The sequence below is a fragment of the Oncorhynchus masou genome, chromosome 29 (assembly GCF_036934945.1).
Source record: "Oncorhynchus masou masou isolate Uvic2021 chromosome 29, UVic_Omas_1.1, whole genome shotgun sequence".
Taxonomy (NCBI): Eukaryota; Metazoa; Chordata; class Actinopteri; order Salmoniformes; family Salmonidae; genus Oncorhynchus; species Oncorhynchus masou.
The window spans coordinates 63,863,240-64,105,215 of NC_088240.1; the positions used below are offsets into that span (position 1 = coordinate 63,863,240).

The window sequence follows — 241,976 nt, forward strand, 5'->3', positions numbered from 1 at the left end:
CAGGCATTATTTGCCAAAATATGCACATTCAGAGAGAGGAGGAAATTACATTTTCCGCATATTCCTCTTAATGCAATATGTATCCAGATCACTGTTGTTAAATTATTTTACAAGAATATGTGTGCCAATCCTCTCTCCTTATTGCTCTCATTTTCACCTTCTTTATTGCTCTCATTTTCACCTTCTTTATTGCTCTCATTTTCACCTTCTTTATTGCTCTCATTTTCAACTTCATTTTCCCTTACTCCTTCCTTCCCTCTTTCAATAGACACAATCAATTTTTCACCCTTAGATTTGGGTTAAGTGTTTACAGTGAGAAAATGGCCCGTATTGTGACTGCTCCTCTGTCTGCAGCCGGAACCCTAAGAGAGCTCTCAAAGACTGTCTGTCCTTTGGCTGTCTCATACCGCTGGAACCGATTCAGAAAACAGGGCCAGTCATAAGGACAATTAATGGAGAATGACGAGACAGATATGGAAATGTCCAGATAGTTATCATTTTTACCCTGACTGTCTGAGTGCTTATTAGAATATGCTTATATCTCTGAGGCTGCTCTGAGGCCTTGAGTATGTCTTAGGCATTAGACATGGTCATTTATTAAGCCTTTAAAAAGCACTGATGGATTGTGAACGTGGCAGGGTTTGGCTGAATGTTACAGAGACAGTTTATTAGTGTGGTGACAACGAGTAGTGCATCTGTGTTAGAACTGGCCAACTCTACTGGGATTCATTTAGACAGGATCACAGACCAATAACATTTCCCCAATGTTTAGGCGTGGTCCAGTGTTAGTTTGACGTAGTTCTCAGAAACATATTCAAGATCACGTGAGTGTGCAGTCTTCAGTATCATCATGGATTAGCAACCACTGAGACAGAAATAGGGGATTCTGATCGGCAGACCCATTTTGATTTTTGCAGTCCAAAAAAGACACAATCTCCTTGTGAATAATAGCCCAAATCCTCTTATCTCAGGCGTAATCGCGTCTTGTGGGGCTTGTGGATTGCTTGACAAGAGAGGAGATTGGAGCCGATTTTTTTTGCATCACTTGTTTTTTATGGGTGGAAAATATGAACCGATTTATTAAAAGTCATTGTCTCTCCCATCCTAATCCTCTGGTTGGTATTCCGGAGATGCTACAGTGATTTCAAGTGACATAGTGTGTCGCTTCGGGAGTCCAGAATTATCATACAGATAATACAAGTTCCTGTTATAGTCTGTGGGTTTAGTTCAGCTTAATGGAGTGATTTTAAAGTGCTTTTACAGTTGAGTAAAACAGAGAAACAGCTGAGCAAAGGAGCAATAACATCCCATAATGTTACATTGGGACAATGATGTGCAAGGGCCAGGGCCAAAACTCCTGTTGTTACTGGGGCAACATCTATTCTAATGCATCATGCACACCTCTCACATCACATCACATCACACACACACACACACACACACACACACACACACACACACACACACACACACACACACACACACACACACACACACACACACACACACACACACACACACACACACACACAGGAAACTCTTGTTTAAAAATAATATATTTCAATTTCAACCAGACAGGAGAAAATACACACCTCGAGTTACCAGGCACAGGGATTCATATCCTGCCACCTAATCGATTGGTATTGTACGATGAAGCCAACAGCTGTTCAATTGTCAACACCCATCCACTAGGGCACATTTAGCTTCCTGCTTTGTGTCATATTCTGCATGGTTTTTAATGAACAGCTTCCTGCCTGCAAGCCGGAGAATCTTTCCCATTCTCACAAGGCAGCTACACTCTATGCAGACACAGACAGCCCAAGCCTTTATCAGCTGTGGAGAGAATGAGAGTGCTGCAATTGTGTTATCTAGCCTCGGGCCAGCTATTTCCCTGATACGTCTGCTCTCTCAGTATCCACTCTTCTCATAACATCATAGCTACACCCATTTCAAGGCATCCAACGATTAATTGGGACCCCAAGTGATTCACAGCCAAAGGGCAGAAGAACCCGAAGAGTATTTTAGATTACAGCATTTTGTTTAAACACCTCTAATAGCTACTTATGTCTCCTAACTCATTCCCCCATGGTAACAACATCCACATTCGCGAACATTACTTTGCAGTAAGCGGTAACTTGCGGTTCAAGAGCATATTGATTTTCTACAGCTAAATGCTTCAGAGATATAACAGTGGAACACCACTGAATTACCTCGAGCATATCCTGTGTCAACCTGGACTAGGGGTAGACGTAAGATAGTAAACTCAAATTAGTATGATATGTTCCGTTTGGTATGGTATGTGTTAATTTGTGGACGTCCATCATCCATTTCGTATGATATGTTATGAATTGCAATTTGTACAGTATGTTACGAATTTATAATATGTTACGAATTCCAATTTGTTGTGGCTAACGCTAAAGTTAGGATTAGGATTAAAGTTAGGGTTAGGAGTTAGGTTCAAATTGAAGGTTAGTTTTAGGGGAAGGGTTAGCTGGCATGCCAATGTAGCGGGTCTTACATGTACCACAGGAGAACCAAGAAATGAAGAGCGACACCACGACTGTCTTTTAGGCTTTTATGTTGATCTGCAATAGCATTGTGAAAAGACAGGACAGGAACACATCAGTCTCCAATGCACCATCTGACAAGTTGTTCTACACGGGGGTATGAAGAAAGGTAAAACACATATCCTGTCTCACATCCCCAATACATTGCTAGGTGTTTTCAGTGTTGACCGTACCAAAATACAACAACTCATGTACAAACAAGTTACAACGTGAAATCGCCTCTATCCCATTCAGACCTTAGAGTGCCAAAACTACATCTCCCACAATGCAACACTATCACCAGTCGGCAGCTCAGCTAAGCGTCTGCATCACAGAAAGGCATGCTAGCTAGCAACAGCAGCACTTTTAGTACTCTGTAAACTATATTAATAACAACAATAAAACTCTGAAAATTACATGTTTCAATAGTCTCAAACTCCCTTATAATAATATCTACAGCATTAACCTTGGGATGTTTTATTTATTTGACATTATGGACTTCGACAAAGGAGTAATCTGCAACACATACCTTTCTCTCTCCGTGTTTTCTCGGACTGAGGAGAACGGGAGCTATGGGTGGTACCAGGGTGTTAGTAGGTGACGCAAGCACCCAGATGAAATAAAATACAATTAATGAAACACAACCCGAAGATGTTAACATCATTCAGCTACTGTAGCTGCCTACCTAACATCAACAGGCAGCACAATTAAAAACAATTAAAAATAGACACCAAAAGTAAAGTTCCTGGCGATCATAGTGATCTGACTACCCCCTTCTGTCTGAACTTGGAATATTCCTTTGCTTTGGCCACTGACCCTCAACCTGGTTGTTCTGTTCTGTGTTGTGTACTATTCTAATCATTTGAAGTTTGATGGAATAACCTTTTTAACTCTCCTACACTAAGTAGATGCAAAGGAGCTCAAAAGTAGTAAGTAGTTGCAAGTATGCTAATTTACTAAAGTTGTCCTTAATGAGATTTGAACACACAACCTTTGGGTTACCAGACGTTCTCGTTCAACGTCTACCCATCCACCCGACCAACCAACCTTCTTTTCATTTTTTCCTTAAGTAACCTTCTATCTTATGTTACGTTTGATATGGATATATGTCACACTAATTTGAGTGTACCGAATTTATGTCCACTATGTTACGTCTAGTCTATGATACCAGGCTGCTTGTGTTTACACTATGGCTGACATTTTATCAATGTAACATGCAAACTAATAAAGATGTGAAAGAGTGCAATCAAATATATCATGGCACTAACTGAAAACTCCAGATCACAATAGTCTGATACAGTTTCTCTGTGCTTACTCTCCCATACTGTATGTAAAGCTGGTGCTGCATGTCATCAGGGGGGCTCTGAGACAGAGTGAGGTGTTGTATGTCTGTATCATCAGACAGACTTTGAAGGGTGTTTTACTTACACACTCTCCCTGTAGCTCGTGCTCTGTCCCTTGGAAGTGCCATGCAGGCTGGTGACAGTCAGGGGCATGCCCCTGTCACTGGCATCACCCAGCCCAGCCACACTGTCTGACATGCCATGCCCTGCCCACCATACGACTCATGGGAGAAATGAGCTCAGAAGTGGAAAGTTATGTTGTGAGAGTTGTGCTATGTCAGTGAGTAAGTGATGGATTGAGTGAGTTAGTAATTGATTGACTTAAATGTTTATTTAATGGAAAAACCTTTATTTAACTAGGCAAGTCAGTTAAGAACAAATTCTTATTTACAATGACGGCCTACCAAAAGGCAAAAGACCTCCTGCAGAGATGTTTTTCAGAAGTTTGAAGTCCATGGATTGCAATTTAATAATGTGACTTATTCAGTCAAATGCAGGGACTGTTTCACTAACTTGAACACTATAGAACCATTTGGTTTTAGGGTTTCCCGGACACAGATTAAGCCTAGTCCTGCACTAGAAAGCATGTTTAATAGAGATTCTCCAATGAATGTGCTTCTGTGTCCAGGAAACCATTGGTATTAGTGGAGGTTAGGACTATTATTTAGGTACATACTATTTTCATTGTAATGCAAAGTTACTCTGCTTCCTTCCTTCTCAATGTAGTGATGGAGCTTCCATGGAAAAGTCAAATGTTTATTCATAATCTTAAAAAGTTTGGAAGTTCCATGGCATATTTCACAGTTAAATAGTCATAATCTGTGCACTGCATAGCCGACAATTTCATGAATAGGACAATTATTATACTGTACGCTACATTAGCCGTGAATTACAGTCCTTAGAAAGGCTGTACATTTTTCTTGACAGTAAGCAGAGGATTATGACTTGACATACCTTTTTAACAGTTGTCCCACGTTTTCCCCATCGTCAGAGAGGGTATTGGCATGTCCTTACTCTTGGCATGTCCTCACTTGGCATGTCAGTTTCAAGAATTCCTCATATTGTCTTTTCTTTTGATAGGGGGTTAGCTCTGCTGGGTCATATGTCAGGCTTTTCAAATGGAAAAATTCACTGACTTCGTCTCCCAACCCTTTTCTAAGGCCTCCTATCAGATAGTGGTAGAGTAATACAATGTGTTGTGGAGCTATACTGAAGAGGTTGATATGATTATGAAGGTGGTGAGAGGGCCATGTGCAGCCAGCAAATCAATATCACCTCTATATTATTTTTTACATTTTGTAGTATGGTTAGTCTCTTTTTTGAACCAGCATTTCAGTGAAAGGGTCTTCACAGTCTTTTAATTATATTTAAGTGATTTGTAATTCAATTATTTAATGTCTGTTTTTTTCGGATACCGTTTTCTTCTAGGAGCAGTGGTCAAAAAAGTACTCAATTGTCATACTTGAGTAAAAATAAAGATACCTTAATAGGTCAATAAAAGTGAAAAAGTCACCCAGTAAAAGTCTAAAAGTATTTGGTTTTAAATAAACCTATGTATCAAAAGTAGGAATAATTTAAAATTCCTTATATTAAGCAAACCAAACAGCACAATTTTCTTGTTTTGAAAATTTTATTTATGGATAGACAGGGTCACACTCCAACATAAACATTTAAAAACAAAGCATTTGTGTTTAGTGAGTCCGCCAGATCAGAGGCAGTAAGGATGACTAGAGATGTTCTTTTGTGTGCGAATTGGACCATTTTCTGTTCTGCTAAGCATTCAAAATGTAACGAGTACTTTTGGGTGTCAGAGAAAATGTATGGAGTAAAAAGAACAGAATTTTTAGGAATGTAGTGAAGTAAACTTTTACGTTGTCAAAAATATAAATAGTAAATAAAGTAAAGTACATATACCCCCAAAAACGACTAAGTACTTCACTGCATAGAAATACTGTTGAATATCACTTTTATCCTCACCACTTTTCTCTGTTTAGTCTGTAAACCTTTAGCCATTCCCTTTCAATGTACCCCATGGCCTATAACCCATAAGCACATAAATATCTGTGGATCAAAGTTTGGAACACCTGTTGTGGATAGATTGACACAGTATTGGGATTTCTTCTGAAACATTAGTATTCTCACCCTCTCAGCAGGTACTATAATTAATCCATCTTCCCTAATTACTAAATGATTAGCGGCGTATCATAATTTTGTTATTCTGATGGTTTCTTTTGTCTATTCTTTTTGGGGAAAAACATGAGTTTTGGATGCAATTAGTCATCATTAAAGATGTGGTTGTTGTTGTTGACAGTTCTAAAGGTTTGCTCAGGAGAAAGATTAGTGGAAAATGTGTTGTATAGAAAACCAATACGATGCCTCTGATTTTGGAATTGGGAGGGGGCGGAATGTTAATGACCTATACTCTATTTAGCAGCACCTATCAGGTATGAAGGTAAGACCCAGATGCAGACCAAATCCCAAAGGGGCAAGCAAAATAGACAGGTCAAGGCAGGCAGGGGTCAATATTCCAAAGAAGTGGGGGAGAGGTACAGGATGGTAGGCAGGCTCAGGTCAGGCTGAGGTCGGTAATCCAGAGGTAGGGCAAAGGTACAGGATGGCAGGCAGGCTCAGGTCAGGCTGAGGTCGGTAATCCAGAGGTAGGGCAAAGGTACAGGATGGCAGGCAGGCTCAGGTCAGGCTGAGGTCGGTAATCCAGAGGTAGGGCAAAGGTACAGGATGGCAGGCAGGCTCAGGTCAGGCTGAGGTCGGTAATCCAGAGGTAGGGCAAAGGTACAGGATGGCAGGCAGGCTCAGGTCAGGCTGAGGTCGGTAATCCAGAGGTAGGGCAAAGGTACAGGATGGCAGGCAGGCTCAGGTCAGGCTGAGGTCGGTAATCCAGGGGTAGGGCAAAGGTACAGGATGGCAGGCAGGCTCAGGTCAGGCTGAGGTCGGTAATCCAGAGGTAGGGCAAAGGTACAGGATGGCAGGCAGGCTCAGGTCAGGCTGAGGTCGGTAATCCAGGGGTAGGGCAAAGGTACAGGATGGCAGGCAGGCTCAGGTCAGGCTGAGGTCGGTAATCCAGGGGTAGGGCAAAGGTACAGGATGGCAGGCAGGCTCAGGGTCAGGCAGGCAATGCAAGGGTCAAAGCCAGGTGGGTGAGAAAAAGAGTGGGGACAAGCAGGAGCCGAGGCAAAACGCTGGTAGGCTTGAACAAACAAGACAAACTGGCACAGACAGACAGACAAAAACAGGTATTAATACACAGGGGATCACGGGGAAGACGGGTAACACTTGGAGGAGGGTGGAGACAATCAAAGACAGGTGAAACAGATCAGGGTGTGACAAGCACTGTCCCATATGAATAGTAGATCCTGGGTTACCTTCTGGGGTTTTAAATAGAAGTTTAGGAAGAGTGTGCATGCGAGATTAAGAGTGTGCATTTATCTAGATTATTGTTCCTGCTTCTGCTGATAATGAGTCAATTATCTTGATAATTTAGAGCTCAAAACAACTCAAAACAACAACAGCAGTTTGAAAGGATGTGCAACATTACAAATGCAGCCAGGTAATTTGGTAATGCCCTATAGACATTGCATTATGTAGTAATTCTACTCTGTTATGTCAGTAGGGAAATACACAGCAGTGAAATTATGGAGGGATATCTAAAAGCTAGCCTGGCCTTGATTTTCTGCCAACATAAAAGCAGCTAAAAAATATCTGTACATTAGGAGGATGTTGAGCACAGATATTACTGCTTACACTAATCTGTGATCACATTATTTATGACCAAACAGACACAAATATTTGAAGACCCAACCATGAGAAGGAGATATTGCTCATGTTCAAGAGTGGTGATTCCCTATACATTGGCTTTTGGGGGTTTGTATCATTTAATTTACACAATATGCCTACCACTTTGAAGATGCAAAAATATTTTTTTGTGAAACACACAGGAAATAAGACCAAAAAAATGAAAAATTGAGCATGCATAACTATTCACCCCCCCGCCCAAAGTCAATACTTTGTAGAGCCACCTTTTGCAGCAATTACAGCTGCAAGTCTCTTGGGGTATGTCTCTATAAACTTGGCACATTTAGCCACTGGGATTTTTGCCCATTCTTCAAGGCATAACTGCTCCAGCTCCTTCAAGTTGGATGGGTTCCACTGGTGAACAGCAATCTTTAAGTCATACCACAGATTCTCAATTGGATTGGCCACCACAAGACATTTAAATGTTTCCAATTAAACCACTCGAGTGCTGCTTTAGCAGTATGCTTAGGGTTATTGTCCTGCTGGAAGATGATACTCCGTCCCAGTCTCAAATCTCTTGAAGAATGAAACAGGTTTCCCTCAAGAATTTCCCTGTATTTAGCGCCATCCATCATTCCTTCAATTCTGACCAGTTTCTCAGTCCCTGCCGATGAAAAACATCCCCACAGATTGATGCTGCCACCACCATGCTTCACTGTGGGGGTGGTCTTCTCAGGGTGATGAGAGGTGTTGGGTTTGCACCAGACATAGCGTTTTTCTTGATGGCCAAAAAGCTACATTTTAGTCTCATCTGACCAGAGTACCTTCTTCCATATGTTTGGGGAGTCTCCGACATGCCTTTTGGTGAACACCAAACATGTTTGCTTATTTTTTCTGTCCGCTCTTCCATAAAGCCCAGCTCTGTGGAGTGTACTGCTTAAAGTGGTTCTATGGACAGTCCGTGGGTTTTGGTGGGCGGCCCTCTCTTGGCAGGTTTGTTGTGGTGCCATATTCTTTCCATTTTGAAATAATTTATTCAATTTATTTTAGTTTATCTATCCGTGATTTTACCAGGTAAGTTGACTGAGAACACATTCTCATTTGCAGCAACAACCTGGGGAATAGTTACAGGGGAGAGGAGGGGGATGAATGAGCCATTTAATGGTGCTCTGTGGGATGTTCAAAGTTTGGGATATTTTTTAATATCCCAACCCTGATCTGTACTTCTCCACAACGTTGTCCCTGACCTGTCTGGAGAGCTCCTTGGTCTTCATAGTGCCACTTGCTTGGTGGTGCCCCTTGCTTTGTGGTGTTGCAGACTCTGGAGCCTTTCAGAACAGGTGTATATATACTGAGATCATGTGAAACTTAGATTGCACACAGGTGGACTTTATTTAACTAATTGTGTGACTTCTGAAGGTAATTGTTTACACCAGATCTTATTTAGGGGATTCATAGCAAAGGGGTGAATACATACAGTGGGGAGAACAAGTATTTGATACACTGCCGATTTTGCAGGTTTTCCTACTTTATTTTATTTTATTTTTTTATTTCACCTTTATTTAACCAGGTAGGCAAGTTGAGAACAAGTTCTCATTTTCAATTGCGACCTGGCCAAGATAAAGCAAAGCAGTTTGACACATACAACGACACAGAGTTACACATGGAGTAAAACAAACATACAGCCAATAATAAAATATAAACAAGTCTATATACGATGTGAGCAAATGATGTGAGATAAGGGAGGTAAAGGCAAAAAAAGGCCATGATGGCAAAGTAATAACAATATAGCAAGTAAAACACTGGAATGGTAGATTTACAGTGGAAGAATGTGCAAAGTAGAAATAAAAATAATGGGGTGCAAAGGAGCAAAATAAATAAATAAAATAAATAAATACAGTAGAGAAAGAGGTAGTTGTTTGGGCTAAATTATAGGTGGGCTATGTACAGGTGCAGTAATCTGTGAGCTGCTTTGACAGTTGGTGCTTAAAGCTAGTGAGGGAGATAAGTGTTTCCAGTTTCAGAGATTTTTGTAGTTCGTTCCAGTCATTGGCAGCAGAGAACTGGAAGGAGAGGCGGCCAAAGAAAGAATTGGTTTTGGGGGTGACTAGAGAGATATACCTGCTGGAGCGTGTGCTACAGGTGGGAGATGCTATGGTGACCTGCGAGCTGAGATAAGGGGGGACTTTACCTAGCAGGGTCTTGTAGATGACATGGAGCCAGTGGGTTTGGCGACGAGTTTGAAGCGAGGGCCAGCCAACGAGAGCGTACAGGTCGCAATGGTGGGTAGTATATGGGGCTTTGGTGACAAAACGGATTGCATTGTGATAGACTGCATCCAATTTGTTGAGTAGGCTATTGGAGGCTATTTTGTAAATGACATCGCCGAAGTCGAGGATTGGTAGGATGGTCAGTTTTACAAGGGTATGTTTGGCAGCATGAGTGAAGGATGCTTTGTTGTGAAATAGGAAGCCAATTCTAGATTTAACTTTGGATTGGAGATGTTTGATGTGGGTCTGGAAGGAGAGTTTACAGTCTAACCAGACACCTAGGTATTTGTAGTTGTCCACGCATTCTAAGTCAGAGCCGTCCAGAGTAGTGATGTTGGACAGGCGGGCAGGTGCAGGCAGCGATCGGTTGAAGAGCATGCATTTAGTTTCACTTGTATTTAAGAGCAATTGGAGGCCACGGAAGGAGAGTTGTATGGCATTGAAGCTTGCCTGGAGGGTTGTTAACACAGTGTCCAAAGAAGGGCCAGAAGTATACAGAATGGTGTCGTCTGCGTAGAGGTGGATCAGAGACTCACCAGCAGCAAGAGCGACCTCATTGATGTATACAGAGAAGAGAGTCGGTCCAAGAATTGAACCCTGTGGCACCCCCATAGAGACTGCCAGAGGTCCGGACAGCAGACCCTCCGATTTGACACACTGAACTCTATCAGAGAAGTAGTTGGTGAACCAGGCGAGGCAATCATTTGAGAAACCAAGGCTGTTGAGTCTGCCGATGAGGATGTGGTGATTTACAGAGTCGAAAGCCTTGGCCAGATCAATGAATACGGCTGCACAGTAATGTTTCTTATCGATGGCGGTTAAGGTATCGTTTAGGACCTTGAGCGTGGCTGAGGTGCACCCACAACAATTTCGGCAGATAATTTTAGAAAACAAGGGTCCAGATTGTCTAGCCCGGCTGATTTGTAGTGGTCCAGATTTTGCAGCTCTTTCAGAACATCAGCTGACTGGATTTGGGAGAAGGAGAAATGGGGAAGGCTTGGACGAGTTGCTGTGAGGGGGTGCAGTGCTGTTGACCGGGGTAGGAATAGCCACTTACAAAGCATGTAGAGGTCTGTAATTTTTATCATAGGTACACTTCAACTGTGAGAGACAGAATCTAAAACAAAAATCCAGAAAATCACATTGTATGATTTTTAAGTAATTAATTTGCATTTTATTGCATGACAAGTATTTGATCACCTACCAACCAGTAAGAATTCCGTCTCTCACAGACCTGTTAGTTTTTCTTTAAGAAGCCCTCCTGTTCTCCACTCATTTCCTGTATTAACTGCACCTGTCCACACACTCAATCAAACAGACTCCAACCTCTCCACAATGGCCAAGACCAGAGAGCTGTGTATGGACATCAGGGATAATATTGTAGACCTGCACAAGGCTGGGATGGGCTACAGGACAATAGGCAAGCAGCTTGGTGAGAAGGCAACAACTGTTGGCGCAATTATTAGAAAATGGAAGAAGTTCAAGATGATGGTCAATCACCCTCTGTCTGGGGCTCCATGCAAGATCCCACCTCGTGGGGCATCAATGATCATGAGGAAGGTGAGGGATCAGCCCAGAACTACACGGCAGGATCTGGTCAATGACCTAAAGAGAGCTGGGACCACAGTCTCAAAGAAAACCATTAGTAACACACTACACCATCATGGATTAAAATCATGCAGCGCACGCAAGGTCCCCCTGCCCAAGCCAGCGCATGTCCAGGCCCGTCTGAAGTTTGCCAATGACCATCTGGATGATCCAGAGGAGGAATGGGAGAAGGTCATGTGGTCTGATGAGACAAAAATAGAGCTTTTTGGTCAAAACACCACTCGCCGTGTTTGGAGGAAGAAGAAGGATGAGTACAACCCCAAGAACACCATCCCAACCATGAAGCATGGAGGTGGAAACATCATTCTTTGGGGATACTTTTCTGCAAAGGGGAAAGGATGACTGCACCGTGTTGAGGGGAGGATGGATGGGGTCATGTATCGCGAGATCTTGGCCAACAACCTCCTTCCCTCAGTAAGAGCTTTGAAGATGGGTCGTGGCTGGGTCTTCCAGCATGACAACGACCCGAAACACACAGCCAGGGCAACTAAGGAGTGGCTCCGTAAGAAGCAGCTCAAGGTCCTGGAGTGGCCTAGCCAGTCTCCAGACCTGAACCCAATAGAAAATCTTTGGAGGGAGCTGTAAGTCCCTATTGCTCAGCGACAGCCCCGAAACCTGAAGGATCTGGAGAAGGTCTGTATGGAGGAGTGGGCCAAAATCCCTGCTGCAGTGTGTGCAAACCTGGTTAAGAACTACAGGAAACGTATGGTCTCTGTAATTGCAAACAAAGGTTTCTGTACCAAATATTAAGTTCTTCTTTTCTGATGTATCAAATTCTTATGTCATGCAATAAAATGCAAATTAATTACTTAAAAATCATACAATGTGATTTTCTGGTATTTTGTTTTAGATTCCGTCTCTCGCAGTTGAAGTGTACCCATGATAAATATTACAGACCTCTACATGCTTTGTAAGTTGGAAAACCTGCAGAATCAGCAATGCATCAAATACTTGTTCTCCCCACTGTATGCACCACTTTTCTGTTTTTTTTTGGGGGGGGAACTGTTTGAAACAATAATTATTTTCATTTCACTTCACCAATTTGGACTATTTTGTGTATGTCCATTACATGAAATCCAAATAAAATTCAAGTTACATTACAGGTTGTAATGCAACAAAATAGGAAAACGGCAAGGGGGGTGAATACTTTTGCAAGGCACTGTATCTATCATTCAATCAATCAATCAAATGTATTTGTAAAGCCCTTTTTTTCGTCAGCAGATGTCACAAAGTGCTAATACAGAAACCCAGCCTAAAACCCACAATGAGCAAGCAATGCAAATTTGTACAAATTTGCTCTACAATGTCTCTGAGATTTTCGACAAGAAATCGTTTGCTTTGCAGATGTGACCCCAGTAAAATCATGGCTTGAAATGCTTAGCGGGAGAAAAACGCCATGGATAACAAATATTGATCGAGCAGCCAAACAATCGATAAGCCGCGATTAGGAAATGAAAAAGTCAGGTGAAACAGACAGGCTTTCCCCTAATTCCCCAGGGACTTGCTGCAAACATACATATTTATAAACGCACGAGTGCACACACACTCTCACATGGACAAACACTCCCCCTTGTCCCATACAAACAGAACTTCACAAACACTGCCATGTTCTACCCTTCACACTGGCAAGAATACCTTTCTGGTAAATTCCAAATATATTGATAAAACAATGAAACAAATAAATTATCCAGGCTGAGGATGAAGAAGGATTATGCTTTCATTGCCACTAATAAAGTGAAATAGCTGAACAATTGTATTAGCAGGGACAAACAATTTAATTGGGACCATTGAAGGACGTTGGTCACTGAAATGATTCACATTCAATGTTTTCTAACATTGTCAACAATAATATTTTGTCCACGGCCTGAGCAGGCCAACTGTATTGGGCGTAAGAAAGTGACTGCTATTGTAAATGAGATGTATTGTGGAGTGCAATTGTGGTGCTGAAAACTTGCCATACAGTATGTTCCCTAACACAGATTGATTGGTATATTATTGTTTTTAAAGTGGTGTTGAGAAGTGCTTGATGTATTGCATGCTCACCCCATCTTTGGAGCATGACTAATTTACTGGTACTGGACACTGGTTTCAACTACCTCCAGCAACAACTTGGTGCCAGTCATTTCAATTCAAGTCGACCACAGACAGAAGCACAAATACTGTATAGTAAAGGAAGTAACACTGCTACTTGTCAAGCCACCATAGGCTGTAATTAGTATAATTTTAGACCCTGTTTACTGTTCAGATTATATTCTTTGAGTGGCATCATAGTATCATTATTGTGTTGGTGAAATTGCTGTAATTAGTACCCTGGTCACTATGCATATGACATAACCTACAGTATTTGCATATTATGGATATGGTTTCTAAAAACACACCGGCAGCAACAACATTTCCCCCACTAGGTAGGTTTAAAAAAAATAAGTCACACACCCACACACAGCACTCTAGCCATTAGATGTTGACAGGCATTTGTGATTGCCAGTTGTTGGAATTGCAGCATTTGTAGCAGCTCTTTAGGGTTGGGAAATGGGCGAGAAAGTAGCCCATTTAGGTTCATCCATTTCCCCTTGTAATGAGCCGACCTAGTGGGAATCTATCTAATAACCAATTACATACGTCCTCCCACTCCCTGCCTATGTATGGAGAGTTTGGAGTGAGTGGGTTTCTAAATGGGTGAGTAGCAATGTGGGGGCTTTGTTAGGGGAAATGTTCCTAGACATCATTTTACGAGGAGGAGATGAGTGTCTCTCTCTGTTTGTTCAATGTAGCAAAGATGTTATTTAAAAAGAAAGATATACTGTTGAAATTGGAAGTTTACATACACTTAGGTTGGGGTCATTAAAAATCGTTTTTCAACCACTCCACAAATTTCTTGTTAACAAACTATAGTTTTGGCAAGTCGGTTATGACAGCTACTTTGTGCATGACGCAAGTAATGTTTCAAACAATTGTTTAGAGACAGATTATTTCACTTTCAATTCACTGTATCACATATGCAGTGGGTCAGAAGTTTACATATACTAAGTTGACTGTGCCTTTAAACAGCTTGAAAAATTCCAGAATATGATGTCATGGCTTTAGAAGCCTCTGTTAGGCTAATTGACATCATTTGAGTCTATTGGAGGTGTACCTGTGGATGTATTTCCAGGCCTACCTTCAAACTCAGTGCCTCTTTGCTTGACATCATGGGAAAATCAATAGAAATCAGCCAAGACCTCAGAAAAAAAATTGTAGACCTCATCCTTGGGAGCAATTTCCAAACGCCTGAATGTACAGATGAACACGGTACAAACAATAGTACGCAAGTATAAACACCATGGGACCACGCAGCCGCCATACCGCTCAGGAAGGAGACGCATTCTGTCTCCTAGAGATGAACGTACTTTGGTGCAAAAAGTGCAAATCAATCCCAGAACAACAGCAAAGGATCTTGTGAATATGCTGGAGGAAACATGTACAAAAGTATCTATATCCACGGTAAAACAAGTCCTATATCGACATAACCTGAAAGGCCGCACAGCAAGGAAGAAGCCACTGCTCCAAATTCACCATAAAAATGCCGGTTTACGGTTTGCAACTGCACATGGAGAGATTATCGTACTTCTTGGAGAAATGTCCTCTGGTCTGATGAAACAAAAATATAACTGTTTGGGCATAATGAACATTATTATGTTTGGAGGAAAAAGGGGGGTGCTTGCAAGCCGAAGAACACCATCCCAACCGTGAAGCAGCACGGAGGTGGCAGCATCATGTTGTGGGGGTGGCATCATCATGTTGTGGCGGTGCTTTGCTGCAGGAGGGACTGGTGCAAAATAGATGGCATCATGAGGATGGAACATTATGTGGATATATTGAAGCAACATCTCAAGACATCAGTCAGGAAGTTAAAGCTTGGTTGCAAATGGGTCTTCCAAATGGACAATGACCCCAAGCTTCCAAAGTTGTGGCAAAATGTCTTAAAGACAACAAAGTCAGGGTATTGGAGTGGCCATCACAAAGCCCTGACCTCAATCCTATAGAAAATGTGTGGGCAGAACTGAAAAAGTGTGTGTGAGCAAGGAGGCCTTCCTTCTGTCAGAAGGAATGGGCCAAAATTCCCCCAACTTATTGAGGGAAGCTTGTGGAAGGCTACCTGAAACGTTTGACCCAAGTTAAACCAATTTTTTAAAATAATTTTTTTCATTTTTCTCCCCAATTTCGTGGTATCCAATTGTTAGTAGCTACTATCTTGTCTCATCGCTATAACTCCCGTACGGGCTCGGGAGAGGCGAAGGTTGAAAGTCATGCGTCCTCCGATACACAACCCAACTAAGCCAAGCCCCACTACTTCTTAACACAGTGCGCATCCAACCCGGAAGCCAGCCGCACCAATGTGTCGGAGGAAACACTGTGCACCCGGCAACCTTGGTTGGCGTGCACTGCGCCCGGCCTGCCACAGGAGTCGCTGGAGCACAATGAGACAAGGATATCCCTACCGGCCAAGCCCTCCCTAACCCGGGACGACGCTATGCCAATTGTGTGTCGCCCCACGGACCTCCCGGTCGCGGCCGGTTACAACAGAGCCTGGGCGCGAAGCCAGAGTCTCTGGTGGCACAGCTGGCGCTGCAGTACAGCGCCCTTAACCACTGCTCCATCCGGGAGGCCCCAAGTTAAACAATTTAAAGGCAATGCTACCAAATACTAATTGAGTATGTAAACTTCTGACCCACTGGGAATATGATGAAAGAAATAAAAGCTGAAATAAATCATTCTCTCTACTACTATTCTGACATTTCACATTCTTAATATAAAGTGGTGATCCTAACTGACCTAAAATGGAATTTTTACTAGGATTAAATGTCAGGAATTGTGAAAAACAGAGTTTAAATGTATTTGTCTAAGGTGTATGTAAACTTCTGACTTCAACTGTATATTTTTTAAATTGAATTTTAAAACAATCTACCTGTAGTGAAGCTGCTCAACATTTACGTTACTTTCAGTCATCTAGCAGACACTCCCATCCAGAGCGACCCACAGGAGCAACCAGGGTCAAGCGTCCCGCCCAAGGGCACTTTGACAGATCTCCCACCAAGTCAAGTTGGGGACCCAAACCAGTGAGTTTGTTACACCCAAGCTCCCAACCATACAAGATTTCCCCACAATTCCCCGAGAGCTGCCCCTAAACCATCCGAGACACCCCGACAGTCCCCCACTCCCTGAAAAATCTCCCCCTCCACATTAAATGCACTATGCATTATGTTGGTTGAATGCTGTAACACCCCAGAATAAAACAATAAATGAAGTCTCATGATGGTAGTGACTTCCCATTACTGCTTATTACTTCTTAACCCCCATTTATTCACATTAAGAAAATATTCCGTTGTTGTGTATATTATTTTATTACTATATTGTTTCATTCCAAGTCATCATCTAATCTCTATAGAGCTGCTGCCTATGCTGTCTGACAAAATCATATATTTTTTTATAGTTCTTCAAAGGAAATAAGGCACACTTTTATGCAGGTTGACGTTTATTACCATGAGCCTTGTCCTGGAGGCAAAACATGAGCGATTTCCTCTGTCATTTTTTGTCAACAATCTCAACAAAATACAACAAAATGTCAATGGAATATTTTTTGGGGCGTAAACATTTATTTTATGAAAAATAAAACACTAATATATTTTGATTAGATATTTATTTATACCCCTGAGTCAATACATGTTCGAATCACCTTTGGCAGTGATTACTGCTGTGAGTCTTTCTGGGTAAGTCTCTAAGAGCTCTGCACACCGGGATTGTACAATATTTGCACCTTGTTCTTTTTCAAATTCTTCAACCTTTGTCAAGTTGGTTGTTGATCATTACTAGGCAGCCATTTTCAAGTCTTGCCATAGATTTTCATGCCCATTTAAGTCAAAACTGTAACTAGTCCACTCAAGAACATTCAATGTCTTCTTGGTAAGCAACTCCAGTGTATATTTAGCCTTGTGTTTTAGGTTATTGTCCTGCTGAAAGGTAAAATTGTCTCCCAGTGTGTGTTGAAAAACAGATTTATACCAGTTTTTCCTCTAGGATTTTTCCTGTGCTTCGCTTTTCTGTTTCTTTCATAAAAAAAACGAATGTGCCGATGACAAGCATATAACATGATGCAGCCATCACCATGCTTGAAAACATGAAGAGTGGTACTCAGTGATGTGTTGTGTTGGAGTTGCCCCCAAAATAACTTTTTTGTATTCAGGGTATAAACACATTTTTTTGCAGTTTTACTTTAGTGACTTATTGTAAACAATATGCATGTTTTTGATTTTTTTTATTGATGAAATCCCTGGTGGTTTCCTTCCTCTCCCTGGAAACTGATTTAGGAAGGACGCCTGTTTCTTTGTAGTGACTGGGTGTATTGATACACCATCCAAAGTGTAATTTATAACTTCACCATGCTCAAAGGATATTCAATGTCTGCTTTCTTTTTTTTACCCATCTACCAATAGATGCCCTTCTTTGCGAGGCATTGGAAAACCTCCCTGGTAGATGTGGTTGAATCTGTGCTGGAAATTCACTGCTGGACTGAGGGACCTTACAGATAATTGTATGTGTGGGGTATAGAGATGAGGTAGTCATTCAAAAATCATGTTCAACAATATTATTACAGACAGTGTGTCCATGCAAATTATGTGACTTGTTAAGCAAATTTATACTCAACGTATTTAGGCTTGACATAACAAAGGGGTTGAATACTCATTGACTCAAGACATTTCATCTTTACATTTTTTTATACATTTTTTTTACATTTCTAAAACCCAATTCCACTTACACATTATGACACAAAATCTAACATTCAGGCTATCACAACAAAATGTAGAAAGAGTCAAGAGGTGTGAATACTCTCTGATGGCGCTGTATTTTCAGATAGAGAGCAGTTGCTTCATATCTCTATCTCTCTCCATCGCACGTTTTTCTCGCCCCACACAGATCGGATAAATAAGCGCAATGGATTAGGTCAATGTAGTGAATTATCACGCTTTCTGTATCAAACTATGTAGAATATTGGTCTGTTGAAAACTACAACTCCCTACTACATCGCACAATTCGGGCATGATCCGATTTATCTCTAGAGAAATGCATTGAGCTCACAGAAAATGTTTTACTAAATGGAATTCAAATAGTTTATCTGATGTTGGTGAATTAGTTGGTGTTGGTGATGTTGGTGAATTAGGAAAATAAGTTTCAGTGGAGTAAATGTACAGACCTGATCTACAGAAAGAGCGAATAGAGACTGTACTTTCTCAAAAAGATGGAATCTGTTAATGTAGACTGTACTATATTTACAAATCTTTTATTGAGAGTATTTTAACTTTTTGTATTGTTTGTTGGTTTGGCAATGCCACTGTCAGCCAGAGAAATATGTTGAGAAGGATTATTACCACAGCAAGCAAGGTACTTGGAGTCAAACAGTCAGGCCTGGATGAGATCTTTATGTTCAGGGCCCTCAGTAAGGCTCACAAAATCATTTTAGACCCAAGCCACCCCCTGTACCTGGACTTTGAACTACTCCCCTCTGGGCGCAGGTATAGGGCACCCCTCAGCAGGAAAAACACAACTAGACAATCATTTGTGCCAGGTGTGATATCCCTCCTAAATATCTCGGGCTAATGTTCCTATCGACTCCGTAAGGCCAGCAGGCTTTAAAAAAAAGTTTTATTTCTTTATTATTTTATTTTTTAAATTATTGGTATGTAACTGTTATGAAAGTTGTATTGTCAATTTTGTTTTGTATTTAAATGCCACTTTAAATGTGTACGTGACACTGTGTAACGTTCGGCATTGGGAGAAAGAGAGGAATACCAATGCGCAGCGTGGTAAGTGTTCATAGCTTTTAATGACGTACTAGAACACTGAACAAAACAATAAATAACAAACGAACAGTCCCGTAAGGTGAAAGACAAAAAAACACTAAACAGGAAATAAGCACCCACAACTCAAAAGTGAAACCAGGCTACCTAAGTATGGTTCTCAATCAGGGACAACTATTGACAGCTGCCTCTAATTGAGAACCATTTCCAGAACATCGACAACCCACCCAACTCACGCCCTGACCATACTAAAACAAAGACATAACAAAAGACCTAAGGTCAGAACGTGACACACTGCAACAAAATGATGCTAAATATAAGTGCTGGACATGCAAATAAATTAAAGTTGCGGAAAAAACATTGAATTTTACTGGGGTCCTCGGACCTGATGAGGTTAATGGTTGGGCGTGGATAAAAAGTCACCACCATTTTGTTACTAATGCCCGTGTTTCTCTTCCTGGTTTCTTCCTTCCTCTCTTTTTATTTCTCAGTCATTATCACTCCTGAAGTCTGCCTCCATTTTCTGTCCTTCCCACTCTGTCATCCTCATCTTCAATCTTTCCTTTCTTCTCCTGTCAGCCTCTGTTCTTCCTCCCTTCTCTCTTTCTCCTGCTGTCTCTCTTGCTTCCTCATCCCCTTAATCTTTCTCTCCCTCTCTATCCTGCTCTTTGTTCCTGTCACCCTCTCTATGTTAGTAATGACCTATGTCATTGAAGGAGATGTGGCAGGGGAGGGAAGGTGGTGGGTTGGCTTTCTACAACTATGTTAAAGTTCTCTCACACACACATCCACGCGCACTTGCACGCAATCACGCTCACACTCACACACACTCACACAAATATACTATCCACCCACAACCACATGCATCCTTTAGATTATCTAGAGTGAAGATAATGGTTCCTACCTGCCCTGCAATCATACCGACTCTTGAGCATTATAGTGAGTATAATCAAAGCCATTTCAAAGGCTGAAGGACACGATTGAAAGAGTCAAGGACCCTTATTTAGGAAAGATTTCTGACAGATAGAAACTTGCCACTTCATCTTGTGTGTGTTATGAAGAGAGGGAGCATAGAAAGGAGAAAGAGAACGAAGAGTAGAGGTAGGACAACCTTGGAGACCAGGCGTAGACAGACTTAGCCCTTTCAGACCAATGTCCACATGAATTTATCTTTTCAGAGCAATATGAAAAATGTCCACCTTATTTTTTCCAAGAATGAAATAGAAACTCTCGGTACAGCAATTTCAGAAGCAGGGTTGAATAATTACTGTAAATCAGTCACAAGGTTTTAAAGGCAAAAACACTTAGCTTTATAAAAGCTTGGACATGATGAGTCTCCAGGAAATTATAAACAACAGGCAGGAGGAGTATTGAAAGCTTCCAGCAGGTCATGAAAGGGAAATACTATAGATAATTGTGACATTTAAAGGATCGCTATAATGAGTTTTGTGTAAAATAGTCTCTCGATGGTTTCTACCATACAGAATGAATGACTGACCAGATTAACTTTTGTCACTGTAATGTTTGACTGTTTAGTTACATGTAACAGGATTCTCAACTAAAGTCTAACTTAGTGTCAGAGTACAGAAGTTGAGAATTATGATGCCTGTCATGTGACCTTGGAGATGTGGTTTGTGGACACCTGAGAATAAAGTCACGTTGTGTTGCAATGTGTGCTAACCCTATTCTTGAGTTTGAGTTTTCTTTACTTCATGTTCCATCACCTGAACCCAGGAAGTGGCCGTTGTTTCATTCACAAGTTTGGATATTTTGCTCAAGCTTTGATTCCCTTTGAATGAGAGAGTTCATCTTCAATTGCAGTGCATTCAGCTCATGGCTCATGGCTCAATGTGTTACCACATCCCTCTCCTATGCTGCTGCTGCTGTCATGCAGGTTAAGTAGCCAACAGAGGGTAAGACAAGACTGTTTACGTTCTGCCGACAGACTCCTGCGTTTCGCTAGGACACTAATCCTGTCATGTTCCCTCAGTGACGCAAATACAAAACCACACACAGCCTCTGCAAGGTCAGGACAACCTCATTGAGTTCCCTCCGAATCCCGTCGCCAGCCACTCGCCATTAAATTGGACCGCCCCTGGTTTGGTGACAACCGTGGTTTGAAAATATGTCATGACAGATAGGTGTCACTTCCTTCCGGGTGTGATTTTCTTTAGCAGCAAGACTTGACCAGTGGACCAATTGACAGCCTGGCACGGTCGCCACCCACAACCATCTAATGTCTCCCTATCTATCTCAGGGTACTTTCGGATTCATGCACTCTTTCTGAGGCAGCCTCTCCCTCAGCTCAGCTAGTCACCCCTATGCATTGCTCTCTTTATCGCTCCCAGTCTGACACAAGCACAAAAGCAGCTTATTGTGTATGCATTGGAAATGGCCCTGGGTGTGATTGAGCAGCAGAAAGGCTACCGGACGGGGGGATTGTTTGGGGTGGGGGGGTTGAATCTGATTAAGCTGTCAGGGAACTGTGAGACAGAGTGACATTGCCCATACATTCAGATTTCGGGTAACTGAAGTAGAAGTTTACAAGTATATTTGTGGTTTCTTGTACATCTCCTTAGAACTTTAGACCAATAACAGAGCTACTAAAATTGGGAACCTGTCAGCTGGGTTGCTTATCAAAGAACTTGATGAACTTGCCTGGTATATAATGGTGCATTGACTAGTTTGCATTTAAGTCTATGTAAAGTCTGGTTATTAGAGCTATCGTTACCATAATGTGCAAGATAGCTTATTTAAGTTGTGTTTCCCTGGAAGCAGTATTGTATTGCTGAATAATATCAATTAAAATACTGAGCTGGATAGTCGGGGTTGATAAACCTGTAGGCAGAGCGTCTGGTGTCTGGCTCAGTCCCCTGTAACAGTTACATCCCCAGTCCCAAGCTGAGCAGAGAAGTCATCACAGTTTACACTTCATGCAGAGATGGAGCCCCTCTGAGAGATACATCCCCTCTGGCATGAAGATATTAGCACTGAGTTGTGGTGTGACTTTGACGAAGCGAGCGTTACTGATCATCTCTTCCTATTTAAACTCTTTGTCATTACTGACTGTCTTAGGCATTATACTTTTTAACATGCAATTGTTCCTTTTTGTGGAATTCCTGGATATTAATCTATAATTATATATAATAGTTGTTTTTCCGCAGTTTTCCAGTGAAAATGTCTTCACAGAAGTTCTTTGTGTACTGTCAAATTAGGATGAATTACGATGGCCATATACATACAGTATATTGTTGTGGTGCGGTAATGGTTTCAAGATCCTTCCTTTTGTCTTTAATATAGCAGGCGACTTGCGATTCAATAAAAGTGGACCCATGAGACCACATTGAATTTCTACACTTCATTGCAGACTGCATGCAATGTTTCCCATCTTACTGTAAATGTTTTCAGGGAACTACCCCCAGCTAAAGTTTTACAGGGGAAACATACATTTAGATAAAATATCATGTGTTTTGAATAAATGTGTAGAATACATTGATGTAGAATACACTATGAATAGACATTTATAGCAACACACACAGCTTCTCATATAATTAGCACATATGTTGAACAAGAGGCACATTTTTCTCTCCCCATGACCTGCCTCTCAGTGTGTCAACACTTAGGAGCTATAATTCCTCACCTCGCACTCCCACGATATCCCCAAATCTATAGAATCACCCCCTGGGTCTCCCCACGTCCCCTAACCCTTACACCCAGCTTATTTCCCCAAATGAACTACCAAGTCCCACTCTTTCAGTGCTGTCCCCCTCCTCCCCCCTAAACCAACATTTGTTCTTCATTTTGAAGTCATTTACTGGTGGGCCTGGGGCTCTACAGACACACTAGCCCCACTGCTAATGCGACTTGACTGTGGCATAGTAAGGCAGCAAAAGTGTATGGTAGGGATATAGGAGAGGATTGTGGACAGAAATGCCCTGCTTCTATAAATCAAAACCAGTTTCGTGAAGAGGGGTACCAGAGAGGGGTTTAGAGGAGGTAGAGTTTCAAAGCTTCCTTAAATCAAATCAAATTTATTTATATAGCCCTTCGTACATCAGCTGATATCTCAAAGTGCTGTACAGAAATCCAGCCTTAAACCCCAAACAGCAAGCAATGCAGGTGTTGAAGCACGTTGGCTAGGAAAAACTCCCTAGAAAGGCCAAAACCTAGGAAGAAACCTAGAGAGGAACCAGGCTATGAGGGGTGGCCAGTCCCATTCTGTCTGTGCTGGGTGGAGATTATAACAGAACATGGCCAAGATGTTCAAATGTTCATAAATGATGAGCATGGTCAAATAATAGGTCTGGGACAGGTAGCACGTCTGGTGAACAGGTCAGGATTCCATAGCCACAGGCAGAACAGTTGAAACTGGAGCAGCAGCACAGCCAGGTGGACTGGGGACAGCAAGGAGTCATCATGCCAGGTAGTCCTGAGGCATGGTCCTATGGCTCAGGTCCTCAGAGAGAGAGAAAGAAAGAGAGAATTAGAGAGAGCATACATAGTTTACAGCCAATGGCAGTAGCCACCTGTTATAACCCAGTGCCACTGGCTTTTATTTATTTACTTGAGCAATTTAACCTTTATTTCACCAGAATGCATGAACACCCTCGTGTTCATGCACATAGCCCAGAAGTTGCAAGACCAGCTGAAATTCTTGATTAAAGACATGTCATCTTCAAAGTGTTGACTCTCATCAATAATGCTCAACATTAGCAGTCACAGTAGAAGTGACAGCATTAGTATTAATTATCCTAGCAATTTACTCGGAGGATTCAGGTTAGTTCTATAGGTTATGTGATAAAGAGACTGGTTCATTGCTTTGGTATGGTCTACTGACCTTTCAACACCACATGACTTTTCTTTCTGAAAATGCACCCTCCTCGTTTTTACTAGGACTATAGCATATTGTACTTGCAACGAGTCTTGTCAAGGTTGGGAACAGGACCTGGAAGTTCTTTGCAGGATAGGGTTCCTCATCACTGCCCTGTGTGATTCAGGGTTTCCTTCAGACCAGATGGATGAGTCACCTCTACTGACCCTCCAACACCATTTTCAGCAGCAACCTCATTTTCCCAGGTGGTCTGCCATCCAACTGTTGGCTTGGTCTAACCTTGCTTAGCTTCAGATGAAAGCCAGCGGAGGGATACAGGGTGGTGTGGCCAATAGCAGAACAACATTATTTTAAAATCTGCATGCAGACATTTTGACTTTTAATCTCAATTTGTCCTCTGTCGGGCAGAGAATACTGTTCCAATTCAAATAATTTTCTTTACTCAGGAATGTTGTCTCATTCACGCACAGCTGTGCTCAAACCTGTTTCAAACAGGTTTGTGTTATTGAGTGTATATTATCCAAGGGGGATAAACATCAAAGCTGATGCCCAGGTATTGAAAGGTGGACAGAGTCTTGTGACAATCCAACATTACACCATAATGCCTGCAGTGGTTTCCTAGGCACAGTTTTGGTCATGTCAGGGAATAGACTAAGAGCATCATTCCAGCCTAGCTGTCTGCAGACAGGAACCCTCCAGGACAGCTTGTATGGTGACAGTAATGAGCACAGGGTGTGGGTGCCATTGCCACGTGAGCCTGGCACCATGCCCGCAGGGGCTCCGTACCACGCCATGCAGCACCAGCCTGATTTATGTTCTCTCTAATAGGAACCAGCGGCGTCTCTGGGAAAGATTTAAGCTGATGCCACCTTCAGCTCATTCACATGCAACGGAGGTCAACCATGGGAGAGAGACAGAGAGGAGTGAGAGAGAGATGCAGACAGATAGAGATATGGAGGTAGAAAGAGATAATGGGAGTTGAACTGGGTGTGTAAGAATCAGCGTGTATAATAGGCAGATTCTAGTGACCAGTTTAGAGTCCACTGTATCATTCTTCTATTATAAAATACCCCTTGGCTTTTTTGGGGGGCATTGAAACAGTCACTTCCTCCACTTTTATTTGGCAAAGTAATACCATTCATTCTATATCAACATTTGACCACGAAATGAAATGTGACCTCGCAAAATCAAATAAAACAATCCATGTATAATAAATGATGGCTTCACTCCTCAATCCTCAAACTCATTCAAAGGTTAAAAAAATACTGTTTCCTCTCTCTCTCTCTCTCTCTCTCTCTCTCTCTCTCTCTCTCTCTCTCTCTCTCTCTCTCTCTCTCTCTCTCTCTCTCTCTCTCTCTCTCTCTCTCTCTCTCTCTCTCTCTCTCTCTCTCTCTCTCTCTCTCTCTCTCTCTCTCTCTCTCTGGATTTGGCACACTCGTACATTCATGTCATTAGATCTGTTGCTATTTCTGAAAATGAAAGTCTGTATCCTGCCATTTAAAAGAATGTTACTTATTTATTCTTTTAGAAAACGGAGACCATTTAATATAGAGAGGAGAAGCTGCAGGTTGGAAACATAAACAGCGGTGCTCACTAAACACATTAGCTGGGAGAAACAGCCTTTGCGTGGGCGGAAAAGGTTAGCGCATCCATACGGCATAAACAGAAACAGCATTACCATATTTCACCGCCTCACCAACAAATGAATATCTGTTGTTGTTGAAGTGTTGCTTTTATGCCTACAGTGACATTGAAAGGGAAAGAACAAGGTCACACCATTAGAGTATTCATCACAAAAAGCTCCGATAGAACCTTGAGACACAGTGGTTTAAGTAGGTAACTTTTTATTCGCTTTTTATGAGCTCGGTATGGCTCCCGAGTGGTGTAGCGGTCTAAGCGACTGCATCTCAGCGCTCGAGGCGTCACTACAGACCCTGGTTTGTTTCCAGGCTGTATCACAACTGGCTGTGATTGGGAGTCCCATAGGGCGGCGCACAATTGACCCAACGTCGTTAGGGTTTGGATGGGGTAGGCAGTCATTGCAAATAATAATTCATTCTTAACTGACTTTCCCAGTTAAATAAAGGTAACTTTTTTTCCAACTCTGATGTTCTCCAAACAGTGGTTTATCGATGAAACGGAGAAGACATTCACATAACAGTAAAGTTCTCTAAAGGCAAAATAGGGTTTTTTACTTCAAAGTTGATCACGTCTCCAAATCATCAGTCTCGACACCTACAGGATGTGGAATACAACCAAGGAGTACCAAGTAAGCCCAATATTTGATTCTTTGTCTTTCAAGTACTTTATACATTGAAAGTATCAAAGTTCACTGTACCTACGTATATATAGTATTCCAACTCTCTAGATAGTTTTTTTAATGATTCCACCCCTGTAACCTCGGTTGGAGTGGGTGATATGAATTCATTATTCTGAGCAAAACACATGCAGGGCTCTTGTTAACCTCACACCCAGAGTGTGTTTCTGGGTTTGTGAATTAGATATGATTCTCTCCCGGACGGAAGAGCCCTCTTCTCTGCTCATGTCTTCAGTTCACATCCTCTTTGAAGCCAGTAATATTTGAGAGGGTCTAGTTGGGGTTAGCAGATTCACATATGATGTTGTCTGATCACTTCCACATTTGGGGAGTTGAAAAGCTTCAGATTCTGACAGAAGGTTAAATTAGGGAATTTTTTCCAGAATTGGCGCCCAAGGCCAGTGCACCCTTTAAAATGATATTTGACCTTCCGGTGTACCCTTGAAGTTGGGGAGAGCTTTTTTGCCTACTCTCATTGATGCTTCTGTCAGGAAATGGTCCTCAGGCTAAAGTTAAGTAAACGCAAAGTGTCACTAAGTTTACCATGACTCAGACTCAGTCACAGCCTAAATACTTAAAGGGGCAATCTGCACTTGCTACATCCATTTTTGGACATATAAGTTAACGATATGTACCCATTAATTCTTGAAGAAACTTATAAATGCCTCATGAGCTTAGTTCAACTGTCACACCCCATCAGAAACCAAAATATAATACGTTTTACTCCAATCTTTGTAAACAATGTACATGTAAACAAACACCATATAGCCTAAAAAAATTATACAAATATAATTTTGATATCATGTAAATGGTTACATTTCTCCAGCCCTATCTCTCAGATTATTAGAAAAAGAGTAGTGGGGATATGCTTTGTTATTGTATCAACAGCTGATTGCCCTTTTAAAGCCAATCAAGAAGGGACGATATCCTCTTCCATTGCCCTCCTCTTACAGTATATTTGACTTAATTAAGGCCAAGTACATGGGGCCCTGTTCATAATTACTAATCAGCCTTTTATCACAGTTAAGGTTAACTGGGTGTCTACATGTTGAAAGATGGGAAGGGGGAGGGGGGGGGGGGTTGTCAAATGCTCAAAGTTCCGAGCCAAAGGCACTGTTGGTTGAAAATGAGAAGAGACAAATTTCAGATAAATCAAACCATTCCCATTTACTACCTTTCAGAATTGATAATTACAGGAAGGTTAATAGTCAAACAAATGTCTAACAGCTTCACTGTGGCTTAGTATCCTAGCCACAGAGGATCACTGGATTGCGTGTGAATCATATATTCCTCTAAACACACACGAATACAATACACCCATTCAAATGAGCACTTCAATGAATGTTCTCGTGGAGACATTGTTTAGTGATCACTGACAGCCAGGTGAGTGGCCCAGACAGAGACTAACTTTGAGTTTTGCTCTCTACCCACTGTGCCGCCTCAGGGCAGCACAGTGTCGTTTGAAGACTAAACGCATCCTCATACATCTGTCAGCTTCCCACATACAAATGTAGATCAATGGAAAACAGGTGACAGCTGAACACCTTTATGAATATAGATACTGTTAATGTGTTGAACATTGCCAGTCTGGCTATAGTCTCCTACTCTGTTCTGGAGAGAGATCCTCATTGCCCTACACAGGAGCACTAGGCCTAGGTCAGACAAAGCCCATAATCCTTTGCACCAGCATCATTTCCCTCTGTTAAATTTCCTACATAACTAGGAAGTTTAATCGAAGCTGACTTCTGTAAACAAACTTTTCAGGGACGTTTGCTGTCATGGAACTGTCCAGGGCCCGTTTCCCAATTGCTCTGGAACTTAGGCTTATGTGTGTTTTAATGATGTTTCTTTCCTACAGCGGCCGAAGACGTAACATGCGTTTCCCAAAACACCATGCAGAGAGAACATTTGATAAGTGCATCGTTGAGGCATGTGTCGATACTGATAGGATCGAAAGAAAGGAAGCACTGCTCTTGGATCAGCGTTTTCCAATCTTACCTTAACATTAGAATTATTCCATAATACTGACAATGGATCAGCTCCTAGAGAGATATCACCTATGTCTACAAATATTGAGGTGTCTTGTTCTAATGCGTACCCCGTAATAATGCACTAAATAAAAATTTGCCACATCATGAAATATATTGAGGCAAAACTTAGGGACAGTGGCGTACAAATACCGTAGCTAAATAAAACAATTAATTGAACATTACATTTATTTTAACATGATTGAAATACATACAGTACACTACCAGTCAAAAGTTTGGACACACACACTTATTCCAGGGTTTTTCTTTATTTTGACTATTTTCTCCATTGTAGAATAAAAGTGAAGAAATCAAAAATAGAAATAGCACATATGGAATCATGTAGTAACCAAAAAAAGTGGTAAATAAATGAAATATATTTTATATTGGAGATTCTTCAAAGTAGCCACCCTTTGCCTTGATTACAGCTTTGCACACTCTTGGCAGTACCAATCTATGTAGATCATGGCTGCCCAACCCTCTTCCTGGAGATCTACCATCCTGTGGGTTTTCACTCCAACCCTAATTTAACACACCTGGTTCTACTTATTAGCTGTTCAACAAGACCTTAACTAGCTGAATCAGATTACTCTTCCAGCAGTCTTGTCCAGTCCCGTGTATATATTGTTTTCTTCGTTTATATTTTGTCTATATTTTTAAACTCAATTTCCATCTACGGACTGAACATACTCTCCTGCAACCCGACTCACCCAATGAGGCACGGATCTACTATTTTTTATACTTTAGAACCGTAACACCCATCAGGAGCTGGCCAGCTAACTAGCTACTAGCTAGTAGTCAGTTAGCCACTGCTAACGGCTATCACCGTTAACTCGGACATCAGCCAAACTCAGCCCGGCCAATTCCTGCCAGTCTGCACAGAGCGATATCAACCCAGAACATACTGGACTGCTTTTTCTCTACCACATCTCCGGATTCCTACCGCAAGCTCTGAACCTTTACTCCGAATCATCGCAGCTAGCTAGCTGCTATCCGAGTGGCTACTCCTGGCTAACGTCTCTGTCCCAAAGCATGCACCATTTAGCCTGTAGCTAGCTGAAGAGATCCATCAGACAATTCCTGGGTTTCAGTACCTCTTTTGTCAATTGGCCTGGACCCTTTGCTTCCGACACCTGGACCCTTTGCTTCCACCGATCCATCACGGCGGGTTTCAACAGGCTCTTCTATTGCGACGTCCCCCCGAGGCCCACCTGCTAGCCCCGGCCTGCTAGCTGTCTGAATCGATGTGTCTCCAGCTCACCTAGCTACTCACTGGACCCTAAGATCACCCGGCCTCACATGCCTCTCCCTAATGTCAATATGCCATGTCTATTGCTGTTTTGGTTATTGATTTTTGTCTTATTTTACTGTTAAGCTTCCAGCCCTGCTTAATATGCCTTAGCTAGCCCTTTTGTTCCACCCCCCACACATGCGGTGACCTCACCTGGCTCAAATGGTTCCGCTAGAGACAAAATCTCTCTCATCATCACTCAATGCCTAGGTTTACCTCCACTGTACTCACATCCAACCATACCCTTGTCTGTACATTATGCCTTGAATCTATTCTTCTGCGCCCAGAAATCTGCTACTTTAAATCTCTGTTCCGAACATACTAGACGACCAGTTCTTATAGCCTTTAGCTGTACTCTTATCCTACTCCTCCTCTGTTCCTCTGGTGATGTAGAGGTTAACCCAGGCCCTACAGCCCACAGCATCACTCCCATTCCCTAGGCACTCTCATTTGTTGACTTCTGTAACCGTAAAAGCCTTGGTTTCATGCATGTTAACATTAGAAGCCTCCTCCCTAAGTGTGTTTTATTCACTGCTTTAGCACACTCCGCCAACCCCGATGTCCTAGCTGTGTCTGAATCCTGACTTAGGAAGGACACCAAAAATGCTAAAATTTCAATCCCTAACTATAACATTTTCCGGCAAGATAGAACTGCCAAAGGGGGCGGAGTTGCAATCTACTGCTGAGACAGCCTGCAGAGTTCTGCCATACTATATAACATTTTCCGGCAAGATAGAACTGCCAAAGGGGGCGGAGTTGCAATCTACTGCTGAGACAGCCTGCAGAGTTCTGCCATACTATCCAGGTCTGTGCCAAAACAATTCAAACTTCTACTTTTAAAATAAACTTTTCCAGAAACAAGTCTCTCACTGCTACCGCTTGTTAGACCCCCTTCAGTGCCCAGCTGTGCCCTGGACACGATATGTGAATTGATCACCCCCACATCTATCTTCAGAGTTCATACTGTTGGGTGACCTAAACAGGGACATGCGTAACACCCCAGCCGTCCTACAATCTAAGCTAGTTTCCCTCAATCCCACACAAATGATCAAGGAATCTACCAGGTACAACCTTAAATCTGTAACCATGGGCACCCTCTTAGATATCATCCTGACCAACTTGCCCTCTAAATACACCTCTGCTGTCTTCAACCAGGATCTCAGCGATCACTGCCTCAATGCCTGCATGCGTAATGGGTCCGCATTCAAACAACCACCCCTCATCACTGTAAAATGCTCCCTAAAAGATTTCAGCGAGCAGGCCTTTCTAATCGACCTGGCCCGGATATCCAGAGGGATATTGACCTCATCCCATCAATAGAGAATGCCTGGTTGTTCTTAAAAAGTGCTTTCCTCACCATCTTAAATAAGCATTTCCCATTCAAAAAAATGAACTAAGAACAGATATAGCCCTTGGTTAACCCCAGACTTGACTGCCCTTGACCAGCACAAAAATCAAATCAAATTAAATGTATTTATATAGCCCTTCGTACATCAGCTGATATCTCAAAGTGCTGTACAGAAACCCAGCCTAAAACCCCAAACAGCAAGCAATGCAGGTGTAGAAGCACAGTGGTTAGGAAAAACTCCCTAGAAAGGCCAAAACCTAGGAAGAAACCTAGAGAGGAACCAGGCTATGTGGGGTGGCCAGTCCTCTTCTGGCTGTGCCGAGTGGAGATTATAACAGAACATGGCCAAGATGTTCAAATGTTCATAAATGACCAGCATGGTCCAATAATAATAAGGCAGAACAGTTGAAACTGGAGCAGCAGCACGGCCAGGTGGACTGGGGATAGCAAGGAGTCATCATGTCAGGTAGTCCTGGGGCATGGTCCTAGGGCTCAGGTCCTCATCCGAGAGAGAAAGAGAGAGAGAAGGAGAGAATTAGAGAACGCACACTTAGATTCACACAGGACACCGAATAGGACAGGAGAAGTACTCCAGATATAACAAACTGACCCTAGCCCCCCGACACATAAACTACTGCAGCATAAATACTGGAGGCTGAAACATCCTGTGGCATTCTGCATTAGCATCGAATAGATCCCGAGATATGCAACTTTTCAGGGAAGTCAGGAACCAATATACCCTGTCAGTTAGGAAAGCTAAGGACTAATTCAAAAAGGTTTTGGGACACTGTAAAGTCCATGGAGAATAAGAGCACCTCCTCCCAGCTGCCCACTGCACAGAGGATAGGAAACACTGTCACCTCTGATAAATCTACGATAATCTCCAGAAGCATTTTTCTACGTCTGGCCAAGCTTTCCACTTGACTATCCCTACCCCGGCCAACATCTCAGCGCCCCCTGCAGCAACTTGCCCAAGCCCCCCTCCCCTCACCCAAATTCAGACAGCTGATGTTCTGAAAGAGCTACAAAATATGGATCCCTACAAATCAGCTGGGCTAGACATCTATACCCTCTCTTTCTAAAATTATCCGCCAAAATTCTTGCAACCCCGATTACTAGCCTATTCAACCTCTCTTTCGTATTGTCTGATATCCCCAAAGATTGGAAATCTGCCGCGGTTATCCCCCTAAACAAAGGGGGAGACACTCCAGACCCAAACTGTTATAGACCTATATCCATCCTGCCCTGTCTTTCTAAAATCTTTGACAGCCAAGTTAACAAACAAACCATTTCAAACAGACCATTTCGAATCCCACCGTACCTTTTCCGCTACGCAATCTGGTTTCCAAGCTGGTCATGGGTGCACCTCAGCCACGCTCAAGGTCCTAAACGATATCATAACTGCCATCGATAAAAGATAGTACTGTGCAGCCATCTTCTTCGACCTGACCAAGGCTTTCGACTCTGTCAATCACCACATCCTTTTCAGCAGACTCAATAGCCTTGGCTTCTCAAATGACTGCCTCGCCTGGTTCACCAGCTACTTCTCAGAGTTCAGTGTGTCAAATCGGAGGACCTGTTGTCCGGCCCTCTACCAGTCTCTATGGGGGTGCCACAGGGTTCAATTTTTGGGCTGACTCTTTTCTCAGTATATATCAATGATGTCGCTCTTGCTGCTGGTGATTCTCTGATCCACCTCTACTCAGACGACACCATTCTGTACACATCTGGCCCTTCTTTGGACAATGTGCTAACAAACCTCCAGACAAGCTTCAACGCCATACAACACTGCTTCCGTGGCCTCCAACTGCTTTTAAATGCTAGTAAAACTAAGTGCATGCTCTTCCACCGATTGCTGCCCGCACCCGCCCGCCCAAGTAGCATCACTACTCTAGACGGTTCTGACCTTGAATATGTGGACAACAACAAATATCTAGGTGTCTGGTTAGACTGTAAACTCTCCTTCCAGACTCACATTAAGCATCTCTAATCCAAAATTAAATGTAGAATTGGCTTCCTATTTCGCATCAAGCCCTCCTTCACTCATGCTGCCAAACATACCCTCGTAAAACTGACTATCCTACCGATCCTTGACTTCGGAGATATAATGTACAAAATAGCCCCCAACACTCTACTCAGCAAACTGGGTGATGTCTATCACAGTGCCATCCGTTTTGTCACCAAAGCCCCATATACTACCCACCACTGAGGCATGTATGCTCTCGTTGGCTGGCCCTCACAACATATTTGTCGCCAAACCCACTGGCTCCAGGTCATCTATAAGTCTTTGCTAGGTAAAGCCCCGCCTTATCTCAACTCACTGGTCACCATAGCAACAAACACCTGTAGCACGCGCTCCAGCAGGTATATTTCACTGGTCATCCCCAAAGCCAACACTTACTTTGGCCACCTTTCCTTCCAGTTCTCTGCTGCCAATGACTGGAACGAATTGCAAAAATCACTGAAGCTGGAGTCTTATATCTCCCTCTCTAACTTTAACCATCAGAGCAGCTTACTGATCACTGTAACTGTACACAGCCCATCTGTAAATAGCCCACCCAACTACTTCATCCCCATATTATTACTTACCCTCTTGCTCTTTTGCACTCCAGTATCTCTACTTGCACATCATCATCTACACATATATAACTCCAGTGTTAATGCTAAATTGTAATTATTTAGCCTCTATTGCCTATTTATTGCCTACCTCCCTACTCTTCTACATTTGCACACACTGTACATAGATTTTTCAATTTTGTTTTCAATTTTGTTATTGACTGTATGTTTGTTTATGTTTAACTCTGTGTTGTTTTTGTTGCACTGCTTCGCTTTATCTTGGCCAGGTCGCAGTTGTAAATGAGAACTTGTTCTTAACTGGCTTACCTGGTTAAATATAGGTGAAATAAATAAATAAATATTAAAGGTTTCACGAAACAAAACAAACTGTCAACAGACAAACAGCGAACACAGGTATAAATACACAGGGGATAATGGGGAAGCACAACAACAGATGAAACAGATCAGGGTGTGACAGACTCATTTGTTATCTGCGGTTAAGGAAAGAGAGATAAACATCTTCATATTGTGTTTAGTGGATATCTCCTGTGTATAAAGTGATGCGGAAGGTCAAAAAAGCATCTAATAACATACTTAGCTGTTCTCCAAGTGGTCTGACGCAGTCGTTAAATAACAAGCATTTTCAAGAACAACTTTAGCAACAATGGTTTTGGGAAACAACTGAAAGGTCTAATGATGTTCCTACTAAGATTTGAACAATGAACCTAGCCTTATTAAGATACTTTTGGGGAAACCAGGCCCAGGAACGTTAGCTGTTTGTTATCACAGAACTTTCCAGACACGTTAACTGTTTGCCTTCACGAAACCTTCCAGGAACGTTATCTGGTTGCTTTCACAGAACTTTCCTTGAATGTTAGCTTTTTGCTGGGTTACTCCCATTAAATACTCCATTAATAGAAAGCTGAATATGACAATATAGGGTTTTCTCTTAGGTTTACCTATGCAGACGGGTCTAAGTCCTGTCTTTAAATTTCACTGCTGAATCCCCCCGTATTGTTTAGGATAAGACTAACAGGTCATTATCTCACACCCTGGGTGCCTTTAGAGGCCCCTGGATAAAATGGGCAATCCTGCCCTCTGCCTCTATCCATATTTCTGCATACACCTAGCAGGTCTGAGTCTGACCAGCCAAAACTGGGTACCAGAGGGAGGCGGAGGTGAGGGGATCATGGCTCAACTTGCCGTCTTCCAGGATCTAGGAAGTTGGTGGAGGTGGAAGGAGTGTTATGGCTAAACCTGCTTTACCTGACCTGATTTCTGCTCTGGTCTCTCCTACCTTCCCCACCTCATTCCCTTAGGAAAGTTGAAAGGAAAGCTGTGAGCAGAGTGATGTCACCTACACTAGTAAAATGTCACCATTTTGACACTCCTCTTCCCTTTCCTCCTCATCATGTCTGAAATATTCAAATGCCAGCGGCGCGGGGATATTGTGAGAGTCTGATTTGATCAAATGCAGACATCTGGCTGGTCCTCTGCAATTCTACAGAGAGCGAAACTGGAAGTGACAGAGTGCAATCACCATCTCTCATCTCCCAATGGAGAGAATGAGCAGCAGGGGATTGAGTGGCCGACCGGCCGTAGCATGTCGCTGTGTCAATATTATTGAATTATGCCTGGACAGGAAGCTACTTGCTCTCAGCCATGACGTGCTGTAGATAGTGTGAGTGTGAATGCTGGGTGAGGCCTTACTGTTGCAGTAAGTACATCTTAGAATGTACTATTACAGTTAAAGGGTGTGATAGGAATGCATTGGTTATCACACAACCATGGAGCCTGCTGAGATGAACAGTAGGCCTGCCCTACTTCATTCTCCATCCCTCCTCTCTCCCTCTCTCCTCTCTAACCTTTATTTTATCTACATGTGTTAGCTCATGCAACGGCCCCTCTTTCACCCAAGGTAATTGTTACAAGGACGACAATTATGGAAAAGCAGCAGACCCGCTAGATGAATCAGGTCAGGGATCTGACGGAAATTACACAGCAATATAACAGGCCCCATATTGTTATGCAGATATATACGATACACAGGGCACCAGCAGTAGTACAGTCACTGAGGTATTATACGAGACGATAGGTACAACAGGGTGGAAAGGTACGTGCGGCGCCTCTCAATGGAGCACTGAGGAGAGGAGATCAGTAGCAGAGGGCAACTGTCAAGATACTGTGGACACTTGTGCATGTGAGAGACAGTTTCATCTGCCTACCTTTTTCAGATGATGAGATTACATTTATATTTCAGTATGTTATAATTAGAATCCATTTTTTTCAGTTTGTCTGAATACTGAATATGCTGCTGTTAGACTATTTGTCAGATTTTATGGTAGCTGTTTTAACAGTGTGGATTTATGTTAAATTTACTGTATGGTCATTCATAATCATTTGGCAGGCTACACTAATTTCAGATCATTTGTCAGATTGGGGTGTTTGAATTCCATTCGGGTGGACTCATTCAGTGTACCATATTTACAGCAGTGGAATATGTAGCACCTAGAATGCCTCATTCCCAGTCTATCTTTCCTGTTTATTGTTGTTGTTATTGTTGTTTTCCACTACGGGCGACAGAACAGAGTTGGGGTACGGTGAGGTGTCAGTGTGCCTGTCACCTCCAGGATGGGGACTTCCATTACAGCCACATTCAGCACAGAATTAATTGCTTTCACTTCACTGGGGGGGGGGGGGGGGGGGGGTATAGCCCCCCTCTTGTCCCTCTGACAGTCTAATTAGTCTTATTTAGTACAGGCTCTGAGCTGTAATGTTTCTCTGTGTTTGTGTTTGTGTTTGTGTTCGTGTGTGTGTGTGTGTGTGTGTGTGTGTGTGTGTGTGTGTGTGTGTGTGTGTGTGTGTGTGTGTGTGTGTGTGTGTGTGTGTGTGTGTGTGTGTACACATATACAGTGTTAGAATGGGGTGGGGAGTGGGAAATGCCCTCCGGAGTTATGGGTCATCAACGCCCTGCCTCTTTACTAATCACCCCTCCTTCCCTACCTCTCCCCCCTCTTTCCCCCTGCTCCCATACTGCCACCTTGGTTTGATTAACACCATGCCACCAACCGCTCCCAGCCCAAGCCATTGGCTCTAACGATGCCATCTACAGCCCTCTCTTTCCTTCCACACCAACTGCTGTTTGTTTCCTGCTGTCTGCTCCATGTAAACAAGCCTACTGTTTAGTTGCTGCTGGTAGAGAAAAGTGTCATGTTGCAGTGTAGTAGGGTATGAGGCATTTATCTTTTGTAAAATCCCATGGTCCTCTAAATTATTAAACGATGTTCTCTTGACATTTAAAAAAAAGCACTTTCCCCAGCTCATCTGCAAGGACTTCTCTTAGTTCTAAACAAATAGGAGCTTTTAGCTAACCTTTCCCGAGACAAACAGACAATGAAGGTTGGAGGAATTAGGCTTTAATATCATGGCCAATATATGACTCAGGACATCTCAGGAGGATGTCTGCAGAGCAAAAAGCCATCAACATTGTAAGCCATTAAACAATGCTGAGTAAAACCAGGATTTTATTTAATTTCTCTGAACTAAACCAGTCCTCATTCCTGAGTCGCAGCAGACGGACCCAGTAAAACATTTTATCACCGCTCTTTAAAAGGCCCAGATTTATTCACCGAACACCACGAGGGCCAGGATGGTGTGATCTGATCTGTTTAAAATACCGCCCCATATCCGCCCAGGGCCAGGGGGTCTCAGGCTAGTTTTATAATATGAGTCGGCGTTTAACTACCCACCAGTGAAAGAGTAGAGGAGCCAGCAGGCAGATGTCAGCCCAAAGTTAGCATCGGAGTCTGGCCAGTAGTACCCCAGGGCAGGGCATCCAGGTTGCTCACTCAGCCACGACCCTCACCCAAGGGCACGGCTCAGCAGGCCAACTGATCTAACCTAACATCCCACCAACCTCCCAAAAAATCTTCCCTAATTGTTATTCACATGCCCGATGGAGACGGCTCCATCATCCTCTGTGTCAGGCCAGCCTCTGTCTCTGAGCCAGCTACCATCATGGTGGTGAGCAGAGGCGGTGGGTAGTTTAACGGATATGAATAAGTCATTTTCTTTAAAGTCTTCAACAACTTTTGCCCACTTTTGATTGTAGCTTTCTAAATGGCCCCAAAATAAATGGCAGTTGAGTGAAATCCCATTCATCTGACCTATTAGAGACGTAATAAAAGACAGGTCCTTACTAAGCTGGTTCCTCATTCTCCCCTCCTCCCTCCTCTCCTCTCTCCTCAGTGACCTGACTCTTCCTTCATCGCCAGGTAATTGTGCTGTGTGGAGGGTGGTCTTGGCTACTCTGCCACAAAAAGGCTTGATGCTGGGTATATAGTCCCTGTTCTACCTCAAGCCGTAAATTGGCTCTTGGCTGCAAAGTGGATGTTTTTCTGAAGCATTGACATTTCAGAGATCATCCCATATCCTCAGTTTGTATCCTTCTATTCTATTCTGTCATTAATGGCATTATACTTTTCACCAAGATTATTGCCAAATTCTCTGCATTTCTCCCCAAAATAAATAGTTTGGTTGCTTTCCTCTTGTAAAAGGGAGCTTTTCCAGCACATTAATTGAACATTAGGATTCGACCACAACTTTCCAGAGATGTTTACTCAGCGAAATAATTAATGAGAGAACATGTGATTGTGAGTGTAACATGACAAGTGATGTGCTGTCAATACAAATATTGTTTCTATTGTTGTCCCATGCTGGATAATTTTGATTGTTCACAGCTATCACATTGTTTTTTGAGTCGGCAAAATTATATCTAAAGACTTCAACAGTTAAGTAATTCAGTCAGTGGTGGAAAAAGTACTCAATTTTCATAGTAAGTAAAGGAAAGATACTTTAATAGAAAATGACTAGTAAAAGTTAAAATAAGTAAAATATTACTTAAGTAAAAGTCTAAAAGTATCTGGTTTTAAATAGAGTACCAGTCAAAGATTTGGAGACACCTACTCATTCAAGGGCTTTTATTTATTTTACTACATTGTAGAATAATAGTGAAGACATCAAAACATTTATTTGGGCTGCAATTTATGAGGCTGGTAACTCTAATGAACTTATCCTCTGCAGCAGAGGGTACTCTGGGTCTTCCTTTCCTGTGGCGATCCTCATGAGAGCCAGTTTCATCATAGCGCTTGATGGTTTATGCGACTGCACTTGAAGAAACTTTCAAAGTTCTTGAAATGTTTTGCATTGACTGACCTTCATGTCTTAAAAGTAATGATGGATTGTAATTTCTCTCTGCTTATTTGAGATGTTCTTGCCATAATATGGACTTGGTATTTTACCAAATAGGGCTATCTTCTGTATACCACGCCTACCTTGTCATAACACAACTGATTAGCTCAAGCGCATTAAGAAGGAAAGAAATTCCACAAATGAACTTTTAACAAGGCACACCTGTTAATTGACATTCATTCCAGGTGACTACCTCATTAAACTGGTTGAGAGAATGCCAAGAGAGTCCAAAGCAGGGTAGCCTAGTGTTCAGAGTGTTGGACTAGCAACCGAAAGGTTGCAAGTTCGAATCCCTTAGCTGAGAAAGTACAAATCTGTCTTTCTGCCCCTGAACAGGCACTGTTCCTAGGCCGTCATTGAAAATAAGAATTTGTTCTTAACTGACCTTTAAAAAAAGGTTTTAAAAAAAGACAAAGGGTGGCTACTTTGAAGAATCTCAAATATAAAATAGATTTTGTTTAACACGTTTTTGGTTACTACATGATTCCATATGTGTTTTTTCATAGTTTGATTTCTTCACTATTATTACAATGTTGAAAATAGTACAAATAAAGAAAAGCCCTTGAATGAGTAGGTGTCCAAACTTTTGACTGGTACTTTTGAAACTTTTTTATACTTAAGTATCAAAATGTAAGTATATTTTAGCAATTAATTAAGTATCACAAGTAAATGTATAAATTATTTAAAATTCCTTATATGAAAGCTACAATATGTAACTTAGGTGCCTGACCAAATTCACATAGAAATGTGAGTTATAGGCCTTTCATTCTCATTACAAGCAAGTCTAAGCAGCAGTAGATCTGCTCTATATGCGCTATTTCTATGCTTATCGTATCAGTTCATAAGTTTCCTTTTGCATTTTTTTACTTTCAGTTTTTTGTACACCAGCTTCGAAGAGTTGAAAATACAATATTTTTGGTAAGGGAAAATATATTTAACAGTGGTTTAGATGGTACAATGATTCTCTACAGTCTACCGGATGACTGCTTGTTTTGTCACATAAACTGAAATTAGAAAAACTATTAACATTTCAGCAACCAGGAAATGGTAGAGTGATTTCTGCATAATACATCCAAAAACAGTACAGTATGAAGACAGGCTAAAACTGTTTATCCAATAGAAATCCCAGATCACGCTTGTAAGCGATGTCATGGCGGCGTTGGCTCGCTAAGCTCATGCTCAGAAACAAGTCATTGGGTCTAATGGTCATCTCGCATCGAACTGCGCATGTGCAGGCCGTCAAATCAAAGGCACTCCTTCGATATTAAGTTTGTTTTGACATGTCAGTTGGTCACTTTCGCGAGGTTGTTCGTTTACTTAAGACAGACTAGGTTGTGCCTTTAGATTTAAAGATAATTCACAGCCAACTAAGAATCTTTCACTTCTCTCAATTACTTCTCAAACCCCAAACCCTGGTCTGGACTGCTTGGTCTGCTTCGCAAGCATGCCCGGAAGTCTCGCCATGTTGTGTCTCTGGGTTTAGAAACTCTGTGGTCCATCTTTAAGCAAACCAGACAGCACAATGTTCTTGTATCTAGTTACGGGGAGCCAGGGGCACACTCCAACACTGAGACATCATTCACAATCGACGCATTTGTGTTTAGTGAGTCCGCCAGATCTGAGGCAGTAGGGATGACCAGGGATGTTCTCCTGATAAGTCCTTGAATTTGATCATTTTACTGTCCTGTTAAGCACAATACTATAAGTTTTGGCTCTTTCTGGTGATTGAACACAAACGAGAAAAGATAAGCCTGACAGATAGTCTTTTCCCCTTGTTATAACTCCCTACTCTGACAACAATGTCACTTGCTGTTCACTGCAACCAGGCTCCTGGAAGGGTGAGCACATGATGCACTGGAGAAGATGATGACACCCACACAGCAGGGCATGACGTCCACAGAAGGATTGATTGGAATGTGTGTGTGTGTTTACTGTCATGTGTTACAAACAGGGTATATCCTGTGTTAACAGGATGAATTATATACTGTTGAAGTTGGAAGTTTACATACACTTAGGTTGGAGTCATTAAACCTCGTTTTTCAACCACTCCACAAATTGCTTGTTAACAAACTATAGTTTTGGCAAGTCAGTTAGGACTTCTACTTTGTTCATGACGCAAGTAATTTTTCCAACAATTGTTTACAGACAAATTATTTAGCTTATAATTCACTGTATCACAATTCCAGTGGGTCAGAAGTTTACATATACTAAGTTGACTGTGCCTTTAAACAGCTTGGAAAATTCCAGAAAATTATGTCATGGCTTTAGAAGCTTTCGATAGGCTAATTGACATAATTTGAGTCAATTGGAGGTGTACCTGTGGATGTATTTCAAGGCCTACCTTCAAACTCACTGCCATTCTGCTTGGCATCATGGGAAAATCAAATTAAATCAGCCAAGACCTCAGAAAAAAAATTGTAGACGTCAACAAGTCTGGTTCATCCTTGGGAGCAATTTCCAAACGCCTGAATGTACCACGTTCATCTGTACAAACAATAGTATGCAAGTATAAACACCATGGAACCATGCAGCCATCATACCGCTCAGGAAGGAGACGCATTCTATCTCCTAGAGATGAACGTACTTTGGTGCGAAAAGTGCAAATCAATCCCAAAACACCAGCAAAGGACCTTGTGAAGATGCTGGAGGAAACAGGTATAAAAGCATCTATATCCACAGTAAAACGAGTCCTATATTGACATAACCTGAAAGGCCGCTCAGCAAGGAAGAGTACACTGCTCCAAATCCACCATAAAAATGCCAGACTACGGTTTGCAACTGCACATGGGGACAAATATCGTACTTCTTGGAGAAATGTCCTCTGGTCTGATAAAACAAAAATAGAACTGTTTGGCCATAATGACCATGGTTATGGTTGGAGGAAAAAGGGGGAGGCTTACAAGCCGAAGAACACCATCCCAACCGCGAAGCACGGTGTGTCAGCATCATGTTGTGGGGGTGCTTTGCTGCAGGAGGAACTGGTGCACTTCACAAAATAGATGGCATCACGAGGGTGGAACTTTACGTGGATATATTGAAGCAACATCTCAAGACATCCGTCAGGAAGTTAAAGCTTGGTCGCAAATGGGTCTTCCAAATGGACAATGACCCCAACTATACTTCCAAAGATGTGGCAAAATGGCATAAGGACAACAAAGTCAAGGTATTGGAGTGGCCATCACAAAGCCCTGACCTCAATCCTATAGAAAATTTGTGGGAAGAACTGAAAAAGAGTGTGTGAGCAAGGTCGTCAACAAACCTGACTCAGTTACACCAGCTCTGTCAGGAGGAATGGGCCAAATTCACCCACTTATTGTGGGAAGCTTGTGGGAGGCTACCTGAAACATTTGACCCAAGACAAACAATTTAATGGCAATGCTACCAAATACTAATTGAGTGTCTGTAAACCTCTGACCCACTGGGAATGTGATGAAAGAAATAAAAGCTGAAATAAATCATTCTCTCTACTATTATTCTGACATTTCACATTCTTAAAATAAAGTGCTGATCCTAACTGACCTAAGACAGGGAATTTTTACAAGGATTAAATGCAGGGATTGTGAAAAACTGAGTTTAAATGTATTTGGCTAAGGTGTATGTAAACTTCCAAGTTCAACTGTATACTCTGTGTGTGTGCCGGCATGCATGAGCATATTTTCCTATGTATAAATCAAAAACATACATGTTCACATGTAGTTCATGTGTCTACATGTTTTAGTGTGTGTAGACAGTGTGGAGAAGATGTCTTGTGACAGACCCAGACCAGCAGTAAGCTGTCTGAGGCTAGGCACTGGAGGTGTTGACAGGAATCGAGAGAGAGAATCACAGTCCATTCGGTCTGCTCTCAAATGCTCTGGACAGTATAAGCTAGCTGGCATTACACCCATTTCCTGTTAACGACAGAGTTGACACTCAAATGGCATTGTTCCTTGGAAGATTTGAAGACCCTTAGGTATTCAGTCCTCACAGCATGCAAACACAGTGTCCTTTCGGAATATCACTATCAGCATTATTCAAGATGCTTTACCTTTTACTTTCAATGCCATTCACTTTCTCAACCCTCTGAAAAGAGCCTCATGGTAATATGGATACATCGCATCCGGACAAGAGTCCTCTAGTCACTCCCATGGACTCACAAGTCTATATTAATTAAGCTGTTGTGCTGATGGGCTCACATGCTTTCTCCTCACTTAGCACCCATTGGCTCACTGCAATTCAATTGTGTAAAAAAAAAGTGTCAATATGTTGCTGGACCAGTTTTAGAATGCTTGTCTTTTTGATAACAGCCAGTGCTTCTTGGCATTTATTTTATTTTATTTTGCTTGCTGGCATAGGAGAAATACAGTGTGTCTGTTTTCTGCAAGCCTGTGGTGTGGCAAGATAGCGTGATATTATTGATTGGATATCTTTAACCTAGTTCTCTAATGACCTTACCCAGAATGTGTTGCCTACTCACGTAAGAAGGTGAGTTGGTATGGGTTGAAAACTGTGCCAGTGAGGGGTAATAATTTGTCATGTACATTTTGTCCTGCTTTGAAGATATTTGGTATGTATGTATTACACACTATCATGAAACTCCGCTGGTGCCCTATTGAACTTAAAAATGAGAAAATTAAGTGGAACAGCTCTTTTATTTCAGACTGCCAAAACCAGTAAAACCCTACTGGCAAAGTTGACACTGAACATGTGCCTACTGAGATTTAACGTGCCACTCAGATCATGGACTTGGGAGCTTGTCCTCTCCTTACTCCTGAAGGCACCTTACCACAATGGCCGGGCTCACAGACTCTATTTCACTGCTAAGAGAAATGACTGGAGTAAATCTATCAGCATTGACCCTAAACTCACTAAAAATGAACGGCCATTTCTTGTGGTTCCAGCCGCCCTGAACCCAATGAAATGTTCATGACTAAGCATGTTAAGAGTGGATACAAACCGTCAAAATAAAGTGAATCTGTTATTTGTGTAACCAAGAAGCTATAAAAAATAAAATCTCATTAACAGCTGACATCTGTGATAAATAAAAATGTATATTTTTTTATCTAAAAGACAGGATGTGACCGGAATATTTAATAATGTCTATCTACATGATTACTATCTCCACTAGACAGTGATTTGCAGTTGGATCATTTATAATGATCAGCAAGGCTATGCAGATCAGTAGAATCCCCCAGTAGGGGAGCAATAGCTTCACACAGTATAACTTCTTTCACCAATTAACCCTACTGGTTCCCTCATTATGCACTCTGTCTTCCTCCTGCCTAATTCCCTGCCTGTCAACATAGACAGGACAGCTCTACTTAGCACCTTGACATACTGTATGATAGGCTGCACACATTTTGAACCTAAAAGGCCTACTGAAAACAGAAATGAAATGCATAGACTATTGGCTCTGTGCAGCCTATACTAAGTGCGCCGCTTTTTTGTTGATAATCTGTAGAAGGACAGTTTTACTGTTTAACCATTATTACAATACAAAGGAAGCTATTAAACATATTTAATGTGAAAACTATACATGCTATTAAAACGGAACGGTGTATGTAATTATAGGGATGTATGAGCAAAACACGGAGTAAGTTAGGTCCATGTTATTTGATATTTGGACAACTATTAATAACTGAAGGCAACTGAGAAGAAACTTGTTGACAGAAGGAAAGTATTTTTTTCAGTTTTCTTATATGTGGAGCAAAGTAACCTCCTTCAGAAAGAAGCTCAATGATATCTCGATTTAAATACCCTTGGCGGAGAGACTGGCTGCAGGCTCGGGTTGCAAGGATCCAAATGTGTAGGTATCCAACAACTGGACAAAAATGAGATGTGGAGGGAGAAGTCAAAAGAAAAGGTTTGAACAAAACACGTCTCAAACAAGGTCTGGTACTATCCACCCCCTTGCCATTGGACCGACTGGCTGCCAATTCAACACATTTGGGCGTGTATTCGCCGACGCTGCTCTTCGCTGGGTGAAGTATGTTGTGATTGCAGTCCTGCTCGAGCGTGCGCGGGTCTCTGTCATAACAAAGGGCGCTCTTTCGCGCTCTGGGAATACGAGCCTTTTTGGAAAAAAATAACTAATCTTGTCTCAACGCTTCTGTAACTCTGGTCTCTGTCCTGCAATAATCAAATTATTGTCAACGAAACAAGATAGCCAACACGAAAGAAAAAGGTAAGAGTTATACTACGGCACTTTCTCCATTAGCTGACTGTCTCGGTTGCTGCACCTACATTTCACTTGCGCATCGGAGTATTTTGTGGTGTCACAAGTTTGCCCCAGTATCTACATAGTACATAGAGGACATTGGGCTATTCAAAACAAAACGATGTCGTCTTCTAGTTCTTAGTAGGTACTTATAGGAAGGTCTACCATTCATAACGTGTTTGGCCAGTTTAGACCACCTGCCTCCAGACCCCGTTTTGATTTTTTTGCCCTAGCGCTACACAGCGGATTCAAATAATCAACGCTCGATAAAGAGTTAATTATTTGAATCAGCTGTGTCGTGCTAGGGCAAAAACCAAAACGTGCACCCAGGAGGAGCCCCAATACCGAGATTGAGAAACCCTGTCCTAAACCATCGGCTACAGCTCGATCATCTTTTCAGCAAAATGCATGCGATAAGAGCATTTGTCAGCAAATAAATATGCAAAAATAGTATACTATGAATACTCTATCCGTATTTGGATAGGCTATATGATTGTGTTTTGTCGTTGTGCAGACGGACGTCTGTTTGTATTTGTGTAGGCTATAGTTTACATAAATTAAAATGAGACTTGAGTAGGCTATATAATAGACATGCAACCAAACATGTCTTTCAAACGCTGTTATAGAATCACATTGAGCCATTTGAACAAGGTGAAGACCAGATCGTGTTTGTAGAACATTGTTGCCAGTTAGAGTAAGTTGAAATGCGTAGCTGCGTGCGCCAAGATGTATCGAGTTGGGTGATTTCACAGATTTCGCAGTCCTTTGTGTGGTATGACAAACTTGTTGTAGACCTAGATTTACCTTACTTGGTTCACCAGCTTTATATTATAGAGCAATGTCTTGTCATTTTGACAGCAGCTTAATTAAAATGCGCATTGGGGGATTTTAGTTGTGGATGATTTTGAATTTTCCACAACAACTGCAGTCTGTCCTAATGCAATGAAACAAATGATGAATCCTTTGATTGTATGTTTAGGCTGATTAACTTGATTCTTAAATTGTTTTATGGTTTTTGAGTTTGTGCACAAATGTATAGCCTCTAGCTGTATTTTCAGGTTACATGTTGATATGAGGTTTTTTTCATGTAGTTTAATGCGTTTTGATAAACACTAGCCAAAATATAATAGCCAATATTGTATCAAAGTAGCGAGAATAATGTCCAATAGTTCCGGATGGGAGGACATTGAAGGTACAGGTCTGGGTGACAGTCTGTGTAGCCTACAGACTTGGATTGAGACAAAAATAGGCTCTTTTATGCTCTTTAGAACCACTCTCAGCTATGCCCAACAGAGAGAAGCTTTTAGTAGGCTTATATCAGCAAGTCAAATATCTTGACCAAAGTATGGCATGAAGTACGTGTGTGTGGGGGGTCAAGGATTGAAAGGATTGTGAGTCTTATTCTGTACATTTAATAATTTCTTGCTTTTCTAAAGTCTAGCAACCTGGCCTGCAGGCAGGTTAGACAAGCTAATCTAATTTAATTGACAGCCTGACATGGCTTGGTAGCTAGTTATGAGATTGGGAATCTATCTAAATCCAATTTCATAAAATTGCTCGGTGGCTAGTATTATCAATCAAATGTTTTTATAAAGCCCTTTTTACATCAGTTGATGCCACAAAATGCTATACAGAAACCAAGCCTAAAACCCCAAACCGCAAGCAATGCAGATGTAGAAGCAGACAAACAGAACATTTTTGTTTTATGTATTCATGAAGAAGAAATCAATAGGCTACATAGCTTGATCACATTCATTTAAAAACATACCTTCGACCCAGCACCGTCAGCTAAAATCAAATCGAACGCTGTGTGTCACTCTACTGTACACTTTCTCCTCCTGACGATACTACACACACTAGAGTATAGTGTCCTACCTTACTTTTCTCGGGGCACCTGGGAAGGGGCCACTTACGAGGGAGAATGGGGGAGGGGTATTCTTTGCCTAGTCCAGTCAGTGTGTCCCCTCTGTAAAATACCACTGGCAGATTTTTTTAAATATAAATAATTATGATAAAACACGGGCTTAAAAATGAAGATGTCTAATTTCAAAACGTGACATATTAGGGGGCCTTTGTGCCCCCGATGGTCATGACGCCACTGGCAGCATGCACAACTGGCAGCATACACAACTAACATAAAGACACATATTTTAATGCCACTGTGTTTCCCCTCCATAATAGTTTTGGTGATGTGGATGTGTGATTACTGTGTCTAGATTCCAAAGTTTAGAAGAAATTTAAATATTCATGTTAATCTGGTGCAAAACTCACCAGCTCTAGGGTATCATTATCTTACAGTACAAACAAGGTTGTTTTTCTCCTTTTTAAATGTTTCTTGCCGCAGATATTTTATTAAAAACTATATTCACCCACATCTTTGACATGTTAAAAAGGAAACCAAAGTTGTAGTTGGTATCCTAGTTTTTCACAGGTCCTTGTCGTCAGGGCTATGCTGCTCTGTCAGAGAAAATGACAGTACTGTTATACAGTAGGTAGTTTAGATGTCATAGCCTAATCAACAAGCGGTGATATTGCTTCCCTTCAGAGTTGTAATATCCTACAGGTTTGTAGCTTTTTCTGGTTTTGTCATTTCTGAATAATATGTTTATCATATTATTTGTAACTCCTACCCAACCAGTATGCCCTCTCTGAACTCTTTTTACTTTGCTCTCTCGCTTTCTCATTTTCTACCTCCCAGAAACACACATCTCCTCTTTCTTATTACACAACCCCATTCAATAAGTAACTCAGGTTTTGCAGGCTGGTGGGTGATGGCTGTAAATGACTGGAGCTGAGAGAGGCGAGTGTCGGCAGCCCATTCCCTCTCTGTCGGCTCCCAAATTGCATGTTGTCCGGCTCTCATTTCAGCCCTGAAAGAGCCGGCGCTCGGTTAGCATGGCTAATGGTGCATTTAGACTAGGGTGTAATTTTATTTCCAATTTCCGATGGAGCTGTAGTTTTGTATTAAATGACGGGAGGTCTGCTTCAGGGCTGTGTTGGGCTGTGACGTATGGATGGCTGTGTCTCTGTAATGGTCTGCGGGGTAATGAGGGCAGAAATAGGCTCCGGCCCAGGACTATGCTCCTGTGGGACGTACAGTACAGCCTATACCTCCCAGCCCACGGTCACCCCTATGATGCAGATATTCCCTCATCCAACTCTGCTGCCTCTCCAACTGTTCCAACACACTTCAGAACTGGCCCAGACTCAAGTTACTGTACTGTTTAGAGAAGCAACTGTCTTCTGCGGAAGACTGTGGTACCATTATACTATCCATAGTATTATATTGAATGGTTTCGGTTAGGAACCTGAGAGACCCCAGATGCTCTGGCACATCAATTGCAGTGGTTGAATTACTGTGATCTGTCCCTTCTGTGTTGATAACTTCCATTTTGAGATCAATATGACTTTTATAGTATATTTTTTGTAAGTGTAGAGGATTGACAGTAACCAATATGTCTGAGGTGACTTTGAAGTACTACCTACGGCACTGGAAGGCTGCTAGGGTTTAAATAATGGGCAGTGTGACTATGTTTGGCTTGAAGAAGCAACAGTTAATCTTCGCCTCCCACCCCCAGCATATGGGACTTTGTTTGGCCCTGCACCGGAGTGAAGCACTGGACTGTGGCGTCTCATATTTCATATTGATGGTAGTTTGTTACCCATGGCAACTGGGCAGCTGATGGGGACCCCATATCTGGCTTAGGGGCGAGTGGAAAGGGGGGGAATAAGGAAAGGAGGGTTTTGCAAGGCCGTGCAGTCGTCCACCCTCCCTGCCTGCCTGCTTCTGTTCAGCGAAGGGTTCCGGAACCCTGGGGAGTGAATTATTACCTGTCAGCCCCAGAGCCTCCCCATCATCCATAACCCAAGGCTGACACGGGACAGGCCTGTCCCAGCTATCTGCTGAGACCACCAGGCTTTGGCCTTCAGGTCTGGCCCCTCCAACAGACCATGGGAGAAAATCACATTAACATGTAGCATCAAGCATTACACATAGTGGGTTTAAGAAAGCCTCATGGCTTTGCCATGGCAGCTGAAGGGGGTCTTCAGTCATTGTCCGGGACCAGTAGGGGGAATGTACTTTACTGTGTTTCATCCGTTTGCTCTTCACAATGCAGAAACTTGTTTTACTGAGTCCTCATTGCAATGCTAAGCTTCACTGTATTTGGTCATCATAGATTTGGCATGATTTATTGCATTTTCTAGTATTGGTTTGAATATCACCTCTTTTCATATTTTTTTAATTTAATTTTTAATTTTATCAGGCAAGTCCGTTAAGAACAAATTCTTATTTGCAATGACGGCCTAGGAACAGTGGGTTAACTGCCTGTTCAGGGGCAGAACGACTGATTTGTACCTTGTCAGCTCGGGGGTTTGAACTTGCAACCTTCCGGTTACTAGTCCAACGCCCCACCTATGTTAATTTCAGCACTCATACCAGGACCTGCGTGCCCAAAATAAATGTCTGATTTAATTGACTGTGTTCAATATTGACACTGTTTTATCCTATTAGCCCCATCAGTAGCAGTCATTTAAATAGAGTCCTTGACAGGGCAGTAATTAGCTCTGATTCTAAAAAAAACAGGCGAGTGATGGCTGCCCTCCTGTCACACCGCAGCGGTTAGCACTGTACGGGTAATTATACCAGAGCTGGTGAGTGCGTGAATTTGGGAGGAAAAAGAGTTGAGTTCAACCAAAGGATAGAATGAAAAAAGAACACTCTGGACAAGTGACAGGCCTCGGTCCTCCTTTCCAGACGGGCTGTCTTCCTGTGGTTTTATAAAGCATTTTTCAGCAGTGTTAACCCCTTGTCAAACATGGTCTTAGGCTGCTCAGCTCACCTGCAGGAGCCACGGGCTGAGAATGCTGGGTAACTGCCTGGTTAAGCTCCATGAACTGAAGTGGAAGGTTCCAGCATTTACAGGGGGAATATAACCTGTGTCAGCAGTATCTCATTTATGTATTCAGGTCAGTAAAAGTTTCCCAACCCTTTAAAGTATTTACATGTGAATTTTTTTTCATCCTACTTTATTTGTGTTATATTAGTATGTAAATCATGCTGTCAGAGTGGCTTGTCTATGTTTGTTTGAAACACCTTCCCAAATCACAGAATTACAATCTGCAGTTGAGTCATCCTTTTAGATTCCACTACCTCTTCGTCTTCCTCAAAAGAGATTGGCCACACACACACACACACACACACACACACACACACACACGGCTGTTTGATTAGTGTGACGGGAAGATTGTGCTCGGTACCCTCAGGGCTGGTAAGGGAGAAGCGTTTTGGGCAAGAAATACATCCTGTTGAGATGAAAAGTCTTTCCCTTTCATGCATATTTCATCTGAGGAGGTAGCTACTTCTTCATTTGCACATTGAGTCTCATCCTCCCTGAGGATTACTGAGCGATGACTAAAACCATTGCCTTTTTTAAACTCACATTTAACTGTGACACCCACAACCCCCCAGAGCCTCCAATGCACCATTAACAAACTCAAGGGCAATATTCAGGCATTGAGATAATATTATATGCATACGGTATAGAGGTCGACCTATTAATCGGAATGGCCGGTTTAATTAGGGCCGATTTCAAGTTTTCATAACAATCGGAAATCGTTTTTTTTTGTGCGCCGATTGTATTTTTTTTATAACTTTTTTATTTAACTAGGAAAGTCAATTAAGAACACATTCTTATTTTCAATGACAACCCACCGTTCCTAGGTTAACTGCCTCGTTCAGGGGCAGAACCACAGATTTTCACCTTGTCAGCTCGGGGGATCCAATCTTGCAACCTTACAGTTAACTAGTCCAATGCAATAACGACCTGCCTCACTCTTGTTGCACTCCACAAGAAGACTGCCTGTTACGCGAATGCAGTAAGCCAAGGTAAGTTGCTAGCTAGCATTAAACTTTATCTTATGAAAAACAATCAATCAATCATAATCACTAGTTATCTGCACATTGTTGATGATATTACTAGTTATTATCTAGCGTGTCCTGTGTTGCATATAATCTGACTGAGCATACAAGCATCTGACTGAGCGGTGGTAGGCAGAAGCAGGCGCGTAAACATTAATTCAAACAGCACTTTCACATTTTGCCAGCAGCTCTTCATTGTGCGTCAAGCATTGCGCTGTCTGACTTCATGCCTATCAACTCCCGAGATGAGGCTGGTGTAACCGAAGTGAAATGGCTAGCTAGTTAGCGTGCGCTAATAGCGTTTCAAACGTCACTCGCTCTAAACCTTCTAGTAGTTGTTCCCCTTCCTCTACATGGGTAACGCTGCTTCGATGGTGGCTGTTGTCGTTGTTGCTGGTTCGAGCCCAGGAAGGCGTTAGGAGAGGGACGGAAGCTATACTGTTACACTTGCAATACTAAAGTGCCTATAAGACCATCCAATAGTCAAATGGTATAGAGGGAAATAGTCCTATAATTCCTATAATAACTACAACCTAAAACTTCTCAAATCAAAGTGATTTGATTACAACCTAAAACTTCTTACCTGGCAATATTGAAGACTCATGTTAAAAGGAACCACCCGCTTTCATATGTTCTCATGTTCTGAGCAAGGAACTGAAACGTTAGCTTTCTTACATTGCACATATTGCACTTTTACTTTCTTCTCCAATACTTTGTTTTTGCATTATTTAAACCAAATTGAACATGTTTCATTATTTACTTTAGGCTAAATTGATTTTATTGATGTATTAAATTAAAATAAGTGTTCATTCAGTATTGTTGTAATTGCCATTATTACAAATAAATCTTGAAAAAATTGTCCGATTAATCGGTATCGGCCTTTTTTTGGTCCTCCAATAATCGGTATCGGCGTTGAAAAATCATAATCGGTCGACCTCTAATACAGTACCAACAGGTATCAGTAAACTTGAATCAAAACACTTTCCCCCTGGCTACTTGATACAGGAAGCAACATATTTTGCCACAATCTTGTTACTCTGCTGCTCATCTTCTCATAGAATGCAAGTTAATGAAACAAGCCCTCCTGTAAATTGGTGCTGGCCACACATACACTTTATTGATGGGCGCAGTCCTAGTGGGGCTAAAGGTGCAGTGGTTTTTGTTCCAAATTATCTCTTAATCACTTCATAATGAGGGCAGCCTCCCTCCATCCTGCCTCATTGATTAGCTGCTCATGTTGAAACCGAAGCAGTCCGTCCACTTCACTTCACTAAATGTTTACTTTGGATTCGCTGGTGTTTGGCTTAGCTATATCTGAAATCCTTATAATGGGTTAAGTTGATTTTGTTTCTGGTGGTGCATTCATGCAGTTTTTGTATAGTCTATTTTGGTGATCATGCAATGGATTTCACTATAGCTGAAAACCACCTAGTTCCTGTATGACTTCAGAATAGGTTTTTATTTTTAGACTAGAAATAAAATACAAAAAACGACTCTACTAACTTTGTTCCAGGAATTTTACATGTGGGTGCATGCTGGAGCGTGTTATTCTTGGAAATCGACCCACAATTTCTTAGCATGCAGGAAAGATCTGTTCCGCAGAGAGAACATGTGTGAGGAGGACATTAGTAAAAGAGGGAGAGCGAGAGAGATTGGGAAATAGGCAGAGTAAGTAGGAGAATAACATCAACAAAAATCCATCATTCATGCCACAAAATACATGTAATCCTTATGCATTTAGTGCCCGATTCAGACTTAGGAAATGTACACCTTTTTATGCACACCTTTCCTAGGCACTTCTCAGTAGTTGGTATTCAGACTTACCTTATGCAGGTGCATAACGGGCTTTTCAGGTGTGATTCCGTTGCGGGCGTTAAATCAATTGCATTGAATCTCTGAAAAGCCTCCCACTTGCTGGCCAACAGATTTTCTTGTGGAGTTTTCATTCAATAGTGTTTTCAGTACATGTATCTAAAACCTTCCCTTTAAATACTTTAACTTTTTAATTATACACTAGAATATACACTGAGTGTACAAAACATTGTACAATCAGTGTACATGCTCTTTCTGTGACAGACTGACCAGTGAATCCAGGTGTAAGCTATGATCCTTTATTGTTGTTATCTGTTAGATCCACTTCAACAAAGGAGGCTGACACAATTGTACAGTTGGTCAACTAACAGTCCAGTACAACATTGGTGCCCAAAAAACAATAAAAGAATGCACAACTCATTGTACCTTGACAACGAATGGGGTATGGAGGTCAATGACCTTACAGAGTTCCACTTCTTTCAGCAAAAACAAGAAACTGTGGTTGCAGTGGGCTAAATGGAGAAAACTCTGAATACTGGAGAATCAGAAACACATCGCCTGGTCTGATGAATCCCGGTTCCTGCTGTTTCACGCTGATAGCAGGACTAGGGCATGGAGAAAACCACATGAGTACATGCATCCATCATGCCACGTGTCAACATTGCAGGGTGGTGATGGTGTTAAGGGGGGGTGTTTTCATGGCACGTATTGGGCCCCTTTGATAAAAGTGGAGCAACATTTGAATGCCACAGTATATCTGAACGTCATTGCCAATCAGGTGCATCCCTTCATTTTTTTCTGCAGGATAATTCCTCATGCCACAAGGCTAGGATTGTTCAGGAATGGTTCCAAGAAAATTAAGGTCGGTTCAGTTTACTGCCCAGTCACCAGATCTCAATCCAATGGTGCATCTGTGGGATGAGATGGAATGATCTATTCAGAGTAGAGATCCACTACCAGCCAACTTGACATAACTGTGGAAAGCATTGGAGTCAACAGCGATTTGATTCATCATGAACGTTTCCGTGTTCAATTCATGAAATATTGGAAGGTGAGAAAAGGGTACAATAGGGGTTGAACAGCAGTCCTATAAATCTACCCTAATAATCCTCACTAATCCCGGAACTGTGATGACGATGATCCAGTCGTCATGAACCGTGCTCCAGGTTTAAACTGCTATTGTCGTGACTTTACTTTCGTTAATCTGATGACGTTATTTATTAAATCAACTAACTGCGTTTAATTGTTGCCCGATTTATTATCATTTTTTTTATTAATCATGCAACAATTAACTTATTGGGATTTGAGGCACCGCGGAAGAGGTTTTAAGAGTTACCGTCTCCCGAATTAAACTCTAAGGCTCCCGAGTGGAACAGCGGTCTAAGGCACTGCATCTCGGTGTAAGATGCGTCATTACAGTCCCTGGTACAAATCCAGGCTTTATCACATCTGGCCGTGATTGGGAGTCCCATAGGGTGGCGCACAATTGTCCCAGCGTCGTCCGGGGTAGGCCGTCATTGTAAATGAGAATTTGTTCTTAACTGAATTGCCTAGTGAAATAAAGGTTCAATTAAAAATAAATGTGTATATATCTATTTCATCGATAAAGAGTTTTTATTAATCATTACCTCTTATCGTTATTCTGACCAATTGTAACCTTCTGGGATTTGCAAAAACCCCAGCCTTGCTCATTATTCAGTACTACAGAAAATTGTTTAATTATTGATTTACTAGCTATCTAAATAGTAACAGGATAACATACCCACTTGATACATGAGAAGAAAGTCCCTAGTGGACTGATGCAACATGGCGTTTTACAGACAAACGGAGAGAGAGAATGACATATTCTAGAACTATTCTCACAATCATATAGTTTGCACACGAACCACCGCCCGTTTGGAATAAGAAATCATTAATGCATTTACGTTTGGGTGCCTTTGTCCATTGTGTAGTCCTAAACCGAACTAAAGAGTTCTCTGCCATTGGCTCCTGAAGCTGCTTATTTGAAGATTTTCCAGCCGTGCCGATAGTTCCAGTGGGGTGATAAGAGTAGCCTACTACGGTGATCTGAGACTTGTAGTAGGATGGGATGGTTTGAAGAGTTTTTGAAATATTTGACTCAGGACAGCTAATCAGCTGTACCAGTGATTTTCTGAGAAGGTAGTTTGTCACCTCTTCCTCCTCGTTGATTGTTCAGGATTCAGACCACTATGGAAAAAGGCTGCAGCTTTTCGTCTAGCTGGTCTAAAGGAAAATGAGTTTTTCTTCCCCATGCGTTGAGGCTCAAAGTTTCAAACATGTAGCTAACATCATGTTTCCTGGTCGAATGTTCATTCCGTTAACAAGGATTTTTATGCACTCTGGCGAAAGGGGGCGGAGCTGTCCATCTGACACGCTCACCAACCTCACTCGGGGCATGGCTACTTACTTATGGATAGTTTATAGGAGATAGGAATGTGATTTTAGGAAGTATAAGATAATATATCTTAACAAAAATACTTTAACTTGGATAGTTTGATCATTGCTAGACAGCCATTTTCAAGTCCTGCCATAGATTTTTTTCAATACATTTTTAAGTCAAAACTGTAACTAGGCCACATTGAATGTTCCTATGTCTTCTTGGTAAGCAGCTCCAGTGTATTTTTGGCCTTGTGTTTCAGGTTATTAGGTGAATGTGTCTCCGTGTCTGTTGGAAAGCAGACTGAAGTTTTCCTCTAGGGGTTTGCCTGCTTGGCACTATTCCATTTAGTGTTATCCTTAACAAAACTCCTTAGTCCTTGTCAATGACAAGCAACCCCATAACATGATGCAGCCTCCGTCATGCTTAAATATACGAAGAGTGGTACTCACTGACGTGTTGTATTTGCCCCAAACATAATTTATTGTATTCAGGACAGTTTTTGCAGTTCTACTTTAGTGCATTATTGCAAACAGCGTACATGTTTTGGAATGTTTGTATTCTGTTTGTATTTCATTAAGGTTAGTATTGTGGAGTAATTATGTTTTTGATCCATCCTTATATTTCTCCTATCACAGCCATTAAACTCTTAACTTTTTTTAAAGTCAACATTGGCCTCATGGTGAAATCCCTCTCCGGCAACCGAGTTAGGAACGATGCCTGTATCTTTGTAGTGATTGGGTGCATTGATACACTATCCAAAGTGAGCATGGTGCAGTTATAAATTACAAAGGGGATATTCAGTGTCTGCTTTTTTGTGTTTCCCCATCTACCAATAGGTCCCTTTCTCTGTGAAGAATTGGAGCATCTCCCTGGTCTTTGTGGTTGAATCTGTTTTTGAAATTCACTGCTCAACTGAGGGACCTTACAATCATCTCTGTGTGGGGTACAGGGATGAGGGAGTCATTCAAAAATCATGTTAAACATTATTGTCCATGCAACTTATGTGACTTGTTAAGCACATTTTTACTCCTCAACTTATTTAGGCTTTCCATAAGAAAGAAGTTGAATACTTATTGACTCAAGACATTTCCGTTTTACATTTTTAATACATTTCTAAAAACATAATTCCACTTTGATGTTATGGGGTATTGTGGAACACAATCTCAATTTAGTCCATTTAAAATTCTGCCTGAAACGCATCAACATTTAGAAAAAGTCAGGGGGTGCGTGAATACTATCTGAAGGCACTGTAGGCTTATTTCTGTGGGTATTACTGATGGTGGCTACTGATATCGGCTAGTATTTAATATGATATAAATAAATACAAAAATGTCCGGCCATATAATAAAATAATTCTAGAGTGCATACATCAACTCGGTAGCTTCGCAGCTACTGTCAGTGCGCACAGGGTTTCATAGGCTAGAGCCTCAGCTTGGGTCTCCAAATTTCAGACCCACAAATGATGAAGCTTTAAGGCCTACAATTAGAATTCTGAATAACGGCAAAGCTATTTATACGTCACTGTGGAAAAGAGTACGAAATACCTGTCATGTTAACATGCTTTTTAGCTTGCTGAAATATGACTGGTTTCACATTTGTCTCCAGGGATCACAAGGTAAAATAGATCTAAAACAATTGTCATATGTACAATTCCCTTATCCAAACTGATTACTCAAATAGGTCTGTAAATTTGTAAAAGACAGATGTTGTTGCACTTGGAACCGACAGGTTGCTTGACCTTATTCATCATTTTATTTTGCGTAAAGGTGTTGGAATTATGTCGAAATTAAGTCAACATCAGAATACAGTAGAAGTTGTCCGATTATGATTTTTCAACGCCGATACCAATTTATTGGAGGACAAAAAAAGCTGATACCGATTAATCGGCCGGTTTTTAAAATGTGTGTACAGTGGGGCAAAAAAGTATTTAGCCAGCCACCAATTGTGCAAGTTCTCCCACTTAAAATGATGAGAGAGGCCTGTAATTTTCATCATAGGTACACTTCAACTATGACAGACAAAATTAGAACAAAAAATCCAGAAAATCACATTGTAGGATTTTTTATGAATTTATTTGCATATTATGGTGGAAAATAAGTATTTGGTCACTAACAAAAGTTTCTCAATACTTTGTCATTGCCAACAAAGGGTATATAGCAGAGGTCAAACGTTTTCTGTACGTCTTCACAAGGTTTTCACACACTGTTGCTGGTATTTTGTCCCATTCCTCCATGCAGATCTCCTCTAGAGCAGTGACGTTTTGGGGCGGTTGCTGGGCAACACGGACTTTCAACTCCCTCCAAATATTTTCTATGGGGTTGAGATCTGGAGACTGGCTTGGCCACTCCAGGACCTTAAAATGCTTCTTACGAAGCCACTCCTTCGTTGCCCGGGCGGTGTGTTTGGGATCATTGTCATGCTGAAAGACCCAGCCACGTTTCATCTTCAATGCCCTTGCTGATAGGTTTTCACTCAAAATCCCACGATACATGGCCCAATTCATTCTTTCCTTTACACGGATCAGTCATCCTGGTCCCTTTGCAGAAAAACAGCCCCAAAGCATGGTGTTTCCACCCCCATGCTTCACAGTAGGTATGGTGTTCTTTGGATGCAACTCAGCATTCTTTGTCCTCCAAACACGACGAGTTGAGTTTTTACAAAAAAGTTATATTTTGGTTTCATTTGACCATATGACAATCTTCTTCTGGATCATCCAAATGCTCTCTAGCAAACTTTAGATGGGCCTGGATATGTACTGGCTTAAGCAGGGGGACACGTCTGGCACTGCAGGATTTGAGTCCCTAGCGGCGTAGTGTTTACTGATGGTAGGCTTTGTTACTTTGGTCCCAGCTCTCTGCAGGTCATTCACTAGGTTCTCCCGTGTGGTTCTGGGATTTTTGCTCACCATTCTTGTGATCATTTTGACCCCACGGGGTGAGATCTTGCGTGGAGCCCCAGATCGAGGGAGATTATCAGTGGTCTTGTATGTCTTCCATTTCCTAATAATTGCTCCCACAGTTGATTTTCTTCAAACCAAGCTGCTTACCTATTGCAGATTCAGTCTTCCCAGCCTGGTGCAGGTCTACAATTTTGTTTCTGGTGTCCTTTGACAGCTCTTTGGTCTTGGCCATAGTGGAGTTTGGAGTGTGACTGTTTGAGGTTGTGGACAGGTGTCTTTTATACTGATAACAAGTTCAAACAGGTGCCATTAATACAGGTAACGAGTGGAGGACAGAGGAGCCTCTGAGAGCCAGAAACATTGCTTGTTTGTAGGTGACCAAATACTTATTTTCCACCATAATTTGCAAATAAGTTCATAAAAAATGTGATTTTCTGGATTTTTCATTTTTCATTTTGTCTGTCATAGTTGAAGTGTACCGATGATGAAAATTACAGGCCTCCCATCTTTTTAAGTGGGAGAACTTGCACAATTGGTGGCTGACTAAATACTTTTTTTGCCCCACTGGATATATTATTACACACATTTTTTTAATAATGACAATTGCAACAATACTGAATGAACAATGAACACTTATTTTAACTTAATATAATACATATGGTCTTTTGGATGGGTGTTCTTAAAGTGATTCCACAGGTTGGTGGTATTTTTCATTTAGTCGTTGCTGACCCCATGCTTACATCTTTATCACAAATAAGACACCTTGCTTTCCCTGGTGCCAATTCCATGTAATAGTCCCACGCTGGTGCTCTGCTTTTCTCTGCCATCTGTAAAACACACACACAGCTCTGAAGTGACAGTGATACTGAAGAGTCTGCTTAGGAGACAAATACAAATACTCTCAACTGTTTGAATAAAAATAGAGTTTAAGTTACCTGTGATGAATGTTGAAAACAAAAACTGTAATTTCTATATGCAGGAAATCCTATTTTAATAATGGACATGGTAAGAATTGACTACCAAAGTGCGAGTCATAATTCCCATGACACCTTCTAGCAAAATCTGAAAAGCGGTTCCTTCATTCATTTATTCCATAGGATATTTTTAGATTCACTTAAAATAAGGTCTGTGTTTCGTGTAGGCTTACGCCACCTGTGTAGATATCCATAGGACAAGGTATAGCTAAATATAAGCAAAGATTTAGAGTGGATTTATGAAAATATTTTGACAAACGTTACCTTATCCTAGTGAGATTTACACGTGAATCAAAACGCCAAGGCAGTTTAAGCCTGCACGAAACACAGACCTTATTTGAAGTAGATCAAGACATTCTGTATGGAAGACATGAACGGTAAAATAACGAAGGAACCCCTTTCAAGTTCAGCCGCAAGTTATTACAGGAATTATAACGCGTCGACTATTTCTCTCTAAACCATATACCTTTGACTATTACGAGCCTGCTGCTGCCTACCACCCTCAGTCAGGCTGCTCTATCAAATTTTAAATAATAGACTTAACTATAATAAACACACATACGAGCCTTAGCTTCCGGATTTGACCTATCACCTCAAACAAAACGTTTATTCCGTTCTGTATTTTGTCTAACGGGTGGCATCCATGAGTCTAAATATTCCTGTTACATTGCACAACCTTCAATGTTATGTCATAGTTACGTAAAATTCTGGCAAATTAGTTCACAAAGAGCTAGGTGGCCCAAACTGTTGCATATACCCTGACTCTGCGTGCAATGAACGCAAGAGAAGTGACCCAATTTCACTTGGTTAATATCGCCTGCTAACCTGGATTTATTTTAGCTAAATATGCAGGTTTAAAAATATAATCTTGTGTATTGATTTTAAGAAAGGCATTGATGTTTATGGTTAAGTACACATTGATGCAACAAGTCGTTGATTGATTGTCTTTTATAAGATAAGTTTAATGCTCGCTTGCAACTTACCTTGGCTTACTGCATTCTCGTAACAGGCGGGCTCCTCGTGAGGCAGGTGGTTAGAGCTGACAAGGTAAAAATCTGTCATTCTGCCTCGTTCCTAGGCCGTCATTGAAAATAAGAATGCGTTCTGAACTGACTTGCCTAGTTAAATAAACGGTAAAATTGGCGCCCAAAAATACCGATTTCCGATCGTAATGAAAACTTGAAATCGGACCTACTTAAATCGACCATTCCGATTTAATCGGTCGACCTCTAGAATACAGTGTGTCTGTGAACACCTCTGCCACACCTTCATTTTTTTGATCTCTACCCCAAACGAATAGTAGCTGAATAGCATGCTATTCTTAGATGTAACATCAGAATACGGATATAGAGAAAAGTGCATAAAAATAAAATGTAACTTCCATTTACGCATGCTTAACTTTGGTCGGAATTCCCCCATTTAGTCTTTGTTTGTGTTCTTAGAATCTGGAGCACAGTTATTGTGTCCTGTCACAGATAAAGCTTATACTGTAAAGCAATAACTGCATGGGAAAAAATCTATGTAGAGTACAGCTACTGCAGAACCATTTCTGAGTCATGATCATGTCTCAAAGTAGTTTATTGCAATTTTTGGAAATTAGGATTTTTATGGGCCCGAAACGTGAAATGAAGCAGGAAATTAAAAACCTAAGCTTGTTTTTCCCGCTTAAAGCCGCTGCTTCATGCAGTGATGCCTCATCATACCCGATTCAGGCTCTGCACGCACTCTAATAGTGAATGGTATTCATTTACACAAAAGTGTTTTCATTAAACCGCTTAGTTTTTTTTTCTTTGAATGATATCATGCGACTATTGAAAAATAAATATGCTAGTCTCACACAATGGTGTTATATGACATGCATACTGCCAATTGGGTTTTTATTAGCTTGTTCAAAACCCTGCATTGAATTCCCCAACTATCCATAAATAGCTGTCTTGTTCGACCTTGTTACTGAACTTGGCCGGGGTCTATCAAGACTTTACATGTAAGCACGTAGGTAAGGGATGACAAAGGATTGCATTCAAGTGTCTGCTAGTCCTCGCTCTGTTTAACGTCAATGTGTGTGTGTTTATGCATGTGTATATGTTGGTTTTTGCAGTATAGGTCTACATCTCTGGGTGGTGATAATGCTATCAGTCGTTTGGTTTGGACGAGGTGCAAGATTAGTTCAGTAACAGACTTCTATCACTATCATTTTCCTGGGTTTTTCTGATCTCCAGCCCTTTTCGCCGGAATCAGGGTTATTTTTAAACCGTTCTGTGGGGGTAGAGGTCCAGGGAGTTAGTGTCAAATAATTCTACCCAGGGCACCCGGCCAGGGTGTGTACAATTGCCCGATTTCATGGGTGTGCCAGTTAACCTCTCTGTCCCATCTGGCCAACTTCCAGTGAGATTGCAGAGCTCCAAATTCAAATACCGAAATGCTCATTATAAAAATTCAGAAAACAAAACATATTTTACAATCTTTAAACCTAACTTCATGTTAATCCAACCACTGTGTCAGATTTATAAAAAGCTTTTCGGCGAAAGCATACCTAGCCCAGAACATAGCCCACTTGACAAATTATTACAAACAGTAACTAGCCTAGCAGAAGCGTTACAAAACTCAGAAATAGAGATATAATTAATCCCTTACCTTTGGTGATCTTCATATGGTGGCACTCAGAAGACATTCATTTACTCAATTAATGTTCCCTTTGTTCGATTTAAGTCTCTTTATATCCAAAAACCTCAATTTTTGTTTGTGTTTTCTTCAGTAATCCACAGGCTCAAACGCAGTCAAAACAGGCAGACAAAAAAATCGAAATTGTTATCGTAAAGTTCATAGAAACATGTCAAATGATTTTTGTATTCAACCCTCAGATTGTATTTAGCCGACGTAATCTATAATATTTCAACCGGACAATAACGTCATCAATATAAAAGGTTAAATTAGAAATGCACTCTCTCGGGATTGAGCATGAAAAAGCTCTGTGACACGTCAGCGTCCACTCATTCAGACTGGTCTTACTCCCTCATTTATAAGAATACAAGCCTGAAACAATTTCTGAAGTATGTTGACATCTAGTGGAATGCATAGGAACTGCACATTGAGTCCTAAGTCAATGGATACTGTAATGGCATTGAATAGAAAACTTCAAAACCCCCCCAAAAAAGACTTCCTGAATGTATTTTTCTCAGGTTTTTGCCTGCCAAATCAGTTCTGTTATACTCAGACACTATTTTAACAGTTTTGGAACCTTTAGAGTGTTTTCTATCCAAATCTACTAGTTATATTCATATCATATCTTCTGGGTCCGAGTAGCAGGGCATTTAATTTGGGCATGCTTTTCATCCAAAATTCCGAATGCTGCCCCCTACCCTAGAGATGTTAACCATGTGGTGACTCATACATGCAGCTGTGTGTGTGTGGCGGGTGTTTGGGTGTTATGACAGCTGTTACGATGTTTACCATGTGTTTAGTCTTTTACACAAATACAGTAAACATATTTGTGTTGACACACACAAATGCACTCCTACAGGTTCTCTTTCTCCTGCCCAGTGCCTCCAAGGCGTCTTCATTTGATCCTCCTTTATTGCTTTCCCACATTATCTCTCTGCCTCGACCAGTCTCTCCCAGAGGGGCAATCACTGGTGACTGACGGTATGAAAGACAACTCAAGGTAAACAAGTCTCCAACTGCAGAGCCTGATACTGCTTTACTGCCTCGTCTCCGAGAGATGAGAGAGCGGTACAGTAAACCGGGTATATCTTTAGTCACCTAATTTGAAAGGACCCAAATAGCCACCACAGCGGAAATGACCCCTACCTCCCACTGTCACACTCTAAACATGGTTCCATTACCTACTACTATAATCACAGTCTGTGTCCGTGACTATTTTAGATGGTTACAAAAAAGGTTCCAAAGGTTTGTCACATACACATGGTTAGCAGGTGTTAATGCGAGTGTAGCAAAATGCTTGTGCTTCTAGTTCCGACAGTGCAGTAGTATCTAACAATTCCCCAGCAACTACCTAATACACAAATCTAAAGGGATTAAAGAGAATATGTACATATAAGTATATGGTTGAGCGATGGCTGTGCGGCATAGGCAAGGTGCAATAGACTGTAGAAAATACAGTATGCATGCGATATGAGTAATGTAAGATATGTAAACATTATTTAGAGTGGCATTGTATAAAATGACTAGTGATCCATTTATTAAAGTGGCCAGTTGAAGGGGTCTCAATGTAGGCAGCAGCCTCTCTGAGTTAGTGATTGCTGTTTAGCAGTCTGATGGCCTTGAGATATAAGCTGTTTTTGAGTCTCTCGGTCCCAGCTTTGGTGCACCTGTACTGACCTCACCTTCTGGATGGTAGCGGTGTGAACAGGCAGTGGCTCGTGTGGCTGATGTCCTTGATGATCTTTTTGGCCTTCCTGTGACATCAGGTGCTGTAGGTGTCATGGGGGGCAGGTAGTTGGCCCCCGGTGATGCGTTGTGCAGACCGCACCACCCGCTAGAGAGCCTTACTGTTGAGGGTGGTGCATTTGCCGGACCAGGCTGTGATACAGCCCGACAGGATGCTTTCGATTGTGCATCTGTAAATGTTAGTCAGGGTTTTTGGGTGACAAGCCAAATTTCTTCAGTCTCCTGAGGTTGAAGAGGCGCTGTTGTGCTGCCTTCACCACACTGTCTGTGTGGGTGGACCATTTCAGTTTGAAGTTCTTCGCCGTACACATCACAGACAAACTTTCCACCTTCTCCATTACAGTCCCTTCGATGTGGATAGGGGGGTGCACCCTCTGCTGTTTCCTGAAGTCCACGATCATCTCATTTGTTTTGTTGATGTTGAGTGAGAAGTTGTTTTCCTGACACCATATGCCGTGTGCCCTCACCTCCTCCCTGTAGGATGTCTCGTCGTTGTTTGTAATCAAGCCCACTACTGTTGTGTCGTCTGCTCACTTAATGATTGAGTTGGAGGCGTGCATGGCCACGCAGTCGTGGGTGAACAGGGAGTACAGGAGGGGGCTGAACGCACACCCCCGTGGGGCCCCAGTGTTGAGGGTCAGTGAAGTGGAGGTGTTGTTTCATACCTTCACCACCTGGGGGCATGGTTGAGACCCAGGGCCTCCAGCTTGATGATAAGCTTGGAGGGTACTATGGTGTTGAATGCTGAGCTGTAGTCAATGAACAGCATTCTTCCATAGGTATTCCTTTTGTCCAGATGGGATAGGTCTCATCTAACCAGCAAGCCCTCTCTCCCCCACCACCACAATGAACTACACATCTCTATAGTTTGTCCCATTTGGTCTTTCCCTTTTCTCAGTTGGAACACTTCTGAGGTGCTAATGGAGTCGTAATGGAGAGAGACAGACTGAGCTCTGAGGAACATGTATGGGACAATCAGGTCAGTGATTGCATTGAGGCGACCATTCACACACAAGACCTTTTTAATTATGCTATTTTAATTAACCAGTGAGCATTATGTCTATGTCCATTTGTCTACCCACTTGCCTTGGCAGACTAGGCTAAATACGCAGGCATTGTGTTCACTTGGCTTCCAAGGTCCCTGCCTCCTCCTATATTTTCCATTCAGTCAAATACATTTTTTTCTCTTTTAGATTAGCATGATAATACCCCACCGGGGGAGGATGGTGAGGTGTCAGCACAGGGTTGCTAATCACATTAACCGTGTGCACCGCCTGGTATTATTATACTAAATGCACCATCGGTTAAACTAACAGTCTGAATTCCGGCATTATTCTCCAATATCAATGGGGTAAGAAAGGGGGAAGGAGCACAATGGCAAATTGTGGGCTATGTGTTGCTCCCTGGTGTCCACACTATTGTTCCATGGATCTTTCCCCAGTGTAATTATGCTATGCTAATACCCTCCCCTTGGTCTCCAGTTATACCTGCAGCAGGGTTGTTCAGCCTTGCAGATTAGACTATGTCACGTTATTGTAGATGGAGTGAAACTAGAGCAACGATAAAATAAAAAATAAAAAACTCCTCCAGTGCCTCCTCTGAAACATGAGCATATCCCGGACTGTTTCTCAGACACTCTCTGTGGTGGTGGGGGTTTGACGGGAAAATCATTGGCTGAGCTTGTTGCCATGGTTTCAGCGTCAGGGTCAGGTGTGGGTCAGACCACCTTGATCTCCTCCGCTGGATTGATTGTGTTGGCCTTGACAGGGTTAGACCGCTGCTCCTCCCCTTGACACGAGGACTTTGTTAAAGCCTGACACAGGCAGCACAGACAAACCCCCGTCATGGTCTGAGGAGAGCCGGGTGGGGTCAGGAGTTAAGGTGGAGTTGTGGCTTGATCTGAATACTGATTGATTTTCTTTGTGGTTATCTGGGGAAGGGGGTCATGTTAGGAGAGAGGTCAAGTCATTTACCCTTATCTTCTGTTAAGACAGAGTATGGGAATGTGGTGAAGGAATGGCGAGAGACGAGTAGTCACAACATGCCTCGTCCTTTTGCTGGACTGTGTGTGTGCTCCTTGTGATTTCACTCTCACTGACCCACTAATAGACAGCTGAGAGGAGGAAGGACAGTTACAGGGTACTCTGTGTGCCTGATGAACATGTTCTTGGTATTTTGTAGATATGCTCATTTCTGTGGTCAGTTCTTTTGAAATTTTATTTAGAGCTGAACAACTCCCTTGCTTGTCTTGCATTTTCTCTTAGTAAAGTTGTTTTGACAATGCAATGAGATGACATGCACAACAGAGCTCTTGGGTTTAGCTTGAACTCAACTGATGATATTTTGATCTTTGAGTGTCTATATGTGGCTCACATATAGATGGTCCTTCATGTATTTCTAGAAAAAGGGCTCAATTATGTGCACCAAGTTAGTCCCTTTCAAAAGTCTACATTTTAATTGACAATTTAGATGTCTCTCCTCTTCTAAAGTAATCGGAGATATCATCAACATTGTCAAAATAGAAATTCTGGCACTCTCGCCTTTAGTAGTTTGAGGTAGTCCATGAGGTAGTTTGAACCACAAACCGTTGCTAATATTGACTGTAACAGAAATTAGGGGAGCTTGAAACATATGCTTGAACAATGACCATTTTGGAGCCCTGTATTAAACCTTCAAGGGGGGTTGGACAATGGCACCACCCGCAGTGACATGGTGGTCCACAGCTGTAGATGATCCTAATATCTTAATGTCGAGCCCTGGTCCTGATCCTGCACCCTGGTCCTGATCCTAGATAATGAGCAGCTAAGTCTCCCCTCTTTAGTCTCTGTGATTAATCAAACTACTACCAGGTCAGTGGAGGGAACACAGGGTTTGGAAGAAATCTGTCCTCTCCTAATCTCTATCCCTTTTCTTCATCTCTTCCTCCGCGTGGTGAGATCTGTGGTTGTCATTTGTGTTATTTTGCTGGTTAATGGAGGTTTTCTGGTTTCTTTGGAGATATGGTATCTCTTTCACTGTTGAAGATCCATATTCAGAATCGATGCAGAATCACACATGCTCATGTCAACACACGTTAAAAACTTCTTATGGCTAGGGGTTCCGCTAGCGCCCCCCCCCCTGCAACATTCCGCTGAAAAGGCAGCGCGGGATATTCAAAAATATTATTTTACAATTATTTAACTTTCACACATTAACAAGTCCAATACAGCAAATGAAAGATACACATCTTGTTAATCTACCCATCGTGGCCGATTTTTAAAATGTTTTACAGCGAAAACACAACATATATTTATGTTAGATCACCACCAAATCCAAAAAAACACACAGCCATTTTCCCAGCCAAAGATAGTCACAAAAGCAGAATTAGAGATAAAAATGAATCACTAACCTTTGATAATCTTCATCAGATGACACTCATATGACATCATGTTACACATGCATATTTATCCACAAATCTCGGTTTACATTGACGCCATGTTCAGAAATGCCCCCAAAATATCCGGAGTAATTACAGAGAGCTACGCCAGATAACAGAAATACTCATCATAAACTTTGACAAAAGATACATGTTTTACATATAATTAAAGATACACTGGTTCTTAATGCAACCGTTGTGTCAGATTTTTTTTAAATGTTACGAAAAAAGCATACCATGCAATAATCTAAAACGGTGCTAAGGCATAACAATATTTCTCCGCCATGTTGGAGTCAACAGAAATACGAAATTACATCATAAATATTCCCTTACCTTTGATGATCTTTCATCAGAATGTTCCACAATAAATTGTTGTTTTGTTCCATAATGTCCATTACTAGTGTCCAATTAGCTGCTTTTGGTAGCACGGTTAGTTCACATGTCCAAAAGCTGGCGCTGGTCCAGGCGAACTTCAAAAGGTTATATTCCAGGTCGAATAAACTGCTCAAACTAAGTAGAGAATCAATCTTCAGGATGTTATTTTCATATAAACCCATAACGTTCCAACCGGAGCATTCGTTTTTATCTACAGAGTCATGGAATGCAGGCGATATCAACAGTAATGTGCGCAACCAGGAACTGGCATTCTGCCAGACCAGTGACTCATTCCCCTCCCATCCAGTCATACATCACACTAGAGGCTTCATTCCACGTTCGACTGACTGTTGACATCTAGTGGAAGGCGTAGGAAGTGCGAACATATCCATATCTTGTTTGGATGTGAATAGGCGATTACTTGAAATTCGACCAGCCCCAGAATGTCCACTTCCTGTTTGGAAATTTGCCTGCCCTATGAGTTCTGTTATACTCAGACATAATTCAAACAGTTTTAGAAACTTCAGTGTTTTCTTTCCAATAGTAAAAATAATATGCATATATTAGCATCTAGGACAGAGGAGGATGCAGTTCACTATGGGCACGCAATTCATCCAAAGTGAAAATGCTGCCCCCTATCCCTAACAGGTTTTTAACATGTAGGTGTGTGAGCTGCTTGTTTGTCCTTCCAACCATATATGGAAGCTTCTGAAAAGAGTGGAATGAAGTTGCAAATAAAACAAACATCCTGTAAAATGTTTCAGCGGCCAGAGTTGAACATGATTACGTACTAAGTTGTGATTACGAACAGTGGATTTTGTAACTGTGTTTACATGTTATCACAGAGTTGAGAGGAAGCCCAGGCTGGACAGTTTTGTTGCCTTAGCTCTGGTGGTGGACTCGTTCCTCTCTACTAATGTTACCCAATCAGAAAAGATTATGCTGGCACCATTATCTCAAAGCCCTCACAGATCTTTTTTTCCCTTCCAATTCACATTTCCATTTTTCCTTTTTTAGGTGTTTAGTTTATGCTACTCTTATGCTGGCTTGCATATCATACTTTTAGATTGAGGCGAGTTTTCTTATTTTTTTAAAGAAAATAAGATTGAGCTCCACATACGATATGGTAAGAGCCTAGAAAGTTTACTGAACCCTGAACAGATGCTTGCTTTTTCCCTTAATCCTGGAAAATATATTTAGAAATTGTGTTGACGAGTTGATCGCAGTGCACCAATCAGATAGGATCATGCTCGTACTAACAGGTGGCTTATTGATCTGTGGTGTTGATTAAACTGTGCAACTTTCTCCTCTTTTCCAAAGGAAAATAAAACGCATAGTCCTACCCTCTAAAATAAATCTACTGGGCATTTGGGAGCAATTTGAAGTCTGGGACCTTTTAGTGCCTTGGAGTTAATCATGTTTGCTGTTGAACTTGAAATGGAATTTGGGTTTCACTGCACACAAGTGCTGAATATGTTATTGTTTTGTTTTGTTCTTTCCCAGGCTGTGCTTTGAAATCTGAACTGATCCATTACAGCTCTTACAGATGGCAAGTACCAGCATTCATCGATCAACATTTTGCTACAGACCAAAAAAGAGCAAAACAATAGAATATTGGCCAGAAGCCCATGCATATCACGCAACCCACAAATAGGCTGTTATTGATACACTACAGTTTAGATTTTTTCTCTTGGTGCTCTTGGCCTTTTTCACTCATACTGGGGGCATAGATAAAATAGAAGAAAGTACAAATTAACAGAGCTATTATAGAATGTGAGACAGAGGAACCAGCGTTAGCATGTGGCTGCCAGCTGGTCTTTTTTTTTAGTCCAGTGGCTTCTTTTTTTAACATGTCTTTACAGGTTGAACTACCTGCTGTGTTTTTGGGGAACTAGGTCACATACACGACCTTGACCATTTGTCTAGGATAGATAAGGTCCTAGTGTTGGATTTAGGCCAATTGTCTCTAATCATGCTCCCAAAAATGTTCAATTGCAGATGATTTTAACCGACCAAGTTCAGTCTAACTATAAATAGCCACTGCAATGGGAGGGAAAATGCACTTTCTTGAGGCTCTGCTGAATCGACTAGCAGAAGGAATTTTCCAGAACCATGACCAGGTTAATGTGTTTACAAAATGTTAATTGTGTTTGATGGCCCTTTACCTCCCTTATCTCACCTCATTTGCTCACATCGTATATAGACTTATTTTTCTACTGTATTATTGACTGTATGTTTGTTTTACTCCATGTGTAATTCTGTGTTGTTGTATGTGTCGAACTGCTTTGCTTTATCTTGGCCAGGTCGCACTTGTAAATGAGAACTTGTTCTCAACTTGTTTATCTGGTTAAATAAAGGTGAAATCATTATTTAAAATTTAAAAAAGTTAAGCAAGGCCTTGTCCTGATTTGGGATTTCTGTAGTGTATGTTTTTGTGGCCAAGGACTTGGATAACCCTCATAATGTGCTATAATTCACAACATGAACCGTGTACTGCAAGAGCATGGACATGCTCTGGCATCATTTAAAAAATTTGACCTAAATCTAGGTGTCAGTCTATCCAGAGGAACAAAATCACTTACTAAACCAACAGGTTGTTATTTGTCACTGTTTGAAAGATCTCTATGCCATATTGTCAGAGAGTGGAGAATTCAAAGAGAGAAATCCAAAGCTTTCTCAAACTGCTCTGTGTTGAAAGGGGAACTGGCAAAGTGAAGCCTAATTCTCTTTAAGCAGATTGCCAGAACAGATTGTGTTCTGAGATGCCCTGTGATTTGGCCATCTCCAACTCTCTCTAGGATTTGTCAACAGATTTTGTTCATAATCTGCCCATTATCAATGTAAACTAAGTGCAATTTTGTTAACTTCCCTTTCTCTGAATAGAGAAGAACCTGTAAAGAAACTTGTCCTCTTCTGCTTTGTTAGTCAATGGTATTTCTCTTCTGACATTTTAAGCACAGGACATTTAAATCTCTTTTTTTTGCTGCTTAGGTCTTTCCTTTTACTTCAATAATCATTGTTTGCCTTCCACTATAAACCTGGCTATATTATTGAGAGCGGTATCGAACATACGAATCCTGCCCACCGGTGGTTTGAGTAAAAAAAAAATATATAAGAATTTGAACTGTAGTATATATGTTTTGGAGTCACTTATAAATGTTCTTGTTTAAAACAAATAAAAGCTAAAAAAATGTCCATTAAAATTGATCAGAAATACAGAGTAGACATTGTTAATGTTGTAAATTACTGGAAACGGCAGATTTCTTTATGGAATATCTACAGTTGTCGCCAAAAGTTTTGAGAATGACACAAATATTAATTTCCACAAAGTTTGCTGCTTCAGTGTCTTTTCGATATTTGTGTCAGATGTTACTATGGAATACTGAAGTATAATTACAAGCATTTCATAAGTGTCAAAGGCTTTTATTGACAATTACATGAAGTTGATGCAAAGAATCGATATTTGCAGTGTTGACCCTTCTTTTTCAAGAGCTCTGAAATCCGCCCTGGCATGCTGTCAATTAACTTCTGGGCCACATCCTGACTGATGGCAGCCCATTCTTGCATAATCAATGCTTGGAGTTTGTCAGAATTTGTAGGGTTTTGTTTGTCCCCCTGCTTCTTGAGGATTGACCACAAGTTCTCAATGGGATTAAGGTCTGGGGTGTTTCCTGGTCATGGACCCAAAATATCTATGTTTTGTTCCACAAGCCATTTAGTTATCACTTTTGCCTTATGGCAAGGTGCTCCATCATGCTGGAAAAGGCATTGTTTGTCACCAAACTGTTGCTGGATGGTTGGGAGAAGTTGCTCTTGGAGGATGTGTTGGTACCATTATTTATTCATGGCTGGTTTCTTAGGCAAAATTGTGAGTGAGCCCACTCCCTTGTCTCAACTGGCACCTTCATTAAATAGTAGCCACAAAACACCTGTCTCTACGTCAACAGTGAAGAGGCAACCCCGGGATGCTGGCCTTCTAGGCAGAGTTGCAAAGAAAAGCCATGTATCAGACTGGCCAATAAAAATAAAAGATTAATATGGACAAAAGAACAGACACTGGGAGGAAGATTGGAAAAAATGTTATGGAGAGACTAATCTAAGTTTGAGGTGTTCGGATCACAAAGAAGAACATTCGTGAGTCGCAGAAAAATGCTGGAGGTGTGCTGGAGGTGTGCTTGACGCCATCTGTCAAGGATGGTGGAGGAAATGTGATGGTCTCGGGGTGCTTTGGTGGTGGTAAAGTGGGTAAAGCGTAAACGGGATCTTGAAGGAGGAAGGCTATCACCCCATTTTGCAACGCCATGCCATAACCTGTGAACGGTGCTTAATTGGAGCCAATTTCAACCTACAACAGGACAATGACCCAAACTGTAATAACTATTTAGGGAAGAAGCAGTCAGCTGGTATTCTGTCTATACTGGAGTGGCCAGCACAGTCACCTATTGAGCTGTTGTGGGAGCAGCTTGCACGTATGGTACGTACGTAAGAAGTGCCCATCGAGTCAATCCAATTTGTGGGCGGTGGTTCAGGAAGCATGGGGTGAAATCTCTTCAGATTACCTCAACAAATTGACAACTAGAATGCCAAAGGTCTGCAAGGCTGTAATTGCTGCAAATGGAGGATTCTTTGACGAAAGCAAAGTTTAAAGGACACACTTATTATTTAAACTAAAAATCATTTATAATTATTTATCATTATTTATAACCTTGTCTATATTTCCTATTCATTTTGCAACTCACTTCATGTATGTTTTCATGGAAAATAAGAACATTTCTAAGTGACCCCAAACATTTTTTTGTGTGTGTGTGTGTGTTCGCTCAACCATTCTGTGGGGGACCCACCGATCCTGGGACGGTTGAGCTAACGTAGGCTATGCGATTAGCATGAGGTTGTAAGTAACAAGAACATTTCCCAGGACATAGACATATCTGATATTGTCAGAAAGCTTAAATTCTTGTTAATCTAACTGCACTGTCCAGTAGCTATTACAGTGAAATAATACCATGCTATTGTTTGGGGAGAGTGCACAGTTATGAACTTAAAGTTAATAAACCAACTTTGGCACATTTGGATAGTCTTGATACAAACATTTTAACAGAAATGCAATGGTTCTTTGGCTCAGTCTACACAAGCCTAAATTGCATCTGGGCTGGAATAATACATTATGGCCCTTCTCTTGCATTTCAAGGATGATGGTACAAAATAATACAAAAAAACACGTTTTTTTTCTTTAATTTACTTTTACCAGATCTAATGTGTTATTCTCCTACATTCATTTCACATTTCCACAAACTTCAAAGTGTTTCCTTTATATGCATATCCTTGCTTCAAGTCCTGAGCTACAGGCAGTTAGATTTGGGTATCCCGGACGAGCCCCCATTTTGTTACGTTACCATACGTCAAACTCCGTGTCGCACACAACAAAGGGAAATAACAAAGGAAAAAATCACTGACAAACAAAACTTAAACAGGTGGGTTTTAGGAAGGGTTCTCAAAGACACTCATGGGGCTGTCCCAGAAAGTTGACTAGCAACAAGTCTGGGTCCTAAAAGACACCCAACATGAATGCCATCTAAATTTGCCCAAGAAAAGGCAAATCAAAATAAAAACCTAAACCAACTTGGGGAACTAAAAGCAAGTGGAGCAAACCGAAAGGGAGAATCTCAGAAGAAGAGTTAAACTGTGGTCAATCACTTCCAACATCTCTCATGCCCACTCTCTCTCGAAACCTGTAAAACACAGACACAGGACCGGATTTAATGCAGGGGTTTACCGAGGCTGGGCCCAGATCCGTGGGGGGCCCAAAGAGGCAGCAAAAAAAGTTTTAATTTTTTTTTTTAAACACATACTGTATATATTAGATATGTAGTATATATTTGTACTTGTACTTTTTGCTGCAACCATCAACCACAGGAGGATTCAGGAGCCCGCTCTCAATGAGTGTAGACAGCCTGCTGCCTCTGTAGGGCCCTCCAGGCTCTGATCAAGCCCTACACCCAAACAAGGGCACTGCGTTCATCCACCTCTGGCCTGCTCGCCTCCCTACCACTGAGGAAGTACCGTTCCCGCTCAGCCCAGTCAAAACTGTTCGCTGCTCTGGCCCCCCAATGGTGGAACAAACTCCCTCACGACGCCAGGACAGCGGAGTCAATCACCACCTTCCAGAGACACCTGAAACCCCACCTCTTCAAGGAATACCTAGGATAGGATAAAGTAATCCTTCTCACCCCCCCCCCTTAAATGATTTAGATGCACTATTGTAAAGTGGCTGTTCCACTGGATGTCAGAAGGTGAATTCACCAATTTGTAAGTCGCTCTGGATAAGAGCGTCTGCTAAATGACTTAAATGTAAATGTAAATGTAATGTCATTTTAGGCGAAAGGTGGGGGTGAAAAAAGGGGTGGATCCTTAAAAGGGGAGATAGATAGAGAGATATATATTACTTTTTAAAATGACTTAAACTAACTGTGTAGAAATGATAATAGCCCTTCATTCATACAGTTTCTTGACTGTCCAGTTCTAATATTATTGACCTGCTCCATCTTGTTTTTAAGAAGAAGTCCACTTGTAATTTAATTGTCTTTGTTCAAAAACAAGTCCACTTGTAATATAATTATCTGTGTTCTAAAGGAACTTTGGGAAACCTGCTTCACAATATATTAATTGATGCTTGACAGCGGCAGAGGGATTTGATTGATGTGACATGCAGGACCTTCGAGGTGTGAAGATCTTAATTTACCGCTAAAAGGCCGACTGTTTTTTTATTTTTTTTTATTAAAATGACCAAATGGAGCAGATGGTCTAGCCAAGAAATAGAACATTACATATGGTGAATGTCTGACTGTAAGTCCATCTTGAATTTGCCGTTTTAAATAATTGTTATTTTGTTTTTTGTTTAGATTGTGGATGTCTTCACTTGGGGTGGCGATCCTAACCAGCTCGTTCGTGCCAGTCATCTATCCGTGTCAGCTGGCTGAATCTCTACAGTCAAATTTGTCGAAAGTTTAAGGTAAGACTGCCGTGAATTTTAATTGCAGTGAGATGAATGTTGATTTGGAGTTGTAGCTCTGGCTATGAACGTTCTTCTTACTGTTTGATCTTTAATAATTCTGGATACGAGTGGTTTGATGGGATGAGTGCAAGTTCTGCTGGCTGGAGGCACCCAGTGACAGATTGATAAATGGAAGCAGTGTAAAAGGTTATTAAGCCACTTTTTTAATTGTAATTACATATATTATCCATTATATTTTATACAATATTTTTAATCAGTCTGCAGAGCTGAGTAATTTTCATGGACAAATGTAGGGGGTAACTCCTCTTCATAACTTTGAAATATCCTTGCTTTTTGTTTTTGTAGAAGTAGATTAGATATAACATGATAATATGTGTTTATTAGCATGACAATAGCAGATTGAGGAATAGGCCGTGATGGAAAGTGTCTTAAATTGCGTTATGGCCAACCCGCCAGTCATGCGGGTATTGAAAAAAAACAACTGCATAGATTCCCTTAGTGACTGTAGCCTAGATGAAGAGGCATCCTGTCTAGTCTGACAGTCCCTGGCGACCATGACCACGGACAGTAGAGGACAGGGCCAAGGTGTGCTGGTGACAGGCCAGCTCATGGGATGGGTCTGAACAGATGGTTGGCCAGATGCAATCTAGCTGTGACCTTGGACCAATCTGAGGGTAGAACCAGTGCACATGTCTAAAAAAACATGTCCATAATATCAGTCTAAGACCCATTTTACAGTACTTTGTTATTGTTTGTTGTCTGTTAGTGAGTGATATACATTTTATTTTACATTTTGAGGACATACAGGTATAATTAGAGCAATTTCTGCACATATGCAGGCTTTGGTGAGTGTGTCCTTCTATTGCTTAAACAGCAGCTTCTCTCTTCTCAATAATTCCCATCTCACCTGCCACTTGACCATCCAGGGCTCTCAGAGGAGATGCCCCAACCCTGGCCCAATTCAAACAGCCAGATCCAGAAACTGAGTGAGAGGAGCCTGGGGAATGACTCCCACATCAGCCCAACACTCGCCAGCCCTGTAGAGTGATTTAAGAGCAGTGAAGGGAGGGGCAGGACAAGAGCTGGATTGGAGACCGGGGGTGAGGTTAGAGGTGTCAGGCGTATAATTGGGGTGAGGAGATAAGCTTTATTAAGTCAGTTGAACTTGGATGTGGCCCGTCCACCTTGCTTTCCCACACACCCACACATACAGGCCAATCTTCCATTTCCATAAGAGACTCTGTTCAACAAAGACATAGAGGGAAAACTCCTCAGGCTCCTTTCAATCAGAGAAAAGACAAAGACCTCATTAATCTACAAATGCTAGTGGGAAAGCTATCTATGGTCCTGTGTCCAAAATGGTTGACACAGTTCCAGTTGAAAACATATGCTTCTGTCAGAGTTATGTTTTAAGGACTGATTACTTAATATGCAAGTGTGTTCAGTAGTTTCAGGGCTTTTTTATTTGTTTCAAAGCCAGTTTGACGTGACACTTTGTCAGTGATGTCATCAGTTGGAGAAATGTGTTTTTATTTTCTTCAAACAGTAAATGCTAAATTGTTAATGCTCGATCATTGAAGTCTCCCCTTCGCTCAGGCTCTTATTCTGCTATGCCCTGTAGAGGCTTGTTTTTCAAAGCCACTGTGAAGGAAAGGGACATTGACAGCCTGGACACAGCTCTCTTTTCCTGAGAAAACAGTTTTAGACTCTGAGCAGCAAAACAAGAGAAAGTTGATGCGGAGAGGTCACGGGCAGAATTAGCTGCCTCCCTCAGTTCCTCCCAATACAAATTGGTTTCCGAGGAACTCAAGAAAGAGGCTGGCTCCTTGTTCTCTGCTTCCTTAGTAGCTTGTTAATCCCCAGCTCTGTCCGGAGGGGAAATGCTTGCGCACACACTACCCCCCAAAAACGACCCCCTGTCCTCCTACCCAATCCTACAGGGACTTGCTAATCCTGAGCCTGGTCATGGTGGGGAGATTGCTGGCTTTTCAAAGCCCGTCTCTGGCCAGACTTCAAAGTCACAGCGATACAAGGCTTGAGAAAGTGGGCTTGGCGAATGAGGTCTGCTGTGAGCAAACCTGCTATGAGGGTCACCTCAAACGTTACCTATGCACTTTCCCCAAGGCAACACTGAGAAGTTCAGTCTCAAGGGGATGGCTTTCTTGATTGGGGTACTGGGTGGGGGATAGCTGGTTTGTCAGATGTGTGTGGAGGCCCTCTCTGGCCATAACATGTGAAACCTGACAGAAGGATGGCAGGGCTGTGAAGCTATTTTTCTCAATTTGAAGAGCTGCTACCAAATTGAAAGGTACCATTTCAAGTGAAATACAGGGAAAAATAAATACATGGAAAGCCCTTTTCTCCCTTCCTTTTCAGTATTTTTAATTCTTGAACTGACAAACTCCTAATTCTGAATATGGGAATTTTGATTGATCCTCATCATTTATAGTTATGATGATACCTTTGCCTTGTGCCAATCTTGTCAGATTATGTTCATTGATCTGTCATAACAAGTCCATCTATGTATAGGATGTATCGTGAGTCAGGATTTAGGCTCTGGATGTATTAATTGTGAGACATCTCACTGTTTATAATGTTACAGCTCCTTTGCCAAGAATCACTCCAATTACTATCATGTACATTATTTTTGGGTCCTCATACTCAGTTAGATTCTCAGAGAACAATTTGCTTGATTGGAGCAGCAAGGATTCATGCCAGCTTAGTAGGATTTTCAGGGTCATTGCACTTACTATTTTTTTGTGATCAACAGTAGTTTACTGTCTTAACAAGCCTGTGATAATAATTTTGTTAGTATGCATTTTCTCAGTTTTCTGTTCAGCAACTGTCGCCCTTTCTTAGAAATTATTAAACACAATACCATACTTGTTATTTTAATTGGCATGACTAATCTTGTGGGCTTCAAATTCAAAGCGTTTAAGTACAAATGTTTGTGCCCATGTGCTTGTTAGTCCGACCAAGTGGAAATCCAGTTTTCTAAAATATTTGTCCTCATTTTGTCATCCTCTTGAGTTATTTGTCTCATTACTTAAATGTAATCAGAAGTCTTTGTTGCTTGGACGGTTGAGAAGGCTTGCTCAATTTAGACCCTTGATTAGAATAAAGGAATGATTACAGTGAAGGACTCCTTACTCCTGAATACTTGCCTCCTGAATACTTGCCTGATCGCTTGTTTAACGAATGCAGCGTGCCCGTGCAACCTGGCAATTAGTTTAAGTGAACTCCCCCGGCTCCAGATTATGCTTTTTGCCTTCCCGACCAGGAAAGTGCTGGGATGTGTGGCAAGTGGGATTCTGTCCTAATGCTCAGAGACAGCTTTGCCCTGGGCTAACCCAGTGTAAGAGGTCAGCAAGGTTTAGTAGAATGAGGAGGTTCTGTTAACTATAGATACATTAGTAGATGTGATTTTTTTTTTCAATTCATTGAGCTTATTCAATTAGCAAACCCTAGCCTATTATTTAGTGCAGATCATTCTCTACAGATTGATTTACATACCTTTTCCCTCCTTTGTTAGGTGATAAAAATACTTTATTTCTACAGTGGTTCATCCTTTAAAAGTTGCAGCATACTGCAGCACAGCTTGCATGGTGCCACAGAATTCTATGGCACGTTATTTAAGTGTCCGCCATTGTAAACATTAAAGCTAGTTAGTGCTAGTTTGACCACCAGAGGGCATCTTTGAGAATAATTTGATAGCCTTCAATAGTGGCTGTACTAGATAATTAAAACACTTTTTTTGTAAGAACATAGTATATGGGACTGATTCTAAGAAATATTGCTTAATTCAATTGATTAATATTATGGTGTTTCTAACGGTGCTAAAATACACTGCTCAAAAAAATAAAGGGAACACTAAAATAACACATCCTAGATCTGAATGAATGAAATATTCTTATTAAATACTTTTTTCTTTACATAGTTGAATGTGCTGACAACAAAATCACACATTATCAATGGAAATCAGATTTATCAACCCATGGAGGTCTGGATTTGGAGTCCACACTACAGGCTGATCCAACTTTGATGTAATGTCCTTAAAACAAGTCAAAATGAGGCTCAGTAGTGTGTGTGGCCTCCACGTGCCTGTATGACCTCCCTACAACGCCTGGGCATGCTCCTGATGAGGTGGCGGATGGTCTCCTGAGGGATCTCCTCCCAGATCTGGACTAAAGCATCTGCCAACTCCTGGACAGTCTGTGGTGCAACGTGGAGTTGGTGGATGGAGCGAGACATGATGTCCCAGATGTGCTCAATTAGATTCATGTCTGGGGAACGGGTGGGCCAGTCCATAGCGTTAATGCCTTCCTCTTGCAGGAACTGCTGACACACTCCAGCCACATGAGGTTGAGCATTGTCTTGCATTCGGAGGAACCCAGGGCCAACCGCACCAGCATATGGTCTCACAAGGGGTCTGAGGATCTCATCTCGGTACCTAATGGCAGTCAGGCTACCTCTGGCGAGCACATGGAGAAATGCCACCCCACACCATGACTGACCCACCTCCAAACCGGTCATGCTGGAGGATGTTGCAGGCAGCAGAACGTTATCCACGCCATCTCCAGACTCTGTCACGTGCCAAGTGTGAACCTGCTTTCATCTGTGAAGAGCACAGAGCGCCAGTGGCGAATTTGCCAATCTTGGTGTTCTCTGGCAAATGCCAAACGTCCTGCACGGTGTTGGGCTGTAAGCACAACCCCCACCTGTGACGTCGGGCCCTCATACCACCCTCATGGAGCCTGTTTCTGACCGTTTGAGCAGACACATGCACATTTTGCAGGGCTCTGGCAGTGCTCCTCCTTGCACAAAGGCGGAGGAAGCGGTCCTGCTGCTGGGTTGTTGCCCTCCTACGGCCTCCTCCACGTCTCCTGATGTACTGGCCTGTCTCCTGGTAGCGCCCCCATGCTCTGGACACTACGCTGACAGACACAGCAAACATTCTTGCCACAGCTCGCATTGATGTGCCATCCTGGATGAGCTGCACTACCTAAGCCACTTGTGTGGGTTGTAGACTCCGTCTCATGCTACGACGAGTGAAAGCACCGCCAGCATTCAAAAGTGACCAAAACATCAGCCAGGAAGCATAGGAACTGAGAAGTGGTCTGGTCACCACTTGCAGAACCACTCCTTTATTGGGGGTGTCTTGCTAAATGCCTATAATTTCCACCTGTTCTCTATTCCATTTGCACAACAGCATGTGAAATGTATTGTCAATCAGTGTTGCTTCCTAAGTGGACAGTTTGATTTCACAAAGGTGTGATTGACTTGGAGTTACATTGTGTTTTTTAAGTTTTCCCTTACTTTGTTGAGCAGTGTAGTTGTATGTTATGGCTTCAAATCCTATTGCTTCTAATGCTCTTTAAATAAATAAGACCTACACCACTTTTAACAGCACATTACTCAACATTAGTGAGACTAATGTCGCCTACAGTATATCGAAAAATATGTTTGTAAAGACTATCAGGAAGAATGTTGGCACTTATTTATTTTTGATCCAAAGCCATGAATGAGTGAGTCACTCAGCTTTATGTAGGTGCCGGGCTATAGGACTGTGCAATCAACTTGATAATATAGAATTATATTATGGAGGTTATTTCGTTGTTGTTTTTCTAACAAAAGTGAGCGATTGTAATTTGAGGCCAAAATAATATTTGTAAAGGCCAAAACATTTATTTCTGTTTTTAGAGGGGGAGAAACGCTGGGCCAATTGTGTGCCACCCTATGGGACTCCTAATCATGGTCAGATGTGATGTATAATAATAATAAATAGGGATGCACAATATATCGGTAAACATATCAGAATCGGACAATATTATTTAAAATGCCAACATCGGTATTGGCAGATGTGCAAAACCGATGTCAAAGTTGACGTGCATACCTATATAACGTAGGTACCTGCGGTAATGACGCCACATACAATTTTGCGCTACACGTGCAACACAGCATTCATAACCTTGCCCACAATGTCTGCTGTGTGGGTCAAGCAGTCAACAAGTCGAGCAGTCGTTTGAAAGAGTAAGAAAATTTCAGCGAGAGAACTCAAAGGCGAAATCCATTAAAGCCAAGATAATGGAATTCATTGCCCTTGACAATCAACCGTTCTATGTCGTGGGTGATGTTGGCTTTCACAGACCGGTCGAGCACCGGTTCACAATACCAACTGCACTATTTTTTAGATGTTGCCCTACCTGAGTTACACAGTAATAGCGTCACTGCTATTAGCTTCAAGACATACATACTATGGAACGCCGTTTGGGTCTTTGCGTGTCAAAAAAGATACAGTAGCACTGTCAAAGCTGTACAAAAAGACTGCAAACAACGACCACAAAACGATGTGTTTACAATACCGCGTTGGTAATCAAATCAAATGTATTTGTACAGCTCTTTCTACATCAGCCAATGTCAAAAAGTGCTGTACACAAACCCAGCCTAAAACAGCAAGCAATGCAGATGTAGAAGCATGGTGGCTAGTAAAAACTCCCTTGACAGGACAGAACCAGGCTCTGAGGGGTAATAAAGCATAATTTGTTTGACCTCAACTTCTGGGGTAGCTAGCTTTAGCTTGGTACCAATACGACCAGCCTGAAAACAATGACCAGTAGAAACTGCAGTCATTTTCATAATTCTTAGCAATGATTTAGGAATCCTTGTGAGTAAGTATTAGCAAGGTTGCCATTTGTTGTTCGCCTATTGAAATGTAACTTCAGTTCATGAAAATAAATAGTGACGCTCGATCGGACTTGGTTATGTGTTGTGAAGCTAGCCACAACAAGGATTAGGCACAATAGTGGAATTTGAAGTTTGCCTTCAAAATAAAAGTATGTCATTAACAGTGATGCAAATTAATACAAATAGTAGAATTATGCCATACTTTTATTTTGAAGGCTAACCACAAAGTCCACTATTATGGCTAATCCTTATTGTGGCGAGCTTCACAAAGATGGGTCCGACCACCATTAATCAAATAAAAACTCATATACATTAGGGTTATTTTAGATGACACCGAGCTATATAGTTAGCTAGCTAACTACAGCTACTGAAACAGATTATGTAGTTTTACTATGTTTTTGGGGAAGAACATTGTTTGCATCCATGATGGTGCGGACAGAGTTTCCTAGGAAACTATGCATTTTTTTGTTTTTTTACGTGTTATTTCTTACATTAGTACCCCAGGTCATCTTAGGTTTCATTACATATAGTTGAGAAGAACTATTGAATATAAGAGCAGCGTCAACTCACCATCAGTATGACCAAGAATATGACTTTCGCGAAGCGGATCCTGTGTTCTGCCTTTCACCCAGGACAACGGAATGGATCCCAGCCGGCGACCCAAAAAAACAACTTCGTAAAAGAGGGAAACGAGGCTTCTGGTCAGACTCCGGAGACGGGCACATCGTGCACCACTCCCTAGTATACTTCTCGCCAATGTCCAGTCTCTTGACAACAAGGTTGATGAAATCCGAGCAAGGGTAGCATTCCAGAGGGACATCAGCGACTGTAACGTTTTTTGCTTCACAGACACATGGCTCACTGGAGAGACGCAATCGGAGTCGGTGCAGCCAGCTGGTTTCTCCACGCATCGCGCCGACAGAAACAAACCTCTTTCTGGTAAGAAGAGGGGCGGGGGCGTATGCCTTATGGCTAACGAGACGTGGTGTGATCACAAAAACATACAGGAACTCAAATCCTTCTGTTCACCTGATTTAGAATTCCTCACAATCAAATGTCGACCGCATTATCTACCAAGGGAATTCTCTTTGATTATAATCACAGCCGTATATATTCCCCCCCCCCCCAAGCAGACACATCATCGATGGCTCTGAACGAACTTTATTTGACTCTTTGCAAACTGGAATCCATACATCCTGAGGCTGCATTCATTGTAGCTGGGGATGTTAACAAGGCTAATCTGAAAACAAGACTCCCTAAACTGTATCAGCATATCGATTGCGCAACCAGGGCTGGCAAAACCTTGGATCATTGCTATTCTAACTTCCACGACGCATATAAGGCCCTGCCCCGCCCTCCTTTCGGAAAAGCTGACCACGACTCCATTTTGTTGATCCCTGCCTACAGACAGACACTAAAACAAGAAGCTCCCACGCTGAGGTCTGTCCAACCAATCTGATTCCACACTCCAAGACTGCTTCCATCACGTGGACTGGGATATGTTTAGTATTGCGTCAGACAACAACATAGACTAATACGCTGATTCGGTGTGCGAGTTCATTAGAACGTGCGTTGAAGATGTCGTTCCCATAGCAACGATTAAAACATTCCCAAACCAGAAACCGTGGATTGATGGCAGCATTCGCGTGAAACTGAAAGCGCGAACCACTGCTTTTAATCAGGGCAAGGTGACCGGAAACATGACCGAATACAAACAGTGCAGCTATTCCCTCCGCAAGGCAATCAAACAAGCTAAGCGTCAGTATAGAGACAAAGTAGAATCTCAATTCAACGGCTCAGACACAAGAGGTATGTGGCAGGGTCTACAGTCAATCACGGATTACAAAAAGAAAACCAGCCCCGTCACGGACCAGGATGTCTTGCTCCCAGGTAGACTAAATAACTTTTTTGCCCGCTTTGAGGACAATACAGTGCCACTGACACGGCCTGCAACAAAAACATGCGGACTCTCCTTCACTGCAGCCGAGGTGAGTAAAACATTTAAACGTGTTAACCCTCGCAAGGCTGCAGGCCCAGACGGCATCCCCAGCCGCGCCCTCAGAGCATGCGCAGACCAGGTGGCTGGTGTGTTTACGGACATATTCAATCAATCCATATCCCAGTCTGCTGTTACCACATGCTTCAAGAGGGCCACCATTGTTCCTGTTCCCAAGAAAGCTAAGGTAACTGAGCTAAACGACTACCGCCCCGTAGCACTCACTTCCGTCATCATGAAGTGCTTTGAGAGACTAGTCAAGGACCATATCACCTCCACCCTACCTGACACCCTAGACCCACTCCAATTTGCTTACCGCCCAAATAGGGCCACAGACGATGCAATCTCAACCACACTGCACACTGCCCTAACCATCTGGACAAAAGGAATACCTATGTGAGAATGCTGTTCATCGACTACAGCTCGGCATTTAACACCATAGTACCCTCCAAGCTCGTCATCAAGCTCGAGACCGAGACCCTGGGTCTCGACCCCGCCCTGTGCAACTGGGTACTGGACTTCCTGACGGGCCGCCTCCAGGTGGTGAGGGTAGGCAACAACATCTCCACCCCGCTGATCCTCAAAACTGGGGCCCCACAAGGGTGAGTTCTGAGCCCTCTCCTGTACTCCCTGTTCCCCCACGACTGCGTGGCCACACACGCCTCCAACTCAATCATCAAGTTTGCGGAAGACACAACAGTGGTAGGCTTGATTACCAACAACGACGAGACTGCCTACAGGGAGGAGGTGAGGGCCCTCGGAGTGTGGTGTCAGGAAAATAACCTCACACTCAACGTCAACAAAACTAAGGAGATGATTGTGGACTTCAGGAAACAGCAGAGGGTACACCCCCCTATCCACATCGATGGAACAGTAGTGGAGAGAGTAGCAAGTTTTAAGTTCCTCGGCATACACATCACAGACAAACTGAATTGGTCCACCCACACAGACAGCATCGTGAAGAAGGTGCAGCAGCGCCTCTTCAACCTCAGGAGGCTGAAGAAATTCGGCTTGTCGCCAAAAGCACTCACAAACTTCTACAGATGCACAATCGAGAGCATCCTGGCGGGCTGTTTCACCGCCTACTACGGCAACTGCTCCGCCCACAACCGTAAGGCTCTCCAGAGGGTAGTGAGGTCTGCACAACGCATCACCGGGGGCAAACTACCTGCCCTCCAGGACACCTACACCACCCGACTTTACAGGAAGGCCATAAAGATCATCAAGGACAACAACCACCCGAGCCACTGCCTGTTCACCCCGCTATCATCCAGAAGGTGAGGTCAGTACAGGTGCATCAAAGCTGGGACCGAGAGACTGAAAAACAGCTTCTATCTCAAGGCCATCAGACTGTTAAACAGCAACCACTAACATTGAGTGGCTGCTGCCAACACACTGACTCAACTCCAGCCACTTTAATAATGGGAATTGATGGGAAATTATGTAAAATATATCACTAGCCACTTTTAAACAATGCTACCTAATATAATGTTTACATATTCATCTCATACATTATTCATCTCATATGTCCTATGTATATATCACTGTAACTCTAGATCATCTACTTGCATATGCCTCTGCATTACATGAAATGCATGTGATAGTGTTTTGGAATTAACTTAGATTACTTGTTGGTTATTACTGCATTGTCAATCCACAAGCATTTTATCTGCTAACCATGGGTGATCCTATTTATAGACCTTCCCCCAAGCATACATGAAATGCATTAGCATAAATCCCGGATCAATGTTAACCTATTCATGAAAACTATTCATGAAAATGAAATGAAATAAATATATTTGCTCTCAAGCTTAGACTTTTGTTAACAACACTGTCATCTCAGATTTTCAAAATATGCTTTTCAACCATAGCTAAACAAGCATTTGTGTAAGAGTATTGATAGCTAGCATAGCTATAAGCCTTCAAATAAAATCATTTACCTTTGAAGAACTTCAGATGTTTTCCAGTTAGATAGCAAATGTTCATTTTTCAAAAAATATTATTTGTGTAGGACAAAAACTTTGGCTAGAAAAAACCATTCAAATAAAATCATTTACCTTTGAAGAACTTCAACAACACTGATGTTTTCAATGAGGAGACTCTCAGTTACATAGCAAATGTTCAGTTTTTCCTGAAAGATTCTTTGTGTAGGAGAAATCGCTCCGTTTTGTACATCACGTTTGGGTACCCAAAACAAACGAAATTCAGTCATCAAAACGGCGAACTGTTTTCCAAATTAACTCCATAATATCAACTGAAACACGGCAAACGCTGTTTAGAATCAATCCTCAAGGTGTTTTTCACATATCTCTTCATTGAAATATCGTTTGTGGATGTCAACTTTGTCCTCTGAATCGCTTGGAAAAAGACGTGCAGCTGAAGATGACGCACCAATTTCGACGGAGGACACCGGGCGGACACCTGGCAAATGTAGTCTCTTTTGGTCAATCTTCCAATGATATGCCTACAAATACGTCACAATGCTGCAGACACCTTGGGGAAACGATAGATCGGGCAGGCTCATTCCTTGCGCATTCACAGCCATATAAGGAGACAATGAAAAACAGAGCCTCCAAACAGGAAATGAGCAGGATTTTTAAGTTTCATCTTGGTTTCGCCTGTAGCATCAGTTCTGGGGCACTCACAGACAATATCTTTGCAGTTTTGGAAACGTCAGAGTGTTCTCTTTCCAAAGCTGTCAATTATATGCATAGTCGAGCATCTTTTTGTGACAAAATATTGCGCTTAAAACGGGCACGTTTTTTTATCCAATAATGAAATAGCGCCCCCATAGATGTAAGAGGTTAATGAACTTGTTAAATTATTGTGACGTGAAGTCATATTCCGGTCCTGATTGGTCAGCAAGCTTATTTGACATGTCAAATAGTGTTATCTACTGCTCATTGTTTTCTTTTTGACACGCAAAAACCCGAACTGCGTTCCATAGCAAAGATCCAAACAGCGTTCCATAGAAATCCTGGTTGAGAATGAAACGACTGAACAAATGACCAACGAAACGGCACAGCAAGTAAGTGAAAGAAATACGTTTTGATTATGTTTTACTGGTAACGGGGACATACGTAAATGCCAACAAAATAACGTTTTGTTAAGTGTGGTGTATGTGTGTGTGACTTTTATTTAACTAGGCAAGTCAGTTAAGAGCAAATTATTATTTACAATGACGGCCTACCCCGGCCAAACCCGGACGATGCTGGGCCAATTGTGCGCCGCCCTATTGGACTCCCAATCACGACCGGATGTGAGACAGCCTGGATTCGAACCCGGGACTGTAGTGATGCCTCTTGCACTGAGATGCCGTGCCTTAGACCGCTGTGTGTGTTTGTGTGTGTAACTATTTAACTGTACTGGAATGCTTAAAAGGACACAATTCTTTTGGCAAGGAAAATAACTGATATCGGTATCTGTCAGAAATGTCATCGGTGCATCACTAATAATACTTTTTGTGGTATTATTTGTTTTGTCTTTTCTGGTCTATTAAACTGAAATTGCAACCAATCACATCCAACCTGACTAAGAAATACATTTGACAATATAATTCTCCCCTACCCTCCTCCTAGGCAAGTCTATTGTCCAGATACCTGCTAATAGCCATAATGGCGCTGTACAACGTGACCGTGTGTGTTTTGAAAGAGTATTTTCCAGTAAGCAACAATTTGTTTACCTTCATTAGAGAACCTTGTTCCAATATTTCTGTAATTCAGTGATATTTATTCACATAATTTAGTTATGGATCTATAACTAATTACTAACATCAGTATTTTAAGTGTTTTTATCATTTTATTTTTTTATTTAACCAGATAGACTAGTTGAGAACAAGTTCTCATTTGCAACTGCAACCTGGCCAAGATAAAGCAAAGCAGTTCGACACATACAACACAGTTACACATGGAATAAACAAACATACAATCACTAATACAGTAGAAAAAGTCTATATACAGTATGTGCAAATGAGATAGGATAAGGGAGGTAAAGGCAATAAATAGGCCATGGTGGCGAGGTAATTACAATATAGCAATTAAACACTGGAATGGTAGAATGTGCAGAAGATGAGGAATGTGCAAGTAGAGATACTGGGGTGCAAAGGAGCAAGATAGATACAGTATGGGGATGAGGTAGTTGGATGGGCTATTTACAGATGAGCTATGTGCAGGTGCTGTGAGCTGCTCTGACAGCTGGTGCTTAAAGCTAGTGAGGGAAATAAGAGTTTCCAGCTTTAGTGATTTTTGCAGTTCGTTCCAGTCATTGGCAGCAGAGAACTGGAAGGAGAGGCGGCCAAAGGAAGAATTGGCTTTGGGGGTGACCAGTGAGATATACAGTGGGGGGGAAAGTATTTAGTCAGGCGTCTTTTATACTGATAACAGGTGTCTTTTATACTGCTAGAAAGTTCAAACAGGTGCCATTAATGCAGGTAACGAGTGGAGGACAGAGGAGCCTCTTAAAGAAGAAGTTTACAGGTCTGTGAGAGCCAGAAATCTTGCTTGTTTGTAGGTGACCAAATACTTATTTTCCGCCATAATTTGCAAATAAATTCATTAAAAATCCTTCAATGTGATTTTCTGGATTTTTTTCCCCTCATTTTGTCTGTCATAGGTGAAGTGTACCTATGATAAATTACAAGCATCTTTTTAAGTGGGAGAACTTGCACAATTGGTGGCTGACTAAATACTTTTTTTGCCCCACTATACCTGCTGGAGCGTGTGCTACGGGTGGGTGCTGCAATGGTGACCAGTGAGCTAAGGTGGGCTTTACCTAGCAGAGACTTGTAGATGACCTGGAGCCGGTGGGTTTGACGACGAGTATGAAGCGAGGGCCAGCCAACGAGAGCGTACAGGTCACAGTGGTGGGTAGTATATGGGGCTTTGGTGACAAAACGGTTGGCACTGTGATAGACTGCATCCAATTTGTTGAGTGTAGTGTTGGAGACTATTTTGTAAATGACATCGCCGAAGTCGAGGATCAGTAGGATGGTCAGTTTTACGAAGGTATGTTTGGCAGCATGAGTGAAGGATGCTTTGTTGTGAAATAGGATGCCGATTCTAGATTTAATTTTGGATTGGAGATGTTTAATGTGAGTCTGGAAGGAGAGTTTACAGTCTAACCAGACACCTAGGTATTTGTAGTTGTCCACATATTCTAAGTCAGAACTGTCCAGAGTAGTGATGCTGGACTGGCGGGCAGGTGTGTGCAGCGATCATCGTTTGAAGAGCATGCATTTAGTTTTACTTGCATTTAAGAGTAGTTGGAGGCCAAGGAAGGATAGTTGTATGGCATTGAAGCTCGTCTGGAGGTTAGTTGACACAGTGTCCAACGAAGGGCCAGAGGTATACAGAATGGTGTCGTCTGCATAGAGGTGGATCAAAGAATCACCAGCAGCAAGAGCAACATCATTGATGTATACAGCCCATGAATTGAACCCTGTGGCACCCCCATAGAGACTGCCAGAGGTCCGGACAACAGGCCCTCCGATTTGACACACTGAACTCTGTCTGTCTGACAAGTAGTTGGTGAACCAAACGAGGCAATCATTTGAGAAACCAAGGCTGTTGAGTCTGCCAATAAGAATGTGGTGATTGACCAAGTCGAAAGCCTTAGCCAGGTCGATGAATACGGCTGCACAGTAATGTCTCTTATCGATGGTGGTTATGATATGGTTTTGGACCTTGAGCGTGGCTGAGGTGCACCCATGACCAGCTCTGAAACCAGATTGCATAGTGGAGAAGGTACGGTGGGATTCAAAGTGGTCGGTATTCTTATTGATTATTAACGAAAGCATAAAGATGCTGATGAAGAAATACTGTACTGTACAGTTTATGCTTTATCCAACATTTTGCGGTTGCATGAGTTCGCACACACGCAGCTTCATGTAGGTGCCGAGGCTATAAGACTATGCCATCAACTTGATTATTTAGCAGACTTCATTTGCTTATATTCAGTCAACACAGTTAACTTAAGAATATCATGGAATATAAGTGAACATTTTTGTTTCTCCATGCTTGTCTAAGAGGTGGTGGAGTTCCAGAGCTCACAGGTGTGCCTGGCATGGATTGGCGTTCCTCGCCTTCTTCAACACGCCATTCTCCGCCTGACTCTCCTCCAATGCCGCCTGGCTCTGGACCAATGCATCAGCTGTCGCCCGTATCTCTGCCCTCAGATAATGTTTCTCTTTCTACTGGTCTGCCTTCAATGACTCGGTCTTCAAAGTTTGAATCCGATCCATGTGCACCTTTTATCAGATGAGCAGAATGGTACCACCCTGAGCCCCCATCGATTAGAGTGGTCAACGATCGAAACGGTGTATCAATTAAGACTCCAACACACATGCTGCGTACACATTTAAAGAATATAGCAAAACGAACCACTTTCTTGGCAATCATGCTTTTTTTTCAGGGTGGCCCTTTGTCCAGCCCTTTGTCCACTGATCTCCACGGATGGTTGTCGACATGGTTTTATGCTCTGCGGTGTGAGGAGTACTTGAAACGTGTGACTTTCACACCTACAGTAGCCGGGCTATAAAGAGTCTTTCTGTCCTGCTAATCAGGCTACAAGTGTTTGAAAAGCTGTTTTCAAAATGCCACCAGCTGTCCATCACTACTGTAAATAATAAATATCCTGTTTACATTCTTTATTGTAACCACAATGTTACAAATAATTTGTATCTACCTTTCCAATTACTTTTAGAGTTTGGGATTTACAAATGTGTGCTTCTCACAACATTTTTTGTTAAATCCACAAAAACAGTGCCTACCCTTTGCAGGGAGCTGGAGAGACTGTGTGTATTGATCTGGTCCATGAGGCGGAAGGTGTATGTGAAAGACTGATACTGTAAGCAGCAATGGACTTGGAGCTGTCTGCATCATGTGGAAGAACCAGTCTGATGAGCGATATTGACAGGGGAGCAGGGCTTGGAGATTTACAGTGGCAGGTTGTTTTTCCTCCTCCTTTATTCCTTCTTTATCTTCTGGGTTATTACAATGTGAAGACTGCTGGTATTTTCAGTAGATCACAAAATCCCCAATCAGAATTTCTCTTGGAAATGACATGGTGGAGTTGGATGGTTTTGTCCAGTGGAGCATTTGTTAGCTTTGAGGGGGATGTTTACTGGTAGTGCTATCATGCTGTGACTGCTGCAGCAGGCTACAAGTTCTATCTCATTGACTCTCCTATTTAATATAATTGATGTTTATAAATTCCCTAGGTACAGCATTACAGGGATTGCTGTATTAATTGCACACGTATGTCTTTTAAATAGGTAATTGCAAGCCATTTGCTGGAATATAAATGCACTCTGCTTGTGTTTAATGGAGTTTATTTATATGGAAGTACTACGGGCCCATTTCATTAATAAATACAGGCAATAAAATAGTTGCTTTCCCTTACTTGACCTCTCGCCACATTTGTTTGACTCCTCCCATTCAGTTCCATTCGTACGTGGCTGTGCATTTCAAGGACATTTCACATTTCCTATTTCCGTGTTTATAATGCATGTCATTGTATTACTTTTTCTACCGAACCACAACCTTGCATTTTTGCAGCCAATTGAGTTTGTAGTGCAATCCGGAGGTTCCCATTCTTATCACAAACCTTCCCTCCCCCACTGCCGTTTATCTGTCCCATGATGAATGACCTCTCTATGGATGCCGACACCGGTGGATTGGACATGGTCACTAAACCTCTTGGTCCTGAGTCCCCTCCCCATACTCAATGTTATCGACTTGCTCATAGCCCTTGCTCCCTATGTGGGTGGGTGAAATGATCTTCACCGGGGCCCCCGTCCCTTCCTGCATTCAATATCCATTTTCTTCCAGATCATGTACAGTGCCTGTAGAGGTCTACACCCCCTTGAAGTTTTTCACCTTTTGTTCCATTACAAAGTGGGGTTGAAATAGATTGAACTGTTCTTTTTTTGTCATTGATCCATAATGTCTAATTAATACATTCTATCACAGCATGGCCAGGTGGACTGGGGACAGTCATCAGGTCAGGTAGTCCTGAGGCATGGTCCTAATGCCCTCAATCTCACACAAATCGTCAAGGAACCCACCAGGTACAACCCTAAATCTGTAAACATGGGCACCCTAATTGACATTATCCAGACCAACTTGCCCTCCAAATACACCTCTGCTGTCTTCAATCAGGATCTCAGTGATCACTGCCTCATTGCCTGTATCCGCTACGGGTCTGCGGTCAAACGACCACCCCTCATCACTGTCAAACGCTCCATAAAACACTTCTGCGAGCAGGCCTTTCTAATTGACCTTGCCCGGGTATCCTGGAAGGATATTGACCTCATCCCATCAGTTGAGGATGCCTGGTCATTCTTTAAAAGTAACTTCCTCACCATCTTAGACAAGCATGCTCCGTTCAAAAAATGCAGAACTAAGAACAGATATAGCCCTTGGTTCACTCCAGACCTGACTGCCCTCGACCAGCGCAAAAACATCCTGTGGCGGACTGCAATAGCATCGAATAGTGTGTTCAGGGAAGTCAGGAACCAATACACACTGTCAGTCAGGAAAGCAAAGGCCAGCTTTGTCAAGCAGAAATTTGCATCCTGTAACTCCAAAAAGTTCTGGGACACTGTAAAGTCCATGGAGAACAAGAGCACCTCCTCCCAGCTGCCCACTGCACTGAGGCTAGGTAACAGGGTCACCACCGATTAAATCCGTGATAATCGAAAACTTCAACAAGCATTTCTCAACGGCTGGCCATGCCTTCCTCCTGGCTACTCCAACCTCGGCCAACAGCTCCGCCCCCCCGCAGCTACTCGCCTCCCCAGCTTCTCCTTTACCCAAATCCAGATAACAGATGTTCTGAAAGAGCTGCAAAACCTGGACCCATACAAATCAGCTGGGCTTGACAATCTGGACCCTCTATTTATGAAACTGTCCACCGCCATTGTCACAACCCCTATTACCAGCCTGTTCAACCTCTCCTTTGTATCATCTGAGATCCCCAAGGATTGGAAAGCTGCCGCGGTCATCCCCCTCTTCAAAGGGGAGACACCCTGGACCCAAACTGTTATAGACCTATATCCATCCTGCCATCCTGCCCTGCCTATCTAAGGTCTTTGAAAGCCAAGTCAACAAACAGATCACTGGCCATCTCAAATCCCACCATATCTTCTCCGCAGTGCAATCCGGTTTCCGAGCCGGTCACGGGTGCACCTCAGCCAAAACGATATCATAAAAGACAGTACTGTGCAGCCGTCTTCATCGACCTGGCCATGGCTTTCAACTCTGTCAATCACCATATTCTTATTGGCAGACTCAGTAGCCTCGGTTTTTCTAATGACTGCCTTGCCTGGTTCACCAACTACTTTGCAGACAGAGTTCAGTCTGTCAAATCGGAGGGCATATTGTCCGGTCCTCTGGCAGTCTCTATGGGGGTACCACAGAGTTCAATTCTCGGGCCGACTCTTTTCTCTGTATATATCAATGATGTTGCTCTTGCTGCGGGCGATTCCCTGATCCACCTCTACGCAGACGACACCATTCTGTATACTTCTGGCCCTTCCTTGGACACTGTGCTATCTAACCTCCAAACGAGCTTCAATGCCATACAACACTCCTTCTGTGGCCTCCAACTGCTCTTAAACGCTAGTGAAACCAAGTGCATGCTTTTCAACCGTTCGCTGCCTGCACCCGCACGCCCGACTAGCATCACCACCCTGGATGGTTCTGAACTAGAATATGTGGACATCTATAAGTACCTAGGTGTCTGGCTAGACTGCAAACTCTCCTTCCAGACTCATATCAAACATATCCAAGCCAAAATCAAATCTAGAGTCTGCTTTCTATTTCGCAACAAAGCCTTCTTCACTCACGCCGCAAAACTTACCCTCGTAAAACTGACTATCCTACCGATCCTCGACTTCGGCGATGTCATCTACAAAATAGCTTCCAATACTCTACTCAGCAAACTAGATGCAGTTCATCACAGTGCCATCCGTTTTGTTACTGAAGCACATTATACCACCCACCACTGCGACCTGTATGCTCTAGTCGGCTGGCCCTCGCTACATGTTCCTCGCCAGACCCACTGGCTCCAGGTAATCTACAAGTCTATGCTAGGTAAAGCTCCGCCTTATCTCAGTTCACTGGTCACGATGGCAACATCCACCCATAGCTCGCGCTCCAGCAGGTGTATCTCACAGATCATCCCTAAAGCCAAAACCTAATTTGGCCGCATTTCCTTCGTTCTCTGCTGCCTGCGACTGGAACGAATTGCAAAAATCTCTGAAGTTGGGGACTTTTATTTCCCTCACCAACTTAAACATCTGATATCTGAGCAGCTAACCGATTGCTGCAGCTGTACATAGTCCATTGGTATAGAGCCCACCCAATTTACCTACCTCATCCCCATACTGTTTTTATTTTATTTACTTTTCTGCTCTTTTGCACACCAGTATCTCTACCTGCACATGTTCATCTGATCATTTATCACTCCAGTGTTAATCTGCTAAATTGTAATTATTCACTCCTATGGCCTATTTATTGCCTACCTCCTCATGCCTTTTGCACACAATGTATATAGATTATTTTTTTCTACTATGTTATTGACTTGTTTATTGTTTACTCCATGTGTAACTCTGTGTTGTCTGTTCACACTGCTATGCTTTATCTTGGCCAGGTCGCAGTTGCAAATGAGAACTTGTTCTCAACTAGCCTACCTGGTTAAATAAAGGTGAAATAAATAAAATTTAAAATGCAGTCCTTCTGAACCGAGCTGCATGACAAGAACTAAACTGCTTGGGGATGTCACCATGAAGCCATTGGTGATTTTAATGGCTTTGATTGGAGAACTGAGGATGGATCAACAATATTGTAGTGACTCCACATAACCTAAATGACAGAGTGAAAAGAAGAATACAAATATACAGAATGCAAAGGAATGTACTCTTTCGCCTAAATGCGAAGCCTTATATTTAAGGCAAATCCAACACATTACTGAGTAACAGCCTCCTTATTTTCAAACATGGTGGTGGCTGCATCATGGTCTGGGTATGCCTGACATCGGCAAAGACTGGAGTTTTTTTAGGATGAAAAACAGGATGGAGCTAAGCACAGGCAAAATCCTAGAGTTCAACCTGCACCAGACACTGGGAGAATTCACCTTTCAGCAGGACAATAACCTAAACACAAATCCAAATCTACCCTGGAGTTGCTTACCAAGAAGACTGAATGTTCCTGAGCTGCCAAGTTACAGTTTTGACTTAAATCTGCTTGAAAATCTGACAAGACTTGAAAATTGCTTTCTATCCGTGATCCCCAACACCTTGACAGAGCTTGATGTCTTTTGAAAATAATAATGGGCAAATATTGCACAATACAGATGTGCAAAGCTGTTACGATACTTACCCAAGAAGGCTCACAGCTGTAATCGCTGCAAAAGGTGTTTCTAACATGTATTGACTTGGGGGTGGATACTTATTTAATCCAGGTATATTACTGTTTTCTTTTTCATTAATCTTGTTAAAAAATGTATAAAAAATGATTCACTTTGACATTAGAGTATTTTGTGTAGATCGTTGACAATTACATCAATTTTAATCCCACTTTGTAACAAAATGTTAAGAAATTCAAGGAGGGTGTAGCCTTTCTACAGGCACTGTACACTGTGTACCTACTGCTGCTACCATGCTCCACCGGCACCCTCCTTCCATATCTGCCAGGTTAAGCCTGAGAGATGGGTTAAGCGCCCTCCTTACAGGCACCTGTATTACACAAGGAGAGAAGGATGAGGGCAGACTGATGAGACCAGGACAAGGAGGGCAGGTGAGGTGGAGGGAAAAGGAGATTACTTAGGGCAGACCAGGGGGGTGAGGGAGGTGATAGATTCCATGTACTTTGTGATGGGCATTAGGATGGAGCAACCTGCGACCCCTACACACACACACACACACACACACACACACACACACACACACACACACACACACACACACACAGCCTTGCTCTCTGTCAGCATATCTCTATCAATCTATTCATCCTGTTGGTGGTTACTTTCAATCACCTGCTCCCGTGGCTATGCTAGCCCTCTCATCCACTCCATTATTTATTCCCATCTTCTCTTCCTTTCTTTTTCTCCTTCCTTATCTATACTCTCTCAAGATTTTTCAATATGCCTGTGATTGTAGAGCACACTGCATCAGTGAACCAATCTCATCCCTATTCATAGTCTTCTGAACACATCTCTTTCCCCTGCCCCCTTCCCTCTGAATCCCTCCAACAGTCTCTCCACTTTCCACTTCTTATGTCTTTGTTTAAGACATTTTGTTTGGCTTCATAGTCACTTTTACTTATTCGATTGACTTCCCTCCAGTAGCTCGTTGACATTGCATCACAAGCAAAACGCTTTGTAAGCTATTTACACGTTCACTCCATAATTACTGCTGAAACAAGCAGCTCGGAAGTTATGCTGCCTACTGACAATCTCCCAGCCTTTATCACCCACTGCTAAGGCTTTCTCTAACTGTGTGGCTGCCATGATTACCTTGCAGATCAGAGTATGTAAGTGAGCTACAGTATGTAAGCAGGGTTTTTCACACTTCTCAATGAAATCACTTCCAAAATGGCACCATACCTAAGGTCCCCCAAATAACAGGGTTTCAATTGCAGAAAGCTCAAAACTGCCAAGCCACCATCTGGGTTTCCATGGAGATTCTCCACTCTCTGTGCTCTAAGTAGAGAACTTCAATTCCATTACTCTCAGATTGCCATGTCAAGCACACTTTTGCAGAGGTTTTGTTCGGTCTTTCACTCCTGGCCTCCTTCAGCGCATGGGGCTATAGAACGTGGGATCAAGCTGTCAAGAATTGGACATTGGGCAGAGCAGGTAGACGGGGGACAATTTCCCTAAGGTTAGTTGATTCCCTGTAATGATCGCAAGCCTTTTTGTCTGAGAAATGTCTCTTGTGCTTATTCCATAGAATGGGTATTCACATTTATTTACTGTATGTGAGAAGCGCCACATTCTTTCGTTGCAGCCGTACACAGAACTGCATCCCAAGGGATTAAGGGAAAAAACAGTCAAAGTTGTTTAGCTTAGACCAGCAAAACAATTAGCCACAGCCATTCCTGTCTATATGGCTTTGAGGCCACTGTCTGTGCTTCAGTGTATAGTGAAATAGCTGTTCTAGATCGGTCGGTGAGCATGTATGTGTGGGTGCCTGCATTCAGCTGTTGAATGGGTGGAACTCATTGAACAACTAAAAATAAAAGAGGATGGAACTGCTGGTGGAGAACGCCCAACAACAGCATGTGGAAACAGGTGTCACTACCTGCTTGCAGGCACCTGCCCTGGGGTGGAGGAGACCAACCAGTTCTCAGAAAAACTAGCTAAATGATGACACCAACACAACGATGTGTGTGACTCTGAGTTCCCTCCTCTCAATGTTTTGCCCTTCCCAGTGTCTCTTAGAGAAGAGGTTGAGAAATCGATAACACTTGTCTACTGCGGATGCAGGACTCTTCACACCTCCATCTCAAAACATTTCTACCAACCCTGGCAACAAGGCAGTGGTAACGGTGTAGAGATTGGATCGGGAGAACTAACAGTGGCATTTCAACCAGGCAATGAATGTTTTGAGAGTTTAAGTGGTTCTGCTACAAATCTCTGCAATTTTTCCTCCATTTCCAGTCAAATGTTTGAATGCACCTTTCAGGTGTGAGTTCCAAATATCTCTAACGGTCGCCCCAGCGCGTGATGTGCATTCAGAATGCAGGTAGTGACACACTGTTCCAAAATGTGATTGTTATGCAACAGGGCAGTTAACCCATGCTGCCCTCAAACCAAGGTAGACTGCCTGCTAATTATCTGTTTCAACTTCAACTTCAATTTCTAATTATTTTCTAAAAGCGTTTATTTTCGAACAACAGTTTGAATTCACGTGTTTCACCTCATTATACAACGGGTGGGTCTAATACTGATTGGTTAAAGGCGTATTCCAGCCAGTGTCTATTCCACAAGTTACCACCGGTTAAGTCTATGACGTTAAAATGGCTATTTACTCTGTTCCATCTGAGTGCGCAATCCATTGTCTCATCAGCCCAGGCAGGGAAGTTATAAACTTGATCTTCCCTATAAAAAGCATCTAGACATTATCTCACATTTTATTTTAGACTAACATTTATTTTTCAATAGTGGAGATTTGTATAAACCTTGCTGTGTTCCTGACATTTGCAACATTGTTACAATATTCAAATTCGATCTCCAACTGTCCTTACAATAGCTAGCCCCAAGTTGTTATATATATTTTTTTATTGTGCATATTGATATTTGCCTTATGACTCCTTCATGCTTTGTTAACTGCAAACTTTCTTTACCCAACTGTGGAACAGACTGTTTGTTCCCACACTCGACTCTGACTCTCTATTGGTCACACAGACTATCAGATTATTACCAATCCCACAAGGTTTGACTCCAATCACTCAGAAAAGGCTTCTCTTGATGTTATCCTCACAAATAATCCTGAAAGGTTTCAGTCTGGTGTGTTCTGTAATGACCTTAGTGATCACTGTTTTACAGCCTGCGTTCATAATGGCTGCTCAGTGAAACGACCTGTCCTGATTTGTCATAGACACTTGCTAAAAAAATTAATGCGCAAGCGTTCCTTCATGAATTAGCCTCTAAAATGTTATAGAATCCGCTTGATCCCCTCTGTCGAAGATGCTTGATATTTTCAGTGGTATTGTTAACAAACATGCTCACATAATGAAAATGAGAATTAAAAACAGGTTCAGCTCCTGGTTTGACCGTGATATTTCAGTTATTCCATCTCAAGAATTGCATATGGCGAAAGGCTCGGCACACACATACTCAGGCTGACTGGCTCTCGTTCAGGCAAATGAGAAATAAGTGCACTCTGGCTATACGGAAGGCCAAAGTTAGTTACTTTAAGGAGCAGTTCTCTCTCTGTGGGTCTAACCCCAAGAAGTTCAGGCAAACGGTTAAAGACCTGGAGAATAAAACCTCCCCCTCACAGCTGCCCATATCCCTTAATGTTGATGATGCGGTTGTTACTGACAAGAAGCACATGGCTGAGCTCTTTAATAACCACTTCATTAAGTCAGGATTCCTATTTGACTCAGCCATGCCTCCTTGCCTGTCCAACATTTTCTCATCTCCCACCCCTTCTAATTTTTTTTATTTTACTTTTATTTAACCAGGCAAGTCAGTTAAGAACAAATTCTTATTTTCAATGACGGCCTAGGAACAGTGGGTTAACTGCCTGTTCAGGGGCAGAACGACAGATTTGTACCTTGTCAGCTCGGGAGATTGAACTTGCAACCTTCCGGTTACTAGTCCAACGCTCTAACCATTAGGCTACCCTGCCGCCCCTAATGCAACTATCCCCAATGCTTCTTCTATTTTTTTTCTCCTGCCCCCCTACAAAGTTTCTCCCTGCAGGGAGTCACTGAGTCCGAGGTGCTAGAGGAGCCCCTGAAACTTGACCCCAAAAAAACATCTGGGTCAGATGGTTTAGACCCTTTCTTCTTTAAGGTTGCTTCCGCTATCATCGCCAAGCCTTTCTCCAACCTTTTTAACCTTTCTCTTCTTTCTGGGGAGTTTCCCATTGCTTGGAAGGCAGCCACGGTTCAGCCTATATTTAAAGGGGGAGATCAAGCTGATCCTAACTGTTATAGGCCTATTTATATTTTGCCCTGTTTATCAAAAGTGTTGGAAAAACTTGTAAATAATCAACTGACTGGCTTTCTTGATGTCTAATAGTATTCTCTCTGGTATGCAATCTGGTTTCCGCTCAGGTTATGGATGTGTCACTGCAACCTTAAAGGTCCTCAATGATGTCACCATTCTAAGCAATGTTGTGCTGCTTTTTTTGTTGACTTGGACAAAGCTTTTGATACGGTAGACCATTCCATTCTTGTGGGCCGGCTAAGGAATATTGGTGTCTCTTTTGGCCTGGTTTGCTAACTACCTCTCCCAAAGAGTGCAGTGTTTGAAGTCAGAAAATCTGCTGTCTCAGCCACAGCCTTTCACCAAGGGAGTACCCCTAAGGCTCAACCCTAGGCCCCACGCTCTTCTCAATTTACATCAACAAGATAGCTCAGGCAGTAGGAAGCTCTCTCATCCATTTATATGCAGATGATACAGTCTTATACTCAGCTGGCCCCTCCCTGGATTTTGTGTTAAATGCTCTCCAACAAAGCTTTCTTAGTGTCCAATAAGCTTTCTCTACCCTTAACCTTGTTCTGAATACCACCAAAACAAAGGTCAAGTGGTTTGGTAAGAAGAGTGTCCTTCTCCCCACAGGTGTGATTTACTACCTCTGATGGTTTAGAGCTTGAGGTAGTCACCTGATACAAGTACTTGGGAGTATGGCTAGATGGTACACTGTCCTTCTGTCAGCACATATCAAAGCTGCAGGCTAAAGTTAAATCTAGACTTGGTTCCTCTATCGTAATCGTTCCTCCTTCAACCCAGCTGCCAAACTAACCCTGATCCAGATGACCATCCTACCCATGCTAGATTACAGAGACGTAATTTATAGATCAGCAGGTAAGGGTGCTCTCGAGCGACTAGATGTTCTTTACCATTCTGCCATCAGATTTGCCACCAATGCTACTTATAGGACACATCAATGTGCTCTATACTCCTCTGTAAACTGGTAATCTCCGTATACCCGTCGCAAGACCCACTGGTTGATGCTTATTTATAAAACCCTCTTGGGCCTCACTCCCCCCTATCTGAGATAAACTCAGCGAAAAAGGAAACATCCTCTCACTGTCATCTACGTTTATTTTCAGCAAACTCTTGGTGATAGGGGGCAGTATTTTCATTTTTGAAAAAAAAAACGTTCCCGTTTCAAAAACGGGATATTTTGTCAGGAAAAGATGCTAGAATATGCATATAATTGACAGCTTTCGATAGAAAACACTCTAACGTTTCCAAAACTGTAAAGATATTGTCTGTGAGTATAACAGAACTGATGTTGCAGGCGAAAGCCTGAGAAAAATCCAACCCGGAAGTGCCCCAGGTTTTGAAAGCGCTGCGCTGCGTTGAAAAACAAATTGTCCCGACGAATATATTATCGAATAGATATTAGAAAAACACCTTGAGGGTGGATTCTAATCAACGTTTGCCATGTTTCTGTCGATATTATGGAGATCATTTGGAATATTTTTTGGCGTTGTGGTGACCACAAAATCCGGGTGATTTCTCAGCCAAAAGTGAAGAACAAACGGAGCTGTTTCGCCTACCAAAATAATATTTGGGGAAAACGTGGGAGTCTTGTGAGTGAAAACATCCAAAGTTCATCAAAGGTAAATGATTTACTTTGATTGCTTTTCTGATTTCCGTGACAAGGTTGCCTGCTGCTAGCAAGGCATAATGCTATGCTAGGCTATCGATAAACTTCCACAAATGCTTGTCTAGCGTTGGCTGTAAAGCATATTTTGAAAATCTGAGATGACAGGGTGATTAACAAAAGGCTAAGCTGTGTCTCAATATATTTCATTTGTGATTTTCATGAATAGGAAGATTTTCTAGGAAGATTTATGACCGTTGCGTTATGCTAATTAGTTTCAGGTGATGATTACACTCCCGCATGCGGGTTTGGGAGTCACTAGAGGTTAAGGGCTTCTAAGTGAGCATTTCACGGTAAGGTCTACACTTGTTGTATCACGCGCATGTGACAAAGTTTGATTTGATTTACTGTTTTATTTACATGTTTTTAAGTACTGATACCAAATCATGCATTCAGATTCTTGCATTCTTTTTTGAAGGTTGTACTGATTATGATGAGCTAATTGCCAGCTATGTGTGACGCCATGTTTGTTGACATCATACAATGCATTCTGGTTGTCATATAAACGTCTGTCAGAATAAAGATGTTATAACAAAATGAGGTGAAGGGATAGTTCACTTGTCTTTCGCGTAAACTTCCGTAAGTGAATAAGAGGACATACACACTTCAACATGCATACTGAAAACAGACCCAACTCATCTTGCCACCTCTTATCCTTGGTTGACCTGAAAAAACAAACATGAGGACGTGTACAAACTACCCATTGTCAGATTACTTTTGACTTTTAGAAAGTGTTTTTTTACTCAATTATTTTGATCACTGGTGAGCTCACCCGTGTTGTGAGAAATTTCAACCTCTCTGGTACCAGTGGGACGGTACTGTCCCACCTCGAAAACAGCAAGTGAAATTGCAGGGCGCCAAATACAAAACTACAGAAATCCCATAATTAAAATTCCTCAAACATACAAGTATTATACAGCTTTTAGAGATAAACTTCTTGTAAATACAACCACAGTGTCCGATTTCAAAAAGGCTTTACGGCAAAAGCATACCACGTGATTATGTTAGGTCAGCGCCTAGTCACAGAAAACCATACAGCCATTTTCCAGCCAAGGAGAGGGCTCACAAAAATCAGAAATAGCAATTAAATTAATCACTAACCTTTGATCAACATCAGATGGCACTCACATGACTTAATTTTACACAATAAATGTGTGTTTTGTTCGATAATGTCCCTCTTTTATGTCCAACAACCTCAGTTGAAATTGGCGCATTATGTACAGTAATCCTTGTCTCAAGCAAACACCAGGTGAAATTTCAGAGAATTACATAAATACTCATAAACATTGATGAAAAATACAAGTTTTATACATAGGATTAAAGATAAATGCCTTAATCCAGCCGCTGTGTCAGATTTCAAAAAGGCTTTACGGCAAAAGCACACCACACGATTATGTTAGGTCAGCGCCTAGCCACAGACAACCATACAGCCATTTTCCAACCAAGGAGAGGTGTCACAAAAGTCAGAAATAGCATTAAAATGAATCACTTACCTTTGATGACCTTTATCTGGTGGCACTCCCAGGTCTCCATATTAGACAATAAATGTTTGTTTTGTTCGATAATGTCCCCCTTTTATGTCCAAAAACTTCAGTTTTGTTGGTGCGTTTAGTTCAGTAATCCAAAGGCACAATGCGCGCTCTCAACATCCAGATGAAAAGTCAAAAAAGTACAATAAAAGTTCCTCGAAACATGTCAAACGATGTTTTTAAAATCAATCCTCAGGTTGTTTTTGTCATAAATAATCAATATTTCAACCGGACAAAACCTTCATCAATAGAAAAGGTGAAACAAGAAAGGTGCGCTCCCGATCAGGCGCTGGACTCATGTCTGGAAATTTCCACTGTCCACTCATTGAAAGTGCTGTATCTCTCTCATTTTTCAGAGTAAAAGCCTGAAGCAATGCCTAAAGACTGGCCACATGTAGAAGAAGCCATAGAGATCGTGAACTGGGTCATAAGTATTTGTATGGTGGCTTTTAATGGAAAAACAGCCTTTAAAAATAATAGTACTTCCTGGATGGATTTTCCTCAAGTTTTCATCTGCCATGTCAGTTCTGTTATACTCGGACATTATTTTAACAGTTTTGGAAACTTTAGGTTTTCTATCCAAATCTACTAATTATATGCGTATCCTAGCTTCTGGGCCTGAGTAGCAGGCAGTTTAATTTGGGCATGCTTTTCATCCAAAATTCCGAATGCTGCCCCCTACCCTAGTGAAGTTAAATAGTAATTGCTATTAACTAAATCATATTATGGTTTCTGTCAGGCGAGAGTTCGCTAAATATAACCACTTGTGTTAGGTCACTCTTTCCTCATCGCTAGGACTAATGTAGCCTACATTTTTATGGTTTGAATGAGAATGTGTTATTTTGTCACTACTTCTGTGAATGTCTGAACATGGCATGTCAAAATAAACTGCTTACATTGAGGACATAACATTGTAAAGACTGATTGTGCGAAATGTTTCTGTGAAGAAAGTGTGGCCAGCTCAAACGCTGACAGTTGCATCAATTCTAACTGGACGTTCTAAGGAAGTGTTCTAATCACACCGGTTTGAGTGTACGCTGCGGTGATCACTGTAGAATGATCATACCTGTGTGTTCGTATGTATCAAAGGGTTGTAACTGGAACTTTGAAACGCACCCAAGATACAGTAAAAAAATGTAAGATTGGACTGTGCCTGTATTCTATAGGTTCCCAGAGGTCAGTGGGATGAAACACACCGTTTCACCCTCTCCCCTCACTCTTTCTCTCTTGTGTCATTTTCTTTCTCTCCTGGTTTGTTCCTCTCCTCTTTTTTAAAATGGTAATGCTGCAGGAACATGTTGGAGCACCCTGGCCGAGAGTTGACTCTATTCCTAAAAGCTTTCCTTTATGGGCGCTAGGCCGCCATTTGCCGAGAATCTGGTCTCTGCTAAATCATTCGAGAGATGGCTCCAGCTTTTCACCACAACACCCAGGGTCTATGATTATTGTTATTGCGGTAATGAAGTGAAGGCTGAATGAAAAACATGTGCACGGTGTTGTCCTCTCTGTGCACTCACCCCCATTTAGGAGAATCCAGATAAGCCATGAGTCTTATTCAGCTGATGCCTATGCAGCTTTCTGCTGATATTGCCTTGACTAATGCCCAAACCATGACGAATGAAGCTGATGCAATTTTCTGTGCAGTAATATAAACCGCTTGAATCCTTGGATGACTCTTCCTTGAGGGTTGCGGATGGACTTTGCCAATGACCAACCATTTTGAGCTCTATCAAGTCTGGTCCCCTGAGGTAATTGGGTGGTGGCTTAAAATTTGCACACAAACAAAAAAAACAGATTGGAGGGAATAACTAATTTGCATGTAAATACACTCACATGTCTTATACACCCACACACCATCTAAAAAATCCTAAGAGAAGCGAAGAATAATTCCAGCATTACAAGAAAACAATCACAGACTAATGTAGAGGGAGGACAGCTTTTGAGGCTTGTTCTATTTGTGATTCATGTCCATTGAGTGTTTCATTCTCTATTAACCACACACACACACACACACACACACACACACACACACACACACACAGACAGATGAGGCAATGGCCATTGGCGCTGTTGGCGAGAGTACAGTTGAAACTGCTGGCTGTCTGGACCATGCACTGTCAGTGACCCTAATTGATATCCTGTAGACTTTTTCTTCAGATAACACTGGTCTGAATTCCCAGACCTTTCCAGGCCTCAGATCTTGGGAAAAATGCTCTGAGTAAACATTTCACCCTGTGGTTGTTTTCACTGGGTGATGAGTGAGTGGGTGTGTGTGCCGGAATCCTGCTGGTGGTGCGTGCGTCACTTGATTGCCCTGTGTGGACTTCGTGTGTACGCATGCGTGTATGTGTGTATGCCGTCTTGGATTCTACCAAATATCTTGAGTAACAAGCAAATGCAATGCGTTTAAAGACCAGGCCCTGAAATATTCCTCCACTCCATGAACTGTTTAAAAGGCAGCCAAACACTTCAAAAGATATCCACTTCGCATGTCAGCCCCAGGTTGGCAGCTCTCTGAAATGATCTCCTCTTGTTCTAACCCTCTCATTACCCTCTTAAAAACCTCTTCAGCACGAGAGCCTTGCGTGTATCACTAATTTCAGCCATTTTTCAATAATTCATGCGAAGGGTTAAGCAGCACTACTGCCGAATATTAATTTCTATGTATTTATTTTCCGTTGGGGCAGTCCATGGGGACGCAGGCTGGTTTGTCATGGAAGGGGCTCTACGTGACGGCTGATTTGTGCCACATATGCTGTTAAACCTCTGCCTGCTCTCCCATGGCGACGCGGCTCCTGCGACGGTGTGTCACCACTACTGTATTTAAACACCACTCCCCTGCGGGCTTCCCGCATGGCACCATGCCTGAGCTTTTCCCCCTCCCTCTCTCCATCTCTCTCTTTTTTATATTCAACAGTCATTACGGGTGCATAAATAAGTAATGCAGGATCAATCAGAAAGAACTTGGCCTGGAGGGAAGCTCAGGGACTGTATAATGGAGTTCTTTGAATAAGGGGCCTTTGTTTTTTGGGGGCCTCATCAGAAAAGGGCCCCGCTTGTCCCACAATGGATCGGGCTCTTAATTGAACGCCTCCTAATGCAAATTGGTCATAATTTATGGATGGTTTGTGAAGGGACTGACAAATCCTTTTCTACTGTAAATTGTGCTCGCAGTCTGACTCCAGAATTCAAGAGGCTGTGTTTATCTGACTCATTCACTGCTGCTCTCTGTCACTCCCTCAGCAACTGTTTTCTTCTCTCCGACTCACTCCTCCAGCCCTTTTCTCTTTATCTCTCTCTTGTTTCCTTTCTCTTCTCCCTCTATCCTCACCTTGGCAGCTGCCTGTTCCCAGCCTCTAAAGTGCTAATTGACTTTTCATTGGTGTGCGCTGTAATTGAGTTTTAATCACCGTTTTACATTATGTTTTGATAATCAAAGCAGCCATGTCAGCCAAGAGAAGGGGCTCTTCACCACGCTGTCATTCACAGAATTTGATGCTTAAAGCACATTGACGTTTGATCGCATGTTCAAAATTAGCGCCTGGTTCTTGAGCGAGCCAAAACACCTGCAGACACTGTTTTTACAGGACCAGCTGAATCCACCAAGAGCTGATTGATATTTATCGGAGATAGGGATAACTTTGTAACAGTCATTGGTTCTTGCTCATGGCTCTTATACCAGTGTGGGCTAGGCAATGAAAGCTTCATATAAGCCAATTCGATTCAAAATTAGAACAAGTTAAATTGCAACCACCAAGGGAAGGGAACAACCATCAACAACAACAAAAATGTGTGGACTCTCCGATACAGAAGAACATTGTCCTACATATAGAGTGGTTTTCAGCACCTGTGGGATCCGTTTGGATAGAGCGAAAGACGAGACCAACTTGTAGAGTCAAAAGATTCTGCCTCTAAACAGTCAACTGGCATGTAGATGCATGTGTGCCTGGCTAGAATGGAAAATGGGTCCAATCGCTCGACAACTCCCAGCTTTGGAACCTGAACTCTACAGTCTCTTCTCAGATTATACTGCAAGCACCACAGGAGGCACGGATTAGGATGCATGAGCCTCTCTCTCTGTCTGTCTCCTTCTCTCCCCCTCTCTTGTTCTGTCCCTTTCTCCCTCCCTGTTGGCTGAAAGATTGAGTGACGTTTAGCAAGTCTGCAGCCATTGGGAAGGCTTTCGGGGTGGGCCCTCTCTTTTTAGCATGTCCATGACACTCTCCAAACAAATTGTAACACTGAGATGAAACGCGAGCTGGCAGCCTGTGTGTAACCCATTCAACTCCTCAGAGCTTCGACACTTTTTTTTTCTTCCTTATGAAACTCATTCCCTGTCTTTTCAGATTCTCCCTGTGACTTTTAGTTTGGAATATTAAAACATTGTTTTCAGTGTGTGTGAATTGCTGCACTCCTTCTGTTTGGAGGGTTGGGAACATACTCCTGAGTCATTGCTTTGACAGGCTTCAAAGTTTGTAAAAATGTAAAAAAGGTTGTCCCCACCCAAGCATTAACCATCATGACAGCTAAATTGCCCCAGATCATTGCTATGAGTCAGTCAGTCTTTTCACCTCTGCTAAGGAATGGTCCATTTTTCAATCTTTTTGGTGCCTGTTTGATTAATTTGGTGGGAATTTAGAGAGAGGCAATTATTATTTCAAGTAATTTTTTGCATTGCTTAATTATTTAAAGAGCACCCCAAGCCACTCTTTTGATACTGTATCACGAGACATTACTCAGGAAAAGTAGAGGGATTTCAAAGCAATGTCAAGGACAGAACCAGGAAATGAACGCAAATAGCCTACATATCCATGGACTGTGTGGTATTTTGTCATGTATCCTCCGTGACATTGCGAGTTTGGCTAGTTCATTCGCTGCATGTCAGCCCTTAGTGTTCCCCATCCATTAACGATGCTCCCTTTATCTTTGTCTCTGGCCTTCTGACGGTATAAAACCAGCCCGGTAACGAGGCCTGCCATTTAAAAGGCTGCTGCCGGCTGCATTCTTCAAGTGTCGCCTCTCATTACAAACCACTCTGATATTTGTTTCTTCTCTCCTCTTCTTCCGTGGTCTGTTTTAAGCACGGTCTGGTCTGCAGGACACCTTATCAGAACCTCCACTTTTAAGTTCAATGCAACAGGACATGTTTTGGTAAGGAGAGAATATTGTACATCAGAAAGGGAAGGACTTAAATAAGTCCTACTGCTACTGCTGTCCATTCTTACATTCTTTCCCCTTTTCCCACTTTTTTTTGGCTATATCTATCTTTTTTTCCACACGATTGCACAGATTGTAATCTCATTCTGGTAAAAAGCCTAACTTGAAATGAAGCCATACATCAGAGTAAACAGCGGAACGGAGAGGGAGAAAGGGAGCGCTGAAAGAGCGAGGCGGAGGGAAAGGCGGGGATGGGGAGCATGAATTGCCGAGGGAAAGGTAAATAAACACTGACATCAATCAGTTCACAGAAGTCAATCTAACTCGCCGCCATCCCTGTTTTCCTCACAAGGATGTGACATTTAAGAGAGTGATGTCCTGTTTTTAAGGCCTAATTAAACATTCCACGTTGTACCAAGAGACGGAGGCACCTAGCCTGCAAGTCCTTCCCCTGTAGTTGTCCATTTCCCCTAAAAGAGCATTCGGGCAACTTCCTGAAAGTACTAACCTCAACTGGCATTCCCTGAATGGCATTAGAAGGGCGATTCTGGTGCCCTCTAGCTGTTTGTGTGTGAAGACCCTTAGCGTGTTTGGCAGTGCCCTCCCGTGTACCCCATTGTGGTCAGTCTATTTGCCAGCAGCGTCAAGCAGTAGTAACTATGGTGACTGTGCTCTGAACAGCTAGAGGTTTCAGAGCCCCCAGGGAGTACCACTGAGCGAACTGAATCTGGGCGCCTAGCAGCCCTTGTTACCTTGCAAGGATGTTTTTAAAGGGTTATAGAGATGTAAGAAAAAGCATCTACTGACGTCAATAGAAAATAGATTTTCATCTCATATTTGCTACTCTGGACAAAGAACTCTGTCTGCATATTTACTAGTCCAGAACACTGTCTGCGCTGACAAAAGTGCACAATACAGGGAAAATTAGTGGTGTGGTAACACGTTAATCCTTATGTGCTATGCTAATTGTCTGCCTGTGTTGTCAGAAGTGAGAGTGTATACATATCTAACCTGCTCACTTCCCAAGCAACACTATAATTATACATACAATGAGATTACCAATAGGTTAAACAAAATGAAAATTTCAGATGCTCTACTCTCTCCCAACTGTCCTTATATCCCTTAGGCATGAATTTTGCAATCACACAGGAGGGATATGCGAAGCTTTAGCCTGAGAAGACACTCACGCAGGGTTTGAATTCTGGGCCCGCAACAAAGCCATATTCCCTGTCCTCAGGGCTTGATTGAAAATGCTCTGCTTGGGTTATATGGAACAAATAGGTGCCCTCCCTGTGACTGCATGTGCTGTTTTCTGCCTCGACTAGCACCTGTCTGCTTATCAGTGGGGCAGGCAGGTATTGAGCTTCTGCAGATGACAGAATTGCCGGGTTCCATCTCTGAGCCTTGAACAAAAGAATGAGACTGGTAGGGAGGTTGAAAAGATGATGTCACACAGAGGCTGAAAGTAGGACAGCTCTCAGAAGGACAGCGGAGTGACAGCGCCAGGGCAGGGATGATACCAAATGCCAGACGGTTCTTTCTTAATTTGTGGGGAATACTGACCTGAGCACACCTGCACAGACATATTTATTCATCGGTCTCCTGCGCTTTGGGGTATTGCGTCTGCCATGTTTTTTTGTTTTGATAAAGAATTAGTAAAAGTGTTTCTGATGTGGTGCACCTTGAGTAAAAATCTCATCCCTCAAGTTCAGCTGTGCATCCACTTAAAATACAACCTTTCCTCTTGATGGGACGGCAGGGTAACCTAGTGGTTAGAGTGTTGGACTAGTAACCGAAAGGTTGCAAGTTCAAATCCCCGAGCTGACAAGGTACAAATCTGTCGTTCTGTCCCTGAACAGGCAGTTAACCCACTGTTCCAAGGCCGTCATTGAAAATAAGAATTTGTTCTTAACTGACTTGCCTAGTTAAAGGTCAAATTTAAAAAAAAAATGCAGATTCTGAAATCTTTGTTTTCATATCTAGAACTGTGGATGAACTCCTAGAGATATATATATAGAGAGATATATATATATATCTCTATCTCTCTCGTTTCTGTCTGCTCAGGTCTCTGGACAGTCTCTAGTGATCAATTCCTCAGCCCATCTGTTGGCCAAGCTTACTCACAGGGCAGCGCAGTTGGGAGACGGACTCTCACGGCAGGAGTCTTCATTAAACCAATCCCTCCCTCCACCTCATCCTCCCACACTCCCCGGGCCTGGCCAAAGTTAATGAGAAGATGCCCCTTGAAACCCTCCCCCTCATCCCCAGCCCCTTATCACCGCCACTGCTTTTCTCTCTTGACTGCTTGACTCATGGCTGTTAGCCACCTCCCAGCCTTCTTTAGTTTCACCTCGTTCCTGCTGTTTACTCTGAAGGAGTGGTAACTGGCTGCAGGGGGTTGTGTGGGGAGAGAACGGTGTGGATCAGTTGTTTTCACCTAGAGAAATGGATTTGCAGTGATGGATTGCATCAGTTGAGCCCTACAGGACGCTGCCTGTAGCTGAATGATAGCTTTAAACAAATTACGTGGGCATAGCGGAGCCGTTGTGCTCCGTGCCCAAACTCAAGACCTGGCTCGTCGAGTGCACTGCCAGGGCATGCATGCCAATTACCCCTGCTGACTTGCCAAGAACAATGAAAGAGAGAGAGAAAAAAATAGAGGTCTTTTCTCACTTGCTGAGACACATTTCTAAAGCACCATTTCTATTCACTACATAAGTCAAAAGAAACAGTCACGCAATGTAAGGACGTTTCAAATGACCATGTTTTTTCATGGTAGATTATGGACTGCATCCATAGGCTTTGTTTCTTTCACATGTGGCTTGGCCTAACTGCATAAGGCTGGCTGTGTACGGTCTGTGTTATCCGGGATTCTTGCGGTGGTTAAAAGTGGCAGAGTTATTGGCCGATGTTGGGGGGAATGTTCCTTACAGTCTGGGTGGTACTAAGGGATGAATAGGTCTCTATTACAATGACCCCTCATCACAACCCCTGGGCGGTGTAGGCCTGTCTTCATATAGATTGTAGGGACTGCCATAGGAATACATAGAGAGCACAGGATCTGAGTAATCATTTGTTGTTTGTATTGTCTCATCTTTTACTGGACCCAGAAAAATGCATACACTCTGTCTTAAGGGAGGTTGAGTGGCAGTAAATAACAAGGGTAAACTCCTTTGATAGCCCCACCAACCCCTCCCCAACCCGAGCAGGGAGGTTGAGTGGCAGTACATAACAAGGGTAAACTCCTTTGATAGCCCCGCCAACCCCTCCCCAACCCGAGCAGGGAGGTTGAGGCAGGGCTGCACGACCCAAGCCCTTGCTTTTGGGTCTGGCGTGAATTAAGACGAATGGAGCCATCCGACTGTCAGATGATGAATTGCAGTCTGCGGGAGAGCCTCTCCTTTATGTAAAAGAGGTGCTCGCAGACATGACACTTTCATCAATCAGACGGGGCCCACTGTAATTTCATTACAATGGCAGAAAGAGGAGCCAATGTGCCGATGCAGCAGACAGACTCCTTGACAGACCACTGTTTCCCTTTTGCTGTTTAGGGACTTAACCCTCTCTGGGTCTATGGCTGTGACTGGGGATGAGACACTTTCAGTTTATTTGGAGGCAAAAGCTATTCGTCCCACTATCTCAGTAAGGTTATACATTGTTGCAAAGTTAAACTGTCCACCCACAATTCAGTTGTATTGCTCCTACAGCAGTATCTCAGTCTCAATTAAAGTGACACTTGGGTCTCACATTCACACCTTCCACAAAGCCCAGTACAGCTCCCTGACAGTGGCCCCCCATGCTTAGTCAACCCTTCACAGGCTCCGGAGATGAGTTTGGCACAGAGCGCTGCCCCAAATGGAATTCCTGTGCGTTCCGGATGCGTTACATTGGGACTATATTGAAATGGCAGCAGAGGAGGTGGAACGAGCTGTGAGTGAACAGCGGAACAAGGCTAGTGTAATCTCCAGGTGAGGGAGCACAAAATGTAGAGAGAGAGTGTGATTCCTCCCACCTAGTTTTTCTCTCCCTCTACTACGCTTTCCAATTTCCTCTTTTTATACTGTTTCTCTCCCTCTCTCCCTACGTGGGGTCATTCAGTCGCGGCGGCGCTCACAGCTGGGGATGCGGCGGCGCTCACAGCTGGGGATGCGGAGCACTCCAGCTGTTTTGGCAGATAAGCCGCTGCCTGCCCGCCTGGCTTCCTGCCGCTCGTCAGTCGAACGGGACTCGCACTGTCACTGTTATTCATGCGGGACGGGCAGGTATCTACTGCGATGGGGCCCCCGTCGCCAACCATCGCCTAATCCCCTGTCCCAGAGAGAGATGGCGAGAGTCCAAATCAACAGAACAGCTCCTTCTGCTACACAGATAGTGACGGTAATGGAAATAATGAACTGAAAATAGAAAACCCTTGTCCACAGGGCTGAAGATCCTATGCATCACAGCGATGGTATGTTCGAGGTAGCTTATGTTGCTAAGATGGTCTTTAAACAATAGGACAGAACCTTCTGAATGATAATAATTCAGTCATTTATTTGGACTTGCTCGTACAAGTGTTGCTGTAAACTGTCAAACCAAAAGCTTGTTCCCGAAAAGCCTGTTGCCAAAACTTTTCCAAAAGTTTGGCGCTGAGAAAGGGTGATGCTGAAACGCTGTAGTTCTATAATTTTCACATTCTGTCCTATTGTTTATTTTTTTTCCTTGTATGTTTTTATAAAGATTCAGTATCCCATAGACCAGAAAGTGGCTTGCAATTTCACACTGTCATAATATGGAATGTTGACATTCACCCCATAAATGAATGATGTGTTGCAATCAAAGGGACATATGAGTACTCAAACAGTGTGCGCTGCATTCAGACATTGTCTCTCACACCCCCTTGTGTATGGAGCCTTTCAGCTCCATTTATTACAATTAATTGATTTGTTATTCCACTAATTATTGCGATATATCTCATTGTCACCCATGATGATTTTATCAACTCTGAAAGGAGTGACAGCTGACAGTACTGAGACGTACAGTCCCGTAGGCGCTCGCAGCCCAACATCCCTGACATACCCTGATGTGAATGGAGAATCAGGGTTAGCAGCTCCATCCAACTGGAAGGTGGTGAGTTTACAGCCGAGGGCAGAGGCCTTAGATTATATTTCTGTACCTGGAGCAGGGAACTGATTGCCTGATGAAAGCCCATGCAAAAGGTCAATAAACAGCGGCCCAGTTATTGTGTGGTAGATTGGAAAGGAAATAGTTTTGCTGTGCTGGGAGGTGTGGTCTGTGTGTGCAGCCTTGTGCCTGGATCTTTCCTCTGTGGGTTTCTCTTGGCAGCGAGTCTTCCAGCTGACCTGTCAGTGTTAGTCAGTCTGTGGGACTGTGAAATGGCCCACCACGGGGCACACACGGGGCCCCACAACCTCTTTAGCTTTCTCCTGTTATTTTGTCTTTAGCTTGCTCCCTCTCTTGCACTCTTGTTTCTCTGTCCCCCTTTCTCTTCACGGGAGGTTTAGTGTTTCCTGTTGGGATCCCGTTTGCCTGGCTTGAATACGAATCAGTCGAAAGAGAGACACACATTTTTCATAAAGCGCTGGGAGCACGCCAAGAATTGGAACAGGCTATCTCAACAGACCATCTTGCTTTCAGTTTTTTTTGGCTGTGTCTGCTGTTGAAGTATCAGGTACGGGGTGAGTTTGCCAAGTCGCTTTACTCTTTGTATGTGGGTTAGTTTGTGTTAGAGGAGTACAGTCCTGCTGCAAATATGTTCCTCCATGTGCAATACATACACCTTTCGTGTACAGTATTTTATGTCTATGCCCGTGTGTTTGTATGTATGATCATTATGAGTGAGTGTGTGTTTCTGCAGTGCTGGCCAGCGGGACTGCAGTATGTTTCCTCTGGTGGAGCGATGGAAAGAGGATGGTCCTTCTGGCACTCACATCAGTGGGGCCGACATTGGCAGCCCCAAACCCTGAGGACCATTAGCAGACCAGAGTAGTCCTGTAGAGGGCCTGCCTGGCGGCCCGTGTCCCACTGGTTTCCATGAGTCTCCTTCCAAAACACTGGCTCGTGCCAGGCCACGACATGTCAGTGTGTATGGGCACCCTTTCCCCCTGGCCCTCACTGCATCCATTCATCCAAACAGCATGTTGACCTACGGTAGTGCGGTCATTAATGTGCACCCTCCAATGGTTCAAGGGTCAGGTTTTTTTGTATTTTCTGGAACATTTCATGAGTAATGGTTTATAGTAACTCAGTGGCTGTCAAAAATGAATGTATTATCTAGTAAAAAAAATGTCATCTATGTTTTGCTCAGCTATTGAAACATGAGGCATCTCCATATCCAGGGCTGGGGAATTGTAATTTTTGTGAAATGTTAGCATTACATTGGAAACATGCTCCTTTTCCAACTGGATGTGTAAGAATTTGTGTTGATTTGATTTTGAGTAGGAATTTCACTGCTCAGCAAGTCCTCTCCTTTCTTTTAACTGTTTCTCTACTGGGTGAGAGGTTCGCTTGCCTGCGTTAATTAACCAAGCTCGGTAAAGAGACATTTTGTTTTTCTGAATGTCAGCATGTGTTTTCTCTTTGTTTGAGCAGCTGCTTTTGTTGAGGAAAAAATCTTTTTTTTTTTTGTTCAAATATATATGAGTCCGTTATGGGGAGAGAAGCATGAGCTAATTCTAACCTGCTGCCAGAACTGCAAGTCTGTCTGATATAGTAACTGTTAAATTAGCAGTACATTAAGCACCAATGGATGTTTGAAGGGATGAAGAGTACGAATTAGCCTAATAAGCTTTTGGGACTGTAGATGAAGTTACACACACCCTTTGGTTTAGTAGAACTTCCCTTTCTAAAAGTATTTTAAAAGACAAATAGGTTGAGTAAATACTGAGAAAGTCCATACTAGTTATTCCTGTTTGACCTTTTTTAAAGTCATGTTTTATTCACAAGGTGAAGGCAGTTAGAAGTAAGAATCACTTAAGCAATGAATATACAAAAAGCTAGTCTGAAAAATGCTCTGTCATGCATATGAAATGCTTAAGAGAAGCGGAGTTAAAAAGTAGAGCGTTAACCTGAGGTATGAGGACGTTTTGTGTTACCTAGAGGTTGAGAATGCTGAAAAACTCAACCTGTAAATGTTTCTCTGAACCGTAATACCAACACATCACACACTTTTCATTCTACATACATTTAAAGACTTTTCTTTAGTTATGGCAGACTGCCTACATCACGAGAAAACCACTTTTCAGTTTGTCTGAATTTGAGGTTTTGTTTTGGAGTGAGGTTGACACCATGTTGTTACAGAGTGCTCCCCCACAGGAAATGTCATAGTATGCTGTGTCTTCTCAAGTCATGTAGTAGAGTGATGAACCTAAGAGGGCTTGAAGCAAAACCAGAAAGTCAACCACTTCTAGCCAGAACCAACCACCATAATTACAAGCAAATGCTCTCTTCCGTTTGATGTATGACTTTATGGAAGTTGGTTGGATACCGCCCTATAGCGATAATTGTGCGGTGAGCTTACTGGTGTAAACTGGCTGTAGTGAGTCACTCGATTGGGGACGAGGTCATTTTTGTTGCTCATGGTGAGTTCGTTCCACCCAATATAAAGGGCTGTTAAATCCTCCGATATAAAACACCCCATCTATTGTCATTGTTATTACCAGGTTGCTGGCTTTGAGATCGGAGGCAAAGCATGACCTTTTCCTTGAGGAGCATTTTACATGTTCCCCTTATAATCATCACCTGCGTGGAAGTAATCAAATCAAATGTTATTTGTCACATGCACCGAATACAACAGGACCTTACAGTGAAATGTTTACTTTCAAGCCCTTAAACAACAATGCTTTAAGAAGTTAAGAAAAACAAGTGTTAAGTAAACAATTTAAAATAAAAGTAACAAATAATTAAAGAGCAGCAGTAAAATGACAATAGCGAGGCTGTACACGGGGGGGTGCTGGTACAGAGTCTATGTGCGGGGGAACAGGTTAGTCAAGGTAATATGTACATGTAGGTAGTGTTAAAGTGACTATGCATTGATAATAAACAGAGTAGCAGCAGTGTAAAATAAGGGTCTGGGTAGCCCTTTGATTAGCTGTTCAGTCTTATGGCTTGGGGGTAGAAGCTGTTAAGAAGCCAATCTACATGTGTAGTTATGCAGCCAGGGTATGCATGCTGCATTCCTGGTTTCCAGTCAGAGATTTAGGGATTTCAGACAATATGAAATCTTATCTGCCTCCTGGACCCCCATGATTACCAAAGAGCCTGGTGGGGAGGGAATGAGCAAAAGGGACTTTAGAGCACGGTGGTAGAAAGGACAGCGTTGACAAGGCAACTAGAGCTCATTATTTCTCCATCTATGCAGGGGCACGGCGCTCTGTTGATGGGCACCAAAGGAGAGGATGGAAGGATGGATGAGGTTACGCCCACGTCTAAAGGGCATCCAGGATATGACACGACTGGACTGTAATCCAGGATTACCTGTCCGATTCTGTCGTCTGTGTCAATGATCCACGTCAGTAGAGATAACGACACCGGCCAAGACTTTGACTCACTGTGTGAGTGTTTGTCTCTGTGTTGTTGCAGAGCCATAACACAATCAGCACAGCAGCGGTAGTTGGTTGTGAGTGGCCCAGCCTGCACAGTGCCCAGGTTTCCACAGTGGGTCTGGGAGGATGTGTGGTATTGACACAGGTGAGGGGGCTGCTGTCTGGTTGTCTGCTGGCAGAGAGACTGGAGGTGTCTGGTTCTGAAGCACGGCAGGGTGTGATAAAGATCTACACTGAAGCTCTGTGTGTGAGAGAGGTCCTCTGAGACTTGTCTCTTGTGGTTCAGAACCACAGGTCACATTACAGTGGAATGGATTACAAGAAAACCCCAAGAACAGCCCTGACTCTTGTCTTTGTATTATCCACTTCTTCAACAGTATTGCTACAGAATAACAACTGCTATTTAAATATCATGTCTTCAGTAATGTCTTTCCACAGTAAGGCGCGGTTTGGAGGTTATGTTCCTCCTGCAATGTTTGTAGAGGGCCACTTAATGTGTACACACGGATTGGGGGGAAAAAGGGTATTTGGGAGTTCTCTCCTTTCAGAATTTGCATTATTTTGGTTGAGAGTACTGAGGCAGGCAGTGAAAGCTGAATTTTTCATTTGATTTGTACATGCATCGCTCAGTGAGTTTAAACAGTCAACGGCTTTCGTTCTAAAATTAGACACAGTTTAATAGATTTCTCTACCAAAGTTTGTTCATCTCAAAATGTCACTTTGTCAGCTAGAGCGACTTGTACTCAGTGAGGGGTTGGTAAATGTACAGTAAGCTTCATTTGCCCCAATGAGCGATGGATCTAGTGTCTTGACAAAGATTCTACAGTAAAGTAGTCTACGGTAAAGTATTTCTGCAAACTTTAAAGAGAAAGCTTTCGTAGATCGAAAGAGCACAGAATAGCTGTGAATTTGTTACCAAAATCATTGTCTCCTCTTCAAAATGTTAATGCTTTTATAATAGGCCTGCTGGTCCTGCAGGTTCGATAAGCTAGACCTGTGGGATGGGATGGCTTATAATTGCCTGTTCATTTAGTTTTATTACGTCCCTGGGCCAATGTTCTCTCTCCATTTTGGATGTGCTATGTTGTAATTTCTCTGTGTGACTGCTATAATTATCGAGAAAGCCTAAGATGGCAATCTTAGACCTTACATTTTTTACGGTTTGTCAGAATCCATGTTTACATTGACATTTTCCAGTCAAATGTTGTCAAAATTAATAAAAGGAAATGAATGCATGCATGGACCCACGCAGGCGGGCAGGCAGCCAGGCAAAAACCAACCATACTGTGTGCATTTCTGCACATACAAACACACAGACATGCACTGAAGTGTGCTTCTTAACTACAGCCATCACGCTAGCATTCATGACCCTCCCCTCTCAGTCCGCATGTCATACATTTTACGCGGCATGTATAGCTTCTGTGTGTGTTTGTGTTTGTTACCGTTTTTTTGTGTGTGTACAGGATGTATACTTTTCCAATTGAGGATAGTTGGAGGAAAGGGAGGGAGAAGAGGGGGTCTCCCCCGTATAATGTGGTCTTTAATAAAGACACAGGTTGGAAGTGTCAGTGTGTTGCAGCATGCAGTCTCCAAGGGTGATTTATGACTGTGCTGCGAGGCTATTAGATTATAGGCTCCAGCTCTGCTCTGTGTGGGTGATAAGAACAGCCTGTCGCCATGGGAAAACTCCCTGTTCACGTGCCTCATTTCAGGGGACATTGCTGTTTTTTTCACAGGGTGCAAAAAAGGAAATTATATCAAGGAAATGATATCTAAGCACATTGGCTGTGTTGTGGGTGTATCAGAGTTCCAATTTAATAGGGATGTAATGAATGATCATCAGCAGCACTCAAACAAAGTATTTAAACATCAGTCTCATTTTCACCTCTTGGGTTGCTGGCTCCAATAAGTGGACCATTATTAAAATGACTTAATCCACTTACATGCAATTCTGTCTAATTTTGACAAACCATTCTTACCTTTAGAAGCAGAACAACAACCAAAACAACCAAATCCAAACTCTGCAGTTTCTCCATTTCACCGTGGGCCTGAAAATGGGATGTGGGGGGAGAGGGGTTAGCTCCAGAGGACAGAGCGCTGGGTTCAGAGTTTGCTCTGCAGCACGCCGCGGCTGAAAGGCCAGTTGTCAACGGCCGGTGAAAGAAAACAATGGGGCATCGGCTGGAGCGCCTGGGGGAAAGGACAAGTCAGGGTCGCTTTCAATTAGCGCAGTGGGCCATCTCTGCAGCTAGCCACAGGGACCGGGAGGAGGTGGCGGGAGCGGCTGAGGAGCGGAGTGGGTGGAAGGGATGGGGGAGCAGGTGCAGCACAGCGCGAAAGAGAGAAAGACACCGAGCGAGAAAGAGAGGCGTGCTTGTCCCCGACTTCCCAAGGAAGAACGCAGAACGCGTTTGTATGCTTGGAACGAAAGTGTGTGTGTGTGTGTGTGCGCGCTTCGTGAGTGAAATGAAGAGATTAATGTTTAGATAGGCTTACTGTTTGAAACTATGATGGAATCCTGACAACACCTTGTTGGGAAGAAAGCGGAATGACATCTCATACTGTCAAAAATCCTGATAAGGGATGAGGATCTTCAAATGATTCATAAGACCGAGAGGATCAGACAAAGGACCTCCTCTTTAAATCCCATTACAGTAGTGTAGCACTCTGACATTCTATACTGGGGAAAGGATGAGGCAGTCCGGCTGTACTTTATTCAGGAATAATGAGTTGCCTTTGTAAATTGTATTTTCCCTTCAAAATAACCTGATGAGTTTGGAAGTAGGACATTACGGTGTGTTGTTTCACACACTGTACACACACTCCTGAGGTTTCTGTGCCCCAGCTGGCAGGATATGACTTGCCATGCTTTAATGTGGACGTGCGCGCAAGCGCACACACACAGACACAATGGTGTGTGTCAGATCCATGCATAAGTGGATTTGTTTCTATTGTGGGTGTTGGCGTGTTGTAATAAGTTTGGTCATACCAGCCAAAATATACAGTATGCACACACTAGTTATTCCAACCATGATCTATGCCTGACCACCAGTTACCAAGGGCAACACACATAAGCACAGCATTAGACGCATTAATATGCACATACATGCAAATACTGCACCGCAGGGCTCTCTAGAGGGTGGTACGGTCAGCCCAACGCATCATCAGGGGGAAACTCTGCCTCCCCTCCAGGACATCTACAGCAACCGGTGTCACAGGAAGCCCAAGAAGATCATCAAGGTCCTTAGCCGCCTAAACCTCGCCCTATTCACCCCGCTACCGTCTAGAAGGTGCAGTACAGGTGCATCAAAGCTGGGACCAAGAGACTGACAGAAGCTGTTTATCTCCAGGTCATCAGACTGTTAAACAGTCACCACTAGCTGGCCTCCACCCACTACCTTGCCCTGAACCTTTTAGTCATGGCTCGTCCTATATAACACATTTTCTATTCACATACTGTCCATACTAGAGGTCGACCGATTATGATTCTTCAACGCCGATTTATTGGAGGACCAAACAGGCCGATAACGATTAATCGGACGATATTTTATTTTATTTTATTTTATTTATTTATTTATTTGTAATAATGACAATTACAACAATACTGAATGAACACTTATTTTAACTTAATATAATACATCAATAAAATCAATTTAGTCTCAAATAAATAATGAAACATGTTCAATTTGGTTTAAATAATGCAAAAACAAAGTATTGGAGAAGAAAGTAAAAGTGCAATATGTGCAATGTAAGAAAGCTAACTTTTCAGTTCCTTGCTCAGAACATGAGGACATATGCAAGCTGGTGGTTCCTTTTAACATGAGTCTTCAATATTCCCAGTAAGAAGTTGTAGTTATTATAGGAATTATAGGACTATTTCTCTCTATACCATTTATACCAGTTCGAATGAATGTTTACGCGCCTGCTTCTGCCTACCACCGCTCAGTCAGATACTTAGATACTTATATGCTCAGTCAGATTGTATGCAATGCAGGATACGCTATATAATATCTCGTAATATCATCAACCATGTGTAGATAACTAGTGATTATGATTGATTGTTTTTTATAAGATAAGTTTAATGCTAGCTAGCAACTTACCTTGGCTTACTGCATTTGCGTAACAGGCAGTCTCCTTGTGGAGTGCAACGAGAGAGAGGCAGGTCGTTATTATGTTGGACTAGTTAACTGTAAGGTTGCAAGAGTCACGAGGCTTACTATATAAAGAAGGTAGACCGGCATTGAGGCATTCAGTGACTGTTCGATTGAACGGTAGAATGGGCCAAACTAGTGACCTGAGCGGCGTTGAGCATGGTATGGTTGTCGGTGCCAGGTGTGCCGGTTTCAGTATCTCAGAAATGGACGGCGCCCTGGGATCTTCACGCACGACAGTGTCTAGGGTTTACCGAGAATGGTGCGACAAACAAAAAGCATTCAGTTAGCAGCAGTCCTGTGGGCAACAACAGCTCGTTGATGAGAGGTCGAAGGAGAATGGCAAGAATGGTGCAAGCTAACAGGCGGTTCACAAACAGGCAAATAACAGTGCAGAATGGCATCTCGGGACGCATCAACTCATCGGTCCTTGTCACTGATGGGCTATTGCAGCAGATGACTACACTGGGACTACACTGGGTTCCACTCCTATCAGCTAAACACAAGAAGCGGCTCCAGTGGGCACTGGACACACTGGACAATTGAGGAGTGGAAAAACATAGCTTGGTCCGACAAATCCCTGTTCCTGTTGCGTTTTGCTGATGACAGAGTCAGGATTTGGCGTAAGCAGTCCATGGCCCCATCCTTCCTGGTGTCAACTGTACAGGTTGTTTGCTGTGTTGTAATGGGGCGGAGAAGGTTTTCCTGGCACATGTTAGGTCCCTTGATACCAATTGAGCAATGTGCTCATGCCCCGAAGAATTCAGGATGTTCTGGAGGCAATAGGGGTTCTAACGCGGTACTAGATGAGTGTACTTAATATCTGTCCACTGAGTATGTATGTGTGTGTGCATATATATATATATATATATATATATATATATATATATATATATATATATATATATATATATATATATATATATATATATATATTTCATTTTACTGTTTATACACACAGGATATGTATTTATATACTGAATTCGTGACAGCTTGCTCTAATATGTCCACTGCTGTACATATCATTCTTAGTATATATTGTGTAAATTCATCGGGTATACACCAAGTATAGTAAACATTTAAGAACACCTTCCTAATATTGACTTGCACCCCCCCCCCCCCCTTTGCCCCCAGAACATCCTCAATTCATCATGAACTCTACAAGGTGTCGAAAGAATTCCCCATGCTGACTCCAATGCTTCCCACAGTTGTCAAGTTGGCTGGGTGGTGGACCATTCTTGATACACACAAACTATTGTGTTTGGAAAACCCCAGTAATGTTGCAGTTCTTGACACAAACTGGTGCACCTGGTACCTACTATCATACCCCATACAAAGGCACTTAAATATTTTGTCTTGCCCATTCACCCTTGAAGGAAGACATACACAATCCATTTCTCAATTGTCTTAAGGCTTGAAAATCCTTCTTTAACCTGTATCCTTCCCTTCATCTACACTGGTTTGAAGTGGATTTAACAAGTGACATCAATAAGGGATCATAGTGTTCACCTGGTCAGTCTCTCATGGAAAGAGCAGGTGTTTATATACCCAGTGTATCTACATATAGATTACATTTGAAATACTGTCACAGTGCTGATTGGGTTGTTAATTGGAGATCTGTGTGCCATGGCTGTGATGAGGTTTATTAACTTTATCTCAAAACGAGGGTTAGAAGCTTACAGAATGTTTCTTTTTTCTTAAATATATGTTTTTCTCCCTTTTTCTCCCCAATTTTGTGGTATCCAATTGGTTGTTAGTCTTGTCTCATCGCTGCAACTCCGGTATGGACTCGGGAGAGGCGATGGTCGAGAGCCGTGCGTCCTCCGAAACACAACCCAACCCAACCAGGCCTCACTGCTTCTTGACACAATTCCCACTTAACCTGGAAGCCAGCCGCACCAATGTGTCAGAGGAAACACCGTACACCTGGCGACTGTGTCAGCGTGCACTGTGCCCGGCCCGCCACAGTAGTCACCAGTTAGCGATGGGACAAGGACATCCCTGTGGGCCAAACCCTCCACTAACCCGGATGATGCTGGGCCAATTGTGCACTGCCCCATGGGTCTCCCGGTCGCGGCCGGCTGCGCCAGAGCCTGGACTTGAACCCAGAATCTCTAGTCGCACAGCTAGCACTGCAATGCTGTGCCTTAGACCACCGCACCATTGGGGAGGCAGATTTGCATGTTTCTGATGAATAACACTTTCATTACACACATTGTACCAAATCTACATCTGTCATATCATAGTGTGTAGCCAGATGTTGATGGCTAAGAAGATACCTCCAAAGGAAATAGGAGGAGGAAATAGCTAGCAAATGAAAGTAATGATATCATCAGGATGGGTGATTTGGTGTACAGGGTGTTGAGTTAATTTCGTTCCGCAGACACACACTGTGCAATAATGGTAAACGCCTCTATTGAGAAACCGCTTGATCAATTCCTCGTTTCTGTCAAGTGCATGTTGCACAAATGTTACGTTATCTCAAATGACATACACTCTCAACCCTGGCATCAACCAAAGAAACTGAACAGGCAACAACAGTCTACCCAATCCCCTCACAGTTTACGCTACCCGTTTCAGCATTCGGTATCCCTATCTCTGAATGCCAGCATGCCAAATGCACTCCCCCCTCAGTTGCCAGCTAGGCCTCTAGACTATTACATTCTCCTCCCCTAAAAGACTGCAATTAATCCAATTAGTAATCAATCAGCCGTCCGGGCCCCATGTCTTCCCCCAAGCTAATGGAGGATATGACAGCCGGGCCCTGCATTATTAATACCTCCATTTCAGGGGCCCAGAGGTGCCAGGGGCCATTGATCACCTCTACAGCAGAGCAAACCACCACACTGTGCTATGCCTGCTGGGATATATCTGGAGGGAAGAATGATCTGAGAGATGGAGGGAGGGTGTGGAGGAGGGAGGAGGGAGGGTTTGCAAAGTCTTAAGGAGGACACTGAATGGGTTTTTTGGAAGGCGGGAGGAATTGCACATAAATGGTAAGAGGTGAAGGTTGGAAGTGATAAAAATAGAGAATAGGAGGTGAGAGGTGAGGAGCCTGCAAGGGAAGGAGGAGGGATTTGAGGGCAGAGATGAACTGGGTAAAGGGGGAGGGTAGTGCCTTTTTCCCCCTGGTTTGCATTTGCCCTTTTGCAGGTTTTACTATTTTTTTAAAATCATTTCTTCCATCCTAGCCAAATTTCCTCATCTGCTTGAATGTACCTCTCCTATATCAAGGTGTTTTGGTACTTCCCACGCTGTCTATCCTGCCCCTCTATCCACCATTCATAGTGACAATAGTGGTAGGGGGATCGTTTGTCCAGTTCTGCAATATGCAAACTAGCAATCATACTACACTTAAATTGGTGCAGCTTTGAATGATTTTTCAATATAATTGTAAAGAACAGTGAAGACATGAGACACGCAGCTACCTTATTGATCTTGTTTAAGAACAATACAATTATCCCACCGAGACTAGCCTACAACACCACCTTACAATGCATAATTGCATTATTGTTTTCAAGTGAGTACAAAATTCTACTCTAGGCTGTAAACTGCAGTGCAAATGTCATTTGAATAATGCCCTGTGATTTTGAATATTTCATTCCATTTGGATCAGGGGTCTAATGAACAGTTTAAGGTATAGAAAGGCACAGTAGCAAGCAGGTCTGGCTGTATTAAGTTGTGATACTGAGATGCGCTGTCTGTTGTGGATCATCATTCTCTCAAGTCGTCCTATAATAATGTGGCCACATGCTCCCAGCTGGCCCAGTTATTCACGAAAGCTTAGCGCGTGCTCTACCTCCTCTCCGATAGTTCTTACGCACGTAGAACCAATAAAGCTTCAATATATCCTAAATATTTGTCATTGAACTTTTAAAAATGTATTTACTTTAGGAAAACTGCCCTAATATTGGAAACAAACATCCCACTGGGCAAAAATAGGTAGAATCAACGTTGTTTCCACTAGGGATGGGCATGAGTTCGTCAAAGCTCAATCTTTAACCAGAGATCACATTTTTTTCAAATGCTGTAAAACTATTTGGTGGAATGTGCTTTGTGGCTGCCCAAAATGGCAAGTTAAATTTTGTCTTGACAAGTTAATTTGCTTTGACTCTAGTGTTACATGTGTATTTGTCGGGCACAACAAAGAAGAAACCTAGCGAAGAATCACACAGAATGAATGTCTCATTCCCTCAATTGTGTTCTGTCCGCTCCCTAAACACATGCGTGCTGATTGCACACACAAGCTCCCGTTAGGCCTACAGAATGAAATGCCTATAAAAACGGATTTATCTAATGGAATACACAAGCTACATTCCTTGCCAAATGACAACAGTTTTATCACAAATTCAAAATGGACTGGTTGATTGAAGTAGGACAATACAATGTGTACAAAACATTTCCATGACGTAGACTGACCAGGTGAAAGCCAAGTTTAAAATTGTTTAGGCTTAACATAGACAGACAGGTTTCACACTGAAAATACACAAACCTGCTCACCAAACAGATGCAATGGCCATCATTTATCACCATGCAGTATTCAATGTGGAACTGTTAATCCATTTTGTAAATTCCAAAGAGCAGTTTGAATATATTAAATGGAACGTCTGTATATTGAAAGCGATTTCAACTCGCCATGTTTCAAATGATCACTCTCTTTGAGAATAGCTGTTCCAAATGCAAATTAATTACTTAAAAATCATACAATGCGATTTTATAGATTTTTCGATTCCGTCTCTCACAGTTGAAGTGTACCTATGATAAAAAATGACAGACCTCTACATGCTTTGTTAGTAGGAAAACCTGCAAAATCAGCAGTGTATCAAATACTTGTTATCCCCACTGTAGGTATCTTGACTGTGATAAGGGCTCAGGAGATAAGGGCTACTATATTAACAAAGCAAAGCTTTGCCATTTCAGTCATAGGCTTCTACAAGCAATGCTGAGGTTACTACTTTTTTGAAGATCGTGTTCCACAATATAATATAACTAGTTGACTCGTACACCAAAACAAATGATGTGAGTACTTGAACAGTAAGAAAATATTAAATCCCAAGTGTCCACATCATTTCAACCAAGAACATCAATGTGATCAAATAAAATTAATTTGTCAAATGAATTTGTCATATTTCACAAACAGTGAAATGCTTAGTTACGGGTAATTTTACAACAATGCTAGAGTTAAAAGGGATGGCATTGAATCAACGTGGAAAACTGATTGGATTTTCAAAAAGTAATTAATGTAAAAACATTGTCTTTTTATTTTACCTGACTTCTAATATTTGTTGTTGAATTCAAGTTAGTTAACTCAACCAAATGTAAATCAAAACTACATTTTGAACTGACATCTGTGCCCAGTGGGATCATCATGTTGTCATCCAGAGTCACATTTTATTTATTTTTCAAGCTATAGCACACAATGTTTTACATAAAGCAGGATTTTAAAGGACCAAAGAGTTTGGGCTGCTTCATGTTTTCATTTTTGCCATGGAAAAAATATTGCTATACTGGTATCGTCACAGCCCTAGTCACAATGTTTTAATCTGATTAGACTACTTCAAAAATCTCCTGTAGGCTACCTGTGCACGTTCGTCCAAAATATAATTCCAGCCTCCAAACTGTGCAGATGATGGTGTTGAAATCGCAAACTATGACAATGAAGCGGCAAAAGTCGGTATGCTTTGCTTATTGGTTGTGATGCGTTGGCACAGAAACCTTTTGGTGGAAAATTTGTTTCATATATATTTTATATGATTGTAAATATAGCATCAAAATGTTGAAAATCTGATTTCCACCTAGCTGATCATTATCTTCAGCCAGCCATGATCGTAGTGTAGGTGTAATGAGAAAGGCAGGGAGAGTAGCTTGTCCGTTGTTGTTGGCGAACCCTTAACTTTCTGGCCCATAGCCCTGCTTGGCATCGACTGAGTCACAAAAGCATGCTGATGTGGCAAAGTCTATATCCACGTTAATAAACACAGGGTCGCTACAGTTAGGGGAAGGGTGTGTACATTTTTTGTTACAATACAAGGGGAGGGTCATGTGAAAATATTTGTCTTTTTTTTATGACACCAAGTTGGACAAGCTGTCCCTAAGGCAGGGGAAAGTGAGGCTCAGTGTGGCCAATTCAAGATCAATGCTTTATATTCTCCATATTTTTGTGTGCACCAAAACCGATTCTCTCAACTTCAGTTCCAGGGCATGGTATTGTTTGTTTTAAGAAGAAAAAAAAAGTAAAGACCCATCTAGAGGTTTTTTAAAAAATGTTGTAAAATTGATACTGCAAGTCATTCAATGTTGGGCTGGGGAAAACAAGCAAGCAAAAACAACAAAACCCCTTGCTCATGCCTCCTCTTAGCCTCTACTCTGAAAAGACACATTGTGTGCCAACGAAATCAGCTGACCTTAATTTGAGCTATCCTATGTGCCAGAGGCTGCTAAATTACCTATTGAGGATGCTTGTTGTTGTCGTCTTTCAACACATGTTGACAGGGCCTCTGCGATGGTTTAGTGTGACTCCAAAATGGCTGCTCTGTGCCAAATGTGACCAATGTGGTCTTAAGTATGTGAAAAGGGAAATTAATGGTAGAGGGTATTTGTAGTTGAGCCTGGTGATCTTAAACAAGTCTTTTGCACTTACATCAGTCCTATACAGCAAACCTCTGTTTCCCATGATTGGGAAACTCTGTCATCTGTCATGTAGACCAAAATGCATCCCCTTACCGACCCACACCGTGTGAGTGAAGGGTCACGTCCCCCTCTTCAATGTGGGTCGTTATGCCAAGGAACCCACGCTAGCCTAGTTAATGTGGCGAATGCTGGGATGGTTCTGGATTTATAGCCTTATTCATGGGTGCATTAGACCACTGTTGGTTAGGCTCCTGAGTCACTCTGCAGTCTATAGCAGCTGCTATCAGCTGGGTTAATATCCAGGGGGGTCAGAGAGACTGATGTCCTTCATCTGCTGGCCTGTGTGAGTCAGTTTAGTGAGTGGACATACGTTAGTAATCACAGGATGTAAGGGAGAGCTCCAGGGTCACGACATGCAATCCGCAGCCATTTGTGTGCGACCCTGTGCGCATGAATGGATGTGCAGTGGGGGGTGTATTTGTGGGCGCAAGACGCATTGACCACAAGCCATTAGTCAGCACTGGTCTTAGCAATGGGCGCAAGACGCATCGACCACATGCCATTAGTCTGGAATGGATTGAAGGGAAGTTCATCTGTCACAGGTTCCCATCACTGCAAGGGGGTTTCTTTTGGAGAAATGGTAAAGCCATGACGATACAGTTAGCTGACAAGGCCGGTTCTAATTCAAATCCCCAGATAGTTCCGAACCGATGAGGCTCTGAAGCTCACAGACAAGCTTTACTGGAATAACCATTTGTAACAGAGTTGTTAGCAGCAACTTTATATGAAGAACCATTAGGCTGTTAGCGTTACTACTGTATGTAACAAACAACCTTTGGTGATTGACAGCTCTTTTTTTTCATTAATGTCTATATTACACATCTGTTGTCGGATGTTTGTATAATCTAAATGATTTGGGACTATGGGGAAACTGGCTATTTAAGAAAGGGTTTAGTATAGAGATAAGTTCTCACTATATTGTAGCGCCACAGCGTCTCTGTCGCCTCACCGCCTTTACCCCTGTGGAGCCCCATGCATCTGGTTCTATTTAGAGCTCATCTGCTTGTGTTATGCTGCTATGTTATGACAGTAAAGTGACTGAGGAGATTATGCTAAGAGGATGTGTGCCGCACCCCCCCCCCCGCACGTCTTCCTCAGTCATGGGTCAGTGGCCCGTTGCAGTATCCTGCTGAGACTGTGTGTTGAAAAGGCAGAGGTTATTAGCCTGTGTGTTTGCAGCGCAGCTGTGCTTTGAGAATCTCCCTCCCGTTGTTTTACATACTGGGCCGTCACTGCTGCAGCGCTCCGCTCATGTAGTTTGTCTCTTGTTTTTTTTCTCTCACAGGAAGTTTGCTGAGGATTGCAAAACTAATTGTGAAAAAATCTGAGGGGGGTTCAACCCCCTGACCCTCCCCCAACTGCACAATCCTTCCCACTCCGTACTTATCGGATCGGACCCTCTGAATTCTTCACATCTGTTGTGAGGAACCAAAGATCAACTGAGCCATTTGTTGGTGTAATCCATCTGTACTGATACAGAAAGTGAGTACTGTCAACATTATTCTTCCCTCTTCATGTCTACATTTCAGACATAGAAACCTGGCTTGAAAACAGGATCCAAGTAGTCTAACCCATGGGTTTAGATGGAGCATGACGTCAAACATGCTGGGTGTAATAAATGCTGACTCGTATCTTATGGGTGTTCTATAACTCAAGGGTCACAGAGTGGTGTGCTATGATGCCTATAGTAGATGTTTCAATGGGCTTCCGGATAACACCCGTAGCTGATTACGTAAGCCCTCACATCATGACGTGATTCTTGTCCGCCGTGGAAATGAGCCCTTCAGGACTTTCATTGAAGCCCTACCTGTACAGGCCCGGCTTTGATGGACAACCGCCCTCAATGCTTTATATAACAACAACACAGCTGCTATTCTGTCTCTGTCACCCTTTTCACTCCCTGTTGCCTGTATGTTCAACCTTTTGACGGGACGAGGGTTCACATTGGACACCTCTGCTTTCATACCCCTTTATGTGCATTGGCTTTGTACTGATAGCCCTCTTTTGGCCGGCTATGTATACAAACACCACGGGCCATTGTGTAGCATTGTGCATCAATCAAAGTGAGTGCAAGCCAGCAACTTGCATTGTTGTCAGATATGTGAGCAGGCAAACAATGCATTTGGGTTTGGTGTGCTGGCCATGTAGAAAGAGGATATAGGTGTTGTGCTCAGTTGGTCACTGGCAGAGTAGTTGGGTGTCTACAGCTGGCTCTATGGTTGGAAATGTTCTGCTTTTCATTATGGCTGCCACAAACGGTAAAATGGGAAGGAACACCAGTCAGTGGGAGCATAGGCATGAAATGTGATCAGACGGAGCACCGAATGGAGGAATTGTCAGAGCAAACAGTGTGTGTGTATGAGAAGACTGTCTCGTTTTGCTTTCATACCTTGACACCCACTCAGTTCACAATAAAGCACTGTCCCCGTCCCAGTGGCACAAATGTGTAAAATTATATTCAGATCTTCCATGCATCGCTGCAAAGGTTGTTTCAATGCCCTTTCTAGTGAAAGATGGTAAGAAGTAAGCTCTGATTTGTAGTGTACACTCATTTTAATTCCTTGGTTGGCACCAGTTTATTGCCCTGTCCCAAACCTCACTGCTCTATAACAGCTCATATAAGACATTCAGCCAAACTTTTACATTGTCACTGGAGGGTCTTCACTGATCTTCACTAATTTCATCCACAAAACTGAACTGCCTTTCATCCTCAAGATTCAGTTCATCTTACCAAAAACTATAAACCTGCAGCTGATATTGATGGGGGGAGGGGGGGGGGGGGGTTCATGAGTAAATCTTCACTACTTAATTCTACATTGAGCAAAGGTGTTTTGTGGTTGTAGAATCAGTATGAAAATCTAAATGTGCACACACATTTGCTAGGTAACTAGTGACCTGCTTGCTGTCTGAAATCAAATCAAATGTTATTGCTCACATACACATTTAGCAGATGTTATTGCGGGTATAGCGAAATGATTGTGTTACTAGCACCAACAGTGCAGAAATATATACTGTAATAATTAACAACAATACACACATCTAAAAGTAAAATAATGAAATTAAGAAATATATAAATATTAGGACGAGCAATGTCGGAGTTGCATTGACTAAAATAGTGATTCCATGTCTATGTATATAGAGCTCTGCGGTTGCGAGTGGTGCAGTTTTTGTACCAGGCGGTGATACACCTCGACAGAATGCTCTCAATTGTGCATCTGTAAAAGTTTGTGGGTCATAGGGGCCAAGCCAAATTTCTTTAGCCTCCTGAGGTTGAAGTGGCGCTGTTGCTCCTTTACCACACTGTCTGTGTGGGTGGACCATTTCAGATCGCCAGTGACGTGTACGACGAGGAACTTGAAGCTTTCCACCTTCTCCCGTCCATGTGGATAGGGGCGTGCTCCCTCTGCTTTTCCTGAAGTCCACGATCAGCTCCTTCATGTTGTTGACGTTGAGGGAGACGTTATTTTCCTGGCACCGCTCCGCCAGGGCCTTCACCTCCTCCCTGTAGGCTGTCTCGTCATTGTTGGTAATCAGGCCTACTATGGTTGTGTCGTCTGCAAACTTGATGATTGAGGCGTGTGTGGCCACACAGTCATGGGTGAACATGGACTACAGGAAGGGCCTGAGCACGAACCCTTGTAGGGCCCCTGTGTTGAGGATCAGTGAAGTGGAGGTGTTATTTCCTACTTTCACCACCTGGGGGCGACCCGTCAGGAAGTCCAGGACCCAGTTGCACAGGGCGGGGTTCAGACCCAGGGCCCCGAGCTTGATGAAGAGCTTGTAGGGTACTATGGTGTTGGCTGAGCTGTAGTCAATGAACAGGGTAGCCTAGTGGTTAGAGCGTTTGACTAGTAACTGAAAGGTTGCAAGTTCAAATCCCCGAGTTGACAAGGTACAAATCTGTCGTTCTGCCCCTGAACAGGCAGTTAACCCACTGTTCCTAGGCCGTCATTGAAAATAAGAAGTTGTTCTTAACTGACTTGCCTAGTAAAATAAAGGTAAAAAAAAAATATATATATATAGGTACTCCTCTTGTCCAGATGGGATAGTGCAGTGCAATGTGGATCTATTGGGGCGGTTACCAAATTGAAGTGAGTCTAGGGTGTCATATATTATAATAATATAAGAAATAACACAAAAACAATACTGCAAAGTTGCTTAGGAGCTAGAAGCAGAGCTGCTATGTCTGTCGGCACCATCTTTCCAGTCTCAAATCAATCCATATGAAATTAAAGAGATTCTAGCGAGTTCACACACTCAATGCTGAATACTCACGCTAGCTAGTGTAGTGAAATTCTAGCCAATAGCACTAGTGAGTTTCCATGATAAGGCAGTTTCTGTTCTGCCGTGACAAGTGCGCCGAGTTTTGCAGCACAGCTGACTGCTCTCTGCGGTGTTATGGCATTGGCCAAATGTTACAAAGTAGCAAGGCACAGTGTCAGCTGTCAGACGCATGCTGATTTCTTAGAACAGTCCCATAACTTTGGTGCCCTACAACTTCATCAGCAAGCTGGCAAACTACCTACTTTAATGGCTATTCAAACAGGGTAGCAATAGTTGGCTCAGCTGATCGAGCATGGTTTGCTGTAGTAGCCAGTGCATCATAGGTTCAGAGAGTGTAAAATTATGAACTAGTGTAAGGCGGATGAGCAAAATCATGATTCTTAGAAATGAGTTCCACGTTTGTTTAGACAGATGGCTCCTGGCAACTGTGTGACACATTAGAATGACAGCATCTTACGTGAGTAAATGCTGGAGGGTGTTCACCTCAATTAGGTCATTCTAATTCAGTTGGGTGCAAATTAAGTTCTGACACCAGTCCAAACCAGTAGTATCTCAATAAGTGGCTGCCAGTAGTTCCCAAAAGTTCCTTAGCCAGTTTGCCTTTGCCAACCGTTCTGAACTCTTGCCGCCGTTCACACTTGGTTTCCAGGGCTCAAGCTTAAACCCTCTGTCAATGCTAATTTCTCCTTCCTTCCTCCCATCCTTCCTTCCTTCCTTCCTTCCTTTTCCCTACAGCCATCTTCCTCAATGTTGAAGGAGGGCATCGCCACACATGACTGTGCTGTGACAAATTGGCTTGGGGAAAAGGCAGATGGTGACTGGGAGGGGACTGGTTGTCACGCCGTTTGCCATGGTGACATGAATTGATCTCGCGGAGCGGCACACATGCTCCGCTTGTGTAATCCTGACTTGATAACCCCCCCTGCATACACACTTTCTCACAGACACCCCTCCCTGCCTACTTTACCTCCCCATTACTATCAATGATGTGTGCAGTGGATGCACGCGTAACATGTCACAGGCTCCGCTCCCCTTGAAAAGAAGCGAGGGACAAGGAGGGATTTGACAGAGACAAGAGTCAGACTAATGGAAGGCCTAGGGGACTCTGGGGTTTATAGCAATATAGGCACTGTACATGTCAGGATGTCAACAACGAGATGTTCTGTTTACACAGTTGCGGTTGTTGACGTTTGAGCAATGAGTTTGTGTCTGAATGCCTGAAGTCCCTGTGGACACTATTCAAATAAATCCAGTTCCTACATTTCAACGCAGGTTGATGCATGTCGCTTACTTTTGATTTATGCATCAATGTTTTGCTTACAGATGTAGCTCTCGCATTTTGTAAGTCGACAGACTCCTACCTGAAAGTAGTTTTTCTCTGTTCATTGATACGATTTGCATTTGATCATCTCAAACCGTAGCGTGGTGGGTGGCTGGCTGGCTTAGGATAATTGTGGGCTTTGGCTCTTTTCACCTGGAGCGTGATGGGATAACTTTCCCACGATGACTTAATATTCTGTGAGCACACTGCGTTAAGCTCCGGATATTGATCCACAGATCATTGCATCCTGTGGGACTTTCCCCTGAGCATCTGTGGGATCTTCTGTGTGGGAATGCTAATGCACCCCAACCTCGGCGGGTCCTTAGAGATCATGGAAGGCAACACGGTGGAGATGAGCGAGAAAGAAATGAGCTAGGCTCCAAAAGAATTCACGGTATTTCCTCTGTGTTTTTCCTCTCAAGGAATTAAATAGCGACGAAGCGAAAACTTTAACTGTATTGTTTGCATTTTGATTGCATATTAATATAGGGAAGATAGTTGGGTAGATATGTTCATATGGAAACATATCCTCTTGTTTATGTTCCTAACTTGTTTGATAAGATTAGTACAGATTTTCTCAGGGGACCCCACATGGGGCCCTGACCCCAAATTTCAGAACCACTCTACTGACCTCTCTCTTTGCTTGCTTCTGTTCTGTCTGTCTCCTCTGCTTCCTCCTGCAAGCATTGCAGCCTGCCTCAGCCTCACCACTGAGCGCCACATCACTGTATCTCAGTAGCCTACTCTCTCTAAAGAAAAGTTATAATGAGAACTTCGTAGCGTATTTTTTTTATCCTGCTGAGGTAGGCTCCATTTATTGTTAGCTTCTTACTTATTCCTTCTAACTGGCTAAGTAATACTAGCCAGACCAGAGCTGGCAGCTAGCCACCTGACTGACAGACAGTGCCTTCAGAATGTATTCACACCCCTCCCACATTTTGTTGTGTTACAGCACAATACCCCATAATGTCAAAGTGGAATTACACTGAATAAAAATATAAATGTAACATGTAAAAAGTGTTGGTCCCATATTTCATGAGCTGAAATTAAAGATCCCCGAAATGTTCCATACGCACAAAAAGCTTATTTCTCTATTTTGGGAACACATTTGTTTACATCCCCGTTAGTGAACATTCCTCCGGGCCAAGATAATCCAGCCACCTGACAGATGTGGCATATCAAGAAGCTGATTAAATGGCATGATCATTACAGAGGTGAACCTTGTGCAGGGGACAAAAAAGCCACTCTAAAATGTGCAGTTTTGATACACAACATAATGCCACAGATGTCTCAATTTTGAGGGAGCGTGCAATTGGCATGCTGACTGTCCACCAGAGCTGTTGCAAAATAATTTGATGGTAATTTTTCTACCATAAGCTGCCTCCATGGCCCCATGTTGGATCTGTACACAATTCCTGGAAGCTGAAAATGTCCCGGGTTCTTACATGGCCTGCATACTCACCAGACATGTCACATATTGAGCATGTTTGGAATGCTCTGGATCGACGTGTACTACAGCGTGTTCCAGTTCCCGCCAATATCCGGAAACTTCGCACAGCCATTAAAGAGCAGTGGGACAACATTCCACATGCCACCATCAACAGCCCAATCAACTCTATGAGAAGGTGTTGTTCTGCATGAAGCCAATGGTGGTCACACTAGATATTGACTTTTTTCAAAAAAAATTTTTTACCTTTTATAACTAGGCAAGTCAGTTAAGAACAAATTCTTATTTTCAATGACAGCCTAGAATGACAGATTTTGTACCTTGTCAGCTTGGGGATTTGATCTTACAACCTTTCAGTTACTAGGCCAATGCTCTAACCACTAGACTATGCTGCCGCCTATGACTGGCTTCTGATCCACACCCATGCCTTTTTTCTAAAGCTATCTGTGACTAACAGATGGATATCTGCATTCCCAGTCGCGATAAATCCATAGATTAGGGCCTAATTAATTAATTAAACTTGACTGATATCTTTATATGAACTGTAACTCATTAAAATCTTTGAAATTGTTACATGTTGGGTTTTAAATATTTTTGCTCCGTATGTTTTTTCTCCTTCAATTTTTACAAATGGAAATACAAATAAAAAGCTGAAATGTCTTGAATCAGTAAGTATTCAGCCCCTTTTTTAGTGGGTATTCACCTCCTAACAAAGCCTAAATACTCCATGTTCAGGAGTAAAAATGTGCTTAACAAGTCACATAATAAGTTGCATGGACTCACTCTGTGCAAATATATTGTTTAACATGATTTTTGAATGACTGCCTCATCTCTGTACACCAAACATACAATTACAGGGCATTCAGAAAGTATTCAGACCCCTTCCCTTTTCCACATTTTGTTACGTTACAGCCTTATTCTAAATGCATTAATAAATTGCCTCATTAATCCCCCTCCTCTCCCCTGTAACTATTCCCCAGGTCGTTGCTGCAAATGAGAACGTGTTCTCAGTCAACTTACCTGGTAAAATAACGGATAAATAAAATACAAATTATCGATCTATACACAATACCCCATCATGACAAAGCAAAAACAGCGTAAAAACTGAAATACCTTATTTACATAAGTATTCAGACCCTTTTGCTATGAGATTAGAAATTGAGCTTAGGTGCATCCTGTTTTCATTGATCATCATTGAGATGTTTCTACAACTTGATTGGAGTTCACCTGTGGTAATTTCAATTGATTGGACATGATTTGGAAAGGCACACACCTGTCTATGTCAGGTCCCACAGTTGACAGTGCATGTCAGGGCAAAAACCGAGCCAGCAAGTTGAATGAATTGTCCGTAGAGCTCAGAGACAGGATTATTTTGAGGCACAGATCTGGGGAAGGGAAGAAAAAAAAATCTGCAGCATTGAAGGTCCCCAAGAACACAGTGGCCTCCATCATTCTTAAATGGGAGAAGTTTGGAACCAACAAGACTTTCCTAGAGCTGGCCGCCCGGCCAAACTGAGCAATCGGGGAGAAGGGCCTTGGGTTAGGCAGGTAACCAAGGACCCGCTTGTCACTTTGACAAAGCTCCAGAGTTCCTTTGTGGAGATGGCAGAACCGTCCAGAAGGACAACCATCTCTGCAGCACTCCACCTATCAGGCCTTTATGGTAGAGTGGCCAGACGGAAGCCACTCCTCAGTAAAAGGCACAACAGCCACTTGTAGTTTGCCAACAGGCACCTAAAGGACTCTGACCATGAGAAACAAGATTCTCTGGTCTGATGAAACCAACTTTTTGGATTGAATGCCAAGCGTCACATCTGGAGGAAACCTGGCACCATGCCTACAGTGAAGCATGGTGGTGGCAGCATCCTGCTGTGGGGATGTTTTTCAGAGGCAGGAACTGGGAGACTAGTCAGGGTTGAGGTAAAGATGAACGGAGAAAAGTACAGAGAGATCTTTGATGAAAACCTGCTCCAGAGTGCTCAGGACCTCAGACTGTTGCGAAGGTTCACCTTCCAACCGGACAACGACCCTAAGCACACAACCAAGACAATGCAGGATTGGCTTCAGGACAAGTCTCAATGTCATAGAGTGGCCGAGCCAAAGCCTGGACTTGAACCCAATCGAACGAATGGCACCTATTAGTAGATGGGTAAAAAGACACACATCAGACATTGAATATCCCGTTAAGCATGGTGAAGTTATTAATTACACTTTGGATGGTATATCAACACACCCAGTCACTACAAAGATACAGGTGTCCTTCCTAACTCAGTTGCCGGAGAGGAAGGAAACAGCACAGGGATTTCACCATGGGGTCAATGGTGACTTTAAATCAGTTACAGAGTTTAATGGCTGTGATCAGAGAAAACTGAGGATGTGTAAACAACATTGTAGTTACTCCACAATACTAACCTAATTGACAGAGTGAAATAAAGGAAGCCTGTGCAGAATACACATTTTCCAAAACATGCATTCTGTTTAAAACAAGGCACTAAAGTAATACTGTAAAAAATGTACCAAAGCAATTCATTTTTTGTCCTGAAGGTGTAAGGTCTTATATTTGGGGCAAATCCAATGCAACACATTACTGAGTACCACTCTCAATATTTTCATGCATAGTGGTGGCTGCGTCATTTTATGGGTATGCTTGTAATCGTTAAGGACTGGGGAGTTTTTCATGATAAAATAGAAATTGAATGCAGCTAAGAACAGGCCAAATCCAAGTGGAAAACCTGGTTCAGTCTGTAGAAGAATTCACCTTTCAGCTGGACATTAAACTAAAAGGCCAAATTTACACTGGAGTTGCTTACCAAAAAGACAATGAATGTTTCTGAATAGCAGAGTTACAGTTTTGAATTAAATCTGCTTGAAAATCTATGGCAAGACCTTAAAGTGGTTGTGTTGTTCTTAGAGACCTACCCAGAAAGACTTACAGCCGTAATCGCTGCCAACGGTGCTTCTACAAAGTATTTACTCAGGGGTGTGAATACTTAAATTAGATATTTGTATATTTCACTTTCAATAAATTTGCTAAAATCTTCACTTTTTCATTATGGGGTATTGTGTGTAAAAATAATAATCATACACAACAACACAACAAAATGTGGAATAAGTAAAATAACTCGGCCCTCGGCCTGTGCCGCGAGAGGGTGGAGTTAGCCGTTTGAGAGAGTGGTGAATGTGTTGTTAAAAAGGCAAATCCGGGAGGCAAATCAGGGGGATGCAGGTGATCATAACGAACAGACCACTGTTTATAATTCCACTTGTTCGCAAAGGCAGGTACGATTAGAGTGGTCAAATAAAGAATTTAAGCGTCCTGAGCTTTGATGAATGTTAGTGGCAATATTTAGATGTTGACCTGTAATTTATTTTCTTTGTGTACAAAATATATATTTGTATTTTAATTTATTTCAATACAAATTACAAAAAATGATTGGAGGTCTGGCCCTCGGTATCCTCGTATGTAGTTACGGACATGCTCTGCTTTTGTACATTGCTGAGTTTGAAGTAACATGGAATGTTAAAGGGGGCAAATTAATGATGCAACTTCTTCATCCAGTGAACGTTCCTCTGAAAAATATGAACTTCACACAGCATGGAATTTTTTTATGAGGTGTCCTCTCAGACACTCTAGGCTGTAGGGTTCGATCTAAACCTCCCTCTCTCTCTCTCTCTCTCTCTCTCTCTCTCTCACACCACACACACACACACACACACACACACACACACACACTTAAGTACTTAAGCTGTGAGGAGACAAGCAGCACTCCCTCTGTGATAGCAGCTCTACAGCTCTACTGTCAGCACATACTATCTGCAGACCTTACTCCCCCAAACGCTAGGACTCTCTCACTCCCTAAAATCTACCAAATGAAAGCTGCAGGGAGAGAGATGTAAATAAATCCTCTCACCAAAGTGGAAGAGAAATGCCTCTAAAACCACAGAATGAGTTCTACAATGTCAACAGCAAGGCTGGTTATGTATGGCCTATCTGACCTCCACTACCCTCTGTCCTACTCTCTCTCCTCCTCCTCTCCTCTCCCAAACCGTCCGGTCTGGATGAAGACATCAGTCAGGTAGGAGATTCCTGATTGTGTTTTGCTATACCCCACTAAACCACCTCCCAGGGTGATTCTTTGCCAGCCTCTTGGTTTGAGGTCTAAATAAATACTGAAAGTGTTCTCATTTCAGAAGGTGACTGACTATATGATGCTTGTTGGCTCTAACAGTCCTGGTTTTCTTGCAGATTTAGAAAGTCCTAAAGCCTTTGCAATGTTTTATGATAAACTAATGAAAGAAAATTCAGTAGATTAATAAATGCATGTTTGCCTGTAAGGTAATGGGACTTGCTTGTTTTTGCAATTTGGCTTAAGACATTTACTGAGTTTTCTGCATGTATGCAAATGTGTTCAGCTATTGAATAACGTAAACTTTGAAGGAAAAATCTCAATTAATTTAATCATCTTAAAGTTCATATTTCCTTATTAAAATTACATCACTTTCACCCTTCAGATATCTCCTGAACAAATTAAAATTGATTTACTTGGACAGTTGGCTGTCATCCAAAATTGATACTTTAGTTTTAATAGGAAGTCCTTTTTTAGCTTTTGGCTGTTTGCACTTGTCATCTTGACATTGCCCCTTTTTCAGTGCAGGGCATTGAGGTGAACCTAGAATGCTTTTAAAATCTACATAATTGGCGGGGGCACATGCATTCACACATGCGCACGTTTACACGCACTGTCCTTAAAGTACAGTATATTCTGAGGAGGAATTCTGATTTGATGTTGTACAGTGGAACATGAGTGTGGGTGAAGTCTTTCATCTGCCATCTGCATTATTATGCCAATATTGTCAACATTAATCCGCATAAGTATCTTTCACACTTCACCTTTCCTGATTGAATTGACTGCATACCCCCTTGGCTTGGCTGCCTAAGAGGCTAGAGCAAGTTCTTTTTAGCAAAAATAAACGCATACATTTTTTGTTGGGCACAAGAATAACAACATCAGGAAATCAGCTACACGTGACTTTAATTTAAGAAATCTGGTCCCAAGTATTCCCAAGCGTAATAGAGAGAAACTTGTTCATATACAAATGTAAGCAAGGTTTGAAATGATTATTTTAGTCAAACATTATACACTATATATGACGTGTATAAAATCATAGAATGCCACCTTTCCAACAAGTCAGTTCGTCAAATTTCTGCCCTGCTAGAGCTGCCCCGGGCAACTGTAAGGGCTGTTATTGTGACGTGGAAAACATCTAGGAGCAACAACGGCTCAGTCGCAAAGTGATAGGCCACACAAGCTCACAGAATGGGACCGACGAGTGCTGAAGTGCATAGCCCGTAAAAATCATCTGTCCTCAGTTGCAACACTCACTGTCGAGTTCCAAACTGCCTCTGGAAGCAACGTCAGCAAAAGAACTGTCTGTCGGGAGCTTCATGAAATAGGTTTCCATGGCCGAGCAGCCGCACACAAGCCTAAGATCACCATGCACAATGCCAAGCGTCAGCTGGAGTGGTGTAAAGCTCGCCGCCATTGGTTTCTGGAGCAGTGGAAATGCCTTCTCCGGAGTGATGAATCACGCTTCACCATCTGGCAGTCCGACGGACGAATCTGGGTTTGGCGAATGCCAGGAGAACGCTACCTGCCCGAATGTGTCGTGCCAACTGTAAAGTTTGGTGAAGGAGGAATAAAATGGTCTGGGGCTGTTATTCATGTTCCGGTCTAGGCCCCTTAGTTCCAGTGAAGGGGAATCTTACAATACAATGACATTCTAGACGATTCCGTGCTTCCAACTTTGTGGCAACAGTTTGGGGAAGGCCCTCTCCTGTTTCAACATGACAATGCACCCATGCACAAAGCGAGGTCCATACAGAAACGGTTTGTCGAGATCGTTGTGGAAGAACTTGACTAGTCCTTAGAGCCCTGACCTCAACCCCATCAAAACACCCTTGGAATGAATTGGAACGCCGACTGCGAGCCAGACTTAATCGCCCAACATCAGTGCCCGACCTCACTAATGCCCTTGTGGCTGAATGGAAGCAAGTCTCCGCAGCAATGTTCCATCATCTAGTGGAAAGCCTTCCCAGAAGAGTGGAGGCTGTTATAGCAGCTAAGGGGAGTCCAACTCCATATGAATGTGCATAATTTTGGAATGAGCAGGTGTCCACATACTTTTGGTCATGTAGTGTATCTGTTTGGGCTTTTTGCGGTCAATTTGCTGTCTTCAAATTATTTGTAATTATGTTCTGGCCCCCTGACCATCCGCTGAAGACAAAATTGGACCGTGGCTGAATCTAGTTGATGTTCCCTGGGCTAGAAGGATAGAGGACTTTCCCTCTATCATTATCTGCTGTATATATTCAGTTTGTTAAATGCCAGCCACTGAAAGAAGTAAATATAATGAGACTCCTATGGGTCACAGTAACTCACAGTTATTAACTTTTTGCTACCCAGGAATGTGTGTGATGAAGCTCAGCAATGGATGCAGGCAGCCAACCGGCTCCGAGCACGGCTGTATCAGTCCAGGACTCAAAGCTTTGGGTCTAAAGGACACAATGTGGTCCATCACTGAGCGCTGATTAAAAGTGTGCGTGTCATGGACAGGGCAGCTGCGACATATGGCTGTGGAGCTTAAGCACACAGAAAATATATCTGCACCGCCAATCCTCGGAATGAAGAATAAAATAACAAAGATTAAAGTGGATCTCTACCCGGGCGAGAGACTATGAGCATGGCTAATTTTAGATGGCACAGGGATGTAATGTAATGGAAGGTAGTCGTCACTATTGCTACTTCCAGACTTTAATTGGCATGGCATTTCAACACAAAGGAAGCTACTTTTGCCTCTTTACACTATGATTAGTAGTTTAATAGGATAGGCAAAAATGTAATTGTACCCACTCCCAAAATAAATAATATTGTTATAGTTTCTACTCTGGAAGACAATTTGAAGATTAGATCATTTTTATTTGGGCTGTAACTATACCTAGGTCTCGTTAGAGATGCCAGTCTGTTTCGATTGAAACTTAACTATCGTAGGGTTATGGTGTAAGAGACGTGACTTGCAAAGTCGTCCTTTGCTTTACAAGGCATCACTTGCTATTTGGGGATTATATGAACTCTAACGACCAAGCTTAGCACTGTATGGAATGTTTTGATCGGTCCTTTTAAGTGTGTGTGTGTGTGTGTGTGTGTGTGTGTGTGTGTGTGTGTGGTTTCTAGGGGGTGGGGTCCTTGTTACAATTCACACAAAAAATGGTTTTGATTTGGATGAATGCCAGACCATACATTTGAAAGATTTAAGAGAGGGAAAGGAGTGCAGTCATAAAATGTACATTTTATTGCATGTTTACACATTTTGACACATTGACGCTAATGTAGTCTGTTGGGAAGATTTGGGGAAATATACAATACAACTATCAGAAGGAGCTATTTTATAGCATGGAGAGTTGAGTTCGACTCAGCTTTTTATAATTCAGTTGTTTTCTAATCATATTTCCCTTGTTTCAAAGTAATATCCATCTAAATAATCAATAGCATGTTATCTTGGTAATTCAATGTAAGACCTGGGTCAGATTGAGAAGTAAACCATGAAAATAATATTTAGGAAGTTATTTCCAGTACACAATCCATTAAAAGCTATTTTGATGCCACCTTAATGAATATCCTGCACACTTTATCTGGAAGACCTATTTAGGAAAGTTAATTTATACCCCAGTACCATATTGGTTCATTTGTATCCTTAGACATCTGCAAACACCAAGCAGAGACCTATTTATATGGTGTCATCTTATATCTTTAAAAATATCTCACTTCATTTAGATTTAGCTAGTTTTCTAACCTGATGATTTGAAGAGCAGATACTGCAAAGGGCATCTATATTAAAAACTCTTAAACTCTTCTCATATCCTTCTTAGTTGTTGTGCGGAATGTATTTCAGTACAATGTAGTCTCCATTCTGGAGGACTTTTCCTATTCGTAAATTAAATTTAAAAAACATGATTCAATTCAACATCAAGGTCAAGATAGCGGTAGCGTCGCCACATTTCACAAGAGGGGGGAAGTCAATCTCTAAGTGAGCAAATGCGGTCGGTGATGATGAGGCGGCCCAGGAATAGTTTGACAAACCCTATCACCCGAGACGAATTAAAAGTGTCACCAACCTGTAAGTGGCTGTTCTCACATTTCCTATGATGTTCTATGATAAGCCAGCGCTGATATAAACAACTACCAATAAAGGGCTGCCTGCCCGTTGAGCAGGGGGGAGAGGAGGCTTAGGGACCACAGGGTAACAGGACACCTGGCCAGACACTATCTCCAAGTATTGATTGGAGCAGAGCAGACGTTCAGACGACCCACAGGTCGTTATGCAGCTGGCTGCTGCTATAGCTGTGGCTGTCTATACCTTGAAGGGAGCATTTGAGAAACCTGACACAACACACAAAGCAAAAACACACGTTCACTTCCTATATACCCTGATAATGCCAAACATTAAGAACGCCGTCCTAATATTGAACGCATTTTTTGTCTTGCCCATTCGCCCTCTGAATGGCACACATACACAATCCATGTCTGAACGCTTAAAATCCTTCTTTAACCTGTCTCCTCCCCTTCTTCTTTAACCTGTCTCCTCCCCTTCTTCTTTAACCTGTCTCCTCCCCTTCTTCTACACTGATTTTGAATTGGATTTAACAAATGACATCAATAAGGGATCATAGCTTTCACCTGGTCAGTCTGTCATGGAAAGAGCAGGTGTTCTTCTATACTCATTGTATGTACACACCTACAGAGCATTTCACACAGAAGGAGATTATTATCAAACTCTTTTACACACCCTCACAGTTGTACATTGCCACACACGTGAAACACACATTCCCTTCGTACTCACGTACACAACAAAACACAACCACTATATACAGACACACACTCGGCGCAGAGTCACCGCAGCCACAAGAGTAATAGCCTCCGGTTCCCTACTGCACACAGAGAATCTCAAATACGACAAGCAGAGTGCATTTATCACGTACTCACATGTAATGACACCATCGCCCATGCGTAACAGCACCCATACACCACTATCTAGCCTGTTATAGATGGGCCTGTTGGTCTCTTATCTTTTTCATTACGGCTGCCTGCTCATACCTTCCCAGCAGTGGAGGCTGCTGAGGGGAGGACTGCTCATAATAATGGCTTGATGGAGCAAATGGAATGGCATCAAACACATGGAATCCATGTGTTTGTATTTGATACCATTCCACTAATTCCACTCCAGCCATTACCACGAGCCTGTCCTCCCCAATTAAGGTGCCACCAACTTCCTGTGCTTCCCAGGGCTGCTGAGGGAGAGGAGGAAGAGAAGTGAGTAGTGGGTGGTGGTAAGTCTGGGGGATGCTGGAAGCAACAGACAGCTTTTGTTTTTATCCCCCTCTCTCGCTCTCTGTTTTTCTGTCCATCTTTCATTCTCGCCCTCGCCCTGTGGATTTGTCTGGTCTGTCTTTGTGACTGCCACGTTTCGCTTTTTGACTTCAGGACAACAAATGCAGATGAGTGTTTGTGCCTGGACGGAGGAGCAGCGGGAGACTCGACAGATGTAGTATTCATCTGGCGCTTTGATCCACACTGTGTTCTTTGCAACGGTTTTCACCTCATCTCGACCCTAACGAAATATCTGTCAAGAATGACCAGGCTGGTTTGTTTTCTATACATTTGAAACAAGGGTTGCTGCAGTGTACAGTATTTTTGCTAACTTGATAACTCATTGATCGTGCTTTGTGAACTAAAGTCAGTGTCTCAACAGAATGGTAGAATGGCTGGATACACTAGCTGTATTATACTGTATGTCCATCATAAAGATCTATCTAGAAGGAGAACATTTGTTAACACTTGACAGCAGCGTCATGGCATGGTCATAACTATGTCATATGTCATAACAGCTGACATAGCTTGTTATGCCCACCTGTCATATGGGCATAACACTGTCATGACCCATACATTTACACCCGTTGTGACATGTTGCGCTATTTTATGGCTGGTTATGAAACCCACATTTATCCAATAGTTTTTTCCCTGCCAAGAAGTGTCCTTTTGTTTGAAAGTTTGTTTCTTTAAGTCCTTTGTTGTTGTAATGAATTCTTCAGTCTTTTTTTCCCCATCATATTTTAAATAACTTGTAGAAAATGCACTTTATGACACTGTCAAGAAGCATTACGACCATCATCATCATATGAGCCAGATAGACCTATCACGTACATGCCCTTATATCAGTCATCAGTCACAAAGAGGGTGTCGGGTCCTCCTGCATTCATCCCAGTCATTAGCAACAGAGCATTGGGGTAGGTGCATGTCTGATTTGTGCGCAATTACAATGATAATTTAATATGGTCAATTTCTGAAAATTGTATGTAACATAATGATACTGTTGACAAGTAGGCTATGGTGTAATTGAATGTTTTGCCTTGTTATGTAGGTGTCATAACCAGCCATAAAATAATGCAATATAGGCCTCCCTGGTGGTGCAGTGGTTATGGGCACTGTACTGCAGCACCAGCTGTGCCACCAGAGACTCTGGGTGTTTCCTCCGACACATTGGTGCGGCAGGCTTCCGGGTTGGATGCGCGCTGTGTTAAGAAGCAGTGCGGCTTGGTTGGGTTGTGTATCGGAGGACACATGACTTTCAACCTTCGTCTCTCCCGAGCCCTTATGGGATTTGCAGCGATGAGACAAGATGGTAGCTACTAAACAATTGGATACCACGAAATTGGGGAGAAAACGGGGTAAAAAATAATAATAATAACATTTTTTAAAATATCGCAATATGTCACAACAGGTCTAAATGTATTTGTCATGACAGTGTTATGACCATATTATGACACGTTATGTCAGCTATTATGACATGGTTATGACGCTAGGTGTCAAGTAAAGTGTTACCGAAAATGATTTGAACTCTAATTAGTTGGACTTCTAAGCAGCTCCGGCTCCCCTTAACAACTTTTGGGATTTAGCCGAAAGATAAGAGCTTATCCTCCCTAACGGCTGTAGGATCTACAATATCTGCACTGTGATCAGAGATTCACTTTAACAGCTCAGACACACACACACACACACACACAGACTACCAACTAGTAGGGCCGGGACGATACCAGTATCGTCATTTTTTCCATGGCAAAAATGAAAACACCAAGCAGACCCAACTCTTTGTAAAATGTTGTGTGCTGTAGCTTGGAAAATAAATTAATGTGACTGGATGACAGCATAACGATGTTTGTTTTCAACATTAGGGCTGTTTTCCTAAAGAAGTTAATTCCTCTTCATGTTTTGTTTCCTTGCCATGATACTAACGAGTATCACGATACTGGTATGGAAGTCCTGCTCCTCAATGACTCCTTCCCCTTCCAGTGCACCCCTAGCTCTAGTCTGGTGCAATTTTAGCTCTGGTCTGGGCTAGAGTCATGAGATCCATTGTTTACTGTAATACACCATCCAGAAATTAAATAAAATATGTCCTAAAATAAATATTATAGGTCGTGTTATTCTAGTGTGCCTGTTTTGTTAGCTGCTGTTGTTTTGGCACCTTAACCTCTCAATGTTGTGTGGAGCTGTCAGTACATCTGCTGAACTGAGATTGAGTAGGAGGATTGATTGCCTGGCTGATTCCAGATCAGTGCACTGCGAGGTCACAGACATCATCCTCATTTACAGCGACTGGTTCTTTCTCAGCACAACAGGGCTAGACTACATGTCTCCAGGACATAGTCTAGTCAGACAGGCCTGCGCTACCAACCCAAGCATTTTGATAGTACTTCAGACTGACACAATATAGCCTTCAGCACACCGAGAAGAGCCTCACTTCACATTCTGTGTATGAGTAGCCAATGGTCATGGACTTTCTTGAGCTGAGAAAGAAGTGCCACAGCAATAACATGAGATAAATGGAGCAAAAAGTCCCCGGGTCCTCAGAGATGCCTCTCGATGATGTCATCAGTTGTGAGAAGGCGTTAAGGATGTCAGGTTCATCCACTAGGCCATAACCCCAAACGTAGGGATGCCCTGAAACCCCATGCTCTCGCTCGCTCCTTCTCTTTCTCGCTCAGGCGGTGTGTGATGGTGCTGTTAAGAGAGACAGCCTGGTGGGTCTGAATGGGAAGGTGTTTGATTATGGGATGTATGTTGGGAATGGGGACTGTTTGTAGCCAAGACACTGATAAAGTGTTTAATCTCCACAGGAACAGTGAAGCACGCAGGCATGATAATACCATTACAGCGAGGAGCATTCTCCAGAACCCCTCCACCGCTCCTCACCTGATTTATATGTCCCTTCATCAGCATCGACTTCTCAGATTGGAAAATCTTTCATTTATTAAAGTGGTCGGCCATTTTGTGCGCCGGCTGCTAAAGATGCTCAGAACATACTGCTGTCACCAACCCGTCTTGCGTGTGCCCACTTCCTTTTTTTAAATGATATTTTCGGGTAATGTGATAAGGATGGATCTGGTGGGTGATGGCAGCGTGATTGCAGACGGTATTTATCTTCCTTTCACAACTACTCTCTGTTACGCCTGAGTCCTTGACGAGGTGCTTTCTACATGTTCTCACACGTATCATTGTGTGCTTGTCCTGCGTTATAAGTGCGCTATCTATGGTTCTGACGAACATGGTGCAGGTCCTTCAAACAGAATAAAAGAAAGGTATTCAATTGGTACGATGCGGCTGAGATGAGTAAATTGAGGGGTTTGACTTATCGTCCTTCACTACCTCTAAAGTTCACTCGCAAATGAAACCTAACACCGTGACACTCCAAATTCACTTTTTTATCAGGGGGGGATCAAAAGATCTGCAACATCGATAATTCATGTGTCTTCCAACTTTCAGAATTGGAACGCAGAGATTGAAGTGCAAACAGTGCACCCATCTAATTGGTGCCTGGGGGGTTCCATTTGCTGGAGAGCATAGAGAAAGATGGAGATCGAAGAGCTTTCTGTTAATAGAGATGTCAAACTCTCTCATTGTTCCCCACCTTAAATACAAAGACGGATACAAAGGTGTCATGAGAGCATCATCACAGCAGTCCTCAGCTCAATCACCATTAAGGACCGTAAAGAAAAGTTGCTCTCCACATGTTGTAAAACATTTTATTCACTTAATTAACCCCATTTCTATGGGGCTCAGTCTCAATACCTCTCCTTGTAAGGTCATGGTATAGAAAAGTAGAAAAACATTTAGCAGAGAACACTCAGTCTCCTTCATGAATTGCTCCTTTCGTCATGTTAGAACATTTAGTTCTTAAACCTACTGTACAGGTTGGCCATAACAGTAAACTTTGTTTCTTCTGTTTTTCATCGCTCTGCAGTGAGCATAATTACTGTTGTCCTTCAGAATCAGCCTGGCTCTGATGCGCTGATAGACAGGCTTTATGTTGGGTGCTCGCTTTCTGCATTGGCAGCAGAACGACGGCTTGCCAAGCCAGAGAACCACCGCAGTGCCTAATCAGAGCCGTGTGATGAGGGGATCAGCACCACACACACACCCTTGCTCGCTCTCACTCTCTCTCTCTCAACGAGCCCAAATCTAATCACAAGGAGCCAGACCAGCCGCTTAGCTCGGTCCCCCCGCCCATTAGCTTGCACCGCCACCCAAGGGGCCCTGGCACCAGCAGGAAGACACATCTCCACCCCGCTGCTGCTCTGTACTGTACCATCAAGGCTGAACTCAGGGGTCCTAAGTGATAGGAGGGTCCAGGGCTAGCCCCCCCTTGGTGGTAATAAAGAGCCACTGGAGAACGCTGAGCGATCAGCAACCTGATGAGCACTGACAGCGCTGCTTATTCACCTCATCCTCTCCTCCCGTTCTACTCTCCCTCGCTTATATCGGTGTGGCGCGTTTCATCTTTCCCAGCCGGAGTGTGGTCGAATAGCATCATCATCTGGCTGCTCTCTCATCTCCTCTACCCGCCTCCCCTCCCCTCCGGTCGGTCGGCAGTTCTGGTGAAATAATGATAGGCTCTGCTGGTACTATAGTCTACAAAGCGTAGTGGGAGGGAGCACTATCTCTGTTCCTATTATTGAGCTGTCAGAGGAGTGGACACTGCACGACAGCACCATTGAGTTTGCCATATTTGTATATTGTGCATAAAAGCGAAGCTTTGAATACTACTGACGTTGTCGTTGAAGATGTTTAGTGTGAATACTGTAGTTCTGTTTTTGACAGTGTCGCTATTGTTTAAACTTTAATCTAGCTCTATGAATGCTGTATCTTTTTTTTTGTTCTACCACCCACATCAACACTGAAATATTAAAGCTGTTGACATACTGCATGTTATGATATAATTGTATGTCATACTGGTGAGCCTGTTATTTTTAAGCAAGTACTGTGGGAGTTGCTTTGTGAAATCAAACTCTCAGAATTGTAAGCTTCTCAAAAGCTGTCACTCACTCCTGTTTGCAATACACCTCTCTTCACCTTTTGACTTGTGCCAAATAACTGCCCTCTCCAGGTTTGAGAAGGTGCACTACTGCAATTGATAAAGAGCTTCACTGTCCTTCCCAATCTGACTCATCCACAATCCCTCCACAATCCTTTCTCCACGGTGCTAGATAACCAAACACTTTCCCACCCACCTTTACAACACCCCTGAGGGGAATGGTCCTAAGACCGGCCAGGTCACTCTGTGCATGGGATGGCTCCTGCTGTGTGCTGTTGGGTCTGGAGGCAGCCGGTTTGGAGAACTGAAATACATATGTAATAATAAACACACACACACACACACAATGACACCTCAACAAAAAACATAAACACAGACTCCTGTTCCCCCGCCTGGGTCTGCTGCAGCAGACTTTGAGGATTCAATTATGATGCCCTTGAGGGAATGACAGTGCTTGAGTTTCTGTCAATAGAGGTTCAGGTAGTGTTTCTCAATAATACTTTGAATTATTGATGATGGGGAGATTGAGAGGAGGAGGTAGATAACATTCCGTTTTAGTTATGAGGTGAAGACGACAGGAGGAGGGTCGAGGAGGGAGCTTGAACGACATCTGCATATTCCTGCCAGCATGTCTGATGAGGTGACCCGGGGTTACACTCATCTGAAGATGTCGCACTAGAAACAGTAGAAGAACATTGAGATGGATGGATACTGTAGATGGATGGATACTGTAGATGGATGGATACTGTAGATGGATACTAGATGGATGGAAACTAGATGGATGGATACTGTAGCTGGACGGATGGATACTGTGGCTGGACGGATGGATACTGTAGATGGATGGATACTGTAGCTGGATGGATAATGTAGATGGATGGATAATGTGGATGGATGGATACTGTAGATGGATGGATACTATAGATGGATGAATACTGTAGCTGGATTGGTGGATGGATGGATGGATACTGTGGATGGATGGATGGATGGATGGATGGATGGATGCATGCTGTGGATGGATGGATAATGTAGATGGATGGATACTGTGGATGGATGGATAATGTAGATGGATGTATACTGTAGCTGGATAGATGGATACTGTGGATGGATGGATGGATACTGTGGCTGGATGGATGGATGGATACTGTGGATGGATGGATGGATGGATGGATGGATGGATGGATACTGTAGATGGATGGATACTATATATGGATGGATGGATACTGTGGATGAATACTGTAGATGGATGGATACTGTAGGTGGATTGATACTGTAGATGGATGGATACTATAGATGGATGCTATATAGACTCTGTCAATCACAACATTCTTATTGGCAGACTCAACAGCCTTGGTTTCTCAAATGATAGCTTCTCTTGGTTCACCAACTACTTCTCCGATAGAGTTCAGTATGTCAAATCGAATGGCCTGCTGTCCGGACCTCTGGCAGTCATGTGGGTGCCACAGGGATCAATTCTCGGACCGACTCTCTTCTCTCTATACATCAATGAAGTCGCTCTCGCTGCTGGTGATTCTTTGATCCACCTCTATGCAGACGACACCATTCTGTATACTTATGGCCCTTCCTTGGACACCGTGCTAACTAACCTCCAAATGAGCTTCAATGCCATACAACTCTCCTTCCATGGCCTCCAACTGCTCTTAAATGCAAGTAAAACTAAATGCATGCTCTTCAACCGATCGCTGCCTGCACCTGCCCGCCTGTCCAGCATCACTACTCTGGACGGATCTGACTTAGAATATGTGGACAACTACAAATACCTAGGTGTCTTGTAAGACTGTAAACTCCCCTTCAGGCTCACATTAAACATCTCCAATCCAAAATTAAATCTAGAATCTGCGTCCTATTTCACAACAAAGCATCCTTCACTCATGCTGCCAAACATATCCTTGTAAAACTGACCATCCTACCGATCCTTGACTTCGGCGATTAACACTCTACTCAACAAATTGGATGTAGTCTATCACCGTGCCATCCGTTTTGTCACCAAAGCCCCATATACTACCCACCACTGTGACCTGTATGATCTTGTTGGCTGGCCCTCGATACATGGCGCCAAACCCACTGGCTCCAGGTCATCTACAAGTCTCTGCTAGGTAAAGCCCCGCCTTATCTCAGCTCACTGGTCACCATAGCAGCACCCACCCGTAGCATACGCTTCAGCAGGTATATGTCACTGGTCACCCCCAAAGCCAATTCTTCCTTTGCCCGCCTCTCCTTCCAGTTCTCTGCTGCCAATGACTGCAACGAAATGCAAAAATCTCTGAAGCTGGAGACTCTTACCTCCCTCACTAGCTTTAAGCACCAGCTGTCAGAGCAGCTCACAGATCACTGTACCTGTACATAGCTCATCTGTAAATAGCCCATCCAATCTACCTCATCCCCATACTGTATTTATTTATTTATTTATCTCGCTCCTTTGCACCCCAGTATCTCAACTTGCACATTCATCTTCTGCACATCCTACCATTCCAGTGTGTAATTGCTATATTGTAATTACTTTGCCACCATGGCCTATTTATTGCCTTACCGCTCTTATCCTACCTCATTTGCACATGCTGTATATAGATTTTTCTACTGTATTATTGACTGTATGTTTGTTTATTCCATGTGTAACTCTGTGTATGTGTCGAACTGCTTTGCTTTATCTTGGCCAGGTAGCAGTTGCAAATGAGAACTTGTTCTCAGCTAGCCTACCTGATTAAATAAAAGTATTTTAAAAAATAGATACAGTTGAAGTCTGAAGTTTACATACACCTTAGCCAAATACATTTAAACTCAGTTTTTCACAATTCCTGACATTTAATCCTAGTAAAAATTCCCTGTCTTAGGTCAGTTAGGGTCACCACTTTATTTTAAGAATGTGAAATGTCAGAATGATAGTAGAGTGATTGATTTATTTAATCACATTACCAGTGGCTCAGAAGTTTACATACACTCAATTAGTATTTGGTAGCATTTCCTTTGAATTGTTTAACTTGGGTCAAACGTTTCGGGTTGCCTTCCACAAGCTTCCCACAATAAGTTGGGTGAATTGTGGCCCATCCCTCCTGACAGAGCTGGTGTAACTGAGTCAGGTTTGTAGGCCTCCTTGCTCGCACATGCTTTTTCAGTTCTGCCCACAAATGTTCTATAGGATGAGGTCAGGGCTTTGTGATGGCCACTCCAATACCTTGACTTTGTTGTCCTTAAGCCATTTTGCCACAACTTTGGAAGTATGCTTGGGGTCAATGTCCATTTGGAAGACCCATTTGCGACCAAGCTTTAACTTCCTGACCGATGTTTTGACATGTTGCTTCAATATCTCCACATATTTTTCCTACCTCATGACACCTCATGATGTCATCTATTTTCTGAAGTTCATCCCCACAACATGATGCTGCCACCCCGTGCTTCACGGTTGGGATGATGTTCTTCGGCTTGCATGCATCCCCTTTTTTCAACCATAATGATGGTCATTATGGCCAAACAGTTCTATTTTTGTTTCATCAGACCATAGGACATTTCTCCAAAAATATGATCTTTGTCCTCATGTGCAATTGCAAACTGTAGTCTGGCTTTTTTATGGCAGTTTTGGAGCAGTGGCTTCTTCCTTGCTGAGCGGCCTTTCAGGTTATGTCGATATAGGACTCGTTTTACTGTGGATATAGAGTTTAAAACCTGTTTCCTCCATCTTCACAAGGTTCATTGCTGTTGTTCTGGGATTGATTTGCACTTTTCGCACCAAGGTACCTTCATCTCTAGGAGACAGAATGCCTCTCCTTCTGGAGCGGTATGACGGCTGTGTGGTCCCATGGTGTTTATACTTGCGTACAATTATTTGTACAGATGAACGTGGTACCTTCAGGCGTTGGAAATTGCTCCAAAGGATGAAACAGACTTGTGGAGGTCTACAATTATTTTTCTGTGGTCTTGGCTGATTTCTTTTGATTTTCCCATGCAAAGAGGTACTGAGTTTGAAGGTAGGCCTTTAAATACATTCACATGTTCACCTCCAATTGACGCAAATTATGTCATTTAGCCTGTCAGAAGCTTCTAAAGCCATGACATAATTTTCTGGAATTTTCCAAGCTGTTTACTTGACGCTACCCATCCCTTAAGCGGGATAATTGTCATCAGCAACCGCTGAATAGCATAGCACCCCAGTCAAATAATATTACTAAAAATGTTCATATTCATTAAATCACAAGTGCTCTATTGAAAAACACAGCTTAGCCTTTTGTTAATCCACCTGTCATCTCAGATTTTGAAATTATGCTTTACAGCGAAAGCAATCCAAGCGTTTGTGTAAGTTTATCGATCGCATGACAAAACATGAAGTACACTTAGCATCAGGTAGCTTGGTCACGAAAATCAGAAAAGCAATCAAATAAATCGTTTACCTTTTGATCTTTGGATGTTTTCACTCACGAGACTCACAAATGTTCCTTTTGTTCCATAAAGATTATTTTTATATCCAAAATACCTCTGTTTGTCGCGTTATGTTCAGAAATCCACAGGAAAGAGCAGTCACAACAACGCATACAAATTCCAAATAATATCCGTAATGTCCATCAATCAATCCTCAGGTTGTTTTTAAAATATATAATCAATAATATATCAACCGCAACTGTCTTGTTCAGTAGGAGAGGGAAATTAAATGGCTGTCCGAACTCTGTTGCGCGAGCAAAACTCATGTGACCACCTGACACAATGTTATCTTTCTAGCTCGTTTTTTCAAAATAAAAGCCTGAAACTATGTCTGAAGACTGACACCTTGAGGAAGTGATAGGAAAAGGAATCTGGTTGATATCCCTTTAAATGGAGCAATGGGAGGCTATGGAACATGGAGTTTTCAAAATAGAAGCCACTTCCTGGTTTGATTTTTCTCAGGGTTTCGCCTTTAATATCAGTTCTGTTATACTCACAGACAATATTTTGACAGTTTTGGAAACTTTAGAGCGTTTTCTATCCCAATCTGTCAATTATATGCATATTCTAGAATCTGGTCTTGAGAAATAGGCCGTTTACTTGGAGAACGTTATTTTTCCAAACATAAAAATAGTGCCCCCTAGCTTCAAGAGGCACTGTCAACTTAGTGTATATAAACTTCTGACCAACTGGAATTGTGATACAGTGAATTATAAGTGAAATAATCTGTCTGTAAACAATTGTTGGAAAAATTACTTGTGTCATGCACAAAGTAGATTTCCTAACTGACTTGCCAAAACTATAGTTTGTTAACAAAAAAATATGTGGAATGGTTGAAAAACTATTTTTAATGACTCCAACCTAAGTGTTTGTAAACTTCCGACTTCAACTGTAGATGGATAGATACTGTAGATGGATGTATAGAGAGAGTGGGATTTGCCTGTGAATTACAGGGCTTGTCTGAAGATAAAAATAAATAAGGCAGACAAATGTAGAGGATAACATTAATGTGCGTCTGATCTCTCTCTCCCTGATAGCCTTTGGGGCTTTTTTCATCTCAAGTAGACACAAAGACGATGGATGACACTCAGCGGTTCTCCCGATCGATCAGACGACCGTCTCAGTGTCTGTGTCTCGCATAGATCCCTTTCTGAAGTCTGGCCAGCTCGCCCACTGTGGCGGGATGCCTTACAGGTTTAGGCCCAGACTGGTGGCAGAGGCACTTTTCTCAGAGATTGATACAAGTAAACAGAAAGTAATGGGTGCCAGTTATTTTTCTATGCAGCACTGCTGTTGTGTGTTTTGGTTGTCAACATCTCTCGGTCCTTGAACATTGATGCAATATTTCAACCTAATGTTTAGGGACTCCCTTTGTCCCATTTTTAGAGGGCCTTCAGCTCAGGGTTACTGAACATGTTTTCGTACTGACTTTGTACAGTATCACTTCTTCCTACAGTACAACTTTAGTTGATTTTCACTGTCAACTTGATTCAGCCCAACATCATTACTAGAGAGAGGAGCTGGTGGGGATGAGTTCCCAGGCTTGATGCGCTGCCCGTGGCTAACAAACAGGCGTTAATCTGTGGGGACCCTTCCATGTGGACGGCGTAGAGCACTCCTACGTAGGGTGACAATAGATGGCCCATCTCACAGGACGACCCGTCACTTTGTCTGAACCCTATGGGTGAGGAGGGCATCACAGCATCCCTTTGGGGCAAGTTGAGTGGCAGTGATGGCAGGGAGGGTCCTGACCTCCACTGACAGACACATCTCAACCTGGATTCCATGGTGCCCCACATCTTCGCTCCCCTCCTCCAACCTCTTTCCTCCTGCCCATGCAACTGTTCAGATAAAGACTATAAGGAGAGATTCCACGACACTGCCCCCATCAGTTTGAAATGCAAATTCCAGAACTAAGGGACTATGGGGGCCAAAAGGAAAGCAGCCAGCCGTCACTCCCTCTTGACCCGGCATGCTAATAGAGCTTTCTAAGACCCCCCTTGAGCCGCTCTCATGTTGCTACTACAGGGCCTCTGAAATTCCCCATCAACTTCAACTGACATGTTGTTATTCAACAGCAAGTTTAAGTTTCTGCCCCTCATCTAGATCAAGTGTTGACTCATTCACAGAACTTGGTCTGTCAAACCCTGCCAATATTGCAACTCTGACCCTGACATCCAAAATTGTTGCACTCTGCCCCAACTGAAAGTAGAATTCAGAAGTAACTGATAAAGAAATGTTTAAAACTACTGTGAAAGTAGTTACACCAGCAGAGGCTATAAACGGCCTGAAGCCTGCTGGCCTTGCTAGATGTGGTTGAACTCGTAGAGGTGCTTTCAAAGTCTCCAGGCTTAAACTAAGTTAATTTACGAGCAACAGTAGGATGAACTCTTAGCACCACCAATAGTAGTCGTCTGAAAGTCAGCCATAGAAATCTCCTCCGTATCCTGCGGGGTCTGTTCCCCAATTATTGCCCAATGCTCCTTGATCCCAATTCCAATCTGCCTCATCGGCGTCTGTGTGGTTAGCCATTGGAAATCTAATTAGCGAAGTTCCTCTGTCTGAGGGGGTCATGTAGATAGTTGAAAGGGCCCCGGGAAGTTGAGGGTCTTGTTGAGAAGTAGCATGTAACACAAAATCTACCGAAGGCCGAGAGTTGAGAATTCAGAGTGATAAGCGGAGCATCATACTTCCTGAAAACCATATGTGACTCATCAGCTGCATACAATGCTGCCACACTGTGAGTACTCTGTAGGAGAGTGGATGTCTCGGGGTAAGAGGAGAGTTGTGTGTGAGACTAGAAAACGGTCTCTGTGCAGCAGCTAATCGTCAGCCTTGTGATGGTGCATCATGGGACAGTGTTCAGATATCGACAGTCAGATGAACTCTCTGAGAGTAGGGTAAGGACAATGTTGCCCATTCTTAACAACGGGATCTTTTGTAGCGCACGGTCACTCACAAGATGCATGTCTTGGATGAGTTTTCTTCCAATGAAGTTGTTTTTGCACAGCAGAAAATGTATAAGGTGTTGGTCAAACTTGTTTGTCGAAAAGAAAACTGAGTGCCAATTCCTGAGGTAACCTCAGTCTTGAATAAACAATGTGCTTCCTCAGCTATGAGTTGTGAAGATCATTGGATCACTGAAAGTAAACAGACCAGAGAAAAGTCACGACAGTCAGGGGATACATGGTCAGAGAGCTTAACAGGCATTGCAGCGTTCCCTTTCCCAAATGAGGTAGACACACATCCACAAAGGGCTACACACCCTGACCACACACACATTCTGCGGCAGATCATCTGGCCCCTTGTCCCTGCTCATCGCCATGGTGATGTGAGAGTCCCCAGCAGAGCCCCGGGTGGGTAATGGTCCATGGCCAGAGACATGCACCCTCATTATGTAGGCCCATGTATACTGGGGGAGGATCATTCAATTCCTACCTCTCTGGGCCCCTGTGGCATCCCAAGGCACAGAGGCGGGAGGTGAGAGGTGTTGGCTAGGTATTGCCCTGTTATCCAAAACAATGAAGGGATTAGCCTCCCCCCCCAGTGAAATGTCAGCGGTGTTCAGTTTGTGAGGTCACAGCATATCAGAGGGGGTGGGTCTGCATTGGGATAATGCGCCTCGATTTAGTTTGTACGACAGGTGTTGGCAGAAAATAAACGTCCCTGAAGCAGACAGTTGCATAAAGCGGTTGATTTGAGGATTCAATTTACATTTAATATCTAATTGCATCTTTTTATGGAACAGTGGTCCCTGGCCAAACTGAAGCTGGGTCATAAAGATTGACTTGTTTATGTATGAATTAAAATGGATCCTTTTTAAAGATGACACCGTGGCCTCATCCACCACTCATAAAGGCTCCCATTTTCTCATCATGAAGTTTCCTTTTCGCACAGTGCTGTGAAAAACCCTCAAACCACCAGACTGAAGACATCTCATCAAACCACAGAACCAGCACTGGTCTAATCCAAATGAATGTCAGATAATCAATGTGCGGCCCCAGCGGCCCTCAATTCCTTGCCCTACAAAGAGGCCCAACTGCCAGTATCTCCCAGATGGCTTGACAAGTCCAGTTCATTAAAAACAAAACGATCCCACACCTACCATCCAAAACAGAACACAGAGAGAGTGTGGGTCGCAGTGGCTTATTTCCCATCGACAGCTGTCAGCTCATCAGCCAGCCTCCCCATTCACTCTGTAAAAGGCAATTGATTAGAGAAAGAAAAAGGAGAGCAACACATTCCTGAAGGCTGCTCCATGGTTTACATGTTTATGAGGAGGGTGCGGTGGGTTTGTGAACTGGCATGTTTTGGCGAGCGGCATTCGGTGTGGCGGGAGCAGCTGGATCCTGGTATCGGGTTTTAGATCAAGAAATATCCCATTGAGAAGAAGCTGAAGAATTTACGGGTTGAGGCGATAAACCACATGAACACATTAGATGCTCCACATGCAGGGCAATTTGAAGGCAGTCCCCAAATATATTTGTAAAACCACATCTTAAAACATGGTTAAATGAAGCCATTGGCTTTATGGGGATTGAGCATAGTGAGCCTCTGAGTCTCTGTCCCTTTTGCAACTTCCAAAGGTTTTGACTTTGTCACTGTCGACTGTCTATGCATGTCTTATAAAGAGGTGGAAGTCGGCCCCTGTTCTCGCAGTGATGCTTAGCATCACATCTGTCACTCACTCAGCGTGAAAGACTGGACGTGCCTCACATACAGTACGTTTCAAGTCTACATGATAGGGTTCTTTCTACCATGTCACTGTCATCAAGCCCTAGATAAAGGCTCCTTGCCAAATCCCCACCACCAGCACCCGTCTGGAAGTGAACCCCAGAACAACAGTGTATGCAGCAGATCAAAGGGACTTATGCTGGTTTATATTACATTACTGTAGCTAGGACTAAATTGGATTACGTTGGGCATTTCGTAATAGCATTTCCCACTTCCACAAGCTCCACATCCATCCCCAGCTGTGAGGCTCGTCAACATGTGGAGAACTTCACAAACAGAAATGGCAACTCTTCAGGGTGCTGCTGATAAACATGCCAAGAAGCTCATCCACTCAGTGCCTTTGTGTGGAAGTCTGTGGAAGGTCCAGAAGCCTCAGAGGGTCTGTAGGGTCAGTGCATTTGTTGGACTGTCTTGCCTAAGCTCCTGCAGGCACTGTGCTTGTCTTGTTGTGAGTCATATTTGCATTTTCCTGGCTTTATAGCCATTGGATAAATGTCGATTTGTCGATATTTAATCTCTGCCCAGTCTCCATAACCTTTGATTTTTTCACTCTACATGTTTATGATCGTCGGTCTAGTCTATGCATATTCATGAGAGACAGTTATGCAAATAATTTCATCGTTTTATGGAGTTTATTTAGCATGTTTTTTTTGCTGCAACTTTACCAAGTGTTTTTTTAATATTTCAAGATCCCTCAAGCATTTGCATAAGCAGTATACATGTGAGCCTACTCTTTAACTTGAGGGTATTGCTCAACCATCAGAGCATGTACTAAGATCTTAGATCTTCAATGATAGATTCAGGTTAGATGGGGTGACAGTGGAGTTAGGGGGACATGCTGTTTGGCCTGCTCAGACAGGAAGCCACAGCATCATATCCTGTTTGCTCGAGCTGTCTGCCTCCTCTGAGAAGCCTAAAAGCCTGTGAGTTAATCCATTGGGAGTAATGTCCTCATATATCGCCCAGGCAGGACAGGCAGGAGGCGGTAATTCATGAAGTAAACAGGAGCAGACACCGCCTCCCCTCGATTTATGACACTGTGATCATCGCTTGACCTCATCGCTAAATGCAACCGTCTCCTCTGAATCAGAATGAGGCAGCCCGTTATCAATATTGATGGGGTTCATATCTCTGTTGACTTTGTTTTCGGCTCCCCATTTAAAAGCTGTCTGGCAGAATCTCATTGGTGCAGTACATCAATCTGGGCTGTGCTGAGTTGAAACCCTTAGAGGACACGCTGCCCTTATTAAGTTGGTGCCAAAACACAGGTCACAGCATTCTGGAGATTTAGTTAAACAAATCCCTGCGCAATCTGCATCCATCTGTCCCGGTCTCATCTCAGAAATCAAGCAGATGTGGAAATTAGCATTTCGAGACAATTCAGGTCTGACTTATAGCTTACCTGAGTGATTAATAATGCAGAGAGCAAACTTTGCTCAAACTTGAATCTTCTGACCTTCTTACAGGAACCGCTCATTTTCCCCATCTAGTCAAACAATTTATAGTTTGTTTTGTATATTAGGTGAAAGTGGGTACCTGTCGCATCCCCTTGGGCCTGGTGTCTTGGTGCAGACAGAGGGAGTCGCGTTCCCCTGTGGGGGCGGTGGTTAATTGTGTGAAGTCACCTGTGAAAGACTGAAGGCTGGGAGTAAATGAGCCAGGTGTCCCAGTCAGGGGCCCTTGTGGCCTCACCTCTCTCTCTCCGTTCCTGTCACTCTCTCTCTCCCTCTCTCTCTGTGTTCACACTGCCATCACAGTTCAGCTAACACTCAATCACAATGCCGCACTGGCAATGAGCATCGCATGCTAATGAGAGCATCCAAACTCAGAAAGTTCCAACAGCTACTGTAGAACTTGATGGCAGAATTATAGTGATCATTATGAAGCCGATGCTGCTGTTGTAGTCATTCACATTAGCCTGTGACCGTTTTAACAGATATGGGTACAGCTAACTTTGGTTGTAGTTAGGTTAACCTGTTCTCACTCTCTCTCCTCTTCTAGGTGGTGGTGTGCCCGCTGTTGGCCATGCTGTTCTGGTGAGGTGTGGTGAACCCCTGCCAAAATGAGGCTGGTGCCCGGGTCGCCTCGGCCCCTCCCCCTTCTGGCGGTGGGCCTGGCTCTAGCCCTTACAGCCCTCTTACCTCATCTGGCCATGGGAGTCACACCCTTCCCCCAGGACTTGGAGCCAATCAGCATTGTGGGGAGAGAACGTGAGTGCAAGCCCGTCATGATGCAATGTTGCTCCTTAGTTCAGGGGGGCTTGAAGCTCTGATGTACCATTTAAAGGACAGCATCTTGTCAGTTGTATGTACACATATTTTGTCAGTCGTCTTACAGATCTACGTCAGTACAGGGCTGCCCAACCCTCTTCCTGGAGATCTACCGTCCTGTGGGTTTTCAATCCAACCCTAATTTAACACACCGGATTATACAAATTAGCTGCTCAACAAGATCTTAACTAGCTGAATCAGATATGCTAAATTAGGTTTGGACTGAAAACTTACAGGACAGTAGATGTCCAGGAAGAGGGTTGGGCAGCCCTGTTCAAATACATAATTACGACTATCGAAATAAAATAGCTAAACATTTTAGCTATATGACATAATACAAAATCTGATTGGACCACACGTACAGCCCATCAGTGGCACCTAATCAGTAGGAGGTGTGTTAAGGAGGTCCTGGCGTTTGCAGTCGCCATCCTCATCCTTTATTTAAGAGTTGACAGAGACTAAGGCCTGGCGCTTTAATTGATCTATCTGGAGAAGTGGAACATTAGCATAAATAGCCACACTAATAGATCTATATGTGGAGCCCATCTCAGGTGTAATGAGGGCCATTTGTCAGCAGGTCTGAAGGTGTCTGGGCGTCAGAACCCCTCACAACTCCCCAGGATGTCCATTATGTATGGTAATACATCCAGCGCCCAGCTCCACCGCCGAAATCATCTCCCTTGCAGAGGCTAATTGGAGGAACTGGGTTAGAGGTTTCCATGGCGACGTGGCGCCCAAAACTTTTAAGGAAGTAAAAGTGCTGAGGAGTAATTAAAGGGACGAGAGGTCGCCGAGGTGGAGTTATCCCTCTCCCTTTCTGCCCCACAGCAAATCACTGCTCTGCTTGACCCAATCACCCCCGAGTTGAAATCTTTAAACAGTCGAGTCGGACTTGCTTGGTTGGGGGAAAGATGCTTCCCCCGAGGAGATTGTAATTTCAGATAGTGTCCCATTTTAGAGGTCTGCTAATTCAGCTACAAAAGCCAAGTTGGACAGGAAGGCCTAAGCCAGGGGTGTCGAACTCATTTTTCCCAGGGGTCTTACCCCCTCCGACCCATGGGCTATATGTTTGATACCCCTGGCCTGAACAGTTAATGCAGCACTATGGGAGAGAAGATGGTCACAGGCCAGCCTCGACGGATTGATTTTGATTTAACTAGGCAACTCCATTAAGAACAATTTCTGATTTGCAATGACGGCCTACCAAAAGGCATTAGGCCTCCAGCGGGGACGGGGATTAAAAAAATAATAATAAATATATGACCAAACACAAACATCACAACAAGAGAGACAACACTACATAGAGAGAGACAACACTACATAAAGAGAGACCTAAGACAACATAGCATGGCAGCAACACATGACAACACAGCATGGTAGCAACACAACATGGTAGCAGCACAAAACATGGTACAAACATTATTGGGCACAGACAACAGCGCAAAGGGCAAGAAGGTAGAGACAACAATACATCACACAAAGCAGCCACAACTGTCAGTAAAAGTGTCCATGATTGAGTCTTTGAATGAAGAGATTGAGATTAAACTGGCCAGTTTGAGTCTTTTTTGCAGCTCGTTCCAGTCGCTAGCTGCAGCGAACTGAAAAGATGCGACACAGGGATGTGTGTGCTTTGGGGACCTTTAACAGAATGTGACTGGCAGAACGGGTGTTGTATGTGGAGGATGAGGGCTGCGGTAGATATCTCAGATAGGGGGGAGTGAGGCCTAAAAGGGTTTTATAAATAAGCATCAACCAGTGGGTCTTGCGACGGGTAATACAGAGATGACCAGATTATAGAGGAGTATAGAGTGATGTGTCCTATAAGGAGCATTGGTGGCAAATCTGATGGCCGAATGGTAAAGGTCATCTAGCCACTCGAGAGCACCCTTACCTGCCGATATATAAATTACGTCTCTGTAATTTAGAATGGGTAGGATGGTCATCTGAATCAGATAGTTTGGCAGCTGGGGTGAGAGAGGAGCAATTACGATAGAGGAAACCAAGTCGAGATTTAACTTTAGCCTGTAGATTTGATATGTGCTGAAAGAAGGACAGTGTACCGTCTAGCCATACTCCCAAGTACTTGTATGAGGTGACTACCTCAAGCTCTAAACCCCCAGAGGTAGTAATCACACTTGTGGGGAGAGGAACATTCTTCTTCCAAACCACATGACCTTTGTTTTGGTGGTGTTCAGAACAAGGTTAAGGGCAAAGAAATCTTGTTGAACACCAAGAAAACTTTGTTGTAGAGCATTTAACACAACATCCGGGGAGGGGCCAGCTGAGTATAAAACTGTATCATCTGCATATAAGTGGATGAGAGCACTTCCTACTGCCTGAGCTATCTTGTTGATGTAAATTGAGAAGAGCGTGGGGCCTAGGATCGAGCCTTGGGGTACTCCCTTGGTGACAGGCAGTGGCTGAGACAGCAGGTGTCCTGACTTCATACACTGCACTCTTCGAGAGAGGTAGTTAGCAAACCAGGTCAAAGACCCCTCAGAGACACCAGATCTCCTTAGCCGACAGGAATGGAATGGTCTACTGTATCAAAAGCTTCAGCCAAGTCAATAAAAATAGCAGCACAACATTGCTTAAAATCAAGGGCAATGGTGACATCATTGAGGACCTTTAAGGTCGCAGTGACACATCCATAACCTGAGTGGAAACCAGATTGCATACCAGAGAAAATACTATAGACATCAAGAAAGCCAGTTGATTATTAACATTTTTTCCCAACACTTTTCATAAACAAGGACAAATGGAAAGAGGCCTACAACAGTTAGGATCAGCTTTATCTCCCCCTTTAAATAAAGGACAAACTGTGGCTGCCTTCCAAGCAATGGGAACCTCCCCAGAGAGGAGAGACAGGTTAACCTCTAGCGTCGAGCAATCCTGTTTCCGGGAGCGTAATCATAGCCTCAAGCTCATTAGCATAACGCAACGTTAACTATTAATGAAAATCGCAAATGAAATGAAAGAAATATATTCACTCACAAGCTTATCCTTTTGTTAACAACACTGTCATCTCAGATTTTCAAAATATGCTTTTCAACCATCGCTACACAAGCATTTGTGTAAGAGGTATCGATCGCTAGCATAGCATTAGCCTAGCATTCAGCAGGCAACATTTTCACAAAAACAAGAAAAGCATTCAAATAAAATCATTTACCTTTGAAGAACTTTGGATGTTTTCAATGAGCAGACTGTTAGATCGCAAATGTTCCGTTCTTTCAAAAATATTATTTGCGTAGGATAAATCGCTCCGTTTTGTTCATCACATTTGGCTAAGAAAAAAAAATCGAAAATTCAGTCATTACAACGCCAAACTTTTTTCCAAATTAACTCCATAATATCGACAGAAACATGGCAAACGTTGTTTAGAATCAATCCTCAAGGTGTTTTTCACATATCTATTCGATGATAAATCATTCATGGCAGTTGCCTTTCTCCTCTGAACCGAATGGAAAAGTGGACGCCTGGTCATTTTCGATGGAGGACACCTGGTAAATGTAGTCTCTTATGGTCAATCTTCCAATGATATGCCTACAAATACGTCACAATGCTGCAGACACCTTGGGGAAACAACAGAAAGTGTAGGCTCATTCCTGGCGCATTCACAGCCATACAAGGAGACATTGGAACACAGCGCCTTCAGAATCTGGGCCATTTCCTGTTTGAAATTTCATCTTGGTTTCGCCTGTAGCATAAGTTCTGTGGCACTCACAGATAATATCTTTGCAGTTTTGGAAACGTCAGAGTGTTTTCTTTCCAAAGCTGTCAATTATATGCATAGTCAAGCATCTTTTCGTGACAAAATATCTAAAACGGGAACGTTTTTTTATCCAAAAATTAAAAGAGCGCCCCCAATATCGAAGAAGTTAAAAAGGTCAGAGATAGGCTTGGCGACGATAGGGACAGCAACCTTAAAGAAGAAAGGGTCTAAACCATCTGACTCAGATGTTTTTTTTAGATGAAGTTTAAGGAGCTCCTTTAGCACCTTTAGCACCTAGTGACCACCTGCAGGGAGAAACTTTGTAGCGGGGCAGGGGAAAAAGAAGGAGGAGCATCGGGGGTAGTCGCATTAGAAGGGAGATGAGGAAATTTTGGATGGGCAAGGAGGCATGGCTGAGTCAAATAGGAATCCTGACTTAATGAAGTGGTGATTAAAGAACTCAGCCATGTGCTTCTTGTTAGTAACAACCACATCAACATTAAGGGACATGGGCAGCTGTGAGGAGGGGTGTTAATTATCCACGTCTTTAACCGTTTTCCTGAACTTCTTGGGGTTAGACCCACAGAGAGAGAACTGCTCCTTAAAGTAACTAACTTTGGACTTCCAGATAGCCTGGGTGTATTTATTTTTCATTTGCCTGAACTGGAGCCAGTCAGCGTGAGTATGTATGTGCCAAGCCTTTCGCCAAATGTAATTCTTGAGATGGAGTAATTCTGCAAGATGACAGTCGAACCAGGGGCTGAACCTGTTTTAATTTTAATTTACTTTATGGGGGCGTGTTTGTGGAACCCCTCGCCAACAGCCAATGAAATTGCAGGGCGACAAATACGAAACAACATACATCTCATAAATCAAATTTCTCAAACATACAAGTATTAGGCAACATTTTAAAGATACAAAGCTCCACAAACGATTATGTTAGATCACCACCAAGCCACAGAATAAAACACAGCCATTTTTCCAGCCAAAGAGAGTCACAAAAAGCACAAATAGAGAGATAAAATGAATCACTAACCTTTGATGATCTTCATCAGATGACATTCATAGGACTTCATAGGACTGTATTGTTAGACAATACATGTATGTTTTGTTCGGTAAAGTGCATATTTATATTTAAAAAAACTCATTTTACATTGGCGCGTTACGTTCAGTAGTTCTAAAACATGCGATGATTTAGCTTAGAGCCCCATCAAATGACAGAAATACTCATAATAAATATTGATAAAGATACGACTATTATACATGGAATTAGAGATAGACTTCTCCTTAATGCAACCGCTGTGTCAGATTTCAAAAAAACTTTACGTAAATAGCAAACCATGCAATAATCTGAGAACAGCGTTCAGACAACAAAGAAGCCAAAGCGATATCCACCATATTGGGTAGTCAACATTAGTCAAACATAGCATTAGAAATATTCACTTACCTTTGATGATCTATATCAGAATGCACTGCCAGGAATCCCAGGTCCACAATAAATGCTTGATTTGTTCGATAATGTCCATTTATGTCCAAATAGACCTTTTTGTTAACTTCTTGCGTCGAGCAATCCCGGATCCGGGATTCTATTTATAGCCTCAAGCTCATTAGCATAATGCAACATTAACTATTCATGAAAATCGCAAATGAAATGAAATAAATATATTTGCTCTCAAGCTTAGACTTTTGTTAACAACACTGTCATCTCAGATTTTCAAAATATGCTTTTCAACCATAGCTAAACAAGCATTTGTGTAAGAGTATTGATAGCTAGCATAGCTATAAGCCTAGAATTCAGCCAGCAACATTTTCACAAAAACAAGAAAATCATTCAAATAAAATCATTTACCTTTGAAGAACTTCAGATGTTTTCAATGAGGAGACTCTCAGTTAGATAGCAAATGTTCAGTTTTTCAAAAAAATATTATTTGTGTAGGACAAATCGCTCCGTTTTTTTCACGTTTGGCTATGAAAAAAACCTGAATCCAGTTATAGCCTCAAGCTCATTAGCATAACGTAACGTTAACTATTTATGAAAATCGCAAATGAAACGAAATGAATGTGCTAGCTCTCAAGCTTAGCCTTTTCTTAACAACACTGTCATCTCAGATTTTCAAAATATGCTTTTGAACCATAGCAAATCAAGCATTTGTGTAAGAGTATTGCAAGCTAGCTTAGCATGTTGCTCAGCATTTAGCACGCAACATTTTCACAAAAACCAGATAACCAAATAAATAAAATCATTTACCTTTGAAGAACTTCGGATGTTTTCAATGAGGAGACTCTCAGTTACATAGCAAATGTTCAGTTTTTCCTGAAAGAATCTTTGTGTAGGAGAAATCGCTCCGTTTTGTACATCACATTTGGCTACCGAAACGAACCGAAAATTCAGTCACCAAAATGTCAAACTTTTTCCGAATTAACTCCATAATATCGACCGAAACATGGCAAACGTTGTTTCGAATCAATCCTCAAGGTGTTTTTTCACATATCTCTTCATTGATATGCCGTTCGTGGAAGCCTGCTTTCCCCTCAGAATCCCATGGAAAAATACCAGCAGCTGAAAATGACGCACCAATTTCGACGGAGGACACCGGGCGGACACCTGGAAAATGTAGTCTCTTATGGTCAATCTTCCAATGATATGCCTACAAATACGTCACAATGCTGCAGACACCTTGGGGAAACGATAGATAGGGCAGGCTCATTCCTGTCGCATTCACAGCCATATAAGGAGACAATGGAAAACAGAGCCTCAAAAATCCTGCTCATTTCCTGGTTGCCGTTTCATCTTGGTTTTGCCTGTAGCTCCCGTTCTAGGGCACCCACAGACAATATCTTTGCAGTTCTGGAAAATTCAGAGTGTTTTCTTTCCAAAGCTATCAATTATATGCATAGTCGAGCATCTTTTTGTGACAAAATATCTTGTTTAAAACGGGAACGTTTTTCATCCCAAAATGATATAGCGCCCCCAGAGTTTCAAGAGGTTAAGGTGTTTGGTAAACAAATCCAAACGTGCGTGCAGGTCTCGCAGAACGTCGGACAAAAAGTTCAAAAAGTTATATAACAGTCCGTAGAAACATGTCAAACTAATTATAAAATCAATCTTTAGGATGTTTTCAAAATAAATGTTCAATAATGTTCCTACCGGAGAATTCCTGTCTGAAGAAAAGCTAACTCTCTTGTTACCGCGCGTCATGAGACCAAGGCACTCTGCCAGACCACTGACTCAAACAGGTCTCATGAGCCCCTCCTTTATAGTAGAATCCTCAAACAAGTTTCTAAAGAAGATTGACATCGAGTGGAAGCCTTAGGAAGTCAAAAATGGCCCCATAGATACTGTGTATTCGATAGGCCAAGCTTTGAAAACCTATAAGCCTCAGATTTCTCACTTCCTGTTTGGATTTTTCTCAGGTTTTCGCCTGCCATATGAGTTCTGTTATACTCAGACATCATTTAAACAGTTTTAGAAACGTCAATGTTTTCTATCCAATACTACTAATAATATAGCATGCAGTTTACTTTGGGCACCTTATTCATCCAGGCTACTCAATACTGCCCCCCTGTCACTAAAAAGTTAACAATACCACTGAAAATATCAAAAAAGAAGGTCCAAGCATCTTCGACAGAGGGGATCGTGCTGATTCTATACCATTTTACAGAGGCCAGTTCATGAAGGAAGGCTTGCTCATTAAAGTTTTTCAGCAAGTGTCTATGACAAATCAGGACAGGTTGTTTCACTGAGCAGCCATTACGACCGTAGACTGTAAAACAGTGATCACTAAGGTCAATACAGAAGACACCAGACTGATACCGATCAGGATTATTTGTGGGGATAACATCGAGGAGAGTAGAAATTTTTGGGGTGTTTGGTAATAATCTGAGGAAGATTTCGTGATTCCCATTGCTTTAGGACTTGGTCAGGTGGTTTAAGCATGTCCCAGTTGTTACAGTGTTTTTGTTTTGTATAGCCCTTGTGATAAACTTGGGGTCTAGAGATGCTTCCCGCTCCCCCCTCTTAATTTACAGTTAAGTGTATTATCTCTAGCAGCACAGAATAGAGTCATGGGATAGCCCACATTAACAACCACATGACAGTTAGAACAAATTGCAATCTAGGAATCTGCAGCAAAAGTGGGGCAAAGGAAAAGCATACAAAATAGAAACTGAGAACGCATACTGCAATCAGAGGGTTATATCAAGTCAACAACCTATTTTCTCTCTCTCTCTCTCGTACTTTCTCAAACAATCTTTATTTTTGTGCTTGAATACACCTTATTTTCAGATTCACACCCTTGATTTCTTTAGTGCTTGGTTTGTTGTTAAGGATATTTTTTCTCCCGGATTAACACTGTCACTGAACTGAGCTTGCTACTCTTTCCCCCTCCCCATGCAGACTCCTACCTGTACCCAAGCTTCCATGGCCTCATGTCGGACAACGATACAGTACGACTGGGCCTGGACTTCCAGAGGATGCTCCGGATCAACCACATGCTCTACATCGCAGCCAGGTCAGTCAACACGCCTCTCAGTATTGTTCACTCATCTTCAATGCACTGGACTGCCTTACATTAACCCTGTATTGACTACTCTTCATTGAATCCCTTTGTAGTATTTCTGTCATTGTATCAGTCAACCATATTGGATAGCTCCCGTTACGTTCATATTGTCATACTGTAGGTTTATTATGTAAAGGGTACCTCAGGCTCAGCAAGAAGCCCTTCTACATCAATAAGCCTGTTAAAGAACTGTGTGACTGACCCTAATCAATCTAATTTAGGCTACGAACAAGCAGCTTGGGTGTGGTGTGGTGGGATTGGGTTTCAGGGCAGAGAGGAGACATCTTCAAATGTTTTCTGATCTTTGACCTTTTACAGAGATCATGTGTTTGCTATCCGTCTCAGCGCCTCCTCTGAGCAGATCGTCCCACAACAGGTAAGCCTTATGTTGTCTCACAAACACATTGTTTACATGAGTCATGACCTCATGGGTCATAGAGTAGTGTATCATTGCAGCTGGCTGGACATAAGAGCATTACTGGTGGTTCAATGGCTCCTACTTTTCTGCTCATCTTTTAAATATAGGTTATTTGTGTCGTTTTCTTCTTACTCAGCCAGTCTCTTCATTCAAGCAGATACTAAGCCATTTCACTACAGACAGATATCCAATAGAAGTTATGTCGCGCACTCCTGGTATTGAAGTGCTGTGCTCTCTCTCTTCCATCTGAATCCCATTTGTCAAACACGATTGCTCTTAAACAAAAATCACTTTAAGGCCTGGGTTTGTGTTTGCTTGTCACTATTGTATTTAGATTAATTTACAGCTTGAGTCATCTCCATAAGGGACCCACTCAACATCAATGAGATCTAACGTTATTGACTTGTATTTGATTGCAGTGGAAATACATGAGCAGAATGATGTGTAGTGCAGAGAATTGTCAGAAGAGAACGTATGTATTTTAAAAGAAGTTAAGAGCACTAACAATATGTGCATTGCATAGTACATAGTGTATTTTTTTCACCTTTATTTAACAGGCCGGTTGAGAACAAGTTCTCATTTATAACTGCGACCTGGCCAAGACAAAGCAAAGCAGTGCGACACAAACAACACAGTTACAAATGGGATAAACAAATGTACAGTCAATAACACAATAGAAAAATCTATATACAGTGTGTGCAAATGTAGTAAGATTAGGGAGGTAAGGCAATAAATAGGCCATAGTGGTGAAATAATTACAATTTAGAAATTAACACTGGAGTGATAGATTTGCAGAAGATGAATGTGCAAGTAGAGATACTGGTGTGCAAAGGGTCAAAAAATATATAGTATTGGGGATGAGGTAGTTGGGTGGGCTATTTACAGATGGGCTGTGTACAGGTGTAATGATTGGTAAGCTGCTCTGACAGCTGATTCTTGAAGTTAGTGAGGGAGATATAAGTATCCAACTTCAGTGATTTTTGCAATTCGTTCCAGTCATTGGTAGCAGAGAACTGTAAGGAGCGGCGGCCAAAGGAGGAGTTGGCTTTGGGGATGACCAGTGAACTATACCTCCTGGAGCGCATGCTACGGGTGGGTGCTGCTATGGTGGCCAGTGAGCTGAGATAAGGCTTTACCTAACAAAGACTTATAGATGACCTGGAGCCAGTCGGTTTGGCGATGAATATGAAGTGAGGTTCAGCCAACAAGATCATACAGGTCGCAGTGGTGGGTAGCATATGGGGCTTTGGTGGCAAAACGGATGGCACTGTGTTAGACATCATCCAATTTGCTGAGTATAGTGTTGGAGGCTATTTTGTAAATGACATCGCCGAAGTCGAGGATTGGTAGGATAGTCAGTTTTACGAGGGTATGATTGTCAGCATGAATGAAGGATACTTTGTTGCGAAATAGGAAGCCGATTCTAGATTTAATTTTGGATTGGAGATGCTTAATGTGAGTCTGGAAGGAGACTTTACAGTCTAACCAGACACCTAGGTATTTGTAGTTGTCCACATATTCTAAGTCCGAACCGTCCAGAGTAGTGATGCTAGACGGGCGGGCAGGTGCAGGCAGCGATCGGTTGAAGAGCATGCATTTAGTTTTACTTGCATTTAAGAGCTGTTGGAGGCCACGGAAGGAGTGTTGTATGGCATTGAAGCTCGTCTGGAGGTTTGTTAACAGTGTCCAAGGAAGGGCCAGAGGTTTACAGAATGGTGTCGCCTGCGTAGATGTGGATCAGAGAATCACCAGCAGCGAGAGCGACATCATTGATGTATACAGAGAAAAGAGTCGCCCAAGAATTGAACCCTGTGGCACCCCCATAGACTGCCAGAGATCCGGACAACAGGCCCTCTGATTTGACACACTGAACTCTATCTGAGAAGTAGTTGGCGAGGCAATCATTTGAGAAACCAAGGCTGATGAGTCTGCTGATAAGAATGCAGTGATTGACAGAGTCTAAATTCTTGGCCAGGTCGATGAAGACAGCTGCACAGTATTGTCTTTTATCGATGACAGTTATGATATCGTTTAGGACCCTGAGTATGGCTGAGGTGCACCCATGACCAGCTCGGAAACCAGATTGCATAGCGGAGAAGGTACGGTGGGATTCTAAATGGTCAGTGATCTGTTTCTTAATTTGGCTTTTGAAGATTTTAGAAAGGCAGGGTAGGATAGGATATAGGTCTGTAACAGTTTGGGTCTAGAGTGTCCCCCTTTGAAGAGGGGGATGACCGCAGCAGCATTCCAATCTTTAGGGATCTCCGACGATACGAAAGAAAGGTTGAAAAGGCTAGTAATAGGGGTTGCAACAATTGCGGTGGATAATTTTAGAAAGAGACAGTCCAGATTGTCTAGCCCAGCTGATTTGTAGGAGTGCAGATTTTAAACCAAGGGCTATATCTGTTCTTAGTTCACATTTTTTTGAATGGGGCATGCTTATTTACGATGGTGAGGAAAGCACTTTTAAAGAATATCCAGGTATCCTCTACTGACGGAATGAGTTCAATATCCTTCCAGGATATCAGGGCCAGGTCTAGCTTAGATTGTAGGATGGCTGGGGTGTTAAGCATATCCAAGTTTAGGTCACCTAACAGTACAAACTCTAAAGATTATTTGGGGGCAGTTAATTCACATATGGTGTCCAGGGCACAGCTGGGGGCTGAGGGGGGTCTATAACAAGCGGAAACAATGAGAGACTTATTTCTGAAAAGGTGGATTTTTAAAAGTAGGAGCTCAAACTGTTTTGGTACAGACCTGGATAGCATGACTGAAATCTACAGACTATCTCTGCAGTAGATTGCAACTCCACCCCCTTTGGCAGTTCCATCTTGGCGGAAAATGTTGTAGTTTGGGATGGAAATGTCAGGATTTCTGGTGGCCTTCCTAAGCCAGACACAGCTAGGACATTAGGGTTGGTGGAGTGTGCTAAAGCAGTGAATAAAACACACTTAGGGAGGAGGCTTCTGATGTTAACATGCATGAAACCCCGGCTTTTACGGTTACGGAAGTCAACAAATGAGAGCACCTGGGGAATAGGAGTGGAATTGGGGACTACAGGGCCTGGGTTAACCTCCAGAGGAACTTAGGAGGAGTAGGATAAGGGTATGGCTAAAGGTTATAAGAACTGGTTGTCTAGTGCGTTGAGAATAAAAGGAGCGGATTTCTGGGCACGGTAGAATAGATTCAGGGCATGAACAGACAATGGTATGGTAGGATGTGAGTACAGTGGAGGTAAACCTAGGCGTTGAGGGACGATGAGAGAGGTTTCGTCTCTGGAGGCACCATTTAAGCCAGGTGAGGTCTCCGCATGTGTGTGGGGTGGGACAAAAGAGCGATCTAAGGCAAGGTGAGCGGGACTGAGGGCTCTACAGTGAAGTGAAATAAAATAATAAGAACTAGCCAAGACAACCGTAGTCAAGGCATATGCCAGGTCGCAGTTGCAAATGAGAACTTGTTCTCAACTAATCTACCTGGTTAAATAAATAAAAAAATATTGACAGTAGAGAGAGGCATAAAGCAATCACAGGTGTTGATCAGGACAACAACGGGTAAATGGCGATGAATGGGCAGAGTGGCTCAGTTATGTACATACAGGACCTGAGTTTGAGGCTGGGGCCGACAGGAAAATAAAATTAGGGGCATCAGCTGCGTAGCCGAGTGACCATAGGGTCAAAAGACCAGCAATAGGGGCCTCTCGGGTGGCGCAGTGGTTAAGGGCGCTGTACTGCAGCGCCAGCTGTGCCATCAGAGACTCTGGGTTCGCGCCCAGGCTCCGTCGTAACCGGCCGTGACCGGGAGGTCCGTGGGGAGACGCACAATTGGCCTAGCGATGTCCGTTTTAGGGAGGGCTTGGCCGGTAGGGATGTCCTTGTCTCATCGCGCACCAGCAACTCCTGTGGCGGGCCGGGCGCAGTGCCCGCTAACCAAGGTTGCCAGGTGCACGGTGTTTCCTCCGACATATTGGTGCGGCTGGCTTCCGGGTTGGATGCGCGCTGTGTTAAGAAGCAGTGCGGCTTGGTTGGGTTGTGTATCGGAGGACGCATGACTTTCAACCTTCGTCTCTCCCGAGCCCGTACAGGAGTTGTAGCGATGAGACAAGATAGTAGCTACTAAAACAATTGGATACCACAAAATTGGGGAGAAAAAAGGGGTACATTTATTTTTTTAAAGAGCAGCAATAGGTGAGTCAGGGTGGCTTTCGGTAGTCACTACTACGCTAGGCGAGTTGGGGACACAGCGTTCAGAAAAGCTTGTGGGCCAGGACTAGTAAATGGTCATTGGTCATCAGCCATAATACTAACCTAGCTTTCTCACCTTCCCATGCTTCTTATCTGTCTCAGTGAGCTCATTAGTGTGCGCCTGAGTCATAATCAAAAGCACACAGTCTGCTTCATCATGGATCTATTCCTTTTCTATTGCCCAGTTTCAGTTCTAATCCCCAGTCTCCTCACCAGGCCCACCATGATCGCCAACTCAGAGATACTGAATATCAAAGGCCTGGATGGGCAAAAGCAATAAATAGCTAACTCCACCTCTCTCTGCCAGAGGTCTAGGGGGAAGTATTAACATATTGCTGACCTATCATATTCCTATCATATTGGATCTTCAATAGGGAAGTGAGAAGAGCCTTGGGGGATACATTTCACTCCACTTTAAGGCCCAGAAGGGTAGCAGTTGAGTCTTGAGCCAAAAGAGGGATTTCACCTTAGTCTCTGGATAAATCTTATTTCCCAGCATGCCCCATGGTGTTGATGAGTTTGGAGCTCCTGCAGGGAGGACAGCGGGATCAGCAAAACACCCTCCCAGTCAGTCGGCAGTGGAACAGTGGATCTGCACTGGTGGGCAGTGCATTAAACCACCTTGAACCAGGCAACCTTGTTAACAAGTTGATGGATCTCTTCCTATTTACTCCACTAGTGGGGGCCCACTGGGGGCCAATGCTAGGAGATAAGGACGTCCAGGAGGACCATAGATAGCTAGTATCAGGGCAATCTACTTCCCATAGGAATGCATTGCAGATTCCTTTCTTATTCCTTGATCTTCTTGTTGGTCTAATTATCCATAGAGATGTTGTGTTGTTAAGAAGTACAGGTGGATTGGGATGGATTGTATGGGAGATGGATTGTAGAGGAACAATAGTTTTTAGTTGCACGCTGACAAGGTTAGACACAGCTCCTGGTGTGTTTCAGATGTTTGTTTGTCAGAAGCTTAATTGAACTTGATGAGATTTTCATCACAGCTGTCTCCTAATAGCATTTGAATGGCTGGGTGAAAAAAGGGTCTCTTTCTTGCTCTGACAGTTGGTTGTCTGTCTGTGTGTTGCAGAAATTGACTTGGAAGACAAAAGATGTGGATAAATGCACAGTGAGGGGGAAGAACAGCGTGAGTATCTCTCTCCCTTTCTTTCTCTCTGTTTCTCGCTCTCCCACTGTCTGTTCTGCGATGTGGGAGGGTAGCACTAACAATAGCATAGATTGCTTATCAAAATCAGCACCACAGGTATCTGTAGTTCCAGAACCAGTCTCTGGCACAAGCAGTGCCAGCCTCTCAGAGCTCTAGTGAAACCATAGAGATCAGCACAGGGATTATGGTAATGACAAGAATAAGAACAGAAGTATGACTGAGAGGGATGGTGTGTGTGTGTGTGTGTGTGTGTGTGTGTGTGTGTGTGTGTGTGTGTGTGTGTGTGTGTGTGTGTGTGTGTGTGTGTGTGTGTGTGTGTGTGTGTGTGTGTGTGTGTGTGTGTGTGTGCGCGCGCCCTTAGCAAAATGCCATTCAGTGCATAATAAGCTGTGCAATGACACTGCAGGTGGGGTGATAACACCAGCAGCCAGTAGTCACATTGCCATCCCCTGAAACCCAGCTGTTTCCCTTTGACAGGATGAATGCTACAACTACATCAAAGTTCTGGTTCCACGCAACGATGAGACGCTATTTGCCTGCGGGACCAACGCTTTTAACCCCACCTGCCGCAACTACAAGGTAGGACACTTCACCTCAGTCACCTTTCTATGTAAAGCCTCCAGCTCCATACCCAGCACTGTTCTGAAACATAACAGCTGGGGTAAATACGCTTAGTTACAAAAAAATTGTTAACATGGGGAGGTTTAGCAGTTAAGGGCATTGCCTACAGGTGTTGACATCCTGACTTTCTCCTAACTTTTTGTGAGAAAAAAGTGTCCTCTCTTTATCTACAGTATAAAATCATCAAGTCGACATTGTCGTGCACAGATAGACCCCTATAGCACTCCAGAATACAGAACCACTTCAAAGGAGTGCTGCTATCCTGGATGTTGATGGAGAAACATGTTGACTCAACCGAGGTTGGCCGCGGTCTGTTGACTGAACACAGATCCAGGATGATAATAACCGTCTTTATTCACACATCTTTATTCACACATTATAAACACAATAAACTGCAACCGCAGATGATTTGAGATCATGTCATCCACTGAGAGAGAGAAGGGAGGGGGGAGAGAAAACAAAACATGCCTGAAAACTAGAGTCAGAATCCCAGGGGAGCCACTACTTTAGTTCCATGAAGGAACTCACGCCACCTACACTCTATTGCTATCTGACTGCTCAAATGATTAACAACCCAAAGTGTGCCAGAGAGAGATGTCGGCTGAGTGGAAACATACAATAGGAAAATAGAGATACGTTATTCGTGACAACAGTGCATAGATAGATTCACACTCCCCAGGATGTCTACCAATACAAAAGAAGTCTGGTTGAGCTGAGGTGACATCATAGTTCTGGGCAATGATTCACAGTGTGCTTTTTGGAAGAGGGGATGTAACGTCTACAGTCTGAGAAAAACCGGGAGCGATGACTATCTGGAGAACTGGGAATAGTGTGCTGAAGTGTAAATCATATCATGCAATCTGTCTGCAGCATTCCTTGGAAAGACTGAGGAGGGCAGTGGGGTCAGGAGAGGGCGTGTTAGGGTGAAGGGGATTGGATTGTGGGTGTGGACGGGTGGAAAATGTTTTATTTTGCACAGAGTGCATTTTCCATGTAAATTGATCGCCACAAAACACTCTGCCCAATGAGCCAGCTGGATCAAAGACAGGGGTTGTGTGATCAGGTGGTAGCTAGACCAGGAAGTGAAAACCTGTATCCTCTAGTCTAAATCACACTGTACTGTAGTACTGAAGCCCCAGAACCATGGTTTAGCAGACAGATCAGAGATGTAACAGCCAAAGTAACATTGGTGGATTTCTCACTTAGAGAGTGTACCCATAGGGAACACAGCATTAAATATAAACACAGATGTTGACAGCTGTCACTGTGTGTGTTTGTGAAGGTAGCTGTTTGCTGGAGTGTGCTGGAGCTGCCGAGAATGACCTCTCTTCCTGGTCGCATTCTGCAGCCCCCCCACCGCCCACTACCACAGCGGGATTCACACATATTGTCTGAGCCGAGGTTTACGACCTTGTTAACGGTGGGGCAGGAATAGCTGCTAAAGATCTGTGGTTAGGAGATACTGTCTCCTCACAGTGCTGCCAGAGTAGCAGCCATAGAGCAGGCTGACAGGAGTGTCACTCCTGACCTTTTGACTTTACTGTTGTTACAATGCCGTGTAAAATGTACTAAATAAAAGGTATCTTTATGACACGTGTTCCTATTTATTCATCAGGATTGACTAGAGGCTCATTCTGTCCATGACTTTAAGGGGTCGACTTTATAACTTGGCAGTTAGCAGTAAAGCTAACCTGATATAAAACAGAACAATACTCAAGTTTGGACTGAAATCGATTTTTCAGTAAGGGGAAAACAGTAAACTTAACAACTGCAAACACTGACCTAGTTATTTTAGTTGAGGTTTTTCAATATAAGCTCCTTGGAGTTATTTTTTTTAGTTACACTCCTATAAATAGTTTTATGAAGAACCCTCTTCTCTTTCGTCCCTCTCTCTCCCAGATGTCCACACTGGAACAGGATGGTGAGGAAGTGGTGGGTCAGGCCCGCTGTCCCTTTGAGTCGCGCCAATCCAACGTCGGCCTCTTTGCTGGTGAGTTGCTCTGGACAGAGACAGAGAGACATGTCAGCTGGGGGCAGCAACTTGATCAGTAAACTTGCCCTCAATCTTGCCAATTTGCCAGTGACATTTAGACATAGTTCACACAGTGTCATTGAGAGCAGCACAGCATCTACATCAAGTGTAGCCATGAAGTAAAAATACACATTGGGAGGCATGGGTTTCTAGTCTTCATTGCAATTGTGTTCATTTGAAAAAAGCAAACCTTTCTTAAATTAGTGATTTTGTTCCTCTCAGGTGGTGATTTCTACTCGGCCACCATGACAGACTTCCTGGCGAGTGATGCAGTAATTTACCGTAGTCTCGGAGAGAGCAGCCCGGTGCTTCGTACCGTGAAGTACGACTCCAAATGGCTACGAGGTGAGCCCCTGGCCTTGGCCTTAGGTCTCAACTTGTGAATTTACCTTTAGAACCTTACTCAAAATCTTCCTCAAATATCATTATCTATTTGTATGCAGTACATTACATATTAGAGCAGTATTTAATTCTAAATCAAAGTGTGGCACCCACATGAGTGATGCTTCCTACCAAAACACTGACTGCCTAATGCTTAACTGTTGTGAATACCTTGTAAGACAGTCAGTGCTACTGTTTCATATTTCTCCCTTTGTCTCCTCAGAGCCTCATTTCCTCCATGCCATTGAGTACGGGAACTACGTGTACTTCTTCTTCAGTGAGATTGCTGTGGAGTACACCACACTTGGCAAGGTAAGAGAGTTGTAGTTCAATACTACAGAAGGGGGTGGTAGGTAGCCCAGTGGCTAATGACCTGTGGCCGGTTCGACGGGCGCTGAAAAAAAAGGGTAGAATTGATCTGGCAACTAGAGGGCTGCTGGGTTCTCATCCTCAAGACATTCCCCTACTGTTGGCCCCTTGAGCAAGACCCTTTACCCCCTAGATTCAATTTCCGCGACCCCATGAAAATCTAATTATCATTAAAAAAAATCCCCATCAAAATCAGTCAGTTTAAGCTATAGGGATACAGTGGGGAGAACAAGTATTTGATACACTGCCGATTTTGCAGGTTTTCCTACTTACAAAGCAAGTAGAGGTCTGTAATTTTTGTTCTAGGTACACTTCAACTGTGAGAGACGGAATCTAAAACAAAATTCCAGAAAATCACGTTGTATGATTTTTAAGTAATTAATTTGCATTTTATTGCATGACATAAGTATTTGATACATCAGAAAAGCAGAACTTAACCTCTTGAAACTCCCCATCCGGGATCGTGACTAAAGCCTCAGGCTCATTAGCATAACGCAACGTTAACAATTTCTGAAAATCGCAAATAAAATGAAAATAATGCGCCTGCTCTCAAGCTTAGCCTTTTCTTAACAACACTGTCATCTCAGATTTCCAAAATATGCTTTTGAACCATAGCAATTGACTCATTTGTGTAAGAGTATGCTAAGCTAGCTTAGCATTTTGAGTAGCATTTAGCACGCAACATTTTCACAAAAACCAGATAACCAAATAAATAAAATAATTTACCTTTGAAGAGCTTCGGATGTTTTCAATGAGGAGACTCTCAGTTACATTCCAAATGTGCAGTTTTTCCTGAAAGCGTCTGTGTATAGGAGAAATCGCTCCGTTTTGTACATCACATTTGGCTACCGAAACGAAACGAAAATTCAGTCACCTACAACATCAAACTTTTTCCGAATTAACTCCATAATATCGACCGAAACATGGCAAACGTTGTTTGGAATCAATCCTCAGTGTTTTTTCACATATCTCTTCATTGATATATCGTTCGTGGAAGCCTGCATTCTTCTCTGAATTCTGTGGAAAAATACTTGCAGCTGACTTTTGCGCACCAATTTCGGCGCAGGACACCGGGCGGACACCTGGTAAATGTGGTCTCTTATGGTCAATCTTCCAATGATATGCCTACAAATACGTCACAATGCTGCAGACACCTTGGGGAAACGACAGAAAGGGCAGACTTACTCCTCTCGCATTCACAGCCATATAAGGAGACAATGGAAAACAGAGCCTCAAAAATCCTGCTCATTTCCTGGATGCCGTCTCATCTTGGTTTTGCCTGAAGCTCACGTTCTAGGGCACGCACAGAAAATATCTTTGCAGTTCTGGAAACGTCAGAGTGTTTTCTTTCCAAAGCTACCAATTATATGCATAGTCGAGCATCTTTTTGTGACAAAATATCTTGTTTAAAACGGGAACGTTTTTCATCGAAATTGCGCCCCTAGAGTTTCAACAGGTTAATATTTGGTCCAGAAACCTTTGTTTGCAATTACAGAGATCATATGTTTCCTGTAGTTCTTGACCAAGGTTTGCACACTCTGCAGCAGGGATTTTGGCCCACTCCTCCATACAGACCTTCTCCAGATCCTTCAGGTTTCGGGGCTGTCGCTGGGAATACGGACTTTCAGCTCCCTCCAAAGATTTTCTATTGGGTTCAGGTCTGGAGACTGGCTAGGCCACTCCAGGACCTTGAGATGCTTCTTACGGAGCCACTCCTTAGTTGCCCTGGCTGTGTGTTTCGGGTCGTTGTCATGCTGGAAGACCCAGCCACGACCCATCTTCAATGCTCTTACTGAGGGAAGGAGGTTGTTGGCCAAGATCTCGCAATACATGGCCCCATCCATCCTCCCCTCAATACGGTGCAGTCGTCATGTCCCCTTTGCAGAAAAGCATCCCCAAAGAATGATGTTTCCACCTCCATGCTTCACGGTTAGGATGGTGTTCTTGGGGTTGTACTCATCCTCCTTCCTCCAAACATAGCGAGTGGAGTTTAGACCAAAAGCTCTATTTTTGTCTCATCAGACCACATGACTTTCTCTCATTCATCCTCTGGATCATCCAGATTGTCATTGGCAAACTTCAGACGGGCCTGAACATGCGCTGGCTTGAGCAGGGGGACCTTGCGTGCGCTGCAAGATTTTAATCCATGACGGCTTAGTGTGTTACTAATGGTTTTCTTTGAGACTGTGGTCCCAGCTCTCTTCAGGTCATTGACCAGGTCCTGCCGTGTAGTTCTGGGCTGATCCCTCACCTTCCTCATGATCATTGATGCCCCTCTAGGTGAGATCTTGCATGGAGCCCCAGACCGAGGGTGATTGACCGTCATATTGAACTTCTTCCATTTTCTAATAATTGCGCACGCCAACAGTTGTTGCCTTCTCCACCAAGCAGCTTGCCTATTGTCCTGTAGCCCATCCCAGCCTTGTGCAGGTCCTCGATTTTATCCCTGATGTCCTTTCACAGCTCTCTGGTCTTGGCAATTGTGGAGAGGTTGGAGTCTGTTTGATTGAGTGTGTGGAAAGGTGTCTTTTATACAGGTAACGAGTTCAAACGGGTGCAGTTAATACAGGTAATGAGTGGAGAACAGGAGGGCTTCTTAAAGAAAAACTAACAGGTCTGTGAGAGATGGAATTCTTACTGGTTGGTAGGTAATCAAATACTTATGTCATGCAATAAAATGCAAATTGATTACTTAAAAATCATACAATGTGATTTTCTGGATTTTTGTTTTAGATTCCGTCTCTCACAGTTGAAGTGTACCGATGATAAAAATGACAGACCTCTACATGCTTTGTAAGTAGGAAAACCTGCAAAATCGGCAGTGTATCAAATACTAGTTCTCCCCACTGTATGTTGTTTTGCATTGGATGCGTCTCAATCCACCGCATCCGCTGATGTCACACTTTCACATCTGCGGTGAAAGGTGGCAGAGCTCGAGTGGTGTTTGTCAGACCAATCAATCTTCTCACAAAACTCTCACGAACACAATAGTGTTCTCTGTTTTGCCGACCTGCCAACTTCTGTCTGTAACGTCCGAACAGTTTCGTTTACACACTAATATGACCGCTCTGTGGAAAGGTGAGTTTCTCACAAATACGTACATGTTCGTTGTTTTGCTCCAGGACGCCGACAAGCCTCAAGACCCATCTGAAGATCACCCTGTACCAGTAAAAAAAATCTACACACAATACGCCATAATGACGAAGCAAAAACAGGTTTTTTGATATTTTTGATCATGTACAAAAAATACAATAAAAATGAAATACCTTATTTGCATAAATATTCAGACCCTTTGTTGAAGCACCTTTTAGCAGTGATTACAGCCTTGACTCTTCTTGGGTATGATGCTACAAGCTGGTCACACCTGTATTTGGGGAGTTTCTCCCATTCTTCTCTGCAGATCCTCTCAAGCTCTGTCAGGTTGGATGGGGAGCATCGCTGCACAGCTATTTTCAGGTCTCTCCAGAGATGTACTTTGCTCCGTTCATCTTTCTCTCGATCCTGACTAGTCTCCCAGTCTCTGCCGCTGAAGAACATCTCCACAGCATGATGCTGCCTCCACCATGCTTCACCGTAGAGATGGTATTGGCCAGGTGATGAGTGGTGCCGGGTTTCCTCCAGACGTGACGCTTGGCATTCAGGCCAAGGAGTTCAATCTTGGTTTCGTCAGACCAGAGAATCTTGTTACTCATGGTCTGAGAGTCATTTAGGTGCCCTTTAGAAAGCTCTAAGCGGGCTGTCATATGCCTTTTACTAAGGAGTTGCTTCCGTCTGGCCACTCTACCAGAAAGGCCTGATTGATGGAGTGCTACAGAGATTTCTACAGAGGAAGTCTGGAGCTCTGTCAGAGTGACCATCGGGTTCTTGGTCACCTCCCTGACCAAGGCCCTTCTCCCCGATTGCTCACTGTCTTCTTGACCTTCAATACTGCAGAAAGGTTTTGGTACCCGTCACCAGATCTATGCCTAGACACAATCCTGCCTACGGACAATTCCTTCGACCTCATGGCTTGGTTTTTGCTCTGACATCCACTGTCAACTGTGGACCTTTTCTAGACAGGTGTTTGCCTTTCCAAATCATGTCCAATCAATTTTATTTTGAGCAATGACGTCCAGTAACACTAAAGAACCCTGGGAGAACCTCAGCTGTCTGGGGGTGTTGAGAAGACAAAACTTCCAGTTGTTCACTGTACCATATGAACAATGTTGTATTGAATAGGCTGCAATGTAATGTCATGTGAAACAGAGTAATGTCATGTCACTGTGTTATGTTACTCAATGAACACAAAAGGAATGAACATTTGTTGAAAAATCCTATCAAATCTAACCTTTCTCCATTCTCTCTTTCCCCCTCAGGTTGTGTTCTCCAGAGTGGCTCGTGTATGTAAGAATGACAACGGAGGTTCTCCCAGGGTTCTAGAGCGTTACTGGACATCGTTCCTCAAAGCACGGCTCAACTGCTCGGTGCCGGGCGATTCCTTCTTCTACTTTGACGTTCTGCAGTCGCTGACCAACGTGCTGCAGATCAATCTCAGACCAGCCGTGCTGGGGGTCTTCACTACACAGGCCAACAGGTCAATCACAGTACCAGGCAGCAACATTACAGACGGCCATACAGATATACAGTACATACTCATACAATGAGTATAATGAGGTTTTACTGTACCTCTTCTTCTAGAAAATATAAAGAAAAAAAGATAATGTTCACATTTGCAATATCATACCCCTTGATATTGTATATTTTTAAAAGCCTATTTTATAAGATTGTTGTTTAATGTCCTTTACAACCCTGTGCAGCAGTCTTGAATGCTTTTATAGCTATACAATCCATTATAACCTGGGTTAATATGGGCCTTTCCCATGACAAATGTCTCTGTTGTTTTCCTCATCAGTATCACAGGCTCAGCAGTATGTGCATTCTACATGGATGACATTGAGAAGGCCTTCAATGGGAAGTTCAAGGAGCAGAGGAACAGTGAGTCAGCCTGGACACCCGTGCCTGAGGAGCAGGTACCCAAACCCAGGTAAGACCAATACATGTGAGTTGGAGCTTTGACAGCCTCCGTCCAGACATATTTACTTTATTCCAGTGTAAACACTGTCAACAAAAGTTTGCATCTACAATATCATATTCCCTCGGCGTGAATGCTTAGTAAATCTAGCCCACTGACTTTGAAACTCCACTGACAAGCTTCTTCTTCTCCTCTCGGTCTCACAGACCAGGCTGCTGTTCCGGCGACGGCTCTGCCGCTGCCTACAAGTCGTCCACGACCTTCCCCGACGACACCCTGACCTTCATCAAGAACCACCCCCTGATGGACGAGGCGGTTCCCTCCGTCAACCACCGGCCCTACTTCACACGCACAACCAGCAGGTAGCTACAGCAGCAGGGTGGATGGAGGGATGAAAAGATAAAAGGGAAAATTGATGGGTAGAAAACTATTTAATCGATCTCCTTGGTGAAATAGATAACAGTTGGTCCCTTGTATCAACATGAAAAGCCCTTTTAAATATTAAAGTTAGACGCAGTCAGGATGGGGTCTTCCAAAACACCACATCAAAGATCGACACAAGCAGGATAGGGCCTCCCCAAATTATAGATCCAACCAGAAGGGGGTCTGTGAAAAGCTGAAAAGCGCATCAATTAAAAACAACATCCGGCTGTGGTCTACCAGACTAACACAGGAAATAGCTCCAGTGGCTCATTAGAAGCCCAGACATGTAGTGGTGCTGAATGTAGAGTGGGTGTCAGAGGGCTGTCAGACAGCCCCCTAGCTCGATCCCCTGCCGTGACTTACATGGTGAAGCCGAGCCAGTCTGACAGACAACCAGGCGTCTTCACACAGCGGAGGGAGGGCACGCTGTCTGTCTCAATTCTGCCTCCTAACGTCACATCTGCTTCAGAACTCTCCCGAGACGAGTTGAACAACGGAACTTCAAAGATGAATGCATCACTTTGTTGAGTCATTTAACTAGCGTAGTGCCAGTCAGTGTGACGTTCTGAGTAAACATGTCGTCAACTTGTGTGGGACTGAAGGAAAGTTGAGAGCAGCTGTAGAATGTTTTTTTTACGTACAATAGTGTCCTGCATAATCTTACACAGTGGTGTCAGGTTGCAGTGCATGGACACACTCCGACAAGAATTCACATCTTTAATTGCAGATGCTTTGTCTCTTTGGAGGTATCATCATGTTAACCCTGAACCACAACCCTGTTGTTGTGTCCACCCAGGTTCAAGTTGACCCAGCTAGCAGTGGATACGTCAGCTGGGCCCTATAAGAACCACACGGTGCTGTTCCTGGGGAGCGAGGACGGCAGGGTACTAAAGATCCTGGCCAGCACCCAGCTCAACGCCTCCTTCAGCACACAGCTACTGGAGGACATCGATGTCTACAACCCCACCAAGTCAGCCTCCCTTTCTCCATTCTCTTTCAGATATATGATACAAACTATTTGTTTTATAATACAGTGCACTCCTCTCAGCATTCACTTGTATTGGTTCAGCAACAAACAAAAGTCCCTCTTTGTTTGACCACTGTAAGAGGATGATTATTGTATGTGATGCTTTCAAGCCGATTCCACTATAATAAGATGGAGATATGTGTTGTGGGGCTGTTAGTACGTGTCCTGAACAGCTTTTCAACTCCTCTCTCGTTTGCATAGTCTCCCAGGATGCTGCTGTTGTCACCATCCATCAGCAGAAATAAGAGTCGTGTTTGTTGTTTCCCCTTTCCTAGATGTAACATCCGCGGTGAGGACAGACGGGTTCTGGGATTGGAGCTGGACAGGGAACATCACGCCCTGTTTGTGGCCTTCTCCAGCTGTGTGATCCGAGTACCTCTGAGCCGCTGCAACGACTATGGCTCCTGCAAGGAGTGAGTGATATTATATAGAGCTAGTACTGCACTGTTAACAGTTGCCAAGTGTGTGTTAATATAATGCAGTGGAATTCAGTTTTTCATGTGTTTGCTGCTACAGAGGCTTCCTTCCCCCAGTGCTACTATGGTGATGTGAAGTTACACATGTGTGACTTACAATCAATCAGCAGCAGGGTGGTATCGTTTATGCCAAATTGTAAATATGCTGTATGCAACAGACCTATATTCAAAATATGAATCACCAAGAGTTTAGAAGCTGATGTTGTTATGAGGGCAGTGAAAAGGGCTTCCTTGCAGTCAGAGCAACTACTGGAGGTGATTTGTTTTGTTAGGGATGTTTTTGTCTGATCTAGTGTACTCGACAATCTTGTGTCCTATTTTGGGGTTGTGGAGGAATGTTCCCCCAGCCTCTACCCAACCCCCCAAGAAAAACATTTGTATTAAATTTGAACGGGGATGCGTATCCCCCATAGCATGTTAAACCCTCGTTGTGTGCCTTAGAGAAGTGCTCAACAGCATTTACGCACAAATTGGAACCAGCTGATTGGCGGCAGGCCAACCCACGGCCAGGGTTTCAACACGACGAGGAGAAGGATAGGGCTTGCTCACTTTAGAGGGCTTAAAGCCCCTCCATTGCTGGATCCCTCTGAAACAGCCCAGTGCACATCAACCAGGGATTAGGGGCCCCTTAAGCCCCATGATGCTTTGCAGGGGTCAGGTTTCAGGCCCATATCCTCCTCTCCACACTCTCCATTTGTCTGCCTCCAAATTAGGTTTGGTTGGTTTGGTCTATCTCTCCACCTAACTGTAGCCTCTATCTTGCACAAAGCAAAACCATTTCTCTATCTCTCGCTCTCGCTGCAGCTGCTGTTTCTATTAGGTTTCAGCAATGGATATGGTTCAGACAGCAGAAACACGTTGAATTAAATATATAGAGAAAAGAGATTTAGTGAAAAAGATGGCAAAGAGAGATATCAAAAGTTGTGACATTCTCAACCCTCTGACCCACACAATGTTCATAACATTTTGATTTCCCCCTTTTTAGTTATTTAAGCACAAAAGTTACAAAAAGTTGTCACATTTGCATCTGTTTTGCATCACAGTGCTGGATTAATGAGAACCCCCAGAATAGGTCAGCTGTAACCCCACAGACCAGGGGTGATATTCTCAATAAAGAACAGAAAATCAGCAAAACTGACAAGCCACAGGTAGGGAGGAGACACCATGAATTTACACCACAGAGAGAGGAGAGACTAGACATGGTGGACTTTCTTCCAGACAGACAGTTTCTAATGAATGGTTCCATACAGAGCTATAGATATATACACAGCTCTAGTGGTCCCATAGGTGAGAGGAACACCTGTGTCTTCATCATGTCCTGACAGGCACAGAGAAAAGGAGCCGTCAGGAATGCTTCAAGTCACCCCTAGAGATAGGGGTCATTACCTTTAACTCTGACATGTTGTCAATGCTGGTCTGCTGGGGACCCCTCCACCCTCCCATTCTACACAGCCCTCTGAATTGTAAACCATGTTGAGCATGACTGACCTAACTCTCAGTCCCCCTCTCTGGCTCCCTACATCTCTTCTACATACTGGCCTGTTAGTTGGGCTGTGTCACTGTGTCCTTGTCCAAGACGGCCTCTGGCTACCAGACACCCAGGGGGCTCCAGACACCCAGGGGGCTCCAGACACCCAGGGGGCTCCAGACACCCAGGGGGCTCCAGACACCCAGGGGGCTCCAGACACCCAGGGGCTCTCACCAAACACTGCTGTCTGCAGCCTCAGATCAACAGCCAGTCACACTACATTGACCATCTCTCATATTCATCTCTGCCTCTTTCTGAGCTCCTAGATAGGAGAGTTACAAGCTAGGCTCACTCTGCAGTTGAAAAAATGAAATGGCAGGTTTTTTCTGTGAGGTAAAATGACACCCTGGCCTGATCTGTTTAACTTCGTCTGGTGTGACTGTGGCCTGTGATGTTAATGAGACACTCCAGAGTATGGGGGTGTTGATAGGTGAATAGATATCACATATCACTTCAGGTCATGCCTCACCAAAGAGTCTTCATTAAAATATGTATTTGGTCTCTATTACTTTTTGATAGTGTTCACTCACCGAACTCTGACTGTCTGTCTGTCTCGCAGGAGCTGTCTGTCCTCGAGGGACCCTTACTGCGTGTGGCAGAGGACGGGGAGCTGTGCTACGGTGGTGCCCGGATTCAGGTAAGTCACAGACGCTGCATAAGCACCACCCCACCACGCAGCCAATCATAAGAGATTAGGTTTAGAGGCCAAGTACCAAACCCATCCCTAGCCCCTACTCCTTGGTCCTGGTTTTGTTGAGTATTATGTGTCAAATATTACTGTTGAGTCTTCGATCAGAAAAATTACATTTTACTGACAATTTATCAACATCAAATGGCTATAGACATGACCTTGCATGAAACATACAGTAAATGAATGAAGTAGCAGTAGCTTCATAGTACTCTGCATACCACTTCCTTGTAAGCTTTCAATAATCGATACATAATCTGGAGTTTGACTTGCCCAGATTGTCAACGTGATGAATATGGCCTCTAAAATACAGTAAAAACATTGGTCTGTCGGCTCCATTTCACATATAGGACGAGGATCCATCTTGTTTATTTCTAAGTGGCGGACATACATCACGTCTGCAATCACTCGGAAATTAAACCCCAAATACCCGCTTGGAGGGGTCATGCGTCACTCTGGGGTGGGACTGAAAGGCGTCGATCAAAATGACCTCAAAGTAATTTACTGATCCATTCTGATGAACTTGAAGGAGGCCATTTGACACTTAGAGCTATCGACTGGCTCAGTGTCAGCGCCAAGCAGGGTGTGTGTGTGCAAACAAAAAGCCAATCAATTCCTCTGTCTGAGACTCCCTCCTGACCCACTGTCTTTCTCTTTCTGCACTGTAGCATGGAATCGAAAGTAATGCTCAGCTGGCTGGATTTCAATCATGTTGTGTGTACCTCACTGTCTTCCGAACGGAGGGAGGGAGGAAGTGAGGGAGGGAAGGAGAGAGGTAGAGGAGGAGATGCAGTAGAAAACACTATTTCACCTCCTATGTTGCCTCCTGACACTCAGGGACTGGGCTGTCGCTGTTCGTCTGATTTTCAGTATGGCTTTAAATCACCTGCTGTAGGTATTCACCTCTGCAAACATGGGCTGTAAACTTAGTGTGGATGAGTGGACAGGCATCACAGTAAAGGCAGCTGCCACTATCCTAATGGTCATATGGACTGCTTCAAATGGATTATTCTGCTGGGGATTGACTTATTGCATATCCTGTGATTGGCCACCCATGGGTTTCATTTGCCATAGCTTCACAGCCAGAGGTTAATGGAAGATTCCAAAAGTGTGTATGTGTGTGTGCGGCGGTGTGTACGTGCTGGGCAGGTAATCAGAATTGGACTGAGGCTTGATTTATCACGTTTTTAACCAGCGGGACAGTGCCATGCAGCAAGCCAATGGAGTGGAACCGAAGAGATTGGCAAATATTATACATGCAGTCAGTAGAGCTATTACGCTGTGCCTGCTCTGTCCACGTCAGAGAGAGCGGGAGAGAGTTGATATGGTGTGAAATAGTCAGAACCCGAGCATGGCCATGCCTCCAGAACAGATGCAACAGCTCATAAAGGCTGTAATGGGGCTGGACCGGAGAGCAACAGGGGACACATCCCCCCCCTTCTCTCTCCTTCCTTACTCTTCACTCCAGAGGTGGCATAAATTCTTCCGGACGCTTTTTTTTGGGGGGGGGTGAGCCAGAGGTGAACCGTTTCCATGGTTTCCTGTCTTTATCCCATCACTGTCAACGCCTGGGGACATGGCGTGCCAAAAAGGCCAGTCTAGGTCTCTCTCCATGGCTCTTTCTCTCACACTCTCAGAAGAAAGAAATGCATGAATAAAACAGACAGAAAGGGAATGGAGACATATGGTAATACTGGTAACTAGTTGTGGTCCACACACACGGACACACAATCACGCAGAATCCCCCAGGCCGACCTATTCACTCAGAAACAAACCCACTCTGCTGTGGTAATACAACTAATGCTATTGGCTGTCAGTGGGCCAACTGCTGAGCATAGAAAGATAAGTGAAGTTATTATTTCTCTGAGTTTATTATTTCTCCCCTCTGAATTCCATGTTTTATTTTTTCACTCTTGATTTGCTCACTGGGTCTGTATTCACTCATCTAGGCCTGCATTTCATTTAGATGTAATTTGTTTTTGGCCGCGTCTGGAAAGTCTGTGTGTAGATGTGTGTGTGTGTGTGTTTTCATATGTGTGAATGTTCATGAGTATTTATATCTGTTATTTTCTTTGATTGCCTGCTCAGTCAATACTGCATTGTAGAAGATTCAGTGTCATTGATGTTATGTTCTGCTTGACTAAGGGGCCACTCACTCCATTGTGCATCAACGCAGTCACATTACTCACCAGGGGGAATGTATGATTTCTGAATGTGCACAAGCCTTTGATTCATAGAAGAAAGATGTCCAATGCACTGGAGCTCAACCAAATGTAAATACATACTAGAGGTACTAAATGCCTTACAAAAATGCAGTGTTTATTTTGCTGTATAAGAGAAAAAGTGGAGAACTAGAGAATCATCATGGATGCAACTGGTGGTGAAACATTATTCTAGCTAGATGATAGCACGACACATCCATTTGAATTTGGACTCAGGTGAATTAGCAAAACAGTCAGCCTGACCTTGCAGAGACAAAACCAATTAAATGGATTTCTTTTGCAGCACAATTTATTTAAGTCTTTGTCATCAACAGAACCATTTTGGAAAGCTTGACAATGTACCCAATTAATGAAAGCGGAGGTTGTGTTTAAAATGGTGAAAGAGGAATGACACATACACGCTGACAGGCCGTTTTGTCCTCTTCTGTTTTGTTTTTCCTCAGGGGCGGATTTGAGCAGGATGTGGAGAACGGCTACCCTCACTACCCAGATAGCTGCCACGGTAAGGTGGACCAATCATCTGTTCTTAATGGCTCTCCACTACTGGCACAGAGCCATTATAAAAGCTCTTTCATAACAAGCGAAGCTTATCAAGTGCGTTTAATTGTCCAAAATGATACAGAAAAAGTGATTGCCATACCTGGGGCATGATATTACAATGAAATTAATCAGCAACTCAATACAAGTATAAGTAGCCTGTCATTTCCTAGCTGAAGAGAGTACCCTAGTGGGAATTTGGTCTCAATTTTCCCTTGCAGATGGGCACGTTAAACAAGCAGTCAATTATACATTTAACTAAGCACAGTTTGAGTGTTTAACCACTACTCAGACTTACACAGTGTACTGTTCTGTCAATATGTCTGTTGCTTTCCCTTTTCTTCTCTAGATGTCCTGGCGACCACACGCAAGCAAAACACTCTTGCTGATTCAGCATATGGTCAGTTGACATTTCTTTAACCTCTATTTTTAAAGCTTGTCGAACTGTCTGAGGTTACAGGCTAACGCTAGCAAAGCCTTGTAAGCAACATCTCTATTCCCCTTTTTTGAAGTTGTTATGCAACATGAGAAGTTCAGGAACGTTTGTTGCAGAGAACAGCAACACCACCTCTCTCACATGAACAGCTATCTTTAACATTGGAGCTATTGTCCAAAGCTAGTCGTGGCAGCAGCACCAGCATGGATGTTTAACAGGCTAGCAGCGCCAGTGGTCAAGCTGCCTAGTTCCCTTTATCAAGGAGAATCATCATCCCTGTAACACTCCATTACTCCCCACTGCCTGTCCATAGAGCAGGGTGGCTACAGAGCTCAGTGGCTGGCAGCAGGCGCTAAAGCACATTGCTAGTGCTCTCAGCTGAGATGTATTCTAACTTTGCATTAATAAACAATTACTGTAGAATTACCTTCAAATTATGATAATGACATCCATGGGCCATGACTTAATGATTGTTTTCTGTCAGAGAGCAGAATTGTTTACTGCACTTATTGATGTAGCTCAATGGTTTTCGGTTAGCTGAGTTAGCCGACTAGTTAGTTAACTAGTGAGGTAGGTAGTGATACAATTGGTGAACTCATTCAGGCTCACTCCTCTCAGACTTACTTATCAGTCTAATTCAATGGGAATCCACAATTTTCCCTAAAAGTAGTTGCTGGTAGAAAAAAAATAGATACAGTTGAAAGTTGGAAGTTTACATACACCTTAGCCAAACGCATTTAAACTCTGTTTTCCCATAATTCATGACATTTAATCCTAGTAGAAAAATCCTGTCTTGGGTCAGTTAGGATCACCACTTTATTTTAAGAAAATGAAATGTCAGAATAATAGTCGAGTGATTTATTTCAACTTTTAATTCTTTCATCACATTCCCAGTGGGTCAGAAGTATACATACACTCAATTAGTATTTGGTAGCATTGCCATTTAATTGTTGAACTTGGGTTAAATGTTTCGGGTTGCCTTCCACAAGCTTCCCAAAATAAGTTGGGTGAATTTTGGTCCATTCCTCCTGACAGAGCTGGTGTAACTGAGTCAGGTTTGTAGGCCTCCTTGCTCACAAATGCTTTTTCAGTTCTGCCCACAAAGTTTCTATAGGATTGAGGTCAGGGCTTTGTGATGACCACTGCAATACCTTGACTGTGTTGTCCTTAAGCCATTTTGCGACAACTTTGGAAGTATGCTTAAGGTCATTGTCCATTTGGAAGACCCATTTGCGACCAAGCTTTAACTTCCTGACTGATGTCTTGAGATGTTGCTTCAATATATCCACATAATGTTCCTTCCTCTATTTTGTGAAGTGCACCAGTCCCTCCTGCAGCAAAGCACCCCCACAATATGATACTGCCACCCCGTGCTTCACGGTTGGGATGGTGTTCTTCAGTTTGCAAGGCTCCCCCTTTTTCCTCCAAACATAACGATGGTCATTATGGCCAAGCAGTTCTATTGTTGTTTCATCAGACCAGGGGACATTTCCCCAAAAAGTATGATAGTCTTTGTCCCTATGTGCAGTTGCAAACCGTAGTCTTGCTTTTTTTATGGCGGTTTTGGAGCAGTGGCTTCATCCTTACTGAGCGGCCTTTCAGGTTATGTCGATATAGGACTCGTTTTACTGTGGATATAGATACTTTTGTACCCGTTTCCTACATCTTCACAAGGTCCTTTACTGTTGTTCTGGGATTGATTTTCACTTTTCGCACCATCATCTCTAGGAGACAGAACGCGTCTCCTTCTAGAGCGGTATGAAGGCTGCGTGGCCCCATGGTTTTTATACTTGCGTACTATGATGAACATTGTACCTTCAGGCATTTGGAAATTGCTCCCAAGAATGAACCAGAATTGTGATACAGTGAATTATAAGTGAAATAATCTGTCTGTAAACAATTGTTTAAAAAATTACTTGTCATGCACAAAGTAGAAGTCCTAACTGACTTGCCAAAACTAGAGTTTGTTAACAAGAAATTTGTGGAGTGTTTGAAAAACGAGTTTTAATGACTCGAACCTAAGTGTATGTAAACTTCCGACTTCAACTGTATATCCCTTTGTCACCTTACAAATTATCCATGGGTACTGATGGTGGCTGCTTATCCCTAGAAGTGATAAACACAGCATTGAGACCATCTTAGTGAGAGTTGCTGGCCATTATATCTCAACAATACCATCCATCCAGTGTCCAGTCCAGCCTTTTCATCTACTTCAGAACAGAAGCAATACTGTCTGCACTGCAGCTTAGCCTCAGACCTCCACATTCCCACAATGCCTTTGTTCTCCGTATCCTCTCTGCTAAAGGAAGTAGTGCCGCTTAGTGGGCAGTGGGACTAGATGAGCAACCCCACTGGCTAATTCCACCAGGCGATTACTCCATCCATGCCTCTGTACTCTGTTTGAAGTACTTCACACACTGTCATACTTCAGACTCAGACCTGCAGAATGACAAAATCCTTTGAGTCCAAGCTCCAATAGAACACCCCATAGTGTTGAACAATACCATTCTCGCTGATGTGCGTTGGTTCCTGAGTCCTTTCTTACTATTTCCCGGGAATGGAACAATCCCATCCCATAGAGAAAGCAGCGAGAGACAAACACCCAGCAGTGTGGACAATCAAACCATTCCCCACTGCCTATTGTGCTTTTCTCTCTGTAAAGGAGGAAACAATGCACACACACAATGTTGATAAATTGAACTAATAATGCAGCCCTTGGAGCTGTTGTCTGGCATGCCAAGGCTGAACTCCCCCGGTGTGCCGTTTTAATTTGCCTGGCGCAGATGGTGCTCTGACAGGGCACCTTATTCAGAGTGAAAACTATCAACTGGCATCGAGAGCGGGCCTTTCGCTTTCAATCTGGGCTGGCACACTCCAGTATGCTAACATTATGGCCGGCTTATTAGCGAAATGTTCACGTCAATAGCGGCGTGCTGCACACAAGGCCTCAAGGACATCCACTGTCAGAGAATTAGGAAGACACTCATGATGGGTGTTGTGACGATGACAGTGCTTTCTTCTGCCAGGTCTCTCACAGTACAGACCCGTATTGGATCCATAGACTCAGACCCCACATAACCCCACAGTACCAGTATAGATCCTAATTGGATATGTTGACATTGTCACATTTTTCATAGACCATTCCCCATGTAGGTTATACAATAACTACCTGTAAAACAGTTTAGTGAAGCAGAGAACTGGAAGTTGCTGTAAATCATTACCTACCATTACCTCAGCTACTGCTATCCATTTCACCTCATCTGTCAAACTACTTAGTAAAGGAAATCGGCTGTGAAAGGTAACTGTATATCAAAGTTTGTATGTGCTGGAAGAGTCATTCATGCACCAGCCGGTAGCGTCCACAACAACAGGGTTTTGCTGTGTAGAATGTGCTGCAGTGCCGGGTCAAGAGATTTCTCACTGGTTCGGTAACAAAGGCAGCAGTTTTGTAAATCTTAAGGCCAGCACTGCAGCCAAATCATGACCATATTGCCCCTGAGTGTATTTCTCCAATGACTCGTAATTGCTGCAACACCTGAATGTTTTATCTGTTAAGGGCATTAAACAGTGGGGGAAAACGTTGGTTCTAAAGCACTGAATCATGTTGCACCTATGGAGGAGTGCTTTACGTGTAATGTATAGGCTACCTACTTTATTTATTGCACTCATGGATTCAATTCTCTTCAAAGCACTCTTTATGTTAATGTTCTCATTGTCATCATCAGCTTCACAGTAATTATGACAGTAATCTTTTTTTCATGCTGGATTTACGTTTTTTCTCCAAGGCACTAAGAATCCTTCCCTGGTCATAAAACAACATTTTATATTTAGGTGTTTTTGTGTGCTGCATTTCCATTTCACTAACGGGTTACTTTGTTACCCCTCCCCCACCTGCACAACAACAGGGAAGACCACACCCACAACAACCGCCAGCACAACCAATCAGGTGGCCCCATTCCCAAAGGTGGCAGGTGACACTGAAAGAGGTACAGGTCCAGATGGCGGTCCTCCAGTCCCAGTTGGGGACCAGGGGTCACCTGACTCGGAACCAATCAGTGTGGAGATGGAGGGTAAGGGGGTGGGGTGTCTGTGTCTGCTGAACTTTGACCTGCACTGGATTGCATTGATGGGCCCTGAAGCTTCACTGCACACTGCTAACCATGCTGTTCACTAACACTCTAACACTCTGTGTAGGACACTGAAGGTTTAACCATATATCCACTCACTTAATGAAGCAACCATGAGTGAGAGAGGCTAAATCAGTTAAATAGATACTGCATTGGCTCCAATTAACCCTTCAATTAACTCTTCAAATCCATTGAACAATTAAGAGATGAGGAGACAAGCAGGAGTGATTTTGTTTGGACATTTCCAAACAAAATGACTCCTGCTTGTCTCCTCATCTCTTAATTTGTCCATATTCTAGGGTAGCTTACTCTCCCCTCTCCAGCGGGACACACTTTCATAATCACACAGGACCAAGCACGTCTTCTCTTCTCACGCTGTCTAGAGCGCTGCTTCCTAAATGTCATTCCCAGATTACTCCCAATAGGAAACCAACCAGAGCTCCTAATATTCAGCAGGATGGGAAGACTGTTCGTTGATGCTATTTCCTTTAGCCCAGGCTCTCCTTGCTGCGCTCCTCTGGCGCCTTGTCAGGAGTCCATAAATCCTGTGTAGTGATGGGTTCCATTCAGACCGACAGAGTCTCCGGCTGCAATGATGAGCCACCCAGGCTCAAATGAGAAAAGCCTGTAACAAATAAATAACCAGCAGCCGGCGTGCGGACAAGGGGAAACCGTAATAGAAACTTGGGCAACGCAATCTATTTCAGCATGGGCTAGTGTCGCCTGGCTGCCGGTTCAATCAAAAGCACGGGGACCTGGCTGATAAGGCGAGAGAGGAACTGTTCTGGAAGTAACAGCGTGGCAGTTCCAGGAAGGCCTCTCTCTCTGGTGCACCCAAACACTGTAGGTAGAATAGGGGTCAAGAAACTCTGGTCCTGGAGGGCAGCCGTGGGTGCAGGCTTTTGTTCTAGCTCAGCACCAATACAACTCATAATGTACTTCTGTAAACTGAGGTTAATTTGACAAGAGCCTAGATAGCGCTGATGTAAGTTTAAGGCTGGCCTTGAGACAGGTTTGAAACATCTTTGGCACAATAAACAAAAACAATTTACCGCAAGCTAGTAATAGCAATTCTGCAGCCCTCTCGAATTGCATCCCAACAGCTTTTGTTTTTATTTTATGTAAGGCCTACACAGATGCAAATACAAGGTGACATGATTCATCCAGCTACGGATAGAAACAATGTATTATATAAAGACTATGACTGACCAAAATACAAGTACAAGCACCCCTTTTGAGACCTTGCTGTTATGAACATTTCCAGCAATCATTTAGCTGCAGTTCGACACTGTGTTTCCATCAAGGGAGAACGCCTACCTCCCTACAGTGTCAGAGTGCTTCAACCTACACAAACACACATTATTTAGACCTCGCTGTTTGTTTTCCCAGTGTTACTTCCTGCTTAGCTTATTTTAAACAGACCTCCGGGGTCGTCTCCATATTCAAATGAACCTGTGTGGGTACGGCAAAAAAAGAACCTTGCTTGCAGCTAATTTAGCTGACAAGTACAGGGAGACAACTCGATAATAGAGGCAAGCAGGCAGGGCTTTGAAACTCATTAAAGCACTAGGAGAAGAGCAGAGAATGAACTCAGGCTGAACTTCTCTTTGCTGCTGAAAAGGGGTTGGTGTCCTGGAGGGACGGTGCCAGTTCCTTACTCTTGTTTATATCTCAGTGGCTCGAGGAATATAGACACCAGGTTACATCACTTCCTGTCTAGCCAACAATACAACTCAACACTCATATCACCTCTCTTCTTGATTACGACATCATCAGTCATGCTATGTCGTTAAATCCATTTTAAGTTGTGCATTATAAACTCAAAAAACATGGATAGTTTAGGCATATCAACAATCCTATGCAGCATCCTCCTCAAGCTGGGTGTGTACATTAAGCTATTCATCATAACCAGGAAAATGTTACCCACCTCACTAAAGTGCCTCAGTCACAGCTGTTACAGCCAATTTAGCATCACTACTTAGTCATGTGGTAATGACACTAAATAAAGGTTACTTTAACTAGACCACAGTTTCCTTTAATTATTCTGCCCAGAATTACTCGCTCTTCATAACAGCTATGATTAACATCAGCTTTTACTGTGAAAACACACACTGTAGGGCTCTGTACTGTACACCTCCCCACTGGCCATATACAGTACATACACAATACTACATCTTTCCATACGCAGCAAAATTAACACCTCAAAACATGCACTATACATAAAGTCGTTCACAACATGTTCTTGCCTGTTTGACAACATTAGGGACTGGTTTCCCGTTCACATATTAACCCTAGTCCTGGACAACTCATGTTCAGAGTGCTTAGTGTCACCATTACATTTTTATTATCATGTTAACACCATGGAGACCAGAGTGTTAGTCAACATCAGAATGTTGAGTGTCCCAGTGACGTTTGGGCCCACAGTGTACAGATCCACACACGCAGTTGTCCTGACTCCTAACCCCAACCCATTATCCCTTTCTGTCTCCTCGACCCCTTACCCCTGGGGAATAGTTCTCTATTAACCTGCCTGTTTTTCGGTTGGACTGACTAACCCTTATCTGCCTCCTTGGTTGAATCTTCCTCTCCTTCTCTCCCCCTTTTCCCCCTGTGAACTCTCTACCCAGTTTCAAAGCCTATGACTGAAACTGTGCTTTGTGTGTGTTTGTTGCCTACAAGCAGTTGTTTCTCTGTGGCTTTAGGCGTGTGTTTCAGGCCACTGTTTGGTGACGCTATGGTTCTTCCAGAGCTGCTTTTCTATCCAGACAGTTAATGTTTGTTTCGGAGTTATGTTAGGGATTGGCTCTGGAATACAGTAGCTTTACCAGGTGCTGAATGGTGAATGACCTCTTTATTCTCTTTACTTTATTCCTGATGCAACTGCATGTGAAATGTCCCACTGCATGTAGTGCCATGCTTGATTTGATGGTGGATGAGGCTATCAGACACTACTTGAACTATGTCTATTTCAAAGCAGTTTGAAATAGAAAATGTGTCTTTAAACTGTATTATCGCTCATGTTTTGACAGATAATATCTTGGTTTTCAAAGTCAGCGTTGAGTGATTTACTGAAATATTATGGCAAATTGGTCTCTACTTGCCAGGTTCTAAGGGATTGTACAGTTGTGGCCTAAAGTTTTGAGAATGACACAAATATACATTTTCACAAAGTCTGCTGCCTTAGTTTGTATGATGGCAATTTGCATATACTCCAGAATGTTATGGAGAGTGATCAGATAAATTGCAATTAATTGTAAAGTCGCTGTTTGCCATGCAAATTAACTGAATCCCCAAAGAAACATTTCCACTGCATTTCAGCTCTGCCACAAAAGGACCAGTTGACATCATGTCAGTGATTCTCTTGTTAACACAGGTGTGAGTGTTGACGAGGACAAGGCCGGAGATCACTCTGTCATGCTGATTGAGTTCGAATAACTGACTGGAAGCTTCAAAAGGAGGGTGGTGCTTGGAATCATTGTCCTTCCTCTGTCAATCATGGTTACCTGCAAGGAAACAAATGCCATCATCATTGCTTTGCACAAAAAGGGCTTCACAGGCAAGGATATTGCTGGCAGTAAGATTGCACCTAAATCAAACATGTATCAGATCATCAAGAACTTAAAGGAGAGCGGTTCAATTGTTGTGAAGAAGGCTTCAGGGCGCCCAAGAAAGTCCAGCAAGCGCCAGGACCGTCTCCCAAAGTTTATTCAGCTGCGGGATCGGGGCACCACCAGTACAGATCTTGCTCAGGAATGGCAGCAGGCAGGTGTGAGTGCATCTGCACGCACAGTGAGGCGAAGACTTTTGGAGGATGGCCTGGTGTCAAGAAGGGCAGCAAAGAAGCCACTTCTCTCCAGGAAAAACATCAGGGACAGACTGATATTCTGCAAAAGGTACAGGGATTGGACTGCTGAGGACTGGGGTAAAGTAATTTCTCTGATGAATCCCCTTTCCGATTGTTTGGGGCATCCGGAAAAAAGCTTGTCCGGGGAAGACAAGGTGAGCGCTACCATCAGTCCTGTGTCATGCCAACAGTGAAGCATCCTGAGACCATTCATGTGTGGGGTTGCTTCTCAGCCAAGGGAGTGGGCTCACTCACAATTTTGCCTAAGAACACAGCCATGAATGAAGAGTGGTACCAACACATCCTCCGAGAGCAACTTCTCCCATCCATCCAGGAACAGTTTGGTGACGAGCAATGTCTTTTCCAGCATGATGGAGCACCTTGCCATAAGGCAAAAGTGATAACTAAATGGGAACAAAACATCGATATTTTGGGTCCATGGCCAGGAAACTCCCCAGACCTTAATCCCATTGAGAATTTGTGGTCAGTCCTCAAGAGGCGGGGGGAGAAACAAAACCCCACAAATTCTGACGAACTCCAAGCATTGATTATGCAAAAATGGGCTGCCATCAGTCAGGATGTGGCCCAGAAGTTAATTGACAGCATGCAAGGGTCAACACTGCAAATATTGATTCTTTGCGTCAACTTCATGTAATTGTCAATAAAAGCCTTTGACACTTATGAAATGCTTGTAATTATATTTCAGTATTCCATAGTAACATCTGACAAAAATATCAAAAGACACTGAATCAGCAAACTGTGGAAATTAATATTTGTGTCATTCTCAAAACTAACTATGTTATTTGTAATGAGGGATACTTGGAGAAAATCGGATCTCTCTGAAATTAAAATGGATGGCCTTCCCTTCAGTAAAATATATTTTTATCTGACCCTCCCTGAACATTTGAAAAAAAAAAACTCCCCAATACCCAAAATAATAATTAAAATATTAAGTGGATAGCAAAAAACATGCTTACCGTTTACCCTCACTCTTAGGACAGACAAGAGCCTTTTTTGTAAGAATTACAATGCAAAGTAGCCAGAAGGTAGTGGATTCTCAAACCACCACAGACAAGGGTGTGTGAAAAGATATCCATTATAATAAAAGCACTGCATGAATCTATCCTCTTATTCACTTAGTCTATGAAAAAAATGCCTTTTATAAATGCATTTCTATGCAATTCTATGTCATTTTTATGAAAATGACTGGAGACTTGCAGAATATTTTTTTTATACCACAAGAGAGCATGACAACGAATGAATGCATGCTGCAGCACCGAAGCCATTTAGATTTAAATTCTGGCTATTGTTAAAAAAGAGGATAGTCGGCTTAGGTCTAAGGCACTGCATCGCAGTGCTTGAAGCATCACTACAGACTCGTTTCGATCCCAGGCTGTGGCACAGCCGTCCTTGATTGGAAGACCCATGAGGCGGCGCACAATTGGCCCAGTGTCGTTCGGGTTAGGGGAGGGTTTGGCCAGCTGGGATTTCCTTGTCCTATCGCACTCTAGCAACTCCTTGTGGTGGACCGGGCGCCTGCAAGTGGAGTCTGGTCGCCAGTTGGACGGTGTTTCTGCTTACACATTGGTGCGACTGGCTTCTGGGTTAAGCGAGCAGTGTGTCATGAAGTATTGCAGCTTGTTTTGGAGGACACATGGCTCTAGGCCTTCACCTCTCCCGAGTACGTGGGGTAGTTGCAGTGATGGGACAAGACTGTAACTACAAATTGGATATCACGAAATTGGGGAGAAAAAAGGGGTAAAAGTACCACAAAAAAATAGGATAGTCTAAGTTAGGAACAGTGCTAAAGTGATCAACTGTTAAAATGTATCGCAACAGAACCAGATACAACTGAAGTATCTGATCATCATTGAATTCGAGAAAAAGCCACTCATTGTTTAACACCGCAGCCACATAACAGGTAGGCCTATATGAACAGTCTATATGAGAAACTATCATTTCCTAATTTATTATATTTTATTCCATGATATTGTTGTTACACTAAACCCTCCCCGTGACTGAAATTTGAAAAAGCATGACCATCCCCCATTTTCCTCCAGGTAACTAATGTGTACATTTCGATCTCTCCATTAGCACCTTATTTAATTTTTTGACTAGTATTCAACACAAGTCTCCTCAGTGAAACCTCTTGATGCTCTACATGCATCACCACACTTCTAATAAAATGGCATCATGTCATTAGCACTCTTTTTCAATTGGACTGAACCAGTTACATTACAGCGTATCATATTACCTCGTGTGTGCATAAATCAAGCCGCGTCCAATTGGTTGGGCACTGATGTGTAATATTATGCATATTCTTAATAATGAGAGTACATGATTGAATTCATTCACATGAACACCCAGAACCCCTTTTGCACACGCTCACACACCACAAACACAGAGCGTTAACTGTGTTCATCATTACCCAAGCATCAGCTATTTGAACTGTCAAGTACTCCGAATTTTAGTTAGCAGACTCCTGTTCGTGTCTAATTTTGAAAACACTCACAGTGCTTGTAGTATATCAGCCGATGATTTGTTGTTGTGTTTTCCACAGCAGAAAATACATCTCTGGCATTAGTTGGGGTTAATGGTTGCCTGCGAAGCCTGGGGCCATTTTGACTCATTGCAGCGCTATGGAATGAAGTACCCTTTAATGGAACTATTACATTCTCCCTTCAGCTGTAGAGAAACAGAAACTAATCAGGCTATTTTGGAACGTCTTTACTTGATGCAAATATAGTACTCAGGAGTCGTTTCCAGTGCCTTGCTACAGTACCTTCAGAAAGTATTCACACCCCTTTTTTAACATGTTGTTGTGTTACAGCCTGAATTTTCGAATGGATTAAATTTAGATTTTTGGTCACTGGCCTACACACAATACCCCATAATGTCAAAGTGGAATTATGTTTTTTGAAATGTTTACCAATTCATAAAAAATGTAAAGCTTTTAATCTTTAAGGACTGGGGAGTTTTTCAAGATAAAAATGAAACATAATGGAGCTAAGCAAGGCAAAATCCTAGAGGAAAACCTGGTTCAATCTGCTTTCCACCAGACACTGGGAGATTAATTAACCTTTCAGCAGGACAAAAACCTAAAACACAAGGCCAAATCTACACCTGGAGTTGCTTACCAAGAAGACCATGAATGTTCCTGAGTGGCCACGTTACTGTTTTGACTTAAATCTACTTGAAAATCTATGGCAAGATGTGAAAGTTGATGAAGAGTTCTTGAAGAGCTTGAAGAATTCTTAAAATTATGGGCAAATGTTGTACCATCCAGGTATGGAAAGCTCTTAGAGACTTGCCCAGAAAGACTCACAGTAATCGCTGCCAAAGGTGTTTCTACAAAGTATTGTCAGGGGTGTGAATACTTAATTAAATTAAATATTTATTTTTTAAATTTTCAATACATTTTGCACATTTCTAAAAACATGTTTCCATTTTGTCATTACTGGGTATTGTGTGTAGATGGATAAGAAAAATAATACATTTGATACATTTTGAATTCAGGCTATAACACAGCAAAATGTAGAGTAAGTACAGGGGTATCAATACTTTCTGAAGGCACTATAAGTGCCATCTTGAGCAGTGTATTGACACAATAGAGCAGCAGTGTATTGTCACAATCTTTAAAGGGATAGTTCACTTTGAAAACAACATTTGCGTACTGTACCTTGGAATTGTCCCAAAGTCGAGCCGTGCCTATATTCCAACATTCCATGCCATAGTTAGGTATCAGCAATCAAGATTACCAAAAGCACCGTAGTATCCCAGCTCAATAATCGGTTGCTGTCCAGTTTATCCTAAATCCCTGATTCTCAAGACCATCCATTTGGCAACCAACACTGCAGATGGCTAACTGATTCTATGCATGCAGTAGAATAAAGCACAGCATGACGCTGATACACTTCTGAGGTATGTAAAGTAGTAGTTCATTTGGGCATTTTATGGAAATAAATGAATCTGTATGATTTATATAGCTATCGGTTTTAAGCATCTCAGAGAAGGGTTAGATGTGAGTCAAAGGTGAAAACCCCTGCTTGCGTTGTTTGTGTTTCACTTCTTTTGTTTTTGTTTGTTTTGGAGTTATTTTATCACCTGCCGAAATAGCACTTCACACTCCAGAATCGCTCCTCGCGCAACCCATCCCCAATTAGTGAAACACAGAACAGACTACAGGTTGCGTATCGCTTTAGCTCAGTTACATAATGCACAGCCTTGTCTATTTTTACCATTATGGTAAAGAGCGTCAAGCGGGGTCCTTCTACGTACCAAAACACAGCTGCTTCTGAGAGCGAGGCTTCAAAACCCACCAGGCTGACAATCTGTCACTCACTTTGACACATCTCTCTCTCTCCATCATCATCTCCCAGCCTCCCCCTTACAATCTGCTCCCTGCACATTCTTTCTCACACTCTATTTCTGTCACTTTTTGTCCCCAGCTTTCTGCCACATTCTTTTTCATTTTATTTTCTCTATTTCTCTTGCTCGTCTCTTTTCTGTCCTGTTCCGCTCTCTCTCTTTTCCGTTGCCTGGCAGTTTCTTACTGAAGTTATATTTTCTCTCCCTACTGTATCTCTCTCTCTTTGTCGCTCTCTTCCTCTCCAGCATGAATACTTCCAGCTGTCCCCCCTCTCTCTCCCTTTCTGTCACCATTTCTCCTCTCCTTCCCTCCTGTCAAATCGCAACCATATGTGTGTTTACCTTTTTAGAAGACTTGAGAGTTCTTAATGTGTGTGTGTTCCTGTATGTCACGGATTACACGTATAGTAGGCCTCTGTTCAGCAGAGACCATGCTGAACCCACACTTTGGCTAAAGATATAGCATGACAACCGAGAAAAACAAATGGAAAAACACTGTTATTAACATTATATAAACCATTGAGAGGAGGTTATTGTTGCTTTGAGGAGCTTCAATTATCCTGCGGCACCATATATCTTTATATACCACACCTATATTTTACTAACATTTTTAATGCAACTCTACCACTACAGGTGCAGACAACTCCAATGAATGGTCACATGTTACATTAAAACAGCGCTCTCAAACCTTTTTGTTTCACCTCTTTATCAGAGGTGTCGTACAATATTGGCTCATAAAATGATTCATTTGACCATTTTTAAAGTTATTTTCTTTCAACACTGTCTTGGGGCAATGCTTTATCGTCAACTGTTTGCCTGCATGCTATGCCTCCTGTGCGACATCTAACAGCACACCAGTCCCCCCATGCGATGATTCAGTGGGTATTAATTTCACTGTGACCATGCCACCATATGTCACGCATACGGCCCGATTGAGTCATCCACTCCAGCCCCAAACGTGTTGTGACAGGTTGTGCGTGGGGTTGGAGATCTGCGTATCCCCACTGTGTCGCTTGACTCATAGCTCCTCAGCCATGTGGAACCCTTCAATAGTCATAGGGTCCTGGTCAGGGGTCCCAGATGAGTCACAGGACTGGGAGCTGGGAGCCACAGGGAGGCTGGGGGAAGCCACACAGAGACATGGGCATCCTGGCCTGTATTATTCATAAAACCCCCATGCTGCCACACTGCCTCGGCTCACTCTGACACACTGGCCTAGGACAGATAGGATAAACGAAGCATCGCCATGCCAACGCCATAGAAATACAATGGATATAGCACTTGAATGGATAGAACTCGCGATTTCAAAGCAGCACGTTAAACTTACTCTGTGAATTTAACATTATTGCCAGGAGGATGTGATTGTACAGTATATTGCATCTCTCTATAGGGGAATGACACTCAGTATTCTACTCACTGATGTAGAGCAAATGGCCCAATTGATAGTGATATAGAGCTTTGCAGTGCTCTAAAAGCCTTTACTTCCTGATAGCGCTGAGAGAGAGACAGGGAGCAGACACTTCTCCTGTAACTTTGTGACCTACATATAACTTTCCATCAACGCCAGGCAAAGAGACACTCGTGTCGGCAGCTCCTTCAAGACCAAAGAACCAATCCTTGTTTGATGCTAATTCTGCCCCATCTTCTCTCTGTTTGTATTAAGAGGCTGTCGAAGACAAACGGTAATGGTGACAAGTACCCTTTAGAGTTACTAGCAAAGTGCCAGGAGCTTCAAGGCTGATGTCTGTGCGCCTCTATTGACACATTGAGATTTTCCCCGTTGTGCTTTTGTTACTTGTATAGATTCATGATGAGTTTGTGCTTGAAGCTGCAGTGGAGCTTTGCTACTCATTTCTTCAGCCGTGTGTGTGTGTGTGTGTGTGTGTGTGTGTGTGTGTGTGTGTGTGTGTGTGTGTGTGTGTGTGTGTGTGTGTGTGTGTGTGTGTGTGTGTGTGTGTGTGCATACCTGTTCTCCACATTCAGAAATACCTGAGGACATACTGTGTGTGCACTGCATACTTGTTCTCCACATATATACCTAATGATATACACACACACACTTGACCTAAAAGCTTCTTTTTTTTTAAATAAATGTATCCAAGGTCATTCTGTGCTGTGTTCTGCATGTACTGTAGATTCATGTGAGTTATTATTCACATCTCCCTTTCCCTTATAAATTACAGAATATCTTTCAAATGGTATTGGTATGCTGCCTGCATTTACCCTCACACACTCCAGTTTTCGACCCAACAATGTTTTTCTTATTCAGACAGAATAATGTTTTGGCAACCTATTTGAACAAAACCCATTTAAAGAATTTATGACGTGTAAGACACTGCTGTCATTGAAATTGTTGTACGAGATGTTTGATTCCGCTAAACGCCTAATTGTAAATTCCCTCAGTGAAATTCCCTTCTAATCAAGTGCCCTCACTCTGTTAAAGCTGAAGCATGTGGCAACTCTTTGTAATTTCATCGAAAGAGAGAAACCCTCGACAAGTCTCTCTTGGGCCCAATCATTTAGACCCCCACCCCCCTCCTCATCATCTTCAACATCCCATCACCACAGTTACGTCTAAAGCTGGCACTATCATTGCCCATTACTGCCTAACCTGAGCTCTCATTACGGGATGCAATTAGCCTATTTGAGACACCTGCATTTCTCCTCCCAGTGCGGGCCAATTCTCCTCCCCAGACTTATCAATTTCACAGAGACTATCATTAAGGTTGGAGCAGGGCCTGACACCACAGATGGCAGCAGCCTTTGTAAATGAGCTCTGATTGTGAGAGAGGTGGCTAGTATCACTCCTCCTGTCGAATCTCAGATGCCATTAGGCAAATATAGTGGCAGGGTCACACCATCCAAGGGCGTTTTCATAGTGTTGAGAGAACCTTGAGATTTTCAGGTGCTTAGTTGCGGCAGTTCAGATGTTTTCCCAAACAAAAATTTGAATCAGTCAGACTCTCGTTCAATTAAAGAGTGATGTATTCTATGAGCTAGTTAGTCGAGTTGGTTATTTTTGGCAAGTTCATCGCAGGTGCACTCACCCTGATCCATGCATTTCAAAGCACAGCCAGTGTGAAAGACATCAGTCTCCTGCCAGTGCACCCATCAATATTTAAAGCCCAAACTCATTTTGGAGTTGAGTTCTCACTGACTGGGGAGCTCTTGCCCTCTGCCACTCTTTGCAGTTGGAGACGAAAGATGAGGTCTTGGCAAGAAATAGTTTATTGATTCATTAACAGAGGGAGGAAAGCCAAGGGGCTAGTTCCAACACCTCTGCAATGCTGCTTCCCACGTAGTAGAGCTTCTGTAAACACAATCTGTATTTTCCAGCTGCTGCCTGCTTGACCTCATAGAAATTATAGTCTCTTCTAGGTATCTGGTTTCATTACACTAAAGACCATTTTGTTCTCACTCTTTTTTTCTGTGAAGGTGTCCGACGGCCTCCCGAGATGGAGAAGACCAACCACAGTGTCCACTACACCCTGCTGATCGCCTGTGTGCTGGTGGCCTTTGTCCTTGGAGCCTTCCTCTCAGGCTTTCTGGTCTCCTGCTACTGCAACCACACCGGCAACAAGACCAAGAGGCTGGCCAAGGACCCGGAGGCCCCCATCCCTCACGCCCTGTCCCTACGCAGCCTGGCCAAGCTCAATGGCCTGCTGGACAGCCAGAACAAGGAGGATAAAATGGAGGTGTCCTCGCCCAAGCTCTACAACTCCTTCTTCCAGAACGGGAAGGAGCATCGTCAAGGAGCACCCAGACGGAATGGTGGTCACCACCCAGGGATGACCATGGGAGACCTGGTTCACCCCCATCACCTACACCACTCTTCGGAGCTCTCTGGTCTGCCCACCCCAGACTCCACCCCTGAACTGCCCATCAAGAACATGAAGGCTTTCAAGAACCAGTGGGAGAAGAACCAGAACTGCAACAATGCCAAGGAGCCCAAGTCCCACAACATGGGACAAGGTTCCAGGCCCAGCTCAGGCCTGCTCCACCAGCAGATCTACCCCTACTCTCACAGCTTCTCCAATGGGCAAGCTCTGGCCAATGGGCATGCCTTGGTCGGTGGACCCCAGCACCTGGAGGAGCGCAAGATCCACAATACTGAGCGCATGTTGGTCCAGCAGCCTTACCCCTGCTACCCGCAGAAGGTGATGGAGGTCACATCACTGGACGAGCTGCTCAAACACATCCACGAGGCCAACTCCAGCAAGAACACCCAGGTCATGACTTCATCCGGCCTGTCAGCCAGCGGCGGTTGCCATGGGAGTCAACTAGCTTTTGCCAACCGCATCCAGCCGCACATCCCAGAGACCGAGTCGGCGCCTTACTACAGCTCGTCCACCCTGCCCAGAGACAGCCTGACCCGCCGCATGGACGTACCTCCAGACATGCCCCCTCACCACCAGTCCACCCTGGAGCGGAGGCACTCTTCCCAGAGACACTCACTGATTACCGCTGCCACTAAGATTGCCAACGGAGGGGGTGGTGGAGGGATGGTTCACCGACAGCAAAGCTTCAGCCAGCGTAACGGCCACCAGCACCAACCACCCCCTATGCTGGCTCGAATGAACTCCACCGGCAGCGCCTGCGAGATCCACTACCCGCTCATCCCCAACGGGTACCTGACACGCCAGCAGAGCTACAACGGAGAGCAACAGGAGGATACCGGAGGATACCTCCACCGGGGGGCCATAGTCCGCCGGACCACCTCCCTCAAACCCGATGTCCCTCCCAAACCCCTCTTCATCCCTGCCTCCTCTCCCGTCAACCAACAGGGAAACTTCAACTACTGAGGAGAAAGAGGAGAGGAGGAGAACAGGACAAGAGTGACTGTGCCTCGTCCTCTCCTCTCAATGGGTGAAAAGTGGAAGACGTGCCCTTGATTTTATGGCAGCCATTCTCGCTGTCGACAAACCTCAAACAAACTTGTGATTTCCCCCTTTTTGTCCAATTGAATATCTTTGTACCATATTGGTATTGCTCAACTACTTGCTTATAGAAGGTGAGGGACTATGGTTGGTGAAACGTGACCCCCTTACATTATGCTGCCAATGTCCTCAGTGTGGATTTACCATGCAACTTAGTTATGGAAGGGTTTGCCATTAAACATCGGACATCTTAAGATTCAATCTAGAGCTTCTTGCGATACCTATGAAACTTGCTTTTGCTTACCTTTTATTATGTAGTGTTGACAAACAGTCCTGATCCCCCTAACGTGTTTCTATATATGCATGTGTGTGTATATATATGTGTGTTTATATCTACACCGTATATGTATACATAAACATATGCAGTATATGTATCCCGTGAAATGACATCAACAAAACTCCTTTAAAGGTAGCTCTGTCTTTTTGCCTTACTTTGAAACTGAACCCATTATGTTGAAATACATTGCTGGTTGGTGTTTGGCATCTCAAATAGAAGTTCTCGAAATGAGGTAAGGCCCCGCCTGCCCCTGTTTCAGCATGCTTAGTATGTGGACTAGGAGAATAAGTAATCATTTACCATATTAACAAGTTCATGGTGAATGTACTACTCACATTCAAAAAAAAGGCCAATATGGTGGATACTGACAAGCAAAGGAAACTACTCAAAACAACTATGCTAGGCGGTTCTCTTTTTTGGAAAATGGAGACCCTACTATCCTGCCAAGTCCTGAGAAACAGATGAAAGGCATTAATACAGTCTATGAAGTACGGTCTACTACAATTCCTAAAGAATGTTTTTATCACATTGGTGCTTAGTTGATCCTCATAAATTCTAATATAATTATCATGTATCACACCCAAAGAGGACCAGACACTCAACCCCCAATGTATCAGGATCAAGATCAGACCATCAACCCCCAATGTATCAGGATCAAGATCAGACCATCCACCCCCAATGTATCAGGATCAAGATCAGACCATCCACCCCCAATGTATCAGGATCAAGATCAGGCCATCCACCCCCAATGTATCAGGATCAAGATCAGACCATCCACCCCCAATGTATCAGGATCAAGATCAGACCATCCACCCCCAATGTATCAGGATCAAGATCAGACCATCCACCCCCAATGTATCAGGATCAAGATCAGGCCATCCACCCCCAATGTATCAGGATCAAGATCAGACCATCCACCCCCAATGTATCAGGATCAAGATCAGACCATCCACCCCCAATGTATCAGGATCAAGATCAGACCATCCACCCCCAATGTATCAGGATCAAGATCAGACCATCCACCCCCAATGTATCAGGATCAAGATCAGGATCCACCCCCAATGTATCAGGATCAAGATCAGGCCATCCACCCCCAATGTATCAGGATCAAGATCAGGCCATCCACCCCCAATGTATCAGGATCAAGATCAGACCATCCACCCCCAATGTATCAGGATCAAGATCAGACCATCCACCCCCAATGTATCAGGATCAAGATCAGGCCATCCGCCCCCAATGTATCAGGATCAAGATCAGGCCATCCGCCCCCAATGTATCAGGATCAAGATCAGACCATCCACCCCCAATGTATCAGGATCAAGATCAGACCATCCACCCCCAATGTATCAGGATCAAGATCAGACCATCCACCCCCAATGTATCAGGATCAAGATCAGGCCATCCACCCCCAATGTATCAGGATCAAGATCAGACCATCCACCCCCAATGTATCAGGATCAAGATCAGACCATCCACCCCCAATGTATCAGGATCAAGATCAGGCCATCCACCCCCAAAAACACAACATGGTACAGACAGCAGTTATTATAATTATTAACTTTGGCTATTGGTTTGTAAATAAAGGAATAATACTAGCCAAATGTTAATTGTATGTGTAAATGTGTGCCTTATTTAATATAGTATGTGGTATGGGGTAGGGGTAAATGCAAGGCGCCAAGATGCTATATAATAGGTGTTAGATTTTTTTTTTGTTATGGTCGTATTGTATTGTATTTCTAACTAGGGTTTTTGATATCCCTAAACTGTGAGCCTGCCAGCCCTGGCATAGCGACTACCACAGCTTGAGGCTGCATCTTTTTTGTTTGCCTCCTTTTCATGTGTTTTCACTGGGTTGGCTTTTTCCCTGATTGCTAACTTTACCTTTTGATTGTTTGTAGCATAGCAGGCTACTGAATAGATTAAAAGGGGGGACATCAGTCCCTCAGATGTTAAGATTATTCAGTCTCTCTGATACTCCCTACATATCACTTGGTCTCAACCTCAACACCACAGGTAGCGAAAAAGATCACAAGGTTGGGATTTAGTGTTTTCTTGTCTGATCAGAAGATGTTATAATTGTTTTAGGTAGAAATTGAATGGACTCCCTGATCTGATGAGCGTAGAACGGAAGCGTCTGCCGGGCGTTCTCCTCAGGGAGAGAGAGGGAAAGCAGTCAGATTGGCCTCAGAAATACCACTCCCTCTGGAACTCTCTGCTGTTTCACTTTCTGGGCTACTTCATCGGTTACTGGATTCATGGTCAATTATTTGAGAGAGAAAAAAACACTTATTGTATCTGAAAATACTATTTATGCCCTAGATTCATGAAGCTGGTCTGACCCCAAGTTTACCATTCACACTTGAATTCACCTTGGGCTGACTGATAGATACATGAGCATAAACTACAACATTAGTTATAGATGGCTACATTCTTGCGTTTTAGACAAACTAGCTGTGTGGATGCAACACACGCATAAGTAGAATCCTCACAGACCATATGGATCCCTCCCATTACACATGAAACCAGTATTTTATTTTGAATGTGACCATATCTCATAACAGGAAAAGGGCAGCTACAGTACTTATTGGTGAGTTGAAGTGAAGTTTATTTGAGTTTGCATTGAGATTGTATGGGAAAGGGAATGGTCTATTTGACTTTTAATAGTTATCAGTATTGCACAGAGTGTAAATACATTATCTTGGGGGAGGGGGCTCGTTGATTCAGAATGTCTTCATTCTCTTGGCAGAAGCTCTTGGGCTTTTATGAATTTGGTCTCACTGAATACCATTGTATGTCTCTTATAATAGAAATAAAAGAAAATACATTGCAAGTGTGTCACTGACTCTGATGTGTGTCACGTTATTCTCACATAGAAGTTACCTGTGTTTTATTGCAAAAGTATTTAACATCTTTATAAACCATTGTCAAGAGTAGGGTTGAATAGTGGGAACAGGGTTACCGAGACTTCCCGCCCAAACCCACTCCCTTTTCCCCGGGATAAAGAACTGCGAAAAACCCTTAAATTGTAATAGAAATAATTGATCAACAACAGGACATGAAATTGAACTGTTAAATTGTATCTGGCTAAATCTGGCTTCTCACCGGCCTTCTCTCTGCTATCTGCGTGATCAATCATCAACGCTTAGGGTTGTGACAGGTAGGTCTACATTAGCTGCAGCATAGCCTTTGCAACAGTAGGATCATATAAGGACTGAATGGACGTCTAATTTACTTATCTTTTGGGGTTCACTTTACTTTTTAATTGTAACAATATTCATATTTTTATTCGCAGCTGCAGAGTTTTTTTAACAGCCTATTACTTGAATATAATTGCTTTAAATCAGTGGATACTTGAGCACTCAGTGTTCAATTTCATTCAAATTGCGTCCCAAATAGATCACCCTATTCAAGATGTGTACATATACTGAACAAAAATATAAATGCAATATGCAACAATTTCAATGATTTTTCCGAGTTACAGTTCATATAATTAAAACCGTCTATTGAAATAAATTAACTACGCCCTAATCGATGGAATTCACATGACTGGGAATTACAGATGTGCATCTGTTGGTCGAAGACCACATTTTAAAAAAGTATGGGCGTGAATCAAAAAATATCCTTCATATAGAGTTGATCAGGCTGTTGATTGTGGCCGGTGGAATGTTGTCCCACTTCTCTTCAATGGCTGTGTTTTGTTGCTGGATTTTGGCTGGAACTGGAACATGCTGTCATACACGTCGATCCACTGCATGCCAAACATGCTCAATGGGTGACGTGTCTGGTGAGTATGCAGGCCATGGAAGAACGGGGACGTTTTCAGCTTCCAGGAATTGTTTACAGATCCTTGAGACATGGGGCTGTGCATTATCATGCTGAAACATGAGGTGATTGCAGCAGTTGAATGGCACGACAATGGGCCTCAGGATCTCGTCATGGTATCTCTGTGCATTCAAATTGCCATTGATAAAATGCAAATGTGTTTCTTGTTCGTAGCTTATGCCTCCCATACAATAACCCCACTGCCACCATGGGGCACTCTGTTCACGACTTTGACATCAGCAAACCCCTCGGCAACACGACGCCTGGTTGTGATGCTGGTTGGACATACTGACAAATTCTCTAAAACAACGGAGGTGGCTTATGGTAGAGAAATTAACATTAAATTCTCTGGCAACCACTCTGGTGAACATTCCTGCCAGTCAGCATGCCAATTGCATGCTCCCTCAACTTGAGGCATCTGTGGCATTGTGTTGTGTGACACAACTGCACATTTTAGAGCGGTCTTTTATTGTCTCCATCACAGGTGTAATGTGTAATGATCATGTTGTTTAATCAGCTTCTTGTTATGCCATACTTGTCAATTGGATGGATTATCTTGGCAAATAAGAAATGCTCACTAACAAGGATTTCCCCAAATTTGTGCACAACATTTTAGAGAAAAAAAGCTTTGTGTTTTAAGGAACATTTCTGGGATCTTTCATTTCAGCTCATGAAACATGGGACCAACACTTTTTACATGTTGCATTTATATTTTTACATTTACATTTAAGTCATTTAGCAGACGCTCTTATCCAGAGCGACTTACAAATTGGTGAATTCACCTTCTTCCGTGTATATTATATACAGTGCCTTCGGAAAGACCCCTTCCCTTTTTCCACATTTTGTTACGTTACAAACTTATTTTAAAATGGATTTAAAAATAATAATAATCCTCAGCAATCTACACACAATATCCCATAATGACAAAGCAAAAACGTGTCTTTAGAAAAAACAGAAATACCTTATTTACATAAGTATTCAGACACTTTGCTATGAGACTTGAAATTGAGCTTAGGTTAATCCTGTTTCCATTTATCATCCTTGAGATGTTTCTACACCTTGATTGCAGTCCACCTGTGGTAAATTAAATTGATTGGACATGATTTGGAAAGGCACACACTTGTTTACATCAGAGCAAAAACCAAGCCATGAGGTCAAAGGAATTGTCTGTAGAGCTCCGAGAGAGGATTTTGTCTAGGTACAGATCTAGGGAAGGGTACCAAAGAATTTATACAGCATTGAAGGTCCCCAAGAACACAGTGGCCTCATCATTCTTAAATGGATGTTTGGAACCACCAAGACTCTTCCTGGAGCTGGTCGCCCAGCCAAACTGAGCAATCGGGGGAGAAGGGCCTTGGTCAGGGAGGTGACCAAGAACCCGATGGTCACTCAGACAGAGCTCTAGAGTTCCTCTGTGGAGATGGGAGAACCTTCCAGAAGGACAACTATCTCTGCAGCACTCCTCCAATCAGGCCTTTATGGTAGAGTAACCAGACGGAATCCGTTCCTCAGTAAAAGGCACATGACAGGCCAGTTGGAGTTTTCCAAAAGCCACCTAAAGGACTCTCAGACCATGAGAAACAAGATTCTCTGGTCTGATGAAACCTAGATTGAACTATTTGGCCTGAATGCCAAGCGTCATGGAGGAAACCTGGCACCATCCCTACGGTGAAGCATGGTGGTGGCAGCATCAAGCTTTGGGGATGTTTTTCAGCGACAGGGAATGGGAGACTTATCAAGATTGGGGCAAAGATGAACAGATCAAAGGACAGAGGGATCCTTAATGAAAACCTGCTCCAGAGCGCTCAGAACCTCAGACTGAGGGTGAAGGTTCACCTTCCAACAGGAAAACGACCCTAAGCACACAGCCTAGACAATGCAGGAGTGGTTTCGGGACAAGTCTCTGAATGGCCTTGATCCACACTCAAAAAACTAAATGTAGCCTACTGGAGCTTGTTTCAGACAGAATAGCTACATCTATGGGCTTTTATGTTTTCTGTCGTGTGTAATGTGAGGTAACCTATATATTTTATTTTACCTTTATATAAGCAGGGAGTCACCATAGGTTATGTATTGAATGACTGCACAATCATTTGGGCTTCATTGGGCTTGGGCTCATAAAATGTATTTAATGTAGAGCTTATAAAATGTCCTTTGTCTATGGCTCATCAGGCAGCATCCGGTTTGAATTTTCATGCCGATCAAAGCTCGAATCAATCCAGACATACAGTATTTGTATGCTAAAGATTGACACTTCCGGTTTTAGCGGGAAACACTGGGTTACCCAGGGGAAAAGTGATTTATTTTTGGGATAAAGAATTTGTAAAATACCGGGGAAATATTAAATCCTAGTCAAGAGGACTGTTAACATGTGTTGATGTGACCTGGGATTGTCCTCTTGGCTGTAAACCTTCTCCATGTTGTTGATGAGGTACAATAATGCTGTGCTGAAAATGCTTGACTTTGGCTCCACCTGACAGGCCTGTATTGATTAGCGTACACAATTATCCCCAGTGCCTGTTGGGTAATCATGACTGCATTAGCATGGGTGTAGTGGTGGGAGTGAAGAGAGTCTACAGAGTCAAAATGCCCCACTCACACAGAGGTGAGTCATTTTATTTATTTAATAGGAGTCTACTGCTGTGGTCAAATAAGTAGACAACCCTTGAAATAACTTATCAGAGACGTATCACTTAAACCACTTTGCACCTGAATGAAAGAGCTGTCCTTTTAAACGTATAAACCTTATTTTGGTGCTTTTAACTGCAAATATTTACTTTGGAAAACTAAAGAGTATATTCAATTGCTTGCATTCAGTTTATTACACTTAAAGCTGGTTTAACTGACACAAATTAAGCCTATACCTGTGTGACTTGAATCCATATGGGAAGACTGTTTTTTTGTGTGTGTCTGGTCTTTGAATTAAGGTGTATGAGAAAGCCCTCTGGCCTCAAATAAAGGAATTTCACCCCTGAATGTGAAACAAATTCGATCAGAACACCACCTACACTTTTTTTCCTGATGAGAAAAATCAAACGCCCTGAAATAAGTCACTGTCTGGCAAATTCCAGGACTAGATTGGTCCTTCAACTTTCTACATCGAAGAAAAACTAATAGAATACCGATGTAAGAAAACACCACGTATGATTGACAGAAAAATACATTTTCCAATTACCTTGCATGGTCCCACACCTCCCTTAATCCGCCTGACTGTTGACTTCACAAACCATGTATTTTTCTCCTTCTAAATAGGTTTATATGCTGTCAGCTATTCCATCGTGACCTACCTGCACCCCCCAACCCATTCCACTCTCCACAACCCAAGCCACCCCCCCCCCACCCCCACCCCACCCTAACAAATATAGCTCCAGTGGAATCATGGAATCGCCTTAAAATTACTTCCTATTCCCGATGTGTCCACCCTAGCGACAGCACACTGACAGCTGGCATCAGAATTCATTACATGTCTCCCAACGGATCGTCTGAACGGCTGGGCAGACGCAGTCCCCATTTCTTACCAGCGAGACCTGTCAGTGGAATAATCACTGTCACTGAAAAGTTGACAGGGTTTTGCCTGCAAAAAAAAGACGATGCTGAGAACATTGATCCAGGTTTCAGGACACTTGTAATGCTGCTTGTCCCTTCCTTGTTTTCATACTTTTCCCTCCATCAACCTTTCTTGTGTTTTTCTGTGGCCCGTTCATATAGTCCCATTCATCACTGTCACTGGCTTTAAACAAAGAAGGTAGCCTCACTGCACCTGGCTGTCACTATGCAGACCACAGCATTGTGTTTGACAATCCAGACAACAAATATGACCGCAGAATAAAGAAATACGGCTGAGTCTTTTCCCACTGCTTTTCCCACTGCTTTTCCCACTGCTAACATTTGATTGAGTTCTCAACTAATGTGAATCCAGGCTTTACAATATCAACACACTTTATTTGATTGCACATTATTTGGTGAATGACAAATACTGTAAAATCTCTAACCTCAAAGTTCCTCATTTTCTTTTCACAGTCAGCGCATGTGTGCTTCAACTAAGAGATGTAGGGACGCCAGCCTTCTGAGGGCAAATTCAACCCTGTGCTTTTTCTAGAGAGTAGAATACAAGGACTCCATTTATGAATGGCCCCAAGACTCGATGGAAACGATCGGAGGAAACTCCTCATTAAAATGGATATTAATTTGAGCTTGTTTTATTCTCCACCACCAAGGCTTTCATCTCATTTGGCGACAGAAACATCTTGCTGAAGTTGACAGTAAAGAAGTTTTCACTTAAAAGTCAGTGGCATGCTAACTTCTGTCAGTGTGTATCACAAGGGGATGAGGAAACCAAGGTTAGGCTTTTTTCAAGTCAGTTTTGAATTAACTTTGGTACGCTTTGAAGGGCATTAGTACACATTTGATCAGATAAGGGGGTTATTGAAATGACTAATTTGGTCCAGTACCCTATGATCCTTGTTCTTGGATGCAAAACGTTCCTTACAAGATTCCATTAGTGCATTTAGTCAAGATAAGTTCAAATCATAATTAATCATGTTCCTCTTTGATGAGAATACTATTTATTATTTGTTTGAGAAGAAGAGGGACACATCCTCAAATATCTTGTTTTGGTCTTGTACTTGAGTATGTGCAATAGATCCTCTCAGAATGGTTTTCCTTCTGAAAAATGAAAACATTTATTGCCCAGATCATTGCTAAGCTCTGTAGAAGCTACACTCAGTGAAATAAAAATGGATGCCAGAACGATGGAAGAGCTTACAGACATATAAGCCAAATACTCTCTATCCACAGAACGAGTGTCCGTAACTCAAACTCCTCACTATTTCTGCAGTATTTGTTTTTACAGTAGGCCCAGTTTGGCCTCGTTCCCAGAGAGGAGTTGGGAAGGTTTAGTAGGCCACAAACCACAGTGCATTTGGAGCCTTTTAAATGGCCCATTAACACTGGTGGAGAAACACAAGGATTCAACAGCACAGAGACAAGCAGCCTCTAGTCTCTTTCCTACTAGGGTGAAAACCATTTAATTTTCCTGAAAATTGCACTATGAAAAATATGAAATTTCTCTTTCATGCTCTCCTTCTTCCTTTATTGCCTTTTCATGAAAGACCCTTTCATGCTGAAAATAATGTGGGGGGAATGTGCTGTAATAGTATTTCATCTACACCACATAGATACTATAGGATCCATTCTCTGTTCAAAATTCATTATCACCAACACAAATGTGTTGTGTGATGGTAATTGACAGGCATACCTATTATGAATTAAGGGTGAAATCCTATCAGCTAGGCTATAGGTCTCATGAGGTGAGGCTTTTTACACTAATACTAACCATATAGTGGCCTCCTATGGCCCCTGTTCAACATTGATCTGACTCTGGACCCATGCAGGTCTTACAGTAGCTTGCCCAACATGATCACACTGACCTTGTCCTCTCTTACCCTCTGGCCTCCTACCACTGCAAAGCAGTCAACCACGTACCACCAAGTCTCCCTCTGAAATGTATTGGTTTACCAGACAGCTTCTCTGTTTCTCTTCTGCATGTTTTGTGATTGATTGGATAATTCTCTTCAGAGCTTTCTAAATTGCTTTCCTTTTTTTCTGCCCACAAATCTGACCTCAAGGGTTATTTCAACATTTTCAACTATTGCCTAAAACAAGATCCTATTTCCTGGACCTAGAACAAACAATATATACAGTACATTTAAAATTGGCTTGGATAAAATGAGCTTACAGGAAAGTTATTATGTTTAACTAAATTCACTGGCTTATTCATTAATCCTTTGTGAGCTAGCCATTGTGAAAGCCCCAGACTGTGTGTATGTTGTTCAATGGGGAATGTGAAACATATGCCCATATCCACAGTGCTCCACTCTCTGTTCCAGCTACGTGGCCTTTACACTGTGGGGTGAGGAGGCTTGTCGCGCTGGGCTCAGCCACAATAAGGGCTTAGGTCAGTAGAGAGCTATGCTGTATGGTTGGCACGCCCGGCACGTCCGGCACCCATGGACCGTAGCACACCCCCAGTTGGCAGAGGGCGGAGGGGAAGGGTGCTGGTTCAATCCGGCCCATTCCGGCACAGTAGAGGTCTCGACTCAGCACTTCTGACACTTTCACCCGGAGACAAGAAGCCACCTGTGCTTGTCCGTTTCTAACGAGCCCCTTTGCCCCTCCCCTCCTTCACCACCCACTCCTCGCCCTTTGTGCCCCCTCCCATTTCTTCCCATGTTCCCTGCCTGTCTCAACCTGTTCACCCTGCACCTGTCCAGACCAGGACATCCCGTCACAGTTACAACCCCCAACACACAACACTTGCTGGCCTCAGACCTGCCAGACAACTGGAAGTCCCCTAGCACAACCAGTCTAAACAGCCTTCAGCCAGTCCAGTCCACACTGATACCTATCATAACACTTAACCCCAACCACAGCTGCCCTGGAAGCTACACCTATATTTAGACTGTGTCCTCAGACCAACCCAAGGCTTTCTGTTGCAGTCGAGAGCGGACCAAAATCAATTATCCTGACAGCAACACCACGACATCAACTATCGATGTCTTTAGGGAATATAAGTTGAGTGTCTTGCCTTGTGATGTGGTGAACACCTCCGGGTTTTAACACCTGACAGGGTGATTATTGTTTGTTTGGTTGGTTCTGTGTTGCCCCATTAAAGCCTCTGTGATGGAACGGCTGGGGAGCATAAACAGAGAGGTGATCAGAGCCAGAGGAAACCTGAAGTGACAGGTTGAGTGTTCTCATCATGGGCCATTAGTGGTGGTCACAGCACGTCCCGTTATCCTAGTGTTAAACAGAGGCCGTTCTCAACTTGGCTCTGAAGAGGATAGGCGCAATACAACAGCCCCCCCCCTCTGCACTGAAATCCTGAATGCAGAGATACACATCCTGCCCAGTTGTGGAATGGATTATGAAACTGGTTTCAAATTCCAGCTCAGTGGGTAGCTCGTCTAGCAGCTATGTGGTTATAGCTCTTGAGGAATACCATCATTTTTAAATTCTTGACCTAAAAAATGATTGGGTATATAAACTTTCGTGAAGTTCACTGAGTCATGTAAATGGCTTATGTGACTTGCAGGATGTGAAGCAAGGGAATGATATCATTATTATCCTAAAAGTTAAGATCTACAAGTGATGAAGCTGATGGCTCCTCCACCCGTGTGTGGTGATTCTGCAAGACTCTAGGCTGCAAGGAGTGAAGAAAGATAAGATCCTGCTAAAGCATTCAACCACCGTTCACTTTGTTCCAGTGTCTGAGAAAGGCGGTGTGACCTGGATTCTAAAGTCATTGTTGAAATGAGCAAGATCAAACAGAATGGGGAGTGTACTGTGACAATAGACCATTTTTCCACTTCCTTACACATCTTCGGGTGTTTGTACATTCTAATTAAATTGCTTAACTCAGCAGTACGTGTACCTAACTTCACTTAACACGCCATACACTCCCTCGCTCTGCCTTTCATGACCTTTCATGCCGCCCACCGCTCGAATCGGCTCAAAGTCGCCCCTATTAAAATGCACTCCTGCCTGGAAGTGGGGCTTCATTTTCCTAGCTTTACAGCCGCCCACCTGGTTATGCTGACGCCGGCGCTTTGAGGCCGACCCAACGATGGCTCACCCGGACACTCAATTAGTCCCGTAACAGCGGCACTTCCACAGAGCTAATGATTCGGAACCTCTTCCTATCCTTCCCCGAGACATCATTCCTTCTTTCTTTTTTTCCCCTCCAAACTAATTTTTTCCTTAAATTGCACAGCCTAAGGATCATTACTGTCTTTGGGAGATTGAGGAGATGACAGTTTGGAGAAATGCTGATTTTCTTTTCAGGCAGTAACATTTTAGTCTTTGTCATTTTAAATGAGTTGGGCTATTTCCGGATTGTCTACAGTTCCATTAGGTAAAAAGCCAGAGAATGAGAGAGGGGATCGTGAAGACCAGAAGCACTGCCTAAGAATTGATCATGAAGACTTAGCTCATAGATTTTTCAACTTGTTTTTGTGAAGAATGAATGTATATTGTCCATCGTGCATAGTGCTAGGCTGCTGATAACACAGAGGTGTGTATCATGTAATTACAAATTTCTCACTTTCACAAAGAAATCTCATTCATCTGCTAACGGATATTACATACAGTAGATTGCCCCCAAAGTACAAGAACACAAAATAAAGATGGGCCACAGAACAGAGGAATCTTTGAGTGATGAAGAATACTCGGCAATAGGGATTCTGCAGTCTGAGAAGCAGATAGTTCATGTTGTATTTCATTTCTGTTTTCACACCAAATGTATCTGCTCTCTGCCTCGTTAATTCAAATGATGTGATACATCATAGAATCCTGTTGTGGCAATCAAAAGGTTGATTACTCATGGTAATTATCAGCAAAGCATATGTTTTAAAAGCGCTTGTGATCCCCTTGATTTACATTGTAAACAGAGCAGAATCAAGTCAAAAGCATCCAGACATGACTAGCTCCACATCACCACTAAAGATGAGAGTACAGTGATTTCTACATGGATTTTTATGGAAGAGAAGCAAACATGCTGTAATAACTTAGAGAGAGAGAGCGTGCGAGCAATTGGGACTCTGATATTTTTAGTGGTCTGCTCTACAGTTGTATACAGTGGGCCTGCTCTGCTGCAGAGCTGCCAAGAGCATAGAGGCCACAACTCTCCCAGACAGTCACTTCAGGAAATTAAACACTTGTCAAACTTCCTGTACAGTACATGGAGGATATTTTCCAGGCACAAAAGACACTTTCAGGGCTGCTGTTGTGAATCAAATTTACAGAGCAGCAAATTCCATGTTCCAATGGTCAATAAACATTTGTGATGTTTATTTACTGCTTTTTACATGAATGGCGTCTGGCTACAGGTCCTTTTTGGATATGTACATGAGATTTATAATATTATACTGCCCTCTTGTGGATAGAAACGTAGCAACTGTTAATCCATTTGCGACGTCCTCCCATGCCCTTATATGAGCTCTCTGATAGACAAATGTCATGTTAACTGTTGCATGAACTGTCAATAATGAATTCTCTTTATTTAATTTTCTTTATTTTGTTCAAGATTCAAGGGTTTACTTTTTTTCACTACACATTCAATAGACCACATTTTTACTGACAGATCAACACCATCCAACAACATATTGGATATTACTACAATATACACATGAAATCAGTCAGACTACTGAGACGTGGAGTTAGGTATGTTTCCAAATAGAATATATGTTTGTCACACCGAGTTCATTCTGGCCCCAAAGCCACTAAACGTCATTCTAGTAAATAGACCTTTCATTAATACATTTAAATGTCATCCACATTTCTCCTTGTCAAACTTGAAAATATGTCTCAAGAGTGTTGCTAAGTGGGACACGTGCATTGTAGGTATTATTCTTGGTTCAAAGTCACTTACTTAATGATGTCTGAGCAGACTCTGACTATTACACTCCTCTCCAAATTAGATTATTGAGGTTATTCCTACTGGGATTTTTGTCTAAGAAATACAGGGAATAGATTTGTTGAAGTGAGCACAAAGCTATTAATTAATTGAGGCTGGGGAGTACACACAGACGAGTCTACATGGAATGGAGAGGAACTATTGGTGTCAGACAAAGTATGTCTTAGCTGGAAATGCCTAAAGAAAAGCAGGGATTTGATTGATTTTATTACTATAGTGTCACATCTTCAGGATACCCAGCCCACATGGGCTTATAAAACACTGCATCTGCAGTAGCAAAGAAAATAATAAAAACTGTATATGCACGCATACGTACACATTCACTATATATACAAAAGTATTGCGGACCCTTTCAAATTAGTGTATTTGGAAATTTCAGCAACAACCCGTTGATGTCAGGTGTATAAAATTGTTCATCGGGAGCTTCATGAAATAGGTTTCCATGGCCGAGCAGCGGACACAAGCCTAACACATGCTCAATGCCAAGCGTAGACATGAGGGGTGTAAAGCTCACTGCCATTGGACTCTGGAGCAGTGGAAACACATTCTCTGGGGTGATGAATCAAGCTTTACCATCTGGCAGTCTGACAGACGAATCTGGGTTTGGCAGATGCAGAGAGAATGCTACCCGCCCGAATGTATAGTACCAAATGTAAAGTTTGGTGGAGGAGGAATAATGGTCTGGGCTGTTTTTTATGGTTCCAGTGAAGGGAAATCTTAATGTTACAGCATACAATGACATTCTAGATGATTCTGTGCTTCCAAGTTTGTGGAAACAGTTTGGAGAAGGCCCTTTGCTGTTTCAGCATGACAATTCCCCTGTGCACGGTGTGGAAAGATTTGACTGGCCTGCACAGAGCCGTGACCACAACCCCATCAAACAACTTTGGTATGAATTGGAACGCCAACTGCGAGCCAGGCCTAATTGCCCAACATCAGTGCACGACCTCACTAATGCTCTTGTCGAATGGAAGTAAGTCCCTGCAGCAGTGTTCCAACATCTAGTGGGCAAAGCCTTCCCAGAAGAGTGTTTATAGCTGCAAAGAGGGGATCAACTCCATATTAATGCCCATGATTTTGGAATGAGATGTATACATGCATTCATACAAAAATAATGAAAGGAAATCAATTTCAGCCCACTAGTTAAAAAAATATATATACACTGCTCAAAAAAATAAAGGGAACACTAAAATAGCACATCCTAGATCTGAATGAATGAAATATTCTTATTAAATACTTTTTTCTTTACATAGTTGAATGCGCTGACAACAAAATCACACAAATATTATCAATGGAAATCAAATTTATCAACCCATGGAGGTCTGGATTTGGAGTCACACTCAAAATTAAAGTGGAAAACCACACTACAGGCTGATCCAACTTTGATGTAATGTCCTTAAAACAAGTCGAAATGAGGCTCAGTAGTGCGTGTGGCCTCCACGTGCCTGTATGACCTCCCTACAACGGCTGGGCATGCTCCTGATGAGGGTGGTGGATGGTCTCCTGAGGGATCTCCTCCCAGACCTGGACTAAAGCATCCGCCAACTCCTGGACAGTCTGTGGTGCAATGTGGCGTTGGTGGATGGAGTGAGACATGATGTTCCAGATGTTTTCAATTGGATTCAGGTCTGGGGAACGGGCGGGCCAGTCCATAGCATCAATGCCTTCCTCTTACAGGAACTGCTGACACACTCCAGCCACATGAGGTCTAGCATTGACTTGCATTAGGAGGAACCCAGGGCCAACCGCACCAGCATATGGTCTCACAAGGGGTCTGAGGATCTCATCTCGGTACCTAATGGCAGTCAGGCTACCTCTGGCGAGCACATGGAGGGCTGTGCGGCCCCCCCAAAGAAATGCCACCCCACACCATGACTGACTCATCGCCAAACCGGTCATGCTGGAGGATGTTGCAGGCAGCAGAACGTTCTCCACGGCATCTCCAGACTCTGTCATGTCTGTCACATGTGCTCAGTGTGTACCTGCTTTCCTCTGTGAAGAGCACAGGGTGCCAGTGGCAAATTTGCCAATCTTGGTGTTCTCTGGCAAATGCCAAACGTCCTGCACGGTGTTGGGCTGTAAGCACAACCCCCACCTGTGGACGTCGGGCCCTCATACCACCCTCATGGAGTCTGTTTCTGACCGTTTGAGCAGACACATGCACATTTGTGGCCTGCTGGAGGTCATTTTGCAGGGCTCTGGCAGTGCTCCTCCTTGCACAAAGGCGGAGGTAGCGGTCCTGCTGCTGGGTTGTTGCCCTCCTACGGCCTCCTCCACGTCTTCTGATGTACTGGCCTGTCTCCTGGTAGCGCCTCCATGCTCTGGACACTACGCTGACAGACACAGCAAACCTTCTTGCCACAGCTCGCATTGATGTGCCATCCTGGATGAGTTGCACTACCTGAGACACTTGTGTGGGTTGTAGATTCCGTCTCATGCTACGACTCGAGTGAAAGCACCGCCAGCATTCAAAAGTGACCAAAACATCAGCCAGGAAGCATAGGAACTAAGAAGTGGTCTGTGGTCACCAACTGCAGAACCACTCCTTTATTGGGGGTGTCTTGCTAATTGCTTATAATTTCCACCTGTTGTCTATTCCATTTGCACAACAGCATGTGAAATTTATTGTCAATCAGTGTTGCTTCCTAAGTGGACAGTTTGATTTCACAGAAGAGTGATTGACTTGGAGTTACATTGTGTTGTTTAAGTGTTCCCTTTATTTTTTGAGCAGTGTATAATAATTTTACTGTTATTCTGAGGCTGTGCCTGGTGAATAGTTTAGGAAAATCGGGATTTCACATGAGAGGATATGTGTGTTTTTGTTGAGTGGGCATTTATGTGTGTGGATGTGTTTTACTATACAAAAATAGTAAATAAACAAAAATTTGACCAACTGGGGGACATTTTGTAAGTCCCCACAACGTCAAAGGCTACTTCTAGGGGGTTTTGGGTGAAGGTTAGAATTAGGGTTAGGGCTTGGGCTAGGAACTAGGGTTAGGGCTAGGGGTAGGAACTAGGGTTAGTTTTAGGGTTAAGGTTAGGTTTTTGGGTTAAGGTTACAGTTACAGTTAAGGTTAGGGTACGGGTTAGGTTTGGGGGTAGGGAAAATAGGATTTTGATTGGGACTGAATTGTGTGTCCCCACAAGATTAGCTGTACAAGAGTGTGTGTGTGTGTGTGTGTGGATGTCGATGTGTTTTACTATACAAAAATAGTAAATAAACAAAAATTTGACCAACTGGGGACATTTTGTTAGTCACTACAAGGTCAAATGTTGGAATTAGGGTTAAGGTTGGGTTTTTGGGTTAAGGTTACGGTTAGGGTTAGGGGTTAGGGAAAATAGGATTTAGAATGGGACTAAATTGTGTGTCCCCACAAGGTTAGTTGTGTGTCTCACAGGAGGTTGGTGTCACTTTTTTTGTTGTTGCTTTGGTACTGTTTTCACATGTACAGTGCCTTGCAAAAGTAATCACCCCACTCTGCGTTTTCACTATTTTGTTGCATTACAACCTGTAATTTCAATGTATTTTTATTTGGATTTCATGTAATGGACATACACAAAATTGTCCAAATTGGTGAAGTGAAATGAAAAAAAAACTTGTTTCAAAAGAATTTAAATAATTTCAAACGGAACAGTGGTGCGTGCATATGTATTCACCCCTTTCCTATGAAGCCCCTAAATAAGATCTGGTGCAACCAATTACCTTCATAAGTCACATAATTAGTTAAATAAAGTCCACATGTGTGCAATCTAAGTGTCACATGATCTGTCACATGATCTCAGTATATATACACCTGTTCTGAAAGACCCCCGATTCTGCAACACCACTAAGCAAGGGACACCACCAAGCAAGCGGTGCTATGAAGACCAAGGAGCTCTCCAAACAGGTCAGGGGCAAAGTTGTGGAGAAGTACAGATCAGGGTTGGGTTATAAAAAAAATATCAGAAAATTTGAACATCCCACACAGCACCATTATATCCATTATAAAAAAAATGGAAAGAATATGGCACCACAGAAAACTTGCCAAGAGAGGGCTGTCCACCAAAACTCACGGACCAGGCAAGGAGGGCATTAATCAGAGAGGCAACAAAGAGACCAAAGATAACCCAGAAGGAGCTGCAAAGCTCCACAGATGAGATTAGAGTATCAAATCAAATCAAATGTATTTATATAGCCCTTCGTACATCAGCTGATATCTCAAAGTGCTGTAGAGAAACCCAGCCTAAAACCCCAAACGGCAAGCAATGCAGGTGTAGAAGCACGGTGGCTAGGAAAAACTCCCTAGAAAGTCCAAAACCTAGGAAGAAACCGAGAGGAACCAGGCTATGTGGGGTGGCCAGTCCTCTTCTGGCTGTGCCGGGTGGAGATTATAACAGAACATGGCCAAGATGTTCAAATGTTCATAAATGACCAGCATGGTCCAATACTAATAAGGCAGAACAGTTGAAACTGGAGCAGCAGCACGGCCAGGTGGACTGGGGACAGCAAGGAGTCATCATGTCAGGTAGTCCTGAGGCATGGTCCTAGCGCTCAGGTCCTCCGAGAGAGAGAAAGAAAGAGAGAAAGAGAGAATTAGAGAGAGCACACTTAAATTCACACAGGACACCAAATAGGACAGGAGAAGTACTCCAGATATAACAAACTGACCCTAGCCCCCTGACACATAAACTACTGCAGCATAAATACTGGAGGCTGAGACGGGAGGGGTCTGGAGACACTGTGGCCCCATCCGAGGACACCCCCGGACAGGGCCAAACAGGAAGGATATAACCCCACCCACTTTGCCAAAGCACAGCCCCCACACCACTAGAGGGATATCTTCAACCACCAACTTACCATCCTGAGACAAGGCTGAGTATAGCCCACAAAGATCTCCGCCACGGCACAACCCAAGGGGGGGGGCAACCCAGACTGGATGATCACATCAGTGACTCAACCCACTCAGGTGACGCACCCCTCCCAGGGACGGTATGAGTATCTGTCTATAGGACCACTTTAAGCCGTGCACTCCACAGAGCTGGGCTTTACGGAAGAGTGACCAGAAAAAAAGCCATTTTTTTCGAGAAATAAATAAGCAAAGATGTTTGTTGTTTTCCAAAAGGCATGTGGGAGACTCCCCAAACATAAGGAAGAAGGTACACTGGTCAGATGAGACTAACATTTAGCTTTTTGGCCATCAAGAAAAACGCTGTGTCTGATGCAAACCCAACACCTCTCATCACCCCGAGAACACAATCCCCACAGTGAAGCATGGTGGTGGCAGCATCATGCTGTGGGGATGTTTTTCATCGACAGGGACTGGGAAACTGGTCAGAATTGAAGGAATGATGGATTGTGCTAAATACAGGGAAATTCTTGAGGGAAACCTGTTTCAGTCTTCAAGAGATTTGAGACTGGGATGGAGGTTCACCTTCCAACAGGACAATAACCCTAAGCATACTGCTAAAGCAACACTCAAGTGGTTTAATGGGAAACATTTATGTCTTGGAATGGCCTAGTCAAAGCCCAGACCTCAATCCAATTGAGAATCTGTGGTATGACTGAAAGATTGCTGTACACCAGCGAACCCATCCAACTTGAAGGAGCTGGAGCAGTTTTGCCTTGAAGAACGGGCAAAAATCCCAGTGATTTGCTTATAGAGACATACCCCAAGATACTTGCAGCTATAATTGCTGCAAAAGGTGGCTCTACAAAGTATTGACTTTGGGGGCGGGGTGAATAGTTAGGCAATATTTTGCATCTTCAAAGTGGTAGGCATGTTGTGTAAATCAAATGATACAAACCCCCCCAGAAATCAATTTTAATTCCATGTTGTAAGGCAACAAAATAGGAAAAGGGGGGTGAATACTTTAGCAAGCCACTGTACGTGGTGAATTTTCTAAACTCCACACCTGTAACATTTGTTACGCAGCCAGTCTTACATTCAAAACCTTTCATTGTGCATCCATTTAGTTTGTATACATCTTTCACCACACAACCATTGATCCAGAATATAAGATTATTGTGAAATATAATGAGGTCATTGGTTTAATCACCAAAATATATTGATATCTTCGCTTTTTTGTTGATTATAGTACATGACTCACGTTTCAGGTAAGACCCAAATGCAGACAACGTCGAAGTAACAACAGTTACAGTGCCTTGCGAAAGTATTCGGCCCCCTTGAACTTTGCGACCTTTTGCCACATCGAGGGAGGGAATTTTTTTCCCATTCCTCCTTGCAAAACAGTTTTAGATTAGTGAACAGCTCAGTGAGGTTGGATGGAGAGCATTGGTGAACAGCAGTTTTCAGTTCTTTCCACAGATTCTCGATTGGATTCAGGTCTGGACTTTGACTTGGCCATTCTAACACCTGGATATGTTTATTTTTGAACCATTCCACTGTAGCTTTTGCTTTATGTTTTGGATCATTGTCTTGAAGACAAATCTCCATCCCAGTCTCAGGTCTTTTGCAGACTCCATCAGGTTTTCTTCCAGAATGGTCCTGTATTTGGCTCCATCCATCTTCCCATCAATTTTAACCATCTTCCCCGTCCCTGCTGAAGAAAAGCAGGCCCAAACCATGATGCTGCCACCACCATGTTTGACAGTGGGGATGGTGTGTTCAGGGTGATGGCCTGTGTTGCTTTTACGCCAAACATAATGTTTTGCATTGTTGCCAAAATGTTCAATTTTGGTTTCATCTGACCAGAGCACCTTCTTCCACATGCTTGGTGTGTCTCCCAGGTGGCTTGTGGCAAACTTTAAACAACACTTTTTATGGATATCTTTAAGAAATGGCTTTCTTCTTGCCACTCTTCCATAAAGGCCAGATTTGTGCAATATACGACTGATTGTTGTCCTATGGACAGAGTCTCCCACCTCAGCTGTAGATCTCTGCAGTTCATCCAGAGTGATCATGGGCCTCTTGGATGCATCTCTGATCAGTCTTGTCCTTGTATGAGCTGAAAGTTTAGAGGGACGGCCAGGTCTTGGTAGATTTGCAGTGGTCTGATACTCCTTCCATTTCAATATTATCGCTTGCACAGTGCTTCTTGGGATGTTTAAAGCTTGGGAAATCTTTTTGTATCCAAATCTGGCTTTAAACCTCTTCACAACAGTATCTCGGACCTGCCTGGTGTGTTCCTTGTTCTTCATGATGCTCTCTGCGCTTTTAACGGACCTCTGAGACTATCACAGTGCAGATGCATTTATACGGAGGCTTGATTACACACAGGTGGATTGTATTTATCATCATTAGTCATTTAGGTCAACATTGGATCACTCAGAGATCCTCACTGAACTTCTGGAGAAAGTTTGCTGCACTGAAAGTAAAGTGGCTGAATAATTTTGCACGCCCATTTTTTCAGTTTATGATTTGTTAAAAAAGTTTGAAATATCCAATAAATGTAATTCCACTTCATGATTGTGTCCCACTTGTTGTTGATTCTTCACAAAAAAATACAGTTTTATATCTTTGTTTGAAGCCTGAAATGTGGCAAAAGGTCGCAAAGTTCAAGGGGGCCGAATACTTTCGCAAGGCACTGTAATTAACAGAACAGGGGCAGGCAAAAGATGGGTCAAAGGCAGGCAGAGGTCAGTAATCCAGATAGGTGGGGCAAAGGTACAGGATGGCAGGCAGGCTGATTGGTCAACACCGGGAAACCTAGGAATCAGGATCAATCGAGAGACAGTAGCAGAGGGGAAAACGTTGGTCGGCTTGACAAAACAAAACAAACTGGCAACAGACAAATGGAGAGCACAGATGTAAATACACAGGATAATGGGGAAGATGGTTGACACCTGGAGGGGTGTGGAGACAATCACAAAGACCGGGAAAACAGATTATGGTGTGACAATGACCGTTTTTCAATACACTTGCACTACCCATTAAAATTGACTGAACATCAAATTTACAAAATGTCTATCCCATGTGTGATCAAAGGTGTCATCACTCAAGACATCTTTCACAATGTTATCAAATTGAAGAAGCAATGTTTAGCAGGCACCATTGCATCAAGCATGTCTTGTGCATTTGGCCATAGGTTCATAGGTTCTCATCAACATCACAGTAAAAGTAGTTGGGGAAAAGCCTTTTGGCATGGCTAATCCAAGCCTGACTGGTCTGGATTGAAATCATTGTGTCCTCATCATCCATGGCCTGAAGGAGAGTGGTACGCTCATGGGGATGGAAGTCCTACATCTTCCACCTGAATTGTAATCGTGTGTTGTATTTTACAGTATTGTACGTATGTATTGTTGTGGTCCTGTACATGTCTCAGTTCATAAGAGCATGGAATTAGCAACACCTGAGCTGTGGGTTCGATTCCCACTGGGGTCAAATAACAAAATGTGTGGACTGTTGTCACTTTGGATGAAAGTTTCTGCTACTTAAATGGCTTATATTACGGTATACCGTACTGTATTGCGTATTGACATTGTATTAATGCACTGTAGGAACACAAACATTTTGCTGCACCTGCTGTAACATCTGCTAATCTGTGTAACCAAAACACTTCATTTGATTGGATTTGTTATGAACAGTACATCTCTGATCTTTTCAATATACTTTTTTGAAAACTTACTCTTGAAGTAAAATCATAACAGTCACCCTTTAGCCTATTTTAGTTAATTGGAGTATATATCATACTTTTTATGTTGCTACTTTATAGACATACATTTTCATTGTTGTTCTCAAAATCTGTAGTAGACAAACCAGTTTACATGTCAAATATTTTGGTTCACCAAACGTTTAAGTGATCATCATTAAAGAGCATTCGGATTAAGTAATATCATATCAAAAGTAATGTGAGCATTGCATTGAAAAATGCAATTACTTTATATGAACATGTATTGCAATGTGAAACATGTATTTCTGAAACACTGATTAAGTTTGGTGAAAAAGTGACTGTATGATTTTGTGTGTTGTTCAATCAGATGTCAGCCGGGAGGGGTAGGCCTATGGCTTTGTGACGATGATCAACAGCAGCTGCTTACAGATTTTGACAGGTCCAATGCAGTTACACCTCCGACACATCCAAAACATCAGCTATGACACAGCCAAAATATCAGCTATGCGGGTGTCGGCTATCGCCGGTTAACGCTTGATCTGATGAAATCTAGGCCTTAGTCAATTGAAAATGTGCTTAGAGTTTTGAACAACTGCTTTATAGATTTTGTACTAAGAGTTGTAAAAATGTACCACATACTTGTGAAAATTGCACCAAAGGGATTTTTAAAAATCTGTAATTGGGGAGGATGGGCTCATAGTAACGGCTGGAATGGAATAAATGGAATGGTATTGAACTCATCAAAAATATGGTTTCCATGATACAATTCCATTCACTCAGTTCCAGCCATTATGAGCCGTCCTCCCCTCAGCAGCCTCGTGTGTGTGTGTGTGTGTGTGTGTGTGTGTGTGTGTGTGTGTGTGTGTGGTGTGTGGTGTGTGTGGGTGTGTGTGTGTGCTCCTCTTTCAAATGTAAATTCATATGGGTTTGTTTTTGGCGTGTGAACTAAAGTGTTACGGTCAAATGTAGCCAGCTTCTTGAGTATATAGCTTCTTGAATTAACTATGCAAATGGTGTTTGATATGAGCGGTGTTCATTTCAATTAATTTCCAGAAAAGAACATGAAGAGAGAATGTCTACTAATTAGAGGGTAGGTAATCCAAGACTGTTTTCAGTTCTCTTTTGGAAAGAAAGCAAGACACAGTCAGCGGCTACAAATCCCCAAAGTGTTAACAGTGGAACTTCCATAGCGATCAACGAATGAGTACATCTTTGATTCTTACTTAAACATAAAAAAAATATTGTTTCCCTATACGTGTATTGTTTTTGCATAATAATAGCCTGCATGCGGTGAGGGTGTAGATTTATTGAGATTCAGCTTCCCTTTGAGCCAATGGCAGCACTGGTATCGGCCCATCGCTGTCCGGTAACTAAACGCCTGAGGCTCAATACCAGGTTATGCAGTATATTCTTATACACTGAGTGTACAAAAAACATGAGGAACACCTTACTAATATTGAGTTGCACCCCCTTTTGCAGTCAGAACAGCCCCAATTCATTGGGGCATGAATTGAGGCTGTTTCCCACAGTTGTGTCAAGTTGGCTGGATGTCCTTTCGGTGGTAGACCATTCTTGATACACAAGGAAAACTGTTGCAGCGTTGCAGTTCTTGACACACTCAAATCAGTGCGCCTGGAACCTACTACCACACCCCGTTCAAAGGCACTTAAATATTTTGTCTTGCCCATTCACCCTCTGAATTGCACACATCTCAATCCATGTCTCAAGGCTTAAAAATCCTTCTTTGTCCTGTCTCCTTCCCTTCCTCTACACTGATTGAAGTATATTTAATAGCTGACATCAATAGAGGATCATAGCTTTCACCTGGATTCACCTGGTCAGTATTTGTCATGAAAAGAGCAAACGTTCCTGTTTTGTATATCGAGTGTCTCCATTGTGCTTTAAACTGCAATGCATAAAATAACCACCAGAGAGCTCTGTGGTGCTTTGTATGCCAGGCCCATCAGTGAGTTTTAGATTAGTGAACAACAATGGTGATTTGGTTTTTGCAATCAGTCTGACCCCTCATTCTTAAATGTGGAAGACTAACTGCTTGATGTCTGGCTCAGAGCAAATCATGTTCATCGGTCTGCTTATTTTATGAATCAAGTAATTCAGTCACATTTTACCACTGAGGTATGTCTATTGTAGCCTATTACTCACAGACCATTAGGAAACTGACTTGCATGGTCATCATTGTTTTTTATGAAAAATAATTCGGATATTAGGCAATAGTTTGGTAGCCTGGACTATCTGTGGGACTCAGGGAATGGGATATGAGTCAAAACCAAGATACTAGTCTGTGCAAGGTGTCTACATGTTTCTTCCAGCAAAGTAAAATAAAACATGTTTTAAATCAAAGGCCAGAATTTAGTCTTTTCGATGTGTTATCTCTATCTATTGCGATATTCTGCACATTTTGCAATAATTATCTAACAATGAGGTTGTGGAAGAACCAGTTATTCGTATATGTCTCAAACAGAAGCTTATCAATTTGCTATGTCATGAAACACACAGACAGAACCACACCTTGCTTTCTCTCGTGCACTTACACCTGTACGGATGGATTACTATGGCAACAGGTTGCCACTGGCGACGAGATAGCCTACTACATCGCTTTGGTGGGAGTGAGTGAGGGGGACGACAAAAGCTCTGGGTGGATGAGCAGGCAGAAATATTAACAGCTAGAAAGAAAGATCATGAAAATGGGTATGTTTAGATAAAATGCTTGTTATTGTTTTTCTAGCAAAATACTGAAAAATATTACGCTATTCATAAATGTATTGCCTTTGGTGCGCGCGCTGACGGAATTTCCCGCGCTCTTCTGATACAACAGGTAAGCGTCACTCCATCTTCTCACTAGTCTAAAGTAGGCCTAATACATAAATTATTTTGAGTGATGTTTTGGTAATTTATTTTAGCATTTTAATGCCATGCTGCTCATTGAGTGACATTAAAGAGACAAACTTGCCTATTTTTGTGTATTATCATTTTGGCACCTGCGCGCAGGCGACATTTTCCTTTTAATTTCCCAATGTCGCACTGATAGAATATGTTCTGATATCGATTGTTATTGTAATAGTCTATAAACTCTTACAAAACATCGGAAAATAAACATGTATTTAAGGGTGTGTCCTGTTTTCTAAATATAGCTGTTTTCTATTATCAAAATGGTGTGGCTTGTCAATGCGCAACACGTGCCATTCTGTTACATTATTTCAGAAGTCAGTAGATCCCAGGCAAGTATGTGTTTGTTATGAGATATATTCTCGACACTGTAGAATCAGTAACAAAACGTATGGAGCCCCTCATATAAAAGTATTATTCTCTCCAGTTTGACTAATAAAAACATATTTAATTAATGCTGTTCACAGCCCACCCTACAAAATGACACTAGAAGTCAGCTGTAGAATAAAATCATAAATCAAAACAAAACTCATTCTCTTGGCACTTTGATAGTCAACTCTGTCCATGTCTACACAGGCATGAACAATCATATTCTTTAATGTGTCAACTGCCTCCTTGATTCTTTGTGTAACTGAGGCTTCCATAATGCAATGACAATGCAAAAAGGTCAAGTAAATGTGAGGAGACTTGATTTTATATTGCCTAACAACAATCAGCAGAGTAAAATGTGGTTGCTCGACTTAATTGCTCAACAATAGTACCTTGAAGGGACAGAATTAAAGAACTGGAGGAGGTAGCCTATATCAAAAGCACTGCTTAAATAAGTTCTCTTTTTTTGTAGTCTAAATTATTAATTTAATCGTGGTAAGAAATGGATATTAGCTTACATTCATCAACAAGTATATTGTATTAACTAATATCGATTTACATCAGACCGATTTTTAAATTTCTTTTTTACCATAAACCAGACAAAAAATAATTTTGGTTCCTTTTCCTTCAGCTGTGCTTACTGCCACATCACTTGTCACTTTCCTCTGGCAACACTATAAGTCAGCAGGGTGAAATATCATTCTTGAGCCCTAAGTGTGATGGATTACAGGATGTTCATCCTCTGCCCATCACAGTGAAGCAGGGTTGAAGGCTTCTCTCCCGAGATCACTGGCAGAGATATGTCTAGAACAAAGGGCTCTTTCGTCTTCCTCCACACCATAAGTCATCACATAACACTACCGGCTTTGCCTGTCATCCCCTCCCAGGTGACGTTCTCAATCTCTGTGACAACGCATAACGCTTACAGAGCCATGAGGCCTAAATCCAGCCCAAAAGAGCCTATTAAAGCTCACAGTCGAGAGAGCAAAACACTCTTACACAATGCTGCTGCTCAGAGCCTGAACCATTCAAAGCAACAGGGAGCCACCCTGCTCCAGTTTAAGAGTGTTACCACACACTCTGCTGGCATTGTGTTTGCTGCCCCCGCTTGGCTTGTCCTATTACATGGCCATGTTGCAGTGTTCTGATGTAGGCAAGCCAGTAGTTAGAATACTTTTTACCCTTGCAAGTATTTACTATTCTTCCCTAGCCTCTACATTAGTAGACCAAGAAAGAATCTAAAATACATTTTTATTTCCACTGTAAAGCATTGTGGTGATTTCAGCATGTAAATCTTGGTGGGGCAAAAAAAAGAAAGTGGGATGCATGCCAGCAAAGCCACTACACAACATTAAAATATACATTAATTGCACTATACCACTGCTACACCTGGCTATCAGCGGAGCCTTGTCTGGCAGCGAAACAGTTCATTCAGCCTTATTTACTGCCTTTAAAAAAAACATAGCTGATATGGCTGATTTTCTTAAACAAATGTGGTTTCTACTGACAATTGAGATGTACAATCTATGGCATAAGGGGGTCGACAAGCGGATCAGAGGCAATCCGTAATTTCGATTAAGACTAATGAGCGAGCGAGGACGGACGTAGTCGATATAACTATTTGTTCAGCACTTTTGAAATGTACAGAGACCGAATTCAGAACACGGGCCGTTCTTACAGTGTTCTCCCTGTACACCAAGTCAGAACCGTGGGATAAATGAAGGGGGCATATAAGCAGACAATGAAAGCTCTTACAATATTCAAGGATTACATTTCTCAAAAACAAGTTATAGGCTACCATCAAGTCAGAACAGTAGGCAAAATTATTAGGGTGAGGCACATGGGCTACTAACAGCTTACTACACAACATACACTTAGTTTATTACTTTATTACTTTCTTAGCTACAGTAAGAATATCTTCCTGGCATATTAAATAATTTATGGAGCAGCATACAAGACATTTTAGGACTCACCTTGTTGTGCTGTGCTCAATTGAACAGGAACATGGCGGTCCTTCATGGGAAAATTTTGTCATCAAACTTTGTCATAAAAGTCTGGCATTCTCTGGATTTAGGATGCTTTCAAGACAACTGGAAACTGGAAGAAAAAAGTTTGAATCATGATGACGTCAGTGATCTTCAGGTCGTAGCTCTAGAAAGAGGCCCGAGTTCCGGATTTACAATTCCGAGTTGGGTGAAAGTTTCAAACGTATTTTCCCTGTCGTAACTATTTTTTCCCGAGTTCCCAGTTGTCTTGAACTCACTAAAGTCAGATTTTGCAGTTCCGAGTTAACAGTTGTTTTGAGCGCGGCACAAATCTCGCTTCATTGACAGCATGGCCAATGTGTATAATTTTAAACTAATCTTAGACTTGGAACCACACAGCCACTCCACTGAATAGCAGGCAAATGATTCCTTCCAAACCACTCATTGTTGAATTTGCGATTTCCAGCTTGTTGTGTAATGTTTATGTCCAATGGCCGATGAGCACCGATGCGTTTTATCTATAATTTCTCTTCATTATTTCATTATTTAGGATTAGCCAGTAGATTGTCAACTTGATTGATTTATTTATTTAACTAGGCAAGTCAGTTATGAACAAATTCTTATTTTCAGTGATGGCCTAGGAACAGTTCAGGGGCAGAACGACCTTGTCAGCTCGGGGATTTGATCTTGCATCCTTTAATTTACTAGTTCAACGCTCTAACCACTAGACTACCTGCTGTCCCGTTCATCATGATGACTGCTAGTGAAGATTTGTAAAGTATGATGTTGACATGATCAGTCCAATCAAAGCTACTGTATAACATGATTTGACATCATTTTATCTGTTGCCAATGACCTTGAGCCTTCTTGGATGGGCACTTCAACTCTATGGCAGCACCCAAGGGGCTAGAATATCCGATATCTACCCTTAGACTTGGCGGTAACGTTGTGTCCCCATGAGTGACCGAATACTGAGCCAATCATGGCGCAACACTCCGTATTTTCAGCTGGCTTGCCCCACCACCACAGAAAGCACTAAGCTAGGCTGAAACACCTGCATTTTGGAGCTGCCTTACTCAAGAAAACAAACTCAAATATATATATATTTTACATTGTTTGCAAACTTATATGTGACACGTATTAATACCAAAATAACACGCAAAACAGGCAAACCCCACCTGCCCTGAATGAAGGCTCGCCACTGATTATATACAATGCATTTACTCATATTTGATTGGTTTGGCTTTCACTACAGGAGCCACCAGTGCTCCAGTATCTTCCCACATCTGTAAGTGATTGTCTGAGGAAGGCAGGAGGAGCAGTGACGAGATGGATGAGGGGTCCAGGATGGCTGAGGGGAAGGCTGCCTTTGTCTTCGTCCTCCTCCTCTTCATCGCCCTGGCCTTGCTCATCGTGCGCTGCTTCCGCATCCTGCTGGACCCATACCGCAGCATGCCCTCCTCCAACTGGACAGACCACACAGAGAAGGACACATTTGACTACCGCATTGTCTAAGGAGGACCTAAGGAGCTCCCTCGACACTGTTTTTCAGTTGAAGCACTGTCAACTATTGCAATGCTCGAGGAGTAACTTTGTTAATCCATTTTGCCCAAGGACCACATGCTGTATGACTGCCGGTGCCAAACCACCAGGGACCCCTTTGTATTAGATGCAGCCTTCGAGCATGCATCACCTAAGGCCTTTGTCTGCTCTATTGTAACATGTTATATCAATTCCTTCACCAATTATGACAGTCATGAGCAGTAATAGCCAGTCCTTATTACCTTAACGACAACGCATACGAGTGATTCCATACGAAACCAGGGGGGAAAAAGGCCATAATTTTGCTGATTTAAAAAAAAAAAAAGATTTCATCCATAGAATGGTCCTTTGGAAGAATGATTGTTGACATATATTTGACATTTGTATCTAAAAGCATAATTGAGAAATAATTTATCAAAGTTGTCATATTTATGACATTTTGGCCTTCCTCAGGCCTCCTAAAATACGCCATAATGTTTCATCTGTATGGGCTGCAAAGATGAAAATTGGTGTAATATTAAGCTTTACCGCTTGCTCTGTAATATGAGTAGCATTTTACATTTTTATTTTTTATGAATGTTGAAAAATAAAAACCTGAATATTGAAAAAACAACATTTTTGATTTGGCACATTTTTCTTGATATTGTTGAACATAATACTCTACGGCCCTCCCACATAAGGAACTCCCTTAATTGAAAGGAAAAAACAAAAACCTGCAGACACTCGGCCCTCGGTGGAATGAGTTTGACACAACTGCTCTACGGGCATATCAAAGTTCCAGAGTGGGATCTATGCTACTTTTATAGTTATGATCCAGTTTGTTAACATTACTAAAATGGATTCAAAATGGTCGGCCTCTGCTGGGGATTTGCATGAGGTGCAATGATGCAAGTAAAAGGAGGGCTGGGATTGGTTACATTGTCTGCTGTGCCAATTTCTCTATATAAAATGGGCCATAAAGTTAAACTAGCAGAGATCCCACTTTGATATGCCCCTAGAGTATATTATGTTATAATATATTGAAACATTTGCCAAATACATATTTGTTTCTATATTCATGTTTATATTTTTCAATATTCATGTTTATATTTTTCAATATTCATAAATGAATGTACAAAAATGTTACTGAAATCATACTACTACTCATATTACAGAGCAAGCGTTAAAGTTACATATGACACCAATTTTTGCTTTTTAGCATCTACAGATGAAACATTATGGAGTCTTAAAGGAGGCCTGGGTATGGTAAAAATGCCATAATATGGCAACTTTGATTCAGTATTTCTCAATTATGCTTTTAGATACAACCGTCAAATATATGTCAACAATCCTTCCTCCAAAGGATCATTCTATGGATGAAATTTTTAAAGAAATCCCCAAATAATCGTGTTTTGTTTGTTCTGGTTTCGTATGGAATCACTTATAATGAACATCTTCTACCAAATGGTCTAACACTATAGGCATCACCTAAGGTAACTGCTGTAACACCTATCAAATCTATCTCCTGAAGACACTCTCCAGGCTACCTTGTACCTGTACCCATTAACCTTTCTTGGTAGTCTTGAACACCTCACACACATAATGGGTTTAAAAAAATAAGACACTTTTACCATGTCAGATATAGAGTTGAAATGTATTCAATTTTGAGTTTTCATCTCAATATTACATTTTATAGACATCACAAAGTACTGAAATATAACACAACCGTTTGACATAGCAACGCTGAATTTTTATTAATTATGAGAAATATGAATAACATTCCACCCATAAGACCACTTTTGGTCATTCGACTGCAGGAAAGGGCTACAGGTGTTCTATGCAACAGTTCCTCCTGCAAATAGGCCTACATTTCAATTGTGTACTTATAGTAGTAAAGGAATTAAACTCCATGTAAGAACAAGAAAAACATTTGAATGCCGTTTGAAGCTATAAAGTTACTTGTTTGCTGCAAGGTCCTAAGTATATACACAGTGTATCCTGTGGATTTTTTTTTAACTTCAATTGTCTACTTTGGCCAAGGTACAAAATGCACAAACAATCAATCAAGCATCGCTCAAACAAAAATACACTTACACAGAAAAAACAAATGTAGTTACATTTATGCCAACCGGCGCCTTGTGCACTCACAAAGACCCTCACCCTCATTGAGCTGGTTGATACTTTTTGAAATTGGAAGACAGATATTTCCTTTAACATCAGCCAGCCTATAACATACCATTGATATCTAGATCCATTTCTTTGTCACCCAAGTTATTTGTTTTCTTGCCATCATGGAAAGAAAGGTAGACAATGTTTCAAAGTATCCTTTAAAGAGACTTCATTGTTTTTTGGGTGGCTTAAATGGGCCTTAGATGTTTGATGTCAGCAATGGGATAAATGTTAACTATTCAATGTCTGCAATCAAAATAAATTACAAATAGACAACTTTGTCACTTTTTATGGAAAGGATGCAGAGTCATAAATCTGAATGACCAAATGAGGTTTATTGAAATGTTTACTGTGCCGTAACTTGTGCCTAATTATGAACATCTAGATGAGCATTTTAGGGAAATGAGTCAAAACGATTCATACCAGTAGTTCTGTTGTAGATAGCATCTTGCTATAGTTCTATGTAATATCATTTTCATATCTGAAATAAAATAAAGCATATCACTGCCCACAGATGGCATGTTAGCAGTGTGCTACATCTGAACAGATTATCACACCTTGGACTATCCCTTTATGGACAATGTCTGTGTCTCTTTATTTGGGCAAATCCTTAGCTGTACGCCTTATAGAGTAGCATGTTTACAGGTAGTCAATAGCTGACAGAAAAATATGTTATGCACTTCAAGCAGATGTCATACACCTACCAAATGAGTGTGCTTTCACACTTTGACATGTGATGTTCTTGTGATAAACTGTGGTCTTTTGCTATCACAATGTATCAGTTTAGTGGTACCTTTCTGTGCACAAGTGTCTTTGCATGTTTTTGCAAAATTTCCCCTCCAAACATGTTGAGTGTTTTACACATGTTGATGCTGCTGTTATTTATCTGGTACAGTACAGTATTCGCTGTCAACGTTTGAGTCTTCTTTTGAATGTGTATTACGCTTGCTTTGAGCCTCTTTCCTTTCATAATAAAAGTAATTACGATGCATTACCTTTTTTGTTTTTTGTTTTACTACGTCAAACATCAGACAAAAAGTTAAGGGGAAAAAAAACATCATTATTATTTTCTAATTATGCCCTTTCCAAGCTCATGATATGGGTAAAAACGTGAACACTTTCTCTTTAACACATTTTCAGCTTGTGGCAGGGGTGGCTCGCAGCCGTCTGTGTCATTTGTGTGAACCCAGGCACTTTGTCTGGCTCTCATCAGGCCAATAGACACACCTGCTATTGCTCCAGCCGCAGGCAAGGGCTGCTCTTTCGAGTGAGACGGATCCAATACCATGCAGAATAACAATTCACTGTGACACACAAATGGTGTGCCTTGATATATATAATTATCGCATAGACAGACAGGGATGGGGAACCTATTTAATATTACATCTAAAAACATTTATGTACAATCATTTTGTGAAATATTAAAACGCTTGTGTAAAGCAATTGTTATTATGCCATTTAGTACAATGCTGTTACATATATTTCAAATAAGCTGTAGAGGTCTTCAGTAATTCATATTATCTACCTTAAATGTTTTCCAAAGATATTTTTTGATATTTTCAACACTTCTCTTTGTCTGTTTTTTAAAGATACACATACACTAACATTGGAACATGGAATACAAAGCCTTTGTGTGTGTTCCTGAAGCAGGAATTCCATTTCCATATCCACACACTCTACTACAGTAATTTGGAGTTCTCTGCTCATGGTAAGGACATAAACCTGTGGGGATCAATAACTATCAATTATCAATAACTGATAATGACTCTTGTAAATGAAATGCACCCATTAATTACATGAGTATTTTAAAGGCACAGTGCAGTCAAAAACTTCACTTTCCTGTGTTTTATATAGAGTGGGATCTGAAATTATTGACACACTTGATAAAGATTAGAAAAAATGAATGTATAAAATAAATCATTCAAATAGTTATAGTTATATTGTATGCTACATTTTTGGGGGAAGTATTTTATTGTATACTAATACAATTGCTCAGAGAAAAGATTTTGTTTAACAAGTAGTGCTTAACTTGGGTAGGAGCTCACTGGATCTTAGTACCTGCCCCTCAAATGTTCCTGTTCCTCTTTTAGAATATTAGCTCAAAAGTATTGTGGCGCTCCTGCACCTAAATACAAACTGTACCGTCACCCAAAATGACTACCGGAACCAATTTCAATCCAAGTCAAGCACTGTTAAGAAGTCATATATTTTCTTCTCAAAAGGGTAGGGGTCAAAATTATTCACACCCCTATTTTCAATACCTTTCGATGCCTCACCTTGCGAGGATAACGAGACTGAGACTTTTTCTAAAATGTTTTATGAGTTAGAGAACACATTGGGAGGGATCTTAGACCATTCCTCCATACAGAATCCTTTGACGGGGCTGCAGTGGATCAGGTCGAGAGCTTCAAGTTTGTCGGTGTCCAAATCAGTAAAGACTTAAAATGGTCCAAACACAGTCGTGAAGAAGGCGTGACACTGCCTCTTACCTCCTCAAGAGGTTGAAAAAGTTTGGCATGGGCCCTCAAATCCTCCAAAAGTTCTACAGCTGTACCATTGAGAGCATTTTGACTGGCTGCTCCACAGCCTGGTATAGCAATAGCACTGCCCTCGATCTCATGGCGCTACAGAGGGTGGGGCGGACAGCCCAGTACATCACTGGGGCCGAGCTCCCTGCCATCCAGGACATTACAGTATATTAGGCGGTGTGGTAGGAAGGCCTGGAAAATTGTTAAAGACTCCAAGCCATAGACCCAAGCCATAGACTATTCTCTCTACTTCCGCATGGCAAGCGGTACCGGTGCATTAAGTTTGGCACCAACAGGTTCTTGAACAGCTTCTATCCCCAAGCAATAAGACTGATAAATAGCTAACAAAATAGCAACACTGAGTATCTGAGTTAACCTTGTATGTTAATTGTATTTTTATTTTTGCATTGTTTCTTTGTACACTCACAGGTCCTACACACACTTACACACCCACTCACATACAAGCTGATGCTACTCTGTTTATCTTATATCCTGTTGCCTAGTCACCTTACCCCTGTACATCTCCAATCCAAAGTTAAATCTAGAATTGGCTTCCTTTTTTGCAACAAAGCATCCTTCACTCATGCTGCCAAACATACCCTTGTAAAACTGACCATCCTACCAATCCTCAACTTCGGCAATGTCATTTACAAAATAGCCTCCAATACCCTACTCAACAAATTGGATGCAGTCTTTCACAGTGCAATCCGTTTTGTCACCAAAGCCCCATATGCTACCCACCATTGCGACCTGTACGCTCTCGTTGGCTGGCCCTCACTTCATACTCGTCGCCAAACCCACAGGCTCCATGTCATCTACAAGACCCTGCTAGGTAAAGTCCCCCCTTATCTCAGCTCTCTAGTCACCCCCAAAACCAATTCTTTCTTTGGCCGCCTCTCCTTCCAGTTCTCTGCTGCCAATGACTGGAACGAACTACAAAAATCTCTGAAATTGGAAACACTTATCTCCCTCACTAGCTTTAAGCACCAACTGTCAGAGCAGCTCAAAGATTACTGCACCTGTACATAGCCCACCTATAATTTAGCCCAAACAACTACCTCTTTCCCTACTGTATTTCATTTATTAATTTATTTATTTTGCTCCTTTGCACCCCATTATTTTTATTTATACTTTGCACATTCTTCCACTGCAAATCTACCATTCCAGTGTTTTACTTGCTATTTTGTATTTACTTTGCCACCATGGCCTTTTTTTTGCCTTTACTTCACTTATCTCACCTCATTTGCTCACATTGTATATAGACTTGTTTATACTGTATTATTGACTGTATGTTTGTTTTACTCCATGTGTAACTGTGTCGTTGTTCGTGTCGAACTGCTTTGCTTTATCTTGGCCAGGTCGCAATTGTAAATGAGAACTTGTTCTCAACTTGCCTACCTAGTTAAATAAAGGTGAAATAAAAATAAAAATAAATAATATCTACCTCCATCACTCCTGTATCCCTTCACATTGTAAATATGGTATTGGAACTGACTGTGTACAGTGAATTTGGAAAGTATTCAGACCCCTTGACTTTTTCCATATTTTGTTACGTTACAGCCTTAATTCAAAAATGTATTAAATTGTTTCCCCCCTCATCAATCTACACACATAACGTAACAAAATGTGGAAAAAGTCAAGGGGTTTTCTGAAAGCAAGTATGCTTAATTACTTACTTATTGTGTTCTTCATAATTCTTCTTATTTCTCATGTGTTTTTTTTCCTCCTGGTATTACATTGTTATTGATTATTGCCTTGTTGGGTTTAGAGTTGAAACTTCCAGATCCTTGATATCCTTAGTCTGCACTTATGGACTGCTGTCTACATTTCAAACCACAAGTCCGGAGACTGAAATGACCATTGCAA

General features: G+C 42.7%; 1 protein-coding gene across 2 annotated transcripts; it reads left to right on the plus strand.

The window, feature by feature from the left end:
• The first annotated feature begins 44,956 nt into the window (after positions 1 to 44,956).
• Positions 44,957 to 207,822, plus strand: LOC135520264 (semaphorin-6D-like). Of its 2 annotated transcripts, XM_064945677.1 has the most exons (21): positions 44,957 to 45,132; positions 74,268 to 74,377; positions 127,763 to 127,959; positions 159,120 to 159,328; positions 167,497 to 167,611; positions 167,978 to 168,035; positions 173,406 to 173,462; positions 173,961 to 174,062; positions 176,004 to 176,094; positions 176,359 to 176,481; positions 176,741 to 176,829; positions 181,242 to 181,459; positions 181,778 to 181,909; positions 182,104 to 182,259; positions 183,117 to 183,290; positions 183,623 to 183,760; positions 185,911 to 185,988; positions 188,705 to 188,763; positions 189,148 to 189,198; positions 193,140 to 193,304; positions 205,009 to 207,822. In XM_064945677.1, the coding sequence occupies exons 4-21, from the start codon at positions 159,181 to 159,183 to the stop codon at positions 206,373 to 206,375; spliced, it is 3,321 nt and encodes a 1,106-aa protein (XP_064801749.1). In that variant the 5' UTR covers positions 44,957 to 45,132; positions 74,268 to 74,377; positions 127,763 to 127,959; positions 159,120 to 159,180; the 3' UTR covers positions 206,376 to 207,822. The 2 variants fall into 2 exon arrangements, with proteins under 2 accessions (XP_064801749.1, XP_064801750.1); XM_064945678.1 differs by lacking the exon at positions 127,763 to 127,959.
• Positions 207,823 to 241,976: the final 34,154 nt, after the last annotated feature.

Excerpts from the sequence above, each read along its gene's own strand:
- LOC135520264 (XM_064945677.1), top strand. The coding sequence starts at position 159,181 with ATGAGGCTGGTGCCCGGGTCGCCTCGGCCCCTCCCCCTTCTGGCGGTG. Across the intron at positions 181,460-181,777 it reads TTCACTACACAGGCCAACAG|TATCACAGGCTCAGCAGTAT; the intron begins GTCAATCACAGT and ends TTTCCTCATCAG. Across the intron at positions 181,910-182,103 it reads GAGCAGGTACCCAAACCCAG|ACCAGGCTGCTGTTCCGGCG; the intron begins GTAAGACCAATA and ends TCGGTCTCACAG.